General features: G+C 38.6%; 9 protein-coding genes across 16 annotated transcripts in view; 3 read left to right on the top strand and 6 right to left on the bottom strand.

Annotated features, from left to right (window-relative positions):
• LOC143177806 (protein obstructor-E) overlaps window positions 1–1,703 on the bottom strand; it is a 5,026-nt gene extending 3,323 nt beyond the window's left edge. Inside the window, exon 1 of the mRNA XM_076375998.1 lies at window positions 1,460–1,703. Within this exon, the coding sequence (XP_076232113.1) occupies window positions 1,460–1,703 (244 nt within the window). The remainder of the gene's footprint in view (window positions 1–1,459) is intronic.
• A 12,977-nt stretch (window positions 1,704–14,680) lies between these two features.
• Arp5 (Actin-related protein 5) lies at window positions 14,681–17,460 on the top strand. Its single transcript, XM_076376340.1, has 8 exons — window positions 14,681–14,698; window positions 14,851–15,064; window positions 15,143–15,457; window positions 15,527–15,807; window positions 15,870–16,088; window positions 16,160–16,461; window positions 16,527–16,707; window positions 16,781–17,460. Exons 2-8 carry the CDS (start codon window positions 14,962–14,964, stop codon window positions 17,402–17,404), a joined length of 2,025 nt encoding a protein of 674 aa, XP_076232455.1. The 5' UTR covers window positions 14,681–14,698; window positions 14,851–14,961; the 3' UTR covers window positions 17,405–17,460.
• An 18,473-nt stretch (window positions 17,461–35,933) lies between these two features.
• LOC143177802 (uncharacterized) lies at window positions 35,934–40,556 on the bottom strand. Of its 2 annotated transcripts, XM_076375993.1 has the most exons (2): window positions 40,233–40,556; window positions 35,934–39,823 (listed from the first exon to the last, which is right to left on the bottom strand). In XM_076375993.1, exon 2 carries the CDS (start codon window positions 39,695–39,697, stop codon window positions 38,648–38,650), a length of 1,050 nt encoding a protein of 349 aa, XP_076232108.1. In that variant the 5' UTR covers window positions 39,698–39,823; window positions 40,233–40,556; the 3' UTR covers window positions 35,934–38,647. The 2 variants fall into 2 exon arrangements, with proteins under 2 accessions (XP_076232108.1, XP_076232107.1); XM_076375992.1 differs by lacking the exon at window positions 40,233–40,556 and having other exon boundaries at window positions 35,934–39,829.
• Window positions 40,557–40,957: 401 nt separating this feature from the next.
• LOC143177805 (zinc finger protein 346) lies at window positions 40,958–43,964 on the top strand. 2 transcript variants are annotated; one of them, XM_076375996.1, is made up of 6 exons: window positions 41,130–41,425; window positions 41,583–41,782; window positions 41,872–42,010; window positions 42,093–42,122; window positions 43,321–43,460; window positions 43,527–43,964. In XM_076375996.1, the coding sequence occupies exons 2-6, from the start codon at window positions 41,597–41,599 to the stop codon at window positions 43,692–43,694; spliced, it is 663 nt and encodes a 220-aa protein (XP_076232111.1). In that variant the 5' UTR covers window positions 41,130–41,425; window positions 41,583–41,596; the 3' UTR covers window positions 43,695–43,964. The 2 variants fall into 2 exon arrangements, with proteins under 2 accessions (XP_076232112.1, XP_076232111.1); XM_076375997.1 differs by lacking the exons at window positions 43,321–43,460; window positions 43,527–43,964 and adding an exon at window positions 40,958–41,053 and having other exon boundaries at window positions 42,093–42,319.
• Window positions 43,965–43,993: 29 nt separating this feature from the next.
• On the bottom strand, window positions 43,994–48,137 carry LOC143177801 (dynein regulatory complex protein 1). Of its 2 annotated transcripts, none has more exons than XM_076375990.1 (11): window positions 47,975–48,137; window positions 47,620–47,728; window positions 46,779–47,129; window positions 46,100–46,497; window positions 45,796–46,012; window positions 45,611–45,737; window positions 45,298–45,512; window positions 45,093–45,238; window positions 44,776–45,005; window positions 44,331–44,716; window positions 43,994–44,265 (listed from the first exon to the last, which is right to left on the bottom strand). In XM_076375990.1, exons 1-11 carry the CDS (start codon window positions 48,106–48,108, stop codon window positions 44,203–44,205), a joined length of 2,376 nt encoding a protein of 791 aa, XP_076232105.1. In that variant the 5' UTR covers window positions 48,109–48,137; the 3' UTR covers window positions 43,994–44,202. The 2 variants fall into 2 exon arrangements, with proteins under 2 accessions (XP_076232105.1, XP_076232104.1); XM_076375989.1 differs by having other exon boundaries at window positions 44,331–44,719.
• A 4,465-nt stretch (window positions 48,138–52,602) lies between these two features.
• LOC143178131 (uncharacterized) lies at window positions 52,603–177,654 on the top strand. 2 transcript variants are annotated; one of them, XM_076376614.1, is made up of 13 exons: window positions 52,603–52,819; window positions 147,939–148,241; window positions 157,672–158,501; window positions 160,480–161,126; window positions 162,179–162,359; window positions 162,634–162,925; window positions 163,910–164,650; window positions 165,070–174,487; window positions 174,619–174,735; window positions 174,900–175,016; window positions 175,338–176,096; window positions 176,350–176,508; window positions 176,859–177,654. In XM_076376614.1, exons 1-13 carry the CDS (start codon window positions 52,737–52,739, stop codon window positions 176,985–176,987), a joined length of 13,776 nt encoding a protein of 4,591 aa, XP_076232729.1. In that variant the 5' UTR covers window positions 52,603–52,736; the 3' UTR covers window positions 176,988–177,654. The 2 variants fall into 2 exon arrangements, with proteins under 2 accessions (XP_076232729.1, XP_076232730.1); XM_076376615.1 differs by lacking the exon at window positions 174,900–175,016.
• On the bottom strand, window positions 143,142–144,765 carry LOC143177918 (uncharacterized). The gene is made up of 2 exons (XM_076376235.1): window positions 144,645–144,765; window positions 143,142–144,557 (listed from the first exon to the last, which is right to left on the bottom strand). Exons 1-2 carry the CDS (start codon window positions 144,746–144,748, stop codon window positions 144,272–144,274), a joined length of 390 nt encoding a protein of 129 aa, XP_076232350.1. The 5' UTR covers window positions 144,749–144,765; the 3' UTR covers window positions 143,142–144,271.
• Window positions 150,315–151,761, bottom strand: LOC143178216 (uncharacterized). Its single transcript, XM_076376750.1, has 4 exons — window positions 151,670–151,761; window positions 151,564–151,597; window positions 150,918–151,412; window positions 150,315–150,452 (listed from the first exon to the last, which is right to left on the bottom strand). The coding sequence occupies exons 1-4, from the start codon at window positions 151,759–151,761 to the stop codon at window positions 150,315–150,317; spliced, it is 759 nt and encodes a 252-aa protein (XP_076232865.1).
• Window positions 177,655–191,556: 13,902 nt separating the features above from the next.
• LOC143177810 (polycomb group protein Pc) lies at window positions 191,557–199,128 on the bottom strand. Of its 4 annotated transcripts, none has more exons than XM_076376012.1 (5): window positions 198,423–199,128; window positions 196,148–196,191; window positions 195,948–196,071; window positions 195,317–195,742; window positions 191,557–194,822 (listed from the first exon to the last, which is right to left on the bottom strand). In XM_076376012.1, the coding sequence occupies exons 1-5, from the start codon at window positions 198,480–198,482 to the stop codon at window positions 194,184–194,186; spliced, it is 1,293 nt and encodes a 430-aa protein (XP_076232127.1). In that variant the 5' UTR covers window positions 198,483–199,128; the 3' UTR covers window positions 191,557–194,183. The 4 variants fall into 4 exon arrangements, with proteins under 4 accessions (XP_076232127.1, XP_076232126.1, XP_076232125.1 ...); XM_076376011.1 differs by having other exon boundaries at window positions 191,557–194,834; XM_076376010.1 differs by having other exon boundaries at window positions 195,290–195,742.
• Window positions 199,129–207,393: the final 8,265 nt, after the last annotated feature.

Here is a 207,393-nt window from a genome sequence, read left to right on the forward strand (position 1 = left end):
TGTGCTTAATCTGTCATTTATTTGTGTTAATTATTGTTACAGTGTGATTACAATGAACCATGTGAATTCATGAACTATTTTGTTGCTTTTGGTAATTAGCGTATAAATTACTCTTAGACTGAAAATTAGAAAAACAAGTAGTGTCATGCAGGTAGAACGTAACGGATCAGTTATTTATAGGTAATAATACAGTACAGTAAACGTTACTCTCACAATCAGATGTTGCAATCTACAAAGAAATTTTCAAATTAACTTTTATCGCTTTCACATTTTGAAGCTGCCTATTTGCTGAACATGATTTAATCAATTTTCTGTATTGCGTCTTCGCGTTATAAGTTTGTACATGATGCACTGAGAAAAGATACTATGATACAGTTATTATTTTCATGTGCCATAATTACTACTTCTCATTACTGTTTTCGAGAAAAGATACTAAAAGTATCATAGAGCATATTAAAATCAAGTTACTAGGAAAAAGCTACCGGATTTTCCTTTGTAAATTATTAGTTATCCTCGATACAAAAATTGAGTATTAACGCAGATAGGAAAAAAATAAATGTTTGAAAAGTCATGAATGATAATTATAAAGAATCACGGACAGTGCGTGAAAAAGTTTAAAAAAGATATTAATATTAAATAAGAAAAGTATTGAAATAAAAATACAATAAAAATAATATAAAATATATCTGTCTTATATGATATATAAAAATATATCTTTGATTAAATGTCTCTTTAATTTATGCATTTATGGATTCATTTAGATATTCCTTGTGCTCTGGGTATACCTGAAAAATATCTTTACATATTCTAAATATCTATTCAGCTTTTACTCATAATCTTCCCTTCACATTAAATCATTCAAAACTTTACACCAGCATTTACTGAAATAAAATTCACTATAAAGTATTATAAGCTATGAATTACTTCAATTCATAACATAAGTACCATTTCGTTCAACAACCTCTTTCTATCTCGTTAACAACTCTTAAAACCCATTTTCAAAAGATCCATATTCCCACCTAAAATGTGACTCGATTTTGTTTCATCACATACAAAAATGAAGAAAAAAGACTAAAGACAAATTTAGACTTTTCACTCTAAATAAAATGCAGATGACAACAACCTTTATATTTTTCTAGAATGATTCTAGAAAGCGAATCTAGAAAAATCTAAATCCTAAGTCTTAATTAGAAAATTCTAAATTCGCCTTAAGATAGCAACTTGAAGATGATAAAGAAGAACCATCAATCCCCCCTAGATGAAGTACTCCATATCATTATGTCCCTAGGTCTCCCTAATCTCTCCCAACTGAAGCCTAGCAAAATGAAGTTGTCAGTTCAAAGTGCTCGAAAGACCTCAGAAGTGAAACTTGACAGAAGGTATCCCAAAAAGAAAAGTGTCCCAGTGAACGAACCACGCCTAGTTGACTTCGGACCGAGTGGAATCGAAGGGAACTCACGTAGAAGGGTCCTCTCCCCGCAGGGCACGTTGGCTGGTATATCACAGAGCTCCTTCTTAGGGTTGTCGTCCCTGAAGACGAGCCCGTCTTTGCACAGCTTCTCCTCCGGCTTCCCATCCACGCAGGCGTAGTAGAGGTCGCACTGCTCCGGGTCTGGGAAGAAGCCCTTCGGTTCCGGGCACCGAAACTGTGCCCTGCTCAAGGTCACCGCACTAACCAAGAAAAGGGCGAACACGAAATACATGGTCCTTTTTTCGACGACCCTCAACTCGGTACCACCAGCCTCTGGCGAGCTCGCTTTTCCTCCTCTCTTCCTCTTCTTCTTCTTCCTCGTCCCTGATGCGTGATCCCTGGGCGCAGCACGTAGCCAACGTGGGTATAACGTGAGTGCAGGCCTGAAACTGGTCCTGATTTGCGCTGTCGCCACACCACCACTGCATCCTTTCTTGCATTTCACAACCCCCACCCCCCGCCCCCCTTTCGCCGAAACTCCTTTCTCGCTTGCACTCCGATCGACGCTTTTCTTCGCCAGGGAGTGTCGATACGCTCGCGAGAGACCGGCTTTCGGTCTGTCTGTCCAGCGTTACGCCTCGATTCTGCATTCTTTTTTCACCCTTTCGTTTCTATCTTGCTCGTATTATTGATGCCGATATATTCCTGTCTGCTGGGTGCTTCCGGGTACGCGCCAACACACCCTTCATCCTCCACCTGACTAACCAGAGCTCTAGTTTGCTTTTATTACCGTGGTGACTATCGCCTGGCGGAATTAGTTCCGGTTGAAATGAATTTATTGGGAACTGATTCAGGGAGAGGCGTGAGGGAGGGTGGGTTTCGAGGGGAGGAAGAAAGTGGATTTTTCTGGTGCTGTGGGACTTATTGGGTTCGTTTTTGCGGAAATTGAGGGACGTTAAGGAACTTTGGGAAATGTTGGGAAAGTTTGGGGATGGTTGAGATAGAGTTGAATGGTTTTGTGGAAATTGGTGAGAATTTTGAAAAGAAAATTAGTTGGGTTTTTTGGGTCTTTTAGAAGACTATAGAAGAGTTTTGGGAATTATGTGGACTTTCTAAGGATTTGATATTTGGGAGATGTTAAAATGTCTTAGTGAATTTCATGAAAATTTCTGAGGAATCGTTAAAAATGATAAAGAAGATATAATATATACAGTGTAAAATAGGAAATATTTTAATTATGAAAATGTTGAAAAGTCTTGATGAATTCTGGGATTCTTAGGGATGATAAGTTATTTTAGAAGCTCTTAAACACGTTTGAAAATTACATAGTCTTTTTGAAGATTTCATATTTGGGAAATATTAGAAAACATTAGTGAATTTCATGAAATTCTTTATGAGTTCAGAAAATCTTAAAAATTCTTAAAAAATCATTAAAGATGAGAAAGAATCTATATACCGTGTAAAATATGTACAATATCCCTAAAACTTCTATAACATCCTTGGAAATTGTATAAAAAGCTATAATCTATCACAGTATGTAACCATATTGAGTAATTGCTCATCTCGGTACTATAGTACAATCAATATCTTTATACATAAATATGTATGTATAAAATATACCTATAAACTGTAAATGCAAAACCAATTATACAAACGAATCATACTTAATATCCTTCCAAACGAAACTTTTCATTCAAATTCTCTTTTTTATTACCCTTTAATTATGTACGCTCTCTTAACTGGTTCTCACCTCTACATCACTTTATCAACCGAAAATCAGTCATAGAATATTGCAACATCGATCAGAAACGACTCTTACGATTTCAAGCTGGTCTGTGAAATTATATTTGCGCAACACTTCGAAAGTGTCCGTAAATGTTAATATCGTTACTTCTCTGCACACATTCTCTTCCGGGTGCTTTGAATACGTATCGCTTTCGGTCGTCCAACATCTACTTTTCATTAACAATTATCTTCAAAGGCCTTCTCATATTCCCCCTATTTTTCAGGACCAAGAAATCTAGCAAAAAGATTTACATCATCTGAGTAAACGACTTACTAGATTTTCTGCTTGTAATTAGTTGTTTACATCTATGGTGAAACGTTGGAGTATGCATATCTGAAACATGTCCAAGATAAAATGAAAAAGAAGGACTTGAAACTTTCGATAATTTGAATAAAAATACAATTTCATTCGGTTCTTTCGTTAAACCAGATCGCTTTTTAAACGGTACTCCGTGACTAACGCCCGAGAAAGCAGAACAATTTAATATTCGCACTCAATTCGTGCTATAAGAACGGTTGATCAAACCAGTGGAGCATTTTCTAATCGCATGAAGACACGAAAGCGTAAATATGTCGATAGAAAACACTAATTAGTAATTGGTACATGAAATACTAGATAATTCGACAAATAATAATTTGCTTTTGCCATTTCTACTCAAATGAATAAGAATCTTTAGGAACTGTTAAATAAAATATTGATTTTTAATCTTTTAAAAATTTATTAAGAATGAAATATACGAGATGATCAAAAATACATGTGACTTAGTCTCTACAAGCTCGTTGTTGGTATTAAGTTGTAAAAAAATGATAATAGTCATTATAATAGTTAAATAAAAATTATAGTAGTGAAAACAATAATGATTATTGTTGAGGGCATCAATGATTTAATGATGACCTATTTTGATTCTTTTACTAATAAAGTAATCTGTACATAACATTATGTTTTTATTTTTTCAAAGACGAAAACCAAAGAAAAAAAAATTAAGTTTGACAAATAGCTATTTTTGTCTTCAATAAAAATATGTCCAACATTCTGTAGTAAAACAATTTTTATCCATGAAAAGTTGAAAACGTTTAGAAGGGAAAGTTCCCCTCTTACGACCTCTATAGAAAGTCAATTGAAACATTTGATGCATCGACGACTCTATTGGTAATTGATAATAATTAAAAATACATGATAATTGATGGATCATAAATTTATAATTTAAGAAGATAGACCTTTCAATCAATGTATTTTTTGCCATTTCTTCGTAATCACGAACCCTTTTACTACTTTCGTAGCAATTCCGACATTACCGATCAAGTATGAAAATACAGTGCTACCACAGATAAGTATACAGGATATTCAATGGACTTCCGTGTCTCCTGTCCTGAAATACCGACTTCTCAAAAAAATTGTTAGAAGTAGGGATAGATTCGAACCTGGTTAAATCGCAATTTTAATCTAGTTAAAGCATAAAATAATAGGACAGGGGATGAATCTTCGAACAAAGCCTTGGAGAATTCACCGCACCAACATGCCTACCCAGGCTGTCTTGTCTGACCAAAACAAACAAAAGACATGCTTAAAACGCAGTTACACAACCGTTTTATTTTAAATTTTACATTCAAGATATAAACCTAAACTTACCTACCATTCGATTCTTAAACAAAGACACTTAACGATGTCCCTTGGTAATTGTATCTCACGGCGTATGGACTGACCAATGATCAATTATGCTTTTTTGATAACAGACAGATGAACCGGTTAATTCACAGATATTTAATATTTCTCATGTATATTTTAAAATATAATTTAAAATATTCGAATACATTTACTATGATCCCATTTTCACGTTTCGTCTGATTAGAAATAAAGGTATACAAAAGATATATCTACGTGGTCTACACATGATATATATTACCTATGCAGCTACAAAAGAGCGATATATCGATGTTTTAAACATGTAAAACTATTTTAATGTTCGTCTTTAATATGTTCTTAATTTTATTTGTTAATTGTTAATTTTTGTAGAAAATAAATCAATAAATATATACATATATTCTTTTTAAAGTATACAAGATAATAAATATTTTTTATACGTATATATTTTAGTCATTAATTTTTACTTTACTTTTATTATTTTAAACAGTACTCATAATAACATATTTTGGAGATTATAATTTTGCAAAATTTATTTAAATTCGGTATCAAGGTATCGGTAATATTCTATAAAAGAAAAAAAAACAATTTACACGTTTGTCTTATTTGTATCTTAGTAATTTAAAGAATTTTCAGGGCACTGGTGCCCAATATTACACTCCTGAATCTAAGAGCGCCCTCAGTAGACAGATTTTAGCAGTATTTAAAGTCAAGACGTTTCCCCAGCTAAAAAACTTATTCAACTGCTGAAATTAACTTTCCAAATAAAAGGTAATGCATTTTATTATTACATAGCCACAAGTCTATATAGTTTAAATAATTTCACAATGTTTGCCGTATCTGTAAAATGCACGATACATTCGAATTCCATATTCATAACTTCTAAAGCCACAGACGTTAAGACAGGCAATTTTGAGAAAATATTTCATGCGTTATTCAGAGATCAACAGATCGCCCTTAAAGTATCGCAGTATAGTTTTATGGCTGCTTTTGTGGCTCTCGTTTTTATATCCTGTCTGAGAAAATACGTACTGCAGGTAGATATTCTAACCCTGAATGTTTACATATGCTCCTGTCTTTGTCAAAACCATAATACCTCGCGGTCAGTAGCCTGCCCCCTCCCGCCACCTAGGTAGCTTTTCGTTAGTCCTGAAATGAGACGAACGACGTCATTCATTTGGTGGCATTCGTTGAGTTCGGACGCTTTTAAAACTCCGTGAATATTAAGGTGCGTAATTTACCTATCGACTGTATATAACTGTTCTCAAGCACTATTAGTATTCTCGTATATCTTCTAATACAACTTTTACATAATTCTAATAGAGTTTCGGTTAGAAATTTCTTCAATAATTCAAGAAAAATTTAACCGGTTTTCTTGGCTATTCTCTGTTCTCCATCTCGATTTATTTTATACTTTTTACATTGAATTGTCATTGTCTACGATATATTTCGGGTTTAATTGTTACTTAATCGCAACGGAATTGTGTTTTATTTTAATATAGTTGGTTTAAATTTGTATTTCTTTTCTGTGACAGGTCGCTGGTTCGAATCGAAGCGACAGGAAATGGCGCTAAAGTGAAACCGACGCCATGACGGATAACGGAACGATTCAAACGAATTTTCACGGAGAATTGATATAAAATTGAATTTTTGGTAAAAAAAAAAGTGGTAACATTTATATATATCTATTTTTATGGTCTTTTATGATGTTTTATTGTGTTTTTATTGAATTTCTATTGTTCGTGTGTATTAATACGGGATTTTATAATAGTTTAGTGTTGAGATAAGGGGAAAAATATTTGAACTATTATTTCGAGTAACTGACTTTTTACTTCGTTGTAAGTAGACAATATGGCGGTTATGAAAGTTCGACAAAAAATCGCGAGAAGTGATATATTAATATATTTTGATCGTGGTTATACGTTTTCTATTGTAGTTTGCAGAAATTTTATCAGTATTTTAATCATTTTTAATTATCTGTCTTTATGAAGTAATTGAAATTGCAATTATACACAGTTTTTGATGCAAGTTCGTAAATTATATAGACAGTACGTTGTTAAACGTGAATTATGAACACGTTTAGTCTAACATAATTTTGATTTTTGCAACGGATTCTAAGAATTTATAAAAAATTCGTGATTTTTTAGCATATAACAAAATATATTTAAACTTTAATAACGAAAGCTGTTAATATATATATATATTAGAATTTTTATATATATTATAAGCTTTTTATACATAAAAGTTAAATACTTCTTATTTAATTTTTATTCAGAATTTAGAAACTTAAATAAATTATTACATTTACATTTACTATAGCATTTGCAAAAAGGAAGTAGAAGGTCAGTGATCATATTTTAAAACAATGCAGTGTTTTCAATGCGCACATTCGAAATAGGGAAAGATTTTTGTGTGTTTTCTTTCAGCAAACTGGTACCGCGTGCAATGCGGTTTAGAGTCAGTGTTGCTCCGCATATATTTTGTTTTGCTTTCAAGGGCGAGTTGGCCCAAGTAGTGTCCGTCCACAGGGTAGGGTATACGCGATAGTAGAGTCTCTGTTTTGTTCGTATTCTGAGCAATTCCAGAGCTCCGCGAGGCTCTGATGCGCGAGAGTAGATTCAGTGTTGTTCGCCGGCTAATATTTTCGTTCGCGGTGGTAGTCCTTTATTTTTATTTTTTTTTATTGCTCAAAAGTGACGATATGTCGGTATGTAGAGTCATGAAGGAGAGTTCCAGAGTTCGAGAGTTCGGGCGCCGGAACGCGAAGAATAATGTAAGTATTGTTTTATTTTACTTGGATTAAAAATAGAATTTAAATATCATGAATTTTAATTTAGAGCTTAAATTTTGAAATTTTAAAAATTTTAAAGTCTGGGAACTTGTATTTTTACAAATTTGATCATTTGATCATTTGATCATTTGATAATTTAATAATTTAATAATTTGAAAATTTGAATATTTGATTATTTGATTATTTGATTATTTGATTATTTGATTATTTGATTATTTGAATATTTGAATATTTGAATATTTGAATATTTGAATATTTGAATATTTGAATATTTGAATATTTGAATATTTGAATATTTGAATATTTGAATATTTGAATATTTGAATATTTGAATATTTGAATATTTGAAACTTAAAAATCAGGAAACTCTAAAAACTGATTTTCTAATATTTTACATTTTTTATTTCAGGCCCAGCAGACACCCCCTGGGTAATTCGTCGAGCTGCCTTCATCCCGCGGGTGTTAAGGTAACGCATGTTTAAAGTTCCTCCGGTCATTCAACCATGTCGTAGGACACAAAGGTCCGAAACGGCACGAGTGACTGGTTGTATTTATTTATTTGTTGCGAGCATAGTGACCACGGGTATAGATTTATACTCGTGAGTAGTAACATTGTTGTGTGTATTTTTAGATCAGGCTAGGGTCTTCTTGTACAACGCGTTCTTTAATAAAGCAAATATTCCATTTGATTCAAAATATACTGATAATAATTTATGAGTATATTGTTGGATGTTGGAATATTAGTTTACAATATTAGAATCTTATTTTTATATATTAGAATATTATTTTATATACTTTTTTCAAAGTATATAAAATAATATATTAAAATATTAAATATACATAAAATAATAAAGTAGTGATGAAATGAAAACTAAGTGTGATATAATAATGCTATTGAATCTATATCTATATTTGTTTGTAATAAAGGAGTTTATGAATTACTTAAATTATTCAAAGAAGTATTAGAATATTATCCCGATGATTTGATAAGAGAATATTAAATTCTATGTACAAGAAGGCATTCGCGGCGAGTAAATCTCGTTGTCAAGTATTGAGGATGAAAAACATCTTTCTTTCATTTTAGAAACTTTACTTTGACGACGGGATTGCTCGATGTTTAATTAAGATTTCTAAAGTAGAGTTTCTGATTATAAAATACAGTAGTCTTTATCAAGACTCTGATTTAATAAAAAAAATTCCCTTTTCCCTTGCCAAATTATATAAAGATTAGAGTCATTTTTTTGCTACACCGTTAGATACTGTTTATGCTAATAACTCTTTTTAGACCAGGATTTTCAGGTACCAATCCCGTACCCATTGCCTTCGACTCGCTCACGTGCCCAGGTGCTACTTGGGCGAGTGGAGGCGATGGGGCACGATGACCTAGTCATAAGATTTAATATTTTGTCCCAGCGACTGGCACTGTGTTAGTGTATCATGCACGACGTATTTTCCACTTGGTGTGTGTGTGGTTAGGCAGTGGAATTGCGTCGATGTTTTCCAAATGTAGTCTTCACACGTACATATTCCAATACCACTCATGATGGTAAAGTAAACACTTTACTGGAGTATGTACATCCTTAAAACGATAGCGTGTATTCAATCACTCAATATTAAAAATTTGCAGTACTTTTTTTCTCTTTTTTTTAATATTCACACTCAAGGATCACTAGCCCTTGCCAGTCGATTTCAGGAAATGGTACGTAACTTAGAGTGTGCTTGTTGAGCGCTAAGCTCGGGTGACGGAGGTGTCCCGGGACGTCCTCCCTAGTTTAGGTCCTGCACCCGGGTGTCATGTGTGAGAATCGTGGAGTGAAAGAGCCGTGGGTGGGGGGAAGAAAGGGGCCGCGATTGGTGTGCTTGTATTTTTGCCATTTTCTTAAACAGAAGATCACATCAAGAGATAGGTAGGTAGTTTACCTTCTGGTGTGCCTGTTAGATGTAAGTAGGTAGGGCCAGGGCAGGTCATCACAGTCTCTGGTCGGGTAGGCGCGTCCTCGTGTGGTGGCCTGATCCTGGGATCCATTTGAAGGGACAAGGTGAAGCTGGCGCGATGGAGCATGCCATTGCCTCGGATTCACTCTTGGTTCTTCAAATTCAGCGACATTGCACTAGGGTCGCTGAGCCGCGATCGGAAGGACAGGCTCGAACGTTAAGTCCCAGATTCTGCATCAGTTTCTGGGGCTGAATCCATTTGGGGAGTTAAGAGTGTAGCTGGTTCGATGGTAGAAATACCATCGTCTCGGTTTTCCTCTTGGCTCCTCAAATTCAACGACATTGCACTAGGGTCGTTGAGCCGCGGTCGGAAGGATAGGTCGAACGTTTATCCATTTGGGGAATTAAGAGCGCAGCTGGTTCAGTAGCAGCAGTATACTGTCTCAGCTTTCCTCTTCGCTCCTCAAATTCAGCGACATTGCACTAGGGTCGTTGAGCCGCGATCGGAAGGACAGGTCGAAACGTTTATCCATTTGGGGAGTAGAGAGAGCTGAAGCTGATCCGATGGTAGCAATACTGTCGCCTCAGTTTTGCTTCTCGACTCTTCAAATTCAGCGACATTGCACTAGGGTCGTTGAGCCGCGGTCGCGAAAGTCATAGGTCGAACGTTGCGCCCGAGATTCAGCACGCGTTCACGAACAGAGATTTCCTGGGAGTATTAGACTCCCTCGCAATTGCTGGTCGCGTTCTCGTGCTTCGCCCTAGCTTGAGGATTCGTTCGTCCTCAATGCGGTGGGGAATCTTCGGGCCTAGAGTTAAGTAAGAGATCATCAGGGTGGAGCACCCGAAGAAAGAAGACGAAGAGTCCCTGCAAGAATTGGGAAACTACTAATGGCTCGCCATCCGAGGATCCCTATCCTCTGATGGAGAGTCATTCCTGTTACTACTTTGTCACTATGCTCATATTAGCTTGTTAGTATTAAGTTGCCATGGCCGCCTTAAGCTGGCCCAACGAGGGAACCCAGCAATGTTGGGCAAATCGCGATTGGAATTAGTGTTGCGAGATTAATACGGTTTGAAATAGTGTTGCGATGAATTATAAAGCGCGTTGCTTTGATACATATTTTGCATTAGTCATTTTGCATTAGAGTCATTTTGCACTAGTCATTTTGTTATTATAGTATTTTTTTAGTGAAGTATACATTTAGAGTCCTCATACGATTAGAGTTTTTACTTAGTAGTAGTAGTAAATATTAATTGTTTGCCCCTTTTTCTTGAATTAGTGTTGCGATGCTGAACGCGTTCCCTTTAAATATTGCTATTTTGATTAGAGAATTTGTTTTGTATTACAATTAGCTTTTTGAAGATTCAATTGCAATTTTGCAGTAGTTCTTTTTTTAAAATTAGAGTTGCGAAAAAGATTGATCGCGTTTTCATGTAGAGTTGCGAAAAAAAGAAGCCCAAATTGAACGCTGGGACCAGGAAGGACACCACCCAGCCTTTAAGAAAGGCTGGAACCAGGAAGCACACCACCCAGCCTTTAAGAAAGGCTGGAACCAGGAAGCACACCACCCAGCCTTTAAGAAAGGCTGGAACCAGGAAGCACACCACCCAGCCTTCAGGAAGGCTGCAACGACCTGCCGCGAAATAGTGTTGCGTATGATAAGATATGGGTGCATAGCATTATAGTGTTGCGAGGAAATTGACACACGGGAGCTCGTTCTTCGTATTCATTGAACAAACACTGCGACCAATTGGGAGCTTTTATGTTCAATGAATTTCGAAGACATATTCTTGAAAAAGCACCTTCGGGAATTTTTTTGAAATGTTGCAGTCGAGTCGAAAATAACATAGCGCCCTTTATGTGGCTGCTGTCGGGAGCTAATTATTTAATTAGTAAATTAGTGTTGCGAAAATAGTTCATACGCGATTGCTCGAAATGAAAGCCCTTCTGGCAATAATCTTTTTTAGCGCCCCACGTGGCTGCTGTAGGGATTTTGTGCTTCATATTCATTGAATTAATATAGCAACCAATCATGCATTCCTTTTTTGAATGCATTTGAGAGCTTTTTTATTTAATGAATTATGGAGAGATTGCGAACACATCGGGATTTTTTTAGATACTATTGCGTAAATGAAGTAGTGTTGCGAATAATTAGCGCCCTTTGTGGCTGCTGACGCGAACTCATGTTCATTACATTAGTGTCGTGATCAATTTGTCCCTTTTGGATACTTGATCACGGGCGTATTTGTAGAACATGAGTGATTGAAATTTAAATGTCCGTTTTTGAAAACACTGCTGTAAAATATGATTAGAGTTTGGTGGAAAATATGATCTGTTTTGCCAAAAGAATATTATATTAAGAGTACTAATATGTAATGAAAATTTTAAATGTGTACCTAGTAGATATTGTAAAGATTGAAATATTTTAAGATATTGAATTGAATTATTGATAAAGTTTTTATACAATTTTTTGAAATTAGTAATGGCTTTCGTTATTAGTTTCTTTGTATTGAATTTTTCGTATTTGAGAACTGATGCAATAGAGTAGTGTATATTTTTTATGAATTTTAAGAAGCCCTCTGCATTAATCAATTTTATTCGTGATTGTTTGTAAGCTACTATGAATAATATGAGCTTGCACTTAAAAGTGTATAAACGTGATTCAATACTTTATATTGATGGTAAATTTTGTAGTAGCATTGATATTAAAAAAATGCTTATTGATTTTAAATTTAGTTTTCCATCTCACTCCTTTTTATCTTGACACTGAATTAATTTCATTTCATTTTTATTTAATGAATTATGGAGAGATTGCAAACACGTCGGGATTATTTTAGATACTATCGCGTAAATGAAATAGTGTTGCGAATAATTAGCGCCCTTTGTGGCTGCTGGCGGGAACTCTTCATGTTCGTTACATTAGTGTCGTGATCAGTTTGTCCTTTTTGGATACTGCGAACATTCAGCGAATAAATATTGTATAGTCTTCCCTGGAACCTTCATCGACCACTCCTGGGAGAGGGAGCGGACTGGATCCGCCTCCACCCATCCTTATAACTCAGGAGAGGGAGCGGATTGGATCCGAATTCGACTGGGTTCCTTGACTCCTCCTATTTTCGCGATACTCGCGACCAAAATGCTATACATAATTTATTCGATAAATGCTCGCGGCCTGGGGACGATCACGAGCGTATTTGTACAACATGAGAGACTGAAATTTAAAAAACGAGTTTTATTTATATGTAAAATGTATATTGTAGGATGTTTTATATAATATAAACTATATATTGTGTATTGTATATTATATATTGTGTATTGTATATTATATATTGTGTATTGTGTATTATATATTGTGTATTGTATATTGTATATGCATAGATCTGGGCATATTTTATTCAAAGTAAAGATAACAATAATAATTCAATATAATATATACATAAGTATTTCAAGAAGAAATACATAGCTATAAATTAAAATAATATATTCTTGGAAGTATGCCCAGATCTAATTATTAAATGTACTAATCAGGCACATGAGTTTCTGTTACAGCAAATATTTCTAGAAAAATATAAGTTTATTATAAAAGTTAACAAAAATGGAAATGATTGGAAATGATTATAGAGTTACAATATGAAATTAACATAAAGAAAGGAGGAAAGAAAGGAAGAAGAACATCTTTAAAAAAGTGTAAGAAAAAGAGACTCGAGTCTCGGGATTCATATTAAAAAATTCTAGTTAAAAGAATCTTATATTAATGCATTTCTGCTTTCTGTTTCAGGGACATTATTTCAGGATGTGGATTCATGGAATATTATATTCCATGAAATTTTGTTTAACACATTGTTTAGTTTGTTTCAGAAATTCATCGTGGGACCATCATCGTGGGATATCGTCGTTAAGAAGAATTGGGGGGATATTTTCTTTAACTATTAGATAGGCAGGCACGTAGTATTAAGTAGGCAAAGTAGTACTTAAGTATTAATCGTGCGTTTAAGATAAGGTGGTAGTGTGGTGAAGGGTAATTATAAGTATTTTAATAGATATAAGACGCGGCGCTATTATAAGTAGTATAAGTTAAGGCGTTTTAATTAAGTTAATTTAGGATAAGTTAATATAATATCTAATTCTTTTTCAAAACTGTAGAGAAAAGCTCCTGTTGCTGCTTCTTTGCGGAACGATTAGAATTATAATCGTTTGGCAAATAAGTATCAAAAGGGCGTAAATTATATAAAAGGAGGGTGGATGGGATTGCGGTAGGGCGGGTCTCCACTCGCAGCAACCTCCTCGTGGTGAGACCTGGGCAATTGATTTTATATGGTACATAATTACTAATCGTATCACAAAATATTGTAATACAATTAATAATTATGGAACATAGAAATCGAGCCAATGGCTGTGTTTAATACCTCAATATTTCTTAGACTAAAACAAAACAGCATAGTTAGATTTAATCCACTGCTAGCTATCTATATGTAAAACATTTTTCATGTACTATTCCTTATTCGTTATTTATTACATTATTTAATTTAATAATTCTCAAAGTGAACGTTATTACCACTTTACTGGCGTTTTAATTGTTGAAAGCAATATGTTAAGTAGTTCCTAAGTTTTTTTAAGGATTAATAGCAAATTAATAGTTGTTTTCTGTTTACTTGGTTAAAAGCCAAGTACGAATTTAGTTTATAAATTTACCAGACGTATATTCCTTAGTTCGAAGTTTACCGCCTTTAGTATTGTATTTGATTCGTAATCACAGAGGGCGCAAGAAACCAATGACTTTTTCAAAACTAATTTTTACAAAATCCTATAAAATAATAAGTCTATCCTATACCTCGTCGATGGTTCAATACATATTTTTCTACTTTGAAATATATTTGAACAATGGGAATAAACAAAATTTTATTCTGTTGAATATTTCGAGATTTCAAAGTAAAGGGTTTCAGTTTTTAAACATGAACGCTAGATGGCTACAAGAAAAAAACGAGAAATTCTTTACTGAAAATAATTTTAATTAACAATATTGCTAGTTAATACTGTGTATATATCAAATGACACATATTTAATTAATTGTATCGAAACACGTTAAATACTTAATATAATACATCAAAATTGAATGAAGTACAATAAAAGGTTAAGATTGATACTTCTCGTTTAATTCACGCATCATATTCGTCTAAATAATTGTATACAATTGAAGTTTTATAGTTAAATATGTGTGTTGAAATTAGTATTAAGCATCGTAGCACTAGTACAATATTATTATAGTATTTTTACTTGCATAGATGATGCAGTTTCGTGATTGTTTACATTGGTTCCCAAAAGTACAATTGTATACAAGTAGTAATTCTGTTAAATATATCAATTTGTAAAGAAAAGTGACTGAGTCCATTAAGATGGAAATCCTCGAATTAAAAGATGTAAAAGCTGTACCTGATATAATACATCCTTATCCAGATAGAGTAAAATTAGAGGGAACGCCACTTGTTATTGACAATGGTAGGAAAAGTATAATAGTTTATAGAGTACATGTATATACATATTACACGGTGATTGTTCACAAATAATCTTTATTAGGGTCGTACAACTGTAGAGTTGGTTGGGCTACGGAGAAGGAACCACAGTTAATATTTAAAAATCTTATTGCTAAGCCACGAAAAGAACGTGGTAAAAAGGATGGTGAACCACAAGTTGGAAATGATATAGCAAACATTGAAGCTGTTCGATTTCAGCTGAAAACACAATTCGATAGAAATGTGGTAACTCATTTTGAAGCACAGGAGCAAATATTCGATTATACTTTCACTCATATGGGAATAGATACAGAAAGCGCAATAAAACATCCAATCATTTTAACTGAAGCCTTTCTAAATCCAAATTATTCTCGAAACTGTAAAATATTAAATGCATTGTCCTTAAACATAAATTAAAAAACATTTATTAACAATCTGATACTTTTAGTGATGGCAGAACTTTTATTTGAATGCTATAATGTACCTGCAATAGCATACGGAGTAGATTGCCTATTTTCTTATCAACATAATAATTGTCCACCAGACGGTTTAGTAATTAGTATTGGATATCATACTACTCACATAATACCAATATTAGATGGTAAAGCAGATCCTGTGAATTCAAGAAGAATCAATGTTGGCGGATATCACATTACATCTTATATGCATAGATTGCTTCAACTTAAATATCCAGTACATGTAAATGCTATAACGCCAAGTCGGGCAGAGGTAAATAGGTGTGCTTCTGTTGCTACTTATGGTTTCAAGAGATTTATTATATTGGTTTCCAGGAGTTGATACATGACCATTCAATGATAGCTCTAAATTATCAAGAAGAAATTTCTAAATGGGCTGACCCAGATTATTATGATGCAAATGTGCTAAGAGTTCAATTACCCTACGTAGCTCCTGCAAATGCACCTGGCTTAACAGTCGAACAACAAAAAGAAAGAAAACGTGAGTTGGCTAGAAGACTTATGGAAATCAATGCACGCAAGAGGGAAGAAAGAGTACGTCCTTATTTTCATGCGAAGAAATTTAATTTACATGAAGATATACTCAAGCTAATTAATGTTTCTAGTTAGCAGAAGATGAAGAACAACTAAATCAATTATTAGCTGTACAAGATTTATTAGAAGAAGGAGAAACTGATGAATTTGATCAAGCTTTAAAAACCTATTCTCTTGCAAACGAAGCAGATTTGATAAAAATGATTAACAACTTGCAAGCAAAAGTGGAAAGAACAAGGCAAAAAATAGTAGCTGCTAATTCACAGGAAGAGAATATTGTAATGGAAGAACAAAAGCCAAAAATAAAATCAAATTTACAACCCAAGGATCAACAAGACTTCGATGAATGGATAGCTGGTGTTAGAAAGCAAAGGTAATCATCAATGCCTCGAAACTGTCTTTATACCGATAGTAGAATAAAACGTTCTTTTATGATAGGCAAGAGATATTAGATAAACGAATGGCTAAAAGGCAACGTAGACAAGACATGGCTAAACGTAGAACAGCTGCTGCTCAGGAAAGAATGCGTATAATAAGTCAATTAGCGCGGAAAGAAAAACGTGATGATGACTTTGGTATGAGGGATGAAGACTGGGACGTTTATAAAGTTATAAATAGGGTTCGTAACCACGATTTTCAAATTGTTGGCTTTAAATTCGTGCCACGTTTCCAACTTAGGTATTTTTATACAGGAAGGAGGAGATTCAGATTCAGAATTAGAACAAGAAAAGTTACTGGAACTTGAAGATATATTGCGACACCATGATCCAGAATTCGACGGGGCTGGATCAAACGTTCCTATGGTTCCTGGGGAAACTCACCAATTACACGTAGGAGTAGAACGCTTAAGAGCTCCAGAGATATTATTTCAACCATCGATGATAGGTTCTGTGGAGGCAGGCATTGCTGAAACAATTGAATTCGTTTTAAAACTATACCCACCTGAACAGCAACAACGTCTCGTAGGAAATGTGTTTCTCACTGGTGGACCGACAAGATTTCCAGGTCTATTAGAGAGATTGAATCGCGAGCTTCGTGAAATGAGACCATTTGGTTCTAACTTCCAAATAAACATTGCGAAGAACAGCAACATAGATGCATGGTACGGTGCTAGAGACTTTGGCTTAAATGGAAATCTACCTGAATTCTTAGTCAGCAGAAAAGAATACGAGGAGAAAGGTGGCGAGTATTTTAAGGAACATTTAACAAGCAACACTTACACTCGATCTCCAGATCCACTGCCTATTATACAAGTCCCTGTTACCTCGGAACAAGTCATTGTGGAGGATGCTATCGTCGACGTAGAAATGGAATAAAACATAAAATATATATTACACTAAATTCTTTTACGAAATAAATTTTATTAAAAAACATTAAACCAGTGTGTACGTTGAAGATCCTCTTCATTTGTAGAAGAACCAAAACTAAAAGGAAAATGTTATGAATGGAGGATGGACTGAAAAGTTTAACCCTAGTTAGTTAGTATTAGACGAATGCATAAATCGTCGAGCATAAACAATAATAAGTCTTGAAACCTATTGATACACAGTTAATAATATATAAATTCAGAAATTCAAGAACAATATTTCAAGCTGCTTTACTACACAGAATCGGTTAACAAGTTAAATATTATTCAATCTTACTCTGAAAGACTTCTCGTAAAAATCACCGACTGATCACAGGAATAGACGTAAAAGAAGGGAAACGTAGGAAGATAAAAAAGCTCTTTTCTTTCATGGATATCTACTTTATTACACAAGTATTTTTCGTTTGTTCATTCAGTTACGAACAAACTACATTGTAGTCTGTTTGCTGATCACAATACACAGTTCCCGATCATCGCGTTTCACCATTATTCGCAGATAATTATGCGGTTACATTTTACTTGCTGATCATACCGAGAATAGTCGACGGTCCGCTCTGTTTTCGGGCTCCTCGAGCAAGCTAAAAAACTGAGAAAGCGATCCCTCACACCTCAGCGGTAGAGCTCATACTACAGCGACCTCGAGTTATCCTCCCACACCTCGATTCATGGCTTAAGTTAACATCACAATACACAGTAATATACTGAAAGTTATTACGAAGCCCTACAGGCGATCATTACAGCTAAATTAATAAACGATCTCTGCGTGTTCTTCACCTAATTAAAAAGGAACATACCGTTACGGAAACCCCGGTGTTCGCGCGTGTCACAGCATATACAAGAAAGAAACAAGAAAAATGGATTAGTTTGAAAGAAATAAACGTAAACCTTTAAGATCACAAGCGCACAGCGTTTGTTACATATACATATAAATGTACGTATGTTGTATATATATATATATTTATATATGTATATATATATCTGTTAAAGCACTCGATGACACTCGTTACATTTTACCGAGTACTCTCCTCTCTTATCACATCGCGATTACAAGATAAAATTACAATATAATAGCATATTACATAATACAAGGAAAGTATTAATCCGCGTCTCTTTTTTTTTTATACAATTGTTCTCAAAGGTAAACATGTAATCTGCAAATATACATTGTTGTACACGCAAATATCGTGAAAGCAAAGATTTCGCGTCGTAACGTATATACATATTGTGCCACGTGGTTTTCGTGGCGACATCAACGAAACTCATTACAAAATTAAATTGAAAGAATCTTACTGATACCGAGTAACGATACTAACTTATACGTAAAATCATCTCGTGCATCTACGTGTACGTTAATTATTTTTTCTGTTTCAATAATAAAGCCCAATCGCAATGTGTACAGAAATGATTTGTTGCTTCTCGAATTATCGCCGATCGACAACCTATCCTGTTCGATGTAATACAGTAAAACTCTTCGTTTTTAAATAATATCCTTTGTAACTATCACAGGCTGAGGTCGCTGCAGTTTCAACGATTCTCACTAGTAATGATAATAGTAATAATTAATAATAGAGGTGCTTCAGCGTAGCAGGTAGCGGAAGGATAGAAAAACGTGGAGGACGCGTCGTTTTCTTTTTAACCCTTTGGGCACTGAAACTCGAACGCTTCGCCGTGTGCGGAAAGCCTCTATTTGCATATCGTTTTAATCGTGCTCGTCGAACGCCAATTGGCGATCGACGCACGACCTATTGCTGATCATCTATACGCTTGGACGCGTCTATAGCACTCGAAGGGTTAAGGATAAAATTGAGGTAGAATCCAATCTGTGAAAGTAATAATACAATTTTCTAATCATCTACCTGTGCTAAGAGTGAGGATCTACTTTCGTCGATGATATAATGTCCGTACGCTAACTAAAATTATACACGATCTCAGTATGTTCCTGTCGTGTAATGATGATGATAACGATAATAATAATTACAATGATCGTCGATAAAGTAATGATGATGATGATAATAATAATAGCGACGACAGTAATTGAAAATAATCATTAGTACAACAACGATTAATAATGGCTTTATGTGTGTATATATATATATATAAATATATATAAACTCGCATATCTATTTATATATATTCATATACTGGTATACTGGTACAGTGGCGAGTGGGGGTAGAGGAATAGAGGGATAAGTGATAGCTATGTACAGTACATACTTGCCTTAGTTGTACCATCGTTACGTTTATACGTATGTACCTATACTCTTAATAATCATAATATGACGATGACGAATAATCCGACTCATAATCATAATAATCCATAATAATATTTCATTATCGTTTAATCGTAAAATACCCTATTATCGCGTGTACCGTAATAAGAATTATATTCATATATATAATTCTTATGTAATTATATATATATATATAAATCATTCCACGTGTATACATGTATATACACGTATGCCGTATGTACGTAAAGATGTGTTCGATCAGGATATGTCGGTGAAAACTATATATGGTTTATCAAGCGTCAACTTCTTTTTTCTTTCCTTCATAATATCTACATATTTATATGTATATATATATATATATATAATATATCATCATTTACTATCATTTATTCGCTTCTTCTCGTTTATCTCCGAGCTACTATTACAAAAGTGCGTACTCTCGCCTTACGTTTATAGGTACATTATACATGTATTGGCGTGGCCTACCTACTTGTTCATTGTCGTTTAGATTAGATCTGTAGCTTTAATTATTTCTCTTTAATGCACCAGGATACGGTGAAAATAACGATACAGTCGAATCGGTGAGCAAGTTTTCTAAGCAAACGACGAACGAAGTTGCAGAATTTCTTTTTGAATGGAAACGACTTCGGGCACGGATCGAGTGTACTTGCAATTGAGTAACTCGGTTTAAGTTTCTGTCGCGTCTACCCGCAAGGTCGTAAGATCGATGCAGTTGAAGAACATATAACGCGATCTTCAGCTGTTTTCTATTTTATTTCGATGAAAAAGGCTGATTTTACAGTGATAAGTTGATAATGGATATTTACATATTATTAAAATTTGGGTACATCGTATTCGAAATAGAGAGAAATGTTAAGTCCCTGTTCAGTTGCAATATTTTTATACCCGCTTCTCCTTAATTAAGAAACCAAGGGCTTATGATTCAGTTAATTAAGTCTGATCCCCCTTGGCTAATTCGTGTTTTTCATTTACTTAAATTTCTGCGAAACAGTTAAAGTTAAATATAAATCTTAGTCGTAGGATTATATGCAAAATATTAGCTGCTGATGGTTGTCGAAAATCATTCAAAATATTTAGTTTTTTCTTCAATTCATTGATTCAAAAGTATTAACAAATTTCCAATGAATTTTAATATATAATTTCAGTTGCGAATCTTCAACTATTTCTATTGTTTCAACAATCAAAATCTCCACGATTTATTTTGGATAGTTAAAAATAATGTTTTGTTCGTATGTTTGCGAACAGCTGCTCACGTTTTATTTTTTCATTTCACGAAGGTCGCATTGCTTTAGTGTGAACCTCGGGCTACTTTAGACTTATATAAATGATTGTTAGGATGCCAACATTCGTAAAAGCCGTAATCAAGGGGCACGTTAGTTGTGCAGAAGAGAAAACGATTTCTCTTTTACTTTTTCGATAAAATTGTTGGAAATTATAAAATGAGATATTATTCTCTTGAATTTTTAATAATTTCGTAATTTTTTCGTACATACGCAAATATTAATTATATCTAGGAACTTTAGAGTATAAAAAATGAGAATATAATTTTGAATTCTTTTTTTATGTGTAACTCATTAGCAGCTAATATTTTTCTATATAATTTTGCTTATAAATTAAACCCTTTAAATTTTAATCATTTTTAACTGATCAGATTCTCATATAGAAATTTTCCATTGCAATTAAAAGGGATGATAAACCATTTTCAAGGCCGCGTAAGCCAGACGAAATATAGGCCATGCGGTCAGTTTAGATCACAGGATATTCTGGCTTACGTTTTACTTGGAACTGATAATCAATCGAGCAAAAAAAGAAAAATATAATTTTCCAAATATACATTTCTTAGTCTACGAAACTAAGAAATATTGTGCGCTAATATCACAACTGCATCGATCATTTAATCAATGGCACGAAAAGGCATAGGACCAATTGTAGTTTGGGTCAGCAATTTTATCGATCAACTGGTGCCTTATTTATGGTACTAACGTAAGATATTTTCTAACTCACGAGTAAACAAATTGACTAAAAATATGGCGTTTTTAACCATTAAAATGGCACAGCTCGAATCACACCAGTCTTCGAAGTACCTTTTCAAAAACTGCGACAAAGCTTACTCAAGTTCCGATAAACCTGGTTCGTATTTGTTAAGGAAACAGCTCAGCAACTGACTGCGAATCAAGATTCACCACACTCCGTGCACATTCTTTAACAGAGCACTACGGATAATCGCCTTATTTTTAATTGTCGCACGCACACGCACATACGCATCGTTCACACGCACAGGAATTGTTCGTGCACATGCACACGCACGTATTTTTTTTTTTTCGTGTATATATTATATGTATATGACACTGTACTTTCTACGCATCGACGGTATGTATATAGGTATATCTTATCGTTATCGTCGTATCGTTTCAGTATCTTTTTTTGTTCCTCCGATGATTAGATTTATCCCCTTCTCCTCCGCTTTCCTTCTCTAATATCGTCACTCTAAATCCTGTCGTTCACGAGGATAACGCGAAACGCACACCACGAGAGCCCGACTGTACAGCACATCCCCCCACCCCCTCTCTAGAATAAACGTTCGTCGACACGCAATTCAGAACTTGCTTTTCCGTATGTTCCTTAATCAAAGCATTTTAGGCACCGTTCGAGACTCGACCTGAGGAAAAATATTAGCAATAAAAAATCTTACGCTTGTACTTATGGCCTAACGAGCCAACACGATCTTTCCCTTCTATTGGTTTTCACACGGTGTCTAGCACCCCTTCGTATAAGTAGACCAATTGTGTGTCGTGTGTAGGTGTAAATGTGTGTACGTGGATGTGCCAGCGAATTGAATTATCGCCTCTGTTCGTTTAACACAGAATTATCGTTTAAGTAGAATTGCGAGAAACACCTTCGAGTTGGAAAGGGAAGACGTTCGAAAAGAAGATGTCTATTTAAACGAAACCTGTGGAGAGTATTCTTGCTTAGAAAAATATCGGTACACCTTTAACGAAATGATTGTGTAGAACACTGTTCGACGGAGAGATCTTAGACGTTTTTTGCTTATCACAAGTTCAAGGATTGCCACCCTTTTTGATTGAAGAGACTCTAGTTCTGTCTGTTTTGTGGTTGACCATGTGGAAACCTTTGGGATCTGCTTCATAATAATTATTGAGAATCAGTGAGGTTTAGTAACTCGAAAAATTTGGTGAATTTTTACAGAAATGTGTTTATGATCCCTAGAAAAGTAAACGAAACTGTAGATTAGAAATTTAGAGTGCAATTGATCTAAGACTTACAACATTTCCGAAGTTTGTGTTAGTATTGATAACTTCTACTAGAAATAATGTTTGAAGTACATAACACATAAGTATGAAATTGTAAAGAGATATGATGTGTCAGCTGTTGGCTCGTAAGCCATGTCTGATCACAGACACTCTGTCTCCACTTGCTTTTTATATCTACGCTATTTCACTTATATTCTAGTTGTGTCTTTTTATATATTGCTACACGAGCCTGTATTGAATGCATTATTTTAGTCATTATTTCGAGTAGAAGTTTCTTGAATTTACCAAAACTTCAGAATATAAATAAAGTAATACTACTTTCAATGGTCCTAGGTGCACTCTGGATAATTTTCATTAAAAACGTATTTTAGTGTGTATGGTATTAAAATGAAGGAAAAATATTATTAATTCCCTTCTCAAACCAGATTCAATCAATTTTGTACCATTTTACAATCATGTGTAAAGAATCCAGTAATCACTTTTATTGTGACTTAGAGAGGTGGCAATCTTAACTTACACTGTTTGACTCGATAGGTTTGCGTTAGGTATTTATAACAATGGCATCAAGGTGTGTAGATTATGTTTAACCTCAGTGACTGTTTAATTAAAAATTCGCTCAGTTTGACAGCAAGTCTCTCGACACAGTCAAACACTTTCTTTCTCCTCAAAACTACCCTTAGCTTTGAAACAATAGTTTTGGTGTCAAAAGTCTCACTGTCGAAAACTAGCTTGATTTGTCGAATAAAAATCATCATTCGGCGGAAGAAGTATTGCATATTATCGTCTACGTAGTTTCGCGCTGCTTCGACGATAATCGATCACTAAAGGAACGAAGGAAATTTTTGGGTGCTGAAATTGTCGTCGAAGCAGTGGGGGAACGTCACCGTTTCTAGGTTTCTTTTATTGCTGTTTTCCCCTTTTTAACCCTTTGACTGCGTTTTCGTATTACTTTTCTACAGTTTTATGTCGTCTGTTGCAATGGAAGCTATCAAATGATAATGTTTGGGATTATACTATAGTGCTGATCAAAAACAAGTTTAAGTACTGAATGGTGGAAGGAACTATATTTCCCACTTTTTGATAATCACAAGTTAGAAGATTTACCATAGGTCAGGAATACCAACGTGATAATAAAATAGTGAATTCAGAATTTTTTCATATACAGCACAAGTTTAGCGTAAAACTCTTTTGAATACCAATTCTTTAAACAACGTCTGTACAGTAGATACATAAAAAGATTAAGAAATAAAGAAAGAAACTAAAGACGATTCCTAGATTTTTGTTAAAAAGTTTCTGATTTTGTTCAACATCAATATTAACAGAATATTTCTGTATAAAAGTTTCCTCTTTACATAAAAACAGAATTATTCGATTATTTAAAAAATTCAATGTCTTGAACATACTATCCTATAATTAATACACAATATTCTTGTACACATACATGTAAAATTATTGTAATAATCCCTTATCACATTAGTATAGCTGAATTCTAGGGAATTTTCTGGCTTCGCATAGCAAGAAGAAGAAAGTACAATTTCTTCCTATAAAAATGGTACTTTAAATACCATGTACCTACTCCTTAAACTTTCTCCTGATCAGCACTGTACGTCTCTTACAAACGATCATTTCACTATGACGAGTACAAAGGTCGTCCGCAGCGAAAGGGTCAAAGTGCAACGAGCTAAAGAAGTTCATCCTAACGAGACTGCTCATCGTCCCTAATTAGCACGGGTGAATCTTTGCCTCGTTCCGCAAAAATCATCGCCCCGGAGTTATTACACCGTTGCCTTGGCTGTAAAACACAGCGCTCCTAATGTAAAGTAAAAGCCAGTGCTAGAAGTGCGTGTCCGTTCGCGTGTCGAATCCCGTCGCGGAATCCGCGGTCTCCTATGAAGACCCCTACAACACTACATTATATACGCAGGCCTCTATAAGACTTACGGGTAGCACGATAAACCTCTATAAAAATAAGAGCTATCCTACGTAAACGTATTACAAAAATAAATGGCATTGTACTCTGCTAAAGAAGCAAAATGGTACAGGCGCAATGTCGAGGCGACGCGAGCATCGTCTGTAATCTTTTTCCCATTCTACGCTTTTTCCTCCTCCCTTCGTCTCCACCCCTCCCGTTTTCTGTCTCCATCTCCTCTGTCACCTTCCCCCGTCCCTTTTTACAAGGTAGATTATCCTGATAATAAATCGAGATTGATTTTGCTCTTATTAAATTCGTATACCGCCTTCGATACCCATCCCCCCCCCTACCCCTGGCCACGTCTAACCCTCTTTCCGCTCGTCGCTAATCAACCCCATCATCCTCCCCTGCCACACCCCACGAAAGTCGATTTAATTACGGCAGCTCGTACCAGGAGACGAGCGAGAGTAACGTCCGAGCCAGGGCTGCGCGAAACGGGGTACGTATCACAAGTTGTGCAGGGTCGATCAGGCATGGCGAAAGCACCCGAGTTGGATTTCGGCTCAGGAGTTGCTTCTTGGCCGAAGTTGAGGTCAAATCTGGTCGACGAATACGAAACGACTTGTGGAAGTGTACGACTGTCATGAGAAATTCCTACATGGTTTTTTGTAGTTTCAGAATAGCTTGGGGAATCTATGTCAGTAGACTCTAGGAGCACTTAAGGATAACACTTTTGCTTGTTTTTAAGTTGAATTGATGTAAGGGGGCAATCTTAGATGATTAATATGTTGGTAATTATGGAAGTGGTCTAGGTAAAAAATCTAAAAAATTTCAATTTATCACTTATTTAGTGTGGTATAGATTTACATTGCAGAATAAGGGACTTAAATTTTTTGAGGTTTTGACTTGGACCACTTCCATAATTACTAGAACATGTCTTGGTAATACCTCAATACATTGTGAATACACAGGTTTCTAGTTAAAGTTATGTTTTCTTCTTTACAAAGAAATACTAATAAAAACAATTTTCTTAATATTGGCAATAAAGATATAGTAACTTTGTGAGGTAAGCTACCATTTATCAACATTTATTGTCAGTCTACCATTGATCGTTTGGGGTCTCTTTACATCAGTTCAATTTCAAAAGAAAACAAAAGTGTAATTCCTTATTTGCTTAAGCTAAATAAGATGTAAAGAGCTAGGTTTATTTTACACATTAACAATACTTTTGGGTTAATAAAAAAGAACGTGAAGAAAATAAGAAAACAATTCCAAAAAGCAGCATCGAGCTTATAACGAGAGAAAAATAGTCAATTTATTGATTAATAATTTTGAACTAAATATTCAAGTAGCTATTATAATAATTGCATTTTTTCTTTCTCTAATAAGTCTCTTTCGTGTTTGATGAGTTAGAGAGATTCTGGCTTAAACTGATTTAGATAATTAGGTATCGAAATTAATTCTGTCATTGTTTTTGAAATATACTGATTTGAATCATTTGTGTATGTTGAGATACTATGATAATTGTTGCAGTTTTTTTATATGCAAATAATACTGAGAAACTCTCAATAATAGAAATATTCTGATATTATTCGACTTCAGTTAACCATATTTTTATTCAATATTTTACTTAGAAAATAATTTATAAACTAAATAATTATAATCGATCACCACCTATCACTTTTAACGAATTTTTATTTAATTTTGCAGATGCGATAAAAAAATATTTGTCATTTTCGATGAAGATACCAATGCACTTATATTTCAATAAAATATCTTAGTTTCTACTTATGCTTCTTTGTAAATTACTAGAAGAAAGAAAGAATCTAGTGTTGAGGATTTTTATCAATTCATTGTCAACAGATAATAATTACATTTTCTATTAAAGCATAATCAACAAATAAATTTCAGTTTCCACTTAATAACTTCTTATTATTACTATAACGTTCTTTACAAGACGCAACACAATTAACAGTTTTTCAATTTAAAGCTATCGTTATCGTAATTAAATTATAATCACATTAAGTATTAGAAAATATGACTAATAAATTATATACATATATATATAACTTCATAATTACATTGTTAAACAAATTTTGTAACGAAAAATGTAATAAAGAATACAAATAGAAATACACAGAAAATTGCAAATAAGAGACAGTTCGACTTGTTGATGATTCAAATCAGTAAATTAAATTATAAGTCGCTCGTATATCTGCAAGAAATAGATCGAGCAACTCTGTATGTAATTTTGTAACACGATATCGATGAAGCTTTCTCTTGCCATCGTGAGTTGCTACATTCACTAAAACTTGATGAACTCTGCGGTCAACAATGCAATCGAAGAAAATTCACTGTGATTTATAGATATTCTTCTCAACAAATTTTCCATTAAATATTATAAGAAGATCGAACAAAACTATTTCGACGAAATTCTCTGTCTGCTAATCAAAAGGAGAAAAATGACTTGAGATTTTCTAAAAAAATCTTTAAATGAACTAGAGTCCAAAGGGATTGATATTGAGTTCTGATAAACGTTCACAGATGAATTATTCAATTTTTGATAAAACAGATACATGAAACAAGTGAATAGTCCATGACATATGACGCGTCGTTTCGTTATGCACCTGACTCAAAAAGTGGACGTTCGTTTCTCTCATATCCTAGAATCCAAGACGAGGCTTAAGCCACACTCCCACGTGTATAAAATATATTTTGTAGCATAAATAGTTCTAACACAGAGCACAAGATGTCTCGACGATGTATATTCGCGAGTAGTATCACTTAAAATTTTATTATATGCCCATGTACTCACTCTGTCTCTGTTATCAACCAAAACAGCAAGTGCAATTAGACAGTAACAATAAACGCGTGGAAAGGGAAACAGATACGTTTCCATTATTAGAGAGCCCATTAGACATCACTGTCTTTCAGAAATCTCCATTTCGAAATGATTTTGTGCTTTCCACACGTGGGAACGTGGCTTTACGTTTCATTCACCTACGTACCAAATAGCGCTCTTTAAAAATCTGTGATCTTTGTGACACGAACTCTTGGTCTGTCACTTCAGACTATACTTCCAATATCAATTGCCAATAGTGATCTAAAAGGCGATTCTGCATCGAATTTTTAATACTTGAACTTTCCGCGCCCATCGATTTTAAATTTTAAGCGATTAAAGGGTGTCGTTTTTCTAGTTTTGATTTCGATCCACTTTCTCGAATCGAATAACGCAGCTTTTCATGTATAAAAGACATATTTTTCGTATATATAAATTGATGCATATTCGGAAAATGGATCGAAGTCATTATCACTAATCAGCGTGCGACGTCATTATACATAGATTGCACCCTCAAAATCGGTTCACCTACTGATGCTCTTCTAGGAATCGATTTAATTTCCTTTTTTTTTATTTTTTTCGCCCTTTTTCTGTTAAGACTAATTTAGTCGTGCGATTTAATCTATTGTCTGATGCTAACTTTGTTATCAACATTAGCGTGAAAAATACCGCGTTCAAAGTGATCACTCCCAATCCAGTCGGCGATAAATCGAAACTATAAATTCAGAGATTATTCATTTTCATATAAATATCACGAAACGCGTCCTATAATTAAATGAGAATGAAAGCTCCAATAAAACCAAGCATTCCACGTATGCACGACAAAATTTCAATTAAGAAACATAATACTGACATGACCGAGCACGAAGTAATGAAACTAATATAATTACTTTAATAACAAAGGTATACTTGAAAACGTAATAATCTCTTTATATACAAAGAAAAATGTATAACCAACAAATATATACATATACATACATAGAGTTATGTAGATATGTACATGTTTATGTATAAATTATAATCACTTTTCAAATGGTCTTGTAGAAAACAACAATCACATTACAGGGAATACCGCCATTCTCGAAGCCATCCCCTCGCATGACCTCGCGATTTGTCAATTCTTATTCGGTCAGTAATTACTTGTAACTATCATGTACAAAGAGCATTTGATTTTTCGTCACGTGCAGAATAAGGGTACCAATTACTGTGCCTCCTTTTTATTTCCACATATAGCAAATTATAGCAGTTTTAAACTCAAACTATTCAATTTGATTAGAAAAACATACATAATTTCAGTTTAGTAGTGCTGCACCTCAGAACCAAAGTAATTCAAGTCTATTTGTTTCAAAATTAAATCTCTTACAAGATCTTATTGCTTTCTTTTCGTTTTATGAGAGTAATAGGAATTTAGTTAGGTTATGTTGTAAGTGAAGGAAATTTAATAGTATAAAGTACTTCGAATACTATGTTAATAAATGGCTAATCGCATTTATTTTTCGACTCTCCTGAAAAATAACAAAAAAGAACTTGGACTACAAACTCTGAGGTGCAGATATGTGAAAATAAAAGAGGGGACACAGGAATTAGCACTCTTACTCTACTAAAACTATTCCCTCTCCTTAAAACCATGCTTACTCCCCAAGTTTTCATTTTCATTTGTTTTTCAATCGGCGAATGATCGACAGGAAGAAAAAAGAAGAATCGAGAACGTTTAAGTCCTGATACAAGGGTGCCTGGTCATAATTACGCCTACTTCAGCGTCTTCTAGCAATCCTAATTTTGTCACGTGATTACTTCCTCCACTAACTATCCATTTCACATGGCATTGGCTTACTATTGGTAAATGTAGCATAGTATCTTGTTTGGACAGCACCAATTTATTGAATCTGTTCATAAAATTGTACACAGCGAAATGAATTCTTTTCCAAAAATTAAACTGGGTTAAGCTTCATTCACATTGGCCAGGATACTTGAATTTAAATAATTTAATACTATTTTACCAATGCAAGCTTGTTTGTATTTACACGACTTTCCATATCTTAAGTTTCTTTAAATTTCGAAGTGACTATTCGAAGTAACAAGTTAACATTGGCAAAGTAGTTTTAAGTGAACGTGAACAAGGCTTTAGCTTACAAAGGAGAGTGAATGAGTTGAAAGAAGAATAGAGGAAATAAAAATGTGATCTGCGTGATTATAACCGGGCATTTTGGATCGTTTTGTGTGGAATACGAAATCCTCTGTTACAGGGAGAAATAAACGATGAAAACGAAAAACAAGATCGTACAACTATAAAACGTGTAATTGATAGAATAATACTTTGGGTTAAAATTACGATTAGGAAAGAGATCGACAACAGTATGGGAAGAAACCTTCTACGAAAGACAACGATGGGAGATAGTGGATGACACTGACTTCTGGAGGAAACCTGTTAATGGCTCGCGTTTCAGCTAAAAGTTTGAGGCTTTTCAGTGTACGTGTTCTCATTTTGGAAGTGTCCATGTGTCCCAACGTCATCGCGTGTTTTTAACCGAATGCAAGCACTTGACGATGCTAATGACGTTTTTATTAGTTCTCTACTGCGCTAAACTTTAATGCGTTGACTACCACGCTACGTCCACTAGTTCATTAATTTCTAATAGATTTAACCTTTAACCGTGCGGTGTTAATATCATAACGGAAATAGTGTAATAGGGTCGCTCTATTGTATCTTCCCGCTATAAGCTCATCGCTATTTCCGCCATTTCTTAAAACTACTGTCTCAATTTCTTTCTTCGGAAACGTATTTATTACCCCAGAAAAGTATTGTAAATAAAAGGTGTATTTCTAAAATAAAAAATATACTTGTAATTAGGAAGCATCATACATATCACACGAGCTTGTTATCATGATCATCAAAAATTTCACAATTTTTGTTCACTTCATTTTTGGTTGAATAAATAGATAGTTTATAAATAAGACTCATAAATGTATAAAGGGTCCACAGGAAAAAGAAGGAATATCAATTTTAACAAAGTTACTACGTGTATTCTGCAATTGGCTATGTCTTACAACGAATTAAAATTCTTTACTTCAATACACTCATGAGAAAATATGAAGTTGTGACATTATATTGAAGAATAAATGTTCGTTTCCTGAGAAAGGATAAAACTTGGCATTCTCCCTTTTTCTCGTGGACACTTCACGCGAGTTATATGGCTGTCAAAGTATCAACAAAATAAATAGTTAGTTAAGCTCTATGATCCCAATATTCCAAAACAAACAGTTTCATTCGTTTGGTCGATGCAAACTACAGACTACGTTATGTGCGTTAATATTGATGTACACGAGAGATCGATGTATCACGAACACGCAACGCCTGGCAGCATGTTCAATTCCAAAAAGGACACAGCCTACACCTAAAAGCCTCAGTGTCAGCTGCAAGCGCCCTAGGTCACGAACGCCTCGAATTTCTGATCCGTGGTTCGACTGGAGAACAGCTATCGCGTTCTTACATCGCCATTTCCTACGACCCCTCGCGTCGGTGCTTGTCGTCACCCTCTCAATTGAGCGGTACACTCTACGATATATTATACACACATCTCTTTTGATTCCTTTGCACGCGTTAACTATAGTCTTATGTACAAGCTTAGCCGACTACGCGAGAAACGCGGTCACAAGTGCTCCCTTTTCGATTTTAACAGCGGGCACAGTCGAGAGGAGTTGACTTTGGACTTAATTTTATGGAACAGGCTATGAAGTATGAAATCTGAGAAGAAGAGGTCTAGTTTTGATTATGTCTTCAGTTGAACTTGTTTCGTCTATCAGTTTAGTAGTATAGGTACTATTCGCGACCCACGAGAAGTCTCCTGGAAAGCACTAGAGGCAATGTATTTCAGGGGACTTCTCATGGGACGCGAGTAGTACTTTTATGGTTCAAATAGCGCCACTATATACAGGGTGTTCCACTTGAAATTTCGCAGCCAATTATCTCTTAAACTGTACCTCGTTTCAAGAAGTAATTCAAATCAAATTTACTCTGTTTTGGGGTAGGGGAAAGGGAGGGAGACATCTTACGATGGCCACAGATCTTCTCTAAGTGTCTTCGTTCGGAGATTGTAAGAGATTGTCGAGATTTCGTGCGAAACTTCAAACGAGACACCCTGTAGATAGTTTTGTTATCAATGTTGGAAAGTGGACTATAAATATGTGGAAAGTGTAATTAATGTTTGCCCTATTTTGCATAGCAGAGGGATACGAATATCTCCACAGCGCGCTGCGTTATTGGAACTTACATTACAGTAAATTCTCGTTATATGTTCATCGCGCGAGACGGGTCAGGAACATGTATCGCGTGCAGGGAAGACAATTTTCACCTCCCATGATATTGAGCCAATTATTTGATAAAGTCATGTTTCAAGGGAAACCTACTCTCTCCATGTGGCGAGAATATTGATGAACATATAACGAATACAATCTGATACAACAAACATATAACGAGAATTTACTGTACTACGAATCACATGCTCACTTATTTAATGCGATGCATTTAAAAAGAATATTTCATTGAAGTGTTCATAAGCTAACAATCAAAGTTAAAACTTTGCATAATAATAGTTTACGAATATAAAAGATGTCTGTATCCCTCCACAGCATGAAACAATACAAACCCTAATTACACTTTTCGCATCTTTAGTGTTTACTATTAACAACAATGACAGTAGTGTCTAAATAAAAAGTTAAAGGAAATTAACACCTGTGATTAAAATCGAAAACTGTTCTCCTGGTCTCGTAATATTCTTCAGGCTCAAATTCACCCTCCCCAACTGTATCGTCATTTGTGACGCGTTCCTCGCGCCCTAACAATATATCAAACAAGGCAGCAGGGAAAAGAGCGCACCGAAAAAGAAACCAAAAAGAAAAAAGAAGATGGTCATCGATGCCTCGACCAAACGATCGGGCAATCCTACGTCGTAAAAATGGATATTCCGTCAAAAACGGCATCTGACATTTAATTCGTTCGACCATGAACTTTGCAAGCCCATGAGATCGTTTATGTATATTATTAATTTACTTCTCGCTACTGATCTTCTTTGTTTCTTTTCTTCTTTGTTTCCTAGGGTTTCTTACATATTGGTCCGACTGTGTGCTCTTTGAAGAAAGGACCTGTCCTTCTTCCCTTCTTCGTTATGAAAAATACACGGATCTCTGATATACGTGTACCGCGCGAACTAAAGTGAGGACGCTCAGATACGTCCGCGGAGTCGGAACTGTTGAGATCGTTCAAATGATTTCGGGAGCTACGGAGTGTCAGTGCTGGACAATGCTTCGACGTGCCGTATTACTTGGAAATATGTATTTTTAGACAGAATCTTCACTCGTTTCTGTTAACACTAACGAAATCTCACTGTGGTTGCATGATATGGTTCGTGTCGTGGATAAATCACTCGTTTACTCGTCGTGAGGATTTTTTAGCTGTTCCTTTGCTCTTTACCTACTTAACGCACGTTTGTTCACTTTGCTGGGAAAAATGATCTACCTTCTCCTTTTACGAAAAATTATAATTTGAAGATATTTAGCGTGTCAAGTATTTTTATCATGTATTGGTAGTGCCCGTGGTTGTCATGATCTTATAGAGTCAATCATGCACGTATACAGGACAGACGTAGGCGTTAAGGAGTTAAATTCGCAAGACTTGAAAGTATTCGCTCATATTAAATTAATGATAAAGTGAATTTAAATGAGAGTTTAATCATTTTTTCTTCAACTTAAAAAAAAGACTAATAAAAATGTATAATAAAGTATTTTGGTAATGAGAAAGTAATAAGTTAAAGGTCGATGCAAATGTATTACTTAATAAGCAAATAATAATGGGTATTCTTTGTTACAAGAAAAACAATATAAAAATTAAATAAAATATCAGTGAATATTAATAATTTAAAATGAAATTTTTTATTTCATTAGAGTATTATACGTATTTGTTCATTCATATCTCTATATAAAAACCAATTTCTTTTAAAATAAATTAATTCTAAAGTACAAATATCCAACAAAACTAAATCGGTGTACTAAGAAATTATTCTGTTTCAGTTTAATCACAATAAACTCTTAAACAGAATAAGTTCTCGTACAATTCTAAGTAAAATAATACTAATAGGACTATTTTTATGTACAATTCATGGATGAGCGAATACTCCTATGAACAGCTTCGTCAAGTTTACATAAAGCTTTCCTTTATCAAAGAAATCATTGACTTCATGTAGATTATTCTTCCTTAAAAAAATATATCACTATATAAATAATAAAATGGTCTGCCCGATTCATTATTGCATTCATATCTTATTGTTAGATGCGACCTTTTAAATACTAAACCAGAACGTAAAAATATTAGCGCTCTAATATTCTGCTACAAAGAAGAACAAGAGTTATAAAAAACAGAACAAATATTTTACAACAGAACCTCATCCGTTTCCAAGACATTTCAAATCTAACAATAACGACCCAGCGCAGAAAATAAAAATCTAGAGAGAAAGTACATCTCTATCTCCAACAATAACACAACAACTACTTAGTGAAATGAAGAGAAACTCTTGAAACGTGATGCTCGATAGCTTTGTAACGTCGTTCAAAAAATCTTTTCGCAGTCACGAGTGGAGACAGTCCGCTTGCCCAGCACCATGAAAGCGCATGTATCGAAGAGAGAACAACAGACGAGAAAGGAGCGGAACAAAGAAAAACGAAAAAGAAAGGGGAAACGAGAGAAACTGAGAAAACGAAGATTTCAACGAATCGGTCGAACAAAGAGAACAAGTGGAAGGAAGAGAGAAAAGAGATCGTAATAAATGGTCGACCGATCGATTCGGAACTGTAATCATTTTTTTTTTCCTTTTAGGTAATTCCTACGAGCTACCTACGCAGTATTTACAGTCGTAACAAGCTACAAAATACGTATCGCTATAGGTATAATTAATTAGGAGCTGCGCGGACATATGCACGGAGGCTTTAAATCACAGCTTTAGTAGTACGATTAGTATTTCATAGAGCTGCACAATGACTAGCCAGCATGAAGGTCAAATCGCTTTTCACGTTCTCATTGCACCTACAAGTTTCCCGAACGGTACGATACGAACAGGGCTGGGTAAAATATTCGTGTGTTTTAAACGTTTGCTTCTGTTTTTCAGCTGAGATGTGCGCAAATAAAATAATATGCGATGTACCATACAGGTGAAGCTCTTAAGGTAGTTCTTAGCTAAACGTCAGAATTCAAGACTTCGTTTCTAATTTTGAGCAAAATTAATTTGGACTTCGAGAAATCCATATGCAAAATATCAAATCAATTTACTGCATAATTATCGAAAAATTATTAATAGAAATTGACGAATTTTAACGCTGTGACGTATGGCAAAGTTGAAAGAAGATTACTTCTCTGTTCCTTTTTATGTCTGAAACAGGGAAACTATGTTCAAGAATCTTATCATAATATAGTTTTGTTGTAATTGCTAATGAAAAAAGAGATTTGTGTACAAATTTTTCTATCAATTGCAATGAAGCTAGTCAATTGTAGCTAAACACTAGTCAACTTAATATCCTACTTTCATATTGCAATCATTATATTAACATTTAACCTTTTTTAATAAATCTAGATAGTGTTAAAAATTATTACTACAATCTACACAGTATTGTTTGACTAGCATAGTTGGCTAAGAACTACCTTAAAATTAGTGTTTTGAATTTAAACGATATTGAAAAGTAGTGCGATTTTGTTTTACCTTCATCATTGTAGAGAAAAATTAAATCACTTTTAATCAAAACCAAGATAAATAAAATAATATATTCGTGTTCAAATTATTCTGTCTAAAATTGATAAAATTTCAGAAAAGCAATTTAAAATATTGCAACAATTTTTTATTTCGATAATCTCGTCTCTGTAATCGATATGTAATATTGATCAGCTAAAATCAAATTTGTTTAACCCTTGCCAATTTACAAACTCCGCACTAAAATAAAAATTTTAACTTAAAAGCATACCCTGTGCTTCAAACCATTAAAACGGAATTATTTTGTTCGCTGAAACTTCTCTTTCTATTTAAAATAGTAGTTCGTTCAGAACTATTTTTAACTCCATATAGTGCTCAATATTTGAAATAATATTTACAATATTTCTTAAAATTTCACCCAGCTCTGAAGAGCGTTTCGCACCTCTGCGAAACAAAGACCAGAGGATCCCTCACTCCGCGACTCCTCCTCGCGAGTAGGAGCGTATGGCGCGTATTCAACGACCGTAACCGAAAAACAAACAAGGAAAAACCGACAAGGAGGAAAATAGAACGTTTCGTCCGCTTTCCGTGTTCGCGATCCTTCGCGAGTAAAATCAGTCTTGCCCGATGACTTCGCGTCTCGTTTAAATGAAAAGCCTCAGGCATACGCGCGCAAAGAATAATTGTTCTTCCCTTTTGTTCACCGTGAAGACCAAAAATCGATCGTCAAAACGAACCTACCAGTGCATGAAGGAAGTTCGAGGCACACTAGAGAGAATATTTTTCATTTTTCTGTACCTTTTTTCTTCTGCTTGAAATAAACGCGTTTACCTTCGCTTGATTTGAAAAACCCGCGCGCGCGAAATTCGAAACGACGCCCTATCTCGCATTTAGTATTCCCGATTTAAGCCGCGCGATTTCGATTTTTCTGGTTCCCGATTCATCAGCTAAACGTGTATTCGATATCGTACTGGATCGTGTACACAGAATTTCGATTGGTAAGCGAAAATTTGTTCTCGCGTTGAACTCGCGTGGTTGTCATGGTTTCCCCCGCTTGTGTCTAAGCTTTGTGGCGTTAGTGGTGAAAGATTAATAATAGTAATAATAATTAACCGTAATCATAATAGAGTCAGGACATTAATAATAAATCGCTAGAAACTAATCTCTAACAGTAGTCCAAAGAGAAAAAAGAAAAAATATCAACAGCCCTGCTATTACACTCCTAGTACTTAAAACTAATGAATCCTTTGCACATCCGCTCGTCGTGTTTTATGTTTTATAATACATCCGTATGTATATGTATACGTATATACAATATGTATTCTGTGTGTGTACAATACACTTCCGATATGTGAAAAGTAAGTACACCCATGGAACTGATTCAAAGCTGTACAAATAGTTCTACACGAAGGTAACAGAACACCGACACCGAAGCGTTTCCTATCTTCTGGACGCGGTGCGGGGAAATTAGGATCAAGGGTGGGGGAAGAACAAAGATAGGGGAAGGTGGAAGAAAGAATTAAGAGGAACGAGAGGGGTAAGAGAAAGAAAGAACAAACTTAAGATCGAAAGCTAACGAGAAACCATGACGAGTGGTGTCATGGGTCCTTACTGTTCCTGTCTCAGAAGATGTCACGCGGAACGACTTAGGGACAATGCATTCCATGGGACTTCTCGTGGGACACGAACAATACAAACACGCGCGCTATGCATCGTCGCTAAAACGAAGTAACATCTGCGTGTCTCTAATAATAATAATAGTAGTAGCAATAGTAGTAGTAGTAATAATAGCGAGAGTAATATATAGTTCGGGAAATATCGGTGGTGGTGGTTGTGGTGGTGGTAATGGTGGTGAGAGTATTAGTAAGAGTAATTGCTAGTAGTTGGTAGTAATAGTAGTAGTAGCAGCAGCATTAGTAATAATAATATCCTTGTCTCTGTTTTTTTTCTTTTTTTGTAAAAGTAATAGTAGGGTGTCTACCAAACACCTTCGGTAGAGACCAATGTCCGTTAAATTTCTGATAGCTACATCGCTCCGTGACATTGCTTTTTCCTTTTTTTCTTTTCTTTCTTACTTTTTTTTTTCCTCGTTTTGATATCATCAAAATAGTAAACCAATAGTTTTAAACGTTGTAGATAATAATTACTATCTATATCACAGATCCAAGTGACTAAACTCCTTTAAAAATATAATATAAATATGTTATGCGTAAATGGTTCTCGCGCATAATATATATACACACATAGATAGATATATATGTATATGTACTCGCAGATGTGATTGAAAAACAGGTAAATCAAAGAAGTGCGGAAACTTGGAAAACTCGTGTAGAAACGTTTACACGTTTGCTCTTCTTTAGTTTATGCTAACATCGATGTACCACGACAACGAGGATCGACAGAAGCGAGGAAAATCCAACGATCGAGGGATTAGCGTCGATCGCTGCTCGAGTACGTCCCTTCGAACGGTGCTATTTAATTCTCGTTAAAATACGTTCGTCAACGCAGAATCCATTAAATGGACCAAAAGTGGTGTATCGGTAAATACGTGCAAAACGGTAATCAATTTACAATTGACCCACTCTTTTTTCCTCCGTTTCTTTTTTTAAAAAAATCGAAATAAGATCGGTGCGTAAAAATTGTTTAACGTTACTCGTTCACGATTGAGTAGAAGCATCCGCATCGTGATCCAGAAAGCAGATGCTTATTTAGGCACTTTGTTTAACCAGCACCATTAAATGACACGCGATCGAAGAGACCGCGTGAAAGCGTCTAGCTTCGCGCGGATCGTCACTCTGTTCGTGGTAGAAATCGTTATTGCTGGCATAAACTGGCATTCAGTTGTTGCGTTGAATGTATTCGGGGTACGAGATCGGTGAACTCGTGTTCGAGTACTGAGCGTACAGATAGAGCGCAGGGTGAAGCCCTGGCGGAGGAATACCGCGATGCAGTTGATGATGCGACTCTGATGAATCTATGGGGGATGACATTTGCGGATAGATTTGGGGGCTCAGGCTATCCAGAGAGCTGGACGAGCCTGTTGTTTGGTAGACACTCTGCGGTATGGTGTGCTCGTGAGACACAGGTGAATTAAGTGTGAATGGTGAAGACGCCGAGGTGGGACATACTACTTGCTGTGGTGACTGGTGTTGCGGTAGGGACTCAGACACGCTGCCATCTAAACACTAGTTGGTGGTCTGCGGATGTAGCAGCGGTAGAGGAAGTTGAAGATTGTTCTGTTTGGCTAAACTTGCTATCTCGGCGGCGATGCCTCCTTTAGAACCTGTTAAACCATCCAACGAAGACGGTCCTTCGCTGTAGCGTAAATCACAGACTGGACTCTCGAAATCTGTGCCCGGTGTGCCACCACCAGTGCTCTGAGGTGTTGGTGGATTGTGATTTGTATTGCTTTGATTCATATCACGGTGTACTCGATTCTGATGCCGTATTAGGTAACTGTCACGTACAAACGTACGTCCACATATGTTGCACTCATATGTGGTACTTGCAGTATGAGTACGGATGTGAACTGCGAATTGACTCTTGGATGTAAATGTGAGAGAACATCTGTCGCAGACTAAAGGCTTCTCTGCAACATGGCTCCAACGGTGCGCAGTCACATAGCTCTTCACTGCGAAACGTTTTTGACAAATGTCGCAGGCATATGGTCTCTCTCCTGTATGCACTCGCTTGTGAGTATTAAGACTACTCTTCTGAGTAAACCTCTTCAAACACAGCTCACACTGGAAAGGTCGTTCTCCCGTATGCGTCCTCATGTGCACTTCTAAGTATGGCTTACGGCAAAAACTTGCTTCACATACCGTACAGTGATATGGTTTGTTACCCGAGTGAAGTTTCATATGTACATAGTACGACGAAGCAGAAGATAGCACCTTTCCGCATACCTTACAGGGCTGTGGCCTTGACCGTGAACCCTCTTTAACAGTTTGCTGTCCAGTTGACTGACGACTCGGAGCTTCTTGTTGCACATTTTGACCCTGTTGTTGACCCTGCTGTGTCTGCTGCTGGCTCTGCTGAGCTTGTTGCTGACTCTGCTGCTGGCTTAACTGTATCGTCGTTTGTTGCTGAGGTTGTAAATGACCCTCCTGCTGGGATAGATCTTCACGGTCGTCGGACAGATTCACCATAGAATTTGAACCATCCGAACGACTCGAGGCAACAGAATAGAAGCCCATAGGCTCGCTCTTGATCTGTTGCTCGAACATTGATGTCATTATATCAGTCTCTTGTGGCTGAGCCAGCTGTTCCTGTTGCAGCTCCTGCTGCTGTGCTGCTTCTTGATGGGGGAGCAGAGTCAGGTTGCGCTTGACAAGCTGCTCATATCCTGCGTACCAATCCACCTGCATGACAGGGAACCTCTATCAATCGCCATTTACGACTGCGGTTCAGGCGCAAAAATTCACGACGACGTAGCCACGACTCTTAATTCCGGTACCATGCATGCTCCGCTCATACGTACGCGTGTCAGGTTAGACCAATCGCTTTGACATTTATCTTTGACAAGTGACAGAAGCTAGCTGGACGATCAGCTGATTGCATAACTTTTACGCGAACCGCTCGAAGACGGCGTGATGCCGTCGTCAACAGAACGTAGCCCAGCGGTGAGCGACACGGTCGACTCTATTTTTAAAGGAGCGACGGGAGAAACGGCGGAATATTTCGACTGCGAAACCGGATTCCTCGTAAACGCTTCGCAAGTGGGGGTCGGTTTTGCTGATAGCCGAGGAGGAAAGCATCGTTTCTACGAACCTTTGCTAAATGTAGTGGTCTGTACTAGGGTCGAAAAACGTCACGCCTCATCGAGCGCACGCCTCCCGTTCTCGAGCGGCTTCACGGACAATCGCGAAACATTTCTACGGCCAAATTGTTTTTCTCCGACACAAAATATAAGATGGCTGCTACTATATTTCACGACCGTCACCTATATGCACTGGCACAACATACGCGCCTAAGTACCGACCGACGATATTCACCGACCCTTCTAATTGGCTGTTCTTCTTAAGCCGCGAATATTACGCTCTACTACGACCGACATATCGCACTTCGAAAACCGCTGATTGGATCAATCCCTCGCAAAGCTTCATTCACCTGTACGATTTTATGCATATTTAATGGACAAACATTTTCGATGTGAATAATTCGCAACCTCCTGTGAGAGACGCTATATAGCATTCGATATGAGTAATTCTTATTTCCATATGATATCAAGTTTTTCTATTTCCCTAAATGAGTGTTTATTAAACTATCGTTAGTCTGTCTTTTCTATTTTGTCTTCTCTGTATAACGAATTTATATTTTCCTCGTGTGGGTTTAATGTTAAAATCTTAAAGGAATTCAATAACAGGAAAGAATAACATTTTGAAATATATATATGTATACACGCGTAACAAGTGATATAGATAATACGTTTAAAATAGAGAAGCTAAATGTCTAGTAGGCGAAACGCTTATGAATGATATTCGATAAAGAGACGTATAATTTATAAGTTCTATGAAATATAGATTTACAGTACCATTTGTATGTATTTTTCTCGTAGTTCCATCGTGAATTTATCAATGGAAACTTGTTAGGTATTTTTCGCGAGTATACGTGTCCTATAATAACAATTTCAAATTCCTTTGAAATTAATTGTGCGCAATAATTCAGATCGCGATGTAATTACTGAACGCACCTTGAACGACGACACGCTAGGAACTCCCAGAGCCTATCAAACGCGGTATTGAATCGGAACGCTTCGAAATAATGTTCCTAAGAAAAGCAGGCAACCAACTCGAAAATTTATACGTCTTACATTCTGAGAGATAAGTTGTGTGATAAGCTGGGTTTCATTTACAAACACTACTATCCGCTAAATAACTTTGAGAGTTCATTGAAGGAGGAAGAACTTACTACGCGATTATAAACATTGTTGAGTTTAGTCTTGGCCATATTCGACATCACAGGTAGATATGCTTCATTCAAAACGATATTTTGAATTAAATCACTGTCTATATGATAACAGAATCTAATGTATTATTTTATCATCTATTTATACACGATATGAATAATGAAATATATAGTAAAGATACATGTATTAAATATTAATTTTATGTGTAATAGTTTTAGTTTCAATAATGGCTGTATCAGAAGGTGTGATGAATCCAGGCCTTAATGACCCAGTAACTAAAGCAGTAGTGGATAATATAATGGGTAATTTACCCACAAAGAAACCTCTTGTTCGCTGTGATGATTGTGATCTCTCATTTACAAGTCAGACAGTATTAGATACGCATTTGCAAGGTGCTCGTCATGCTAAACAGGTTTGTAGAAGGAAAGTAACAAAGAAAGAAAATAATTGTCCACAAATTTAATAACAGATTAGGTATATAGAAATGTACACATTTTATAGATCAGATCTAAAAATATAATGGCATCGTTAGAAGAAACAAAAGTAGCATTTACAAAGGATGAGGAAACGAATGGGTTAAAATGCAATGTATGTAATGTGTGTTTAAATTCAATACAACAGCTTCAGACACACTTAAATGGTATTTTGTGAACCTATCAGAAAAGAACTTATTTAGATTTATACATTTAATGGTTACTTTAAAACATTATTCTTTGCTACAGGGAGTCGGCATAAAAAGAAAGCAATGAGAGGTAATAAATCCTATATGGTACGGAAATCGCTAACGTATGGATTTAGATGTAGTCGCACTATGTGTATGGATAAAATAATAGAGAAAAATGTTGTTGCGCTAATTTACTGCCTAATTTTGTTCACATTTGCATGCCTAACGCTATCGCTCACTTTTGCTTTTCAAACATTTCTGTAAAATAGCATAATATTAACTGCTTGCTGCTTGAATAGCTTTAACAATAGCTACTAAAATGTTAAGTGATATTTTTTGTAATTGTTATAATTTATACTTCAGTATTTATTATTTATTTATTATTAATTATTTATTTTGTAATGTTTATTATTTATTTCTGTGAGACTGAAATTGTATATTTATAATTTATTTGTGAACATATTGCCAAAAAAGCAACTTGATCGTGATTTATAAAGTCACACATTATATTCAATAAAATTTATACTGTTCACAAAATACTTTGACTCCTTTTGTGGTTCACTGGATTCCCTTAACAAACATAAATAATATTCTATTTGTTTGCTTTTTTTATAACTCGAATGTATTTGAACACTTACACATGTCTTTATGAATGAATGATAGAGTGACACATTCTCAGTAACACCTCGTATAATTAAAGCCACTTAATTTTTCTAATCTTATTTGTTCTATAATTACACTTATGTTCTTAAGCAATAGAAATAGGTACACAAATTCATTTTATGTTTTTAATATTACATTTTAATTATTCAGTTTAAAACCAGTAAAATGAATTGTTTATATAGACCTTAACATATTGGCCATTTGAAATAAAGTAATCTTTTAGTTTTAAAAAGTAAGAAACCCAATTTCATAAGCATTTTCAAATATTATTTTCTTCTGTATTGATGCATCAAATAAAAAAAGCAAAATATAGTTCCATATGTCTGTTGAGAATTTTCAGCTATTAAACAAAAGAAACAGTAGCTTTTATCATTGTTTCTTGGTACCCAAGTGATTAAACAAGACAAATTTTTTTATATTTTATTTAAAACAATAGACGGCTTGTACATGTATCTATACATACACAAGTACAATCTTTTAATGATACCTTTTGTTACAACTGTTTATATTAATGGTTGCTTTTTCCATAGCATGAATGTAGTGTTCAAGCTGATTTATTATCACACCTAACCGCTGCAGCGGTTGTGATACATAGATAGTGTTGATCGCACATTGATGCTTAGGTGGGTGGGGTGGCAAAGAAGTTGGCAATTCCGCGGCATCGACCCCCACGAATGTCCAGGAGAACTCTGGATCTAAAGGTGTATCACTTTCGTGCACTATGTGCAACAAAATCTTTAATTCTCCAGCACAATATAATGTGGTACGTAAACAGAAGGAAGTAAATTTTTAATAATTATTTAATAACATAATCTCTGTTGCATTGCAGCACATAACATCAAAGAAACATACTAGTAAATTAAAACAAGCGAAAATTCAGAAAAAGAAAAGGTTCTTTCCATATTGGAAAAAACCCAAACCTGGTGTAAATCCTAAGAATCTTGTACAGTCATTATCAAATACCTTCGTACCAGGAGGTTTCACAAATCAAACATAGAGAAAATGGTGATAAAATCGATATATCTATTTTATAATTCGAATCGAAAATTGTATATTCAAACATAATTTGAAAATCGTATTATTTTTCATCAAAGCGATTTTATATTTTAACTAAATACTGAGCTATTGCTCTATAAGTACAACTGTCATGTGCACTTGAGTTCATAAACGTTATTGTTTACAGTATTAGATTTTATACCTCCCTCTTTGCACTATTTCTTTTTAATATAGTATAGCTAGGTATATAAAACAAAACTGAATGGAATCTGTATTATGTATATTACAATTGATATACTTTTTTATTAAATATATTTAATGGTGAAAATGATTATACAAACCATGGTTTATGTTTTAGCGAAACATGTTTTCTAATAAACAGTATACACGTATTATTGAATGAAATAGTGCAAGAAAGTACTGATATATTGTATGAGTGTATATACGTCTATTTAAAAATTGATTGTAAAATATATAATGTTGTGAATAATACCTAATGACATAATTCCTTAGTTTTGCAATATACTTTGAACAAGATTCGCTTCTTCGTCCGTTAACTCCATCTCTTGAGGCTGAAAATTGAGCACTGTGTCATACAATTTACTTATTAATTAATTTATTCAGTAATTAAGGATACCTCTTCTGAATAATTTCTTAATAAACGACGTAATTCTGCATTTTGTTTTCGCAAAGATTCGGTCTCAGAATTTAATTGATGTCTCTCTTTCAATACATCGTGATATTTCTTAAGTCCAACCAGTAAATGGTCCCATAATGTTTCTTTGTCTTTTGAAAAGATATTTCGATATTTTTCCCAAAATGTTATCATATCCTGCTCCGTTATATTTCGTGAGACTGTACTCTTTTCTGTTAAAACTCTTGTACCGACAGTCGAAGGGGTTTTCTCTCTTTTAACAAATTGATATCTTTCTACAAATTCTTTTAAAGCATTTGCAACAAATTCGGTTTCAATTACCAGTAAGTGACCTTTATCACACGTTAATAGTCTTTTTGGTTCTCCCTCTACTGTAATAATAAGATAATATAAAACAAAAAAAAACAAGCTAACTTTTACTTCATACCATCAGTAATTTCAACAATGCCCTCTTGGACACAGGTTGTTGCAATCTGCATCTCTGCAGACGGTGATTCACTTAAAGAAGCTTCTTCTGAACAAGCTGCTTCTTCCTCTTCGTCACCAACATTATCGTCATTAAATTTTTCACAGCAAAATGCTTCTTCCATAGCTGAAATTAATTTAGCTTCCTCTGTATTGAAATCATCGCTCCCGCAAACTTCAGGTAAATCGGTTCTACAATTTCACGTTCAGCATGTAGAATTCTCAAATATTATTTTTAAGCATGCATAGATCTTCAATAAAAAATATTTTCTCACGTACATAGAAGAACTTTCAGTAGTTTCACTGGTTTGTCCACAAACACTTGGCGTGCTCACAGTTTTGACAGTACATGTAGGACAATGTGCATAGGGTAAAAAGAAATTCAACAAAAACTGAAATTCCGTTTCAGATGTAATTTTTATTGCCTGAAAATTCAGTTGTGTTTGTAATTCGTGCATAATGACGCTCATTGATTGTCAATTACCTCAAATACTTTGTCCAAACGAATTAATAGATTGTCATCTTCTGTATATGTAGAAAGTAGTTCCTTCAAAGTATTTTCAATGAAATAGTCACAATGATCGGAAAGTAGCTTAGCGATATGATTCAACAGTCGTCGTTCTAAATTTATGTCTTCCAAAGTTGTTGCTGGCTTGTAAGACTTAGAAATCATTTTTCTCCTTTTCTCTTCTTCCTTCTCTTGAAGTGTGAGTAAATTATATACGTGCTCATAAATTACAATTAATTATATCACATATTTACAATGTCGTGAGTTAATATTCATAATATAGTCTTACTCTGTTTGAAAGTGCACAATGCACCACAATAAGATGGCAAATCTTCTTTTTTTAATAATTTTTCTGTTGGTGGTTGCCATTCCACACCTAACAACTGTTCGTGTATAATTCTATCTGCCGCTAAAATCTAAAATATACATATTAACAAAATCAGTACTTAATAAAAATCTCATTTTTGTCCGTACCTTGTCAACTAATTTGTTTGCAGTTTCGATATTCATGTCCCAAATTTGCATATATTTCCTGTCATTAATGTTTGCTAGATGATTAGACTTATCTTCCAAGTCTAGTATGGCTTTGTGAGTCTTTAAAATTTGATTTGTGACCTTTTGAATTTCCTGTTTCGTAGATTCTTGTAAATCCGAGTAGGTCTTCTTTAAATCATTAACAACATCCTGCAGCCTGAAAGATGGGTGCCAAATTAAAATCAAGGTACCAAACGAGCTCTTTTCGGATGATAGAAATAAATATTATAATATCGCTATCGACTTATTTATTCTCCTCTTCTGCTGATTTTTCACGATAAGATTTTCTTCTTCTCTGCGCTTCAACACAGCATAATTGTAATCCAACTTTTCGACGTTCATCAGACATAGAACCTTCATGCTTTGCACCTCCTGCTGGAGTTGCTCTATTTCCAACTCTAAAGTGATCTTCTGTTCTCTAAATTTTTCTTGATGTTCTATCATTGCCTTTTTCATTTCTATTTCGTACTCTTGCATGATCTCTTTTCTCTTCTCTCTTCCTTCAAGAGTGTCGTCCTTCACCATATTAAACAACGCTTCCCATCTTTCCATGGAATTTGTTAGAAGTAGCTTTCGCTCAGATTCGATGACAGTTTCGATTAATTCTAATTCGTGTCGATAAGCTTTGGTCATTGACCGCACCTTCAAAAAAAATTGATCAATTCAACTTTTAGTAATTATTGATCATTGAAACGATTAAAAGTGTTCAATTTACTCGTAAAAAAATATACATAAATTAGAGTTTCTTCCATCACAGATCTGTATTTAATAAGGTGAAGGAAAATTTGATTTAGTTGTTTTGAAAAATATATTTAGGGAGGAATATATTATAAAAGAAGAAAATATCCTCTTCAATCGGTAAAAAATTTTGAATTTTAATAGGCTAATCTTTAAAAATTAGCTTTTTTTTATATAACACTAACTTGGTTTTCCATTCTTTCAATAATCAAATCGATATCTTCGTTCTGTTTCTTCATATCTTCGGCGAATTGCAGATCAGCATTCTCTAATGCTAGTTTTAGTTCTGCAATCAAGGCGTCTTTTTTCTCCAAAATTTCGAGGCACTCAGCATTTTGAGCATCCAATCGATTATGAATGTCCAGTGGATCTTTGGAGGCGAGGATACTTGGCCATTTTTCAGTAATCTCTTGGTATTTTTCCATGCATTTCTCATCTTCTTCTTCAAGTATCTGTAGCAATCTTTCTCGTGTTTCTTGCACTTCCTTTCGCCTCTGCAGTTCTCTTGCATCGTTCGCGATTCTTACACCAGTAATCTGTGAATACGTCAAATTATTTTTTTTTTATAACGCAGGGAATAATGAAATCACAAATATAATTGCTATTGTGAATGTTGAAGTTTCTGTATTTATCATGGTTTGTATAAATAAACAGATAGAAACAAAAAATTATATTTTTTCGGTACATTAAATGATATAATAATTATTAAATTAATAGTTCTGGAAAAATGATTTTAATTTTTCTTCGAGTTATAGGAGTCACTGTGACCTCATAATTTTAACATTAACATTAATATTAGAAATTTGAAGATTATATTAAATATTTTATTCATTTCTCATTTAGAATAGTTTCCAAATAGTCAGCACATTTTATGAAATAATATTCTGATTTAGCTATTATTTGATACAATTTATTTTGATAAAACAATAAATAGAATATAAAATCTTAAATATGGAAACAGTAGTTAGTTTATCAAAATGACAATTAACTTTTTAGTGACGAGTCGTTGAAGACATTGAAACGCACCACTTCGTCTCCTTCTGCAGACAATTTTTCTAAAGCGTCTATACTATCAAGTATTTGTTGCTCAGTGAGAGATATTTCTTCGACTTGCTCATCTTCGGTTTTCGCCTGCCTAAAAGCAAAATACTTTTAATTATACCGAAGATTATATTTGAAGATATTTATAACAATTAAAGATATGATAAAAAAATTTCAAAGAAAAACGAAATTTAGATCGTAAATGGTAAGAAATTAATCGATTCAAAATTAATCTCATTTTTTTGAAAGAGCACTTATATCATGCAATGATTTCTATTATCCAGATATATTACAGACACTATTTTAACATTCAAAAATAATTTGAACAATTCATAATTACCGAATTTGTGCTTCTAATCGTTTTTTAATACGAAGTCTTCGAGCTAGTTTTCTCTCAGTTGGATCAGCTGATAAAACAGATGGCTCGTCCTCGTCAGTTGAAACGTCCGAATATCTTTCGAATATCGTTGTCATGATTTTCAAATTTTTGTTTTTAATTCAATCAAATGCACGTTGATATCATTTAAAAAAAGAATTGATTAAAATATAGTTTCCTATATAATTCAGTTTCACGTGTGCGTTCCTTCAAATATTAAAATATTATAAAAAGGGTTATACACTACTGTCACACGAGTACTGATAACGAAGGAACAAGTGCATATATTCTGATTTGAGAAATAAAACAACTTTGTTTGTTCAATACGAAGATGTTGTTTGTGTTTACTGTCGTTGGTAACTGATAAATCATTAGTATTTACTTCCTACAGATGGCGCTGGGTGCTAGCCAAACATTCATTATTACGATTTATATTAACTAAAAGCTGTTGCCACTTACACAAAAAAACAACATGTTCAAAATCTTGCATTTTTTAAATAAAAATATTTTGTACAATTTGAGAAAAACTTATCTAAAATTTAGTAAAGATTAAACAATAGCAAATAATCTAGCACAATTGTTTTTTAAATTATGTAAAGTACTAATAAGTTAATATTCACAATTAGTATTGTATAGATACTTTCGATTATCATTCTAATTTCATGTTCCTGTTAGTATCTTAGTCTTCTTTTTAAATCTCGACACAAGAAGGAAACTCCTTTGTTTGAAATTTGTGTTCCCTATTTATTACAAGGAAAGAAGATATAAAATGCTTGTAAATATAGTCTTTTAATCTACAATAAGTTTGATGTCACGTGCTGGTAATCTTTAGGCAAATAACGAACAGTAAATGATTCAATGACAAACGAAGGAGAAACGTTGTACGATAAGTAGCAAATTACCGTAATAGATCATTTTTAAGATAAATCTAGGAGGTCTATCAATTATGAACTAAAAATATGTCAATTTTATCTATCAATTGCAAATTATACACATATACAGTATTTATGAATGTATTGTACATATACATGTACGTACGTAATATCTATACTGTGAACATTAAAATTCTAACTTATTGTCACATTGCTGTGCTTAGGACACAGAAAATTACAATTACAGAAAGTTTCATGATATCATTCATAAATGAATCAACAAAATATGTAGCTTTCAAGGTCTTTTGAATTCTCTTATTGCTTTAAATGCAGGAAAAATATATAAAGTATCGAAAATTGTATACTTAATGCTAAGTGAACAGTTTATAAATATTTGTTTATTAAAAAACGGAATAGACTATTAAGAATTTTAAGATCCTCAACGAAAACATTTCAAATAAATCTAATAGTATTGAACACACGCCACAGACGCTAGATTCAACAAACAAAGCCTTGCAAGAACTAATAACGACTACACTGAAACGTTCAATATTTGAAGCTCAGTTGGGAATTGATTTTTAGACGTATTTCATACTAAATATCACAAATAATTTATTTAGCAGTAAATACGACTGAAATTCAATGGAAGCATCTTCGTACATGGTCGCTGCATGTTAGGAAGTGTCTATAAATCACGAGCACAGAACACGCAATAGGCGTTTCTCGTTCGAAACGTTCTTAGCAGCACGAAACAGGAACTGCCTTCGTTTTCGGCCGAGGCGATTCGAATACGACAGAAATCGCTTTCTCCTAAGCGTCGATGACGTACTCCCAACCGACAAACGGACGTTCTCCGTATTGTCACCGATAGAGTTCATTCCGTATGAGCAAACTGTCGTCGACCATCAAAAGAACCTACGCCACGAAAGGCTAAACGAACAGTGGATCTTGCGAAGTCGCAGCTACTACATCGACGCCATGAATCTACAACTTCGACGCGATTTTAGCGGAAACAAGATGGAGCACGGCTCAGGCTCGGCTGAACGCGTCCTGGCGCCCCATCTAATACAGAAAATCATTATGCGTTCATTCTAGGTTAATATCAAGTATTTTCACAATATTCGCGAACTGAGTACATGAAAAGATATGTACGATTCGATGCAGTTAAATACTGACTGAAATACTGCGTAAAACAGGACCTTTAGTACCTGCTACTCCAGAATGATTACGAAACGAACTTAAATTTCATTCATGCTTCCCAAGCGTATTATTCTTCCGCTTAATATCAGAAGCTACACATTCTCGATACCTGTTCTCGCGACTTCATACATAACACAATATTTATTTTTCCGTCTACGCATAGTATTCCTAAATTCCTCAGAACCACAGAAACCTGCCGCCACATAACAACAAAGCCTCCGTGCGCGTAAGATCCCCACAGCAGAAGAGAGCTAGTACCCGAAGAAAACAAAACACAACCGAATCGACCATTATTCCACGCTCCTCCGATCGGCGCTATTTACACACAAAGCGATCGCCCCTAGATCTTCCATCTCCGCGTCCAGTATCGACCGGACGCGTTTGTTTGATCGTTACTTCCTGGATTAGGGCGGTAGGCAGGTCGCGAAGTCGCGCACTTTTATTTTTCGCAATAATCCGATTTTCCGTCTTTATTTCTCGGTAGAAAGTACCGATGCCCCGGGTAATTGGCTGCCCCTAAACCGGCCCTGGAGCGAGCTGGCCTGGAGAGAGACAGAGGGAAGATGGCGGTCGAGAGGCGACGGCGGCGTCGCCGCGAGGGTGGGGGAACGTCGACGATGAGGCGACAGGGGGGCAGGAAGAGAGGAGAGGAGAAAAGAGGATGAGTGTTCGGGGTTGCGGGGCGATTCGTTAAGAGGGGCGGAACGTAGGGGAGGAAAGGAAGAGACGGGAAGAGTCGAGAGGAGAGGCAGGCGTGGAGAGAGACAGAATCGACTGGAAACAGAGGGGGTCAGCGAGGTAGGGGGCTTCGGGTTAGCTCGTTCGACCCGTTATCCCTTCTCTCCCGGAGTCCCCCGAGTTCTCCCTACCTGTCCTTGCTTCGATTCGAACGAGTTCCTCCACGCTCTCCCCCTTCCCGCTCCCTCTTCGGGGACGTGCACGAAAAGTCCCCCCTTCTCCTCGATCACCCTCTCTCCCTCTCTTTCTCTTTCTCTCTCTCTCTCACACCCTTCGTTCCCCCCTCAGCGGGCACACTTTACCGGCTGGCGGGCGACGATCGCGATTGCGAGCCGCCGCCGCCGCTTTTCGAGGTAGACTCGTTTCGCTCCCCTACTCGACGCTCCCCACCACTCTCAGCGACGGCGGTGCTAGCCAGCGAGCCGTACTACGCTCCCGCCACGGTGACGTCACTCCGAGTAGTGTAGTGCAGTGAGAAGGAGCCGAAGCCAGCTCCATCCGCGTTACATGGCCCGAGTGAACGAAGAAGCGAGTGCGTACAAGGCGTTCCATACACAAGGGCGCGCGTCGTAGGCGATCGAGTCGGCGACAACGCAGGCCTTCGAATCTGATCGCGGTTTGTCGGTTCGAAACGAGGGGAAGTCGCTCGATCGCGGTACGACAAGGGGGCACCAGAAGGGAGAGAGTGGCCCGCGGCTCGCTTTCACCGAAACCCGCGTTACACGGTACACGGGAGGAGAAGGAAAAAAGAAAGAAAACAAGTGATATGTGAAAAAGGAGTAAGCAACTACGTCCAAGTGAGGAAGATTCAGTGGGTTTTTCGTTCTCGTTTTTCGTTCCTCTTTATTTTTCGGTTGGTGGTTCGCGCCGTGACGAAGAGGCTGACCGAGAGCAACGGTTTCTGCCCCCCGTGTAGATTGTTCTTGAAGTGGGGCTCCGTCGTGAAGGCTTCTCTCGAGCCGTACCGTGTGACACCCGAGTTCACCGCGAGTGTGATACGCGATGCACGGCGAATACGCGCTGGGATGCATCGGCTGTGCCCGGTGTGGTTGGTGTGACGTGTGATTAAGCCGCCTCCTCATACGCGATTCAGTGGTGTACGATGTGGTGGTGTTCGACGACGTTCCTGATCCTTGCAGCCGTCGTCAGTGGTGTACGCTATCGAGGCTCCTCCTTCTCGTCCGAGGCGTGCGTCGCGACGCAAAAATTTGATCGCGAGAGCTCCGTAGCCACCCTCTACTGTCCGCCGATCGCTCCGCGGCGCTGCCCCGACGACAGCACTCCTGCCTGGGGTCACTACCTTCCGGCTAGTGACTAGTGAATAAGAAATCCCGAAAGTCTCTTCTGTTCTTCTTTTCTTTTTCCTTTCCCTCAGTGATTTCGAAGTATTTAGAGATAAAGGGAGGATAAAGGGAGGAATACAAAGTACACCGAGAGTGCCGAGGTGAGAGGATAGCTCGAAAAGCAGCCTCCTCTTTCTTCTACGGTCCCGTGGAGTACCACACGGTACGGTAACGGTTTCGTTCCTCCGCGTCTCTTCGCCGCGTGTGTGCGTCGCTCGGCCGCGATCGACGCGAGCTATTTTCTCGAGCCCCTCGGATCGGTGATCAGGGGGAGATCGAGGAGCTGTGTCGTTCTATCGGCGTGCCGCCACCGGGGATCCCATTGATTTCACGCGAAACAAGGGAAAAGCGATCGTCGGTGGGAACGAGAGGGATAGATCGTCGGTTCGTGAAGGGGGAAGGAGAAGAGTGGCTTCCTTTGGCCGCGCGCGCGAGACCCGCTGGCGGTATTGGATATATCGGTGGTGTGGTGAGAGTGCCGTGATTAGCGTCGGGCGAAGTTGTGTGTCGTTGTACAGTGTGCCGCCAAACGATACCACAACATCCGATCCCAAATGAAGAGTTCGGAGCAAAATGGTTAGAGAGACACGTCACCTGTGGGTTGGAAATCTGCCGGAAAACATCCGAGAGGATCGCATACGAGAGCATTTCAAACGGTAAGTTACCTTTTCAGGCACAACCCGACGTTGCGCGCCTTCTAACAAAAGGCTCTCTGCCGTCTTACGTAACTACGCTCGCGTGGCGTCTGTGTGCGTGAGATGGGTACGGTTTTAAGGTGTACCGGGGAATTGCTTCGTCGGTTTCTTTCGAATTTCGCGAGGTTGCGTGCGTGAACGTTCGTTCGGCTCCAGGGGAGAATTTGGAAAGGGGTTTCAGGAATTCTCGTCGAGGATTTCGTGGCAGTTTTATCGGTTTTAAGAGAAACGCAGGTTTTTATTGTGCTCTGTTGCGTCAAGGATTCTGAGACGCGTGAAAGAAGATATTAAGGGTACCCGTGGTGACCAACTATGGAGAATGGTAGTAATTGCAGGAAAATGAGAAATTGAATTTTTTACTGTTTTTGGATAGTTTTGAACGTTTTGTGTCTTTTAGTATTAAATAGCAGTCAAATATTTTTAGTGTATACTGCTTTTCTTCATAGCTGAGTAATATGTGTGCCTTTTGGTTAATAATTTTTCACATATTTATTTGAATATTAGTAAGAAATATCGAGAGTCACTGAGTACTAGTGACTTAGAGCGTGGGTATAATTGAATTAGATAAAAATATTTTATTTTTCGTTATGTCTATACAGATTTGTGAAAAATTGTTCGTCGAACGTACATCTTATGCATTTCGTTGCACATATTTGAAAAGTTATAGGAAATATATACTCACATTGAAGAAAGAATGGTCACTGTCACAAAATATTTAAATTCTTTTTTTCTTTCTTTAGGTTAAATAACGTTTATAGTAGTAGTTTCTTTGTGTTTAAATATTTAAAGGAATATTCGTGTACATCCACTTAAATCGAGATATGGTGTACACATATACGTATATGCGGGGGTGTTTTTGAACTATAGGTACAGATTTAACTGGTTGATAAAACTCGTTAAAAAGGCAAACAAAATCGCAATGTTTAGAGTCACTTGACCCGTATACAAGCCAGGAGTGTGCGTGAGAATCGGAAGTTCAGTTATTGTATCATACTTCAGCTTATCGTGTTTTCAGAAATACTTTATTTTCAAGAATGATACTCTGTAAAATATTCCCCACGACAAAATGGAACATTTTTCATTCAATTTAGCCATGTTACATTACAATAATAATAATATGAGGTAAATTTATATACATGTTTATCATTTCTGCTTTTAACTAAGGGAAAAGAATCATTTGGATTATAGGAAATTTTCTTCTAGATTTTATTTAAGAATACTATTATTGAACCAAATGGATTGAGGTTTAAGAATACATTAATAGATTCAGTAATGAAGAAATTACATATATTTTCTGTAACTAAAAGAACTTATGAAAACATCAGTATTAACATTAAATATTTACCTACATATAATTGTTTCAAAAATAATTATTTCAAAAGATTTACGATGAAGTTAGTTTAAAATGAAATTTCTTTCTAAATATTCTATTAAAATTTGGAGTTATTTATTGAATTGTTTTTACTCCCCATTGTCAGCACTTGAAGTTGTCACTAAAGTTATTTTGAGTTACAAAAAATATATATGAATAATTTCTTGATTGTATACGTATCTAACAAGTGTATAAAAGATCAGTTCACTAAGTTCAATAGACTTCTTCAGCAAAATAAATCTAAAAATATTTCTTTTTCTCTCCAAATAACATTTTCCTTCATTTCATCGCCAGAGTTACTATGAACTCTTACAAGACTGAAATAAAAATCAAAGAAAGACACAACAAATAATGTTTCCATGACAGTTTATAATAACCTCGACGATAAAGCGTGCAAATTCAAGCGAAAAAGATACAAGATATATTCGTCTTAGGAAATTTTGTATTAAACATTGAATTATCCATATAATCACTCTACAATATTTCCATGTAACGCTCCGAAAATCCGCTTTGCAGTTTAAAAAAATGTTTCAGCCCATTCTATTTTTTCTTCGTTCTCATATCTCTGTTATTAACTAACCACTTAATTTCCTATCTTTTCACAAACTCCCTATACATAAATTTAGGGAAAAAAAGACTTGAAGAATTTTGCGTCGCAGAGAACGCAAGGCTCTCGTTCGAGCGAGAATCTACACAACAGGCTTCCGTCAATTCGCCGAAATATTCCTAATTTACCGTGAATCTCGGGTCCCACGGTTAACCTCGGCGAGGAAAGAAATACAGGGTCGACAGCGCGCATACATTTAAGGGGCACAGGAAGCGGTAGGACGCCTTTATTGTTGCCGCGGAGTCCAGGCACGGTCAACAACAATTTCGTTCCGAATTTTACGACTAGCACGGTCGTGCCTGCCTAGCGTCTGCGAAGGCTTTATCCTGGCAATCGTGCACCCAACCAATCCCAGGGCGCGAGGATCGTCATCCCTGGTCTATAATACGCGCGACGTTTCGTGACCTGTGAAGAAGATTCGCCTCGAGGCATGTCTCGCGGTTAACGATAGGACCAGACGACTTTGTATCGTTTCGACGGCTGAACTTTACCGTGCCAAAAAGTATTAACATATTTTAGTATTAATTAAGTATCAACACAGTCTGGTAGAATTTGATGAGTAGACTCCGAAAATCGCGTCACGTTTTTAGGAATGCATGGAGTCGAAAGCTATGCGTATTTAAGGATGCTTTATTTTAAGGGTAGACTGACCGCCATGTTGACCCTTTTCATTGCTCGTCCAATGAAAGGACGCGGTGTTTTCGTAGTGACGTCACATGCATATTGGGTCTGCTGCTGTAGTACTACCGCATCTTGGTTCCTGTAAATCATGCTCGTGAAGTTGTGGCGGGATATAATCGTATTTAATTTTCGTCTACTGAGTCAATTTAAATTCACTGGGTCCTTATAGAGTGTTGGGTCGCCTGGGGAAAGTTTTCTATTTTATTACGCGTTGCGTGGATGTGAAGGAGCCCAAGCATGATGCACATCAACATGGCGGTCCTTCTAACCTGTAAAATACAGCATTTTTAAACAGGCATCGCTTTTGACTGTATGCATTCCTCAAGTTATTACTGTGATTTTCAAGATCTGCAATTCTCAGCATCAAATTCTATCAGATTATGTTGTAGTAATATATTAGTAATTTTTATCCTGCAAAGTTTAACCATTTCGACTCTTATCCGATCTTCGAAGACGCAAAGATTCGAAATAATTCCAAGTTGCCTCGAACTAATCTCATATTTGCCTCGAGACAAGTGTAGGAATCGCTCGAATCTACGACACGCGGAAAGTCGCGGCTGGTCTGTCGTTATTATTTACTCAAGGTGTTTGTTTACGTCCCGCGTTAGCGAAAGAGAGCATTATCGTTTCAGATAGAACCGGAATCGCGAGGCGCACGTAAGGTGTGCGTGGCCGATGTTTTTGATTCGTGCGTAGACCAAGAATTCTGAACGCGTGTGTACACACCCACACTTGGCGCACGCACACGGACGAGGACGGGGTACGAGTACACGCACGTACACGTACCAGCGTGTGCGATATACGGAGAGCCTTGGCTCTCTGTCTCTCCTCTCCTCGTAGCGTGAGCGCGCCGTCATTTGTTTTTTCCCCGAAGTAATAATAGCTGAGGACAGCCATTTTGAGAGCTCGCAGCGGCACGAAGTTATTGTTCGACAGTGGCGCTCAAACCGCGGCTCCGCGGCGGATGAGTGTTCTAGGGTTTTTTGGGGAAGGAAAGGGTTGCTTTAGGGGCGAAGAAGTGTTTGCTGAGGCACACTTTTGCTTTGAGGAATCCTTTTTATTGGGGATCTGTTTTTGAGGGGTTAATGGGTGTATTTAACGTAGCGTTTTAGGGTATGTTTGGTGTTTCTTGAAGAAATGAAGCTGGTTGTGAGTTCTTTTGAACAGCAACCAGAAAATCCTAATTGAATACTATTTTAGTTATATTATTTATTTGTTGGTTAGGTTGGAATTCCAGTTTACTGCTTCTTTCGTTCATTCGGAAGTCGTTAGTAGATGGGAACTCGAGAACGTGGAGTTTAAGTGAAGTGAGAATTCTAAAGAAAATGTGCAAATGGTTAGATGGACATTCACTGAACGTTAGGTAACGTTTGCTTGGGTATATTAATCATCTTTGCATAGCTTTCTATCGTTTTGTAGTGAAAATCAAAGTAAAGGTATTATACAAATGCAGTGGCGTTATTATATCGCCATAGGGTATAACTATTTTGTATTTTATCGAAAATTTTAGGATTCTATTTACTCTTTTAATATTCTTCTCACATTTGTAAGCGCAGGATACGATCGTACGGGACATGAAGTACGGATGTGCCTAAACTGCAGGTAGAATTGTTAAGGAGGAAAGATTGAATAGGAAAACAGAAGTGAAAACTAACGGTGACGTGACCCAGTGACGCTCAACTTGCTGATCCTCGAAGAAACGAGTTTCGATCACTCAGATACACTAAAATACAAATAATACATCGAAATATAAAAACGACGACATATCTTCTTTTACTTCTAAACATTTCTACCGATATTTTGTACAAATTTACAAAAACATACGTTGCTTCGAACTTTATGGTAGAAATTTCACTATACGAAGACATTTAGTTTCCAAAATCATTAAAATTGTCGTCATTAACCGTTACCTGAATAATTTATCATAAAATATCGATAAAATATTAAAATTACTTGCATAATCTTCTAGTTTCACTTAAATCAACGAAACGTTAGCTTTACGTAAAACATTCCTAGGTGTGAAATATCCAAGTGCAGTGATTAGGACCTCGATGAATGTAATATACAAGCTTTTACCATTAGATGGCAGTTTGTTTAAAAGGAGAAACAGGCTTTTGTCGTGTTTTCAGCAAGAGCTTCCGATCTTCATTGCGCTATTAATTTTTCTAGTCAAGAACGCATAAGTTCGTGAATATTCACGTTGCCAACGGCGGTACATTTTACTTGCCAGCTGGCGATACTTCGTTTGTACGCCGATCTTCGTTCTTACGGTCGTCTACCGTGCGTTATAGCCTTAAAGGTTCGTCCTTAAAATGGCGGGTGGCGTCGTTACGCCGTTGACCTCTCGTTTCTTGAAACACGCACAGCACTCGTTGCAATATTTCTTCGAACACATTGTCGAAATCATCGGCGCGTAGCAAATTATGAGATAACTTAAATCGTGAATTCGAGGTATAAATACTCGACTGGCGAAACGTTTCGAAACGTTCAGCTCGTTTGTTGATAAAATTAAACTGATGAAATTGAAAAATATTTTTATAGGAGTGCTCTGTAACACATCGACGTTGCAAAAAGTCAGTAGTCGATCTTGTACTTAATTTAACATATTTGTACAAATTTAACACGAAACTTAAAATATAAACTTTAAAGAATTGGTATTATGAATGCTTGTACATATAATAATAAATATCTAATGAAATACATACTCATAAAATAAAGATATCATTCACGCAATAAAATAATTTATAAATTTTACATCGAATATTTATTGTTTGACATTCAATTCGAATATTTAACATTATATAATATTTAATTCATTAAATTGGTCATAATTGCGTTCACATTTAATATGTTTCATTGAAACTGAGGAAATACTCCAGGAAATTTACTTTTGGAACAATCTTTATACATGGAGATTCAAATTTATTAAAATATGCTACGTTTCTAAAACTTCCAATCATGAGTAGATACAAAATATTCGTGTACTATATTTCTTCATAACCCCAAAAACTTAATTTTTAATTTCCCAACTCATGTATCATATATATATTATGTACATAAATCCCTTTTTGCATGTATGACCGAAATCCTTGCTCCATCTCGTTCCACATCCTGCACATGCGATATAATTTTTTGTCCATTTATTATTTCACAGGCTACAAAAAAAGCCCTCTGGTACACGAGAATGACTGAAAATTTATTACACACATGGAGGTGTAAAACTGCGTTCGGCAAAAGTCTCGCCTTTGCCACGTCTCAGGTACACCCTCAGCCGCTTCCTCGTTCCCCGTGTCTGAACTCGCAGATGTGTTTTGAAACGCACGTTCGCTACATTCTTATGCGCACGATATGTGCATCGTGTCCGTGCAACGCGTCGCGTTACACCCACTTACCGAAAGACGAGAACATTTCTCTGCACGTACACGCGTGCCGCACACGACGCACACCTTCCGAATTTCTCCATTCGCGAGGAGGAAACGCCGCGAGATGCGACCGTATCCATCGAGCGTGCATACGTGTACACGTACGTGCCGCCGTGCACAAGTAATATGCACACGTATCGCGTTCGCAATTTATGGTCACACGGAGATAAGAGTGTGCGCGCAGCTTTCGCGCTCGCACGTGTGTGCGTGCGTGCACCACTCGAGGCTGTGCGCGCATTTAGATTATATTTGCAATTTGTTAGTGTTCTCTCACACGCGTACGTGCACGACGTTGCGCGCGCGAGAACGCGTGGGTCGGTGTATTGACAGAAGCTTGAGAACGTTGCCTCTGTGTCTGTGCGCGCGCACGCGTACATGTATGTATGTGCAGCGGGTTGCCGGCGTATTTTGTTATATTGATCGCGCGTGGTCGACCACCTCCCCTTCTCCAGCCTCGCTCTGCCCCATCTCTCCCCACCCCATACCCTACCGCGCCCCTGCACCCCATGCTCACCCCACCTTTCTCCGCGCCTCGTCCTCGTGTTCCACTCGACGTCATCCATCCGAAAACCTTCGACTCTTCGACAACTTCCAGTCACACGTATTTTCGCGTGTTGGTGCAGCCACGATGATATACGAGCTGTCACAAATATGTATCCGAGTTACATAGCCTCTATGTGCCGCGGACTCGCCTGCCTTGGATGCCTGGGCGGGTGTTTCTTCCTTGTAGCGGCAATTCTCTCCCTTGGTTCTCTTCGCTCGAACGTTTCTTAAACGAATCGGCTGTAATCGGGCGAAATATTATCGCGAGGTGTCTCGAGCGATCGTTGGGCTGGAGGACGCGTGGAATCTATTGAAGATTAGTTACTGGGGTGCGAGATATGCTTTGGTCAAGGCTATCCATATTTGGGGATAAAATTCCTTGGGTTCTGATAGAAATGTGGTGATTTTAAACCTATGAGCGGGTCTATGCAGTTCTTCCAATCTTGGAATTTAGTTAAGTTGCTTGAGATAGCTTGCACTTTGATGCAGAGATCTAGGAGGAACACGTAGGACCAATCAGAGGTTATTAGCAGTAGTCACTAGATACTTTTTGGCTGATTGGATTCCTCTCGATTCACCCATTTTCATTCAATGTACATTTGAGTTAAAGTAAAGGAGATTCTCTACGTGTAGAATCGTTCTTCTGAGGAACGTAACTTTCCAGAAAGCACCGATTTCACGTACAGAAATGGATGTATCGAAAATCGTGCGGTTCATCGGAACATTGCTCTCTCTAGGCGTTACGTCGCGTCGCTGGGGCGAGGTTAATTGCATTACGAGAGTCCCGTGGATGGGTGGATCGCAAGTGTGCTAAGGGAATTTTGTTTCTAATGTAATTATTCTTGTCATATATTTCATCTCCATTAAATTCTCTTGTATTGCTCGAACATGGACTCAGAGAAAATTGTAATCGATTTTGTACGTTTTCTACTTTCATGACATATCAGAAACTTAGTTTCAACTTTTAATCTGTTATCGTCAATAAGCTTATAGAGTTTCTTGAGTTTATGAAGCCTAAGATGAAACAAATTCCAAAAAATAACCTTATTGGGATTCGATATAAACGCCACGACGTCTGGTGGCAGAAAAGAAAAACATTAGCACTGCGTTCAGAAGACGTTTTCCTATAGTAACATTTTTCTCCAAAGGATTTGCTTCGTCTAAAAGTAAATTTCTTCGATTTTATTTTATATTTTCATGGTACTCAAGTCAGTTGTGGATTTCACGGTCAATATAGTGTTATTTGTCGCCATATTGGTTAAATTCCTTAATATTCCTAAATTCGAATAGAATTCATATCGAGGACACCTTAACTCTCCCTGAGTACATTGAGTCCATTCGATTTCTGACTACTTTTTTACTCTTCTAAGCTTTCAAAAAATCAGGAAAAATTCTGGTATACTCATCGAAGTCTCTATTTTGATGTACCATCGTTGCTTGAGTCATATTTATAGAATTAATCAGAAGAAAAACGTGAAAGTTTCCAAAAACATGAAAATACACTGCGGACAAAATGTACCCAGTGTATCCACAGAAGGTTAACAGCAAAATCTGAAAATTCGCCTAGTTCCACAGGATATTTCGTCACACGATTTCAGACATCCTTTCCCGCGAAACGGCCGATACCGCCAAATTTCTTCATTCGACCCTGGCGTACGAGGGTACGATATCTGGCAAGCAGCCGGCATTGCGTTTCAAACCGAAACGACTCCGCTCGCCTTCTCCTTCGCGCTGTCTCGCAGCGTGTCTCTCGTTTCGCGACGTTGCCGTCCCGTCATCGGTCGTTTACGTGCTGCCGGCACGGCAACGTCGCATCTTCGCCCTCTCACACGGCGAACCCGAGCGAGCTGGCGGCTCGGTAAACGGAACACTCCGTATACTCTTGCCACGATCATCGTTCTGCGAACTCGCACATTGGTCGCTCGTTCCTTCGCCATCCAGCTCGTCCGATAGCGGAGTTTTTCGTTCGCAAAAGTGCCGTGCTGGATCCAAGGGGGATCACCTTGATTTCGCGTTACGCAAATCGTTTACGTAACCAGCCCAGCAGTTTCAGTGCTCTTTATCCGAATCGCTCGGCTGTAGGACACGCAAGTTCGCGAGTGAGCATAGTGGATCTGTTACTTTAATTGCGTGCACGGGAACGAGGTCTTGAGCGGGTTTAACGAGAAAAGGGGAATACATGGCCGATGGTCCTCCTCTTTGATAGTATTCAGCCTCGCGTCGAGGAACACCTTCCTCCGTTGCAACTGTAACCGATAGCTATCAATCGAAACTCTTAGCAATAAACGTCTTTATGGTAACCTTGCGTATACGTTGCGTTTACTGCACTCGGCTTTTTAGTCCTGTCAGGCTTATAGCTGCGGTATCATTCGCGACTGAACCATCCGGTTTAAACAGTTTATGACGTGTCAAGTGTGTATAATACTTACACAGTAATGCAGTCTATGCATGTCTCTGCATAATGCCAGGATATACGTGTACGTGTATACGTAGATTCATGGATGTGTACATGTACTCGTCATTGTGTTCCTCCAAGGGCTCTTGGTCGCATAGAACAGACTGACTTTCACCGGCCAAGACGCTGGGTTCAGGAAGGAGGTGGATGGCATACGAAACTTCCCGAAAACATCGACCCTTCAAGTCTCTATAGCTTGACCTCAGCTCTTTTCTGTTTCTTAATCGTGTTTTTGCAAATTTGCCATATTTTGCTACTCTATTGGCGAATTGGAGACAGCCTTGTCTTCGAAATCGCTGAAGAAGAAGAAAAAAAATATTGTATACGACTTTGAATTTTGGACATCTCAATATGATTAATAATGAATTTGTTATAATATGACGAGATATCTTTGAGTCGATAAGAGTTTGAGATTTCGCAAGATTATTGATTAAAATAGAGGGTACTAGATTTTTAGTTAATGTTCTTTTTGTAATCAGCTTTGAAGTAACGATTCTTTCAATAATGATTTCTTTAAGGTTGCTGATGAACTGGTTTGCATGCACTACAGCACTATCTGTTAACTATATTTATCGACGTCTATGAACGTTTAACGCATGCTCTGATTCTTCAAACTCCTGTAGGTATAAAAAGAAATGAAAGGGTTCGAAAATATTTTCGCTTATTGAAACTATTTATATTCACCATTAGTAAGATTCTCGAACACCTAGGATTGCGTCTTCCACCCTGTAAATGGAATTTTTCGTATCAATAGTCGGTATATGGCTTCTGTAAATAGTACACGCAAAGGTCAAAGGTTTTACCTTTTATAGTTGCTCAGTTTAGCACAATGCAAATGCAGGCATTGTAACATTCTCTATCGTTCCTTTACATTATGGTGTCACAGAAAATTGTGCTTTTTCCTGGAATTAAGGATAGAACCTGTAGTATCATTTTCATATCAGTCACCCTCGGTCGTGTGTCGTTCAGTAGTATAAAATCGAATGGAACGAGTATACCGTTCAGTGACCCTGTTTAATAGTTGTTAAACGCGAGTGCCCCCATTTTTCTTTAAGCATGCAGCATGCGCAAATAACGGTACCAAGGCTTTTCAACATTCCTCAATATTCTTTGTAATTGTACATTACTGCAAGAAAAGGTGACAGTAATAAAAGAAACACTCCAATGAAGGAAAATTCAGTAGTCCGAATTCTCATTAATTAAATTTCTAGAAAATTCGAGAATTTCGAAAATTGTATCTCCTATCTTGTCTTTCTGTTAGTTCTCTTATTATTAGTATTTTCTTTTAATCTTATAATTACTTGAAAGATAATCCTGTGATTCAATATTTACTCCCCAAATTTTCTGCTTTTGTTTTCTTCCAAAATCAGAGTAATTTTTGATTTCTTCGTATTTATTAGTACCATCATGTAAACCTGATATAAAATGTATCCTCTGGAGACGAATATATGGAATAGTATGGTGATTTCGTTCCATTCTCGTCGTAATTTTTGGTAATCAACATAATAGTTTTTGCAGTCACGTATCACACCACCGAAACGTGCTCGAGTGACCCAAAGGGGCTCAGAGAAATTGTAGATCTGGAATCGATAGAGTTTGCAGCGACGTTGCCGTGCAGTGCATCCCACGCTAAAATTGGCAACGCCGCTTCATCTTGGAACCAACCAGATCGTGGGTTTTAGCGGATTTCAAGACCTCGATGTTCGATTTTAAAAAGTAATCCCTTGCTACGAGCTCTGTTGCTAACCTGAATCTATCCCATTACACTTTTTCAGTGTCTTTGCATTGTTATTGCACACCTCATTCCTTCAGATTCTTATTTTTCTTTCCTCGATTGTCGACACTTTGCGCAGCAACGTGTTCGATATTTATGCACGTTTATAAATAGTGACTCGGTAGTTAGTTCCTATCAGTGTTTAGTTTACTACTGAGTACGACACTAAACGCGATTAGTCACAGTCGAGCAAAATACCTGATAAACTGCATGAATTCTGATTGATTGGTGTATTAATATTAAGAACGACTATAAACAATGCATTTATCTTTAACAGCTATTTTCCAGCTTTCAACTACACGCTCGTAGTACCCTTATTATTAGTACAATGAGATGTGTTTTAAAGATAGATGAATTGTATTTTATCGAATGGGTAAATACTAATCAATAACGATACGTTTTGGCTGTAACAGGCTACAGAGCCTGTGAACAGAGTAACGTTTCTCCTGCGTAATAAATTGAATGGAAAATGAGCCCCTAACAAAGCCACGAGGTTAATACGCAAAGGAAGAACAAAGGAATCTTTCTCACCATATTTAGTTGATATTTTTCAAGCAAGGAATAAGTAGAGCGAGGCTCCGTTTGAAACGCCTCGAGGGGCCCGGTAATCTGAGATCCGGAACCAGCCCAAGGCATCCGGACTAGGGTAGGGCCCCAACTTGCACGAGGGACAAAGGGAGTCACTATAATAGATCGGTCAAATAAAAAGCAGCCCCATTCTGACTGGCGAAATCGCGTGGTATCTTCTCTGCATATGGACGATAGGCAAAAAATAAACTTACGCTCTAACATAGATGCATTGTTGATGCAGGCAAGCGTAGGACCCAAAGAGACGCGTAGAAAGAACAAATTATATGTTACGATACTAGCTGTGAATTTGTCCTAGTCGTGTCCCATGAGAAGTCCTCTGGAAAACGTTAGAGACAGTGCTTTCCAAGGGACTTCTAGTGGGAGACGTATACTGTCCATGGAGAAAAGCAGTATCTACTAAAAATATTTTACTATTTTGTGCTAGAAGAAGACATAAAATTTTCGAAATTACACAGATACGCAACAAAATTAAATTTCACATTTTTCTGTATTTACTGCCTTTTTCTATAGTTGGACAGTGTAGTACCTATTCAAAGGCAAGGTATTTTAATATCTTTAAGATTTAAGAGATAATAGAAAATTTAATATATTTTAAGTACAAGGTATATATTCAAGAAGAATATTTTAGGTATGGTTAGCTGAAACGATTCTGTGTCACGAACCAGTGTCGTTTTTTATTGTAACCTTCCCACAGCAACCTTATTTTAACTAATGCCATCTGCAAACTGAGTCCATATAGTTTTTGTATTTTAAAAAGAATCCCAAAAAAATCCTAAATCTTTCTAGTTTCTAAAACATCACCCAGTAACTGCTAACGCTACATGTTACCCTTACTCTTTTTAAACAACACAGAAGAAAATTCAGAAACAAAAATACTGTAGTAAAGTACCCAGCTAGTAGACAGGGTTAAACAAAATCACCCAAAATTAAACCCATAAATTCCTAATCAACTGAAACATAAATCCTCCGAGAAGGACAGTATTCCAAAGTCACAACCCCAAAGATCAGCACGATCTATCCTGAGCCACCTCTCATCTTGCCCACCTAACTTTCGTCCCACGACATGTTATTCAACGGTACCCCAAGTCCGCTAAGCCACCACCAGAACCGTCTTCGGCGTTCGACCAGTATTAATAGCTATCCGATATTAAAGCAGCATATCACAGGTGGGTGTCCCCAGTCCCGTTGCTTTGTTCTTCCGAATTTCTCGAACGTCTAATCGCAGCAGGGGCGAAAGAGGTCCGCGTCCAAGGATCCTGGACACGGGCTTTAGGCTCGGTCAGTCGAGTAGGTAGACAGGCAAGGCAAGTCGAGCTAGGCAAACAGGCGAGCGAGGCAAGGCAAAGGCAGCCCGACATGGTACACCGGTTCTCGGACCTGGCAACGCCGCACGTCGACCGTCTAGAACTGGCAACGTCGCACGGCTATTATGTAACACCCGGCAACGTCGCCGGGATACACCGAGGGGCGCCGGGAGTGAATGTCGGTGGGGAGAATAGGGGCGATGGGGAGAGTCAGAAGGTGGGCGGCCGAGGGAGATGGCGTGAGGGGCTGAGCGAGGGGAACGGAGCATTATACACGGTAGGGAAAACGCGCGCACACACACGGACGTGACACGATGACGGGGTCCCCACCCTTCGGGTCGTTGCTGCGTCACACGAGGCATTGCAAGCAACCCCTTGTTCGTGTGCCGCGCGATACACGCAGAGGCGTGTGTGCGCGTCTAACGTTCGAGAAAACCACCTTATAGCGAAGGGGAACCCTCGAAAACGGGGCTTCGAGGAACGCTCGTCTGGAGAAAATACACACCGTGCAGAAGTATTTTGACACTCACGCGTTATTGGAGGATGTTGAGTATGGCGAGGAAAATTCTGTGATATAGTTTTGGCTGCGAAACTCGTCTCAGGTGGTTATGTAAGGTTCACAAATGAGCCGCTTTGATGCCAAAGTGATTAGGTGTAGTTTTTGAAAAAATTCTATTTTTGTTACTGATGCGCGTGGTTGGTAGGCGATTTTTTAGAAATTGGAGAATTTGCCTGCATAGTTATATCTACTGTCGTTAAATAATGAAAGTGGTTGATAAATAGTATTCAACATACTTCTGCAGCCATGTTGACAAATTTTAAGTTCTTTGTTGAGAATTCAATATTCCAAGCAGAGAACTAATTATCTTTTAAATAATTTACTATAGTACTTTAGTTGTTTATTCTAAGCTAAATCTTAAAATATGTTATCGTATCGTCACTTTTCTCTATTTTTTATTTCATGGAGGTGATCGTCTTCTCAGTAGCTCGAATACTGATGAGAATAAGGGTGCAAATCACGATGCATATTATAGCAAATTTGTTTCATATTATAGTAAAATAGGTCTAAAACAAGGGAAGAATCTCGACTCACACTATGGATTATAGCATGTAACATGAGTTCATGTGACATGTTATAGGAAATTTGTTTTATATTATAGCAAAATAGATCTAAAATAAGGGAAAAACGTCTGATCACATTATGGATTTGCTATAATATGTCACGTGAACTGACGATGCATGTTATAACAAAACAGATTTAAAACAAGGGAAAAATGTCAACTCACACTATGGATTTGTTATAATACGTGACGTAATAGTAATATGTTTGCATCTTAACATTTGATAACACTTAGTACAAATAAAAGAGTGTAGGTATTTCATGAACTTCTAATAACGTGAAAGTGTCCAAATACTTATGCCAGATAGTGTATGTTTCATGTCTCTGTGTACATGGATGGTATGTATGGTACGTGGAAGTGAGCGATAACGAAATTTTTCTGGACGTTTTTTTCGCCTTGTCTTATTAGACTTCATGCCAGCTCGAGGTATCTCTCGCGGTGATCGTGATGATTTTGGAGTAGAGGTGAGCAATGAAGGCCATCCTATGCTCTGATGAGATGGAGATTCTGTTGAGGGACTGTAGGAATGTACAATTTAAAGGGACTGTGGGAAATTATTTCTTTTAGAAATTTCTTTTGGAGTTTCGATAAGTATTTCATGGTAGATGGGGAACTCTATGTAGAGCTTAAGAGTTATAATATTTTTGGAAGTGGGTTAAATTGTTTATTAGTTGAAATTAGAAATATTCTATATTTAATGTTAGCTCGTTTTTAATACTCGAATTTTATTTTTAAAGAAAAACAAACTATTGTAAACTTTCTTCATTGTCTTGTAAATAGACCATGAGAGATACTTTTTCCCCTAAATAGAGTTTTAATTATTTTTTGTTTATTCTGTATATTTAATCGTTTCCTTCGTTTCCAGAATAAATAATAGGCAAACTAAACACACTATATAAAGACATTTTGAAATAACAGCCTGAGAAATGCATTAAGAATGAAATGCTTCGAAGATGATTCCTCAGTCGATTGAATTATTGGATAAAACTCGAGAAAAATAGGATTTCGCACTATGTGTACTTGCATCAACGACAGTACTACAGTACAGAGATAATCTGATGGATCATTTACGATGCATACGTGTTTAGTTACGTCACTATTCTAATCAGGATCGTTTCTAGGACAGAGAAAATCGCATGTACCGCCGCCACCGCCGCGGTTCGTTTAGAAAGAGTTCCACACTTATGTATTATAATATCCAACAGAAGCCAAACGTTATTTGAACCAAGTTTTCCCCTGTTCTCCACTTCGTTGGGGCCAAGATTCCACGAAAACAGTCCAGACGCTAATTTGTCAAGCACTTTTTTCCCCATGTCATGCACTTTACACTTTGGAAAGTTCTTTGCATAATTCGTTCTATGTAAATGAAAGATGCTGGACCGAAGTAGGACGAACTGTCGCGGGAGAAAGCGCGTAAATACGTGAAAAACGTTGTCAGTCGTTATTATTAAACCCTTAGAACGTGGTTAGGCACTTGGCAAGGGGAAAGGGTTTGGAAAACAAAAATTCGAATTTGAATCTCTATCTGTATGATAAAGGTGATTCTTTATTTCAGTGACAGCAGAAAAGTAAACATAGAAATTTCTGTTTGTTCTATGCTATTTAATCTAGTTTTATTCTAATAATTCTAAATTTGGATATTTTCCTGAGTTACAACAGTTTAGAGAAATTCTAATATATTTCTATGTATATTTAGATTTACATTACCTTATTAAATGATATCAATGGTTTGCTTGCTTGAAACAGTAGGTACATACTGCTCCATTTTCGAGACAATCGATGTTGAATTTTATTCGAGTACCTACGAATATAGGTAGCTACTGAAGTATAGTTCTTGAGGGGTACAAAGGTGCAAGGGGAACACTTCCCCCTTGCTATAGACAAAATTGGGGTCTGACGCGTGTTCCCCTTGTCCCATGTACTCTTCAGCTGTCTAAAACAGTCTTTTAGTGTACTAGAGAACTCGGTCAAAATTCAAAGTTAGTTCCTCAGAAACGAAAAGCTACATCAACTATTTATAATTAACTATTGCATTGCTTGTTTTCAATTCTTTTTTTTTTTATTTAGCATTATAATCACTACTTTTTCCTTTGTACCATCATCTGTCTGAGGCACTCTTTGTCTCATATAAAAGCTATACGATATTTAAAAAAAAGAAGTATATTAATACCCTAGAATAAAATATATGGTAATCGACACTTCGAGGAAAATCTAGTAAACTATTTTCTCCCTAAGAATTCTTTCTATAATATACATATAGGATACATAGTGTATTATCGCCACAACCGTGAATTTTTTCAAATTTTATTTAAGTCATTAAGGCTCAAAATTACCCAAACACAATGCTATTAATAAATTCCTATTAAATGAAAAAGATTTACAAAATAAAGTCCATGGCTCACTAAAACCTGCCATACTCTAGCGTTATAAATGCTTCAATTTTTCCAATGTTTAAAACGTTACGAAGTCCCCATCAGAAAGGAGAAACAGTAACGATAAAAATATGTTAACTTAATCCATAGAGTCTCTTTTCATAACAGAATTCAGTGCTGTAAAATCGCTAGGAAAAAAATAGCGAGTGAAATGTTGCGTTTGCGCAGCTTTGGTCCTCAATGGGTTAATTAAAGTTCCAGATCATTAATTTGAAGTTGAGTTCACGAGTTGTGTCGATTATTACTTCTTAATCGTCAGACGTTCGACGATTGAACCCACCGCTGGCACGAATCGCAACGCAGATCTCCGCTGAAAATAAAACCGCGAAGGAAAGAGTTTTACGATTCCGTTAACGACCGAAGCACGCACAGACTCTATTCAAAATTCTGCAGCAGTCTAGGCGCGGAGTGCGTCAGCGGCCGGTTAAAGGTTGAAATTATGCAATGGAAACGGCGCTATTAGCAGGTGTATTCGAAATTGCGGACAAATTTACCGCGGGTTAAACTTAGATTTCGAGGCATCGATTTTCTATCGGGGACGCGGCAACCGCGTCACGTTTCTCCGCATATTAACACAGCACCTAGAGACGTTCCCTTCCTTCGTTCGAGCTATGGACGTCCCCGTTTCGCCGCGCTTTTCCGCTCGTTTCCGCGGCGGGAATGGAACCGTAATGTCAGCTGTTAGCCTTGCAGAGGCCGATCGAAACGTATTATTTAGCGTTTCGCGCGACAAACGAGGCTCTCCTCGTCGAAGGCGCAGAAATGAAGCTTGGGGTAGTAAAGACATAGGGGAGGTAAATGTCCCAGTGCTTGGACGCTTGAGGGATTCCATCTACCTAGGTAAATTAAGAAATCGAGTTTTTGTTCTTTATATCTTTAGAAAACGTCAGGTTTTAAGGAATATCCTGAAAATTTCGAAAATTGATAAAGCTATGCAGCATTGAATAATATAGGGTCGTGTGGTTGAGGGCTGCTTCTTACAAGAAATTACGTATCTAAAACTTTAAACGCGTTTTTCTTGAAATACGATTTTCAAACGTGGTGGACATATCTCGAGAACCCCTCGATTGATTCACTTCAAATTTACAAGGGATATTCTTGGGAACCTTACGTTGCCCGTGATGATCTAACTTTTTAAAATTTTATTTCCAGTTTTTCAATAATAAATAAAAGAACGATTTTTTCATCGAAATTCCAGGTTATTATTTTATATAATTGTCATTTTGTAATAAAATGCGAGATTAAAATTTAGAGATTGTTAAGGGTTTATAAATTTTAGCTATTCTTAATGTCGGGAATGTCCACCAGCAAATGCTTAAAAAAGAAACACGTCTTATATCGATGGCAATATGTTTTCTTTTCTTAAGAAGGAAAATATAGATAGGAAATTTAATTACACTATGCTTAAAAAACCTTGCTACTCAATTTAACTAGGCATTTAACCCTCGTACGATAAATGCAGGGTCATTTCGACGCTACATATAGTACAAGATATTAAAATAGTACACATATTGCATTTTTCCTTTTACAAAAATATTCGAATTTAACGAGGACTGTTTTATAAACTCTTATGAACTCTTCAATCTTAACCTAATTTCAGGATTAAAAAAAACTTTTATCTTAGTTTTCTCAATGGAAACCCAATATATCTTATCTCCACATTCCCCTCAAATCTTCAAATATTCTGTTTCCTCGCAGTAGGCTCACAGCTGGCTAACAAATTTTCATCGAGGCATCAATTTTCGAGGTCAACTCGCGCACTGATAGCCCAGTTTTGCTCGATCGAGTATAACCAGCAGAACTTGTTTGCTCTAAATTCGTTGAAGGTGTAACGAGTATTAGAATGAGCTAATAACGAAGACGAACTGTTACGTTTTTGTACTCTGCGCGGCGTGCATCTGGCCTCTACTCGAGGATCGATTCCCTCGCGAGCGACGCGGCGAGTTGCACAATTTCGTCAAGGAATCTAGATTCATTCAGAAGTTTCGCAATTACAGGCGCGTTTGCATGTTTAGAGAAAGCGAAATAAGACAACCCACGCTCCCTGACACGTGTATAGGCAGCGGCCGCCCGCGAACACGGGGATTCTGCTGTTCCTTCGTCGCCATTCACAAATAACGACACTTGAAATACGAATGGATCGGGACGAGGCTCCAAGAAAGCGAACGACGAGCTTCGGCTGCGTTGGCATACGGCCTGCCAACGTTTTCTGGGATTTATTTCTGTCTCGTTAGTTTGTACACTGGATGTTTACAGAAATACACGATGTTGGAGTTCAATTTGTTGTAGATCTTGGGATAATGAAAAATGTGGATTTATTGAATTATTTTGTTGAACCTGTCTCAGTTTGTGTGTATAATTTTTTCGGGAGAAATTAGCTTCGTTTTCTCATCTGCTTCCTGATGTAGAAATATAATCCTTGTGGAAATTCAGTTTGGGAACGTGAAAATGGAGGATTCACCCTTTAGTAGTATCGCTTTTTTTGTGGTTGTTCTATCAGTTAATTAATATTCTATAGAATAGTGACTCTCGAATGCAGTTTTACCAAATTTACAAATTTTAGAGACAGTTTGTTTTTTGTATTAATTGTTTATGAGCAAAATTTGTGTTAAATGTTTAAATTCTGTTGAAGAATTAAATGGTCGAAGAGTCAGTATTCTTGGTAAAATAAAGAAAGTCAGCGTTGCACCATGTAAATACATAGATATTCGAATAAACCAGTGTACCTAGTAGTTTCTGGTTAATCTAAAATAAAGGAAATCCCACATTACACAAAATTTTAGTTACCTCGAGTTTCGTTCTTCGCTGGTTATAATAAAGAAATCTACAGAGCAGAACCTATGAGTTAGAACGGAGTTAGACGAAATAAAAAATACACGCCACAGTAGCTTTCACAATTGGCTAATATTCTGCATACACATGAACGAGTGTGTGAGTCACTGTGCATGTAAAATAACGCTTGATTTCTTTTTTCTTAGATACGTGTACGTTGTATTCTTATTGTCCGAGGTACTGATCCAAGATACCTATACAATGTCTGATTAAATAACCCTCTACCATAAGTTAACCACCTCCACAAATTCTATTTTCCACCTCGACCCTTGGCTGCACAGTACGTTCTCCAGACGAGCACGCGAAAACACGCTGCCGCGTAAACGAAGAGTCATCGCGATATTTTGAACAGAATACACCGAAAATATCGCTACGTGCAAGCTCTGTAGAGGGCGAGACGGGGTGAACACTCGAGCAGAAGATGGCCAGAAGAGCGACGCGAAGGTGTTGCACTGAAAACTCGCCCCACGAAGCTCCTCTTCGTCGCTCCTCTCGTTATTCTCGTATTAATTTCCTCGCGTTTACGTCTCATTGACTCCAATACTCCCGCCGCGCTCCAACCTTTCATCATCCGCCAGGAAGAAGGACATTTAAGGCTGAAAAAGCGAGCGCCAATTACCGAGCGCGCCGCGAGACGCATCGAGAGGCTGGCCTCTTCCTCCGACGTTTTTAGGCCGCTCGTCTACGTCTGTTGTTTTGTAGTTCAACGACTCTTTTGCCAGCGCCTCCACCTTCGCGCTCGTTTGCCTCTTTCACCTCCCCCTCCGCGACCAGAGACCCCCTTTGCGCGTGGAGAAACCAACGGGCCATGGCTCTGCGCGTATGATCGAGTGGCGACTCCCACGAAATATTGCACGGACACGGAAGAAAGTGTACGGCTCGAACGATGATAAATATTCATGAGAACCACTGCTGCGCGGCTGACGTCGCGGGGTTAAGCGTTGCTCAGATTGGTCAAGTTACTGGGACTCGAGCAGCTTGGATGTGAGCGATTTGAAGCGACTTGATCAGTGTGGATCTTATTTTACTTGGATTCAAACGTTCCTTTAAGTTTCTATTTCGTCTAGGCATGTTCAGAGCAGAGTCAAGGTAGTTGAATTCAAGTGGCTTGAGTACGAGTGATTTGGGACTGTTTGATCAATGTGAACGTGGTATATTACTTGACTTGGAACATCCTTTCTACCTGAGGATTCAGAAAATTTATAATTACTTTTATTCGTTGTGAGAACCACTGCTTACAATAAGGCTACATTTATGATAATAGCTTGTGTATTTTATATTCCAAATGCTGCATATATAATGACATAAAACTATTTTTTAATTCCAATAATTTAAAAATTACTTGAATCTTCTAAGTGTGAACTATCATTCTCTGACAAAGTTTTTTTTATTTAACCCCTTGCCTTACTTTGACGAGTCTGGCTCGTGTACTTTCTACAATATCTTCGCTGCCGATTACGCGGTAATGCGTGATGAGGATGTTTTGCAAGTAACCGATCACGCACCATCGCGTGAGAGGTCTATGGTCGCGCAATGGGAGCTTTACTGTTGGCAGTTTAAGATAGTTACACGTTTCAGATCGGCAGCAAAGGTGATAATATTACGAAAGAAAATTGTAAGGGAAAGGGTTAATTGATCGCTGTTCCCATCTACCTAAGTACTAGTAACTTTTATGAGAACCACTAGTACAAGGCTGTAGTAACCAGAAATTCAATATTTCTATTTCGTGTTTCAGTTGTAATACAATAAAATTGTAATTAAAGTCAGGATAGTTGAAAAGAGAACCACTGATGTTGGACTACAATCGTCAGATTAAGTTTCAAACGAGGAAACACAATATACCGATTCATTTTTCAGCTTGGCAAGGCAATAATGTAAGACGATGATTTCTGAGTGACTTAGACGAAGGTCAGGATTACAGTAAGCTTGTACGATGTGTAATTCCTTTTTTTTCGAAAAGCGACCTTTAACACGCTAGACGTAACATGTTGCAAATGAAATTTCTTTGCTATACCAACAGATTGTATGAGAAACACTGGCATTAGACCGTCATCAGCTTATATTCCTTGACAAGGGAAATCCAGTACATGGATTTGTTCAAATTGGAGAAAGTAGTAACGCAGTATTGTTGAACAATAAAATCTCCCATGGACACTCAAGCAAGATACAATGACTCGAAGTTTCGTTCACATGCATTCAGAATATTAGTCAATCATAGAAATTACAGTGTTGTAGTTTTTCCATTACTTATATCGTTTCCGACTTTCATATTTAACTATTGTCCAGTCTCCATCATTCTAATATAAAATGTAAAATATCTTGAGGATTTGAATATGTGCATCTAATAATACTTCGTAAACAAATTCGTGAGTCACTGTAATTACTGTAATATTTACATATAACGTAACTGAAACTGGTGCTTACCTTTGCATACTAGAGAAAACGTGTGTGGCTGGTTCTAGGTGCTTTTTTCTTGTTTGTGATTCGTTAAATTAGTCATGTGGATAAAATTGAATGAGTTGCCAATGCTATATACTTCATACACAAACTGGATCTTCTTTTCTGCATCTCAAGAAATTATTGTTTAATTTTTTAAATTGTTATATTAAAAAGAACGACACCTAATTAAATTTCAACATATGAATTAGCATACAAACTCGTTAATAATGAGTCATAAGCTTACTGATACGTATTAAATTTGAGATTTTTTTGTTACAAGTTCACTCCTCGTTGCTAGAAAGAAACCTGTACAGTATTTCATAGGATTTCCTTCACTTGTACGTGTATTTCACAAGACAGAAACGTGTTATTGACCCTTAAATTGATCTTGGAAGCATATCTCCTATTTCCAATAAACTTATTACTCGTATCAAATCACGAGCTCATAAGGAAGAGATGCTGTGGAGTGTGAAGTGTAACTTCCTGAGATTATTACATACGCGTATACTCATTATGTACCTCAAGTCGCGAATTTCTAGTATCCAAGTAAATAGGTGTATCGTAGAACCTACGAGGTGCCTTTCTGAAACCATTTTATACAAACTCGTTGCTTGCACCGAGCTACGAGTTCCTACTATCCTAAGTAAATATATACTGTAGAACGTAAGAGGTACCTTTCTGAGGCCATTTTACATAAGCTCATTACTTGCATCGAGTCCCAAGTTTCTAGCAAACAAATATTGCAGAATGTAAGACGTATGTAAGATGGATTTTCTTGAAGTCTACCTTGTTCGTCGATAACTCCCTTTTGCTTCCTCAAAAAGTTAATACCAAACAAAATGTAAAAAATAAACCACAGGAATTTAAAAAAGGGCCTCCTTCATATCGAAAGTCTAATTCAAATTACGTTTTGTACAATTCACTATATAAGCACTACAATCTACCCCTACTCTGGGGTGATAAAAATTTACTAAGCTGTAGACTTCCCTAGCAGCTAGATGCCATCTAGCGTCCCTGTTGGCCCATGTGCTCATGGCACCCTTAGCAAATCTCAACTTTGGAAAATCGTACCATAGGAAAGACTGCTCATACCTGATCCAGAGTTTTGCCTTACAACCCCAGCTACAACCCTCTCTGAGAGACCCTGCCTAGAGGGCCCACGGTTCCCTAATCCAGCCTGCAGACGTTTCGCGCCGTCGAAGCTAGGGTGAACTCTCTAGCACGACACCTTCGCGCTAGGCATCGGTACAGTGTCCTCTTCTCCATTGTGTCCAGCTCGTAAAGGTTAAACGAGTCTGTCCCATCGAGAGAGCGAGTTAGAAAACGGTTGCTCGAGGTGTGCACGACGATGCGACAGAAGGGAAAGGAGACAGAGGTTCGCGGGGGTGGGATGAGGCGATGATCGTAATAACCTCCTCCACCTGCAACGCCGTTCGCTGTATGTATCGCCTCTGTACAGAATAGTTCTCTTTCTCTCCCTCCACGCTCGTGGCCTGTCTGTGTCTGCGTGCACGTCGAGCACCGGGTACACGTACAAAGGCGGCATTTTGCTGTACACTCACCTTTCGGTCGTATATACCGGCACAGAAGCTTTCCTGGCTCGACTGAACGAGCGTCGTTCCTACTACCGGCTGGCCGTGACACACTTATTCCATCGGCAACCGAGCAAAGTGGCAGCCATCACGAAAATCTCACGGTTTTTCGATCGGACGGGTTGCCTCGCTGATGACGCTTCACGCTCAAGCTATGCTCGCGATGACTGGGGAATGGCATTGGGGTCTTTCATGCCATCAGCAAAATATACTGATGATTTCTGTTGCTGCATTGCAAAATAATGGCGGATGGAAGTAGTGCTCTTTCATTTGGTTTTTAGCGTTTGGATTTTGTGGCCTTGGAATATATGATTGAAAGTACTTTGGGGGATTTTTACTGATTTTTTTTTATGTATTCTGAATGTGGGGAGATTATGCTAAACGTGAACTCGCGAGAAATCCACAAGTCTAACTTGCAGTTTTTAATGGCCCTTTGCCAGGTTTTAGAATTTTTCAAGCTGAATACACCAATAACCATTTTAGCCAGCGTTTAATAACTTTCTAGATATTAACAATTAAAAATATTTAATTGAAAGATTTGGAGATCGATTCTCGTCTTCGCAGATTTTTGTTTACATTAGTCTTACTACTACTTTTTATTATTAATTGTAGCAGTTTTATTTTACTTATTGTTTTTGGTTTCCATTATTCATGTTGATAAGTATAATTTTTAATATCTCATAAACTATCGAGCATTGGTGGCTGAAAAGGGCGTTGGTGAGTTTGACTTGACTAATTCTACAAATTGATCAAGGGCCATTAAAAAACACGAGTTGAACTTGGGAAGTTCTCCTCGTCAGTGTGTACTGTGATAGGCTGAAAACAGTATGCCATACTAGAGTTGAGTTACGTTTACATTAACCAACTTTTAGCCAGGCTATTGATTTGATTAACCCGAATTGATCTAACAAGTTATCCTTGTAAACGTGATTTCAATCAAATTGAAACGGTTTCTGATCGTTTCTGGAAGTAGCTCGATCGTCATTTTTAATCGACTGACTAAAAACTGTCTAGTGTAAACAGAGAGAAAGCAAACATTACTTGAATCTTAATATTCGAGTCTAGGAATGTTTCACTTAGGTTTGTTTTAGGGGTACGACTTTGGAAGAGGGTTAAAGCTTAATTTTTAAAAACATTGTACGATTTCGAAACTCTTTGAAAATTTGTTTAAAGAAGTGAGTTCTCAGAAAAATTGTATAAACTTTTATTGACTATAGACAATAGAAACGTAACAATATGCAAAGATGTCTCATCACGATTTTTATTCAAGAACACTGTAGTGTTATATGTATTGAAGTCTTTCAAAGAATATTATAATAATTGCCTGATATTTTTTTGATCATTTCTTTAAATTTGAATACTGTTTTCTTACTAGAGTTGTCGAAAATTTAAAATTACGAGAAAAATGTAGAGTTTCGAATTTCAAAACGTGTTTGAGTTTGGTAACTATAATTCATATTCCTACCTCTTTTCAAAAATTGATAATACAAATATGTCACCTTCTAACCTTTAGTATCACCTACTTATTCAGAAGGGTTGTATGTTACCAGAATCTATAAACCTGTAACTGATGCAACATTTATCTCTATTAACTAAGCAGCAGTGGAATACTTTCTAAGTAGTCGAACTTTATTATTATGCAAACCACAAACTTTCATGTAAGCATCTATATTAAAGTTTACATTTTACTTTTGAATATCCTTACATACGTATTTTACGTTGTTTTATTTTATTAAATAATTTGCATACATTTTGTATAAACGTGTACATATATTTGTAATATTTGAATGTGAGAAATTGTACGACACGATTTCTGAATGCTGAAAGTTTTCACGCAGAAGTGAATCCCTGTAGATGCTCCGTATGAAACATTTTATTCAGTTAAACGCTTATATTTGCCTCGAACAGGTCGATTTATCGAAGTGTCGTGACATTTCTATTTTCCTCGAGTTTCGCCTTCACCTTGTTGAATGTATAAGTAAACCGTGTGTTTTCAAGCCTGTTGGATTATATTAGGCAATAGGAACATTTAGATTCTGCTTGAAAAACAACGAATTATAAGTCGTAACTTTAATATTAAAGCTTCTCACGTGTTACGTTTACGTGTATGCAAATTTGTATTTTTGTGAGCTTAAGAGAAGAAGTGGAAACTACATAGATCTTTGATTCACTCTCTAAAGATAGAACGTCTACTTTATTTTGAATATTTATGCATTTTTGTATTTTATGTGTACTCTGTAGATGGTTGCATACATGGCCAAGTTTTTCATAAAGACACAAGCAATTTAGTAAACTAGATTTATTATCTAGTAATCTAATAATCTCTGTGATCTAGTTATGATTTTATAGTTAGTATAGTTAGTTTTAATTCGATATTAGAAGAACTGTTGCGTAACATTTTTCGGAATAATTTGAGTTTCCCTTGCGCAGAATACGCGTTTAAAAGCGATGAAATTTTGAAGACTCGCTCGGTGGTTGTTTTCAAGGGTATCTCCCCTTTACTTTAAAGCACCCACTGCAAGGAACACGCTTCGAAGCTATGCTTCCCAGGAATCGATCAACCGACCCAGCTATTATAAAAGCTAGTAAAACTGCGCATTACGTTCCTAATAATAGCCTAGCGTTTTATGCGATAACTTAGTGCATACGGCAAGATGACTTAACAAATTCCTAAAATTGTTACACCTGTAGACGATACATGGATACTGGAATTCCTGTGGTCCCTTTAAAAAATTCGAGCTATCCTATTAGCGATTAATTTCATTCTGAGTGAACTAAAAAGGCGCAGTGGCTTAAAAAAATAAATTATACGTAATAAAGGGTTTCGTCAGCTATTTAGAATATTTTTGTAATTTCAGTTAATTAATACCTACTTTAATAATGTTTTTAATGAGAAGAATCAGCTTCCGTGACTGTTGATTGCGAAAGAGTGAAATTTGTGGAATCAGTATATGATTAAAATTAATTAAACTTAAGAAATGTGAATGTTGTGACACTGCTAATAATTCAAGAACAACACAAATGTTGAATGAAAAGAATGCTCTTCTGTTCAATTTTAATGCCATGTAAAACGCTAACATTTCATCTTAAATTCAAATCAAAGCAGCACACGCGCTTTTAAAAGTCGTTCAAAATACGGAATACTGATAATACTGACTGTGCTTTTCAGTGATCGATTTTGGAGCTTTAGTTCTTGTGCCTTCAGTTTCTTCCATGTTCTCGAAATGTATTTATTATAGAAAATATTTAGAACTATGTTTGGAATATAAGAGTGAGTTTTTAAATTCACGTGCACTAATAAATTTCGATATTTTAATCGGAGATACATCAACAAGCTGTATGGTATTTTAATTAGAAAACGTTCTAATACGAGTAAAATTAAATTTCAAACTCACAAGTAAATCACAGACATTTGAAATCGTACCTTTCACTAGAATCCTACACTCTCCCAAATTAATTACATATTACATATTAACGATTGTAAATCTGTAGTCAGATAAAACTTGATACGTAACTTTTTTCCAAATTCGAAATATGTACTCTTTCATGCGTGTTTATATAAGATATATCAGTTCGTAAAAAGCAATAGTATGTACGTGCATCAGATAATCTAAGAAAAATATAAGGTGGCAGTTGTGGGTTAATCTAACTTTAAAATCACTATACTAAAAAATTACAAAATCTTTATAAAAGAGTTTGTCATATGGCTATAGAAATAATCTCGAAACTATATGGACCCCAGAGCCAAAGTGTATTAAGCCACACAGAAAAACAGTGGACTTAACACACTCTGGCTCTGGGGTTCACTTACGTAAAATGCATAGAACTGCACGTTGGAATCAAGTTTCTCAAAATGTGCTTTCTAGACTCCCACAGTTCTTCGCTGCCCCCAATAACAAAACTCTATCAGTCCTCAAAAAGTAATCCCTGAACATAAGATAATCTAAGAAAAATAAAAGATAGTTTCATCTAACTTTAACATTGTACTAAAAAGTTAGAAAATCACTACATATCAGAGTTTGCCACATGACTATAGAAATAATTTCAAAATTATACATGGATCCCAGAGCCAGAGTGAGTTAAGTCCACTGTTCTTCTACATAGCTCAATACATTTTGCTTCTGAGTTTCATGAACGTGTTAAGTCCACTGTTTTTCTACATAGCTCAATACACTTTGGTTCTGGGTTCCAAGTGTGCTAAGTCCACTGTCTCTCTATGTGTCTTAACACTTCTGGCTCTGGGGTCCACATACACAGAAAGGATAGATTAAGATCAAATCTCTCGAAACGTGGATTTCTGGACTCCCACAGTTCTTCCCTGTCCCCAATAACAAAACTATCAGTCCTCAAAAAATAATCCCCGTACATAAGATAATCTAAGAAAAATACAAGATAGTTTCATCTAACTTTAATATTGTACTAAACAGTTAGAAAATCACTAGATATCAGAGTTTGCCACATGACTATAGAAATAATCTCAAAATTATACATGGATCCCAGAGCCAGAGTGTGTTAAGTCCACTGTTCTTCTACATAGCTCAATACACTTTGCTTCTGGTTTCCAAGAGTGTGCTAATTGTGAGTCCACTGTCTCTCTGTGTGTCTTAACACTTCTGGCTCTAGGGTCCAAATACATAGAAAGCATAGATTAAGACCAGGTCTCTCGAAACGTGGATTTCTGGACTCCCACTGTCCTTTAACTCTCCCAGCAGGTCCCAGTGGTACCAAAACTCTGGTCTTCGCCGATCAGGTCCCATCGTTATCGCGGTACGCGCCAGACCGAGGGAGACTGGCGAACCCGAATTCGACAGCGCTTTTAACGCAAGGTCAACAGCATCCGTGCTGCTGCGCATTATAATATACACGTGTCCATGCACACACGGATTGATCATCGACCGCGAGCTAGCAGAAAGGCAGAAAGAGAGTGGGAGCCGAAAGACAGCGTGCTCATCGGGCGTTGCGCGCGCAAGAGCCACGAATAGTGTTGGTGCACAATCGTCATCGGAGCAATCGACACGCGATAGCGCCGCGCCGCACCGATTGCACCCACCGTTTTTATTTTCGTTCCAAAGTTCGCCACCGACGCGATTGCGATGCTCTCGCGGAATTAGCGCGCCTCTTCCAGCGCGGGGGCGTCGTCTGACCAGGGTTGCCAGATCTTAGAAATCCACGGATCCAGGCAGAATTTCTGAGAGAACATTTTAGGGAAATTTTTTAGAAACAATTTTTTTAGGGAGTTTGAAATTGAATAGAAGAAAAGTAGGTAATTTTCATTGAATTTTGATGTACAGGGTGGTCCACTTAAGTGAGGGTACCTACGTCCCTTTTTTAATTGTGATGACACAACAAATATTTTACATGTAATTTGAGTGGTATCGAGGAACTAATATACTGCAAGGAATGTTTTTCATTTTTTCAAAGTGTCAAATGAAATAGTTTCAAGGAAAATATTTCTTGTCATCACAATTGGTGTAGATATGTGGACCTTTTATGTTCGTAAGTAGGTATAGATGTGCCAGTAATTATGAAAGTGGTCTACTTGTAAGTAAAAGTTTTTAAAAAGTTAAATTTATTACTTATTTTGTAATTTAAATCGACGTAACACTAAGTAAGTGATACATTCAACCTTTACTTATCTTTTTACTTAGACCCCTTTTATGATTAGCAAATTTGATTGTATATGTACACAAAAGTATAGCATAAAAACAGTCACAGAATAACCATTTACAGGTCTTTGCAATATTCATAAGGACGACTAGAAAGTGTTTTTAAATTTAGATATATTAGCACCGAAATTTTATTCGTTGCAGGTTGTGTATCAGTCTGTCTTCGAAAATTAAATGAGTCTCGTTAACTCGATTAAACACAATGTTTTCTACATATATACAGTCTTTGTTATGTTGAACAGAATTTGTCTGTTGAATTAGAGACTGTGTTGAATTATCGCGTTCAAATCGGAACTGTCAACAAATCTGGCAACTCTGTCTCTGACTCTCTCAGTGTTTGCGTCAGACGATCGTTTTCGAAAATCCTTTTCTCACGGAATGTTTGCCACTTTATCTACATATTTGTGGAATACGTAGCTTCTTATCTGATAAAGATGGGTCCTGGGTATTCACAAGGTATATCTCGTATGTGAACGTTTTTGTAGGAAATTTACTTTGTTGCAGTTTGAAGTGCGTGCTTGGGTGTGTGGGGACATAAAAGATTTTGGTTTAAGTGAATTTTTGGAAAGCAGCCAAAATTTTGAGGGGTTTGAGCTGAGGAGGAAAGGTCTAACGTAGTGGTACATTTAAATTTATTGATGATTCTGGTTTTGTATGTAGATACGTACGTTATATGTGTACTTTGGGTGTTTACCTTTGTGTAATCATGGATTATTTTGTGTTGGAGTAAATGAATAAAATTTGAATTGCTTTGTTTGGAAATATAATATCTATCTTCGATGCTTGCAAATAGCTTGCCATTCAGTGAACACGAAAGAATTTGCGGAACGACGTTCATTTAAATCAGTTTACAATTGCATGTGCATTACAAATATTATTTAATAATGTTTACCGTTCCTCTGATAATTATTTTAGTTATTTGAATCTTCTTCAATTGTCAATTTTTCTTTTAGCGTTTTTCAATTTTAAACACACCACTTTATTGCTTCAATACAATTCTAGATGATCGCGACGCCATATTTGTAAGCAAATCTTTCCATTCCATTCGTTTATTTGCTTCTCTCTGTATCACAATGCTTTCGTCAGACTTGTAAATGTTTGCAAACTTTAATAATATGAAATTTTTAGGTATACGTATTGATTATTAATGATTTTCTTAATAACATTTTATATAATTAACGATAGCTTGAACTGTCTTCAAAGAAAAAATTACATATAGTTGTCGTATTTGACTTAAAAGAAGTAAAGTTATTTTATTAATACAAGTTTACATAAATTCTATAAACTATAGTACGAGTCATATGCCTATTCATTAAAAAATCTGTTATCGACAAAATATATTGCTTATTATTGCTTGTCAAATGCGTTTTATCGTCATGATTAATTTTCGATTTGTATCGCACTTAGAAAACAAACTGACTCTTTTCCTACATCAGAGTCATTCTACAAAAAAGAATCAAGAACATTAATTATCTGCAACATTAACAAATATTATTCTTCCTATTTCTATAAAATTGAATCGTTCATAAATTACAATACACAACTTCCAATTCCCAAAATTCAACTTTCTTCATTTATTTTTCCAGAATTATACATATTAAACGTATACCATAATTTCTTCGCCAAAACTAATAATAAAACGAGCCACACAATCTTTCGTTATTATTATATATTTCACACAGACTCGCAAAATAAAACGCATTCTCCAAGCTCTAAGGCATCATTAAATCGAACTCAAACTCTTCTAATCGTATCATTTACATAAATTAGTATCCACCGCCTCTAATATACTACAACTTCCAGCCTCGCAAGCATTAAAGTACCATTCAAACTTAAACTCTGTCTCGAAAAAAACCCAAACCATTCTCAGGCTCGTTCACGTGTCCCTGCAGAAAGAACGCGAACGCGAGTCGAATTCCATCGTCGTTAATAACCAAAGTATCGCCAGCGTCGCATTATTCGGAATCCTTCAACTTGGGAGTTGGGGTCGGGCACTGTTTCGTTCGCCGAAGATGCGTCTTTTCCCGCAGCTACGTGACCAAGCATAAGCGCAAGGCCAATCGTTATCGTGTACGTATTCATATAACAAGTCCTCGGACTTAATCGTCCGGCGTAAGCACATACAAGGCCGTACTCGTTATCGCTTACATATCCGTGTATCAACTTCATTCCTGTGATATCCACCGACTGCATTCGGGTGTAATCAAAATACGCGTCGCTATTCCAGCTACGATGGACGTAAACAGCGAACGGGTTGCAGGACATTTTTCTGTTTAGTTGGAGAACCTGATCTCGGTACAGCGTGCTCCAGAAATTGTGGCGACCCTCGTGTTCTTTCTCTGTAGCAGGGACTTCTTCATTCAAGATCATTTAAAGGGTTCCATCTACCTAGAATCCTGAAAAAGTTATACAAGTTCTGGAATTTATTTTTCTTTTTAAGTGTGAGTGGAAATAATGCAAATGTTTTTCTTCTGAAAGATACATCTTTCAAGTGTATTATCCTAAATTTTTGTAGAGAAATATTGTTAACTAAAAGATATTGTCATTGATATAGATGATGTGTTTCTTTTTTAAGCGTTTGCTGGTGAGCATTCTGGAGCCTAAACAATGCATTTAAAAGGGAGGAACCAATCGATATTAAGAATGGATGGAATTTAGAAGTCCTCGACGATCTCTAAATTTTAATTTTGCATTGTTTTTATTGAATTTTTTTTAAATGCATTTTATTTTTTTTTGCATTTTTTTTACATTTTTAAAAAGGTAGATCGTCATGGAGAATCTTAGATCGTTATGTCGTGATTATATCGGCAGTTGTGTCTGGTCAGTATCGTGTTGGAGCAATCGTATAGCTTTCGTCTATCTAATCCTGTTGCTCCGGTTCGTGATGCACTTAAGATACCAGTGCACATCTTTTAGCTAGTTGTATACGGAGTACAGAATTCTCTTGAATTGTTTGTTCCACTCTTGTAATTAATTGTTCGTGCTTTATTTAAAAAGCACAATGAATGGAAATATTACTTATCATTAAAATTTCATCGAAAAGAATTTATTAGAATTTGAGACGTACGATCTATTTCTATCGTTTATATTTTTATTCAATATTGAGTGCAATATACAACAATTTTTTGGCGACGTTTATAGATATTATTGTATATTGAGCAGACTCATTTGGTAATAAATTCAGTTTTGACAAATTCTTCTGACAGAAATATTAGAAGAATTAAAGCCTCGAATCAGCTATAATTCAATTTCTATTCATTCCATTTTACACTAGAGATACATTTTGCAAGTTTTTCTCATACATGAATCTTAAAAGCATGTAATTTACAACTTAGCCCACCTCCTAAGTAATATACATAAAACTATCATAAAACAATATAAACAACTCCAAGAAACATTCAACTTTCAAAAACCTACAGTAGACCATCCTCACCTACAAATTCGAATTCTCAAGCAAATACATCGCTGTGCCTTAATTAAAAAATGAATGCCAGTCACGATACGTACAGAATGTTTTAGATTACCAGTACCCGATCACCCACAGTAGTTCTTCAATTTTACACACCAGCTCTCGGCGCTGTGCACAGCGAAAGGGCCATAAAGTAGGTTTCCCTAATCAAAGTCAAGCACAGCGACAAAGCCATAATTCTTCCTCATCCCAATTTAGATAAAAATTCCAGCCTTCGTGGTCCTCGAATATTTTCGGGGCCCCCAGCCTCCGTATCGTCGGGCCCACGACACCCAAATCTCGTTTCTTGTAACTGGTTGGATGGAAATTCGGTTTAACGGCGCGCTGCGCGGTTAATTGGATAGCGACGTGTTCCTCTTTGTTTCTCGACGAAGGTCCGCTCCCGAAACCGAGGCCTGACTATCAAAGACCGAACGGACGGGGGGTAATTCGATACCACTATAACCCTATCCCTCGGTCCGTTACACCTCGGAACAAAAGGAAACCTTTCCTCGCGGCTGCTTTCGTAGGCATCCTTATTTTCTCACGAACTGAGGGAACCAGGCGAGGGGAGAGGGAGAGAGCGTGTCCATTAAAGCACGAATGGACAGAAAATTAGATTCTGTTGCGAAAACGTGGCTCTAATTCCTCGAAACTAACGCTTCGGAATCGTGTTGCGCGCGATACATCTTTTGTGCTGCGACTGCTGTTCTGCTATCTATTAATTACGATTATAGTGGGCTCTCGATGTAGGCTGCATAGCCGATTTTCTGGCGGGGCAAATGGAGCTGTCGACGCTTGAATTGATCTTGAAAATTGTATGACTTGTGTTGGGTGTTTGTTGCTGGTGTCGTGAGTGTATATTGGGTGATATTGTAGTGGGTTCTTGTTGATATTGTTTGTGGATTTTTTTTAATGTATTCTTTTATTTTGTCTCGTGTGATACGAAATTAGATAAATGGACCTTAGAATTAGATGTTTTATGCTTTTTGTGAGCTCAAATTATGTAGATTTTGTATTGCTGTGCTTTTTGAGTGTTGCTCTGGTTTCTGATTTGTGGATCGTGATTAATGTTCTTGTAAATTCTGCGAGGCTTGAGTGGCGTTAATAAATACACTAGTGGTTAATTTTGGTTCTGAGTGATGCGTGAAATGGATGAGCAAGGCTGTGCAAGAGCTCGAAATATTTGGGTAGCTTGAAACTGAAATCTGTGTAGCACTCTTTTTAATTTAAATCCAAATAAGATATATACTCTGTGTACAGTATTTTCTTATTATGAAGTTACTGCTGCTCCCCTTCTTTCTTGGAATAATATTTTCAAAAAGATTCACTTTCTCTCAAGTTTCTTTCTTGTTCCAGTCGCGAGCTAATAGCAAGTAACTTCACTACAAAAAATCGGATTGAAGATCGTAATATTTAAACACAAGAAGAAAACTCGATTGAATTTCAGTGTCTTTAATTATGCTCACAAAAATCTGAGCTCGAATAAACATCCATAGTCCAAGAGTCGAATAACAGAATACATGAAAAATAAGCAATATATTATATTTGTTTATATTAACATATAATTACTGAGATCAACGCGTAAAAACGAATGATATCCACTGGAGGCTCGAAAGACACTCTATTGAAATGATACTGAATTAATCCCATAAAACCACCTTATTGCACCAACAATCAGGAAATCACAGCCACGCTTTTAAGTCGTGACTTCCGTTGGCGAACGTAGATCAGCCAGAGAAACGCGCGGAATGGTTCACGCGAACCTAATTTTTCTAAGAACCAATTACAAGGAAAAGTTGAGTGGCGAGTGGCGCGTAAATGTAAATGGAATACGAGCCGCGGGTTTCTTTATTGAGAAGAAAACAGTCTGCGAATGATTTACATCGTTTTGGTTCATGAAACCGCAATTTCGCTTATGAAATTGCTTCTTCCTCAATGCTTTCCTTCTATCGACTGGATATATTATGTTTTTTCTCTTGACCTGTCGTTGAACTCCCGTTCAAGCTCGTAAGTTGGAACAAGGGACCAGGTGGGAATAATCGAAGAGAAAAATGGGAGAATAATTTGAACAGATCAGTGGGAAACGTTGATGTTACATAGTATGACCTCGATACTAGTCCAATTTCTGGCTCATGCTAGTCTCATTTCCAGCTGAGGATACTAGTATAATTTCTGGCTCACTATAATAGTTCAATTTCTGGATCACGATAGTATTTCAGTTTGCAGCTCACGATACTAGTTTAATTTCTGGATCATACTAGTCACATATCCAGCTCGTGATACTAGTCCAATTTCTGGCTCATGCTAGTCTCATTTCCAGCTTAGGATACTAGTCTAATTTCTAGCTTAGGATACTAGTCTAATTTCTAGCTTAGGATACTAGTCTAATTTCTAGCTTAGGATACTAGTCTAATTTCTAGCTTAGGATACTAGTCTAATTTCTAGCTTAGGATACTAGTCTAATTTCTAGCTTAGGATACTAGTCTAATTTCTAGCTTAGGATACTAGTCTAATTTCTAGCTTAGGATACTAGTCTAATTTCTAGCTTAGGATACTAGTCTAATTTCTAGCTTAGGATACTAGTCTAATTTCTGACTTACTATAATACTCCAATTTCTGGATCACGATACTATTTCAGTTTTTAGATCACGATAGTAGTCCAATTTCCAGCTCACGATACTAGTCCAATTTCCAGCTCACGATACTAGTCCAATTTCCAGCTCACAATACTAGTCCAATTTCCAGCTCACGATACTAGTCCAATTTCCAGCTTACAATACTAGTCTTTCAGTATTCCCACTGCTTTGATTGTAATTCATGTAAGGAATTGGTTCTTGTAGAATTAGCATGTTGAAAAGGACACATATTATATTATATATTATATTATATATTATATTATATATTATATTATATTATATTATATATTATATTATATATTAAGGAGACATATTGACTGAATTTATCAACAAAAAAATTGCAAATTTTTCTTCTTGCCATATACCTTTGTTCACTCCTCTAAATTATATATAAGTCTACTTATCTGTAAAATGTACCACAAAAACACAGTATACACGTTCCCTCCAAAACATTCGTTCAAGTTAACTCGAGATTGCAGAGCCTGAAAAAAAAATGATCTCCAAGCATTCCTCGAAACTGTGAGTACTTGCTTTCGCTGGCAACCATGGGAAAAAACGTGGGAACCAGCAAAAAGTGATCGACAGCGTCCACGCGACTAGCCTCCAGGCAGCTGAGTAAACAAACGATCTTCGGTACGCTGCTGCGCTGTGAATTTGCGATTTTTTCGAGAGGTAGAAAAAATATGTTCTTGGTTTGTGTATCCGTGTTGTAGGAGAGACAGAGTACGCGTGCGCGAAAGGTAGAGAAACAGAAATACAGTGAAATACAGTATTACTTCCTCGAGGAATAGTATCCAGCTCACGATTCAGTTTTGCCCTGACCCTCGAGCTGTGGATTTGTATCGAGGTTATACTGTAGTCACCTCGTATAAACACAGATACACTTGAGCGTTGCACAAACTACAGCGAGTAATTTGAGCAAATCGGATAGAAAAGTTCTGGTTTCGGTTGTGTTGTGATTTCAGTAGGATAGTGAAGTGTATTTTTTCTTCTGTTCTTAACACGTAAATATACAACTATGTTGTGATATATTTGCAGCAGTGTTTCGTTTGGTCAGTGTACAGTGAAACTCATGTCTGTGATGAGCTGCCATTTTATTTCGTCGTTGATCATTCACGAGTTATGATATTGATGTTGGTAATTCGTAAGTTTGTTTTTATTATTTATTCTAACATTGTTCAATTGTGCGTGTACATATTGCACGTCACACATGTATTTTAGAGTAGACACAATTCAAACACGTTTTTCAAGAAAAGCGAAACTATTTGTTAGGTTAGGAAATGATGTACTATTTATGAGTTTAGGCAAGAAGTGTAAAATTATCTACATGACGAAAGTTACTTATCTGATTTATATTTTGTTCACATTATTTGAGATAATTTTCCGTTATTTATTTGAGGAAGTGTTGCGATAGACTTGTGAATTTTGAAATTTAGTCAAATAAAATTGTTATCTACAATTAGGAGAGGTTGGTAACTAAACTGTTTCAGGGTCGTAATTCAAAAATTGCAGTGTTTGAGTTGTGTCACTTTTGAAAGAACTTTATATGTCCAAAATTTTCAACTCATTTTCAAGTAATTTTCAAATAATCTTAAAAGTATATCTCTGGTCCTCAGAGCCAAAGTGTATTAGGTAAGTTAGATGGAAAAAGGTGGACTATATACACTCTGATTTTATTGTCCAGATAATATATAAAATGGATTCCTAGACCATTTACACGTTGGGATTAAATACCTCAGAATATGATTTTTGGACATATACTATTTCCCAGGGGTAAGGGTTGGTGTGACGAAATAGCAATATTATATCCATATTATTAAAAAATGTTAGAACCTTTAAAATCATTACCATATACAGTAACATACGTTTAACAAAACACAAACATATATCCTATACTTAACTAGTTAGCATCATTACTCAAATTTCAAATAAGTGATACTTTCAGAATATCCACACCCTCCAATACCATAAACACAACCAAAAAGACCCTAATTTTTCAATAAACAAAGCAACAGCCTCATTTCACGCAAGAACCAATTTCTCTCTGTCCACCAATACCTCAAAAACAGTTACATTTGAAGTCACCTCACCATTACAACAAACCAGCAACCTGATCACCCACTGTACTTAGCGTTCACCTGCTCACGAGCAAATAACACAGCAAAAAAAGGCACTCCAGCGAGCTTTGCTCGAGCAGGGGGGCATCTACCATCGCGATAGGCGAGTTCGCGAGGAGGGGTCACTCGAAATTCGCTTATCTGGATAACCCTCGTCTTGCACAGCGGCGTGTCCTTAATCTTGAGCCAGCCCCGAGCGAGGAGAGGCTGAGGCTGCCGAGGCTCGATTTGCATGCGCGCGGCTTGCGACGGCGCCCGCAAAAAGCGGGTTGGGGTAGACGAGGCGTTACGCAACCAGCCGGCCGAGCATTGCGCCAAGTGAATGAAACTGGCTTGTATCCACGAAAGGGGCCCTTGGTTGCGCGGTGCCAGCGTCTACGCGAAACTTTCGTTCGCAAATGAGCTGGGGTGGCTTCTGTTTGACAGGGTGCACCAGAGCTGGCACGAGGGGAAAAGGGGCGATTAAAGTGAGACGAAAATTGAGAGTGGTCGTTTTTTGTGTCACGCTTCGTTTTCGAGAAAATTGAGTTTGAATTCTGAACTGCAGCAGACGTGGGGATTTTTTCCTAGTTAGTTTCCTAGTTTCCTAGAGGTTAAATTGTGATTCTGCCTCTGAGTCCAGGGCCAGGCTAAATTATTAAATAAGACGAATTGATATTAGATGAATTAAAATAAGGTGCTACTTCATGTCTTCTACTATCGTGAATCAGATATACTTTGCTGAAATAGGTTAGAGCAGAATCAAAAGAAGAGCAAGACCATGCATCGAAAACGAGGCTTGATATCAAAAGAGTTTATTCTATATCTTCGACTTCTTCGTGTACAGTACAGCTCGTAAATATTCGAACTATGTCACGTGTTGAGAAAAATACAGGTTTCTTTATAGCAACTGATGTACATGTATTCTTTACAGTTGTTTCGTACTTCTATTGAATCTTCAAATTAAGTCCATAATAATTACAGTAATCGTATTTTTAGCAGTGATTAGTGGTTAGTCTATGCAATAAATATCAGTTGCTACCAATAAATCTGTAATTTTCTAAATTTGTGAAATCGTTCGAATACTTATCACCAGTTTTGACTTACTTTTTAATGTAGAGTCACTGGCGTTCCGCTTGTACCACCAATTATGGGGCACCCTGTATGTAAATCATGCATGTATAGCATCGATAGTCATGAGTTATTCCTATTATTCGTCTGTTATCCAGTGGTTAATTCTGAACACCCTTACGTTTGTTGGTATTGCTTGATTTAGCAGCTCTGAGCATTTTACTGGCACGTATTGTTTCCCTGGGAACTATGGTTCAACTTTAGAGTCGTCACTCTTAGGGTAAAGCGGTCCAGTGATAGACCCTTTATTTTACTTGCTTTTGTCTGTTTAATTCTGTTTTTCAGTAACTTGTAGATGTGTCACGTGATCCCAAAGATAATGTTCCTGAAATTTATTTTTATAAAGAAGTTCATGCTCACTGTTATTTTTACTCACAGTTTTGGTATTAAATCAGATCGGTTGAATATTAAATTCCACCATTTCGTACTTATCAGATAACTTTAGAAGCTCTTCGACGAAGGATTCTTAATTATTTGAATTAATATGTGAAACAGGAATCAACACTGCTGATGAGATCACCTGATACTAATACATATTCTACAGAAGTGGACAGTATTCTCGCATAAGGAATATGGATTCAATTGATTCTAGTACATATCCTGTGTATGGCCTCTATATGGCCTCTATATGGCTCATTGCTTCTTGAATTGGATACTTCAGGATGCACCAGTGTGTTCTTTTGTTTTGGCACCCAAATGTGTGTGTATAAGTACGAGATAAGGGACTCGTTACTACTTAAAGTAGTAACAGCTTGAAAATATTTCTCCATGAACTGTACAAACTTAGCAAAGAAGTATGAACTGGGCTAAATAATTGTGAGTTAATTGAAATTTTATAGGTGAATAGAAAATTGAAAAATGCTCTAATAATTTACAAGGTATTTAGCTCAAGAAATGTCCTCTGTTGCTCGCTGGTGCATTAAACGTTTACGACTTGAAACTTGTTTCAAGAGAAATGAGTATGTAATTTTATCGTCATATTCATTTGAATGTTTTGTTGCGAAAGTTGGTAGTTTATGGTTCATAGTTGCCTTTATTTTTTGTCTTTCTTATCTTATGGCGTTTCTTTCCCATTGTGATTGCTTATGTATTTACGGAGCACTTTGATAGAAATCAATGGACTTGTTTCTGTTATGCATTGAAACAAATTAATTGCAATAAGAGAGAGTTCACTGATAATCTTTGAGTTAATTTAATTATCGAAATTCTTACACCTCCATATTCTTTATAGCTATTCGAATATTACATCTTTTTCATATTCTATGCACAGTAAATAATATTTTAAATTTATTTTGTTTTACACTAAAATGAGGTATTTCTACCATTAAGGAAAATATAACTTTTCTGCTTTACAAAGTTTCCAGTATATAATTTTGTAGAATCACTATAAATATCCCCATTGAGCAGCTGCAAAAGAAAGTTGTAACAGTAAGTGACTAGTCATTTCCCAGCTCTTAACTGAATCTCAGTTAATCATAATCCTTAGCATAATTTCAATCCCTCTAATAAAGACATGATATGATTAATTAATATTCAACCATAGTTCTACCCTTCTGGTCACCAGACTTCTACGTTCTTACAAAAAAAGCTGCACGCTTATCTTTGGAAGAATATTGACGAACTTCATTACTTCAGAGGGAAAAACTTGAGGAAAATATTATCTTCTCATCTCTGGCTTCCTCAGAGTCAATTAACTTTTGTCTAAAGCGTCCTTTCCCATCTTCCACGCCGAGGGAAGTAATTAGACTTTCTGTTTTTGGTGAACTGCCCCAGCCACACATGTAGACATTTCCCTTATAAATTGTGGAAGATGTATATCTGCATTCATTAGATCCATCGTACGAGTCTGCAAAGATGATTCAAGTGTCTCTACATTTTTTCTTGTGTTCACTATAAATCATAAAAGATGTGTATCTGTAGCTATCATATTCATTGTGTAATTAAAAGGGAACTCAGGAGCGAGTATCTACATTTTGTTCACAGATGTTATACAATAAAGGAAGAATACGAATCTTATTATTACATGTTACACGCAGGCGTTGCATTAATGTAGAAAGTATGAATTCAAATTGCTAGTTGCTAGTACACGTGATATCAAGGGTTCAGTAATTTTTACTCAGATACATTTTGTGGAAAACATGTAGGGAACAAGTAATGTTGAAATTACCCACGTTTAATTTGAATCTATTTCAATTCTTTATTATTGCATTTCTTCTTTATTATTACTTTATTATTACATAGTTGGGTATAGGTACTGTTAGCAATAAAACTTATGAGAATTCATGGAAAGACACTTTTGTGAATATTTTACATAAGAAATTATAAGCAAGTTATTTTAACTGCATGATCAAAGTGCTAACAATTTGTGCTGATAATTATGCAAGTGCTCTGAGACAAAAATCTAAGAAAATTGAATTTATAACTTACTTGGTGTTGTATCAAACCCTTTTAAATTTTCAAAATTGAAAAAATGAGCTAACTTTTTTCTTAAGCTATAGTTTCAGTTTAGTGTGACATTTTTTTTTATTTTCTAGTTGAAAAATATCTATTAATATTATAATGTGCATTGCACCTCTGTGAACAATATATGGAACTTAAAAGAAAAAGCTCAGGAAGTCACATGCAGTTTTTATAATTCTGTCAAATGTTTGTCGAATGTGGACACGTATTGCTTCGATACATGATTCGCATCAAACCAAATCATTAACGTGAAATTCGCGTTTATGAATGTGTCCAGAGCCATTAAAAAACGATTAAATCTTTGACCACAACGAATTTAATAAACGACAGAAATGTGCAATGCATTTGAAACAGGCATGCAAAAGAGAAAGCTCGATTTTTCTTCGCGATCGCGCGGCTGTTTATGGCACCAACGAATTTATTATCGAAATAGCCTTTTGTATTCAGATATTTCTGAGCGGATTGTGTTTAGATCCCTAGAGGCCCAAAATGAGACAGAAGGGGAGGATTTTCTTTTAAGCAAAGTTAGAAATATTCAATCGTATTTTCCACTGAAAATTATATTCTTTTTTAATTCAATTTTCTTAAATTTATAACATAGAAAGAGTGAGGTATTTGGTAGGAAAATGCATAGATTAAGATTTAATCAAATCTTATACCACCTCGAAAAATTAAAACTACTTGAAGCAGCCTAATAATTCTCTAACAATTAAAATAAACCTACTTCCTTAAATTTAACAAGAGCAAAATTTCTCTGTAACACGGTCATTTTTATTTTCTAAAATTCCATGTCTTTCAAAGAATTAAACAAATGAACCTAACCCACTTATTTCTTTTCCCATATTAAATACAGAACATAACCAAATGCTAGGGGTGAGGCACACCTCACCCCTATTGTGACATGAGCCAACAATTAACCCTCTAACACATCTTGTTCTTCTACAAGGCTTCTTCTACAGGCAAAAGTTGCAAACTCGCTGAAAGAAATTTCCAGCAACACATAAAATACCAGAAACACCCTCAAGTTCCCTCAAAGCATCAAAACGCTCAATGAATACATTTAATACCAATAACCAACAACTCACGTCGCTAATGATCTCGATGTGACATCAAGCCTCGAATTAAAATAAAAAAATAAAGAAAATAAACGAATGTGAGGACGTAGTCTCTCCGAGATTACATCGAATAATTCCAATCTCCTCGATCGATCACCGCGTGAAGTCACGTGACGTTGATTACACGTTTAAAGATACCGGTTGCGAGCGATGCTTAAAAAATGATTAATCTCTGACAAACCGCGAGAACACGTCGCTGCGAATAAACGGCTGGGCATTAACGGTGTTGCGTGCAAAGCGTCGCGGTGTTTCCACGAAAAAGAGGGGGAGGAAAGGGGGGAGGGATCGGACGCGCTTTAAAAATACGGCGTGTCTATTCATAGACATTTCCTTGGACACCGTTACATCGGCATAAACATTCTGCTGGTGCAGCAGCGCACAGTGAACGCAACAGTGCATTGCACTTCTAACCTCGAAAGAGCATTTGGTGTCTCGGCAAGACGTGCCAATTACAACGTTCCTCGCATGCTAAGCGCGCTCTCTTTTTCCAGTCGACACGACGCCCGCGGCAGGACTCTCTCGCGATCTTTGTATTTTCCCGCGAATTTTGTCTTTCGTATTCCTCGCGTGATCCACGCGACTCGGCCAAGAATATTTCTTCCGCCAGGTGCCTCGTGGAGCGTTAAGCCGCGTTCACGCTTGCGCCACGGGTACTGGGGTTGAAGATCCTATTGGGGTTCTTTCGAGGATTGATTTTAATACTATTTTACAGTCTTTTCTTTGATTTATTGACGAAAGGAAGATGTTTCTCTTGATATTTAATATTATTCAGTCTGTTTACTTGAGGTTAAGAATTCGGCGATTTTTGTAATCCTTTGCACTCAGGGTTCTGATTTTCCATTCATTTTATTCCCCTTGGAGGGGACAATCGATGGTGAAGGATGAATCTTTAACTTTTATTTAAAAATTGGTTGATTTGAAAACAGTCGCTCGGGAGCTATTACTGTCACTCTATTGTCATCACTTGAGTATTAAATAAACAAAATTTTTATGAGTTGTTCAATTAGTTATATTAGTGATTTAAATTTTATAAACGTAGACCATGGGCTTTTTTCCCTCTCCTACTTCCGTTTTTGTTATTAATCTTTTGAATGCCGCACTGGTTCATATTTAGGGTAACAAAGTGTCTTTGAAAAATTCATGAAAACAATAACTACATACTAGTTATTCGTGTATAAGGAGTAAATTGAATTTATTTGTATCTAATCTTTTTATCTGTTATTCTAAATAACGTTTGCCCTACACGGACGTCATAGATTTAATTGCTTGAAAAATGTGTAGTTGAAAATGAGACAATTGTTTGTGTACCTTTAATCGTTATACCTAATGTTCGTGTTAATATTTGGATTCAAGATAATAGTCTTTTTTCTTGTTATAATCTCGTTGGTGTTATAATATTTCCTCTTGGAATTCTTTATCATTTTCTTTCACTTCTGTTCTTGATGTAGACATATGTCATAGATATTCAACGTATAAATAATTACAAGAGAACTGGTTCTTTTATAAATATGGAATAGATACTGAAAGACTGCCATACTATAATATAACATTATAGCTTATCATATGAAAGTGTTTATGTATGTAAAAAAGTGTATTAAAAAAATCTGTTATTATATAAAAAGTTCTTATATAAATAGTTCCGATAAAAAACATCGATTATTGTTTACCTCAAAAGAGAAAGCACTTTGAGCACCAGGTGTACCATGAAACTGTTTCCTTTGAATGGTTTCTTCTATTTTTGGTGGCAAATAGAAAACTGCATATATATTCCTATGAATACATCCTTCAATAGATATAAACTTAAATTCATTGAAACTGTTCCATGAAGCAGGGCAGACGCGAAACAAATTACAATTAGTCTTCTCAACGTAAATAGTCTTAGCCTTGCATAATCGAATACTAAATTGTAGGCGAAAAACTTCCATCGAATGAATTGATTTTCATGCGACGAATGGTTGCAGGAAAGGCTAATGTCGCAACAGATCATTTGTAATTCAACCGTACGAAATTTCGACACGTAATAGTCCAAATATTTTGAAATAGCAAGAGGACCTGTTAGTTCGTTTTCTCTTCGCTTATGGCATCGATTCCAATGCTTTGGTGCAATCAACCCGCCAGAAATATCGCATTACACGTATCGATATTGGATACAAAAATTTCAGAGGCTCTATTGCAAACAGACTTCCAATAATATTCGGTTAAAAAATTTTATACATATATTGTTATTGACGATCTTTTATTTCAACTTCACTTTCAGACCTAACTCTTTGCCCTGGACGTCTTTCAGAACTTTATGCATTTTATTTCTATATAAGTGCATTATATAACATATTAAAATAAATATAAATTTAATACTTATCGAAATATATACTGAAGATAGAGAAGATTATTATTATTGGAAACAATTTTGCTCTTACCATAACTCAAAAATTATACATTTTCCAAGAAATGTGATATCTTCATAGTTCAAGAATTGCTGTTCTTATACTGATGACTCAAAGACTTAATTATCTTTTTAATTAGATATACAGGGTGCCCCATAACTGGTGGCATAAGCGAAAAGGTGGTGATTCTATATGAAAAAATTGAAAATGTAGAATACAATTTTTTTGTATCATGTTTCATTTTCAATTTCAGAAAATTGACTCTGAATTTTAACTCAGATCGTGTATATCAACGTACAGGTTCAGGGATTGGAAGAATAAATGGGGAAGAATGCTTCTAGCTTACAGTAGATTAAGTCAATGGTCAGACTCCTCACATGTACTATACTTGTTCCATGAGAAGTCCTCTGGAAAGCTTCAAACACCCAAAACTGTACATCAGTATGCCTTATCATAATGTCACCATAATTGTCTCAAAAACGAATCACAATACTAACCCTCTGCACTCAAAAATTCTGATCTTTCATTCATCCTGTTTCTTTAAACAAAGCAAACGAGTTTTCGACTTATTTTTTCACGTAGAATCACCAGTTTTCAGAATCACCGCCTGCAGGCTGCCACTTCTGGCACACCCTGTACCATTATCATCATAAATAAACGATACGAGAAACGACTCCAGCGTCTTCTCATTGCCAGCACGAAGCCAGAGAAAAACGTTCTCACGTCTCCGACTGCGCAGCCTGATCACCGCGCCTCAAGTATCCTGACGACTTTCGTGCGTAGGAGCACAAAGTAACCAAGCCCCTAACGATTTCTCCGAGGCAGAAGCATCACGATCGCTGAAAATCCATTTAAAATGACTTTCCAAGAAGCTCTGACGAGAGGTCGCTAAATGACACCAGTGAAGGAGCCAGAGCACAGTCGTTTCAGGGTCGTTTCCTTAAACTCGAACGTTTTCACGGACGTGTCTGGCCAGCCAGGGCGTTGAAGGATCGAGGCAGGACGATGATTACAGAACTGGTCGCTTATCACCGGTTATTACAGGGTCGACTACCGGTTGGTTGCCTAGCCGAAGCCTCGTGGAAGCCTCATCGTCTAACGATTCCGCGTTTCCTTCCCCTCGGAGTCGCTCCAGATCGATTCACGCCTACCACAACTGGCCGCTGTTGCGTCCAGTTGTTCTTTGTTGCCTCGTCGCGCTCCACGATCGCGCGCATCCTCTCCTTATTCTTGTTCTTTAGCGACGCGTGACGAGAAATCGTGTTTTCTTTCCGGTCGACGGACCACGGCACCCTAACGCCCATAATTCACTTGCCGCGGAATGCAAAGCAGCCTCCTCTTCGCGAGACACCTTATATCGTATCACCTGCTTCGTCGGGGAACTGGCCCTGGAAGAGGAAATTGCCTCCAGGTGACGTTGCGCCGTTTCGACACTTTTTTCGGTGACTGTCTTCGGCGGTTGGGGAGATTCGAATCGTTTCTTGGGGAAGGGTTGAATGCTTTATATACAGAGTGTCGTGTAACTGTATCGCCTGAATTTTCTTGTAAACTTTTGTTTGTATAAAGAAATATTTCAAATGAAAATTGGTTGGTATGGAGAGTAAGCTTTCGATACAAACAGCTTTTATTTGAAACATTTGTTCATGGAACGAAGGGTTTGCAAGAAGATTCAGGTGATACTTTTACGTGACTCACCCTGTAGAGCAGCGATGGTGAGTCCTTTGTTCGTGAGCCATGTGTAGCTCTTCTAGATGACTAGTGTGACTCCTAGGTTCTGATTGTCATATTAAAATTAATTTACAATAGGCGTTTTCTGACGACCTGTTGTTCTGACGAATATGTCTGCACTTGTCTCGCTCGTAGGATAAATGGTTTGGACATATTCGTCAGAAAACCCATCCACTGCAGCCTAAGGTCTATTCTCTCAGAACGATATTATTAGATAGACCTCTTTGCACACTCACACAAATGTATGTATTCTGAACATGACATAATAGTAATATCTAATACACTATTTTAATTGTATCTATAATTATTAACACATTGCAGACAGAGTATTTAAATAATTTAAGTGCCTGTTCTCGAGGATTTCTAGCCTTTGAACCAACCTTCTGCACTGTATATTTTAAAAATTACATACAACATTTTCTATAATATTCAAATTACAATATTACGTTTAATTAACACATCTTGTAACATCACATGCCATATTTCCCGCGTAAAGTTCCCCCAAAACTCATCACATGTCCCACATATTTACAATTCATATTCGAAACCAAAGTCCCCGCTTGCGTCGCTTACAGACAAAAAATTGGTGTAAATTCAAACATGAAACTGCAACTCGCAGCGCACAAATAAACACTCCTGGACCCTCTACAAGCTCAACGAGCTGTGCCGACCACTTTGAAGAGCCCCACTGTATTTGCATTAGAATTCAGTCAGAGATATCAAAAGAGAGCTACATATGCAATTTTCCTCTTGTCCGCGAAAAAAAAAAAAAGAGAAAAGTTGATCCTCAGATGAGAGAAGAGGGACAGAGAGAATTACGCGGTGATAACGACGAAAAGTTTGATCCCTGCTCGTCGCAGCCTCTCGAGAGGCAACCTACTCCAGCCACTCTCCTCGGTCAGCGCGCTTTTCGAGGGGTGGGCGGCGAGCAGGGGCTCGTTTGCATTTTGAAAGAGGACTGAATGGCCGTTCGTTCCAAATTGAATCAATTGCCACTTATTTCAATAACGCTCGGCCAAAGTTACATAAACGTCCAAGTTGCCACCTTTGCTCGACCGTTTCCTTCGCGCGCTCGACGATTGTCCTCAATTGTACGCGCCGAGATCGTACGGTCGCGAGGAGCTCGATCGCGAAATGGCATTTTCCTAGGGGTTACGTAATGGGAGCTTGACATTTATTTACCTTTCCCTCGCGCCTGCCACCTGTAATTGCGTCTAGTTACACATTACACAACCCTCAAACTCCGACGCCCGCTTAATAATCCCACGCTGATAACGTTCCCTGACGCCTTTATTCGTTGCGTCATCGGTGCCAATGGAAAAGAAAAGGGCCGCGACAGGAGCGCCTCGAAGATCCATTCGGCTCTCTAACTGCTGCTAATTCGTTAATTCGCTGGGACGTTTCGTAGCTCGCGAGCAGGTAGCGTCAGTTAACGCTGCGGTCGGAGCGTCGAGCGACGAATCGTAGCTCTTGCATTCAGGCGGAAATTGTTTGATGAAATTTCTAAATGGCCTTTTAACACTTTGACTGACACTGCCTGCGGAGGCTGGCGAGTTGGGAGGGTTCAGTGCAGGCTTTTTACTGGTTTGCTGGCTTTTTAAAGAGGTGCTGCTTTTTTGGAGATACGTTGTGCGTATACACAGTGGTAATGGGGGTGTGAGAAGTCGGTTGATAGGTAATTATTAACATGAATTTGTGAAGTATCCAAATGGCCTTAGAATTGTTCAGTAGAAGTTTTATTGTATATTTATAAGATATTACTTAACAAAGAATAATAGAAGTTCTCTGTTTTTTTTCTCCTTTGTGTTTTAAGTCACATCAACATTTTCTGGTTAACAGTGACTGAAGACGTTTCAGTTGTTTTGGATATTTGTGTAGTTTGTTTTAGAAACTTCATCAAATTTTCTATATTCTAGTTACAGTCACAGTAAAACTTGAATTCATTGAAAATTTAATCTACACCTACCACATGACGAAATCTAAACAAATAGCAGTAAAAATTGTATAAAAAAACATTTTATATTTTACCCAAATTAATAAAGTAAAATGAAATTAAATAAAAAAATGAATGATCCAATCTAGAATACATATTATTGAATATTATTATTATAAAACAATGGACAGTACGAACGTACATATCTCGAATTGAAATTAACAAGATTTATTAGTGAAATTAATTAAATAATTAATTAAATTCTATTTAAATGTAGTCGTTTTATAGGGACTAATAAAATTTCTGGCAAACGTAGCGTGCTGTTCAAAGTATTAAGTTAATAAATATGTATGTACTTATAAAAAGTTCGTGGCGAACATAATTACAGTGTTCCCTCGCTATAGACTCACAGTCACTGATAACGAGTTCACAACGAGGGACACACTTTCGAGGTCAACTCCTATGCTGGTACCTTAGTTTTGTCTTATCGAAAATACGATCAATGGAACTCGTTTACTTTAAATAATTCTGAAATGTGAGGAATATAGTAATGAACTTATATACAGGGAATATCATTCAATAAAATTAATATATTAGATTATTAATAAATAAGATATTGTTATAAATATTATCGAATTTAAAGTAGAAGACAAACTATTATTACCCAGTATTAAAAATTTCAGAATAAAATTGTCAAGAAGAGTTTAGCTCTCTAAATGGGGTATTCTACTAGGACAGAACTATAATCTGGCTTAACCAAAGAAACGAAATAAATATTAGAAACAGAAGCATTTTATAATCAGAAACCTTTGAATTATCACATTAATCAAAAATTTACGGTTAATTCAAGAAATTCAAGGTTTTCTATACTTTTCTTCTTTAGTTTCATTCAATTTGAGTTTGAAATAAACACACAAGTTGAAATATTTTTAAATTAAAGTTCAGATTAAAGTTCGAAATAACCATGTAAAACTCAACAAATAATTCTTCAGTGTTAGTGTCAATTAATTCACAGAACAGCTTCTTTGTTTTCTATTCGAGCGATAAAAGATAAGAATTTTCAAACAAATAATCAAGCCAATATCTCGCTATGCAAACAGCGATCGACTATCACATTCACTTCGTCATTCGACCACAAAGAGTCAAGACGTTCGGTGGGTGTTTGGTGACTCACGACGAATTTTTTTCCGTATGTAGATCGTTGTTTTCGCCGTGTAGAGTGCGAAACGCATTATCCTGTCACAGCGTCCTGTACTAATGTCATTGTGTTTAATTATCATTCGTAATGCAGACATTTAACTGTGACTCACCGATAAAACACATTCAGCGTGGCGTTGCATCAGCACTTTGGGCGAATTTTGAGAGCTCCTCTGATGCGTGTCTTGCGTGTTAAGCTAATTGCTCGTTCGACGGATTGAATCATCGACCTGTCGGGAAATCAGTAATAATTACGTGTGTAATTAGTAATTAGTGCGTGCGCGACAAAGATCTGGACGTGTTGAATGAAGAAAAAGCGTGTAGAACGAGCCTGTAGGAAAAATGTCGGCTAATTTGTTGCGTAGACGGAAATTATATTGTTTTTGTTAATGATCCTAGAGTATCATTAGTAATAACGTCTTAGCATTTATGATGACTTCTTCTGTGGATTTGTTTTTGTAGAATATCAAGAATATAATTATGTATCATATTTAATGTGTATGCATTACCACTTTTATGTTGTAAAAACTGGAGCATTGTGTACAAGATAGCCAGTTGAGGACTTATAAACAGGTAGATAATGATTTCTTGGAAATTCGTAAATGAAAAGGAATGTCTAAAGTAAAAATTGAGAATTTTTCAAATGCAGCGTAGGTTTATTGAAGTGTAATTTTTTTAATAATGTTAAAATGTAGTATTTAAAATCACAGATTTATATCTTTAACTCTTTCGAGTAAGATGTAACAATTTTTTGGACCAGTTTTTCTTATACACAGGAACTGGGCCAGTTAAGAATATTTAATCATTAAATTTAATTTTCTCTCTATATTTAAATGAAGTGAGCCTGCATCACTGTGAAAAATTTCGATGTTATTAAAGCTCAGAGACATTTTGATACCTCAATTGCACAGATGCATATTTATTTTTACAAGTAATTTAAAGAAAAAACGACAGAAATTCTAGTACTGTTATTTATAGCATAGCTATAAACTTTCTCACAATTTTAATGATACATAATTTGTTTCTTTAATACAATACTAAATTATAGCAAAAATAAAGAATACATTTATTCAAAATGTCCTCCGTGCAATCGTTCTCAAGTGTTGCATAATATGAATGTATAATAAACTGTGGAATAGCCAGACAGTAACGAAAATGGAATACTACCGAGCAGCTGTGAAATATCATATTCTTTAATTAAAATGATGAATTAAGCTCAGCCAGCAGAATGTCTTGACTAACTTAATATTTCCGTCATTCATTAAAAGTCCATAATACAAACTGAGGATTAATGACCTGTACTATCATAGAACACGATCTGCAATATACAATTTGTCATCCAGGTTCTGCCCTATCCATTGCCTGGTATCGTCTTTCTATACTAATGCTACAGAAATAGTTAAATCAGTTACTTCGCTGAACTTTTCTGCTCCCAACCTCGTCCTCCTCACGTCGACATTAGTCTACCTGATTCTAGAGGATTCGAGGTGATTCCAAGGGAATCTCGGGGATTCTAGCCTGATGAGGTTCGGTCGCAAGGGATGGGATCAAGTATACTAGAAGCAGGCACGGGATCTAGCCAGACAGTTTCAAAGCTTACACGAATACTTCGAGAAATAGAAGCGATCCTTTGAAGTAGATTCAAAAGTAGTTACATAAGACAAATTGACAAATCTGCTGTGACGTGGTACCACTGTTCAAGTCTGTTCAGTCCTCAGTTGGCTGCTATTTATTTGACGATGCTCCACGTGGTTCCAAAAAGCTGTGAAAATAGCGACAAGTGTCTATTGAGCGTTTAATGAAGAAATACTATGAGTACTCGAAACCATGAAGCGAGAATACATGAAAAATGAGGTGTTCTTGTTATCTGTGTGAGGAAAGAGAAATAGATTAGTATTGTGTACAGAAGATTCGTTGCAGTTTTTCTTTATTAAGCACACATGTGGAACTTCTTCGGTATAGGCACATGGTTTATTGATAATTTGTTAGAAGGAATATGTTTTTAAAGTCAATTTGTGCGCAAAGATCTTGCATACAGATGTTTGTCAATTTTTCTAGTCGTTGGCCTGGAATGCGTGGAACAAATTATGTGTGTTATCAGTACTGCATTTGTGGTAGAAAGTGAAGCATTTTTTGGCCTGATTGTCTGGAAGCTCACTTTAGTTTTATCGAATACAGTGAGTCAAGAAACTATTTGTACACCTCATTTTTGTTCAAACAAGTGATGCTATGACAAAAATTGTTTAAACTGATAATCCGCTATAGAGAGAAAGATAATGTGTAAGTGTTTAATAATGTTTTATAAATAAATAATATACCTAGTAAATGTAAGAATTTTAGAGTCAGAAGGAAACATACATATTTGCGTATTTATGATTACATGAATAATTATATAATTTCTGTACATATCTTTATCCTCTTGATAGTAGCAATTTTATTGTTGATAGGTAGTTTTATTGTTTTTGATTACTGTTCTTCTTAGATCTTGCCTGCTGATAGTCCATTTCGGTCTTATCAAAGGTCATAATACAAGCATTCATTTCTTTTAAATAATGCCAAGCTACTTTTAAGAGCAGAGAGGGACCATATATTAAAGAAATTCTCTACAATAATGAACATATATTAACATACACAAAGAAATTTTATAGAGCTAGGAATATGTATCAAGAACTTTTATAGAGCAGTGAACACATATTGAAGGAATTCTCCAAAATAATGAATATGTATGAAAGGAATTTTATAGAGCTAGGATCACGTACATATTAAGGAATTCTATAGAGCAGGGAATATATATTGCAAGAATTCTATAGAACCAGAAACACATTGAAAAAATTCTATAGAACTAGGAAAATATATCGAAAAATTCCATAACAACTAGAAACACATATCAAAGGAATTCTATAGAGCAACAACCACATAGGTATTAAGGAATTCTATAGAGCAATAGCCACATAGGTATCAAGAAATTCTACAAAACAACAACCACATAGGTATTAAAGAATTCTATAGAACTAAGAACACATATCAACAAATTCTACAGAGTTAGAAATCCATATCAACAAATTCTACACAACTAGAAATTCACATCAACAAATTCTCCAAAGCTAGAAATCCACATCAACAAATTCTGCACAGCTGGAAATCCACATCAACAAATTCTACACATCTGGAAATCCACATTAACAAATTCTATACAGCTAGAGAAATCCATATTAACAAATTCTACACAGATAGAGAAATCCACATCAACAAATTCTACACAGCTAGAGAAATCCACATCAACCAAGTTTCCACAGCTAGAGAAATCCATATCAACAAATTCTACACAGCTAGAGAAATCCATATCAACAAATTCTACACAGCTAGAGAAATCTATATCAACAAATTCTCCACAGCTAGAGAAATCCATATCAACAAATTCTCCACAGCTAGAAATCCATATCAACAAATTCTACACAGCTAGAGAAATCCATATCAACAAATTCTACACAGCTAGAGAAATCCACATCAACAAATTCTCCACAGCTAGAGAAATCCATATCAACGAATTCTACACAGCTAGAGAAATCCACATCAACGAATTCTACACAGCTAGAGAAATCCATATTAACAAATTCTACACAGCTAGAGAAATTCATATTAACAAATTCTACACAGCTAGAAATCCACATCAACAAATTCTACACAGCTAGAGAAATCTAACAAGTTCTATACAGCTGGAGAAATCCATATCAACAAATTCTACACAGCTAGAGAAATCCACATCAACAAATTCTACACAGCTAGAGAAATCCATATCAACAAATTCTGCACAGCTACTAATCCACATCAACAAATTCTTCACAGCTAGAGAAATCCTCATCAACAAATTCTCCACAACTCTAGAAATCCAGACAAACAAATTCTCACACCTAAAAATCCACATAAAAAAATTCCCTAACTAAAAGCAAGCCCATCCAAGAAACCATTCTCCCAAACTCATTCGTCTCCCCAGACCCCTCCCCATCTCTGGACCCTTCGTTTCCCGCCCAAGGCGTTCGCGTTCCTTCGGCGATCGTCAACGTCCGCATTACAGCTAATTCCTGCTCGTTCCACCTCGCGCCACGGCGCACGAAGAAAATTGCCCCGATGCCTCGGCGATAAAGCCAGCGACCACGTGCATGTGTGCGCGCCGCGAGGTACCTGGTACCCGGTCGATCGGTCGCGCGTCGAAGTGACTCATTTCGTCGTTGGTCACACAGCGGTCGCCTCCCACGCGGCCCTCGAGCTGGAAACGCGTCGTTCGCGCGCGATCCCGCCGAATCAATGCACCTGACGCACGGCCCAGAGCTGGGCCCCGATTCGCTCGCTCGGGGCGAAGAAAGGGCGCTGTTCTCAGACGAGCGACCGGAAGTCACGCGACCAGAGAAACCCGTGACGCCGCGTGGCTCCTTGCGTGGTGAAATATGGGTGGCTAATTGGCTGGTTGGTGTGGGTATCGACTGGGTCGATGGTTACGAAAGCGGCTCGAGGACTCGCGGTTCTTTTCGCGGATCGATTCGATAGGAAACGAGTGGTCAGTTGCAGTTTTTTATGTTTTTTAAGTGTTCGATTTGACGTCTCGCTGTTACTGGTAGCTTCTGATGGCGCTTCTTTTGCGTGTTGCTGGTTTCTGGTGTTTGTGAGGGTCGTGGAGTCTTATTTTAATGTGAGTTTGCTTAATTTTGGGATGGTTTGGGACAGAGGATGTTCTGTGTGGACAGAGTTTAGGTTGTGAGTGAGTTGATGTGGGATTCTTTCATGATAGTTGTTACTTTGAATATTAGGTAACGTGGTGTGGTTTTTTGTTATACATTCGTAGTTTTCCTGGTTATTTCTTGGAAATATTCTCTTATCGCCTTGCGTGTTTATCTTTGACACGATAACATGGAATTATCGAAGCATTAATTGAACTCAGGAAGATACCTTAATTCTTTAGTACTTACAGTACTATTGAAGCTTCCTTTTTATAATGTTTATAAATTTGTATCGTTGACAGTGGTTAAATATGAGTATTTTAAGTGTGTTTAATTCTGTTATTGTCCTTACGTTTGTTTAATTCAAAAGTGATTATAGGTTTCTTGTGAATGAGGAATTAGTAAAGAAACCTTGTTCATATTTTTTGGTTTCAGATTTGTAATTTTTTACTTAGAAATTTCATTAGAAACAAATAAAAAATACATGTAGTGAGTTGAAGTGAGGCAAGACAGTGGGATAAAAAATGTTACAACAAAGTGTGAATTATTTACACATTTATTAATATCGTGAGATTTTAGGTTTTTGGTGAATCCCATAAATATAATAAAATAAAATTAAATAAGAACTTTTTTTTTAGATGTTTAATTTTATTTCCTTGTATTTTATTTCACCATTTAATACACACACTAATATGGTTGTATATAATACACATAGTATATATGTACTTTTGTATTGTGTGATATTAATCTGTATTCAACCTTGTTAGATAACAACATCAAAATACGTCTTCGTAACACTTCATCGCATCACATTTCAAGTTGACATTACGATATTAATTTAATTTTCTAGCAGTGTTACATCACCATATCAGATCGATCAGCATTCAATTGCTGTTCTCTGTTGCAACAAAAAGAAATTCAGAAACGCTATTGGAACACGCTACACATATTCCATTTGGATCAGAGAATTTTACGACATTAATATCTATAGAATACTTTGATTATTCATAATGTAAGATCATTATGAAATATGATTAAAAAATACCGAGTGATGCTTTTGAGGAAAATGAGAAATTATCTTTGATTACTTAATCCTTGGCTTACGATTCTTGGATCCAAGTAGACTCTGGCGTAGTACTTCCGGTGCAGGTGCTGGAATCATTCGTATCAAGATAGTAAATAACACAAAATAAACTTCTTTAAAGATCAGAAGCAGTCACGAGAAGTTGTAGAAAATATAAAGAGGATTAATCCGTACCAAACTACTTGTCTCAGTGAGTCACACATCCGAAAAAAACAATTTATAAATAAATAGCAATAACATAAAGATTAAAAATAAAAAAGTTCAATTAACAAAAAATCAGTTCTCCAGTGAATAAGTAAATTTCATAATCAAAGAATAAATTAATTATGAATTAAGTGTAAAGTAATTTTAAAATATTTTTTTAAATTCTATCTATCACTTATTTTTTATTGCAAATCCATGTAACTACTAAATATATGATGTATTCAAATGTTTTGGATTTTTGATTTAGATCACGTGCATAATTTCCAGCATATTCCATAAATTTGTAAATCTGAAATATGAAGTACCTTCAGAGATACACACTCGTAGAGGCATCAGCGAATAAAAATAGTTATCAAATATAACAAGATTATTGTACACGCCCTAAGAGTTGAAAGTACCATATAAACACAATCGACCAATAAAACCCCACATATTAAAAATAATACTCATGAAAAATGCAAACAACAATTTTCACTTCAATCAAACAGCATTGCATTAAGATAAAACGCTAGGATAAAAATGAAAAAATTAAAAGAAATTGCATAATTCTCTTTCACAAATCAGCTCCTTCTTTTTGTCGACCAAGTGAATAAGCAGATTCGCTTGTTGACGCGAATTACGTTTCCTGCATAGATAGCCGTTGTTACACCTGTTATATAAAAACTAAGGAAGTTAATTCTAGCGAAGATCTAGTGATACATAAACTAGGGGAAAAATACCAATTTAATAAAATGTTCTTGTATCGAATTCCTTTTTTCCACGAATTTATTAAATAGTCTCGGTGTTTCGTGTACACGAAGTGGCAGTTTTACGATGTTCGATTCATCCTACATATTGTAATATCAAACATCTGTATTTAAATGCTCTGGTGATTTATTTTCACTAAGTATTCTTGAAATTTCAACGATTTCGCTGCGCAGAAACTGTTGCGCGTGATAGGACGCGCATGTCGTACCGAGAAACCGAGCTAACTTATTTATTTAACCTATCAGACGTCTTATTCCATCGATGGTTCAGACGCTACCATACTTTCGATCGGATTTCGATTTAGATCGACGCGATACCATCGTCGAACTTTTATACACGGTTCGTTGCTCGAGGAAAGGAAGTAGATTGTATCCTTCAGCGATAGTGCAATCGCTGAATTTCATTCTGTGCAGAAGAGTGTCTTCGATTAGGAGTAAGTAATTTATTGTAATTTATGGCTGATATTGACGAGTTTAATTTTCTCTATTTTTCATTTGATTAAACATATCTCTGCTTTCTAAACTGTTAGGGTTGCTCTACATTAATATTTTGGAATATTCTATGAGGTATTTTAGGTTATATTTGGTTACGTTAGGTTAGGTCGCCTCGCGCTGCGACGAGCATTTCATAATTTTAATTTGTCCTCATCTATCTTGCCTCCTAGAGTTAATTATCAGTCTATTCAGTTCGTGTAACTGTTTGAACTCTGCTAGAAATTTTCCCTAGCTATGTGTGAACAGTAATGAATAGAAATTTACCCTAGCTGTGTGTGTTAACAGTAATGATAGCCTTGACAAACATAGTATATACATTTAACGCGTGTAACAAGAATTTTAGTGACTGTAACACGGAAAGTAACTATTTACACCCTGAACAATATTACTGTAGCGGTAAAACTCTATTAAACAAAACAAACTTGTTCCGTTCTACCAACAGCCATGTACATAACTACATAATTAAAATTAAGAAGAATTATCTCGTTTCAGAACACGCGTACATAGAACATGTATTCACTAGTCGCCGAAGTTGACTAAAATTTCAATTAAATTTCACTCATAACGCCTGCATTACTGGACCACTTTCGGGAATTCCCAGCCTCCACGTGACAGTGAATAGCGAATGCATTCACTTCACGTAACACTACATCCTCATCATCATTTAACTCTAAAACTCCCCGTTGACCATCACGGAAGGCGAAACGTTCCAAAGAGTGCATCAAGGGTAAAAATTCTCGCGAAGCGATTTCACAATTTTTAAGCGTCACCTCTGCTGCACGATATTTCTCGAAATACCCCCACCCCGCTAATTTCTCGAACAGGCGCTCGTTAGAGATTCCAGAAAGGAAGAGTGTAACGTTGGTGCCGTTTGCGTCGCCACGGCAGCGCGCAGAGGGATGAGAGAGAAAGAGAGAGAGAGAGACAGACCGAGAGGGAAATCACAAAGAAAGGGGCAGAGGAGGGGCAAAATAGGGTAGGGGGATCGAGGCGAGGTAGGGGAGTAGGCCGATGGTGATGGAAGGGTAGAGCGAGATAATAGCGCGGTGGGGGAAGGGGAACGTTTACGTGGAGGGGGCAAGGGATGATGGCGGAGGAAGGGGATGAAGAGAAAAGGGAATCCGCGTGCGCCAAGCACAGAGCAGCTCGCTCGTCACTCTTCGAATCCTCGGGTAGGGTTGGATTGAACCCCCCTCGTCGAGGGTTGGTCGAGTCCCCGATGGTAGTGGTGGGTGTTGGGGTCGCGAATCTCTTCTCGACCATTCCACCTCGACATCCATCGACGCGGAACGCGGACGCCGTTCTCGATTCGCGTTTTAAGAATTAACGGGTGAAAGTACTCTCCCGGCCGTTTTAGCGGAAAACTAAATTCGGAATGAGACACAGAACACGGACGCGCCGCGTCGTCATGTATAATGCTCGTCGGGAGCAGGAAGGACGGCCGAGGTTGTCCGAGTCATCGAATATTTCATGTACGCTGGAATTTCCAGGGAACGCTTGGACCGCGGTTTGCGAGCGTGCAACGCTGCCTCCATTGCCTTGCTCTTGCAGGCCCGATTGTCCACCTCGTTGTTATTCCTCGTACGTACGCGGACACGATAGCATCTCGAGCGGAGCTGTGTCTGCGTAAACGAGGAAGTTAAAAATACAAAGGACATCATTTACTGTGGTTCATCTCAGCCAATATCTTGACCGTCCTCAAATGACGCTGGCTTTACGATGCGTCATCTGTCTTCCGTGTTTACAGTACTTCTTCGTTATGAGCTGCATAACGTATTCAGTATCTGTGTGTATCTAGGAATAGAGGAATTCTGGTTTCATTCATGCAGCTTTACTTGCTTCTTGGATGAAGCAAAAGTCGGTTTTAAGAGTTTCACTTCGTTATAAGCTCGTGAGCGATCGTGAAATTCTGGAGAAGGAATGTGGGATATGGTTGAAAAATATATCTTACATTCTAATATAAATAAATTAGATATCTACTATGTTCTTAGTTATGTGATTTGTCAGAGACTTAGATGAAGCACGTAGAACTAAACATAGGTTATGTTACTAGTAACGCACTTTTGTAGCTAATAGTACGTCTAGTGAACAAATATTTTGCATTTTAATGCAAAGTAAAAGAGTTCAAAATCATTTTACAACTGTTTTAAAACATCTGCTTCATTTTTGCTGTCATTTTATTCTATACTAAAATTGAAATGAATTCGGCATCAATTATAAATACAAAGTTCTCATCAATATCAGACTCTAATAAATAAAAAAAAGCTCTCAGCTTTAAAAATACATCCACGATCTCACATTTTCAAAGATATTCTGAATCCCCAAAAATTCTCGCTTAACCTAACTAGCTATTACTGCACACTAGCAAGACACTCCTAATAAACCTCAAGATATTTTATGTCCAATTGCATGTCTGCCGTACCATGCTCCATGGAAACAAGCCTGAAACGATCCAAGCATCACAAAGACGATTCCCACAAAGGCGTTAGAGAAAAGTTCCCTATTCAGCCGTCTAAATCGGCCAATAAAAGTTAAGCTAGAGGCGTTAGTCTCGGGCAGCGAAAGAGTTGAATTTCGGTGGATATCGAGTCCGTGCCCCAGTCTTGTTCCCTACAGCGACAGCTGGATCGATATATGGCGACGTTGCCGAGCGTGAACCCTGGAGCGCTCGCACGCGCGTCTCCCGTCAGCTGGGAAACTTTGGTCCACTCGGCGACGAGTTAGCGCGCGCCGCGACGTGGCGTCGCTCGGTCAATAGTTGCCCAGCGCCAATTATGCACAGCAGTTTCCAAGCCCTTTATATCCCAGAAACGTTTGCCGGTCGACCTTGTATTTATTTACGTATCGAAATATATCGCGAGCAGCCTCCTCCTCGCCTCGTTTGCTCTCTCGCCGCTCCTTCGTCGGACCGGGATTCCGGTTTTGTATGGACGTCGGCGAAGAGGAGCGCTCGAAGTCAAGTACCGGTACTCGAGATTGCGTGAATTTTCCGCCGACAGCCTGATGAAACAAAAATAGACGGCGAACGGTCGATTTTTCCAGCGATCCAGCCCTCTCTCGCGCGATAATCCGCCTCTGGCTACGCTACCTCGCGTTATTTCGATTATAATATTACTGGCGGCCACCTTTCTGGGGATCCTTTCTGGGGATCTTTTCTAGGGAATTCGTTGGGAACTGGACAAAAGGCTCGCGGAGGTCGAGGAGTTGGGGGGATTAGTGGCACAGATTTTTTTCGGACCGAGCTCTTGCTCTCGGTTCCTTCAGTGTTTTTGTGGAGCTGTCTGGTCTTTGGATGGTAACCCTTTTTACAGAGCGAAATGAACAGTCAGGGGAATGGATGTGTATCTTTTTTTTTAGGTTTTAAATTAGGTCTTGCGATGGGGGATGTGGCTAGGAGAATGTTGGAGGTAGAGAGCGAGGGTGATGTATAAAAAATCATACGTGGAATAATAAATTGGTCCATTTTGGGACCTAGTGTTTTTGTTTTAGGGATTATTTTTTATAATTAATGTAGAATACACGTGAAAGTAAAATTTGAGAAGTTTATTCTGCCCAACTATGGAAAAAAGCAGTATTCTAGTATAAATATTTTCCTGTTATTTTGCACTAAAACAGGACGCGAAATGTTCAAAATTATTTCACATTTTTCTGTAGTTACTGCCTTCCTCCATAACTGTGTAGTATTAGTTTCAGTTGATTTTTGTGTTTTAAACTATAAATCTTGTACTCAAATAAACGATTGCAAGTAGAGTTAAATGAAATTTTCCCATTCAAAGTAATCTGATGAATCAATATCTCACCACTGATATAAGCCTGTGATAATAAAAATCCTGTTCTAAAACAATCTTAAACGATATGCTTTACATCAATTAAAAATATTTTTAAATTATCTTATCGACCTCTTGAAAGTATATTTTAAGACTACATTAAGTGAACATAATAAAGAGTTACATTTGTTAACTCTTAAAATGTCCCATATTTACGCAGTAAGACTTAATATTCCCCAGCCAGTTGCACTAGAAATTCCCTAAAAGTTAATATTACTCATAATCCCATAAATAAGATTGCCCCTATATAGGTTAGTGTCGTGACACAGTCCTATGCCAGAATATGCATAAACTCTGGGGAAGGCTCTCGAAAGCTACAAAAGGGGGAGCACCAAGGGTGCAAACTTCGCGAACCAGTGTACCAATAGGAATTCCCACGAAGTTCAGTAGGGTGTCCCCTAAGAAAGACAATTTATACAAGCTCGACTACCGTCGTCTGCAGAGGGAACAGTCATCGGTACGTTTTTATTTATCAGTCGTAGCACAGGTGTCTCCTTGTTTGCCCGTGAAGTTCACAAGGGCAGATATGGCAACGATAAATAGATAGGTGGCTATATCGCGACGCAGCCAGTTGAACCGTGTACACAGGCAACGTACACGTCCGTGTGTCACGACCCAGTTCCGACGAGGGAACTATGTGGAAAACATTTTCCACCAGGCACCGTTGCATTTTGCGTGACGCAGAACCGTGCAACGTCTATGGGCGCATTATGGCATTAGGGGTACGTCGGAACTATAGAAACGTCGCCATTCAATTCCATTATAGTTTCAATCCCTTTAACTGTCACAGTACGATGTGCCTCGCGTCAATGCGATCGTATGCATATTTCAGCAGCGGTCTGCTGAAATAACCTCGATGCTCACACGCGAGGCTTGTCTGCTATATTGGTTGGCGAACGATGGGGAGGATAATTGAAGATGGGAACAGAAGTAATGGCTTGGGTCATAAAATGTGTAATTCTAAGTGTAGGGTTTAGAAGACGTAGGTGGTAGAAGTTTCGACGTTAGGATGAATTGAATTACCTTTATAACTGAGCTGGCCTCGATAGTTGCGCCATTTTGGGGGCTCCTTCGTGCGCAACTATCGAGGCTTTTCTTATTGAATGTTTTCCTTTGCTGTGGTTTTGTGGAGTTATTTCTTGTTTCTTTTAAGTTCAGTTTATTGTCGCATCAACTAATTTTAATGATTATTAAGGAGAGAAAGTGAGTAATAAGAAACAGGATTGCGTGGCAGTTGAGGTTTAAGTTCAAATTAATTTCGTTTTTTGGAGGAAGATTGTCGTGTTAGAGATTCTGTTATTTTTGTTTCAATGATTCTCAGTCTCAATTGTGTCTTCCCTTTTTTTAAATGTAATGAATTTCATGTTACTATAATGAGTAATGACGCAAAGAAATACTAACAAAGTGTGATTCACTGTAATTGTAACCTTTTTAGAATGATAATTATGCAAACTGATTCCTTTTGTCATGATGGGAATGACAAGGGTGCGTTATCAAAATTTAATAATCTGATTCATTCATAATTAATGCTCACCTGCGACTGATCTAGCTTATCGAAATACAAGAACACGTTCATTGTCTTCTGTTGTTGCATCGTAAGCGTGACATCGCTAGAGTCAGATTTCAGCTTGCTTTCTAATTTTGCTTCATTTGCATGACTAACTAATTTAACTAGATGCGAAAAATACATATGTAAGTATCCTTTCTTTAAAAATAGACGCTGTGTATGTGTTGCATGAATTCAAATCAATTTCTTCTTAATTTCAACCGTACGCAATTTAACATCAATGATTTATATCCTATAAACAGTTACAAATTATGCTAATTGGAAATTAATTCCATAATTAACGGAAGCAGTCAGTTGAGAAATTGCATTTTGACATCATAGTTATAAGAAACGAATATTAGAATAATGTACCTATATAAATACAGTAAATAATGTATCTAATATCTCTCAAAATTTAAATCATTTAAATAACATTTCAAATTATTTCAAATTCAAATAAGACACATCTATAGGGGTTGTTAAAATGATCGAAATATTGTTTTGCATCTGTACTACTACAAACCTGAAGAAATTTTATTTTTTCTAAACACATATTAATGCATTAAAGTCACACATACTCGTCCTCGGTTTTCTGCTCGCAAGATGCATCGGTTAGAACTAGAAACACCATTGTTTTGATGTTCATCGATTTGCATGGTGCGCCATAGGACAGGGGTAGCATTGTGTCGCGAAACAAATAACCTTTCGACGTAAATAAAAAAGAAGTCGAATCGGAAAGGATTCACGCATCGCGACGTATCTATTGGCGTGTCTCGCGTTGGGGAGGAAAAAATGTATTCAGAATATCCGACCGACCGATGCAGTCTATTCATTCGTTGCGTATCAAAATTGCGTTTTGTTTCAATCACTTACAATCAGACTGCGAGGTTCCTATGGAATACTTTTGGAGTCGTTGAAAAAATATTCTCTCGTTATAGCCTCGTAAGTCGATGATGGGGAGCTTATAGCGAGGTATCTGTCTGCTCTGTTTTTAGAAATCATTTTTTGTAAATAAATTCAAGATATTATTATAGTGCACACATATACTTGAAGAGTAGTATTATTATTATGATAATATGTGAGAAGATTTAATATTAGGGTAATAATTATAGTTATTATTGTTTAGGTATTAAGTTTTGTTCTATTTTTTCAAGCTTGATGACTGGTTCTTATGATTCTAATTGATTTAAACAGTATTTTAAATTGCGAGTTTTAAATAATTCTGAAATATGATATTCACTCGCTATAAGCTTCCAGTTTGGTACAAGTAGTAGACTTACAGAGAAAAAGGAACAGTTTGACATGAATGTACAAACTCTACAAAATATTTTAGCAGTAATAAGAAATCAGAAATTTAGTTATTCGCTATAAATTAATGATACAATATTACAGTGAGCTTATACAGGATAAGGTGTATCTTTTCGACACGAATTAAATTTATACATTGACGTCTCCACAATTAATAATAGATCCCAACTAAAAGCAGATCTCTCTTTAATAATTCTGGATTCCAAAATTTCTTAATTCGCTATAAACTTGCAATTCGGTGAAAACAACCAATATTCAAAGAAACGAAAGATATTTATACACCAGTGTCTCCTGTGTGACTTGCCAAGCGTAGATCAGAAAAGTTTAGGAAATAATCCCTTCTGGCGAGTTTAAAACGAAAGAATACCATGCTTTGAATAGCGTCGATTGCTCCCGCATCGATCCTATGCATCCCCGGTGTCAATTAGCAAGGAACGAACACTGTCATTAAGTATTCTGACAGGGCAATTATGTCGGCGATACAAGCTTGAACAGGGACGCGGAAAATTATTATCGCGACAGAACGTGTCATTTATTTGCGTAGAGGCGAACTTTGTAATTTGTGCTATAGCCACTAACGACGAATCGAATACCTCTGTTCGTCATAATGGTGACACGTCGATCAACATGGCCTCGAATGAATTACATGTCACTCTATTTGAATGCTCCACATAATAAAGTACGCACAATGATTGCCCACCATTTATGGAAGGAGGACTTCGCCACAGAAAAGTTATTACAATGAATGTGCAGAATATTGTAGTATGCAAAAATGACAACTTTGTAGGATCGCTGAGTCAGCTAAGTGAGGTATTCAGTACACGGAAGAATACTTATTTTTAAGTATAGAATATCTAATAAATGAGTGGTATTTATGCTTAAGTTAATGGGATTACAAACTAAGAGACTCATGATAGTTTTTAACATACTATGACACGAGAAATATACTGCGAAAACATAATAGCAATTTTCAGTTTTTGAAAATGGGTAATGTTAGAAGATTCATCAATGGGAATTGCTGCCTCAAGGATCGAAATTAAAATCCATATCTTCTTTATCTGAATTACACAGCATATCAGAAAAAGGAATGAAAACTGTGATAACGACGCTGCAATATACCCAATCAAGTATGCACTTAGGCACTTTTACGTTTGCAAGAATTCCAATATGCTTTCTTGCTAAAAACAAATTCTTCTTCCTTAAGAAAGTGTTGTATCTCAGTTTATTTTTTCATTCGTAGTAATTTCCTTTCAGATTATATCATCCACGAAAAACATCCCACACTACCACAAGCTGCGTCCAATTAGAAACGCGTAGAACGAATCCTATAGGTTCCCTGTGAGCAATCGTATTGGTCCGACTCATAACGAGTTCGCGATACCGCAGATACTTTTGTGTACCAGTCACTGTCGTTCTAAAGTTTAATCAGTTCTTTCCCAACGAAGCAAAATTAGTCCACAACTCGACATATAACAAAAATTTAAACAAATACGAATACAAAACTAGTTCTATACAATAAAATTCACAGATTGACATAGATACCTCCAAGCAACTCTACTCAAATCTTCACACACCTGAGTTTCTCTCACAATCCCGCGCAAGGATCTCAAAATTATCAGCAACCATTAATCGCAGGATAGACTCTTATCGTCCCTAAACCTCGCAAAAACCTCAGAAAATGGACGAATAAAAAAAAACTGAAATTGAACCGCTGAGTCAGGATTCAAACTCTAATTCTTCGTCGAGGAACCATTCCGTTCGAATAGATTTCTTCTTAATCTCACGCCGACGCCAAGATGAATCGTTAAGCCGGTGCCTCGCGTCTTTCGTAGGCGCGCTTGGCTCGTGGCGGCTGGAGCGCGCGCGCGCTCGTGATTTGTACCTTTCCAGAGGCGAGACTCCCGTAGGTGGCGACCGAGGACGCGGAGGTGACAGGGGGTTTCGGTTACGTAACGCCGAAGATGCCGAAGCGAGCTGAGAAGGGAAGAGAACGGCTTCCTCCTCGGTTCGAATGGTCGTTGGCATCCGAGATGCCTTGGAGAACGATCTTTGAGCGAAAAGGTTGCCTCCTCTCTTTGTGCTCGCTGAACGCTCCCTTAAGCCGTGCTCTCACGCGGGGGAGGAAGGAGGATGCGCGACGAGAGTCGTTGCTACATGTGGGAAACAGGAAATTAGAATTTATTTTTATATTGATTCCTTTTAACGCGGTGGTTGACGCTGACGTATTTCTACGCCATTTTGAAGTCTGTGGCCGATTGCTGCGGTCGTAGTTCTACGTTATTTGGGAATTTGTTGCTGATTATTACTGACGTATTTATGTGTCAGTTCGAAATTAGTAGCTGCTTGCTGCTGACGTAGTTTTAGGTTATTTTCGAATCTGTTGCTGATTGCTACTGGCGTAGTTTTGTTATTTTGAAATTTGTCGCTGATTATTGGTGACATGTTTTTACGTCAAATTAGCAGTTAATTGCTGCTGACGAAATTTTACGTTATTTTAAAATCTGTGGCTAATTGATGCTAGCGGAGTTCTGTTATCTTGAAATTTGTAGTTGATTACTAGCGATATATTTCTACGTCAATTTGAAATTAGTAGCTGATTGATGCTGACGTAATTTTAGGTTATTTTAAAAGCTGTGGCTGATTGATGCTGGCATAGTTTTACGTTGTTTTGAAATTTGTCGCTGATTACTATGGACATGTTTTTACGTCGTTTTAAAATCTGTGGCTGTTTGCTGCTGACATAATTCTAGGTTATCTCGAAATTTGTAGCTGATTGCTGCTGACATATATCCACGTCATTTTGAAATTTGTAGCTGATTGCTGTTGACGTAATTCTACGTCATTTTACGTTTGTAGCTGATTACTGATGACGTAGTTCTACATAATTTTCAAATTCTGTAGCTGGTTGTTTCTGACGTAATTTTACGTCATTTTAAAATCTGTAGCTGATCGCTGATGACGTAGCTCTACGTCATTTCTAAATTTTCTAGTAGATTCTTGGAAATTAAGTTAGGTAGTTACTTTTCTCCACACTTTTGAAGCAAACACGAATATAAATATTTGAATTACGATCCGAAAAATAAAGGTTTAGATAATGATTTCTGTCAAATAGTTTGATATTTATATTTAAGTAATAATATGTATGGACAAAGTGAGATTGTTTCAGTTTGAAAACATTCGATTACAGTAATTGTTTCGTGTATCCATGTATTTTAAGTGCTTTAAGGAGAGTAATATAGAATAATTAAATATTTTCAATATCGATACTGGAAATGTTGTGTAATGAAGTATGTAGGAAATTACATTTAATTGAAACAAGTGGAAATATACAACTCAGGAGAAAAAGAATATAAAAACAAAGAACAATCAATTTTTGTAACGACATCATTTATTGTTGTAATAAAAGCAATTATGAGTGCGTTGCATAACGTTATTAAAGAAGATGAAAATAAACTCATTTTTACTGCTACATTGAAAATGATTAATTTAAATGCAAAATACATAGACAAGACGAAATTGATTCAAGATTTTTTCAGACAATAAATAATTGTTTATATTGAGATATTGAAACTTTTATTAACAAATTGTACTTTCTATAGGCATATACAATTTTTGTGGAAATTATAAACTCTGAAAGACGAAAATAATTCATTACTAACCGAAACTTTTTAAAAGAGACGTCGAACTGGAGTCCACTTGAAAAGAGGGTATATTGAAAACTAAAAATATTGAAACATACTTTTCTATTATTTCAATAAAATACTATCTACACAAAACGTTTCCATAAAAGCAAGAATGACCATTTGGTCGAATGGAACTTAATTCACCAGAGCGAGTCCGATTATCGATGGAAGCCTTCAAGATAGAAATTACATGAGTAGAGCAACGAGGCAGAAACATTTTCTGATAAAAGATTATCTTTCTATCGCGACAGTGCAATTTTTCCTTCTCTTTTTATGGCCCTATCGTCGTTCTTTCCGCCTGTCTGGATTATCTTTGATAAGTCATAGTATCGTTCATCATTGCCGACTACGATTCTCAAGCTTTTCATAAGATGTGATATGCGTTTCATTAAACTGATTTTACGGTCTGTCTTAGCGAAAATAATCTGTAGCATGTGATCTTTCGGCGATCATTTTCAGCTTCAATCTGCCAGTCATATTCTTCAGACGAAAATTGTTATCATTGCACGATGGATGTAGTCCAAAATTTAAAAGTGAAATAAGAAAATAGAGCAATACAATTAAAATCGTTTTTGTGTTTATTGGCGATTGAAAATTTGTAAAAATTCAGGATTAGTGAGTAATTATGTGAGAAGCATTAATATTCTTGAGATGCTGTATATTATCCCTAGGATTCTGAAAATCAATTTGCAATCCATTAACAAAATGAGAGCATTACAGATGACACAGAACTTACGATCTCAACTTATTACCGATTGCTCGTTGCAATTTGGTGTTTCACTGCAAGAAGAGACTCCTTCTTCTGGCGCTAGTAGCTTGGTTGTTCCCAGAGTTTCTCCAATGACCGTTGTCACATCGCGCCACAAATCTCCCTTATAGCACTTTGACTTCCGTTCAATAGATCAAAATGAATTATTTTGTTCATTGTTCAAAATAGAAGTAGAAATTGTTTGTTATGGAAATCGAACTTCACTTTTGTGCGTGATGATTTATCAATTGATAGATATCAATGTGGATATTGTAATTGTGAAGAGACTCTATCTGAAGAAAAATCTCTAGTCACAGTTGTAAAATAAGTTATTTCGTTTAATTATGTTATCTCTGATGATATCCAAAACACTGGAAGAAGCTATAGTGTGAAGGCAGTGTCTTCAAATTTCACAGGAATAATTGATCTGATAATTGATCTGTTTTTAAAAATTCAGTCATTCTTTCAGCCTTTAACTTTCGTTTAAATGATGTAGGAATAAATCATTCTTTGTTAATAATTCTTTAAATTTACAAACTAGAAGTTATGTGGGACGATATTGAAACTATGGTGACATGATTTGAGCGAGAATTATTTGAAATAAAAAATAAAGAGTCATGTTTGGTATAATGAATTAGTTGGACTGTTTTATTACTTTTATGTTTAAACTTAAACCATTATTCAAGCCATTCTACTTACATAATAATTCTCAAGTTTATCGTAAATATTACTACTCTTTATATTACAAAAAACATTGTTTTTCCAAAAAAAAATATCAAATAATTTTACTTACATCAACCAGACTTCTATACATATGCATTAATATATAATCACTAATATGGCTGCTGCACAATAAGCCCAAGAATAAGTAATGCAGTTTTTCGCAGTTGTAAAGAAAGCAAACATAAAACTACGTACACAGTAAATAACACTAATTATTGCAAAGAAGCTTCGTTATTTACCGTGTGTAACACGAATAGCTGTTGAACCAATTGCAATTAAATCTTGCTCGGATGCAGCAGGCTCGCTTAGAATCACAATAAGCGTGGGCAACCTGTAACCGGACACGAAGTCCAAGATATGAAATTTAACTCTCGGTGTCTTGCGTTCTGACCAGGTACATATAAGTATCGTTACTCCGATCTGCGTATGAGAGAGGCTGGCAAAGTGGATTTGATTGATTCACTGTTGTCACATTGCGCGTTATTATTCAACAATGAGTTCTCCTTATCGCTGCAAAAGTTTACTATTGTTACGATAAATTACATTCACCAGGTTGATTGGAAAGTATTATCTAGTGTATTTTTTGTACTAACGATAATTAGTTACAAGTTCATATCATTCCCTTTTTATAATAACAGACACATTATCATTTTATCAGGGAGCATATATGATACTGAAGATACGTTACATATCGGAAAATGTGTGCATAAACTGAAGAGAAAAGCATCCTGGTTGTAATTAAAATAGGCTTAATACTCAAGCTAATGTGTTACCTTTTTCATATGAACTGAAATTGAATAATGGCATGGTAGGAGTTGTTAAATAAACATGCATCGTTAAAAGTTGGATAACGTCGTCAATGCAATGTCTGTTCAAATATTGGAATTAGAACGAAAAAATACTGAACATATTTTTTAGTAACAAATAGAGAAACTTGAAGAAGTTTATCAAATTTCTCATTATTTTAACAAAATACCTTATTAAAATGCTAGAAACTTAATTTATTAAGAAAATAGACAAATCTTAGTAATGGAATTGAACGTATTTTTACTCGAGATATAGAATTTGTAGTTTCTATTTAATAAAATATTTTGATTGTATAAAATGAAGTAACAAAAAAAAATTATACGATAAATAAGACCAAGGAAATGACATTTCACGTGCATCGACCTGGTAAGGTCATGCTGATCATTAAAAACTTTCCAAGCTTTAAAATTCTGTCGTTCGCTTGTTATTAATATTACGACCTTAACCCTAGGACGGTAACCTGAAGTCGTTTTTGTTTAAGTGGCATCCCCACTTCGTCCTCTGTCGGTTTCTCGTTCAGAAAAGAGTATTCTTCGGGGTCAATGAATAATTGCACGCTCTTCCTTACTCATTTGTTGGTTGGCTGTCGTCTGAGTAGTTTCAGGAATTTGTCAGTGCCAGTGTTGTGTGTGTATACGAGTGATCGTGATATACAGTTTTCTGTTAAAACATTTAAAAACATTTTGTGTTTTATTCAGTATATATAAAAATATTTCCTAAAATATGAATGGATAATGCGCTGTTTTAATTTTTTTTTAAATTAATGTTTGATTTACGGTTTGAGTGAAAGTGATGAATAATAGTAAAATAATATCTAAAATTTTATTCAGTATATATTAAATAATTTGCTTACATTTTGGTATTATATTTATTATAATTATTTCAATATATTTAGGTATCCTACAAAGTAGTTTTCGACTTGTTTAATATAGGCAGTTTACTATTTCGATTCAGTTAAGGGATAAAAAAATAATCATCATGCTAGAATCCTTGAACAAATTTTCCTTCATTTTAATATCAAATTAAAAACATTTATTTATTCGTAATCATATTCTATCTATACTAATGAGAACATAAGTAATATATTAACATTACAGACCAAAAATTTATAAAATTCTACTTACCTATTAATTCGTAAGTATACCAATAACCATGAAAATAATCCAAACCAAAAATTAAACGTGAACGTATAACTTACCATTTATTTAATGTTGCATCAATTTCCATACATACATATACACAACATTTAAAAATCTCCAACTCAAACCTCAATCAAAATTTCTATCACAGATCCAGCAAAGACTACCCTCTCACATCAAAACCTCCCCCGCTACATACGAAAAACAAATGGCACAAAAGTAGCGTCACGTCACGCGTCGCCCAATCAGAGTGACAAAATCCATTTTCCCGAGAAAAGTCATCCAACGCGTGCGTTACGCTCAGAGAACAAACTCGTTCGTCGAACTTGAATGTCCCTGGTTCAGACTTTACGGCTGTGCCGTAAACGCTCGATCTAGTCATCGTCACGTGCGCGCCGCTCCCCTCGTGGCCGTTGAAAGAGAACAGAAAAGCGAAGAAACGGGGGGAAAAATAGAAGGAGGGAAATGGAAAAATAAAAACGGGATTGGCTCGGTCGGGGCGACTCGTAAACCGACTCGGTTTCTCGCGCGGCGTCGTGGGTGGCGGCTGGGGAACCTGTGCGCGGGGGCCTTCTGTTTAATGATGATCTATTTTTGGTCGATGGCATTCGAACTCTCGCCCCGCGCCTTCGTCAGTCAACAGGAAGCAATAGAATTTAATTTTCCACGGAGCACGTTTCCTCTTGCCGGGGCATAGCGCGGCGATTCGATTAAAAACAAGGCATTCGTGAGCGGAACGCTGAAGAGGCGAATTCCGCCGCGGGAAAACCCCCCCTCGTCCATCGATCGCGATTAAACGTTTGCGACTGTTTCGTTGATTTCGCGCCGCGGCTGACTGGGTAACCATCCACGCGATTTTTCTTCGTGCATGATCGACTGGTCGCCATTGTTTTATTAATTCAGAGAGCTCCAGTCACGGAGGGCGTACTTGGGAATAGCGATTTTTGAAGGACATTGTGTTTGACATGGTTTGCTCGAGGATGGATCGATTGTGTTTTATTTTATATAATGGCTGGATAAGAAACAGAGCGGGAAAATACGAAAATATTACTTATATTAGTTACTACTAATTCATAGCAGGCTAATCACTTAAGTATTGGAGTCAGACATAATAATTTGTGACTTTCATTTATTATTGAAAAAGAAAAAACACTCTTCGTTATTTCGTGTAATGTATCGGTTGGAATATTAAAATTTTCTGTTATACAATTAGATCACAATAATAATGTACCTTATTGTGCTAAAGGCGATTGTCTTCCAACTACACTAGCCAACATTTGACTTTAATTTTTTAATGTTGAATTACAATAAAGTTAAATGAGTGTAATACTTAGGTGCTTGGTCTACTAGGTATTGGTAGTAGTTGAGTTGGCTTTGGTAGCTGCTGCAATTCTTTTTTTATCATTTTTCTAGGGTTTACACAAGTTCTACTAGATATGGGTAGTAATTGTCTGGTTGACTTTGGTAGTTGCCTTAATTTTCCTTTAAATATTTTTTAGACTTCACGTGTGAGTTAAGTACATATTTCGTGATTGGTGTTGTATGAACATGTGTACCTAGTGCTTGAGAGATATATTTATTAATTAAAAGTGCAGTTCTTTTTCTGGTGGTGTGTTGGAGAGATAATTGTCGTAATTATACAGGGTGTGGCTGAGTACAATGGTCCCCTGTTAAATGATCAGGAGTGGTTTCGTATATTAAAGCTGATAGACGATGATGTGCGATGCTTTCTCGTGAATTGAAGCATCTGCTGACGTAGTACGTCCTTTATCTTTTGTTTATAATGTGAAGACCTTTTTGAGGTAGTGTTCGTTTCTAGATAAATATGGGTTGATGACATTTTTTATTCTATTTTTTAGTGAGCTTATTTCTCCCTTTTTTGATTAAGTAAACATTAAAACGTTTATTGAATTAGTATTTTTCATAAAAAATGTTCATTTCCGATTAGTAGTTACTTTTTTACTATCTATCTAATCTAAGATATTTTTCATTTTAATCGTCTGTTTATTTGTAGTAAGAAATTTTTGGCAAATATGTACTTTGGAACATTTCGTTATTATAAATATATTTTTTGTTATTTTATATCACTGGAGTCTTCGGTTCCATGTAAAAAAATCATTTCCATACAAATTTATGAATAATTCTGTGTATAAGGAAATACACGTGGGTGCAGCATCAAATATGCACGTCACTGGCAAACCACATAGTCACACAAATTTTTACAAGTCACTGATAAATAGAGTGGTTTGACATTTCGTGGTTAATGTATTGATAATTGTGTTTTTCAAGTATTTCCTCACGTAATATATATATATCCTTCTCGTTGAAGTCAGATATGTTTACGTTTCATCGGAATTATCGTTCCTTCACCTGCATCATCGAAGTATGTATCCATTATCTGTATCACTTTTTTTTCCACAGTAAATATTATTTACATTCTCATTGAAAGAAATCAAAGATAAAAGGTCATCATTTTTATTTTTCTTGTTTTGTAGTAATTGACCCTCGTTGAAGGCAGTTTACAATACCCACATACTATGTTACACCTTGTCTAAATAGGTGTACGTACTTTAATATGAGCCACTCAGTTGTCAAATTGATTAACTCCACAAACTAAAAATATTCGTGTTTATTTTAAATATAAAAATGTAACACCTACGCAACTGAGAACCTATAACGATATAACAAACTAAATTGTACAATAGACTATAACGTACCTGAGTCGCTAATAACCCATAAAGTGGTTGATGCGACACTACATAATAAATTGAAAAAGAAATTTAAGGATCTATCAAGTGCTTTGGTACTAAAACTGTATAAAATTCATAAAGTGAAATTAATTACTTTGATCTGTGAATCATCTATAGACTGTTCCATAAAAGCTTTTGTGTTGAAATTTTTACTCAAATTCAAATGTAAACAATTTTATGGAACATCCTATACAAATCTAATCCTTAAATTTATTTTTTAACTTCTTGTCAAATTGTATAAAATTCACCAAGTGAAGTTAGTCACTTTTGCCTCTGAATCATCTACAGACTGTTCCATAGAAGTTTTTACACTGAAATGTAAACTCAGATTCAAATGTAAATAATTTTATGGAACACCCTATATAAATCTAATCCTTAAATTTATTTTTTAACTTCTTGTCAAATTGTATAAAATTCACCAAGTGAAGTTAGTCACTGTGGCCTCTGAATCATGTACAGACTGTTCCATAGAAGCATTTACACTGAAATGTAAACTCAACTTCAAATGTAAATAATTTGATGGAACACCCTGTAGAAATCGAAACTTTTTAACTATATTTTTTAACTTCTCGAGGCAAACACATATTCAATTTGGGTCAAAAGTAATCTGGCTTCATCATCACTCTCTCTGTTCCGCCATTCACAATCGAACTGTTTGTAACAAGATCCCTCGTATAGCCTTGAAGTCGTCTCGTAAAACTTCGAATCATTCCTTGACCTTAAAGTCGATCGATTCGTTAGCATCTCAGCCACGTACGTAAACTATCGGCGTTATATGCGGGACAATAAAACCGCGGGGCGTTTGAACAGTGCAATAAATCAGTGCGATGATTGAATTTATCTTGCTGTCGGTAAGACATGGTTTCGCCGCTTAATGGCTCAATTTAACTCGGTGGCTACGATGGGATACAATATCGCCCTGATATATAGAAAATCTGTCGTAAATGTAAACCCACTGGGATTATACTTTCGAAACGAGAAATCGAAAAACAGTCTTTCGTAGTGTTGGTTGGCCCTGGCGCTTCAGAGGAATAGTGACTCATGAGCCAAAGTCAAATATCAGGAAGGAAGGTCTCAGTTACGCCATCGGTCTAGCAAATAAGCCTTTTTGCTTATCTTATCGTCTGTGGAAGATAAAACGTAAATACAATTACTTTTTCTTAACTGAGTATTCGTTTTGGTGGAAAAATAATTGGTGGATGACGATCGTCTTGAGACTAGCTGTAGTTTTGAATGGGTATTGTGTCACTACTCGATGTTTCTTTAAATAGATATTATGTAATTATAGTGATTAGCGTCAGTTGTAACAAATTATATTATTTATTTATAGAACTCATTCGTTGGATCACTGGAACTCGTTAGAATTGATTTATTTTTTATTTATGTAATTACAGGAAGTAATGATTAAAATTGAATTTGAATTGTACTAATTTCCTTTTTCTAATTTGAGAAATTTTAGAGGGTTTCAGTAATAAAAACTGCATTCAAATTTATTATATTTGACTGCAGACTTTCATAGAACTGTGTATCTTAATTTTTATTATATCACATATTAAAAAAACACTGAACACTACTTAATATACTATATTTTGAATGTTAGTTAATCAGCAAAGCATTATATAAATATCTATATCAGTACAACACAATAAACATAATAGATAAATTAGTATTATAATTCATATAATTTACAGTACACATAGAATGTAACCAGACTTCCATAAAAAAGCAAACTTGTTTAATGTCCTAATTTCTATTCATCCTATTAAATTTAGAATTCTACTTTGTATAAAATACCCAAGTCTCCTTCCATTGACACTGCTTAAAAAATTCTCAACTAATTCCTGCTCTCAAGTTTAAATTCTTCGAAACGTTTAAATTTTACATATACGTGCCATTCGACAGGCCACATCCCATAAATATAAAGTATTCCTCAATCAGCAAAAGTTTCACCACCCACAGATATAATTGCATAGTGATAGCTTGTCAACGAATTAAATAAAATACATCATATCTAAAACCGGCTGCGCCAGTGCTTAGAATCGAAAATGAGGAAAAGGTACAAAACACGTGCTAAACCTTGCCTTACTAAACCCCTGATTTCAGTACTGTAACTCGATAACGTCGTTACGATTTTATCGTTCGTCCTGATCAGTGTTTGCACAGTTTCGCACGCACTTCGATTAAATATTAACAGGCGTTGTACGTTGATCGAGAGCTGCAGGGACACAGGCGTATATTAAGCTAGAATATTGAAACGAGCAAATACGCCTCGCTATTGACTTTTTCCCTGTTCGAAAAGAGTCGCGCCATTGATCGACGACCAGCGTGGTTGGTCGATCTTTCCACCGTGCCATACGAACGATATGAATTCAGGGACGATTATGGATTCAACGTGTTCGACCTTGCAAAAGCCGAAACAGCTCCACGTGTCAGAGGCATTGGGGAGCTGTGCTTTCGCTCTTTGAGAATGGCCTTTCTGTTTGCTGGGGTAACAGGTGCTGTATCGACTAACTGACTGCTAATTATTTGCGAAATTCCTTTGAATTTTGTGCTACGCGTGTACGTACAAGGGAAATGTTTCTTTTTTCGGGAAATAGTATGCTTGACTATTGGAATTAGGACATTGTAATTATAGCAGTTAGTGTAATTATATAGTCGTTCGTTTCCTGTTGGTTTGGGAAGTGGGTACATAAGTATTTCATGGGAATAATGTAACTGAAACGGTGTGTAATTATGTATATTTGATATCGTTGAGTGTAGTTAGTTTGTTTGCGGTATTAGTTTCGTTGTTTAGGGGAAATATGCATTGATATCTGTACGCAAATGTAAAACCAACAGAAAGCAACGTAAATGATGCAACAAATAACTGAATGCTCATTATTGCAGTATAAACAACGTTAATTGCACTGTACTATGTATTTCTTTCGGGTTACGTCTACGAATAATGTAACAGTAATTAATGATTGAATTAGAAGCACTGAGAATGAATGTAATAAAAAGAATGATTTTCTAATTTTTAAATCTTCAGGTGTTCAGATTTTTAAATTTCAAAATATTCAAATTTTCAAATATTTAAAATAGAAATTCTCAAATTTCGAAATCTTCAAATTTTCAAATATTTAAAGTAGAAATTTTCACACTCCCAAATTTTCTACATTTTCAAATATTTAAAGTAGAAATTCTCACACTCCCAAATTTTCTACATTTTCAAATATTTAAAATAGGAATTTTTAAACCTGGAAATTTTCAAATATTTCAAATACAGCTCTTCAGTTTCTTCAATTTTTACACCTTGAATTTTTAAATACTTAGTCTTTTTTTATTAGGTCATTCCACAAGAAAAATTCCAAAACAGACTTAAAGGAGAAAATGTTTGGCTTCAGTTTCTTAAATTCCAATTCGTGAAACTTGTATCTGAACTCCAAGTGACCCTGCTTGACATGATAAAGGTACAATGAAACCTCGTGCACATAGCGAGCCACCACTGTACACAAATACTACCTATAAACTGTCGACGAAAGGCAGATGTTTCGTCTCGCATGAGCATATATCCATAGATCGATAAAGATCCCAGTAGAAAACGCGCGATGACTTCGATAGAAAGCGAAACCCACTTCCCCGTGTTCCACATACGCTCGATGTCGCAGCAGCGACCATTTTGCCAATTGAATTTCGCTGCGCACGGCGAATCCTCAAGGTTGGCCTACATAGCCCTACATAGCAATTTTTAATTCGCGAAATTCGATCGCCTCGACCTGAAAGTGCGCGAGCCCATCGTGCTCCTTTGGATCGTCGACCTCTCGATCAAAAGGAACCAGCTTTGTAGGTCTGTCAACCTGTCGGTTGTACCTCTATCGTGTGATTATTTAATGACCATGGAAATTCTAGCGTGACCGAAAGTCGACTCGAAAGAGCTCGAATCTTCTCTCCCTCGACTTATCTCGAAGGCTTGCTTCAATTGTGTTTAAGGCTGTCTTTATGCTAGTGATATTTTATATTTTTGAGGGGATTAATATTTTAACATTTTCTGCTTCAACTTTTGTTCGTGAAACTGTGATGATAGCAGGACACATCCTTGGGCATTATTCAAATAAATTGTGTGTTTGAAAAATGATCATTGAAATAATATGTTATATTATTTGGTTAGATGCTATTTGAATATTTGAAATAATTGTGTGTTAAAATATGTTTCGTTGTTTATTCAAATAATTGAACTATTGTAGATACAATTTGGCTTGTTTCAATGGCATCTGTCTTGAAGTATCTTTTAGCTAAGTTAAAAGTGGAATGTAGAAACTGTGGTCATCCGAACTGGACGTGTCTTTTTTGATAATATTTTGCTGATTAAGCTGTTGAATGAAGCAAGACAATGAAATGAATTTTTTTAATCGAAATGCCACAGCGAATTAACTGCGAACGAAACAAAGCTGTTGCTCTTGAAATAAAGAATTTCAAGGTTTACAGAATTTTTTATCAAGTCTTCGATACAAGTAGATACAAATACTTATGAGATTGCAATTTTTATTAACAAAGATTATAGATTTCATTAACTACAAATAATTTGAAAAAATAGTTTTCGTAAAATTCAGCTATACGTAGGTACATGTGTTTTTGTTATAAATTTGTAAAAGTAGGAAATATACATAGACAAATTTTGATAACTAAAATTAGAACTAGAAATAATGATCACATTTGTTAGAAAAATTCAACTAGTTCATGTCTTACTTTCAAACGCCATTAAAGTCTATGAAAGTTATTTCTCTTATTGTATATGTATTTCATTGGTCCTCAGTTGGATCTTCTCTTTAACATTGATGATATGACGTTGATGCAAATTGTTTAATGAAGTACATGTATATTTGTATGACCAGTTACATGCCATCTAATGAATACGAAATATTTGTAAATTTAAATATGTGTATATTAAAATATAATTTAAGTACATGCAGTTATTATGAATAAATTGAGTATCAAATGTGGAATTTATAATTAATTAAGGAATTTATGACTAAAAACAGAGAAAGTGTTTATTTTAGCTGTTTATGAGGTAGCTTTATTGTAAAAATTTTTATTACATAAGAGGATGGCATGGAAAATTTAGAAATTATTTATTTTACATGTTTTTTGCTCATATCATCCTCACTTCATTTTGATCAATTTTGAATTTAAATTTTCTGGTAATTTCTAATTTGATTACATCGCAAAATATAGATATCCCACCACAATGTTGTCTTTTACTAAACAAATTAAAATTGCTGACATTTTCTCATTTCCTAACATTATTATTAGAAATTAAAAATAATAATTAAAATATCTTCACTTTTGGTTTCAGTTGTGTAAATTACAATTGAGTACAATTGAGTTCAATTACATATCAAAATGCAATGCAGTTGTGACTAGAAAAATCAGAGCTTTTTAATACTGTTTTTAGTGTTTATGTTAATATAGGTATTACTATATTTCATATAGTATTTAATTCAGGATTTTAAAGAAAATATTACTGAAAACTACAGGCAGTAATATATTGTGATACAAAATTTAAAATTTTTACTAGTGGATATGAATTTCATAAGAAAAATTTCTACTTGCAAATACTTGCTTGATATATTCGCTGCTAGATTTTGCAATCAAGGAACAATTCTTTAGAAGCATAACATTTTAAACCAAATTTTATCATTTTTGTCCTTGTTTTAATGGTAGAAGTCTTTGGCAACCAATCTTAAAAAAGTAACAAAAGTTAATTACACTACAATAAAATCTTCATTGCCTAAAATGTTCTCAGAAACAAGTTCTTTCAAATTTACTTATTGATTTTACGGGCAGAAGTCCTTTAGTAATAACAATATACGTAGAAGAAGAAGAGCATATGTACAATATAATTTATAAACTCGAACTTAAATACAATATAATCTTCTAAACTTGAACTTAAAAAATAAAAATAGATTAGAACATATACAATATAATCTTACAAACTCGAGCTTAAAAAAGAGAAGTTACTGTAAAAGAATATCAGAAGACACACACGCAACCGAATAAAAACGAACAATTTTTGATTCGTGACGATTTTCGCCCCAGAGAAAACGGCTCAATATTATATCCACACTTCCTCGTCGAGCTCATAAAACCAACTTCCACGAGTCGCGGCGTTTCCACGCACCCCGAGTGCTTATAAAATCGCGAGACTTTCTCCTCCATTCGTCACCACCTCCGCGAGCCCCTACGCGCTCTTCTCGCCTTTATTGTCGCAGAGATTCTCTACGTGCTGCAGCGAAGCCTCACGGTCGTGTCCGTGCTCTCGTTATCCCGATCTTTTCGCGCTTCACACGAAGGCACGAGCGAGCGTACCGACGAACTCCATGGCTTTTTGAAAGTTACCCTCGGTCGTGCACCTGCAGGGGAGCGCTCTTGGCGGAGGAGAACCGTGGCCGGATAAGCGTGGTGAAATCGTCGGAAGGATGGAGAAAGGGAGCCCTAGAAAAAGGCTGGCTGGCTCTCGGTTCACACCGAGAGGCTGCAGTTGCACGATGCACACGCGTAGACAGTGGCGTAACTTCTGTTGCATCGGGACTGTCGCTCGCGGGAAGTCGTTTCCCTGATGGAAATTGTCTTGCTGGGGTGACTGACGCGAGCTCTCGTTCGAATATATTAGGGCACTTGTTTGGTTGTAGGTAGACTGCATAAATATGCAGTATCATATTTTTATAAATGCAGGAATGGAATTAAACATAAATAGAAATTTGATTCGCGTTACAAGTACTGTAATTTGTAGTCTATTTTTCGGATTTATTGTATTTTTGATAATTATATTTGCAGTCTATTTTTCGGATTTATTATATTTTTGATAATTATATTTGCAGTCTATTTTTCGGATTTATTATATTTTTGATAATTATATTTGCAGTCTATTTTTCGGATTGATTATGTTTTTGATAATTATATGCATTCTTTAGCTAACTTTTTATATATTTCAAATTTGATACATGCAGAAGAATCTAGTCTCTAGGTATAATAAATATCTAGCAAAAGTTATGAAATTATGAATGAGTTTTGATAAATGTATAAGTACTTTGTCTTGGGTCGTATTGGATTAATAATTTATTAAATATCCATTGCTAAGGGCATTAGATAATATTTAGATTCTTCATTTTGTATAGCATGTTTCATAAATTCTTCTTCTTTTACAAAGTATTTGTATGAGTGAATGAATCTGATTAATTACGCAATAATAAATAGTAAAATAGCTCTTCGGTGCTAGAAATTTCGTGAGGAAGTATTTAAGCACCTACCCCATCTCAAACAGAATAAAAAGCGTGAATGATAAACTTATTCTTCATTATTTGCATTTATTCTATAAGTATAAAGTTTACTATATGTTCTTTCTAATGTTGGATATTTTATCTAAATATTGTCTTTTTCTGCTTACAGGTAAGTGGACCTTACTTCGGGGTCAACATATTCGAACAGAACATCGAGAACAATTCTGTAATTCTTCTAATCTACTTGATATAATGGACCATGTAGTAAGTCTCCGCCTCTTTTTTCCAATTAATTTAACGATTCTGAAGCAATCGAGTAATAGCTAAGGATTACACAATAGGAAGGATATTAGTTAAAAGAATATTATATTGGTGAATAATAGCATATAAATATAATTATGGACTATTTCTAAACTTCTGTTATATTTACAAGCAACATAAATAATTTAAAAAGATACAGTCATTCAGGTTAATATTCTTTTAAATAATATTATGAAAACAGAAAATTTGAATAAACAAATGATCTCTTGTTGATATAAGACGCCACTAACTACGATATTTTTTAAAATAATCCGTAATAATATAATGCTAATGAAAAATTTAAACTAAACTAATTTAAACTAAATAAACTAAAATGAAAAGAAAGCAGTAAAATTCTGTATAAAATCTTATTTTGAGAAAAAATGAACTTGGGTTTGTCTAGTTCTTAAGTACAGAAATAATCTAATTAAGTGCCAAAAAAATTCCTAAAAATCGTCTTATTATCGAGCAATCATAGTAGGGATGGCACTTTATGCAAGTTTCTTAATAATAAACTTGTTAGTTCAATATTAATAAGATCCTATAAAAAACGTAATTTTGAAAAAAAAAATGGACCTAGCTTAGTCTCGCTCTGAGATGCAGAAATATTGATCACCAGCAGTGACACACGGTAGCATAAAAATGAACTCAAGAAAACTCCCTCAAAAATAGAACATCCGCGAGAAATTCCCTCGATCCCGCTTAAAAAAAAAAAACTAGCATCCGCGAATAGATGGAACGCCCCAGCAGAATCTTCCTCGCCTAAAATTCAAGCATCGAGAGAGGCGGTGAATTTTTAAACGGGCCGATGGAAATCGCGATTGATAAAACAGTCTCTCGTCTCTTCCAGTCGCAAACACTCGAACGATGGAACGCTCTTCCGCATTGACGTCACGCGAAGAGCCGAGCGAATCTCTCCCGTGCGCTCTCGCCGCTTCGCTGAATGACTCGAAATCATGTTTCACGTCGTTGGCCTGGCCGCGTTCGCAGTCTCAGCCTCAACTTCGGTTACATTCACCTGGTGCGATTCCAGCTGTTACACATTCGCGTTTTAATTGCCACCCCTCCTCGGGCGCTCTGCTCCTCGCGGCGGATAGTTTCGCGCAGGAGTTTCGAAACGATGGCGTTCGCGCCGTGTAACACCGCGAAAAATTTCCCTCAACGAGCGTAATTAAATCCCGCGACTGAAATGCTGCGTTGTTACGACAGTCGCAATTACGATATCATTTTATTCGTTAGCTGGCCATTGTGCTTGTTACTCGTCGGACTTTTTCGCCATTGTCGCAATTGTTATCGATAGGATGGGGATGTTTACGCGGATTCTGATTTTCTTTGGGGGAGATAGAAAGGGAAACTGAATACATACAGGTTTCTGAAGCATTGAATGATTTTGTGACTAGACTGTGGATGTTTATGGAAATTCCTATTTTTGGACACAGAATTAGAGAAATGGTTCCCAGTTAGAGACTTATTTTACCTTTTAATCAATAGTTATGGGCAGCTTAATGGAAAGTGAGATGGATGTTTTTGTTATTTAGATATAATTATTAAAATTGATGTTCTCGTTATTATTAACCCTTTATAGTTCGATATGGTTATATGGATGACGTACATCAGCTGCTGTAATTTCTAATCTACTGCTATCAAAGTCTATTTTTACCTACAAGGGATCTTAGTTAGTAGAATGGGTTTGTTGCTCAGCATTTATTTCCTTGAGGACGATAGAGTCCTGACGTTATTGCTTGTAATGGGACCAATGAAAGTCTAATAGAGCATACATAACTATCACTTAAGTTGTTGCAATACATGTAAAAATCTATTAGATACATATCTACAGTATAATTTGATATAATAAACGAAAAACATATATTTAAAACACTGATTAGTGGAAACACAAATTAATCTAGAACGGCAAACTGGTTCGTTTCAAACGTAAAGATAAATTTAATCATAATTTTATGCTTTAATCGAAAGTACAACTTTTTTTACATGATCAAGTTTAAGTATGTCTAATAATGAAATCACTCATCTTGTTTTAATACTTTTGCTCGGTGTTCTGCCTTAGGTACTGTTAATTTTTTATTATTACTAGATTGCGGATGTTCATGCGTTTATGAGAAATTTAAGTCTATGAAATAGTACACAATACACATAATTTTCGAAAATATATAAAATATCTAAAGTACACATTAGAATATTATTTTTCGAAGGTGAATAAGATCTGTATTCAAGTTCAATTTCTGTAATTGTACTTATGAAAATGTGAATTTGCATACAAATCCGCTCTCTAATGATTACGATTATTGGTGATCTATATTTTAATACTAGTTTATCCCTTTCATTTGCCTTGCCCTACGATTTAGAAATTTTAAAGTTCATGAAATTCCTACATTTCACATCCTTCATTTTATATTCGATACACCAACACCTCCATATTATGACATACCAATCTCGAAGATCAATCATTATTATCCAGTGTACAAACATTTCTTCGACTGCCTAAGTAGCATATCTGTAAGTAACACTAACCAACCCCCAAAAGTAAAGACCTAAAATCCACATTTCCCACTGTAACAGGCACCAAAAACCAAACGCAAACAAAATTATTTCTAATCGATCCCCACTCTCCCCTTTCGCCACCCTTCGCATCCTCTTCCCAACCCCATTACCCTTAATTGTCCTTCCTCTTCCTTCCTCCTCATTGTTCTCCGCGCGCATCGCACCTGTACACACCTATCGGCGCACAAAAGCAACGCGGAGGAGCAGGGAGTCGTACAAGCCGAACAATAGTTCTGGCGCAAAGAGTCGGCGCTGCGTACAATGTGCAAGGAACGCGGTGAAAAATGGGAGGGCGCGGAGGAAAAGGGAGTTTCTTCACGCGTCTTTTGAAACAGCGGAGCCGGCTGCACCTGCAATCATTTCGCGTGGAAGTTACGCCAGTGGCTCTTGCTGTCCCCCCCTGCGCCCTCTGCCCTGGTCGTTCTTCCCCTCCGCGGCGATATGCGTCTTGCTCTTTTCTTCCCTCGCATTCTTCCGCTCTCGCCCCGCCAGGGGAGCGAGAAATGACAATGTTCTCGCTCCCCTTCGACCCCCCTCGCCCCCCCTGCGCCTCTTGGCCCCGTCTACGGTGAAGGAGGAACCCTCCTTCAGCGCCGGCAAGAACTCTCGAAGCTCAAAGGCCTCGACGTCGCGCAACATATTTTTGCGCGTACGAGTTTTCTCTTCCAGCCCTCTCGTCGCTTCGCCCTCTTTCGACCGCGCCGACGGTTGCCTCCCTATGGGCGCCTGCACGCGCGAGAACCCACGCTCTTCCGTTTTATTAGCCTCACCTTGTCCTTGCGTCTCTGCCGCGGGAACCGCGCTTCAGGGATGCCTGAGTTTGCGGAGGTAATTGCGGGGAATTTCGAATAATCGAGGCGAATTCGAGATGGGGATTTTGGGGGTGGAGCGCGGCGAGGATGACTTTGGGGCGAAGGGTGAGATGGTGAGACGAGTTTCTGGGGGATGCAGTAACTGATTATTTTGGGGATAGAATGAACTACTCGTCCAAAAATGCGTTGAATGGAAATTGTCCCATTTTACAGAGCGAGGTAACCAAAAATATGTTTACAGTTTTATGGAGGGAGGGTTAACTAGAGTAAAAAATAATCTTAAACAGTAAAGAATCAACTATACTATGTTGTACATTGTAATTTGCCATTAGGAAGATAGAATACTGTATAGGGAAGCTAGAAATACGATAATAAATTAATTTTATATATGATCCTAGTATTTGCATTACGTGGAGTATTCTGTTGTTAATTTAAATTTTTTATTTTAAGTAACCATCGTGGATGATTCATCCAGAATGAAAAGCGTAAAGATGAATTTAGAATTTTCAGTTTGAATGAAATGCAGATGAAAACCTTCAAACTTTTTACTATGGATGAATCATCCACGATGATCACTCAAAGTGAAAAGTCTAAATTCGTCTTGAATAGTATCTTCCTTCATTTCAATGATTCAAACGGCAGCCATCTTTCGCGCCAAAATGAATCCGAATCAAAATCAGTTTCCACAGACATTAATACAAAACAGTAGCAGTTGTAATAATATACTCAACAATAACGTAATGTGTATTTTTAGCGTGAAGTCTTGAATGCTGCAAAACAAGACGATAATCGCAATCCTCTTTTTCTGTTTTTCTCACGTGGCTGACGAACACCAAGCGCGATGCAAGACGCCTTGGCTTTCTCCACGGTGCGAGAACGCTCGAAACAGCAAACGTCGCAACACAGAATATAGGCGCGGTAGAGTTGTAATGCCGACTACCGTTATTTCTTATTCTTCTCGTTCCTTTCTCTCCTCTCCGTCTTCCGCCTAACGATCTCTTTTATGACCTGCCCGACGGCTTCGGTGTCGAACGTTTCTGCGACGTTTCGATTCTTCCTCCTCTAGCTCATGGTTCGAGCCAGAATATTCTAGAAGTCCCGATTGTTTTTTTTTTACCATCGTCAGGTATAGGGCATAGCTTCCTTAGAGGTCTCAGTTGCTGACAGAAATCTCCAGGTACCTTTATATATTCTGATCGAAACGGAATTTAGGGAAACGCTGATGTCAGGAGTACGTTATCTTGGGGAAAGATGCGCGCGCAGCTTGGGTCATCTATTTAATCCTTTCAGATCCAAGCCACTGATCTACATATATGTATATGTAATGCGAAATGGTATAAGTCGTATTGACGAAGAAATTGATGTTTTCGAGGTGGGATTTATATTTTTGAAAGGAGGTAAATGAATTAACGAAGCTTAACCTTAAAAAAAGAACTAGGATACAGGATGCAAGTCTGTAATATAGAATTAAGGCACAAAATTTTGCATGTCAGTATTTCGAAAGTAGTAATATGATAATATATCATTTATGTCGATTATATGTGGGTGTTCAATTGTGTAAAGAAGAAACCAGGATATTATTGACTTTTGTAATTATACTCGACTTTTAATGGTTTTAATGATGAGGATAAAATGTGACTTCTAAAGTGTATGCCTATGGTTCTGGAAGAGTTAACATGAGTTTGCAAGTGTTCCGTTATTTCAGTAGGCGTGTTAAGATTATATATCTTATTTTTGGGGAATGATTAAGTCAGAGAAAAAATGATGAAGACCGTTTAGTTATTAAAGGTCGTCAACTCAGAATCTGAAGGCTACTTAAAGAGTGTTTGAGGTTATATTCTTCTATGGTATTGGATTTAGATTAAGTTACTGAACCTAGGGATTTTATGTGTGTGTTGCGTGTTAGATAGACTCAGGTGTATATGTAATTTTGTAACACTTCAGTTTTGCAGATTTACATCGCTTATACTGAACGTGGTAATTTCCTAACCTTTTAATACACGCGTTCGTAATACATGCGGGCATGGAAATCTTGAAAATTCACAAATACGTATAGTGGCAAGTACAATGAACATGTAGAGAAACTTAGTGCATTCCTAAGAACTTAAAAAATGTGATATAATATACTCAATTTATAACCTCCTACATAAACAAGGACAGTTGATTATTTTTTATCAGCAAAATGAAAAAACCTTGTGCGTCAATATACAGCGTAAATATAAGACTCTTTTGTGGCCATTATTGTTAGAAAATGTATCAAGTAATTATGATTACGAGTAATCTTCGACTAGCTCAGTATGCAACTATCATCATTCGAATATTCTTATCAGCCGAATATATCATATTTATAATAAATTACATAAAGTAACGAACTTGAAATACTTGATTTATTAAACTTTATTCTTATTTAGAAGATACAACACATTTGAATGCACAAATGTTCCAATAATGCAGTTATTCGGATCATATTCCCCAAATAAGTAAACTCCCAAAGTATTTGAACATTCAAACACAGAAAACTTCGTCAAATACTCCCGATCCTAAAAACATTACCTCCACTCGACTTTAACCCTTTCAGACCTGGTGTACATTACACTATACACTGATTTACTATTTCAGTGCCTGACTTAAAATATTAAAACTGTGACTACAGTCATATACACGCCCTTCTTTTATTTTTCGTCTTGGAAGAATCAGGTCTGAAGGGGTTAAGCAATTAGTTCACCTCTGCCCGACAAGCGTGAACTAGCCTTAAGGTGACAAGAGTCGAGGCTCGATGTTAAAAGGGATTGGCAGCGCGTCAGCGGCTGAACGCAAGATCCGTCGCGCACTGTACGCGCAAATATCTCCTCCAGCCTTTCATTCTCGTCCGGCCTGCGTATCTGCATTAAAATAACGGCACCTCGGCTACGACACAGACGGCAGTCGCCTAACGTGACTCTACAGCTTCGACCTCGAACCCACGCGGCCTCGTAGTCGACGGCCTATGCCTGCCTCCGCTCCTCTCGCTTCTATTAGAATAAGAGAGCAGATAACGCGTGAATTATTGCTGCGATTGCATTCGTATCGACCCTCTCGCGCGAGTCTCGTCCCTGTCCTCTGGTTCTCTTTCACTCCCATCGTCACAGCAGACTCTAATACCAGGCATGCTGAACGAAAAACTGCGAGAGTCCGATTTTGCACTGAACAAAGACACACAATGCTGCGTACTCTTTCTATCGAGTGCAAAATTGGACTCTCGCAGTGTTGCTCCTTTCGTTGAGCATGGCTAGTACAGCTAGCTTAGCTGAATTTAGCTGCATTGATACTCCCTGTCTCTTTCTTACACTGCAGCCATTGAGTAAGAGAGAAAGAGAGAAAAAGAAAATGTCAATGCAACCAGAATCGTGTGAGTTTGATGGTACTAGAGTCGGCTGTGCCATCGTCCCGAGGATCCGCGAGAGGAGAGCCACTGAACGAGGAAAAAGTTGGGTGCGTGGCGCGATTTTTTCGTCGTCTCTCTCCTCTGTTCTAAGTACTCGCGGTTTTAGTGTGCCAAGGAACTTTCTACGGAGACCAAGGCGCGTTCTGCGAACGATGATAATAATAGCCCGCCGCCGCGTATATTGTAATAACCGATGCTGATAACCTTCGCTATGGAACACCCGAGCGTAAATAACGAATATAGTATCGACGCTGCTGACATTGTCCGCGAGAGGGCTTGAACCTGAGTTCACTTGTCGCCGATGGCTTTCCGATAGTAGGACTTTTAGGAGGAAGTGCGCGAGTTTTATGAGCTGTTCTGTCGTTTTGGTTTCTGGATCGTTGAGCACGAGGAGGTTTCTTGGATCAGTCTGCCCTTATTGTATGGATGATTAATGAACAATTGTGTTAACCTCTTCGGGGGATTTGTGAGAGTTGACTGTGTTTATTGTTGTAGGTGTTCAGTGTGCTGGGACTTCTTACTTTCTTGATGAAGCGTTTCATAGTGAATGTTTAGCTGTGGTGTTGAAATTAGTATGTAAATCAAATATATGTGATGTTATAGACAGTTGAACGTACGTGTCTTAAATTTATTGGAATATTTTGCAAATTCTATGAAGTGTTAACGTTAACTGAGGATATTAAATTGTTTAACGACTCTTTTTAAATAGAAGTTCTATTCCTTGCTTTCAGTTTTAGTTTCTTTCGATGACTACTTTAGTCAGTTGATTTATCTCGAGTTATCTTTATCCCATACCTGATATAGGTGCTTATATTGACTTAGTTTTTGATATGAAAGATATCTATAAATAACTTAGAAATCAATAAAGTAATATTTGAGGGTTGTCTCTATGCTACTATTAACTATTTTCCATAGTGAAAGCATAGTCATTTCATCACGTCATGTTATAATACTGATGTTACACTACTTGAAAGTTAGTCGTGTATAAAACTTAAAGGTTAGAAAGATCAAAATATAATTTTCGCTTTTAAAAATTGTAAACACACGTGTTGCTTTCTGTGCTCCTTGATACATTTCAAATTCGATGCAAATCTATTGTTGACTAGATAAGAGTACTATAGTTAACTGAGTTATCTAGGTCTAGTGTTACAAAATGGCTGTCTCACGGTAATATACATATGCTATGTATGTTTATAGCCTTCAGAAATAATTATTTAATAGTGTTTTCGTTCCGATTATGCGTAAATAAGCATTACATACTTCCTAAACAAAAAAGTTAAAAATGCAAACGTAGAATTTGTTATCGTCAAGACGGACGTACTTTTCTGAAGTTATATACAAAGTCATATAAATTACTAATGTTAAGGTCGACGTTGATACGCTTTGAAACTAGCATGTAATCAGTTTTCAGGTTATCTTCGATAAATGTTAGATTTAGATCGTTTATTTCAGACACGATGCAACTGATTATATCTCATGGCTGAAAAAATGATTTCGAAGTAAACAGGAGTTCCTATTTAGTTGAAAGAAACGCGTGGAATATACGGAAAGTTGATACTGAATAGAAGTGTCTACGTTCATTTACATCATTGAGGTCGACTTACGAAAGAAGCAAGCGTGCTTACTAGCACTTCCATATTAAGTATTCTTAGAAGGTTGCATTCTTTGCAAAATAAAAATCATTCTCCACAATTAATTTAATATTTCTTTTTATCATTTCGTTAGCAAAGTGTTTCTCGGAAATATATTATCATTTTACATAAAAAATGAAAATTCTTCATATTCTCATACACGTGAATTACATTTTATAAAATATAATTAATGCTTGAACAAAGAATGTGGCATAACTTAAATATTCTCAATCTTACTAACGTTGCTTAAACGTTGAGCAGTTAAAATTAGTCATAGTGGTTAGGTGTTAAACATGGTTCCTTTCGATGACGACTAAAAGGTCAGAGGATTAAAAAAATAAATATTTGATCTACAACAAGAATGAAATACAGAAGTAGGTTATAAATTTGTATTTATTTTCTATCAGTAAGTGTTCATTACATCTCAAATATCACAAAAAGAGCTGTCCTATATAACCAAAATAGCTCCTTCTACAGTACTGCAACCACAGGTAGCCATTTTATTCAACACGACCCCTTTTCTTGCGTGTTTCTCACGAAACACCTCAAACGTGGTCGGAAAGACCGATCCAAAATTAATTTTTCCGCCCACGTGCCCGCTACCATCAACCAGTGCTAGTAACCACCGCCAAAGGGCGACAGGCAGTTAGATAACGCCGAATTATCTAATCACCCGTGGCAGTAAATAATCGATTATCGTCGGGCGTGGAAACGTCACGGCGTGTATCGGCACGCGTGTGTAAAAACAGTCGGCGCAGACCTCGGGGAGGATCTCGCTGCGCAAATTCGCCGGAACGCAGCGTAACTACACAATTTCTTCGCCGAGCCCCGGCTCCGTGTCCGCCGACCTTTCTTTCCTCTGTCCCCCTCTATTTCGTGTATCTACGCTCCCGTCTACTCGCGCGCCTCCTCTCCCGTCCTCCTTTTTTCCCGCACCTGGATCACGTTGCATTGTTCGCCCGCTCCGCCGGCGGATATACAGGAGCGAAACGGGCGGTAGAATGGAAGGCGAAAGAGGGAGAGGAAGACAGATAGCTGGAGAGACCCGAAAGAAAGAGGATCCGCAAGAAAAGGAGCAAGAAGGAAGAAGCCCGTTGGACGGGGAAAAACGAACGACGCTGGGCAGGGTGAGAGGGGAGGGATGAGGTGGCGGTGGAGAGAGAGAAGCGTGGAGAAAGGACAAAGAGAGCGATGGAGGGTGATAGACGTGAGCTGTGGAGAGGGGAGGGAAAAAGGCAGAAAGAGCACGGGGGCTAGAAGAGAGGTAGGTGTTTTTCTTCCAAAGGGGACTTTGCACGCTCGTCTTGGCAGTGGCACGACGCCGTGTAGGAATCGGCCCGCGCACGCTTCCACCGCGGCGGGAAGGGGGGGGCGGGAGGACAAACGAGTTGTCAGTACCCCAAGAGAGTCGGGGTCGCGGCGGCGTGGAGGGGAAATGGCGAGGAGCGGTGAGCCGTTAGGGGGAGCGGAGCGAAGCGAGGGGCGGAGGGAGGGAGTGTTGGACACGACACACGAGGAAGGATAGAATCGCGGAGCGGGGAGACGGCGGGGTTCCCGGCTGGCGGAGAAGGGCGTCAGCTGCGTGCAGAGGCAGCCCAAGCGGGGCCAAGGGGCAAGGGAAGCGGTTGGAACGAGGAGAGCTGAGTCATAGCGTTGTTGCCACGTCCTCGCCGGCCTCGTTGAGGCGTCCCAGCGTTGCTACTTGCGACGTTTGCGGCTTATGTCAGTGTCGTCTGCCTAGAATGGTACTGCGCGAAAGACGCTTTTCGTGCCTTTTACGCGTATTTTGCAGGGGACGTGGCACTGCACTATTTAATGGTATCTAATCTTGAGAATATTAAAACTTCCGGATGGATCTTTGTTAGGTTATCCACGGTTTCTATCCGCTAAAAATATCCATTATCAAGTCTACGCAAACATTATTACTGGTATGGTTTTCAGTATTCGTTTATGGAAGAAGCTAGAAGATTTACGAAAAAATATCAAGAAATGTTGAATCTGGGGGAACTAGTAAATTGCCGAGCGAGATTTCTAGAGTCACTAACGTCCTCGCAGCGTCAGGGTTGGTTTTTTTATTCGATTCGACGAGAGCAAAGCGGAATCACGAGGGACTCTAGAGGGGGTAGGGGCAGGAAAAAATCGAGGAACAAAAGGCTTCTTTCTTTGTTGCGTTATTCCGTGTGCTTGTTCTGTATTGTGCGCTTTTTTATTCACGCTGTTCTTCGTGGAATTGTAAAACCTCCGCGCGTATTGTTAAGGTTAACTCGACACACTCGCGGAGGGGTCAGGAATTCCGAGATCCGAAGAAATATAAAGAATCATCCTACACCGTAGACCTGGTTTTCTTCCATCAACGTTGAGGCTTCCTGCTCTCCTGGTTCGCTGCTATATTTACGAGTTTAATTGTTTACTGAATTAATACGACGGTCCGCGAGGATCGTGGAGAGACCACGAAATACAGCTGCGAAAACTTCACGAAAATTTCTCGCTGTCGTTTACGTAACGCGGAGAATTACGATGAAAGTCCGCTCTGGCACAGATTTTACAATGGCTTTTCACAGAATTACGAAAATCGCCCGTTTCCGTTTCCTTTTTTCCCTTCTTGCTGTACGTGGCCTATACTCCAGCGAAATAATTTAATATATACATGTATTCCATCGTGGAAGCATAGAATTTCTCTCTTTCATACACGCATCACGTACACGTACACACAGCAGAGAGCGTAGGAACTCTTAACCCGTGGGCCAATGTATTGATTTCCTGTAGAACTCCCATTTTAAATGTAGAAAGACAGACAGTCCAAGTGGATTCCAGCACGCTAGGATTCGGTTTCTCGGGGCAGTTTCGGTGCCGATTAAACGCACAACGAAACACACGTGTGGGAATAACGATCCCTATTCCACTTGGTAACAGTAGAACCGTCGACGTCGAAAAAATCACTAGGCGCCTTGATACGAGCGACAGCGTTCCATCGTTATCCCTATCAAAGCAACGACGACGAGACGAAATTCTAACATTGAAGATGTCACTCGCAGATCGAAGTACAAAAACGAGGAACATCACGCACTCTAGGAGTCCTAAAGAAGAACCACTGTATTCCCTTGGCACGACGGATAACGTACAGTTCGTAGACCCGTAGCTGCATCTCGCACAGACACGGTACGCTCGCATGCGATTACGTACTCTAGTGCCTAGAGACAGCTGCGACTAGGGAATTTCATGCTGCAGTTTCCTCGCGACTTCGTAGGATAGAACTCTGACCTAGAGACTTGAAAAGTATGGAAAGTTCATGGTAATGCTTCCGCATGGAGCGAACTCTGCTAGAGGAGAGGACCTCGAAGAGAAGCGAAGGAATCGAGGGCCTGGGAGCGAGTCTGCTAGAGTAAAATTCCTCGGCGAGCAGCGAGCGAGGATTCTGGGAGGGGAATGGGTACGGGTCGAGAGGCTCGCTTGCCAGCAGCCAGCCACCGTGGCACTGCTTCTCTCCCCTCCTCTGGCCTTCTATCTTGTTTCTTCTCCTCTCGTCGCCCTCCCTCTCGCCCGCTTTCACTCATGTGTGCCTCGGAAAAGGACGTTCGCCATGGTGTGCAAGAGACTTTTCAGTGCGACGCCGTTGTGCGCATGCGCACGCGCGTCTCGGTCGAGAACGCGCTGCGTGTGTGGGAGAGGATATAAGAGAGGGGGAATCCCGAGCGAGGAGGGATAGGAACTCTCGCGCGGCGACCAGAACGCACCAGAACACGGATCGGTTCCCTTTTCGTGAGACCATATCACGTAGAATAACGCCCCGATACGATAATCATTGCAAATTAATATCGATTCTCGTGTGTTCACTGCTTTCTTTCCACTATATTCGACAGCCACGCGTGGACGAGTAAAGCGTCCGGTAGGTACGGTCGAAGAAACAGAATTTTGGAATTTTACCATTGCACATCACACATCACACGTCGAATAATCCGAGGAAACGTGCTCTCTGCCGAGCAACGGAAGCTGCGAAAGTTTAAATAGAAGCATGACTAGGGGAATCGCGTGTAAACGGCACATCGCTGCTGCGGCTGCCATTTTGTAGACGATCTTCCAGAAGTTGCGTGCGCGTTGCAATTTTGCAACGTGTCTCGTTTCTCTTCCACCTCGTTCTCCTTTCGCAGAGCGACCGAGGGACGACTCCGAAAATTAGTTGTCGTCGAGGAAGACCATTCTAGAATGACTCCTGAGACAGAGTAACGTGTCTTGCTACTGGACGATGAGATCCAATCTATTCCGATACGGCACGCGAATGCTCGAAATGTTGGAACGAAACGAAGTGCAACGAGAAAGATAAAAAACCGTTATATAAAGAGTCGGCGTTCCCCGTTCTCGGATATCGAATCACACGGCATATGGAAGAGGGACCACGCCCCATTAAAAGCGATCTCGGCATTATCACGGTTGCGAAAAGAGCGATCGATGTATCGCAATTCGAGTCGGCGTCCTCTCGCGTGCTCTCTGTGCTTACTAAATCCACCGTTTCTTCGATTCTCGTTAACGGTTCTAGGTTAAGCAGTTTTGCGCAGTTTATAATCCAGGCGAACTTATAGTCCAAGGTGCGTCGCCCAAGCCTCGCGCATTCCCTCTTTCCGCGTTTATACTGACGCCTGTGTAACGTGAAGAACAAACAAACGGATTATTCTAATGCATTTTTCCTGATGTATTGTTAAGCTGCGTGTATATAGTCCGGGAGAAAAAACAAGAGGCTTTCTTCGGAAGAACGCACAAGGAGATACGTGCGACTCACGCGAGATTAGACGAACAACTCCCCGAGATACTACGAGACCGTTCGAGTCTTTGCGCTTGCGCGTAGTGTTCTTCTCCCGATCGGCCAATCGCGACGCTTGTTGCCCCACTCCCTGGCCACGGGGTTACCCTACCTCGCTTAGCCAGTCCGTTTCTACTACTGTCCGAGGTTTCTGTACATAGGGTGTGCCAGAAACAACTTTGGCTCTTTGTTTTCTTTTTAATTTCGTCGAAATTCAATATCTCAGCTCTCTATAGGGGTGAAAACAAGATGCGCTTTTTTAAAGCGTCCCGATTTGAAATTATAGCCCAGAAAAATATAAGGCGCAAACAGTTCGATTCTTCAGAATAAACACACGCATTTGCTGCATTCATTGGAAAAAGTAATTCGATCCTGAGAGCCATTCTGCGCGGTTAGCAGTGCATTTAATAGTGAAGTATTAGTTCATTTTATTTACTGAAAGTCCGGTTATTTTCAATTATATAGAATTTTGTTTTGCTATTTTAACACACAGGTTGATCGAACCATCTATTACACAGATTTTTATCAATCTGAATGTGAATACAGAAGAAAAAGGTCCCGGTGGATATTTTTCCTTGTCGCAGTTCCTGCGGTATCTATCCTACTTCCTCTTCCTTTGACTTAATTTCCTGCGTTCGTGTCAGGCATCGAGATAGCTTTGTGGAAGCACAGCATTACACTCTCTGAACTCATATCCTTCCTTCGAAATCCGGAGCGATTTAAAGGAATATCTTTTTCACGCCTTTCATCGTGAGGTATATCGTAGAAAATTTAAGGTTTAAATACTATTTAGCTTACTTCATTGTTTTTGCGTAACAAAATACGTTTTCAAATTACTGAGTAACTTTATATTTTATTAGGTTCGCAACAAATTTTAAAAGAAAACTGTGCACTCTGCATGGGATAGAAATTTATATTTTTTTTGCATATCGAAAATTAATACTATGTGTTACCTACAGGCCTAAGAACGGTACAAATAGTATTACAAGTTACAGACTAATTATACTGGTGTTACAGTGTAATACCATGTTTATTATTCAACTAATGCCCGAAAAGATAAACGCTGTTACTACCTGCAGCATGTATAAAAGATACGAGGTAATCAAAATGGCGTCACGTTGCCAAACTTAACCTCTAAACTGCTTAATTGAATACAAACAAAAATAAAGCAAGAAAATTGTAGAAAGTGGGATACGAAAGTTTTTAATTTATTTACATGCAAAATAGCGGGAAAATTATAGTGCTAGGAAAATTACAAGATGTATGGGAAAATCGCGTGCTCTATTATACATGGTTATAAATATCCCTATACCTATCACACAATAATGAAAGTGTGCTATAAAGTTTTACATAGTGGTATAGAAAACGAAATAGAAAATGTACATAATAAGAATATAAATATGAATACTAAACCTACTAAACCTATATGCAACTAATCAAACTAGCGATATATCTAGTATTTCTCATCGTTATAAAGCTACATCCACAAATGACACAATTTTCTTACGCACTGACCAGTATACACATTTGCAACTTGAGATTAAATAGAAATTTAAAATGTTTCAGGTATGGACGCGTGCAGAGCGTCAAGCTGCTGCCGCGGGGCGAAGAATGCCCCGTGGATGGAGGTTCCGGTGGTTCCCTCGGAGAAGGCAACGAGGGTGGTTCCGGTTCCAGTTCTGGCAGCGGCGGCAGTGGCGGGGGTAGCGGTTCCTCGAGCAGCACCGGGGGTGCCTCCGCGACGGTGGCGTTCATGGATATCAAGTCCGCAGCGAAGGCCCACGCGACTGAGCATACCTTGGACGAACGAGCCCTTACCACACAATACTACGAACCACAGCATCTTCAGCACAGGTTTCCTTCGCACGGGTAAGTTTTATTACGCTTCTCATTAAGACAGCTTAGAACCATCGACGAGGTATTACATAATTAAATTAAAAATAAAATAAAAATTTGTCTCTATTAAAATAGGGAAAAGAAATTTTTATTTATTTATACAACTTATAGATATATAGAAGTATGAAGTGTATTCTGAATATACAAATTTAGTAGGCATAATATTCCAAATGATATAGTAGAATAGTGTAACTCGTTCTATACTGACTCGCCATCTTTGATATTTATCTTCTAGAGACTATATATTATCATATTTAAATGAATTTTAGTGAGAAGAATGCTTGATTTATTTTCTGAAAGCTTGTGAAAATATACAGCTTCTGTCTGTTGATTTTTACAGTCACTATAAATATTTGTCAGAAATGATTTCTGGTTATTTTTTTTTTTAATGTAATGCGGTGTAAAGTCTAGACAGCGAGATATTCCGGTTACAGAAATGGCACGTATAAACCGTGGTTTTCGTGATGAGTCACGTCGCAGGAATTAATTAAATTGCACGTCACAGGAAGCCGGTGAAACGACATTGAAATGTCGTTACGAACGAACGGCTATTCCATTATCTCTTTTCTCCTAACAAAATTCGTGTACGCTCTGCGTATATTCTTCACAGTGTATACCATTTTTCAGAACTTTCACTATAACGTCACTTTACAATTGTTGCTGCATTCGTGTAGCAATGCAAATTTATTAACTGAAACCAATGCAATTTTTTATATTTTGAATCATGGGGTATTTTTTTGATTTTATATTTATATCTGCGAATTGTTGAATGTTTATGTAGTAGATTAAGGATTCAGAGAGCGCCATATTGGTACTCATTTTTTGGAAGGTCCATAGAAATTTCATTTCCTTTTTAATGATACGAAAAATAGTGAAGAATTTATCATTGAATTGCCTTGGGAGTATTTCACATTTCTAACTTAAAAAAAGAATCCATAAAGCTATTTATCAAAATATCATAAAATGCTCTTTCTTCGTTCCTATCCTTCAGGCAAGTGCAATATTGGATTGCAACGATTTTGGATTATAACGAGTACTATTGAAAAGTAGTTCTATTGCCGACAAGTATATCGATTGTATCAAATACGAACTCAAAGGTTCTACCAGTTTCCCGAGCTTACGTTGAACGTTCGACGACGTCGAGGTTCTTTCTTTTCATTCGTTTGGACCGATCGTACACTCCGCTGCGTGTGTATAGATTTATTTAAAACCTCGACATGAAGATAAAAATAGTTTCGATTCAGCACGCAGATTGCTCATAGTCTGTTAACCCTTTGCGGTGTTACGGCCAAGGCCAATTCAGCGTCGTATCTTTCATAATAGTTATTTTTATTTCGAGCCGTAGGTTATGCAAATGTTCTAAACCATTTAGCGGCCTTGGATAAATATTTCTTTGCAACAATCTCTTGCAAGAAGTCTTTGGCGTAATTACGGTGGCGTCTTCTATACTCACAGCAAGATAATTACGAGCTGTTACGATTTTTTTCCTTTACTTGAGATTCTGCTTAGGTTATGTTTGAAATGGAAGATACTTTTATTAACGGAAGAGTAATAACTAGAACATTTAAATGTTGAGGTATTATTTTATGTTCATGGCAACGATAAGAAACGTAGTGCAAAATCGTGTAAAAATGATCTAAAACAGTTTGAACGTAATTAAGAACTGAAATTAACCAAATGCTCATGTATATATGTATATAATTACTCAGTGTACATTGAACTAAAGATTGCGATAAATTAAATAGAATATTCCCTATTCTTCCATACACAAAATTCTATTATTTCATACAAACCTATTATTTCTCGAGTATAAAAAAAATCGTCAGTACAAAATATCCCACGTTTAACCATACTGAGGACGTAATTAACATAAATTGTCAACTCTTGATGCACACACGGTCTATAAAAATTGAAAGCAACATTCGAGAAAAGGAAGGCGTCAAAGGCATTTGAATCACCGAGATGTTTTCACGGTCCAGAACGCAAGAGAGCCCACTAAATGTCTGCGATCGATAAAAGCCTTAATTTCCTGAATTGCTCGTGCATTCATTTTCCGCCGTGAAACAGCTTCACCAGGCGTTCACCGTGGAACGCCTGCAACCAGTCGAACGTTTTAATAACCCAGTAAAGTATATCGTAGCTTTCGATACCGTTTCGAAGAAATATGCTCCCGTAGGCGAGTGGCTGTAAATGAAATCGAAACAATCAGTCGAGGGCCCCACATTAAGCGCGACCGAACAAAGGAATATCGCGAAATTTATATCCAGGTTCGAACGTTTCCTCTAATAACGAGCGCCATTAATCAATGGCGATCCTAGCCCGCGGCCTCTCGCGTGCTTCCTATAAATTTGTCGTTCACCTCCTAAATAGCGGCAACCGCACCCGCTACGAGCGCTTTTCGTTACCGACAGGGCAATAAAAAGGTTTTATCGGTGTCGCGTGTATAAGCTAATTAATGCGCGTGATATAATATCACCGAAGCCGTATTTTACGCTTATTTTTTCGTCGTACGTGCGACGCGTTGTTCTAGCCTTAATACAATTATACAGCGGTGTCGCATTGTCGCCGAGCCACGTAGACGCATTCGTGGAAATAAACGGGTCGATAATCGATCGGGGGCCGATTATTCGTATCATCGTTCGGACACACCGCTGTTATCAGTCCTGTTCCATCGTGTTCCGAGCCGTGCCGCTCTTCGAACGTGTCGAAAACGTTTCTGCCACGCACTCGTTTTACCAGGCCACGTGATTCACGTTTATCCCCAGCTCCCTTGTCCTGGCTATTCCCGTCTCCGTGCGCGCTCCAAATCACCTTACGCGTGCGACTTCGGGAAAGAACCTCGGCGCCTCCTCTGTTCGCGTGGGTGCCGATGCAGAGGTTATGTTCGCGCATCTCCTCCGCGGCTACCTTCGCGAATTCAACGATCCCATCGAAGAGACTCGAACGAAATAAAGCGGATACGCAGCTGGTATTCGTCGCATACCCTTCCTTATCCGCGGGCGCAGTGGCGTTGCGTTTCCACGAAAAGTCAGGTGACCGTGACGACGTGGTCGTTCGCGGCGTTGCCACGTCGCTGGATGTACGAACGCCTGCGCGCGCGCGAGCGGCTGCGAACCGCGACCGCGGAGGGGAGGGTTGCTTTGACTGTCAGTAACGTAGGTAGGAGAATGGGAACCCGTGTCAGTTCACGCTTTGGTGATTTTATTCAAAATGAGTATTATTTTTCATCAGAAGTTTCTGGTTTCTTGGGGATATTCTTGTGGGAATTTTGAGTTTGATGCAATTTTCTGGAGACATATTTTAGGGTTTTAGAAAGTGTTTCAGGATTTCTGTATAATAACTTTAGTATTTTAGAGGTTTAGAGTCTTGAATATTGATTGAAATAAGTGCATAAAAGAAACACTATTGTGTCTAACATTTTCTTGTTGCTTATTGTAAATGGTATAGCAGCAGTTTGATAAATATGATTGATTGGATGGAAGTTAGTATTCATTCTATAGTTATCAAACTACGTATGTATACTTGGGCAGACTCTAATGAATTTATTGTAACAATGAATGTTTGAATCCATCAATCATAATGTAATGTTTTTCATGTTTATTTTAGTAATATTTTAAAATTCTTAAACAATGCAATATGTAAGATACTCAGTGTAAGATAATAATATGATAAAAGGAAACTTGTAAAATATTCTTACAAAGGGGAACTACTACATCTCGTATACACTGTCATGTGACATTAATGGATTCTCTGTACAAAATTAGCAATTTCAACAATGCAAACATAACCTAATATCAGCGTTATTTGAATTCGTAAAACAATGCTATCCATTTTTTTATTATCACTCTATTTGGTTAAGAAAATGTTCAGCGAAACGGTGGAGAGTTTTAGTATACTAACTCTTTCATCGATGCTGATCAAGCCGATATTCAATTAGTTTATCGACACGGTTATCGAACAAATAGAGGCGTACGTAGCAACGTCCCGACGATGACATCATTGTTTGAGGTTCACGAATTGATAACGAGATTTACGATTTGCATATGAATCATATGTGGTCGCTTAATTTCCTTTTTATTCGTTTCACTTGACTAACGCAACTGTCAGCCGGAAGAAATTACACTTTCAATCGCAGCCAATATTTGCGCTTCCATATTTCCGCTATTATCTGCCGTGCTAATAAAACGGATTATTTCTTTAAAATTTTTTAACAGCTTGGAAAAAAATTAATAGTTTCACAACACTTTCGCAAATACATTAACACGACCCTGAAAGTATCTTATCCGAGGTTATGCCGCAAATGCCAATTAGTGCTTTATGGCGAACTTAAGCATAGGTTTCTAGGAAATTTTGCGCGCCATCTGTCATGATAAAGACATCGCACCATTGTTTAGGGAACTATACAGGGTGGTCCACTTAAATAAAATCATCTAAATCTAATGACACAACAAACATTTTATCTACAATTTAAACAGTATCTTGAAAGTTCCAAGAAACTGGTTTTTTGAAAAGAAAAAAGATCCCTCGATACCATTCAAATTGCATATAAAATATTTTCTGTTCCATTAGAATTGAAAAAAATATCTGGTCTCATTTAAGTGGATCACCCCTAGATACATAACTACGTGTAAATTCACGATCGTTGTTCTTCTATACGCTCCTGGGTTCCGCGTTTCGAACAAGAAGCAACTAGTTTTCTCGTTCTTTTTTAAGCCCGTTATCTATAGAGAGCGTCACCTAGGATCGATACCAGCGGAATTATCGCGGTCGATACAGACGCAACGTCAACAAGTTCCCTGCCCTCTGGTATATTATTTGCGGCGGAACGAGGTTGCCCGGTTTTTATCTAGAATTCTTCGAGCTCGAATTTCTACATAACGAGGTCGAATCGATAAACCGATGCGTGTGATCCTGAACAACGGTCAGATCTGCGAAGTGGACTTTCCGAAGGCGACGAGTTTTCCCCCGCGTTCGCATCATCGTCGACGATATCGAGTTGCCATCGATCGCGTGACCGATACCGTATATCGTTTGTCCTTCGTGCACGAAACCGATGACTGTGCGCCCTGTCGTTCGCGCAGATGTTTTTCTAGATCGGTCACATGTTTTTTTTTTTTCTCGAAGCACGTGGACAAAAAAAGAATTATCGCGTTCCCCGCGCGAAAGAAGCTGCCTTTTACCACACGAACCCCACCGTTGTCCTCGTTCGTGACGGCCACCAAGCGCCGCCGCCATTACGCCCTCTTTTATTGTGGCTCCCGCTTATTTACGCGTTTTCGAACGTATCACTATCCAGACTGGTGTAAGATTATACGATAATTAAACGATTGCCACCGGTTTACCTTATCTTTTGACTCCGTAAACATCTATCGAGAATGTATTCCTTTACGACAAATTGCGTACCGAGTTTTTCCCCAACGATCGCCTATCTGGATTTTTTACGCGATTAACACGTTTGCGATGCGACTAGACGTAATACGTTTGGCTCTATTAGCGTGATTAACGTCATTCTCGCGTGATCCGCGTAGAAGGAGGATTTCTGTACCCTTTTTTCCCCTGTTTGTTATCAGTTTTGCGTAACCTGGTTGAAAACATGCATAGGATTATTTCTTAATGAAGCTTTTCTGACGCTGAGGTTTCATGCAACTTAGTTGAGAAAGAAAGTTGTTACGATATCGTGTTGCAATTGTATAATGATTTTATTTTGCAATTTAGTTTGCGAAATGGTAGGGTGGTGTTCTTTAATAATAGATGCTTATTACAGCGAGGAAATTTTAGTTATCTTACTTTTTATTATAAGTTCACTGTTTTCTTTTTATTAAAGGAAGCAAATTGTTTGCATTTTTACTTGGAATATTCAGTGGCAGCCTTTTTGTGAAGCACATTTCATGGAAACTGCATTGTTTATTATTGTGGAAAATAAGTTATTAACATTTTGGAATATTTAGCTTAGTTGTGTACTACGATGCAAATTTTACTTTATTTCATCATTGTGCATCGATAAAGTTTTAACGCACGATTTCGTAAAGGATCTGACGAAATTCATTTAGGTTAGGTTACTCAAGGTGGACCGGCAGTTATATTTATTTGTGTACAAATCTTCTTTTATCAACATTTATCAACGTGATCGGGTGGCTACAATGCCGATATAGTCGATATGTCGACAATAAATAAGCATTGTTAACACGAAAGATTTAAATTAAAAAATTGTGATGATATAAATAAGTGAGATGTCCCGATTAACAGTTACAATCATTCATGAAATTGATAAATAATGTATGCCAGTTAGGAAGCAAGTGAAGCATTCTCAGTTTCTAAATTCTAAACCCTTCTGACTTAGTATAGGTACAGTATTCATGTAGACATTTTACTTAAATTATTTATGCCAACATTTGTCTAACAGTTCTATATATTTTGTCGTTTCTATTCTCTTTTTTATATTTTTGTCACACTAAAAATAAAAGCAACGTATTTTCGTCACTATTACTGTTTACATGTTAATCCCTTAATGAAAATTAGGAACTATCCAACAAAAATGGCGCAACCTCAAAATTGACCATCCAATTCAAATCTAAATAAGCGAAATTCCCAACTAGCCAATTGTTACTAAGATCCAAAGAAATCGTACGTGTGTGGTAGCCAACACACGAGCAACGTTCGTCGTATACTGTGCGCGCTCGGGACTCGATTATGCAAATGCCTCGGCAGTCGAAAGGTGTGTCCAAGCGGACAAAAGCGATTCCAATAAAAAGGGTGTCGTCCGATTAACGGAAAATTTCTCCAAACAGCGCGTAATAGCGTGCGCGCGCATGGCAACGCGCGCGCAAACGAGATCGTTCGAGAAACGAGAAACGGCCACGCGTAATCCTGCCTTTAAAGAAATTCAGGTCGAAGTTTCTCGCGAAGGTGAGAGAGATAAGCTCGACGCTGTGACCGTATGGTAACGGAATGAACCAGGAGAGGAGGCATCGGGTGAAAGGCCGCTGATTCTTCGGCCGCGATTACGGCTCGTGCATGTCGTGTTGCATACAGACGGAGCCAGCCTGTGCATGTGCATAAACATTTGGAAGGGGGCGTAAGATACACGGCGCACTTGGACGCGGCATCATGATAACTGGCCACGTTTCTGAACTTTGACCCCTCCCCCGAAGAGCACGTCCGCTACGATAAAGATGTAGAAAGAGCGAACAGTATCGGGGGACTAGGAAAATCGTACACTCTTGGAAAAGGGTAATTGAGGTGGTCGTGTGTAGGTGGTCTCTGATGCGTTTCTGGAATTTGAAATTGTGGCTTCTGATTCATTTTGTGTTACAAGTTGATTTCGGTTTACTAATTGTGTTGTGATACTGTAGAGTACTTTTGTGGAGATGGAGCTCTGATCTTTTTTGGATCCCCAGTTTTAATACGTTACATATCTGAGGAGAATCATTGTGGTTGTAGCTCTAGAATTTCGCGATATTATTCAATAATTATGTAAAGTATGATTCATAAAATTGTTTATTTTTTTTATAGTACTGTTTTATATATTTGAGATATAATGTCTGTTTAGTGTGGAGGGACTTTTATGTAGATCTAAGTCTAACCTAACTTCATCTAATAACTTGAAAATTACTGATTTTATGTACCTATGACCTGTACGATATACCTAATTCGTAAATGTAAGTGCAATAACACAGAGCATGTATGCCTGTAGCACGTGCTAACTTTTATTAGTAATTCAGATATATGGGTCAGTACATACATACTAAGATAGAACGTTAGGCTAGAGAGGCTAATACCCTTTGCGGTAACCTTTTTGTTTCTACTTTATCATATTTTATATAGACCATTTTTAGATATTATATTTTACAATTAATACACTATTAGTGATTATATTGAGTGATGTCAATTTAGTTCCAAGAAAACGGAACAATTTTCACTATAACCTTTTTAATTACACCAAAAAAAGACAGTGTTTATTATTGGATAAATTGGATAAATTTGGAGGTAGAGGGAGTCAAAGAAACGTTCAACTTATTTTACTTCAGAAATTATTATTTTCCTTTCATTACAGTTTACAATGAATCTACAAATAATTCATTAAAATTGTTCTCCTGATTCATTTAAAAATAAGATTGGTGAATACTTCGCACTCTATATAGAGTCAAAAAACATCTTGCTGTCTAATCTAAATGCATCGTCAACTAGGTCATTCGCTGTCCTGGAAGATACGCGTGGGACCAATCATAGGTTATGTTACAACCGCTACAGCTGTACATTATAGCGAAAGATACTTCTTGGTCGGTTGTAAAACACGTGATTACCCGTGCTAATATTCTATTAGCTGTCAGATTCAAATTAAGTCGTACGGAGGAAATAAGAAAAAGGGTGTAGGTCCATTTTAATGATATATTGAGTTATGGTATAGGGTCTCGTTTTAGCTTTATTATAATTCAAAAAATATAGTACGCTTTAATACAAATGAACCTCTGAGCCTCGTAAGTGCCATGGGCGGCTGCATGAACTCAAGCAACTAATGCAGACCTTGCGTTAAGCGGTCATAGATGTCCATCAATATGATTAATGGACACAAGTACAGATGTCGGCGCATAGTACCGGTTAAGAGCTTGACCGACATCTAAAGGCAAAATAATCAGCTAACGAGGAGAGTTCTCCAATTCTAAAGCTCGCTTTATATTAAATTATTGCTGATTTATGCGTAAAACTTAGTAAATCGAGGTCACCCATATTTGTAATACTAAATTAATTGTAATACTGACAATCAGAATTAAAAAGTAACAGTAAGAGTTTAAAAGAATCGCCCAAGTGCTATGGACAATACATTCACAAAGTAGACTATTAATTTATTCACGGTAAACAGTTCTATAAACTGTCTCCCATTAAAAACTGAGCGCACACTTGGGAAACCCTTGTCAACAGCTACTCTCCCTCCCATTGCATAAGGTAAATGTCCCAGTAGTCGACCACTACATCAATTTTATTTAATTTCAAGCTTAAATTCTACCAAAAACCAATAATGCTAATAAAACAACTAAAAATATCAAAAAATAGTACATTCAACTACTGAGGCACAATTCAAGCATAGCAACATCTATATAAATACCTAAAAAGGTTGTCCATTTACAGAGACATATTCGACATTTCAAGCTTCCAGCTATTATTACATTAACCTTACTAATAAATAAACAAAAAATACCACTAACTAGCACACTTAATTACTGGAACACGATTCTCCTACAAGGATACGCGTTCCTCGATTCTCCATTTACTGAGATACACAACATTTCAACCGTCCAAGTATTGCGACATTCCCCATACTTTCAACGCAGCATGACAAGTAGCTCCTCAGCGACATCCACCGTGTCCTCTTTCCCGAAACCCTTAACGGGACCCTCTGTTCCAGAAGTTCGGAGGATCACGGGTCCGGCGGCGGCAGCGGCGTCAGCGTCAGCGTCGTCGTCGGAGGCGGTAGCGTCGGCTCGAGCATCGTCAGCGGCAGCGTTAGCGGAGTCAGCAGCGGCGGCGGCGGTGGCAGCAGCGGCAGTAGCGGTGGCGGCGGCGGCGGCGGAGGCTCGGGCGTTGGAGGCAGCGCTGTCGGAAGCGGAATCGGCGGCGGCGGTGGCGGTGGCGGGAATGGCGGCGGCGGCGGCAGCATCGGCGACAGAGAGAGAGATCGAGAGAGGGAGAGGGAGAGGGAAAGGGACAGAGAGCGAGACAGAGACCGAGACAGGGAGCGGGAGAGAGACAGGGAGAGAGAGAGGGACAGGGAGAGGGAGAGGGAGAGGGACAGAGAGCGAGACAGGGAGAGAGACAGGGAGAGAGGAGGCGAGGGATTCGAGTCACGTGGCTCCCACAGCAGTTTCTACGGCAGCGAGAGAAGCAGTCGAGGGGTCGGTTCCGGGGGTGGTGTCGGTGGTGTCGGCGGCGGCGGCGGCGTCGTCGTTGGCGGCCATCCGGCAGATCCTTCTCCCGGTGATCCTGGCGGCTACATATCCCGCGGGCGTCCACCTCCTGCCAGCTCGTACCACGTGACATCGACCAGGGCGAGGGATCGGCTATACTCGAGAACTGGCCCGTATGCCTCCGGACCGCCGCCCCCGCCCCACTTAGATCGTCACCGCGGTGGCCTGCCGCCGTCCTCCTGGTCGGCCTACGAGTCGACGACCTCGAGGTACGGAAACGCGCCGCCGCCACCCTCGCCTGCCAACAACGACGCCTACCAGGACGAGCAAGGTAATTGCCCTTATACGTACCGCTACAACAGCCTTGCTTCTAGAATAGAACTGGGGCTACACGGGCAATTTTCTTTTATTTAAACATTCAAACGCGTTTACGCGATGATATTTCGTTGGGGTAATGTGTCGTTCGGGTATTGAAGTATTTGGGTACTGTATCAATATTTTACGTTGAATGGCGATAATGTTTGAAGAACGATGGCGAATCTAAGGAATGAATACGATTTATGGGTGACATATGTATTCTATTGGAGTGGTACAAATATCGAAATATGGGTACTTGGTCACTGTACATTATTTATCAAGAATATTTTTCAATGATCCCTCATAGTTCAAGTTTAAGGAATAACCTTTGAATTCTCGGTTATTTGAGGTCCACTTGTATTGTAAGATATTTCTGAATCTCTAATCGCATATGAAATTATTCGAGTAGCCTCAGTTTTGTTCCAAAGCCGTGCGTGCATGAGCCCCTGCATGCCTGCAACCTAACCTCTGCGTCTGCGTCCGCGTCTGCGTCCACGTCCGCATGTGTTCCTGCAGGTGGATATTTCTGTCTCTGTGTTTTCTTGTTCCCCGTCGCTCTCACGCGCAGATGACGGCTTTGTGTTTCGCGATGGGACTCGGGACGTGGGTGGCTGTATGTGCCGTGTGTCACGTTCGGGACACGCGCGACAGCCTCGCATCTGCGTGTCTTTGGCTGCAGCTGCGTTTATTGGGGATTCTTTAACGAGCTGTGATTATTGTAATGACGGTTTTGATTGAGATTCTGTTATTTGCCATGTCACTGAACGCTTGTTTTTTCTCTCTTTTTTTTATGAATGTTTGATGGTAACTTCTCGTGCAGTTAGTTAGGTTTGCAGGGTATTTCAATTTTTTTATTTTACTTATTTGGGTTCTTCCTAATAGTCTATTATCTGAATTAATATGGGATTCGAATTTAAATTATTTTTTTTTTTTATAGTTCTCGGTATTTTTGGAAGACCACTATTAAATCGTAGTCCAAGTCATAATAACGAGGGTTATGAATAATCGAGATTCTTCTCTACACGAATATACATAGAATCAATGACAGAAATTACAATATGTATTTACATATGAAATGATGTCACTGAATTAGTGATAGATTTTTGTTGTAGCAGATCCAATTTCAGCACGTACACATAATTATACTCCAACCAAACACAGACATAGTAATAGCTCATTAATTGGTTACTAAATCAATTTCCTCATAATAAGTAAACAGGAAATGTAGCTAATCCTGTGGGAAAGTAAAAATCCTAGAAAAATCAGAAATTGTTTGTATTAATGTTTGTGCCCCATTCACCATGCAGTTCAGGATTTACCTTTCATGATTTGTTTTCATAGCTGAGAACTCAGTATATCTCAAATTATTTTTAAGGAACTTCTATTTTTAATCAGTATTAAAGAAAAATCATTCAATAAGTATTGATTATATATTTGATGCATTATACAGCTAAAATAAAAGAAGAATATACGTTTTTGAAAAATGAAAAATAATACTCTGAATGAGACCTAAATATTTGTACAGATCGATTCACACGTATACAATGTTTATTACCGAACAAACCTTGCTTCTTAAAATATCCATTACGTCCGCTAAAATTCTTCCTCAGCCTCTACAATGCACGCTATTTGAATAAACACGCGGGAATTACGTTCGAACAAACGAGAACACGTTTCCTGCCAATAGCGAAATGAGATACACGCTCGTCCTAGATGCATGATTTCGATTTACCAAGTCATCGTAGTCCATTAAATAGCACCTCGGTAAAACACGTCCGTGCATGCCATCCCGCGTCGCTTTTGACTGCACAATAATTACGAAACGTCGAGGCCCGTGCTTGCTTCGGTCGATAAGCGAATTTAGTTAGCAACAGCGTTAACAAATGCCCACGCATCGACATGTTCGCCAGAGGGACGGAAAATAACGAATAATAAACCATCCACGTGTGTAGATTACATTCGTCGTGTTGTTCCACTAGGCGGCGGTGGAGGTGGCGGCAGCAGCAGCAGCGGTGCGCTGCGACAGCACAAAAAACAGCGAAGAAAATCGCGAAGCGGAAGCAGCTCGCCGAGTGGCAGTAGCCGTTCCGGCAGCAGCAGCAGCAGCCGCAGCGGCAGCTCCGCTGGCAGCACTTCCGGGGGCAGCACGTCGCCCGGTAGCTCGCCCCACCGCACCGGAAATGCCGCCGTCACCGAGGACCGCAGGCCGCTCGCTATCTGCGTCCGCAATTTGCCGGCACGCAGCAGCGACACCTCCCTCAAGGACGGCCTGTTCCACGAGTACAAGAAACACGGGAAAGTGACGTGGGTGAAGGTGGTCGGGGCTGCCGGCGATCGGTACGCCTTGGTCTGCTTCAAGAAGCCCGAGGACGTGGAGAAGGCCCTCGAGGTGTCGCACGACAAGCTGTTTTTCGGCTGTAAGATCGAGGTCGCTCCCTACCAGGGCTACGATGTCGAGGACAACGAGTTCAGACCGTACGAGGCGGAGCTCGACGAGTACCATCCGAAGGCGACGCGTACGCTCTTCATCGGGAACCTCGAGAAGGACGTCACCGCGTCTGAGCTTAGGAAGCATTTCGAGCCTTTCGGCGAAATAATAGTAAGTTCGGCCGAGACGTCTACGGAGCCTAACTATGGAGACGAGCAGTATCTACTAGGAATGCTTTACTGCTGTTTTGCATTCAACCAAGACAGTAATTTAGTTCGGAACAACTAGTACAATGTTCAGACTTATACAGGGATGGCATGAAACCTGCTGTTGGGTCACGTTACCAGATAGAGAGGGGACTTTTCGAAGGAGGTGGGGATTCTTAGTAATCACTAGGTGGTGGGGTAATTCTCTTCTCATTCGAAAAAGTTCCCTTTCTACCTTGTGACGTCATTGAACAGTCGGTTTAATACCATCCCTGAAGTTATCCAAAAATGTAAAAAACTGAATTTCATATTTTTCTGTAGGTATTTACCGCCTTTCTCCATAGGTGGGCAGTACGGACTTTGTTATAGGGATATGGATAGGACCTTTTTGTGGAATGGAAAGGGATTAGTTTGATAAAAGTGTGAAAAATGTAGGATAATGTGCTCTCTATACTCGGGTTAATAAGTTTTGGCCGCTCACTGCTGTTGAGGGGTTATCCCCACTATGTCGCTTGGCTTCCCCCTCCATGCCTCGATAGTAGCGACGCATGCGCGAGGCTGTGAAGCTAGGAGGCGACCTCCCCTAGATCTGTTTACAAAGATAGCTGTAAGCGGCCAAAACTTTTCAATTTTAATTAATTAACTCTTTAACGACGTTTGACAAGTACATTCGTTATTAAAAAATATAAAATACCGTTCGTAGTCCTTGTTATTTTATTATAATTACTTCAAATTCACAGTAGGTGTATTTACTCTGCGTTTGACGAGTATACTCATCGTCCTTTAATTTTACTCACGCAAGCAGATAGAAATTCTACCGTTAAAAGGTTAATAGTTTTGATACCAGAATTAGGGATTATTAAAGCTTCACCCAGTTTTTATACCTGACTAGAAAATGTCATATGAAATTTTCAGAAAACTGTCTTTCAAAATCATATTAGATAGTATACAAGTTTAGTCGTAGGTGTTGTAGTTACACGATAGGAAAGTACAAACAATGTGTTTTGTATCTTGCAGGAAATAGATATTAAGAAGCAGGGCGCGGTGTCTAGCTATGCCTTCTGCCAATACTCCGACATCGGTAGCGTCGTTAAAGCTATGCGGTCGATGGACGGCGAACATCTGGGCGCAAATCGAATTAAACTCGGATTCGGAAAGTCGATGCCCACGTCCTGTGTTTGGGTTGATGGTATTGGAGGTAATTATTCATTAAACTGCTCTTTTGATGTATTTAAAAAATAGCCCTAGATTTGTAAGGCCTCTTTATGCCCCCTTTTTTCGACTGGCGTCGAAAGTATTTCCTTTCCTGAGCCTAGCATAACAGAGTTCTAAGTCAGTATAGTAGAGATTAATTAAAAGAAATATTCTTTATTGCTGAAAATATCATTTAAAATAATATCTCGAGATTATAAGAATACTATACATTTTTCAACTCTTCCTTAACAGTATTGCAATCTGTTTGTATTTTCTAGATTGTATGTCGGAGAAGTACCTGAACATGCAGTTCCATCAGTTTGGACCGATATCCCAGGTCGTAGTGGACCGAGAGCGCGGACATGCCTTAGTCTTCTTCGAGCAGATCAGCTGCGCGCAGGCCGCCGTGAAGGAAATGAGAGGGGCTGCTCTTCGTGGACGTCGGCTTCAAGTCGATTTCGCCTCTCGAGAGTGCCAGGAAACGTTTTACGAGCACCTTGAGCGACAGGGTGTCGCTGGCGAGAAACCTTGGGACACGAGGCCTTCCCCAGCGTCAACCTTTGATGTCTCGTATGTATATTTTCCACTGCGTTATGGTACTCTCATCTATGATGCTATTTTGTTTTAGGTGTCTTTGTATGCTAATCCGAAGACACATTTTGACGATTAGAGTATCTCACGAGGTAGTCGATAAATTATTCTAGCGTGTTTAATAGGATATCCTGACGTAAAAACTTCATGCATATTGATAGTCAAATCCACGTCAAATGGATATTCGGGAATATTTCATTATGTAGATCCACAACACATGCTTTTGTTACATAATCATTATGTCAATCTATTCTGCTGTTATCCATAACTACAACAAATCACTAATAATATGTATAATATGTAACATTTCATTATTAATGATAAACTGTTACAATTCATATTTTATACAGTGGAGTAATTATGACTCACAAATGTATTCATCCACTTCGCGAAATATGTGATGCAGACTCTGGTTTACAAGTATACTGTTAACAATACAATACGACACATCTGTGATTGCGTCCTAGTCATCAGATTAACCATAAACTTATAGCAGCCACAGAGGGTCACATTATCTTTGACGTTCTACACCTGATTTGCTCTTAACAAGCAAATATTCAAAACCTCTAAGAAATGCACTTCCTAATTCAAATACCAAAATAAGTTAGTTTTATTCTCTTACTACAATGTTGCTATACAGGGCGTCCAAGTTGAAGCAGGCTACTTAAATATCTCCTCTGTCTTTGATTAACTGAAAAATGAAAAAGACCAAGAACTTTGATTCTACACAAGGTCTGGGTTATGAAACCATTAAAATTGTACCATGGACCATTTTCGTACCATGAAAAACAGAAGATTTGTGGCCTGATTCACTTTGAACACCGTGTACCACTTGAGGTCTACCTTTAAGGATACATTAAACACGCTGAGTTTCGTCGATAACCCCGCAGGAGATAGTTCGTGTACATACCACAAACGCCACACACATGAGAACATAAAATACAGTACAACCGTTATTTGAAGGATTCCTTCCAGGCGGGAGCGCAGCAGTTTCGACTCCGGGGTGGCGGTATCGAACTCGAGTGGCAGGTTTACCCGCTACGAAACGCCCCCGAGGTCGAGAACAGCAAGTTACTCCCGCACGTCTGGAGGAGGCAGCACGCCTGGCGCGAGCCCAGCTCATCCGACTGCGATGTCCCGTAGCAGTAGACGGTCCTACCAGGACACCTATTACGACGGGGACTACAGCGAGCCGGCGCCTCGACGATTCCGCAGCTACGACGAGTTCAGTCAAGGCAGCGGGGCGAGCCACGACGACTACCAGAGTAGCGTGCTCGGAGACGGTAAGCTCAACGACGACGACTGTCCTCCACCATCGCGTCGTCACACCGTGCAGAGCGTAGTTACCAGCGTCGATCCGCCAGCACCACCGCCGCCGCTCCTACCGCCCCCAGACATCAGGCACCTCCAGAAGGAGCGGGTGCACCTGCTGGAGCAACTCGAAGAGTGCCACAGCAGCGGCGACGAGGTCGGCTTCGCGCCCAAGAAGCGCGCGAAACTCGATGGAGCATCCACCACCATACTGTGCGAGGACGACGAGCCTGAGATCGCGTCCTTGCTCGTCACTTCGCATTCGAGTCGAAAAGGCATGGACATCAGGCGCGTTAGCGACAGCAAGGTGGTGGTGCATCATGGGACGAGGAGAGGGAGCTGTGAGGGGAGAGGCCCTGGGCCTTGCAAGCGTCGACGTGATGTTACTAGCAGGTATGTTCGTTTACAGGTACTTGGTTAGGAACAGTTTTCATGTGAAATGTATGGGAGATTACTAAAAATATTAGGCCTTGTAGACTTTTGACACTTTTGGTTGATACAGTAGTGCTGGGTTAATTGTGGTACATTTGGGATCTTATTTGTGCAGCTATCGAGGGAGGTAGAGTTTTTGGAAGGGTCAACTGTTTGCTTTTACTGGGTCGAAATGGAATGGAAATTAGAATTAGACGTATTGGGGGTGAGTGAGATACTATAGCAAGGTTCTTAACTCAGTAGGGTGCCGAAACAAGTGAAATGACAGACATCTAAATTTCAAAAACTGATGGGAATAGAATGCTGCAGCTATCTCGAGACCATTGTATCTTGAGGCAATGGAAGTCCATTATTAATGTATGATACAATTTCTGTTGTAGGCATCACGAGCACCACGACGGCTCGCGGCCAGGAACACCGCTGGTCGACGAGAGACCGGAAAATCTGGTGCCTAGCGAGCCACGGCGGTTTCGCGAGAGGAGTCACGAGGGGCCTCTCTCGTTACCGTTGCCTAGGTTCGCAGCCCAAATGCTGAACACTAACAACAACAATAACACCAGCAGTAGCAATAATAATAACAGCAGCAGCAATCGGTCGAGTAATTCCAGTCTCGCGAAAGTCACCAGTCCGCCGTGTGCGAACCTGTCAACAGCACCAAGCCCTCGTACCGCTCCGCAGCCGCCAGCTTCGCCGCCACCCCGACATCCCAGTCCGAGCCCGACGAGTTCGGACAGCGAAACGGCGCCGCAGTCTCCCAGCCTTGAGGAGAGGATACGCTCTCTCGACGAGAAGTACGAGAAATGGTCCGGGTCCAGAGCGCTGAGCGCAGCTGGCGGTGACGCGTTGGCGAAGCTCGATGCCACGGCGTCCGAGCGATTCAGGTTTCGACACAAGCTTCTCGATTTGGATCTACACGAGGTGCAGCCGTCCGACATCGTCAAGTCGGTTCTTGCCAAACGGAGCGTGTTCGACGAAGACTCGAAGCGACTGGAGAACTTCAGCGAGAAGTACGAGCCGAGGGAGTTCACTGGCGTTTTGAATGTTAGCTCGATGATCGGCAGCACCAGCGGCCTCACGTCGAGCGGAGGGTGCACCAGCAAAGTCTGTCTACAGTATCCATTTCCTAGTCATCCGCCGATACAACTGACCGGCAGCTCCTCAGCTACCAGTCAGATCGGCATGAGCACGTCTCTGTCTTCGAGTTTGACGTTCACGACGACCATGTCGTCCGCGTTGAAGGCAGACCCGCGGGCAACGGTGCAGCATAACTGCGTTCATCCGACACCAGCGACCCCCGTCACACCTGGCACGTCAATCAAAACTGTTAGCCCCGAATTACCACCGGTCTCTCTACCAATCGGTCTTGGTAGCGGAACGGCAGCCAGCAACGGCAATAGTAGCGGTTTAGCGTCAGCTAGTAGTATTTTAAGCAGCAACGGTAGTGTAAGTAGTATTCACGCCCTTGGAGCCTCTACGAGTCGAGGATTGAACGGCGCCACGACGTCACTGGCGTCTGCTGTCACGACGGCGTCGACGACCTTCTCGGTTCCGCTGACGACGGCGGCGGTCGTCGCGACAGCAGCGACCACAACGACGCTGACGACTGCAGCAACGACGACGGCAACGATCGCCTCCACGCCGAGCACGATGTCGTCGTCGTTGACGAGCAGTCAGTACTCAACTTCCATGTCCACCACCTCCACGGTGCTACCGTCTTCCACGACGTCCTCGTCGAACTCTTCTTGCCCGTCGTCGTTGTCTTCGTCCGCGGACAGCTCTCGCTCTTGCCTGAGGAAGGAGGCGAGCAGCGGCAGCAGTAATCGGGAAAGTAGAGAATCCCGCGACAGCAAGGACAGTAGGGACTCCAAGTACAGCAAGGGCAAGGATTGCCAGAGGAAGTCGCGGAAAGAGGACACGGATATCGAAAGAAGTCGCAAGGACCGTGAGGAGAAGGACACCTCGTCCATGGTAAACGACATCGCTGATTCTGACAGTCATGCGAGAGAGTTCAAGGAGAATAAGGAGGTGCGTTACGAGAGGAAAGAACGGGAGGAGAAGGAGAGGAGGGAGAAAGACGATCGTGAGAGGCAAGAGAGGAGAGAAAAGGAGTACCGTGATCGGCAGGAGCGCAAGGAGAGAGAAGAGAGGCGGGAGAAAGATGAGGAGAGGAGGGAAAAGGAGAGACTGGACAAAGAGCGACAGGAGAAGGACAAGCGGGAAAGGGAGGAGAAAGAGCGGGAACGAAAGGAGCGAGAAGAGAATGAAGCTAAGGAGAAAGAGAGGAGAGAGAAGGAACGGTTGGAGCGTGAGAAGCGAGAGAGGGAAGAGAAAGAACGTCAGGAACGTAGGGAGAGAGAAGAACGAGAAAGGAGGGAGCGTGAAGATAGAGAGAGGAAAGAACGGGAGCTCCGACTGGAACGGGAGAAGCAAGAGAAGGAGCGCCAGAGGAAGGAAAGGGAAGAGCAGGAGAGGCGAGAGAAGGAAGAACGTGACAGACTGGAACGTGAGAGAAGACGGGAGGAGAAAGAGCGTCTTGAAAGAGAACGAAAGCACGAAAGGGAAGAGAAAGAACGAACGGTGCGGGAGCGACGGAAAGAGGAGCGAGAGCGGGCGGAGAAGGAGAAACGGGAGGAAGAAAGGGAGAGGCTGGAGCGAGAGAAGCACGAGCGAAGAAGAGAACGCGAGGATCAAGAGAGGCGCGAGAAAGAAAAGTCTGAGCGTGACAAGAGGAGGGATCGAGAGGAGAAAGATAAGGAGAAGAGAGATCGTGACGAGAGCAGGAGACAACCCACCGAAAACCACCTTCATCAGTCCGTTTCGCAATCTCAGAATCAGATTTCTCCTGCACCTGTGTCCATCAAGCGACGCTGTTCATCACAGGATGGACCGATAGAGGACGAAGCTAAACGCATGAAGATCTCAGAACACCGAAGAGACAGCAAAGACCGGCCTAGGCAGAACAGAAGATCAGAGGATCGAAAACACCGCAACGATTCTCATCGTTCGAGTCGGGACAGTAGGGAGAGTCGAGACAGCAAAGAGAGCAGCGGTTCCACGCAAACGCAGGATAGCAGGGACACGAGTCACAGTGAGCTGAGCAGGGAGTCGAATCGTGAAAACAGGGAAAACAATCGGGAAAGCAGCAGCGGTAAAGAGAAGCAGCGAAGCAAACGGAATCGTTCCGAGAAGGAGTCGAGAGAACGAAGTCCACGGGTCTCTCACGAATCTGATAAAGAGTTCCTATCGAGACTGGAACTCTCGAAACGCAATGATTCGAACTCGCCGAGCGAACAGACCTCGGTCGGTTCTAATCATTCTCGAGAGATACAGCAACATCACCAGCAACAGTCTTCCTTGAATTTACACAGCGACGTAGACGATGGACCACTCTCTACTCACGAAATGCAAGTAGCAAGGCATCCATCAGCTACGGACACGGACAGCGACGAGCCGAAGAAACATTCCATCTTCGACATCGTCGACGACGAACCTGCTTATATCAGTATGTACGATAAGGTGAAGGCGCGCTCGACGAAAAACATGCAGAAACTCGAAGAGGAGAAACGGCAGGTGCTTCTGAAGGATAAGTTCTCGCAATTGAAGCAGTGCCGAGCTAGACGAGAGGAAAAGAAGCAGAGTACATCTTGGGACGGAGACTCGGTGTCTAGTAAGGCTTTGACGGAAGACGAAGCGACGTCTGAATCAGATTCTGCAAGAGCGAAGTCTCTGTCTAGGAAGGGTTCTCGATCTCGAATTCATTCGGACACTAGCGAGGAAGAAGAATCGTTCAACAACAAGATTCGTAAGGTGAAGACCGAGAGATTTTTGGAAAGCGACGTTGATCTCGGATTTGCTGACACTGAGGAGAAACACAACCCCTTAGAGACCTCGAACGTAGTTGTAAATAGTGTTCATTCGAATGCGAAGGAGGAGTTGCGTACGTCGGACGATGACGAGCGGATTTCCGTTCCTTTCCGTGGTAATCATCCTAGTATCGTTGTAAATAATCATGAGAGGGACTCGCGTAAGAAATCGCATAAGAAGAAGCAGAAGAGACAGAAGAATTCGATGTCGAACGAGGAGAGCTTGAAAACAGAGTCTTCCGAAAGTAGCGAACATAAGAACAAATCCAATATTGCGGCAAGTAACGTGGAATGCCGGCCAAACCACACGTCGGAGTCTGTCGTTGTCACCACTACGACTACATCGGGAACAACAGTGTTGGAAAATGCAGAGGAGAGAATACGTTCGGATAAGAAACAGCGGAACAAAAAGGACAAGAGGAGAGATCGAAATGCGGATGAGAAAGCGAAAGCGAGGAGGAAAAGGCTCAATCGACAGGAAGCTAGAGATTCACAACGCATGGAGGATATTTTCGGTCCTCTTTCAGATGATGTTGATGATGGTCCATCGAACACCTTCTTTAATCGTTTAGGCAATATACCACCAGAGAACAACACCTATGCTTCTGACAGCGATGGTGGTCACAGTCCTGTGCTGGACGTGGAAAGAGTGAGGCGGAAGACTGAGAAGAAACGTCGCCACCAACCAGAAGATGAGAACAGTGTAGATTTAGCCGAAGCAGGTCGAGAAATCGAGGCAAAATTATTAGGATTACCAAATTCGCCGAAGTCCAGTATAACGTGTGCAGAAAGCAATGATCACGATGTTTTTCGATTCACTGACGATAATGACAGTGTCGAACCGTCTACACCATCCACAGTGCCAGAGAAAGTTAAAGAAAAGAAGAAGAAACGGAAGAAATCGAAAGAGGAACGTAGTCGGAAAGATTATCACCATCATCATCACCACCACCATCACCATCACGAAAAGAGTGGCGAGCTACCATACTTGGGTGCAGACCCTAGTCCTCCTAGAGCTAGCAGTCCCCTAATAACGAAAACTATGTCACCGACTCTACCAACACCTAGAGATACTTTGTTGAGTCCCATTCCAAAGGTTGTATCTAGCGTAACAACAGTTCCATCAATGACTCCACCAATCGTCAGCAGCGGTATTCAGCCTTCGAAGCCAGAAAAGAAAAAAGACAAATTTATCCCTGGCTTTGGAATAGAAATTGACGAAACTATTCACGAAAACGCAGTGAAGAGCATCTCAGAGCCAGAAGAACGCGAAAGCAGTTGTCAGTCACGCAGCGGCAGGGAAGAACCTGAAGTGACTGCACCAACGACACCACCTGCGCAAACAGAAGATAAACCACGTGTAGCTATTTCTCAGGAGGAAACCGAGGATGCTGTTGCTGCATTGCTAGAGGAAACTTTTGGAGGCTCGACAGAAGATTTCTCATACGAGGGAGAAGAAGAAGACGCGGAAGCTGATGAAACGGTTGGACAGCCGCCTGAGGCGCCTCAAGAAGACGTCGAAGAAATGCAACAGGCCGTGGAGAGTCTGAATGCTTCCACAGGAGAAGGTGAAACAGACCTGAAACCTGATACACCTCAAAGTGAGCACGATCTGCAGATAGACACAGACACGGAAGAAGATCCGAATTACGAGACTTTCGACTTGACACAGCCACCAAAGACACCAGACATTCCATCCTTTTACAAGTCTCCTACCAAGACTGTAAATACTATAGCGCCTTCTTTAACTGCAGCAGAGAAACCGATCGAAACGTGTATACCGTCCGTTCCCGTAAAACCTCAAAGCCCACCAGCGTCCGTGATCGCGCATTCTTGGAATCTAAACGAGAAGCCACGCGAAGTCGTTAAGACCGTGCAAGTAGCAGAAACGGTTGAAACGACTGTCAGCGTCGCTAGTTCAGAGCGAATAGCTTCTCAAGAGCATCGTGTATCGACCTCTCCACCACCACAGTACAAACAGCCAGCCATGGGTCCGTGCAGCGTACCCATCACCAGTGAGACACCTAGAATCACCGCAGCTAGTCCAAGACCACCACCGATTAGCTCGCAGCCTTTGTACCAGAAGCTTCCTGTCTCACCGCAGTCTCAGATGGTACCTATGCGACAAGCATCACCCAGGATGCAGAGTATCCCTACAGTTTCCTCGTCGGCCTCTTCGAATATAACTCCTGTGCCATTGTTAGTTCCATCAAGAATTTCACAGCCTCTATCGCCCAACGGACAATGGTCACGAAACCCAGCCCTGAGTCCTCACATGCCTAACGTTGGTAAACCATCTCCACCGCCAGCAAGAACCGCTGTCAGTGTCAGCGTTTCTGCTCATAGGCAAGAGACACCTCCTCAACAAATCTACTCCACTGCCGCCACTCAACAGCCAGTCATTCAACACGCTCCAGGAATGAGAGCTCTAGCGCCTAGTCCTCGAGGTGGTATGCCACCACTGACGTTAAATATTCCACATCGTTCGTACATGTCTGTGCCGCCATTGGCTCATGGTGTGCAAGTGAAGAGCTCGAGGGACACAACCTTGGGCGGTAAATCTGTTATTGAGACGTTACTTCCAGTCAACCCCAACGAACCTCTACAACGTTTAGAAGAGCCTAAATTATCACCAGCGATTCTACCAGAGCCCACGAACAAAGCTTCTACGTCGCCTAAAGTTCCTTCTCCTAATCAACCACCCACGTATATTCCTGAGACCGCGAAGATCGAGATCAATGCCAGCACGTCTAGCCCAGTGTTTGGAAAGCCGACCACTATGGCGGACACGTGTACTTTATCGTCTCGGCCTCAGAAACAGGTACCTGGATCCATCACGGCAGATAATAATTTGTTGTCACCAAGGCAGAAACAAGAGCTGTCGAATCTTCAACTTCTGACAACCCATGTACCACGTTCTTCAACGCCTAGTCCCGTTATAGTCGCACATGGACAGCCTCATTTGGTTCACAAATCCGTGGTGCACAGTATTGGAGCATCAACAGTTTCTTCAGCTAATCAATCGCTCATCAAGACGGTAGTACCTATAGTTTCGCAACAGATCACGTCCAGTGTGGCAGTTTCCATACCAGAAGAAAAGTGCGTGACTCCACAGACGCCATTACCATTGAACACCAGTCAAAGACATTCGCCTGTCTCGCAAGCAAGCCAACTTTCGAAACCACACATTCCTCTCGTGTCCACGGTTTCCCAAGCAATTATAACCAGAGCTGTACCGTCTACCGTTTCCTCTACATCCACGTCACCAGTTAACGAACAAAACACAATTGAATGTATAGAACCGCGCATACCATCTGAGCAAGAATTACAATTAGACGCTAATGCGCAGATGGCACAAACAGCTCAGCCTATGCAGCTTACCCCGCCTATTCAATCCACTCAGCCAATGGACATTATAAAAGATGAGCCAGTCGATGCTGTGAAACTCGAAGAAACGAAAGTAAAGGAAGAGTTCCCTAACACCGAGCTCGAATTCCCACTGAATCAGCCATGTGTCAATGTGGACACGAAGCCGAAGATAGAACAGCCAGCAGATTTGGTAAAATCAGAGAAAATATGCGTTCCAAAGACTGAAGTTGTCGATAGTCTTGTCCTTAAAATGGAGATTGAGCCCCCAGTAAAGTCTGAACCTGTTAATGAAGTTAAAGAGGAGGAGATCGTGAAAGAAAACGAAGAGGTGGACATGGAGGAGGAACCGGCGGAAGACCCATTGAAAGAACCAAGCACCGATCCCCTTGCCATCGATGTGTCCAAAGAGGATCCTGCTGATAGCAAAGAGGATAGTGACTATTGGTCAGCGAAGGAAGTGAATATCGAGAGTGTGATAAAGAAGGTCGACGCTCTTTGTGATGGTGAAGGTAATGAAGACGGCGACGAGGAGACTCAACAGAGTCAGAATATAAGCACCGAGAGTCAAGAACAGTCTAAGAATGAGTCGGAATGGTTCAATGCAGAGTCAGTGGAGAGCGAGAGCAAGAAGAACTTCACAGCGAATGACGATCAGGACGAGGGAGTGGAGACATGTGAGAGTGACTCGACAAAAGGTCGTCGAGGTAGAACGAAGAACAGGCGAGGAGTTAGCAGTCGTGGTGGTGTCACAACGAGGCGAAGCGTCAGGAATACGACCACTGTCGCGCACAGGAGAGGAGGTAGAACACCTAGGGGAAGTAAACACCACGTGGAAAAGAATAAACTGCCAGCAGACGTTTACGAGTTCCATGATGACAGTGAGGAGGACAATGCTGGACGTCCACGTCTAATTCTCACAATCAAGTCTCCTGTACCGAACTTAACTGGACCCAACGCGCAGCCTGCAACACCCATAGCTGCGGTCAAAGAAGTGCCACCCGAAGAGTTTGTTTCTCCAGCTGCTAACACGAGAAAATCTAAGAGATTGGCGGAAAGAGATGGCAGTCGAAACACTATTGACGACATTATCGAAGATGTAGTACGCGGGACAGCTGTGAACAAAGGACTGGTCAGTGGAGCTCCTGGTAGTGTCCACGCGACTAGACGAAGCACTAGGCATAACAACGCGCCTCGTAGTCTTGTGCAGTCCACAGCACCAGCAGCGGAACCACGAAAATCGCCGAGAGGTGTGCGTAAATCGGTTCGACGAACGTCTGAGAACAACGACGATAGCAGCGAGGAGAAGGCGAAAGAAGTACAGCCAACGTCACAGGAGCTTCAGAGCAAAGAAGAAAGCGTTCCACCTCGTGCAGAAACTCCGAAACCAGAGGAAACGAGTCAGTCTGCTCCGTCGCCGACGCAGAAACCAGTCTCTCATGAACCGATGACGTTGATTGACCCAGTGACTGGAATGTTGATACCGATGAGAGAGTCGGAGGAGGGTCAGTATATTCCAGTCTCCACGGCTTCTGGGCAAATGCAGGCTGCAGCCAGCAGGACTACTACCTGCGAGTCGCGAGCTGCTTCCGCTGGAATGATGAGCGCCAGTCCAACGGCCGAGATGTTGCGATCGAAGGCACCTCAGCCTGAGAATTTAACGATTTCCGACGAATTGAAGAAAGAACAGACTGCGGAACCGGTTCAGAGCCAACAGATACAACCACAGACCAGTGTAATTACGAAACCACAATCTCCTGCTGTACAGGTCACATCTGCGATTAGCATGGTTCAGACGGCAACAACGTCCACAACTGTCACTTCCATAGTCACTACTACTGTAGCAACACCGCAGACAGCACTAACTTGTTCGACACAGTCGAAACCCACGAGTCTAAAGGCTCATGTCTTGGGTGCCAGCAAACTGGCGACACCAGTGCAACAGCAAATCGTCATTACCAAACCAGCGGTTCCAAGTGTACCCAGTCAATCAGTGGTACAAAATATGGTTAAACCAACACAAGCAATGCAAGGCCTCCACCTCCAAATACCCAGTGGCAGAGTTGTGTCTCCTAGTTTGAGTCCACGTGCAAAGCAGGCGCCTCAGATCAGCGCTGCAAATGGAAAGAATCAAGGTCAGCCTATGTCCCCGGTCTTGAATAATACTGGAGTTCCACCGAATCCAAAGCAACATCTTCTGCAAGCGGCCAAACAGCAGCAGCAACAGCAGCAACAACAACAACAGCAGCAGCAACAACAACAGCAGCAACAACAGCAACCATCAGCCATAGTGAACCTTCCTACTCAAAAATTGCCAATGAACGTCCATCCAGCCAGTGTGACAACAGCGCCAGCGGCTCCCAGAATTCATCAGTCGGTTTCACAACCAACAGCGTTGAAAGGTATCAACGGCCAACCGCATCCTCTGAATCCAAAGGCTCACTTATTACAAGCAGTAGTACCATCCATAGTCACAGCAGCTGTCGTGAGTCCACCCACTCAGCCTCATCTTATGAACGCGCAACCCGCTGGCGTTGGTTGTGTCAGACCTCCAGCTCCAAAGCCACCGGTAAGTAATTACTTTGTTTGTCGAAATTTGGAATTGAGAATATTTTGTATCTCTTTTAAAGGAATTTATGTAGTTATTCAACCTATTATTTCTTTGCATAGTATTAACTGTTATTCTGAAAATAATTTTAGGTGACGGGTCCCATGGAACCGCCAAAAGTGGAAGTATCAATGTCAGGCTGCATCATGGTACCGACTGCAAGTCCTCAAGCACGTGCAGTACCAATATCATCTTACGAAGGTCCACTGGTAAGCATATTTTATAATTGATACAGTATAGATATGAAATTAATGTTTCCTTGTATGGTAGAAGCAAATTTAATATATTAAGTATTATTTGTAACCATATGAAATGTACTTATTTTGAAAAAAATATCTTGACGTACGTACTAACTTGGCTTGGTTTTGGCTAGCATGGGAGTGCGGGTGCTGCTCCATCACCAGGGGGCCAATATGGACTTGTGCCCCCACATCGATCCCAGAGTCCTCCATTGCCCCCACCTGCTCACCATCATGCTAATGCTTCTCAGGTACTTACTTATTCTAACTTTATTTTAATTAAATGCGCATTATGAAATATTAAGACATAATCACAAGTTTCTTTCGAGCTAGATAAAAACACTTTCATGCTTTATAGCAGCATAATAAGACACTTAAATACTTGAAACATTCTTAATTGTTTCGTTGGTCTCCTTATATTAATCAAAAGATTATATTAAACAAGAAGTAACATATACATATATTTAATAATTGAGTGATTTTAATTCTTAAAACTATAAGATATCAGAATTTACAGCAGAAATTGATTCTTTAAAACAGTATTAAACCAATATTTCTTGTCCAAACAACAGGGTGACGTTGTGAATCATTATGGAGGGTTGACAAGAGGCGCAGAGCTACCTCCGCATTACATTCATCCGCAAGTACTCCAGTATCAGTATTTGCGTGCGCAACAGGAGGCTTTGACCGCGCCGCGGATAGCGTATCACATTCCAGGAACACGATCTCCTCATTTACCATTAGATCCAAAACTCGAGACTGGCATCGAGGACAGTCACAGTCCTCCTCTGGAGCTGAGACGAGGCACAAGAACGCCTCAAGATCGTACTACCGACAGTCCTCAAGTAGCTCAAGTGTACATGCTACACGGAGCAGCGAGATTACCACCGCCTCCGCCTCAGTATAACACAGGAGGCAATCCATCGTTAACAGGCGCACCAGCTACCGCCAGAGGTGGCTTCTACGAACCGCCACCAGCACACTTGCGTTCCCAGTATCCCATCGCCGCAAGCGAAGCGCCGAGCGACAGAGCCATTACACCAGACAGGCCTAGAAAACACCAGGTGGTCACACCGCCCCACGCTTCGCAAGTGCCGCCACAGGCAGACTCGTTTCAAATGCTGCTTCAACGTTACCCAGTCATGTGGCAGGGTCTTCTGGCTCTTAAAAACGACCAGGCTGCAGTACAGATGCATTTCGTGTTCGGTAATCCCAACGTAGCGAGGGACAGTCTACCTTGCAACAGCGATGGCTCTACTCCACCATTGAGAATCGCTCAGAGGATGAGGCTAGAACAGACACAGGTCGAGGGCGTAGCAAGAAAAATGCAGGTATGTTAAGGAACATAGTGCTAATCTTCACGTTGCTACAAGAAATGCATCACCAGTTCGATGAAAAGATTTAGGACTAGTCTTTAGTTCTTTTTAATGGTGTGCAATTGATTAGCTGGATTGGTAATGCATTTAAAGTAGTTTTCAATTCATTTCGATTCCTAGATCTTAGGTTTGAGGTTTAAATAGCATTATTGTAGTAATTACAAGAGACAAAATGTATAGCTAAGGATCTGTACTTCTTTCTCTACAGATGGATAACGAACATTGCATGCTCCTCGCATTACCGTGTGGTCGAGACGAGGTGGACGTGTTACAACAGAGTAAGAATCTTCAGACCGGATTTATAATGTATTTGCAACAAAAACAAGCCGCTGGAATTGTTAATATCGCTGCACCAGGATCGCAACAGGTATGCAAAATTATATATTGCATTTATTTCCCTTTTAAAAGTAGTCATTCAATCAAACTTAGTTATAACTATGCAAAACAAATTTAGCTATTTTACTTAAAGTAACATACAGGCAACCCCTTAGCAATTTTTCCAAATTAAACTTTGAACAATGACTTTAAAAGCTCCACAAACTCATTGAACTTGTCTCAGAATATGCTCCACACTTGGCAAAGAATGTATGCATAGTTTCTATTTAGAGAACAAATGTCTGACATCTTGAAATCGTGCAAAGATTATAATGGAACACCCTTTTATATCAGTTGATAAATGAAATTTGATTTTAACAATGTAACGAATTTAATTTATAGCCCGCGTATGTGGTCCACATCTTTCCGTCGTGTGAGTTCGCGAACGAAAGTTTGGCGCGAATCGCGCCAGACCTGTTACACCGCGTCGCCAAGATCGCTCATTTGCTCATCGTCATCGCCACGGTTTGAGGCCAACCAGTGGTCTATTGGATTACAATCTACCCATATCTCTCGCCTTCACGCACCGTAGGACGCTTCGCATGTGGCATGAAGCCTGGAGTGTCCCTCTGACAGAGTGCTGCAGAGTCGTACAACAAAAAGAGAAGAGAGAGAAGGTATATTCTCGAGGGGGAAAATAGTTTCTCATTCGGGAATATATAGTATATATTTATCACTGACAATCAAATTGCGGATTCCGGCGAATCGTGCCGATTAAAAAAAAAAAATAGCAATCGTAGGCCTAAGACGAGGTATGGGGTTGCGTGGCGTAGAGAGGCTAGCACGGTCAATGCGTGTACATCACCGGGCGTGTCTTTCTTCGAATAGAAAAGAAGGTTCCACGAGGGGTGAGCTGATTTTTACCATTGTAAAAAGTCATTACTCGTGATGCTCGTCCACTGACAAACGTTTGTAAGATCGACCGACGTCACTCTTGGTCTTTCTGACAAGCGGGTTAGACACAACCCCAGCCCTTTGTTAAGAGACCTTCGATTAAGAAGAGAAGAACAAACGCGATGTCCTCAACCGAAAAAAAAGAACAGAAAAGAAAAAAAGAATGAACTCTTACAACACGCTCGTCCCTCCTCTAGGAAAACAGTAAATCGATACCTACCGTTGCTCTAGATGGACAGTCGAATTTCGTAAGTAAGAAATAGAGGAAAAAATGAAAAACGTACCCCTCCTTAACCACTATACATACACATAATGAACATTCGTACACGTACACGTATTACAGAGAGGCACACACGCGTACATACACCTACACACACGACCTACCTTAAAGTAAGGCTTAGATATATTATAAATGATACTGTGTAAATTATAAGCGAGCCAGCGAGGGCATAACTACTGTGATTTTAATTATTTAACGATATATATGTCTGCGTAAAGACGGGAAAAACAAAAAAGTAAAAACATTATAAAAAACGGTGACCGAATTCTGGTCCGCGCGGTATGTGATGTGTTTTTTGTATAATACTTGCTCTATAATTATAAATACCTATGTATTATATTACTGTAAACAATAGTTGCTGTTGCTGCTGCCGCTCGTGTCGAACTAGAAAGTAAAGGAAAAAAAAAAGTTACGATCTAGACATCTAGTGAAAAAGAAAAACAGCGAGAATGGATTACCTAAAAAAGATAGAAGCGTTTATCCCTAATGTAATATAAATTTTCCATAGCAGGATGTAACATATTATTATCATTATCATCTTAGCACTATGTACATTATAAAACAGAATTTTTAATATTCTTATTTCTTTATTATAATTATAATTATTATTATTATTTCGGTCGCCCATCATCATCATTAGTACAGCTATCATTATTATTTTTATTACTATTATTATTATAATTAAGATTATTATTGTCATTATTATTAATTAATACTATCACTACTGCTATTACTACTATTACTACTATACTATTATCACCACTACTACTACTATTATTATTATTACCACTACTCTACTACTACTACTATCGCTGCTATCGATTATTATTAACGTTATTACATCAGGCTAGTTAGAAACGTACCAATCCGCACATTAAAAGAAGGGGCTTAAAGTATGTCGTGCTGGGAGAACAGATACCAGCACGACCGATCTCATTGACCATTGACGTCGCCTCGTTCTTTTACACACTTCCATTCCCCATCCTCGCCCCCATCTTCCCTCCCTGCCCCGTTTCTCTTAACCCCGCTCTATTGTGTCGCCTTCTGCGCGATGTGTCATATAGACTCTTTTAGCGAATCGTGTCGAGGATAATAAATGCGCTTACGTGTATAGACCAGAAGTTACACTATATCACACGGAGCCGTGGAAAAAAACATATTAAGTAATATAAAGAAAACTTACCTATTTACGATATTATTGCTGCTGCGTGTAGGGCGCATGCCTCTAGGGAATAAACGTATGTAAAGAAAAAAGAATCATTAGGGATCGCCAAAACATGTACTTTAATCATTTTTTGATACCATGTTCGCATCGGTCATGGAACGACCGTTATTATTCGAATCGATCAAGAAGGGGAGAAAAGTACATTCAGCGTCTTTCGTTGTCTTTCGTTCGCGTGAGTTAATCTTTTCATTTTTTTTTTCTTTTCGAGAGGAGTACAACACATGAACGTGTATATCGAATCGCGTTAATGTTCGATATTATTGTATTTAGTTGTATAATTTATTTCATCGAGAAGCGTATACGAGACGCCATTGTCCAAGCCGTTTTCGTGTTCTGGCGGTCCCTAAGAAAACACGATTAATTTAAGGCAGCGCGGATACTCGTGGAGCGTGTGCATGTACAGTGTAAAAGATGCGTTGTGCATATGTACAGTGTAGAGGTATAAGTGAGCGAGCGAGATGATAAGTATAAAGAAAAGCATATATATTACAGCTACTGATAAGTATATAATAGGACGCGAACGAGACCCTTACGTCGCGGTGTTTCATTTTTTTCGCCAGAAAATAAATAACTCTTTAGTTTTCCACTGCCTTTGCGTCCTGTACCCTTTCTCTCTGTCTCCCTACTCTCTCCTCTCTTCTAATCTACTCTCGGAGGTCATTTATAATATATATATACGTATATATATATATATATATGGAATTCAAAGTTACCGTGACGTACGTGTCCTGTCTCGTGTCTTATCTATCTTGTAAAATATCTGTGAATATTACGATTTAGTTTCTTCCTATTATAGGCTACTGGTATACAAAAAAAAAAGTTTATGTTACTACTTACTTAAGGAAAGAAATGTACAGATATCACCATTTTTGTTTTGTGTTTTACTTGTAGTTATTGATAATTATATGGATATTAACGATAATAATAATTATGATTAAAAAAAAATTCAGCACGGCTCGACGCGTCATTTTTGAAACCCGTTGAAAAAGAAGAAAGGATCACGCGTAATGTTCCATTTATATGCGGAACGATCATTTCATTCTCTGTATGAATAGTCTTTGCACGTGATTTGTTTCTTCGTTATGATTCCGTCGGTTAGCAAGGGAAACGGGATATATTATAAGCATTTGCATTTATAAATTCGTCGGTTTAGAAGTTTAGAAGCTGGACTTCTCATCACTCAAGAGGTAAAATAATAGTATAATTATACGTGAAATAATACAGCATATATTTATTTGCAATCTTATTATATGCGCCATGTTGTTGCTACACTATCAGTATTTGTTTCGTATTGGTTTCGCGTACTCGTAATCAAATGAAAGTTCTGCAACATTTGTTACAAAGATTCATGTTTTTATGTTTTTTCTTAATAAAAATCAATTTAACACGATATATCAAATTCATATTTGTGAGGGCCAAGCAAGTGGAAGGACATTGCTCCACAGATCTTTCTTAAATATTTATACAAACATACATATGTTTTATGCATAGCGTCTGAAGTATGTAATTAATCTATGGCCTCTGCAAAATATTCGCAGTATTAAGATGCATTCCTGTCGAATGATATTTTGTAATTGGTTATAAAAGCATTTAATACTATTCGTAAATAAAATATCAATTTTAATCGACAAAATGATTGATTAGAAGCGTCATTAGACGACCTGAAATTGTCTTTATCGAAATGCTTTTTAAATTTTGGAGGGAGTAGTAACATTCTATCACTGATGAGTAATAGAAGCTGATCGTGTTAATATTCACATAAACGAGGTATAGGCGCGGACTAGATATAAAAGTAGACATGTCATCCAATGTATTTTTGTGTCCCCATTTTCGAAGACTGAAGCGCCACATTCCTATTTCCATATTACCACAAACGAGGTCTTGTCGATTGATCGGTGGTGTAACTAGCGACGTTATCGACAAATATAAAGCGATCATAACGCTCACTGTAGTAAGAATTGTAATTTAAATTCCTTATATTTCTAAAATACCGACTACTCGAAGAAACATCCTTTTCATACGCCCTCTGAGATTTCGAGCTGGAAATGTAGGAAACGCGTTGTTTTAATCACTGGCGATGGTAATGCCAACAATCGAGAAAATATTCCTACCATACCATCCAATATACAAGGTGTCCCAATAAACTATCTTCCTTATTCATTCCTATTATTTCAAGTAATAAACGGAAATGCTATTTACAAAAGATATATTGTTACAAAAAACATGTACCAAAGTGACAATATTTATTCTAAATGAGATCCCTAATTTTTATAACAGTATTATTTTATCAGGAATATTGGTTTAACACAAATTATTCTTCGCTGGATCACGCCGTCCTCTGCACTTTCGCATGTCGGATCACGAGGGTATAAACAACCCCGAGACTAGGCAATTCCTTAGTTGCTTTCGAGCCTCCGTTCAGATCGAATCGTTTTGGCAATCCCTCAGTCGTTGTCTGTGCCCACTCCGATTCATAGCTGAGCTAGCTAATAGCAGCAGATAAGGGTATCTCATTTAGCCCCAGACCCTCTCCCTGACCCTGAGCCCTCTCATTGACAGTCCCAGACCTCTGAACATCCTTTTCAGTCATAGTCATACCTGTAAGTTAACCAACAATCCCTCTGGTTATGTCTAACTCTTAACTAAGTCTCCCACTGATATCTAGCCTACTAGCAGATTCCCACTCGTTATCGGGTAGAAACATTCACCTTCGTGCTTCAAACGTGAAGACATCATTCGTTCGGTCGTAGGCAAAGAGATAGGACAAATTGAAGCCCTCACAAGACCTTAAGGTGCGTACTTGAAAATAATAATTCCTTTAGTTTAATATATAAGTGTTAATAATTTGCACGAGTTACTGCATGCAATTGATATTAACTTTTATGAGAATTTGATGAGAAATATTAATTTGTTGCAGAATATTCTTCATTTGATCAATCTTCCAAATTCAATCATTGGTTTTCTCCCTCTCCTGGTCGGGAGGATATAAATGGCCCAGAAGGACGACGAATTTCTCAGTTGCTCCGGTGACTTCGGAAGGTGCACATCGATGTGAGGATTCTCCCTTGGAATCCCCTGGCCTCCTGGACTACCATAGCCGATGGTCAACCCTTGGAGTACCCTGGTTATAGGACAGCTTGACCGAACATCATTCTTTAAGTGATTTAGTGGTGAATTATATAAGTTAAAAATTGACATACATATTATACATACGAACTTTATACTTATAAGATGTACAACATTGTACATTGCACTTGTATCAAATCGTTTCCATTTACAAAAATAAAAGTTACTGTAAAACAATAATCTGTGTCTACTGATTTATTAAACCACATTCCTGAATACTTCTTTGCATATCATGTTCTCCTGATACTTTAGTCAATTTTCGGGCAAACTCTAAGTTTCCTTTCCCGCCAATTTTTGGAATACCTCTTTGCATATCATGTTCTCCTGATACTTTAGTCGATTTTCGGGCAAACTCTAAGTTTCCTTTCCCGCCAATTTTTGGAATACCTCTTTGCCTATCATGTTCTCCTGATACTTTAGTCAATTTTCGGGCAAACTCTAAGTTTCCTTTCCCGCCAATTTTTGGAATACCTCTTTGCATATCATGTTCTCCTGATACTTTAGTCGATTTTCGGGCAAACTCTAAGTTTCCTTTCCCGCCAATTTTTGGAATACCTCTTTGCATATCATGTTCTCCTGATACTTTAGTCGATTTTCGGGCAAACTCTAAGTTTCCTTTCCCGCCAATTTTTGGAATACCTCTTTGCCTATCATGTTCTCCTGATACTTTAGTCAATTTTCGGGCAAACTCTAAGTTTCCTTTCCCGCCATTTTTGGAATACCTCTTTGCATATCATGTTCTCCTGATACTTTAGTCGATTTTCGGGCAAACTCTAAGTTTCCTTTCCCGCCAATTTTTGGAATACCTCTTTGCATATCATGTTCTCCTGATACTTTAGTCGATTTTTCGGCAAACTGTAACTTTAGTTTCCCTCCAATTTTTGGAATACCTCTTTGCCTATCATGTTCTCCTGATACTTTAGTCAATTTTCGGGCAAACTCTAAGTTTCCTTTCCCGCCAATTTTTGGAATACCTCTTTGCATATCATGTTCTCCTGATACTTTAGTCGATTTTCGGGCAAACTCTAAGTTTCCTTTCCCGCCAATTTTTGGAATACCTCTTTGCCTATCATGTTCTCCTGATACTTTAGTCAATTTTCGGGCAAACTCTAAGTTTCCTTTCCCGCCAATTTTTGGAATACCTCTTTGCATATCATGTTCTCCTCATACTTTAGTCGATTTTCGGGCAAACTCTAAGTTTCCTTTCCCGCCAATTTTTGGAATACCTCTTTGCATATCATGTTCTCCTGATACTTTAGTCGATTTTCGGGCAAACTCTAAGTTTCCTTTCCCGCCAATTTTTGGAATACCTCTTTGCCTATCATGTTCTCCTGATACTTTAGTCAATTTTCGGGCAAACTCTAAGTTTCCTTTCCCGCCAATTTTTGGAATACCTCTTTGCATATCATGTTCTCCTGATACTTTAGTCGATTTTCGGGCAAACTCTAAGTTTCCTTTCCCGCCAATTTTTGGAATACCTCTTTGCCTATCATGTTCTCCTGATACTTTAGTCAATTTTCGGGCAAACTCTAAGTTTCCTTTCCCGCCAATTTTTGGAATACCTCTTTGCATATCATGTTCTCCTGATACTTTAGTCGATTTTCGGGCAAACTCTAAGTTTCCTTTCCCGCCAATTTTTGGAATACCTCTTTGCATATCATGTTCTCCTGATACTTTAGTCGATTTTTCGGCAAACTGTAACTTTAGTTTCCCGCCAATTTTTGGAATACCTCTTTGACTATCATGTTCTCCTGATACTTTAGTCAATTTTCGGGCAAACTCTAAGTTTCCTTTCCCGCCAATTTTTGGAATACCTCTTTGCATATCATGTTCTCCTGATACTTTAGTCGATTTTCGGGCAAACTCTAAGTTTCCTTTCCCGCCAATTTTTGGAATACCTCTTTGCATATCATGTTCTCCTGATACTTTAGTCGATTTTCGGGCAAACTCTAAGTTTCCTTTCCCGCCAATTTTTGGAATACCTCTTTGCCTATCATGTTCTCCTGATACTTTAGTCAATTTTCGGGCAAACTCTAAGTTTCCTTTCCCGCCAATTTTTGGAATACCTCTTTGCATATCATGTTCTCCTGATACTTTAGTCGATTTTCGGGCAAACTCTAAGTTTCCTTTCCCGCCAATTTTTGGAATACCTCTTTGCATATCATGTTCTCCTGATACTTTAGTCGATTTTCGGGCAAACTCTAAGTTTCCTTTCCCGCCAATTTTTGGAATACCTCTTTGCCTATCATGTTCTCCTGATACTTTAGTCAATTTTCGGGCAAACTCTAAGTTTCCTTTCCCGCCATTTTTGGAATACCTCTTTGCATATCATGTTCTCCTGATACTTTAGTCGATTTTCGGGCAAACTCTAAGTTTCCTTTCCCGCCAATTTTTGGAATACCTCTTTGCATATCATGTTCTCCTGATACTTTAGTCGATTTTTCGGCAAACTGTAACTTTAGTTTCCCTCCAATTTTTGGAATACCTCTTTGCCTATCATGTTCTCCTGATACTTTAGTCAATTTTCGGGCAAACTCTAAGTTTCCTTTCCCGCCAATTTTTGGAATACCTCTTTGCATATCATGTTCTCCTGATACTTTAGTCGATTTTCGGGCAAACTCTAAGTTTCCTTTCCCGCCAATTTTTGGAATACCTCTTTGCCTATCATGTTCTCCTGATACTTTAGTCAATTTTCGGGCAAACTCTAAGTTTCCTTTCCCGCCAATTTTTGGAATACCTCTTTGCATATCATGTTCTCCTGATACTTTAGTCGATTTTCGGGCAAACTCTAAGTTTCCTTTCCCGCCAATTTTTGGAATACCTCTTTGCATATCATGTTCTCCTGATACTTTAGTCGATTTTCGGGCAAACTCTAAGTTTCCTTTCCCGCCAATTTTTGGAATACCTCTTTGCCTATCATGTTCTCCTGATACTTTAGTCAATTTTCGGGCAAACTCTAAGTTTCCTTTCCCGCCATTTTTGGAATACCTCTTTGCATATCATGTTCTCCTGATACTTTAGTCGATTTTCGGGCAAACTCTAAGTTTCCTTTCCCGCCAATTTTTGGAATACCTCTTTGCATATCATGTTCTCCTGATACTTTAGTCGATTTTTCGGCAAACTGTAACTTTAGTTTCCCTCCAATTTTTGGAATACCTCTTTGCCTATCATGTTCTCCTGATACTTTAGTCAATTTTCGGGCAAACTCTAAGTTTCCTTTCCCGCCAATTTTTGGAATACCTCTTTGCATATCATGTTCTCCTGATACTTTAGTCGATTTTCGGGCAAACTCTAAGTTTCCTTTCCCGCCAATTTTTGGAATACCTCTTTGCCTATCATGTTCTCCTGATACTTTAGTCAATTTTCGGGCAAACTCTAAGTTTCCTTTCCCGCCAATTTTTGGAATACCTCTTTGCATATCATGTTCTCCTGATACTTTAGTCGATTTTCGGGCAAACTCTAAGTTTCCTTTCCCGCCAATTTTTGGAATACCTCTTTGCATATCATGTTCTCCTGATACTTTAGTCGATTTTCGGGCAAACTCTAAGTTTCCTTTCCCGCCAATTTTTGGAATACCTCTTTGCCTATCATGTTCTCCTGATACTTTAGTCAATTTTCGGGCAAACTCTAAGTTTCCTTTCCCGCCATTTTTGGAATACCTCTTTGCATATCATGTTCTCCTGATACTTTAGTCGATTTTCGGGCAAACTCTAAGTTTCCTTTCCCGCCAATTTTTGGAATACCTCTTTGCATATCATGTTCTCCTGATACTTTAGTCGATTTTTCGGCAAACTGTAACTTTAGTTTCCCTCCAATTTTTGGAATACCTCTTTGCCTATCATGTTCTCCTGATACTTTAGTCAATTTTCGGGCAAACTCTAAGTTTCCTTTCCCGCCAATTTTTGGAATACCTCTTTGCATATCATGTTCTCCTGATACTTTAGTCGATTTTCGGGCAAACTCTAAGTTTCCTTTCCCGCCAATTTTTGGAATACCTCTTTGCCTATCATGTTCTCCTGATACTTTAGTCAATTTTCGGGCAAACTCTAAGTTTCCTTTCCCGCCAATTTTTGGAATACCTCTTTGCATATCATGTTCTCCTCATACTTTAGTCGATTTTCGGGCAAACTCTAAGTTTCCTTTCCCGCCAATTTTTGGAATACCTCTTTGCATATCATGTTCTCCTGATACTTTAGTCGATTTTCGGGCAAACTCTAAGTTTCCTTTCCCGCCAATTTTTGGAATACCTCTTTGCCTATCATGTTCTCCTGATACTTTAGTCAATTTTCGGGCAAACTCTAAGTTTCCTTTCCCGCCAATTTTTGGAATACCTCTTTGCATATCATGTTCTCCTGATACTTTAGTCGATTTTCGGGCAAACTCTAAGTTTCCTTTCCCGCCAATTTTTGGAATACCTCTTTGCCTATCATGTTCTCCTGATACTTTAGTCAATTTTCGGGCAAACTCTAAGTTTCCTTTCCCGCCAATTTTTGGAATACCTCTTTGCATATCATGTTCTCCTGATACTTTAGTCGATTTTCGGGCAAACTCTAAGTTTCCTTTCCCGCCAATTTTTGGAATACCTCTTTGCATATCATGTTCTCCTGATACTTTAGTCGATTTTTCGGCAAACTGTAACTTTAGTTTCCCGCCAATTTTTGGAATACCTCTTTGACTATCATGTTCTCCTGATACTTTAGTCAATTTTCGGGCAAACTCTAAGTTTCCTTTCCCGCCAATTTTTGGAATACCTCTTTGCATATCATGTTCTCCTGATACTTTAGTCGATTTTCGGGCAAACTCTAAGTTTCCTTTCCCGCCAATTTTTGGAATACCTCTTTGCATATCATGTTCTCCTGATACTTTAGTCGATTTTCGGGCAAACTCTAAGTTTCCTTTCCCGCCAATTTTTGGAATACCTCTTTGCCTATCATGTTCTCCTGATACTTTAGTCAATTTTCGGGCAAACTCTAAGTTTCCTTTCCCGCCAATTTTTGGAATACCTCTTTGCATATCATGTTCTCCTAATACTTTAGTCGATTTTCGGGCAAACTCTAAGTTTCCTTTCCCGCCAATTTTTGGAATACCTCTTTGCATATCATGTTCTCCTGATACTTTAGTCGATTTTCGGGCAAACTCTAAGTTTCCTTTCCCGCCAATTTTTGGAATACCTCTTTGCCTATCATGGTCTACTGATACTTTAGTCAATTTTCGGGCAAACTCTAAGTTTCCTTTCCCGCCAATTTTTGGAATACCTCTTTGCATATCATGATCTCCTGATACTTTAGTCGATTTTCGGGCAAACTCTAAGTTTCCTTTCCCGCCAATTTTTGGAATACCTCTTTGCATATCATGTTCTCCTAATACTTTAGTCGATTTTCGGGCAAACTGTAACTTTAGTTTCCCGCCACTTTGTGGAATACCTCTTTGCATATCATGTTCTCCTGATACTTTAGTCGATTTTCGGGCAAACTCTAAGTTTCCTTTGCCGCCAATTTTTGGAATACCTCTTTGCATATCATGTTCTCCTGATACTTTAGTCGATTTTCGGGCAAACTCTAAGTTTCCTTTCCCGCCAATTTTTGGAATACCTCTTTGCCTATCATGTTCTCCTGATACTTTAGTCGATTTTCGGGCAAACTCTAAGTTTCCTTTGCCGCCAATTTTTGGAATACCTCTTTGCCTATCATGTTCTCCTGATACTGTAGTCAATTTTCGGGCAAACTCTAAGTTTCCTTTCCCGCCAATTTTTGGAATACCTCTTTGCATATCATGATCTCCTGATACTTTAGTCAATTTTCGGGCAAACTCCAAGTTTCCTTTCCCGCCAATTTTTGGAATACCTCTTTGCATATCATGTTCTCCTGATACTTTAGTCGATTTTCGGGCAAACTCTAAGTTTCCTTTCCCGCCAATTTTTGGAATACCTCTTTGCCTATCATGTTCTCCTGATACTTTAGTCAATTTTCGGGCAAACTCTAAGTTTCCTTTCCCGCCAATTTTTGGAATACCTCTTTGCATATCATGTTCTCCTGATACTTTAGTCGATTTTCGGGCAAACTCTAAGTTTCCTTTCCCGCCAATTTTTGGAATACCTCTTTGCCTATCATGTTCTCCTGATACTTTAGTCAATTTTCGGGCAAACTCTAAGTTTCCTTTCCCGCCAATTTTTGGAATACCTCTTTGCATATCATGTTCTCCTGATACTTTAGTCGATTTTCGGGCAAACTCTAAGTTTCCTTTCCCGCCAATTTTTGGAATACCTCTTTGCATATCATGTTCTCCTGATACTTTAGTCGATTTTTCGGCAAACTGTAACTTTAGTTTCCCGCCAATTTTTGGAATACCTCTTTGCCTATCATGTTCTCCTGATACTTTAGTCAATTTTCGGGCAAACTCTAAGTTTCCTTTCCCGCCAATTTTTGGAATACCTCTTTGCATATCATGTTCTCCTGATACTTTAGTCGATTTTCGGGCAAACTCTAAGTTTCCTTTCCCGCCAATTTTTGGAATACCTCTTTGCCTATCATGTTCTCCTGATACTTTAGTCAATTTTCGGGCAAACTCTAAGTTTCCTTTCCCGCCAATTTTTGGAATACCTCTTTGCATATCATGTTCTCCTGATACTTTAGTCGATTTTCGGGCAAACTCTAAGTTTCCTTTCCCGCCAATTTTTGGAATACCTCTTTGCATATCATGTTCTCCTGATACTTTAGTCGATTTTCGGGCAAACTCTAAGTTTCCTTTCCCGCCAATTTTTGGAATACCTCTTTGCCTATCATGTTCTCCTGATACTTTAGTCAATTTTCGGGCAAACTCTAAGTTTCCTTTCCCGCCAATTTTTGGAATACCTCTTTGCATATCATGTTCTCCTAATACTTTAGTCGATTTTCGGGCAAACTCTAAGTTTCCTTTCCCGCCAATTTTTGGAATACCTCTTTGCATATCATGTTCTCCTGATACTTTAGTCGATTTTCGGGCAAACTCTAAGTTTCCTTTCCCGCCAATTTTTGGAATACCTCTTTGCCTATCATGGTCTACTGATACTTTAGTCAATTTTCGGGCAAACTCTAAGTTTCCTTTCCCGCCAATTTTTGGAATACCTCTTTGCATATCATGATCTCCTGATACTTTAGTCGATTTTCGGGCAAACTCTAAGTTTCCTTTCCCGCCAATTTTTGGAATACCTCTTTGCATATCATGTTCTCCTAATACTTTAGTCGATTTTCAGGCAAACTGTAACTTTAGTTTCCCGCCACTTTGTGGAATACCTCTTTGCATATCATGTTCTCCTGATACTTTAGTCGATTTTCGGGCAAACTCTAAGTTTCCTTTCCCGCCAATTTTTGGAATACCTCTTTGCATATCATGTTCTCCTGATACTTTAGTCGATTTTTCGGCAAACTGTAACTTTAGTTTCCCGCCAATTTGTGGAATACCTCTTTGCATATCATGTTCTCCTGATACTTTAGTCGATTTTCGGGCAAACTCTAAGTTTCCTTTCCCGCCAATTTTTGGAATACCTCTTTGCCTATCATGTTCTCCTGATACTTTAGTCAATTTTCGGGCAAACTCTAAGTTTCCTTTCCCGCCAATTTTTGGAATACCTCTTTGCATATCATGTTCTCCTGATACTTTAGTCGATTTTTCGGCAAACTCTAAGTTTCCTTTCCCGCCAATTTTTGGAATACCTCTTTGCATATCATGTTCTCCTGATACTTTAGTCGATTTTTCGGCAAACTCTAATTTTCCTTTCCCGCCAATTTTTGGAATACCTCTTTGCATATCATGTTCTCCTGATACTTTTCACCATTTTTGCCACAAAATATATTTTGCGCAGGAAGAAAGTATCATGAGAATACAGTACTATCAGAGGTGTATCGTAGGTAATAGGGGTTTGGTAATTATGCATACTGTTTTGAATGTGGAAATGGATGTATGATGGGTTAAATAAAACACTAATTGCATATACTTTTACTCACCTTCTTTTTATTGTTATAAATCCAGTAACAGAAAATATGTTACATTTTTGTCTTACTGTCATAAACGTAAACTTACCTATGATTCGATTCTTAAACGAAGACACTTGATGATGTACCCTCCGTGGATGTTGCATCCCGCGGCGCCTGGTCTGACCACTGGATCAAGGATGAGGCGCCCTCAAAGCCCCATAGGCCTTTGACACGGACCAGGTGAGACTAACCTAGGAATCGACTGAGGACCACCACGAACTGCACCATGCGAAAACTCGCGAGCGACTGACGAACGTGCTGGTCGCGCAGAGTATACATGCCTTCTTGATGACAAACAGTTGAACCGATAGATTTACAAATACTAGATGTTTCCCATATATAATTTTAAACATAATTTAAAATATGGTATCAGACTCTGGTATCAAACTAGATACCAGTGGGAGACTTGATTACGACTCATGCATAACCAGAAGGATTATTGGTTAAGGTACAGGTATGACTAACTAAGTGCATGGTCAGAGGTCAGTAAGAGGACTGGTCGGGGTTAGGGATCAGGAGCGGGAGGCCTGGTCTGTTATTACTTACGTCGATTATGTATCGGAGTCGGGCCAGATAACAACCGAGGAATCACCAAAACGATCCGACCCGAACAGAGACTTGAAAGTGACTGAGGAATTGTTCACTACCGGGGTTATTTATACCCTTTTGATTCAACTTGTAAAAGTGGAGGGAAACGTGATCCAAAGAATAATTTTTGTTAAATCGATATTCCTAAGAACATAATGCTGTGACAATTATTTTTACTACACATATTATTAGCAATACTGTGAAATAGTTTCAGTGGACAAACGTGTAATTGTTATATTCCTGGGTAATATTTAACTTTAATTTTTACCACTCGTAATTCTGTTTCCACTAGACTGAGTCGATAATATATTTTACACGAAAATGGTAGTGCCCCCTAAACATATGTGACAGAAGTATAAGTTGAGTGGTAGATCTATAAGTCTACTTTGTCGATGATCCTACGTCTCAATGATATCGATGCATTATTATTCTCTAATAAACGATCTGAGAACTTAGTCAATCAATTAATAAGTACTTAAAGAGAACTTTCACGTTACTTGCTAAATAATAAAAAAGTTTCTAGATACGTTTGATTTTAATTCCTGCCACCTGTGGCGTTGTAGTCTCATTTAGTAGACTGAATCGATAACGTTGCATGTGGCATGAAAATGATAAAAGCGAAAATTTTAGAATTGTATACAATTTTTATATGCAATGAATCCTCTACAAAGTTGTAGACAACGATTCCAATAAATAAACTGATTTAGTATTTACAATTGTATACGTAATTTTTTATTTCCTTGAATATATTAGCGCCAATTTTAATACATAATAGAGTAACCGTTGTTTTATTCTCAACTGTACACACTAGATAATAAACAAATTGAAACTTAAAGAATGTTGAATTTCGAGCTTACATAAATAAATCATACAATCGCTTAAAAGTGGATGGAGAACAAGCAGTGCACGCAGAGACGAAGTTCAAGTAAAGATTTTATTGAAATATAAGGAATCTGTACCAGACAGAACTAAAATTACCGTTGAATTTGGTACTACCGGGGTTCACATATCGTATATGCCTGCGTAATCGCTGGGTAATCATTTTTTTTTGTTATCTCTCCGTGTGTATCGTTATAAGTAGTCTGAATATTCTATAAGTACAGAAACAATGTATCGAAGGTACGCGCACAGTCTATTCTTGAAAGTTCTAAAGCTAAAAAGGATCATTCTCTAGACCTGTAATAGTTCTCTCGACTTTACATTTACAACTTAAAGGGGGGTTTCTCGCATTGTCTATTTACAAATTAATAACCAAAGAATATCTAAAGTTACGCATTTCTTTCTCACGTTCTCTCGTTCATACAATTATCGTGTAGAGTGTGTATTTTGACTATTTACAATTTTTACAGGACTTCTCTCGTTCGTTCTCTCGCTGATTCTCAATATACAGCAGTACATTGTACAAACAATTTAAATGTGTATTTGAATCCTGTTGCAACTTCCGTTGCAGGCGATTCGTGACCTAACTGTACACAAATAGCCCCATTTTTGTCTCTCTTTAAAAAGATAAAACCTCTTTCGCTCTCTTTCTCTCTCTCTCTCTGCATCTGTTGTGAACCAATTATACAGCATCTATACAAAATATCAAGCGATTCTGGAATCTCTTAGTGATTTTAAAATGATAAGAACGCTCCTTGTACTGACCATACAAGATGGGAAATGTTACTTCGATGACGTCCTTTTGTTTGTTTTAAGAAAACTGGGACGCATTTAGTACACAGTCTAGTAATACTATACTAAGAATGTAAAAACCTAAAAACTTTTATATTAGTTACAATAAATAAGCAACGTATATGTTTTAAGTTTTACACTTATTATATTATTTAACTATATATCACGGATTTTTACTGGTTCTGAATGGTGCACGCGCGAAGCTGGATGTTACGGTGCAAACTTTGTTTAAAAATTAAATCGATGCCCTCGAGTGGTAGCATTAGTTGCAACGTTCGACAAGATTAGAATTTGGTTGTTGTACTCGATTACTTCCATTCAAAGATGACCGTTCGAGGTAGGAACATCTATTTGGTGACATAGAACAATCTCGACAACTTATCTAGGAATTAAAAAAAAGAAAAGTCGCGCCCTCGTGGATATACGTTTACAAAACGGTTTCTCAATGTCGTTGGAATCGAATCGCGCGCAACGAACTTTTATTTTGTATCTTTTTTTCTCTCTCTTTTATCAAACATGCGCAGTCAGTCCATAAACATACAAATGAAAAACATTCGACGGTATAAAAAAATGCAACAGCTAACATTAAATAACACAAAGTCAATTCATAACAAAAACCGGAAACCAATAGAACACGTATCGTAAGTTATAATAAAGTAATTGCGTGCTATTCCGTTAACAAACATACGATTATACGTTTTCATTTTCTCTTCTTTTTTCTGTGCATTTGAACTGTGATGCTACAACAACCTGAAGAAATCAATTATCTTTTTAACTGTTCTAAACGAATCTCTAACATCTACGAACGAATAAATTACCCTTTCTCTTTTCTGACGCAGTATTTAGTCGTTAAGAGAAAAGTTGAAAATAAAGAGAGAAATATTTATCGATAAATACAATTATAATATCATAATACGTTGAGAAATACGTCGTCAAGATTAATAACGTTAGTTTTTTTTTGTCTCTATACTCGAAAATTCTTTTCTTTTTACTTCAAGGTTTGCTTCTACGAAGCTGCTTCGATATTCTAAAAACGAATTAGAAAAATATTCTCTTTCCAGATCTGTACTATTTTTATCAATAGTAAAATTTCAAATTAACTAATTTACACACAGTTTCCACGGCTGAATTTCTATACTGAAGCGGAAATGCAATCGATCGAGAAATCGTATTATTCTCTCTAACGTTGTCTCAGATCTCTTTAGTACATAGTTAAAGATCTATCAAGCGTTTTTAAAATGTACAAGTGTTATATCACGACGTGTCAAAGACCCATATTATCATTTCCCCATGTAAAATCGTCGATTTACATGTACTCCTTACCAACCCTGAAGCTGACCGTTCTATTCTCAGTTCGAAGAAGCTTAATCGAATTTCAGGTTTGCGTTTTTGCTGAAAGTTTCTGGAACTTGATTCGGAACATACGATACCGGAAACTGAGCAGCGAGTTCTTCGCAAGTTACTACGCTCCACGCCCACGAGCTGTCCGTTTCTTACAAAATTTTTTATCGCTTGGTACAATTAAATTACAGGATATTTCAAAGCTACCCAAGCCCAAATTTAACCAGATAATAGAATTTACAAAAAGGTACAAAGAATCCCTAAGTAACCACAGATCCCCTGATCAATATGCACTATAGATTCCGTTCACTGTTGTCGACACCCTTGAATTCCTCACAATTTTGTGGATCTGCGTTCATCAGAATCGTTTCATCCCTTCCCATGATTCCTATTAGCCTCAAAAATTCGTATCGACAGTTTTGAAACACCCTGCATATTTTCCGCTTAACCCTCGACGTGCGAAAATAATTTATATTTACAGTGATTCAATTATAATTTCACAGTGAAACGGTTCTCCCAGACAGGAGAAGTTAATAGATATCGCTTTTGGGATCCCTCTCCCGGAAGAATCCCTTTTCAGTCTTGCACTCCCTGATGGTAACGGTCTTAAGATTCACCGTGACGTCCGTGATGAACACCTGATCGGCGACTGGATTCCTCGCGTGCCAGTAATCCGTACCAGGGCTGGAGAGAGGGACGTACATGTCTGCCGTTTTCGTGATTTCCGTTTGCTTCATACTCGACGTGTTGTTGTTATTGTTGTTATTGTTATTGTTATTGTTATTATTGTGGCTGTTATTATTATTATTATGACTATGATGCCCGTTCACAACAGTGGGTAACCTGTTGTTGTTCGTGTAGGAGTCCGTGGGGCTGGGCGACTTGTGGCCGTTCGCGTCCAGCGTTACGGTTCCGTTGGACTTCTCCTGCTTTTGCTCCGACAAGTGCCTCTTTTTTGTTGGTTGCTCCAGAGGCGTGTCTATCTGAGGGGACAGGGGCGCCGGTGGTGCACGTGGCAGCGAGGGTGGAGGACCGTGTGGGACGTCCGCCTCGGGACGCTTTTTATCCTGCACCGCTGGAGCTGGCGTCGTCGGCACTGCCGGAAGCGGTTCCTCTGGCGTCGACTTCACGCTGGAGGACGACGGCCGCCTGCCGTTAACCTTATGACTCTGAAACAATATCTAATTCATTTTTTGTTTTTCAAAGCCGTATGATATGGTAGATTTAAAAGCTCTTTTGTGTGAACATTTTCTGATAAAACTGACTTGAAACATTCTTCTAAAAATATCAGTTAGCTACTGTGCATAAAACGTCATTCTAAGCTAAAAAGACGAGACAACTGTTTGGGTCTTCTATGTAGTTTTAATGTATTGTCAATACTGAAACCTGGCATTTTTAAAACCTTACATTTATTGCTAACTAATATTAATCCTGGAATAACACACTGGAGCCTTTCATGATTCCTGCAAAATACTGATTGGCAATCAGTTGCGTCGCGTGGCAATCCAAAAAACAGTGTGCCATTCCAGTATTAAAAACAATGACAAAGTTCACACATAAGAACGCCCATAAATCTTCACAAGACGAGATCAAAATCTGAATGACCACAAAAGATGTAACTCAGACATGACCTCACCTTGCTGAAGTATAAGTTGCAACTAACATGGTAAGAAGGAGACGTAGGATTACTCTTCAGAGGCAATAACCGAGGAATCTTGTTTGGTGGAGGGCTTCCGCTCCCGCTACTGGGACTACTGGTCGTAATGGTGACACCAATTTTTCCCGACTCTTTGCTCAGAACCTCAGCTTTCCTCTTTGTGCCCGATGGCTCTTTCCTCGGTAGCAAAGGACCATCCACACTGCTGTTGGAGCTGTCTGAATCGACGCTAAACGCGGACGCTGATAAATCTGGAGCGATGGGCGATTCATGTCCATCAAGGGAACTCGGAAGCGTGTCTTCGTCAGGTGCTACGAGATTCAAACGAGGAGCCGACGTACTTCCGGTAGTCGACTCGTCCTGACTGTCTTCTCCAACTCGTTCATCTCCACCTGGTTCTTCTTCGACCACCAAGTTGGCGAGAACTTGTTCCTATGTATGAAAAAATATCATCAGTAAATACGTGTTTTCATTTTTTACTTTTTTTAATTAAGAATAATAGTGGTAATAATGATTACCGTGGTCTTCTACGTTAGTCATGAAAACGGTTATTAATTTTAAGAAATTAACTTTCCACGTTTTTAAAATTTATAAGTTTCATTATATGGTGTAAAATTATTTGTGAAAAGATACTTACATTGTATCTGGTATCCCTTCGCCTGGGTCTCCTCGTAGATACATCTCCGCCTTTTTGACTTTCTTCGTATAATTCGATTAACCTGACATCTAGAATGTTTTCTTCTGGTTCCCATGTGTTGTATCTACAATAGAAAAAAAGTTATGTTTATAGTCACCTTCTAACAAAGCTAAATAATGGTTTCATCGCTTCCAACTTACTTTTTACTCCAGCCTTTCCATTTCACGAAATACTCCACTTTACCCTGGAACGAAAAAATGATTTACACTTGAAAATTTTTCTTCTTTGGAAGTAAGCATGTTATTTCCAATTAGAATGAGAAAAATAGAAAAGATTCGTATCTTCGTACCTATCAAAAAAGAAGCACTTCATTCGCTGAACAAAGTTATGTTAAAAAATATCTGTTCTGTTCGAATTTAGTCTGGGTAATAAACTGAAAACGAACGATTTGTGTGAGAAAAATGTTTAAATTATTATTCATAGATATAATTTTTGAGTTTAATGTTTAGTAAGTTCCGGTTTCTAACAAAACATATCTTTCAGAATTCCCTATTTTGAGTTCCCTTATTTGAAACTCCATGTGATCAGGATTATAACTAGTTTTGAAATTTTTTTTATTAAATAACATGTCAATGTAAAAGATGTATATAAATCTTAATCGTTTAATCTCGAAAGCTATATTATTTAAAAAGAACAATACACTAATGATTTACAAAATATGTAGCGCCATAAATTACAAAAATGATTAAAATTGCTAAAAAAATTACTAGATAGGATCGTGACAACTTAACATAAAAATCCATCATATTACATCACTGCTCCATCTGCGAATCACGTAACAAACTAATTACTACTGATTAAAACTTCATATTGAGTACAGAACAAGCCTAAAAAGAATACAATAGAAAAAAGAACGACGCATTCCAATAATGCCTAAAATCTAGAAGATTCTCGCAGTGTGGTTTTAACTGCGCAGCGTACACTTGTCACGTGGTTCCAACCAAGTAAATGCGTGTTTCGCCAACGACTCCGGCTAAAAAGACATTTACGACGCGGTTCAGACATAACCTATCATCCCTTGGCGCCAGTCGTCAGCATCATCGTACAATCAGTTGAACAATGTGCTGTACACTAACATAAAATACATTGCTAGTAATATAATCTACGATTGCTTGCACATGTTTCTCAATTTATAATTTTCAAATTTTCTGCAAATGGTAATCTAGCTATAGAACCGACGACAAAACATTGGTAATTTGACTAATTCTAAATACTAAAAACACTTAGAATCAATTTAATTACCAGATACATTAAGCCTAGCAGAACACTCGTATCAGAAAACAAGATGTTTTCTAATTAATTATACACAACGATCGCATAAATCAGTTTCGCGCGTTTATGTTCAACATAGACAAGGCATAAGGACGTAGATGAATCTTGAGGAACTTTTGGGCAAGGACAACTGCCTTACCGACCTAAAACTCTAGACTAGTATTTGCTTTTTTGGATAAACTTTTCCAGTAAATGTCTTTAAAAACTAAATTTGGTGCTCCACTGTGTTATTAACGAATTTTTGACTGACATCTACAACCTGATAGTATTATCACTGATAATACAAAAATGTTATGATTCTAGAGTTCCCAAAAAGACCAAAGCCAAGAAAATGCATCAAAGGCCTGTCTTAATATGTCGTCTATGGTCAAAGAGCGGATCTTCGAATCCATCTCGGTGGCGTACGGTCGATAAAACGGGCGGCGTTGACTTCCACGAGAGCCGCTGGTACGGCTCACCTATTGGCCATCGGCCAACGAACGAAAGCGTGCCGGACCGGTCGTAGTGCGCAGCCAGTGTGACAGTTGGAAAACAATGACATAACTGTGCAGGAGTATAAAGACACACAGTCGGTCTCTACAGCGCATGAGCTGTTTGCAGCTGAAAACTCTCTCGCGTGTTCTACGTCGATCTACAATTTAGCTAGCCTCGGACGCGTCGTTACTCAACGTCACCGGTAGATGACGAAAACGACATCGCAGAAATCACGAGTCTTTCAAAATTCACGTGTGACAATAATTCAAACACTCCTCCCATATGCCCAATATACAATCTCAGTACAATTTCCCATCCACGCGAGAAAATAACAGATCTGCGACAAATATCTCAAAGAATCATTCCTGATCTTCTGCTGCTAAACGTACATAAATACATGCTTTCGAAGTAGAAAATTAAATTTTCCAAATATCTTTATTAGGCAACGAGTTGCACAGAAAATGTGTCGTTCATGGGTATCCGAAGATATTGGTAAGCATCGTACGCGATAGAAATCGCCACGGGAGGGGCACGATCGTAGAGCCTCCAAGTAGGGGGGAAAAAAGAGAGAGATCACGAAGAGGGGAGGAAGCGGCAACGGCGCATAGACAAACAGATTCCGTGTGGTGGTGCCACCTGGTGGCGACAGCTCACACCGTTCTCACTTACCCGCTTTTCCCTCTTCTTCGTAATCCGTTCCGCGGCGTAAACTCTGTCACCCAGATCCATGATGTTTTAATCCTCGTTCTTTCCACAGACACCAAGATTGCAAATATATCCAGTGAGGGGGTGATGCGTGTCACTATAAAACTTCACGTAACGTAACACCATATGTACCGACACTGGTTCGTAGGCTCGCACTCGATCGAGATGACACGCGTGAACGCACGAGAAAACTCGTCGCGAGGGGGAACGATCGTCGTTTCTCACGATAAAGAAACACAGGGTCGACTTCGCTAAATGCTCGTCGCGAGCAGTTTAGCGGGAACGATTCTGCACAGCATGAAAGTAAATACACAATGATTCCTGTGTAACCGGCGATACGCGATCAATTCGATCGCATCCTCGACGTGTTCAGCATCTTCGATGGGAATCACGTGAAGTGAGACACAGCACGTGTTGCCTCGGATACGAGAACGCTCGGCATTGCTCGATGTTTTCCGCACAGATCGCCACCGACCGACCGGTGATTAGAGTGGCTGCTATTTCAGCGGCGAGGCGGCGGTGAGGCCGATGTTTTTTGAATGGCCAGTAGTCGCGGCAAGACCGGCGAACACGAGCGAAGTCGGCGTACACGCACGTCCCATCGGGAAGGGGATTTCAGGCGGCACGATTCGCGCGCCGCGAGTTCCTTCTTCGCGTGTTCACCGCACAATTATCTCGCGTACGATATTCGGTTGGAGCACCACGGCCCACGGGGCTGCGTCTCGTCGTTTTTTCCCTCGGTGTCGTCGCTCGTGTTGCGCGAAGTATCCCGACGGTGTTCACTGTGTATGTGTATGTGTGTGTGTGTGTCGGCCGGCAACACGTTTTCTGCTTCTGCTGCTACTGCTGCTCCCTTCGTGCGAGATCGGGGCTCTCGTGACGTCAGCGATTCCCCCTCACCTCGTAAACACCAAACATGGCCGTCGTACGGATATACGCTGGTCGAGTGCGTCCCAAACTGACGGTGAAAATTGACGTTGATACGGGCACTGGCGGGTCCTGGATCCGCGTGCGAATCGCGGAAGGACGTTTACAAGCGTCGTGAACACAGGACAGGCTCTCTATGTACGATTATACGAAAACTGGAGCGACCGACTCGCAGCGTCTAGCACATTCTGCGGATCGAGGCCGACTAGAGCCGAGGTCTGCCGAACTCCCCTCGCTGGCTTAGTGGACTCGCCCGACCCGCTCGAGGTTAGGAAGGGAGGGGGTAGCGGTAGAGAAAGAGCGTCGAAACAGGGGAGGGGGAATCTCTCAACGGTACGTGCGCCGCACACACACGGCGACCAGACAGAGAGGGACAGAGAAAGTGGAAGAAGGAGAGCGTGATTGAGTGTGACCGAGACGACGAGGAGGGCGGAGGGGAGAGGGAAAGAAGAGCAAGCGCAATGGAGGTAGAAAAGAGAGACGGCGCAACCAGGAGCGCCGTCCTCGGAACAAGAAAGCTGCCTGCTTGCTTGCCTGCCTGCCTGCCGCCTGCTTGCTAGCCAGCCACCCCAAGTTCCCTTCTAGGTACGTGTATACCCGTGCGTCTGTGTGCGAGAGCAGTCGATGCGGCGTTGCCGGTTCTATTCCGTCGATAGCACCACACACCAAATGTCACAGTCGTATCCCTCGACAGACTCGAGTATCCCAACGACGTTCGGGGAACGTTCTCTACCATCCGTCAAAATCAAAACGAACTGATCGTTACGTTCTATTACGAACGTACACGCGCGTCTATCAAGACGTATCTCTGGCCCGAACACCGCTTCTGCCGTGCGTTCGCGCCCACGATCTGGCAACGCTGTATCCTCTTGCGACGTACTGTCACACACTACACGTACACCGCACACCACCGTACGGGCATCGGTCGCCGCATACGCGATCCGCTTTTACAATAAACAGACGGTCGGTGAAAAGGTTCAAGAATCGCGACGATGGTATCGTAACGGCGCACAGTATCGAGCGAGAGTAACCGTAGAACGAAGCGCGTCGCAGTAAACGGGCGGCGCTCCTCTCGTGAAAACGTGTGCAACCTCAACGGATCCCGAAACGAGAGTGTCCTCTCCCGTGCCGACGAACACACAGGGAGAGCGGTCGAGCGATGGACAAGGAGAGGGATAGGGGAATGAGCGAGAGAGCCAGATGGGGGAGCCTGCTCTTCTCCGTCCTTCGGCGTAAATAGCAGGATAAAAAAGCCACGACGGCGGCGACCGATTGGCGGGTGCCTCGAGGCGCCACCGATGCACCGAGCCCCGCGCGACGGCTCGGCCAATCGCCGCGTGGCACGGCCCACGTCGGTTCCCCTCGACTCGTCGGGGGGGCGGGGCCACGGACGAACGTCGGTCGACGGTTCAGTTCTCCCGAGGTCCCTAGCCCCGCACCCCGCCAGCATTCCCCGTCGACGTGTCAGCCTTTCCGTTTTGCCGCAACTTTCCCCCTCTGTATGTTAAAACAGAGACGGACTCTGTCTCCTTCCCCTCTCTTCCCCCTCGGCTGTTCTCCTCGCGCAGTAAACCCGAATAGCAGAACGCTACCGTGCCGCCACCGGTCTCCGTCCTAACCTCTCTCTCTCTCTCTCTCCCTGTTTTTCTCTTTCCCTCGAACGCCCACGGGTGTGTAAAGTCGTATATATCGCGTGTATGCAAGCGTAGGGCGGGCACGTGGGTGAGGGGGGCACAAGGGGAAGCACATATATACATTACATATATACACGCGGAGAGTACATCGTCACAAGCGTTTCCTCCCTCCTCCGTGGCCGCGTCGGCGGTGGCCGACCACCGTCGGTATTGAAATATCCTGGCCCTGGAGAGGCAAGTAGCCGTGCGGCGATGCCGCTTCTCTTTAGAACCACTACGCTCTCCGCACCGAGAGACCGATCTTCCTTCCTTTGCTCCTCCCCACCCTTTCTCATGGCATGCACCTTTCCCCTTTCTTCGTCTCTTTGTCTACCGTCTTCCGCCCTTCTCCCTCCATCCCTCTTCGTTCGCGGTTGCAACGCTCCCGCGATCCGTCTCTCTCTCGGTCGACGTGCCCTTGCTGCGACGGTTCGCAGGATGGGGAGTTGCGTACCCTCTGTCGACGAGTTCGTTTTTCCCCTTCCCCCCGTACCTTCCCCATTCCAATTCGAGGCTCGCCTCCCTCTTTCGAGCGCAATCAATCGTACATAGAAATGCCGCGCGCAACCCCGCGTCGACCGACGCACCGAAGGAAAAATGCGAGCTTGCGTGCGTACGTGTCGCGCGCGCACGTTGGGTTTTCTCGAACGCGCGGGGCATTGCGCAACCATGGAATACACAAAGGCAACGTAGATGGCGTGCCACGGGTACGCAGCTTATGGCACGTCCCCTCCCCTCTCCCTCATTCTCCCCCCGCAGAAACGATGCTCTCCTTTGTTCCTCGCTCGTCATCGCTGCCGTGGTTTGCGCCTTTGAAGCAACCTCCTTGATCATCTTAATACCGTGCCTCTCTAGGCGTCCCACTCGCCAGAGAGCGATCCCGAAGCATACGAAGACCTGAAACGATGCGACACATGAAACTTTTTGATCGAAAATCTTGAAACGCCCGATTTCGCGGGCGCTACCACAGCGATTATCAATGCTAAAGTCGCGGTACAATAACGGTCGCGGTGCGCGCAATGAGCATCGATAATGAGAAGTGATTTCAGACCGCAATATCTGCTGCGCGATGAAAATATACGACAATCATTTTTGTCTATTCTCGAACTCTACGAACTTAATATATATCCCGAATCGATGCGCCATAAACTATTTCGTATTCTAGTCTTTGAGTGTTACGAGACACGAAGTCCGCTGCTATGGCCCGAGCGCGGTGATATGGTTCTTTAAAATAAATAGAGAGCGAGGAAGAGAGGGAGGTTAGGAAGAGCCGCGGTGACCAAGAGATGGCGGCGAGCTAATTAAAGCTGCGCAAGAACGCGATAAGCAAGGGCAAACGCGCACGTAGCCGCAGCGCACGCGACCAAAGATACGCGAGAGCACGATGTGGCCACTGATTCGCGTTTCTCATTATGCGGGCCGTCCATCGCGGACACGGCAACGTTGAGAGCAGGGCGTGGCGCTGCTCTTCAGGGATCTAAATCGAACGGAACGTCGTTTGTCCCCTGAAAGATCCTCTATCAGGCATCTAAACCATGCTCATGGTACATAGCGTTCTCGCGTGAACCGCTAGGATGTTACGCATCTATACTGCGCTGTGGTCTATGAACCAGTTCGATTTACCGTACCTCTATCCTCTGTCTTTAAGCCTCTTTTGAGCGATATAGAAATGTTCCCATGTTCTCTATCCTTTATTCCGACTTATCTACCTGAAACGCAATCGATATACCACATTAATCGTTAGCCACAGAACTGCTTCGACCGAGCGTGCATTAAGGTTAAAAAGAAGCGACGTGTATAGGTTAAAAAGTCGCGATACGCATGGATTGCGAAACAGAAGCACGACGCTTAATTGAAAGGTAAAGAGAAAAGACTGTCGAGTTTTAGATATGAAATATAGAGTAACTGCGTACCTCAAAGCATTCCATCGAAGATTATCAATCACAAATATCACGAAATCGATCGAAGGAAGCAACATGGATTTTGTTCATCACGAAACGTGGTCAATACGTGGCAACGCCGCGTCGATTCGTCGTTGCGATTGTCGCGTCGGATCGAATGCTGTCTAATATTTACGACGATTCTTTCCATCCTTTCCATACATGTCGTACATCCTGTCTGCAGCGAAGGTTATCCAACAGGGTTGCAAACCTTCCGATGGTCACTGAACAAGTGGAACGCGGGAACCGAAACGCGCGATAGATATCAATTTTTGTTTATGGCGTTCACAACTTGCGCAGTGTCTTTTGCGCAATGGGATCGCTGGACAACTAGAAACTGATGATCTATGGACCAATTTCATGATGCTGGGGGTCGCCATTAAACAGTCGTTTATTCGTCTATTTAACCATTGCTGTGAAGCAAACTTCGTGAACGATTGTTAATCGTTATCTAATTCATGAATGAAAAGTCACGTGTATATACACGTGGTGCACGTTTAGTTTAACCATAATTTTCGTATAGTAATGAATAATATGAAAACTCTAGCGAAGCGGTCATTCGAGCGGTTTCGACGTCGCGTCTCATCATGGGAGGAACAAAGAGAGACGAGGTCGAGCAGCAGCTGGGTTGGAAAAAGTGACTATTTAATATTTCAAGATCGGTAAATGATATCGAGATGAAACTTTCCATGTATTATTCTTCATCAAGTTTCATGCTCGTTTTTTAAAATTTCGTCGTGGATCGACGCGTAGATTTCGAGAAAATTAACAATTTAGGTTAGGGCGATGGGGACATCTCCGAACGCGTTTGGAAGGTTGGGTTCGATATCTTCTTTGATATAATATATTTTAACCTTACCAAATAGCGACGTTCTTATCGTTCAGCCGTCAAAATGGCGGATTCCCACGAGGAATGCTCGAAAAATGCCTTAGCTCGAATAAATGTATGGTGTTGCTATTTTGACGAACACTGCGCGCCATTGCTTTTGGTTTCGTAATTCCTACATCGCTATTGGTGGAATTTTGACTTGCATCCAGGACTTGACCAATCAGAGAGCTGGAAGCGGCTTTCAGTTTAAATTGCCCGCGACTTCTGAAAAAGTTCCTTTTTTCGTACAAAATGGCGTCGCTATAGTTTATTTATTTAATTCTATCATGTTTTTCATGCATTTTCGGAGTATTTGTTTAATTTTAATGCTTGCAATGTAGGAGATTTAAATATTTAATATAACAGTCGGTGTGTAACGACATTTCTTGTTTCGTAAAGGATTGTTTCTTATTGATTTTTTTCAGGTTTTATAGCTGATGACTATATAAATTTTTAGTATAAATAAAGAGAATGATAATTCGTAGATTTTCAAAGCTTCTAAATTGCTAATTTAGATCTTAATTTTGCATCGATCGATTTTATCATGACTTTCTTCAAACTTCATTTTGCTCCTACTATATTTTCACATTCTAGATCATGTATAACTATAGTCTAGCTCGAGTAGTTTAACTCCAGAACAACTTTGCAACTCGAAGATGCACTCACGCCTGTACCTATTAATCTACTACATGCATTACTTACCCATGTATTCATGCATTATACAGTCTTTCTTGTTCACGAGCTTTTATCACAGCCTTAGTTCGAATTTAGTTTTTACCCTCAATATTACTCAGATATTTGTAAAACTAGATCTTCTTAATGATGACAAAATAGAACCTTTATTATCTGACTTTCAATTTCAAACCCACATTAAGCATTCAACTCGACGTTCCTATTCATTTCTTTCATCTATAATAGAAACAGAATCTTGACAGAAGTATTGAAACCTTCACGTAACGAAATTCCTCGAACCACACAATCATTCCTAATAAATAAATCATGTACATGTATGCTAAGTGGCTCGATTAACATTTCATATCAATTACTCCTCAGGTCATGATTATCCGATGAATCTTGATTTAGCATAAATCGAGTTACCACCGCGCTCCCATCGAGCATGATGCACGCGCGCATACATTTTACAGTCAAAGGGATCCTCATTAAACCTCTTTCCACTATACCGTACAAAGAGCGCGTCGACTTTTTTGTCTTTTACTCCGCTCATGTGCCGCCATGGCGTATTAAAACGTTTCAATATCATTCTGTGGCGAGCTGTTGCGAGCACAATTCTATGTCTGCTAATTTTGTTACGAAGGGTGCATTGATAAGGAAGCCACTATTGCTTTTAATTGTGTAAATTATATCTACGATTTTTGGGGAAATTGAGATCTTGGGAAGATATTAATTAAAGCTCTTTTCATTGTATTTAGTATCTATTTGTAGGTGTCTATCTATCGCTGAGGTTGCTGAAAGTGTAGGACCACTTGTCTTCGTGTTACTCTTAGCGTTGTTGACAAGTATAGTCTAATCCTGAAACACTTGAGTCTTTATCTATAGATATTTATGTTGGTATTATATATCGGATCATTAGGGGTATTAGGACCTTCCTGAATAATATACTTTTACTGTGGGAGCTATGGTTCCACATTTTTCCGCAGCAGTATCTGCAACTGGCGGAAAACGAAAATCTGTGTTATTTGAATCGGTAGATTACTCAGGATTATTGGGTACAGGTCTTTTTTATTCCTGGTTATTTAACCAGGAATGCTGGGAATATTCCTCCGACCCCTTTCGATATTTCTGCAGAGAATATATAGGTACCTATGTGCTCGATATTAGCGTTTCACGGAGGGAGGGAAAAATTAGGATTTATAAATTAGCGTCGTCTGGGTTATCGTAGTCTGTTAATCGATACTTTTGCTAACTTAATCGCAGATTGTGGGAGCTTCTCTGGAACCTCGTTTTTCGATATTTATTCAGAAAATGCGTTTTATTGGTAATTTAACGCGAAAAAGTTAAGATAAGAGCTTTGCTTCGTATGAATATTTGTACATGTTATTTTAGAGAATTGAAAATTGGTATTTTTTATTCAGTTCTCATCGATACGGTCTCAAGTCGCGGAAATCAATCCTACGTTGTAAGTTTCCTTTTTTCAATATTCATGCTGGATGCAAAAAAGGAAAACCTGAATCTGGGACAATTTTTCTCGATGGAATATTTCGTATCGGATTCCTCAATTTCATCAAGTATTTTGAGAATTTTTCCTCGTCTCTCCAGAAAAGTGCTCGATACTGATTGCGATGGGAAAAAAGGCAAATCAAAGCTCTCGGTCGTTCAATTTAATTTTAACTTTACTGGAATCTTCGAAACGATATCAATATCGTGGAAGAAGGAAAATTAAAAAATATTACGTACTCTGTTTACGATAAACTTCATCACAAAGTTACCTGCTCGCGTAAAACAGATCGTTAGAGCTTTTTAAGAAAAGATAGCTGTACAGCTTGCTTCCTATTTGCAGGAAAAAAGAAACAAAATTTTTGAGTTCTTTCAAAGTGTATGCTAAATAGATTTTCAAGTTTAGAATTTTGGGGGTCGTTGACGATCCCAGGGTGTCGTTCTAGGATTAAACCAGACTACCATGCGAATACAACAGAGTTCGCGAACTGTTCGCGTGAAAAATATGAAAATTAAGTTTCCTAAAAATCGTCTGTTTATATATCTGTTCGTAAAATCGCTGATTTGGTATCCGCGAAAAAATCGAGTAAGAGTGATAAAGAGTTTACGAACTGCTTGCAAACAGTGTTCGCAAACTGTGCCCTGGTGTAGACCCAGTTTCACCTGAACACTGAACACATGTTTTACGTAGAAAAAATGAATATACGCCTCTCGCAAAAGTCGCTTAAGTAAATTTAAACAGAGTAGGCTTTTGTAGGATCTGTAATAGACCTTTGTAAACTTAATAAAGGTAGTTTGATTACAGTAAGAGCAGCACTGTTAAATCTACAAAGTCTACTCATTGATTCTATTAAACTCAGGCCTGTTAATATACTTTCGTAAATTCTACAATAGACTTTAATAAGTTGAGTTTAATATTTTTTCCCATGTAGACACTATATAGTTAACGCTACGTTAGCAAAATCATTGAAGGTTCATTTATGCAACCGATGAGCCGAGCCCGAACCGAGCCGATCGCTTGCACCAATGAAACACATATTGATAGTGTTTTACCATTTGTAATTGTGTATTTCTGATTTTTTAATGGTATGTATAATATTTGCTCGACTCGTGCTCGACTAGTCAGTTGCACAAATGGATTTTTAAGTCCAATTTATACTACCGACGACCCGAGCAAGAGGCGAGTCGATCATTTACACTTTTACACCAACGAAACACGTATTGATAGTGTTTTACCATTTGCAATTGTCTATTCGCGATTTTTCACTAGAGTGTATAATATTTGCTCGACTCGTCAGTTGCACAAATGGACCTTCAAGCCCAATTTCTACTACCGACGACCCGAACACGAG

This window comes from Calliopsis andreniformis, chromosome 4, assembly GCF_051401765.1.
Source record: "Calliopsis andreniformis isolate RMS-2024a chromosome 4, iyCalAndr_principal, whole genome shotgun sequence".
NCBI classification, from domain to species: Eukaryota; Metazoa; Arthropoda; class Insecta; order Hymenoptera; family Andrenidae; genus Calliopsis; species Calliopsis andreniformis.

Coding starts and splice junctions, on each gene's coding strand:
- Arp5 (XM_076376340.1), top strand. CDS start 14,962: ATGGAAATCCTCGAATTAAAAGATGTAAAAGCTGTACCTGATATAATA. Junction 15,458..15,526: donor TCCAAATTATTCTCGAAACT/GTAAAATATTAA, acceptor TGATACTTTTAG/TGATGGCAGAACTTTTATTT. Junction 16,462..16,526: donor GCTGGTGTTAGAAAGCAAAG/GTAATCATCAAT, acceptor CTTTTATGATAG/GCAAGAGATATTAGATAAAC.
- LOC143177802 (XM_076375992.1), bottom strand. CDS start 39,829: ATGCAGGTGGATTGGTACGCAGGATATGAGCAGCTTGTCAAGCGCAAC.
- LOC143177805 (XM_076375996.1), top strand. CDS start 41,597: ATGGCTGTATCAGAAGGTGTGATGAATCCAGGCCTTAATGACCCAGTA. Junction 42,123..43,320: donor TAAAAAGAAAGCAATGAGAG/GTAATAAATCCT, acceptor ATTGATGCTTAG/GTGGGTGGGGTGGCAAAGAA. Junction 43,461..43,526: donor CTCCAGCACAATATAATGTG/GTACGTAAACAG, acceptor GTTGCATTGCAG/CACATAACATCAAAGAAACA.
- LOC143177801 (XM_076375989.1), bottom strand. CDS start 48,108: ATGACAACGATATTCGAAAGATATTCGGACGTTTCAACTGACGAGGAC. Junction 45,513..45,610: donor ATTGTGCACTTTCAAACAGA/GTAAGACTATAT, acceptor TCACACTTCAAG/AGAAGGAAGAAGAGAAAAGG. Junction 45,006..45,092: donor ACTACTGAAAGTTCTTCTAT/GTACGTGAGAAA, acceptor GTGAAATTGTAG/AACCGATTTACCTGAAGTTT.
- LOC143178131 (XM_076376614.1), top strand. CDS start 52,737: ATGGTTAGAGAGACACGTCACCTGTGGGTTGGAAATCTGCCGGAAAAC. Junction 174,488..174,618: donor CTCCAGCTCCAAAGCCACCG/GTAAGTAATTAC, acceptor AAATAATTTTAG/GTGACGGGTCCCATGGAACC. Junction 175,017..175,337: donor ATCATGCTAATGCTTCTCAG/GTACTTACTTAT, acceptor TCCAAACAACAG/GGTGACGTTGTGAATCATTA.
- LOC143177918 (XM_076376235.1), bottom strand. CDS start 144,748: ATGCGAGCGTACCGTGTCTGTGCGAGATGCAGCTACGGGTCTACGAAC. Junction 144,558..144,644: donor TCTTCTTTAGGACTCCTAGA/GTGCGTGATGTT, acceptor TTGCTTTGATAG/GGATAACGATGGAACGCTGT.
- LOC143178216 (XM_076376750.1), bottom strand. CDS start 151,761: ATGAATACTAACTTCCATCCAATCAATCATATTTATCAAACTGCTGCT. Junction 151,598..151,669: donor AAAATGTTAGACACAATAGT/GTTTCTTTTATG, acceptor GTTATTATACAG/AAATCCTGAAACACTTTCTA. Junction 151,413..151,563: donor TTTCTAAAACCCTAAAATAT/GTCTCCAGAAAA, acceptor CGTTACTGACAG/TCAAAGCAACCCTCCCCTCC.
- LOC143177810 (XM_076376009.1), bottom strand. CDS start 198,482: ATGGATCTGGGTGACAGAGTTTACGCCGCGGAACGGATTACGAAGAAG. Junction 196,192..198,422: donor CGAAGAAGAGGGAAAAGCGG/GTAAGTGAGAAC, acceptor TTTTCGTTCCAG/GGTAAAGTGGAGTATTTCGT. Junction 194,835..195,289: donor GCAACTTATACTTCAGCAAG/GTGAGGTCATGT, acceptor AAAATGAATTAG/ATATTGTTTCAGAGTCATAA.